The sequence below is a fragment of the Dermacentor andersoni genome, chromosome 1, assembly GCF_023375885.2.
Source record: "Dermacentor andersoni chromosome 1, qqDerAnde1_hic_scaffold, whole genome shotgun sequence".
In the NCBI taxonomy this organism is placed as follows: Eukaryota; Metazoa; Arthropoda; class Arachnida; order Ixodida; family Ixodidae; genus Dermacentor; species Dermacentor andersoni.
Genome location: NC_092814.1, coordinates 413,437,836 through 413,726,193, shown reverse-complemented (window position 1 = coordinate 413,726,193; position 288,358 = coordinate 413,437,836). Strand labels below are relative to the sequence as shown.

General features: G+C 48.1%; 1 protein-coding gene, 1 long non-coding RNA gene, 1 other non-coding gene and 1 pseudogene across 11 annotated transcripts; 2 read left to right on the top strand and 2 right to left on the bottom strand.

Annotated features, from left to right (window-relative positions):
• Positions 1 to 48,173: 48,173 nt before the first annotated feature.
• LOC129381829 (uncharacterized) lies at positions 48,174 to 49,754 on the bottom strand. Its single transcript, XR_008609963.2, has 3 exons — positions 49,535 to 49,754; positions 48,578 to 48,689; positions 48,174 to 48,395 (listed from the first exon to the last, which is right to left on the bottom strand). It is a non-coding gene; the product is annotated as an uncharacterized lncRNA (long non-coding RNA).
• Positions 49,755 to 124,861: 75,107 nt separating this feature from the next.
• On the top strand, positions 124,862 to 287,119 carry Vhl (von Hippel-Lindau protein). Of its 9 annotated transcripts, XR_011892124.1 has the most exons (7): positions 125,049 to 125,139; positions 126,970 to 127,128; positions 131,821 to 131,874; positions 204,998 to 205,169; positions 255,943 to 256,137; positions 256,458 to 256,592; positions 284,244 to 284,331. XR_011892124.1 is itself a non-coding variant. In XM_055064904.1 (5 exons), the coding sequence occupies exons 2-5, from the start codon at positions 126,970 to 126,972 to the stop codon at positions 284,369 to 284,371; spliced, it is 513 nt and encodes a 170-aa protein (XP_054920879.1). In that variant the 5' UTR covers positions 124,862 to 125,057; the 3' UTR covers positions 284,372 to 287,119. The 9 variants fall into 9 exon arrangements, 7 of the variants coding, with proteins under 7 accessions (XP_054920879.1, XP_054920878.1, XP_054920883.1 ...); XR_008609902.1 differs by lacking the exon at positions 256,458 to 256,592 and having other exon boundaries at positions 284,244 to 284,332; XM_055064904.1 differs by lacking the exons at positions 255,943 to 256,137; positions 256,458 to 256,592 and having other exon boundaries at positions 124,862 to 125,057; positions 284,244 to 287,119.
• On the top strand, positions 195,677 to 195,749 carry TRNAK-CUU (transfer RNA lysine (anticodon CUU)). Its single transcript has one exon. It is a non-coding gene; the product is annotated as a tRNA-Lys (tRNA).
• LOC140215525 (uncharacterized) lies at positions 234,586 to 240,223 on the bottom strand (annotated as a pseudogene).
• Positions 287,120 to 288,358: the final 1,239 nt, after the last annotated feature.

Sequence of the window (288,358 nt, the reverse complement as noted above, 5' to 3'; positions counted from 1 at the left end):
AATCAGCTTCCACCAAAGCGACGGATTATGCATTACTTATTTGTACGCGTAAAGAGAGAAGGCCAAGCTTACCCTCGAGGAATCTTAGAATGGCGGCAACCAGGCTGGAGCCAGGGATGGGGATGATCGTATCGAAAGAATTCTGCCCGATGGCCACTCTAGCGGAGTCAAACTTCTTTGTCGTCTTGTTGCCCGCGAATACTGTGACAGCACGTACGCACGTGACAGTTTGACTGCAGCAATGGTAACTTATCAACGTTTGATTTCCTGAAGGAGGAGGAAGAAGAAAACATTTATTGAAGAAAAAAGAAACAACAGACAAGCAGCTATCTCTGCTTGTGCTGGAGGCGCCCTCAGAACACGGCTCCTGCGGCTCTTGCTGTCTCCCGGCCCCGCCGCACCAGTCAAGAGGGTCCACGCTAATCAGCACGGCTTTCCAATACTTCGGTGTGGGGGCGGGTATTTGTGAGACTGCCTTTATGTCGGGGTACGCCCGTGTGGTGTCATATAGGGAGGCGTAGACGTTACAAAGGGGAGATTTGTAGGAGTATAGTGCAGGGTGTAGTGGGTGTAGTCTGCTTAGATGGTGTTATGTGTGCGCTTGTAATTGTCCCCATGCTACGGCGTCTTCGCGTGAGAGAGTCTTACGTGGAAGTGGGTATTGTCGTCTGTTCAATCCTTAGCGTTGTAGTATGGCGTTGTATTTTATATGTATAGGCGCCATAAATGCGGCCTTATCCCTCTCTTGTGGCGCCTGGGAGGCATGAGCTGGGGCTACAGCGTGCGCACGCTCATTTCCATGGAGGGACTCATGTCCTGGAGTCCATACTATTTCAACGTGCGGGAATTAGGAGGCTTGTTTGATGAGTCGATGTGCGATAGAAGATATTCTGCCTCTCGCGTAGCTGCGGCAAGCTGCCTTGGAGTCAGTAATTATTGTGACGTGCTCTTTCGCTAGACTAGAGGTGATGGCCAAGGCGATGGCTGTCTCCTCCACTTCGAGGGCGTTGGCAGTCCGGATCGTCATCGAGACCACCTCTTGAATAATATGGTCGACAACGCTTGCAGTAATGGCTGCGTTTTGGTGGTCACCATCATCATCAGCCTGGTTACGCCCACTGCAGGGCAAAGGCCTCTTCCATACTTCTCCAACAACCCCGGTCATGTACTAATTGTGGCCATGTCGTCCCTGCAAACTTCTTAATCTCATCCGCCCACCTAACTTTCTGCGACCCCCTGCTACGCTTCCCTTCCCGTGGAATCCAGTCCGTAACCCTTAATGACCATCGGTTATCTTCCCTCCTCATTACATGTCCTGCCCATGCCCACTTATTTTTCTTGATTTCAAGTAAGATGTTATTAACTCGCGTTTGTTCCCTCACCCAATCTGCTCTTTTCTTATCCCTTAGCGTTACGCCCATCATTCTTCTTTTCATAGCTCGTTGCGTCGTCCTCAATTTGAGTAGAACCCTTTTCGTAAGCCTCCAGGCTTCTGCCCCGTAGGTGAGTACTGGCAAGACACAGCTATTATACACTTTCCTCTTGAGGGATGATGGCCACCTACTGTTCATGATCTGAGAATGCCTGCCAAACGCTCCCCAGCCCATTCTTATTCTTCTGATTATTTCCGTCTCATGATCCGGATCCGCCATCACTACCTGCCCTAAGTACCTGCCCTTACCGCTTCCAGTGCCTCGCTACCTATTGTAAATTCCTTTTCTCTTCCGAGACTATTAAACATTACGTTAATTTTCTGCAGATTAATTTTCAGAGCCACTCTTCTGCTTTACCTCTCCAGGTCAGTGAGCATGCATTGAAATTGATCCCCTGAGTTACTAAGCAAGGCAATATCATAAGCGAATCGCAAGTTACTAAGGTATTCTCCATTAACTTTTATCCCTAATTCTTCCCAATCCAGGTCTCTGAATACCTCCTGTAAACACGCTGTGAATAGAATTGGAGAGATCTTATCTCCCTGCCTGATGCCTTTCTTTATTGAGATTTTGTTGCTTTCTTTATGGACAACTACGGTGGCTGTGGAGCCGCTATAGATATCTTTCAGTATTTTTACACACGGCTCGTCTACACACTGATTCCGTAATGCCTCCATGCCTGCTGAGGTTTCGACAGAATCAAACGCTTTCTCGCAATCTATGCAAGCTATATATAGGGGTTGGTTATATTCCGCACATTTCTCTATCACCTGATTGATAGTGTGAATATGGTCTATTGTTGAGTAGCCTTTACGGAATCCTGCCTGGTCCTTTGCTTGACAGAATTCTGAGGTGTTCCTGATTCTATTTGCGATTACCTTAGTAAATAGTTTGTAGGCAACTGACAGTAGGCTGATCGGTCTATAATTTTTCAAGTCTTTGGCGTCCCCTTTCTTATGGATTAGGATTATGTTAGCGTTCTTCGAAGATTCCGGTACGCTTGAGGTCATGAGGCATTGCGTATACAGGGTGGCCAGTTTCTCTAGAACAATCTGCACACCATCCTTCAACAAATGTGCTGTTACCTGATTCTCCTCAGCGGCCTTCCCCCTTTGCATAGCTCCAAAGGCATTCTTCACTTCTTCCGGCGTTACTTGTGGGATTTCAAATTCATCTAGGCTATTCTGTCTCACATCATCTTCGTGGGGGTACTGCGTGGCGTCTGCTTATAGTGTGGCCGGGAGGCTACCATAGTTTGTCTGCAGGGTCCTAGCGCGAGCATGGCGATGACTGGCATGATGTTCCAGGTTCATGCTCCTGGGGATGGAGGCCACCTTGATGTGCTCCCGGATATTGGTGGCCGGGTAGATTGCTTGTTCATGGCCTTTGCCCCTGTGTGGAGTAGCCTAGGCGCGCTTGGACCGTTCTTCCTGTTGGTGTCAGGGCTAGGCGTTCTCGTTGGCTTGTGAGGTGGGCGTCTGTCATTTATCTTATTGTGTTACGGGCTCCTAGGGCTTCGGGCTTGATTGTGGCTATTCCGGCTGGCAGGACAAGCACTTGCTTGTATGCTTTCCGCACAAGTATGTCTATTTGATGTTTCTCTCTGGGAGTAAGGGGTAGGTACGGGGCAGCGTTGTCTATGCGGCTGATTATCAGGGCTTGGACGAGCTATGTTATGCCGTCTTCTTTCAGTCCGTATCGTTTGCTGGTGACGCGGCTGGCCATTTACATGATTTGGAAAGTGGTCTGCTTGAGACGCTGGACTGTGTATTCGCCTCCGCCGTCCTGCTGTATGTGGATGCTGAGGATGCAGACGTGGTTTACTGTAGGTATTTCTTAGCCGTCGAGGGTGAGTGTGATGTGGGGTATTTTGTTGTGTTTTCTTCATGATTTCTGTCGAACGACTAACATTTTAGACTTCTTGGGGGAGCATCAGAGACCACTTGTTTTTGCATGTTGCATGCCGAAGTCGGTCGCCTGTTGGAGGGCGTCTTATTCCTCTGCTTCAGGACCAGTGGTGATCCAGACAGTGATATCATTGGCGTATATGGTTTTGTATATGCTGCGGTCTAGTGAAAGTGGGGAGACAAAGTTCCCCGTGACTGCGCGTGGTCGGCGATCGGGCAGCGCGTGCTCTTCTTCTTCTTGAGATTGAACACGTCTGAGAGACCATTAAACGTATGCGTATATGACGCCTCGTCTGGCCGTCTCGCTCATCCTTCCTGACTACAACATGGTGTCAGAAGAGGTTCTACCAGCGGACATCAGCTCCTAGCCCTCCTTCGTGTGAAGGAAGACGCCAGCAACGAAACGCCGGTGAGCTGCTCCCTATACGCACATCTCGGTTCTGAAGCAACGCGACCCCTTAACGTTCGAGGCCATGATGTCATTCGTAATTCAACCACAGGACACCTTCAACTTTTCGTCGCCGAACGAGTGGTTGAAGTGGAAACAAAGATTTGAACGTTTCCGAACCTCTTGAGGGTTGTGCGTTGAGCCCGAGAAGCATCAAATAGACGCGCTACTCTGCGTCATCGGCGAGCGAGCCGAGGGAATCTACGCCATGTTTGCTCTCTCTGAAGAGAACTCCGAGAAATTCGACACAGTCGTGGAGCAGTTCGACAAATACTTTACCCCGCGAAGCAACGTAATTATCGAACGAGCTTGATTCAACACCAGAGTGCAAGAAGACGGTGAGTCGGCCAAACATTTCGTTACTGCGCTTCACACACTTTCGAAAGACTGAGAGTTCAGCGCTCTTCGAGAAGGGTTCGTGCGCGACCGCCTCGTAATTGGGATAAAAGATAAGCAGCTATCCGCCAGGCTCGACGCAGACCACACTCTTCAGAAGGCTCTTGAGTCCGTCCGCCAGATCGAGATCGTGCGTCAGCAACAAGTCAAACTCCGCCAGGAAGTGCCAAGTGTGAACAAAGTTGCGTCCGCTCTCCAATCCACTTGGCGTACTTCGAAACAGGACAAAAACGGCAGCTATTCACGTGGAGCAAACAACCCATCTTCATCCTCCAGTAAAAACAGCATGCAGAAACCATGCCGTTTGTGCGGTCAAGATTGTCACCCTCGTACTCTGTGCCTAGCACGCTGGGAAGTATGCAGGAGTTGCCGGAAACAGGGTCATTACGCCTCCGTATGCATGTCGCGGCGCCTCAATTGTGTCGAAACGCAACAAGTAAATTTAGAAGCAGGATTTCTCGGAGTAATCAAGACGTCGGATGCTGGAACGTGAGAGGCAACAGTCTTGGTTCAAGGTCAGCCAGTAGATTTCAGAATTGACAGTGGCGCCGACGAAACAGCCCTCCGAAAGCAGGTATTCCAGACAATCAAGCAGACCTTTTTTTCTCAGCTCGTCGTCACCAGCTACATGGTCCAGACGGAAAGCTTATTCCAGCCGTAGGAGTTGCACAACTCGAGCACATCTACCGCGACTGTGCTACTAATGATGCCTACGTCTTAGGTGATGTCCGCACTCCGTTGCTAGGCAAGCCAACGATCAAAGAACTCCGGTTGTTGACATGTGTAAACACCGTTGCTGAGAAAGTGAATCCGAAAGAAGAATTTCCAGCATTGTTCCAGGGAATCGGCAAGCTGCACAAGGAGCACGGAATTCAGCTGCAAGTAGGAGCGACACCTTTCGCGCTCAGCTCTCCGAGGCGCATCCCAATTCGTTGATACGAAAGTACAAAGTTGGAACTGCAAAGAATGCAGAAAGTCGGAGTCATATAAGCTGTTGACGAGCCGACTGAGTGGTGTGCACTAATGGTAGTTGTCCCAAAGGCCTCCGGAGACGTGAGAATATGCGTGGACTTCACAGAGAATGGCATCCAACCCCTTCCGTGGAGCACACTCTCGGACTTCTTCTTGGAGCTAAAGTGTTCTCCAAACTTTACGCTTACTCTGGATTTTGGCAAATTCCACTTTGTGAAGGTTCTAAAAAGCTCACCATGTTCATCTCATTTTTTGGACGCTTCTATTTCAACCGGTTACCATTTGGAATTGCGTCTGCTCCTAGACACTTCCAGAAAAAGATGTCATGCATTTTACAAGGCGTCAGCAGGGTAGTTTGTCACATGGACGACATCCTTATCTGGGGTTCGAATGAGCATGAGGACAATGAGACACTCAGAAATGTGCTGCAGCTACTCGTCAACGCTGGTGTGACATTGAATGAAACCAAATGCTTGTGTAATGTCCAGCCCCTCACGTTCTTTGGACACTGGCTAGACCAAGACGGAGTACGAACCGACGAAAATAAAGTTGAAGCCATTACGAAAATGGAGAGCCCAAGAAACAGGACCGAGCTGCAGAGAATTCTCGGAATGGCAACATATCTCGCCAGATTCGTTCCCAATCTCTCTGAAGTCCTGCAACCATTTACTCTTTTGCTGTCAAAGAAGCAAGAGTTTGCCAGGGATGTTCCACAACAGCAGGCGTTCAACAGGTGGCAGTCGGTGCTCTTGTCTCGCGCTGTCCTTTGAGTATATGATACATCGAGGGAAATGATCGTCACTGCAGATGCGTCTTCCTTCGGACTTGGTGCATTAATCCGGCAGAAGCAAACGAATGGCAAGTTTTCTGTCATCGCTTATGCTACACGATTACTCTCAGAGACCGAGAAACGCTGCGCTCAAATCGAGAAAGAGGCTCTTGATTTAGTCTGGGCATGTGACAAGTTCGGCGATTATCTTGTCGGCAAGCTGTTCAAGCTGGAGACGAACCATGAGCCGTTGGTCCCCATCTTCGCTTTAAAGAGCCTTGATGACCTGCCACCCAGATTTCAGAGGCTAAAAATCAGAATAATGCGGTACCAGTACGAGATTGCATACGTTCCAGGCAAAGGCCTTCTAGCCGCAGACACTCTTTCCAGAGCGCTTCTGCAAAATAAAGAAGACACAGAGCTCGAAGAAAACGTGGAAGCATTTGTATGGCCTTTGAAAACCTCTTTTCCCATAAAGGAGCAATGCCTTCAATGGTTAAACGCATCCCAATAAACCGACCCCTTTTGTGCACAACTTCGCCGGCGGAGCGAGAAAAAGAGTTACCCTCCAGGCGAGATTTACCAGTGAACCTAAAACCCTTCTACGAGCATCGATACCAGATCACTCTGGAGAACGATTTACTCCTCTACGCTGCTCAAGTTGTCACCCATCGCACTTGCCAAAACAAAGTCCTACGACTCTTACATGAAGGACACTTCCGCATAACAAAGACACTTGCTCGAGCCAGAGATTGCGCCAGGTGGCCCGCTATAGGAGCTGATGTCACGTTCCTGGTGAAACAATATGTCAGCAATGCCTCGAAACAAGTAACAGAAACATGTCACTAAAAGTTCCGAATTTCCAGAAAGACCCAGGCAACGCATTGCAATAGACTTGTATCAATATAAGAGCCAGTGGTGGTTGATAGCAACAGATTAGTATTGAAGATACCCTAAACTGGCTCGGCTCGAGAAGCTTACGCCCGCATCTGTAGTCAACCACTGGAAGTCGTTTTTTGCACGCCACGGGATTGCAGAGAAAGTGGTTTCCGACAACGGCCCGCAGTTTTCGTCCACTGAGTTTTCACTTTTCGCTAAGGACTGCGCATTCAGGCACACTACTTGCATTGGACTTGCTGAGGCTGCGGTAAAAATAATCAAGACTTCCATCACAAAGACGAAAGACACTTACTTGACACTTCTAGCTTACAGGTTGACTCATTTCGAGAATGGGCGTAGCCCTGCGGAACTACTGATGGGTCGTCGGCTAAGAACCAAGCCTGCTTTTAGTTCCACCATGCTCACACCCCAACTGTCAGACCAAGAGAGCCTTCGGAGGTTCGAGGAACAGTACCGGAAACGTCAAACAAAAGGCTTCGACAGACGTCACGGAGTTCGCGACCTGGCGGAGCTATTCTACGGAGTCGATGCCTGGTTGGCAGATCTCAAGTGCGAAGCGACAGTACAAGCTCCAGCTGGTGAGCCTCGGTGCTACTGGGTTAACACCGACACTGGTGCTGTACGCAGGAACAGGATCCAGCTAGTTCGATATTTCCCTGCTAAAACCAACCCAGAAAATGTTTGTGTCAGTGACGGTGCAGCGAACGCCCGTTCCAGTTGTCAAGACACTCCCCACATGCATGCTAGAAGTGGGAGGTGCATGAAGCCGCCTGCTGCAGTGAACATCGCTTGCTCTGTTGGGGAGATGTATATGCTGTCCTCTAGTGAAAGCGGGGACACATAGTTCTCCGTGACTGCGCGTGGTCGGCGATCTGGCAGCACGTGCTCTTCTTCTTCTTGAGATAGGACACTTCTGAGAGACCATAAACGTGTGCGTATGTGACTCCTCGTCTGGCCGTCTCGCTCTTCCTTGCTGGCTACAACATAATACATGCCTTATTCCTGGTATTGCATTTAGTTTGTCAGGGAACTTCATCATAGCATTGTTGAAAAGGGCGGGTGAACAACAGCACCTTCTGGGGTTCCTTTGTGTCAGGTAGGTAACGTCGGGGTTGCCATTGAGACAATGCCTATTGTGGCCGTGTGGTTGCTTAGAAAGGCGCGTATGTCATTGTAAGTATTACGACCATAGTTGGTGAGACATATATTCTTAAGGATGTAATGGTGAGCCATATGGTCGAAAACGCCATTGAGGCCGAGTGCTAGGATCGCTCCAGTGTTGCGCAGTGGGATGTGTTCAAAGATTTGTTCCTCCAGCTGAAGGAGGATGTCGTGGTACAAATGTGGGGCGGGAATTCAAACATTGTTTTGGGGAAGAAGTCGCTGAATTCTAGGTAAGGCTGAAGTCTATTCATACTAACATGCTCCAGGAGCGTCCCTAGCCATGAAGTCTATGATATTGTCTCACATTTTCTAAGCTGAAGGGTTCGCCAGACTTAGGAATGAGCATGATGTCCACGTACTTCCAATCCGCTGGTACGGTACCTGCTTCCCAATAATGATTAAAGAAGCCAATAAGAGATTGAATGGTGCCGTCATCCAGATTGCGCAGGAGTTTGTTCTTTATTCCGCACGGGTGCGATGGCAGTAGGGCCAGCAGCGTTTCGTCGAGGATCCATTCTTTCACTGGCGGCGTCGCCAAAAAGGTTGAATCCCTGTTTGTTCAGATATCCCATGTTATCACTTCATCGAAGCACGGGTAAGATCGTCCCAAACTAATGATCGTTATTTCGCAAGAAGAGGCAGCAGCATTCGCATGATACCTGACGTCAAAATCTGCATGAAATACAGCGGCGGGTTAACGGACCGCACCATGGCAATGCCACCGAGCCCACAGTGGGGCAGGGGTAGTCGCACCTCTTTTATAGGCAGCTGACGATGGCAGCAGGGCCAGCGGCGTTTCGTCGAGGGTACAATCTTTCACTGTCCGCGTCGCCAGACCGGTTGAATCCCTGTTGGTTCTGGTATCGCATGTGATCACGTCATCGAAGCACGGGTGAGATCATCCTAAATTGACGCTCGTTGATTTCGCAAGAAGAAGCAGCACCATTCATCCCAAACTAATGCTCGTTGATTTCGAAGAAGTGGCAGCAGCATTCGTACGATACCTGACATCAAAACCTGCATGAAATACAGCAGCGGGTTAGTGGAACGCATTATGGGAATGCCACCGAGCCCACAGTGCGGCAGGAGTAGTCGCTCCTCTTTTATAAGCAGCTTGATGGTTGTTGACGATGGCAGTAGGACCAGCGATGTTCAGTGGAGGATCCGATCTTTCACTGGCGGCGTTGCCAGACAGAATGAAACCCTGTTGATTCAGGGATCCTTTGTTATCACGTCATCGAAGCACGGGTGAGATCATCCCAAATTGACGCTCGCTGATTTCGCAAGAAGTGGCAGCAGCATTCGTACGATGCCTGACATCAAAACCTCCATGAAATACAGCAGGGGGTTAGTGGACCGCATCGTGGATATGCCACCGAGCCCACATGCGCGACGGGTAGTTGCTCCTTTTTTATAGGCAGCTAAATGGTGGCTGACGATGGCAGTAGGGATGGCAGCGTTTCCTCGAGGATCCATTCTTTCACTGGTGGCGTCGCCAGACAGGTTGAATCCCTGTTGTTTCTGGTATCCCATGTGATCACGTCATCGAAGCACGGGTGTGATCATCCCGAACTGATGCTCGTTGAATTCGCAAGAAGAGGCAGCAGCATTCGCATGATAAATGACGTCAAAACCTGCATGAAAAATAGCAGTGGTTTAGTGGACCACATCGTGGCAACGCCACCGAACCCACACTCCGGCAGGGTTAGTCGCTCTGCTTTCATAGGCAGCTAGATGGTTCTTGACGATGGCAGTAGGGCCAGCGGCGTTTCGTCGACGATCCATTCTGTCAGTGGCGGCATCGCCAGAAAGGGAGAATTCCTGTTGGTTCTGGTACCCCATGTTATCACGTCATCGAAGCATTGGTGGGATCGTTCCAAACTGACGATCGTTGCTTTCGCAAGAAGAGGCAGCAGCATTCGCATGTTAACTGACGTAAAATCCTGCATGAAAAGCAGCAGTGGGTTAGTGTACCCCATCGTGGCAATCCCACCGAGGCCACAGTGTGGCAGGGGTAGTCGCTTCTCTTTTATAGGCAGCTAGATGGTTGTTGACGATAGCAGTAGGAGCAGCGGCGTTTCATCGAGGATCCTTTCTTTCACTGGCGGCGTCGCCAGACAGGTTGAATCGCTGTTGGTTCTGGTATCTTATGTTATCACGTCATCGCAGCGCGGGTGTGATCGTCCCAAACTGATGCTCGTTGATTTCACTAGAAGAGGCAGCTGCATACGCATGATAATTGACGTCAAAATCTGCATGAAAAAGATCAGTGATTTAGTGGACCGCATCCTGGCAACGCCACCAAGCCCACATTGTGGCAGTGGTAGTCGCTCATCTTTTATAGGCAGCTAGATGGGTCTTGACGATGGCGGTAGGGCCAGCGGCGCTTCGTCGAGGATCCATTCTGTCACTGGTGGCATCGCCAGACAGGTTGAATTCCTGTTTGTTCTGGTATCCCATGTTATCACGTCATTGAAGCATTGGTAGGATCGTTCCAACCTGACGATCGTTGATTTCGCAAGAAGAGGCTGCAGCATTCGCATGATAAGTGACGTCAAATCCTGCATGAAAAACAGCAGTGGTTTATTGGACCGCATCGTGAATATGCCACCGAGCCCACCGTGCGGGAGGGGTAGTCGCTCCAATTTTATAGGCCGCTAGATGGTTCTTGACGGTGGCAGTACTGCCAGCGGCGTTTCGTCGAGGATCCAATCTTTCAATGGCGGCGTCGCCAGACAGATTGAATCCCTGTTGGTTCTGGGATCCTAGGTTATCACGTCATCGAAGCACGGGTGCGATCATCCCAAACTGACGCTGGTTGATTTCTCAATAAGAAGCAGCAGCATCCGCATGATAACTGACGTCAAAACCTGCATAATAAACAGCAGTGGGTTAGTAGACCGCATCATGACAACGATACCGAGCCCGCACTACGACAGGGGAAGTCACTCTTCTTTTATAGGCAGCTAGATGGTTCTTGACGATGGCAGTAGGGCCAGCGGCGCTTCCTCGAGGATCCGTTCTGTCACTGGCGGCGTCACCAGGCAGGTTAAATTCCTGTTGTTTCTGGTATCCCATGTGATCACGTCATCGGAGCACGGGTGCGATCATGCGAAATTGACGCTCGTTGATTTCGCAAGAAGTGGCAGCAGCATTCGCATGATAACATACGTTAAAACGTGCATGAACAACAGCAGCGGGTTAGTGGAGCCCATCGGGGCAATCCCAACGAGCGCACACTGCGGCAGGGGTAGTCGTCCCTCTTTTATAGGCAGCTAGATGGTTGTTGACGATGGCAGCAAGGCCAGCAGCGTTTCCTCGGGGATCTTTTCTTTTACTGGCGGCGTCGCCAGACAGGTTGAATTCCTGCTGATTCTCGTATCCCATGTTATCACGTCATCGAAGCATGGATGCGATCGTTCCAAGATGACGCTCGTTGATTTCGCAAGAATAGGCAGCAGCATTCGCATGATAACTAACGTTAAAACCTGTATGAACAACACCAGCGGGTTAGTGGACCTCATCGAGGCAAGCCCAACGAGCACACAGCGCGGCAGGGGTAGCCGCTATTATAGGAATCTGGATGGTTGTATACGGTGGCAGTAGGGCCAGTGGCGTTTCGTCGAGGATGCATTCTGTAATTGGTAGCGTCGCCAGACAGGTTGAATCTATTCGTTCTGGTATCGATGTTATCACGTCATCGAAGCACGGTTGCGATCGTCCCGAGCTAGTGCTCGTTGATTTCGCAATAAGAGGCAGCAGCATTCGCATGATACCTGACGTCAAAACCTGCATGAACTACAGCAGCGGGTTAGTGGACCGCATCATGGCGATGCCACCTTGCCCACAGTGCGGCAGGGGTAGTCGCTCCTCTTTTAAAGGCCGCTCGATGGTTGTTGACGATGGCAGTAGGACTAGCAGCGCTTCGTCGGTGATTCGTTCTTTAACAGGTGGTGTCTCCAGACAGGTTGGATCCCTATTGGTTCTGGTATCCGATGTTATCACGTCATCGAAGCACGGGTGCGACCGTCCCAAATTGACGCTTGTTGATTTCGCAAGAAGAGGCAGCAGCATTCGTATGATAACTCACGCAAAAACCTGCATGAAAAACAGCAGCGGTTTAGTGGGCCGCATCATGGCAATGCCACCGAGCCTACAGACCGGCAGGGGAAGGCGCTCCTCATTTATAGGCAGCTAGATGGTTGTTGAAGATGGCAGTAGGGGCAGCTTCGTTTCGTCGAGGATCCATATTTTCATTGGTGGCGTCGGCACAAAGTTTGAATCCCTGTTTGTTCGGATATCCCATGTTATCACGTCATCAAAGCACGGGTGCGATCGTCCCAAACTAATGCTCGTTGATTTCGCAAAAAGAGGTAGCAGCATTCGTATGATACCTGACGTCAAAACCTGCATGAAATACAGCAGCGGGTAAGTGGACCGCATCATAGCAAAGCCACCGAGCCCACATCGAGGCAGGGGTAGTCGCTCTTCTTTTAAAGGCAGCTCGATGGTTGTTGACGATGGCAGTGGGGCGAGCGGCGTTTCGTCGAAGATCCATTCTTTCTCTGGTGGCGTCGCCAGAATGGTTGAATCCCTGTTGGTCCTGGTATCCCATGTGATCACGTGATCGAAGCACGGGTGCGATCTTCCCAAACTAGTGCTCGTTGACTTCGCAATAAGAGGCAGCAGCATTCGCATGATACCTGACGTCAAAATCTGCATGAAATACAGCAGCGGTTTAGTGGACCGCATCATGGCAATGCCACCTTGCCCTCAGTGCAGCAGGGGTAGTCGCTCCTCTTTTAAAGGGAGGTAGATCGTTGTTGACGATGGCAGTAGGGCCAGCGGCGTTTCCACTAGGATCCTTTCTTTCACTGGCGGCGTCGCCAGAAAGGTTGAATCCCTGTTGGTTCTGGTATCCCATGTGATCACGTCATCGAAGCACGGGTGAGATCATCCCAAATTAACGCTCGTTCATTTCACAAGAAGAGGCAGAAGCATTCGCATGATAAATGACGTTAAAACCTGCATGAAACACAGCAGCGAGTTAGTGGATCCCTTCGTGGCAATCCCACCTTGCCCAGAGTGCGGCAGGGGTTGTCGCTCCTCTATTATAGGCAGCTAAGTGGTTGTTGACGGTGGCAGTAGGGCCAGCGGCGTTTCGTCGAGGATCTTTTCTTTCACTGGCGGCGTCGCCAGACAGGTTGAATCCCTGTTGGTCCTGGTATCCCATGTTGTCACGTTATCGAAGCACGGGTGAGATCATCCCAAATTAACGCTCGTTGATTTAGCAAGAAGAGGCAGCAGCATTCGCATGATACCTTACGTAAAAACCTGCATGAAATACAGCAGCGGGTTTGTGGACCGCATCGTGGAAATCCCACGGAGCCCAGAGTGCGGCAGGGGAAGTAGCTCTTCTTTTATAGGCAGCTAGATGGTTGTTGACGGTCGCAGTAGGGCCAGCGGCATTTCGTCGAGGATCTTTTCTTTCACTGATAGCGTCGCCAGACAGGTTGAATCCCTGTTGGTTCTGGTATCCCATGTTATCACGTCATCGAAGGACGGGTGAGATCATCACAAATTAACGCTCGCTTGTTGATTTCGCAAGAAGAGGCAGCAGCATTCGTGTGATACCTGACGTCAAAACCTTCATGAAATTCAGCAGCGGGTTTGTGGACCACATCATGGCCATGCCGCCGAGCCAGCAGTGCGGCAGGGGTAGTCGCTCCTCTTTTAAAGGCAGCTAGATGGTTGTTGACGATGGCAGAAGGGCCAGCGGCGTTTCGTCGAGGATCTTTTCTTTCACTGGTGGTGTCGCCAGACAGGTTGAATCCCTGTTGGTTCTGGTATCCCACGCGATCACGTCATCTTAGCACGGGTGCGATCATCCGAAATTGACGCTCGTTGATTTCGCAAGAAGAGGTAGCAGCATTCGCGTGATAACAGACGTCAAAACCAGCATGAAATACAGCAGCGGGTTAGTGGACCGCATCATGGCAATACCACCGAGCCCGCTGTGCGGCAGGGGTAGCCGCTCCTCTTTTATAGGCAGCTAGATGGTTGTTGACGCTGGCAGTAGGGTTAGCGCGTTTCGTCGAGGGTCCATTCTTTCACTGACGCCATCACCAGACAGGTAGAATCCCTGTTGGTTCTAGTATGCCATGTGTCACGTCATCAAAGCACAGGTGCGATCATCCGAAACTGACGCTACCGGCGTATGCAGACAGTTTGAATCCCTGTTGGTTCTGCTATCCCATGTTATCACGTCGTCGTAGCACGGGTGCCATCATCCAAAACTGATGCTCGTTGATTTCGCAAGAAGATGCAACAGCATTCGCATGATAACTGACATCAAAACCTGCACGAAAAACAGCAGCGGGTTAGTGGATCTCGTCGTGACCACGCCACCGAGCCCACAGTGCGGAAGGGGTTGACGCTCCTCTTTTATAAGCAGCTAGATGGTTGTTCACGATGGCAGTAGGGCCAGCGGCGTTTCGTCGAGGATCCATTCTGTCACTGCCGGCGTCGCCAGACAGGTTGAATTCCTGTTGGTTTTGGTATCCTATGTTATCACGTCGTCGAAGCACGGCTGCGATCATCCGAAACTGACGCTCGTTGATTTCTCAATAACAGGCAGCAGCATTAGCATGATAACTGACGTCGAAACCTGCAGGAAAAACAGCAGTGGTTTAGTGGACCGCATGCTGGCAACGCCACCGAACCCACACTGCGGCAGGGGAGGTCACTCTTCTCTTATAGGCAGCTAGATTGTTCTTGAAGATGGCAGTAGGGCCAGTGGCGTTTCGTCGAGGATCCATTCTTTCACTAGCGTCGTCGCCAGAAGTGTTGAATCCCTGTTTGTTCTGATAACCTATGTTTTCACGTCATCGGAGCACGGGTGTGATCATCCCAAACTGACGCTCGTTGATTTCGCAAGAAGAGGCAGCAGCATTAGCATGATAACTGACATCAAGATCTGCATGAAAAACAGCAGTGGTTTAGTGGACCGCATCCTGGCAACGCCACCGAGCCCACATTGCGTCAGTGGTAGTCGCTCTTCTTTTATAGGCAGCTAGATGGGTCTTGACGATGGCAGTAGAGCAAGAAGCGTTTCGTAGAGGTTCCATTCTGTCACTGGAGGCGAAGCCAGACAGGTTGAATTCCTGTTTCTTTTGACATCCCATGTTATCACATCATTGAAGTATTGGTGGGATTGTTCCAAACTGACGATCGTTGATTTCGCAAGAAGAGGCACCAGCATTCGCATGATAACTGACGTCAAATCCTGCATGAAAATCAGCAGTGTGTTAGTGGACCCCATCGTGGCAATCCCACCGAGCCCACACTGCGCGAGGGGTATTTCGCTCAGATTTTATAGGCCGGTAGACGGTTGTTGACAATGGCAGTAGAGCCAGCGGCATTTCGTCGAGGATCCATTCTGTCACTGGCGGCGTCGCCAGGCAGGTTGAATTCCTGTTAGTTCTGGTATCCCATGTTATCACATCATCGAATCACGGGTGCGATCGTCCCAAACTGGCGCTCGTGGACTTCGCATCAAGAGGCAGCAGCATTCGCATGATAACTGGCGATAAAACCTGCATGAAAAACAGCAGCGGGTTATTGGACCGCATCATGGCAAAGCCACCGAGCCCGCATCGCGGCAGGTGTAGTCGCTCCTCTTTTAAAGGCAGCTAGATGGTTGTTGACGATGGCAGTAGGGCCAGCGGCGTTTCGTCGAAGATCCATTCTTTCACTGGTGGCGTCACAGTATGGTTGAATCCCTGTTGGTCCTGGTATCCCATGTGATCATGTCATCAAAGCACGGGTGCGATCATCCCAAATTGACGCTAGTTGATTTGGCAAGAAGAGGCAGCAGCATTCGCATGGCAAATGACGTCAAAACCTGCATGAAAAACAGCAGCGGGTTAGTGGACGCCATCGTGGCAATCGCACCGAGCCCGCAGTGCGGAAGGGGTAGTCGCTCCTCTTTTATATGCAGCTAGATGGTTGTTGACGTTGGCAGTAGGGCCAGCTGCGTTTTGTCGAGGGTCCATTCATTCACTGGCGCCGTCACCAGACAGGTTGAATCCCTGTTGGTTCTGGTATGCCATGTGATCACGTCATCGAAGCACGCGTGCGATCATCCCAAACTGACGCTCGTTGATTTCGCAAGAGGCAGCAGCATTCGCATGATAACAGACGTCAAAACCTGCATGAACAAGAGCAGCGGGTTAGTGGAGCCCATCGGGGCAATCCCAACGAGCCCACAGTGCGGCAGGGGTAGTCGTCCCTATTTTATAGGAAGCTACATGGTTGTTGACGATGGCAGTAAGGCAAGCCGCCTTTCGTCGAGGATCCATTCTTTAACTGGTGGCGTCGCCAGACAGGTTGAATTCCTGTTGGTTCTTGTATCCCGCGTTATCACCTCATCAAAGTACGGATGCGATCGATCCAAACTGACGCTCGTTGATTTCGCAACAATCGGCAGCAGCATTCGCGTGATAACTGACGTCAAAACCAGCATGAAAAAGAGCAGCGGGTTGGTGGACCGCATCGTGGCAATGCCACCGAGCCCACAGTGTGGGAGGTGTAGTAGCTCTTGTTTTATTGGCAGCTAGATGGTGGTTGACGATGGAAGTAGGGCCAGCAGTGTTTCCTCGAGGATCTTTTCTTTCACTGGCGGCGTCGCCAGACAGGTTGAATCCCTGCTGGTTCTGGTATCCCATGTGATCACGTCATACAAACGCAGGTTCGATCATTCCAAATTGACGATTGTTGATTTCGCAAGAAGAGGCAGCAGCATTCGCATAATAAATGACGTCAAATCCTGCATCAAAAACAGCAGCGGGTTAGTGGATCCCATCGTGGCAATCCCACCGAGCCCAGAGAGCCGCAGGGGTAGTCGCTCCTCTTTTATAGGCAGCTAGATGGTTTTTGACGCTGGCAGTAGGGCCAGCGGCGTTTTGTTGAGGGTCCATTCTCTCACTGGCGCCGTCACCAGACAGGTTGAATCCCTGTTGGTACTGGTATGCCATGTGATCACTTCATCGAAGCACGGGTGCGATCATCGCAACTTGACGATCGTTGATTTTACAAGAGGCAGCAGCATTCGTCCCAAACTAATGCTCGTTGATTTCGCAAGAAGAGGCAGCAGCATTCGTATGATACCTGACGTCAAAACCTGCATGAAATACAGCAGCGGGTTGTGGACCGCATCATGGCAATGCCGCCGAGCCAACAGTGCGGCAGGGGTAGTCGCTCCTCTTTTAAAGGCAGCTAGATGGTTGTTGACGATGGCAGTAGGGTCAGCGGCGTTTCGTCGAGGATACATTCTTTCACTGGTGGCGTCGCCAGACAGGTTGAATCCCTGTTGATTCTGGTATCCCATGTGATCATGTCATCTAAGCGCGGGTGCGATCATCCGAAATTGACACTCGTTGATTTCGCAAGAGGCAGCAGCATTCGCATGATAACAGACGTCAAAACCTGCATGAAATACAGCATCGGGTTAGTAGACCGCATCATGGCAATGCCACCGAGCCCGCAGTCCGGCAGGCGTAATCGCTCCTTTTCTATAGGCAGCTAGATGGTTGTTGACGCTCCAAGTAGAGTCAGCGGCGTTTTTCACTGGCACCGTCACCAGACAGGTTGAATCCCTGTTGGTTCTGGTATGCCATCTGATCACGTCATCGAAGCACAGGTGCGATCATCCCAAACTGACGCTCGTTGATTTCGCAAGAAGAGGCAGCAGCATTCGTCCCAAACTAGGTGCTCGTTGATTTCGCAAGAAGAGGCAGCAGCATTCGTATGATACCTGACGTCAAAACCTGCATGAAATATAGCAGCGGGTTAGTGGACCGCATCATGGCAATGCCTCCGAGCCCACAGACCGGCAGGGGAAGTCGCTCCTCATTTATAGGCAGCTAGATGGTTGTTGACGATGGCAGTAGGGTCAGCGGCGTTTCGTCGAGGATACATTCTTTCACTGGTGGCGTCGCCAGACAGGTTGAATCCCTGTTGGTTCTGGTATGCCATGTGATCACGTCATCGAAGCACGGGTGCGATCGTCCCAAACTAATGCTCGCTGATTTCACAAGAAGAGGCAGCAGCATTCGCGTGATAACTGACATGGTGAATCCCTGTTGGTTATGGTATCCCATGTGATCACGTCATCGAAGCACTGGTGCGATCATACGAAATTGACGCTCGTTGATTTCGCAAGAAGTGGCAGCAGCATTCGCATGATAACTGACGTCAAATCCTGCATGACCAGCAGCGGGTTAGTGGAGCCCATCGTGGCAATCCCGACGAGCCCACAGTGCCGCAGGGGTAGTCGCTCCTCTTTTATAGGCAGCTAGATGGTTGTTGACGATGGTAGTAGGGCCAGCGGCGTTTCTTCGAGGTTCCATTCTATCACTGGTGGCGTCGCTAGACAGATTGGATCCCTCTTGGTTCTCGTATACCATTTTATCACGTCATCGAACAACGGGTGCGATCATCACAAATTGACGCTCGTTGATTTCGCAAGAAGAGGCAGCAGCATTTGTCCCAAACTAATGCTCGTTGATTTCGCAAGAAGAGGCCGCAGCATTCGTATGATACCTGACGTGAAAACCTACATGAAATACAGCAGCGGGTTAGTGGACCGCATCATGGCAATACCACCCAGCCAATAGTGTGGCAGGGGTAGTCGCTCTTCTTTTCATCATCAGCATCAGCCTGGTTATGCCGACTGCAGGTCAAAGGCCTCTCCCATACTTCTCCAACTACCCCGGTCATGTACTAATTGTGGCCATGTTGTCCCTGCAAACTTCTTAATCTCGTCCGCCCACCTAACTTTCTGCCGCCCTCTGCTACGCTTCCTTTCCCTTGGAATCCCCTCCGTAACTCTTAATGACCATCGGTTATCTGCCCCTGCACATTTCATTTCTTGATTTCAACTAAGGTATCATTAGCTCGTGTTTGTTCACTCAACCAATCTGTTCTTCTCTTATCCCTTGAAGTTACACCTATCATTCTTATTTCCATAGCTCGTTGCGTCGTCCTCAATTTAAGTAGAACCCTTTTCGTAAGCCTCCAGGTTTCTACCCCGTACGTGAGTACTGGTAAGACACAGCTGTTATAAACTTTTCTCTTGAGGGATAGTGGCAACCTGCTGTTCATGATCTGAGAATGCCTGCCAAACGCACCCAAGCCCATTCTTATTCTTCTGATTATTTCAGTCTCATGATCCGGATCCGCAGTCACTACCTGTCCTAAGTAGATGTATTCCCTTGCCACTTCCAGTGCCTCACTACCTACTGTAAACTGCTGTTCTCTTCCGAGACTGTTAAACATTACTTTAATTTTCTGCAGATTAATTTTTAGACCCACCCTTCGCCTTTCCCTCTCCAGGTCAGTGAGCATGCATTACAGTTGTTCCCCTGCGTTACTAAGCAAGGCAATATTATCAGCGAATCGCAAGTTACTAAGGTATTCTCCATGAACTCTTATCCCCAATTCTTCCCAATCCTGGTCTCTGAATACCTCCTGTAAACACGCTGTGAATAGCATTGGAGTGATCGTATCTCCCTGCCTGACGCCTTTCTTTATTGGGATTTTGTTGCTTTCTTTATGGAGGACTGCAGTGGCTGTGGAGCCGCTATAGATATCTTTCAGTATTTTTACATACGACTCGTCTACACCATGATTCCGCAATGCCTCCATGACTGCTGAGGTTTCGACTGAATCGAACGCTTTCTCGTAATCAATGAAAGCTATATATAAAGGTTGGTTATATTCCGCACGTTTTTCTATCACCTGATTGAGTGTGATTAAGGTCTATTCTTGAGTAGCCTTTACGGAATCCTGCCTGGTCGTTTGGTTGACGGAAGTCTAAGGTGTTCCTGATTCTATTTGCAATTACCTTAGTAACTGCTTTGTGGGCAACGGACAGTAAACTGATCGGGCTATAATTTTTAGAGTCTTTGGCGTTCCCTTTCTTGTGGATTAGGATTATGTTAGCGTTTTTCCAAGATTCGGGTACGCTCGAAATCATGAGGCATTGCGTATACAGGGTGGCCAGTTTCTCTAGAACAATCTGCCCACCATCCTTCCGCGAATCTGCTGTTACCTGATCCTCCCCAGCTGCCTTCCCCCTTTGCATAGCTCCCAAGGCTTTCTTTACTTCTTCCGGCGTTACCTGTGGGATTTCGAATTCCTCTACACTATTCTCTCTTCCGTTATCATCGTGGGTGCCACTGGTACTGTATAAATCTCTATATAACTCCTCAGCCACTTGAACTATCTCATCCATATTAGTAACGATATTGCCGGCTTTGTCTCTTAACGCATAGATCTGATTCTTGCCAACTCCTAGTTTCTTCTTCACTGCTTTTAGGCTTCCTCTGTTCCTGAGAGCATGTTCAATTCTATCCATATCATACTTCCTTATGTCAGCTGTCTTACGCTTGTTGATTAACTTCGAAAGTTGTGCCAATTATATTCTAGCTGTAGGGGTAGAGGCTTTCATACATTGGCGTGTTTTGATCAGATCTTTCGTCTCCTGCAATAGCTTACTGGTATCCTGTCTAACGGAGTTACCACCGACTTCTATTGCACACTCCTTAATGATGCCCACAACATTGTCGTTCATTGCTTCAACACAAAGGTGCTCTTCCTGAGTTAAAGCCGAATACCTGTTCTGTACCTTGATCTCGAATTCCTCTATTTTCCCTCTTACCGCTAACTCATTGATCGACTTCTTATGTACTAGGTGCTTCCATTTCCTCCTCAGGTCTAGGCTAATTCGAGTTCTTACCATCCTATGGTCACTGTAGCGCACCTTGCTGAGCACGTCCACATCTTGGATGATGCCAGGGTTAGCGCAGAGTATGAAGTCTATGTCATTTCTAGTCTCGCCGTTCGGGCTCCTCCACGTCCATTTTCCGCTATCTCGAGTGCAGAAGAAGGTATTCATTATCCGCATATTATTCTGTTCCGCAAACTCTACTAATAACTCTCCCCTGCTATTCCTAGTGCCTATGCCATATTCCCCCATTGCCTTGTCTCCAGCCTGCTTCTTGACTACCTTGGCATTGAAATCGCCCATCAGTATAGTGTATTTTGTTTTCACTTTACCCATCGCCGATTCCACGTCTTCATAGAAGCTTTCGACTTCCTTGTCATCGTGACTGGATGTAGGGGCGTAAACATGTATAACCTTCATTTTGTACCTCTTATTAAGTTTCAAAACAAGACCGGCCACCTTCTCGTTAATGCAATAGAATTCCTGTATGTTACCAGCTATGTTCTTATTAATCAGGAATCCGACTCCTAGTTCTCGTCTCTCCGCTACGCCCCGGTAGCAAAGGACGTGCCCGCTTTTTAGCACTGTATATGCTTCTTTTGGCCTTCTAACTTTACTGAGCCCTATTATATCCCATTTACTGCCCTCTGATTCCTCCAATAGCACTGCTAGACTCGCCTCACTAGATAGCGTTCTAGGGTTAAACGTTGCCAGGTTCATATTCCAATGGCGGCCTGTCCGGCAGCTAGATGGTTGTTGACGATGGCAGTAGGGGCAGCTTCGTTTCGTCGAGGATCCATTTTTTCACTGGCCGCGTCGCCACAAAGGTTGAATCCCTGTTTGTTCTGATATCCCATGTTATCACGTTATCGAAGCACGGGTTCCATCATCCCAAACTGATGCTCGGTGATTTCGCAAGAAGAGGCAGCATCATTCGCACGATAGCTGACGTAAAAACCTGCATGAAAAAGAGCAGCGGGTTAGTGGACCGCATCGTGGCAACGCCACCAAACCCACAGTGCGGAAGGGGTAGTTGCTCCTCTTTTCTAGGCAGCTACTTGGCTGTTGAGGGTGGCAGTAGCGCCAGCGGTGTTTCGTCGAAGATCCATTCTCTCACTGGTGGCGTCGCCACAATGGTTGAATCCCTGTTGGTTCTGGTATCCCATGTGATCACGTCGTCGAAACACAGGTTCGATCATCCCAAATCGACGTTTGTTGATTTTGCAAGAAGAGGCAGCAGCATTCGCATCACAAATGACGTCACAACCTACAAGAACAACAGCAGTGGGTTAGTGGACCCCATCCTTGGTAATCTCAGCGAGCCAACAGTGCGGGAGGGGGAGTCGCTACTCTGTTATAAGCAGCTACATGGCTGTTGAGGGTGGCAGTAGGGCCAGCGGCGTTTCGTCGAGGATCCATTCTGTCACTGGTGGCGTCACCAGGCAGGTTGAATTCGTGTTGTTTCTGGTATCCGATGTTATCACGTCATCGAAGCACGGGTGCGATCGTCCCAAATTGACGCTTGTTGATTTCGCAAGACGATGCAGCAGCATTCGCATGATAACTCACGCAAAAACCTGCATGGAAAACTGCAGCGGGTTAGTGGACCGCATCATGGCAATGCCTCCGAGCCCACAGACCGGCAGGGGAAGTCGCTCCTCATTTATAGGCAGCTAGATGGTTGTTGACGATGGCAGTAGGGTCAGCGGCGTTTCGTCGAGGATACATTCTTTCACTGGTGGCGTCGCCAGACAGGTTGAATCCCTGTTGGTTCTGGTATGCCATGTGATCACGTCATCGAAGCACGGGTGCGATCGTCCCAAACTAATGCTCGCTGATTTCACAAGAAGAGGCAGCAGCATTCGCGTGATAACTGACATGGTGAATCCCTGTTGGTTATGGTATCCCATGTGATCACGTCATCGAAGCACTGGTGCGATCATACGAAATTGACGCTCGTTGATTTCGCAAGAAGTGGCAGCAGCATTCGCATGATAACTGACGTCAAATCCTGCATGACCAGCAGCGGGTTAGTGGAGCCCATCGTGGCAATCCCGACGAGCCCACAGTGCCGCAGGGGTAGTCGCTCCTCTTTTATAGGCAGCTAGATGGTTGTTGACGATGGTAGTAGCGCCAGCGGCGTTTCTTCGAGGTTCCATTCTATCACTGGTGGCGTCGCTAGACAGATTGAATCCCTCTTGGTTCCCGTATACCATTTTATCACGTCATCGAACAACGGGTGCGATCATCACAAATTGACGCTCGTTGATTTCGCAAGAAGAGGCAGCAGCATTTGTCCCAAACTAATGCTCGTTGATTTCGCAAGAAGAGGCCGCAGCATTCGTATGATACCTGACGTGAAAACCTACATGAAATACAGCAGCGCGTTAGTGGACCGCATCATGGCAATACCACCGAGCCAATAGTGTGGCAGGGGTAGTCGCTCCTCTTTTCATCATCAGCATCAGCCTGGTTATGCCGACTGCAGGTCAAAGGCCTCTCCCATACTTCTCCAACTACCCCGGTCATGTACTAATTGTGGCCATGTTGTCCCTGCAAACTTCTTAATCTCGTCCGCCCACCTAACTTTCTGCCGCCCTCTGCTACGCTTCCTTTCCCTTGGAATCCCCTCCGTAACTCTTAATGACCATCGGTTATCTGCCCATGCACATTTCATTTCTTGATTTCAACTAAGATATCATTAGCTCGTGTTTGTTCACTCAACCAATCTGTTCTTCTCTTATCCCTTGAAGTTACACCTATCATTCTTATTTCCATAGCTCGTTGCGTCGTCCTCAATTTAAGTAGAACCCTTTTCGTAAGCCTCCAGGTTTCTACCCCGTACGTGAGTACTGGTAAGACACAGCTGTTATAAACTTTTCTCTTGAGGGATAATGGCAACCTGCTGTTCATGATCTGAGAATGCCTGCCAAACGCACCCAAGCCCATTCTTATTCTTCTGATTATTTCAGTCTCATGATCCAGATCCGCAGTCACTACCTGTCCTAAGTAGATGAATTCCCTTGCCACTTCCAGTGCCTCACTACCTACTGTAAACTGCTGTTCTCTTCCGAGACTGTTAAACATTACTTTAATTTTCTGCAGATTAATTTTTAGACCCACCCTTCGCCTTTGCCTCTCCAGGTCAGTGAGCATGCATTACAGTTGTTCCCCTGCGTTACTAAGCAAGGCAATATTATCAGCGAATCGCAAGTTACTAAGGTATTCTCCATGAACTCTTATCCCCAATTCTTCCCAATCCTGGTCTCTGAATACCTCCTGTAAACACGCTGTGAATAGCATTGGAGTGATCGTATCTCCCTGCCTGACGCCTTTCTTTATTGGGATTTTGTTGCTTTCTTTATGGAGGACTGCAGTGGCTGTGGAGCCGCTATAGATATCTTTCAGTATTTTTACATACGACTCGTCTACACCATGATTCCGCAATGCCTCCATGACTGCTGAGGTTTCGACTGAATCGAACGCTTTCTCGTAATCAATGAAAGCTAGATATAAAGGTTGGTTATATTCCGCACGTTTTTCTATCACCTGATTGAGTGTGATTAAGGTCTATTCTTGAGTAGCCTTTACGGAATCCTGCCTGGTCGTTTGGTTGACGGAAGTCTAAGGTGTTCCTGATTCTATTTGCAATTACCTTAGTAACTACTTTGTGGGCAACGGACAGTAAACTGATCGGGCTATAATTTTTAGAGTCTTTGGCGTTCCCTTTCTTGTGGATTAGGATTATGTTAGCGTTTTTCCAAGATTCGGGTACGCTCGAAATCATGAGGCATTGCGTATACAGGGTGGCCAGTTTCTCTAGAACAATCTGCCCACCATCCTTCCGCGAATCTGCTGTTACCTGATCCTCCCCAGCTGCCTTCCCCCTTTGCATAGCTCCCAAGGCTTTCTTTACTTCTTTCGGCGTTACCTGTGGGATTTCGAATTCCTCTACACTATTCTCTCTTCCGTTATCATCGTGGGTGCCACTGGTACTGTATAAATCTCTATATAACTCCTCAGCCACTTGAACTATCTCATCCATATTAGTAACGATATTGCCGGCTTTGTCTCCTAACGCATAGATCTGATTCTTGCCAACTCCTAGTTTCTTCTTCACTGCTTTTAGGCTTCCTCCGTTCCTGAGAGCATGTTCAATTCTATCCATATCATACTTCCTTATGTCAGCTGTCTTACGCTTGTTGATTAACTTCGAAAGTTGTGCCAATTATATTCTAGCTGTAGGGGTAGAGGCTTTCATACATTGGCGTGTTTTGATCAGATCTTTCGTCTCCTGCAATAGCTTACTGGTATCCTGTCTAACGGAGTTACCACCGACTTCTATTGCACACTCCTTAATGATGCCCACAACATTGTCGTTCATTGCTTCAACACAAAGGTGCTCTTCCTGAGTTAAAGCCGAATACCTGTTCTGTACCTTGATCTCGAATTCCTCTATTTTCCCTCTTACCGCTAACTCATTGATCGACTTCTTATGTACCAGGTGCTTCCATTTCCTCCTCAGGTCTAGGCTAATTCGAGTTCTTACCATCCTATGGTCACTGCAGCGCACCTTGCTGAGCACGTCCACATCTTGGATGATGCCAGGGTTAGCGCAGAGTATGAAGTCTATGTCATTTCTAGTCTCGCCGTTCGGGCTCCTCCACGTCCATTTTCCGCTATCTCGAGTGCAGAAGAAGGTATTCATTATCCGCATATTATTCTGTTCCGCAAACTCTACTAATAACTCTCCCCTGCTATTCCTAGTGCCTATGCCATATTCCCCCATTGCCTTGTCTCCAGCCTGCTTCTTGACTACCTTGGCATTGAAGTCGCCCATCAGTATAGTGTATTTTGTTTTCACTTTACCCATCGCCGATTCCACGTCTTCATAGAAGCTTTCGACTTCCTTGTCATTGTGACTGGATGTAGGGGCGTAAACATGTATAACCTTCATTTTGTACCTCTTATTAAGTTTCAAAACAAGACCGGCCACCTTCTCGTTAATGCAATAGAATACCTGTATGTTACCAGCTATGTTCTTATTAATCAGGAATCCGACTCCTAGTTCTCGTCTCTCCGCTACGCCCCGGTAGCAAAGGACGTGCCCGCTTTTTAGCACTGTATATGCTTCTTTTGGCCTTCTAACTTTACTGAGCCCTATTATATCCCATTTACTGCCCTTTGATTCCTCCAATAGCACTGCTAGACTCGCCTCACTAGATAGCGTTCTAGGGTTAAACGTTGCCAGGTTCATATTCCAATGGCGGCCTGTCCGGCAGCTAGATGGTTGTTGACGATGGCAGTAGGGGCAGCTTCGTTTCGTCGAGGATCCATTTTTTCACTGGCCGCGTCGCCACAAAGGTTGAATCCCTGTTTGTTCTGATATCCCATGTTATCACGTTATCGAAGCACGGGTTCCATCATCCCAAACTGATGCTCGGTGATTTCGCAAGAAGAGGCAGCATCATTCGCACGATAGCTGACGTAAAAACCTGCATGAAAAAGAGCAGCGGGTTAGTGGACCGCATCGTGGCAACGCCACCAAACCCATAGTGCGGAAGGGGTAGTTGCTCCTCTTTTCTAGGCAGCTACTTGGCTGTTGAGGATGGCAGTAGCGCCAGCGGTGTTTCGTCGAAGATCCATTCTCTCACTGGTGGCGTCGCCACAATGGTTGAATCCCTGTTGGTTCTGGTATCCCATGTGATCACGTCGTCGAAACACAGGTTCGATCATCCCAAATCGACGTTTGTTGATTTTGCAAGAAGAGGCAGCAGCATTCGCATCACAAATGACGTCACAACCTACATGAACAACAGCAGTGGGTTAGTGGACCCCATCCTTGGTAATCTCAGCGAGCCAACAGTGCGGGAGAGGGAGTCGCTACTCTGTTATAAGCAGCTACATGGCTGTTGAGGGTGGCAGTAGGGCCAGCGGCGTTTCGTCGAAGATCCATCCTTTCACTGGTGGCGTCGCCAGAATGGTTAAATCCCTGTTGGTTCTGGTATCCAATGTAATCACGTCATCGAAACACGGGTTCGATCATCCCAAATTGACGCTTGTTGATTTTGCAAGAAGAGGCAGCAGCATTCGCGTGATAACTGACGTCAAAACCTGCATGAAAAACAGCAGTGGTTTAGTGGACCGCATTGTGGCAATCCCACTGAGCCAACAGTGCGGGAGGGGGAGTCGCTACTCTGTTATAAGCAGCTACATGGCTGTTGAGGGTGGCAGTAGGGCCAGCGGCGTTTCGTCGAGGATCCATTCTGTCACTGGTGGCGTCACCAGGCAGGTTGAATTCGTGTTGTTTCTGGTATCCGATGTTATCACGTCATCGAAGCACGGGTGCGATCGTCCCAAATTGACGCTTGTTGATTTCGCAAGACGATGCAGCAGCATTCGCATGATAACTCACGCAAAAACCTGCATGGAAAACTGCAGCGGGTTAGTGGACCGCATCATGGCAATGCCTCCGAGCCCACAGACCGGCAGGGGAAGTCGCTCCTCATTTATAGGCAGCTAGATGGTTCTTGACGATGGCAGTAGGGTCAGCGGCGTTTCGTCGAGGATACATTCTTTCACTGGTGGCGTCGCCAGACAGGTTGAATCCCTGTTGATTCTGGTATCCCATGTGGTCATGTCATCTAAGCGCGGGTGCGATCATCCGAAATTGACACTCGTTGATTTCGCAAGAGGCAGCAGCATTCGCATGATAACAGACGTCAAAATCTGCATGAGATACAGCTGCGGGTAAGTGGACTGCATCATGGCAATGCTCCCGAGCCCGCAGTGCGGCAGGGGTAGTCGCTCCTCTTTTATATGCAGCTACGTGGTTGTTGACGATGGCAGTAAGGCAAGCCGCCTTTCGTCGAGGATCCATTCTTTAACTGGTGGCGTCGCCAGACAGGTTGAATTCCTGTTGGTTCTTGTATCCCGTGTTATCACGCCATCGAAGTACGGATGCGATCGATCCAAACTGACGCTCGTTGATTTCGCAACAATCGGCAGCAGCATTCGCGTGATAACTGACGTCAAAACCTGCATGAAATAAAGCAGCCGATTGGTGGACCGCATCGCGGCAATGCCACCGAGCCCACAGTGTTGGAGGTGTAGTTGCTGTTCTTTTATAGGCAGCTAGATGGTGGTTGACGATGGCAGTAGGGCCAGTAGCGTTTCCTCGAGGATCTTTTCTTTCACTGGCGGCGTCGCCAGACAGGTTGAGTCCCTGATGTTTCCGGTATCCCATGTGATCACGTCATAGAAACGCAGGTTCGATCATCCGAAATTGACGATTGTTGATTTCGAAAGAAGAGGCAGAAGCATTCGCATGATAAATGACTTCAAAACCTCCATGAAAAACAGCAGCGAGTTAGTAGATCCCATCGTGGCAATCCCACCTTGCCCAGAGTACGGCAGGGGTAGTTTCTCCTCTATTATAGGCAGCTAGATGGTTGTTCACGGTGGCAGTAGGGCCAGCGGCGTTTCGTCGAGGATCTTTTCTTTCACTCGCGGCGACGCCACACAGATTGAATCCCTGTTGGTTCTGGTATTCGATGTTATCACGTCATCGAAGCACGGGTGAGATCATCCCAAATTAACGCTCGTTGATTTGGCAAGAAGAGGCAGCAGCATTCGCATGATACCTGACGTCAAAACCTGCATGAAATACAGCAGCGGGTTAGTGGACCGCATCATGGCAATGCCACCGAGCCCGCAGTGCGGCAGGGGTAGTCGCTCCTCTTTTATAGGCAGCTAGATGGTTGTTGACGCTGGCAGTAGGGCCAGCGGCGCTCTCTCGAGGGTCCATTCTTTCACTGGCGCCGTCACCAGACAGGTTGAATCCCTGTTGGTTCTGGTATGCCATGTGATCACATCATCGAAGCACGGGCGCGATCGTCCCAATTTCACGCTTGTTGATTTCGCAAGAAGAGGCAGCAGCATTCGCATGATACCTGACGTCAAAACCTGCATGAAATACAGCAGCGGGTTAGTGGACCGCATCATGGCAATGCCACCGAGCCCGCAGTCGGGCAGGGGTAGTCGCTCCTTTTTTATCGGCAGCTAGATGGTTGTTGACGCTCGAAGTAGGGCCAGCGGCGTTTTGTCAAGGGTCCATTCTTTCACTGGCGCCGTCACCAGACAGGTTGAATTCCTGTTGGTTCTGGTATGCCATGTGATCACGTCATCGAAGCACAGGTGCGATCATCCCAAACTGACGCTCGTTGATTTCGCAAGAAGAGGCAGCAGCATTCGTCCCAAACTAGGTGCTCGTTGATTTCGCAAGAAGAGGCAGCAGCATTCGTATGATACCTGACGTCAAAACCTGCATGAAATATAGCAGCGGGTTAGCGGACCGCATCATGACAATGCCACCTTACCCACAGTGCCGCAGGGGTAGCCGCTCCTCTTTTAAAGGCAGGTAGATGGTATTTGACGACGGCAGTAGGGCCAGTGGCGTTTCGTCGAGAATCCATTCTTTCACTGGCGGCGTCGCGAGAAATGTTGAATCCCTGTTGGTTCTGGTATGCCATGTGATCACGTCATCGAAGCACGGGTGCGATCATCCCAAATTGACGCTCGTTGATTTCACAAGAAGTGGCAGAAGCATTCCTCCCAAACTAATGCTCGTTGAATTCGCAAGAAGAGGCAGCAGCATTCGTATGATACCTGAAGTCAAAACCTGCATGAAACACAGCAGCGGGTTTGTGGACGCATCAAGGCAATGCCACCGAGCCCGCAGTGCGGCAGGGTTAGTCGCTCCTCTTTTATAGACAGCTAGATGTTTGTTGACGCTGGCAATAGGGCCAGCGGCGCCAGACAGGTTGAATGCCTGTTGATTCTGGTATACCATGTGATAACGTCGTCTAAGCACGGGGGCGATCATCCGCAATTGACACTCGTTGATTTCGCAAGAGGAGGCAGCAGCCTTCGCATTATTACTGACGTCAAAACCTGCATGAACAACAGCAGCGGGTAAGTGGAGCCCATCTTGGGAATCTCACCGAGCGGACAGTATAGCAGGGGTAGTCGCTTCTCTTTTTTTAGGCAGCTAGATTATTGTTGACGATGGTAGTAGGGCCAGCGGCTTTTTGTCGAGAATCCATTCTTTCACTGGCGGCGGCGCCAGAAAGGCTGAATTCCTGTTCGTTCGGGCATACCATGTTATCACGTCATCGAAGCACGGGTGCGATCGTCCCAAACTAATGCTTGTTGATTTCGCAAGAGGCAGCAGCATTCCAGTGATACCTGACGTCAAACTTGCATCAAATACAGCAGCGGGTTAGTGGACCGCAACATGGATTGCCACCGCGCCCACCGTGGGGCAGGGGTAGTCGCTCCTCTTTTATAGGCAGCTAAATGGTTGTTGACGAAGGCAGTAGGGCCAGCGGGGTTCCGTCGAGGATCCATTCTTTAACTGGTGGCATCGCCAGAGAGGTTGAATTCCTAGTGGTTCTGGTATCCCATGTTATGACGTCATCGAAGCACGGATGCGATCATTCCAAATTGACCCTCATTGATTTCGCAAGAAGAGGCAGCAGAATTCGCATGATAACTGACGTCAAAACCTGCATGAACAACAGCAGCGGGTTAGTGGACCCCGTCGTGGCAATCCCACCGAGCCCACAGTGGGACAGGGGTAGTCGCTCCTCTTTTATAGGCAGCTAAATGGTTCTTGACGAAGGCAGTAGGGCCAGCGGCGTTCCGTCGTGGATCCATTCTTTCACTAGCGGCGTCGCCAGAAATGTTGAATCCCTGTTTGTTCTCATATCCTTTGTTATAACATTATCGAATCACGGGTGCGATCGTCCCAAACTAATGCTCGTTGATTTCGCCAGAGGCAGCAGCATTCGAATGCTACCTGACGTCAAAACCTGCATAAAATACAGCAGCGGGTTATTGGACCGCATCATGGATTGTCACCGCGCCCACAGTGGGACATGCGTAGTCGCATCTCTTTTATGGGCAGCTAGATGGTTGTTGACGATGGCACTAGGGCGTGCGGCGTTTCGTCGAGGGTCCATTCTTTCACTGGCGGCGTCGCCAGAGAGGTTGAATCCCTGTTGGTTCTGGTATCCCATGAGATCACGCCATCGAAGTACGGGTGCGATCATTCCAAATTGACCCTCATTGATTTCGCAAGAAGAGGCAGCAGCATTCGCATGATAACTGACGTCAAAACCTGCATGAACAACAGCAGCGGGTTAGTGGACCCCGTCGTGGCAATCACACCGAGCCCACAGTGGGACAGGGGTAGTCGCTCCTCTTTTATAGGCAGCTAAATGATTGTTGACGAAGGCAGTAGGGCCAGCGGCGTTCCGTCGAGGATCCATTCTTTCACTAGCGGCGTCGCCAGAACTCTTGAATCCCTGTTTGTTCTCATATCCTATGTTATCACATCATCGAATCGCGGGTGCGATCGTCCCAAACTAATGCTCGTTGAATGTGCAAGAAGAGGCAGCAGCATTCGCATGATACCTGACGTCCAAACCTGCATCAACTACAGCAGCAGGTTAGTGGACCACATCATGGCAATGCCACCAAGCCCACAGTGGGGCAGGGGTCGTCGCTCCTCTTTCATAGGCAGCTAGATGGTTTTTGACGATGGCAGTAGGGCCAGCGGCGTTTCGTCGAGGGTCCATTCTTTCACTGGCGGCGTCGCCAGACAGGTTGAATCCCTGTTGGTTCTGGTATAGTATGTGATTACGTCATCGAAGCACGGGTGCGATCATCCGAAACTTACGCTCGTTGACTCCTCAAGAAGAGGCAGCAGCATTCGCGTGATAAGTGACGTCAAAACCTGCATGAAAAACAGCAGTGGTTTAGTGGACCGCAATGTGTCAATGCCACCGAGCCCACAGAGCGGCAGGGTAGTCGCACCTCTTTTATAAGCAGCTAGATGGTTGTTGACGATGGCAGTAGGGCCAGCGGCGTATCGTCGAGGATCCATTCTGTGACTGGCCGCATCGCCATGTAGGTTGAATTTCTGCTAGTTCTGGTATCCCATGTTATCACGTCATCGAAGCACGGGTGTGATCATCAGAAACTGACGCTCGTTGGCTTCTCAAGAAGAGGCAGCAGCATTCGCGTGATAAATGATGTCAAAACCTTCATGAAATACAGCAGCGGGTTAGTGGTCCACATCATGGAAATGCCACCTAGCCCACAGTGGGGCAGGGGTCGTCGCTCCTCTTTCATAGGCAGCTAGATGGTTGTTGACGATTGCAGTAGGGCCAGCGGCGTTTCGTCGAGGGTCCATTCTTTCACTGGCGGCGTCGCCACACAGGTTGAATCCCTGTTGGTTCTCGTATCCCATGAGATCACGTCATCGAAGCGCGGCTGCGATCATCCCAACTTGATCCTCGTTGATTTCGCAAGAAGAGGCAGCAGCCTTCGCATGATAACTGACGTCAAAACCTGCATGAACAACAGCAGCGGGTAAGTGGAGCCCATCTTGGGAATCTCACCGAGCCTACAGTATGGCAGGGGTAGTCGCTTCTCTTTTTTAGGCAGCTAGATGATTGTTGACGATGGTAGTAGGGCCAGCGGCTTTTCGTCGAAATTCGCCAGAAAGGCTGAATCCCTGTTCGTTCGGGCATCCCATGTTATCACGTCATCGAAGCACGGGTGCGATCGTCCCAAACTAATGCTCGTTGATTTCGCCAGAGGCAGCAGCATTCGAATGCTACCTGACGTCAAAACCTGCATAAAATACAGCAGCGGGTTATTGGACCGCATCATGGATTGTCACCGCGCCCACAGTGGGACATGCGTAGTCGCATCTCTTTTATGGGCAGCTAGATGGTTGTTGACGATGGCACTAGGGCGTGCGGCGTTTCGTCGAGGGTCCATTCTTTCACTGGCGGCGTCGCCAGAGAGGTTGAATCCCTGTTGGTTCTGGTATCCCATGAGATCACGCCATCGAAGTACGGGTGCGATCATTCCAAATTGACCCTCATTGATTTCGCAAGAAGAGGCAGCAGCATTCGCATGATAACTGACGTCAAAACCTGCATGAACAACAGCAGCGGGTTAGTGGACCCCGTCGTGGCAATCACACCGAGCCCACAGTGGGACAGGGGTAGTCGCTCCTCTTTTATAGGCAGCTAAATGATTGTTGACGAAGGCAGTAGGGCCAGCGGCGTTCCGTCGAGGATCCATTCTTTCACTAGCGGCGTCGCCAGAACTCTTGAATCCCTGTTTGTTCTCATATCCTATGTTATCACATCATCGAATCGCGGGTGCGATCGTCCCAAACTAATGCTCGTTGAATGTGCAAGAAGAGGCAGCAGCATTCGCATGATACCTGACGTCCAAACCTGCATCAACTACAGCAGCAGGTTAGTGGACCACATCATGGCAATGCCACCAAGCCCACAGTGGGGCAGGGGTCGTCGCTCCTCTTTCATAGGCAGCTAGATGGTTTTTGACGATGGCAGTAGGGCCAGCGGCGTTTCGTCGAGGGTCCATTCTTTCACTGGCGGCGTCGCCAGACAGGTTGAATCCCTGTTGGTTCTGGTATAGTATGTGATTACGTCATCGAAGCACGGGTGCGATCATCCGAAACTTACGCTCGTTGACTCCTCAAGAAGAGGCAGCAGCATTCGCGTGATAAGTGACGTCAAAACCTGCATGAAAAACAGCAGTGGTTTAGTGGACCGCAATGTGTCAATGCCACCGAGCCCACAGAGCGGCAGGGTAGTCGCTCCTCTTTTATAAGCAGCTAGATGGTTGTTGACGATGGCAGTAGGGCCAGCGGCGTATCGTCGAGGATCCATTCTGTGACTGGCCGCATCGCCATGTAGGTTGAATTTCTGCTAGTTCTGGTATCCCATGTTATCACGTCATGGAAGCACGGGTGTGATCATCAGAAACTGACGCTCGTTGGCTTCTCAAGAAGAGGCAGCAGCATTCGCGTGATAAATGATGTCAAAACCTTCATGAAATACAGCAGCGGGTTAGTGGTCCACATCATGGAAATGCCACCTAGCCCACAGTGGGGCAGGGGTCGTCGCTCCTCTTTCATAGGCAGCTAGATGGTTGTTGACGATTGCAGTAGGGCCAGCGGCGTTTCGTCGAGGGTCCATTCTTTCACTGGCGGCGTCGCCACACAGGTTGAATCCCTGTTGGTTCTCGTATCCCATGAGATCACGTCATCGAAGCGCGGCTGCGATCATCCCAACTTGATCCTCGTTGATTTCGCAAGAAGAGGCAGCAGCCTTCGCATGATAACTGACGTCAAAACCTGCATGAACAACAGCAGCGGGTAAGTGGAGCCCATCTTGGGAATCTCACCGAGCCTACAGTATGGCAGGGGTAGTCGCTTCTCTTTTTTAGGCAGCTAGATGATTGTTGACGATGGTAGTAGGGCCAGCGGCTTTTCGTCGAGAATCCATTCTTTCACTGGCGGCGTCGCCAGAAAGGCTGAATCCCTGTTCGTTCGGGCATCCCATGTTATCACGTCATCGAAGCACGGGTGCGATCGTCCCAAACTAATGCTCGTTGATTTCGCCAGAGGCAGCAGCATTCGAATGCTACCTGACGTCAAAACCTGCATAAAATACAGCAGCGGGTTATTGGACCGCATCATGGATTGTCACCGCGCCCACAGTGGGACATGCGTAGTCGCATCTCTTTTATGGGCAGCTAGATGGTTGTTGACGATGGCACTAGGGCGTGCGGCGTTTCGTCGAGGGTCCATTCTTTCACTGGCGGCGTCGCTAGAGAGGTTGAATCCCTGTTGGTTCTGGTATCCCATGAGATCACGCCATCGAAGTACGGGTGCGATCATTCCAAATTGACCCTCATTGATTTCGCAAGAAGAGGCAGCAGCATTCGCATGATAACTGACGTCAAAACCTGCATGAACAACAGCAGCGGGTTAGTGGACCCCGTCGTGGCAATCACACCGAGCCCACAGTGGGACAGGGGTAGTCGCTCCTCTTTTATAGGCAGCTAAATGATTGTTGACGAAGGCAGTAGGGCCAGCGGCGTTCCGTCGAGGATCCATTCTTTCACTAGCGGCGTCGCCAGAACTCTTGAATCCCTGTTTGTTCTCATATCCTATGTTATCACATCATCGAATCGCGGGTGCGATCGTCCCAAACTAATGCTCGTTGAATGTGCAAGAAGAGGCAGCAGCATTCGCATGATACCTGACGTCAAAACCTGCATGAACTACAGCAGCAGGTTAGTGGACCGCATCATGGCAATGCCACCAAGCCCACAGTGGGGCAGGGGGTAGTCGCTCCGCTCTTCTAGGCAGCTAGATGGTTGTTGACGATGGCAGTAGGGCCAGCGGCGTTTCGTCGAGGGTCCATTCTTTCACTGGCGGCGTCGCCAGACAGGTTGAATCCCTGTTGCTTCTGGTATAGTATGTGATTACGTCATCGAAGCACGGGTGCGATCATCCGAAACTGACGCTCGTTGACTTCTCAAGAAGAGGCAGCAGCATTCGCGTGATAAGTGACGTCAAAACCTGCATGAAAAACAGCAGTGGTTTAGTGGACCGCATTGTGGCAATGCCACCAAGCCCACAGAGCGGCAGGGGTAGTCGCTCCTCTTTTATAAGCAGCTAGATGGTTGTTGACGATGGCAGTTGGGCCAGCGGCGTATCGTCGAGGATCCATTCTGTGACTGGCCGCGTCGCCATGTAGGTTGAATTTCTGCTGGTTCTGGTATCCCATGTTACACGTCATCGAAGCCCGGGTGTGATCATCAGAAACTGACGTTCGTTGACTTCTCAAGAAGAGGCAGCAGCATTCGCGTGATAAGTGACGTCAAAACTTGCATGAAAAACAGCCGTGGTTTAGTATACCGCATCTTGGCAATGCCACCGAGCACACAGAGCGGTAGGGGTAGTCGCTCCTCTTTTATAAGCAGCTAGACGGTTGTTGACGATGGCAGTAGGGCCAGCGGCGTTTCGTCGAGGGTCCATTCTTTCACTGGCGGCGTCGCCAGACAGGTTGAATCCCTGTTGGTTCTGGTATCTTATGTGATCAGGTCATCGAAGCGCGTCTGCGATCATCCCAAATTTACGCTCGTTTATTTCGCAAGAAGAGGCAGCAGCCTTCGCATGATAACTGACGTGAAAACCTGCATGAACAACAGCAGCGGGTTAGTGGACCCAATCGTGGCAATCCCACCGAGCTCACAGTGGGGCGGGGGTAGTCGCTCCTCTTTTATAAGCAGATAAATGGATGTTGACGATGGCAGTAGGGCGAGTGGCGTTTCGTCGAGATCCATTCTTCAACTGGTGGCATCGCCAGACAGGTTGAATCCTTGTTGGTTCTTGTATCCCGTGTTATCACGTCATCGAAGCACGGGTGCGATCGTCCCAAACTAATGCTCGTTGCTTTCGCAAGAGGCAGCAGCATTCCTATGATACCTGACGTCAAAACCTGCATCAAATACAGCAGGGGGTTAGTGGACCGCATCATGGATTACCACCGCGCCCACAGTGGGCCATGGGTTGTCGCTCCTCTTTTGTGGGCAGCTAGATGGTTGTTGACGATGGCAATAAGGCCTGCGGCGTTTTGTCGAGGGTCCATTCTTTCACTGGCGGCGTCGCCAGACAGGTTGAATCCCTGTTGGTTCTGGTATCCCATGAGATGACGCCATCGAAGTACGGGTGCGATCATTCCAAATTGACCCTAATTGATTTCGCAAGAAGAGGCAGCAGAATTCCCATGATAACTGACGTCAAAACCTGCATGAACAACAGCAGCGGGTTAGTGGACCCCGTCGTGGCAATCCCACCGAGCCCACAGTGGGGCTGGGGTAGTCGCTCCTCTTTTATAGGCAGCTAAATGGTTGTTGACGAAGGCAGTAGGGCCAGCGGCGTTCCGTCGTGGATCCATTCTTTCACTAGCGGCGTCGCCAGAAATGTTGAATCCCTGTTTGTTCTCATATCCTATGTTATCACATCATCGAATCACGGGTGCGATCGTCCCAAATTAATGCTTGTTGAGTGTGCAAGAAGAGGCAGCAGCATTCGCATGATACCTGACGTCAAAACCTGCATGAACTACAGCAGCAGGTTAGTGGACCGCATCATGGCAATGCCACCAAGCCCACAGTGGGGCAGGGGGTAGTCGCTCCTCTCTTATTGGCAGCTAGATGGTTGTTGACGATGGCAGTAGGGCCAGCGGCGTTTCGTCGAGGGTCCATTCTTTCACTGGCGGCGTCGCCAGACAGGTTGAATCCCTGTTGGTTCTGGTATCCCATGTGATTACGTCATCGAAGCACGGGTGCGATCATCCGAAACTGACGCTCGTTGACTTCTCAAGAAGAGGCAGCAGCATTCGCGTGATAACTGACGTCAAAACCTGCATGAAAAACAGCAGCGGGTTAGTGGTCCGCATCATGGCAATGCCACCGAGCCCACAGTGGGGCAGGGGTCGTCGCTCCTCTTTCATAGGCAGCTAGATGGTTGTTGACGATGTCAGTAGTGCCAGCGGCGTTTCGTCGAGGGTCCATTCTTTCACCGGCGGCGTCGCCAGACAGGTTGAATCCCTGTTGGTTCTGGTATCCTATGTGATCACGTCATCGAAGCGCGGCTGCGATCATCCCAAATTTATGCTCGTTGATTTCGCAAGAAGAGGCAGCAGGCTTCGCATGATAAATGACGTGAAAACCTGCACGAACAACAGCAGCGGGTTAGTGGACCCAATCGTGGCAATCCCACCGAGCCCACAGTGGGGTGGGGGTAGTCGCTCCTCTTTTATAGTGACGCAAGATCATTTCGAATTACACGCGCCAGCCGCTTCCTGCGTCCGTCCAGCTGTTTACTGCTACCTGCGAAAGATACCGGCAGTGAAGCGGGCAACACGGGCTCGCAAGGCACGCGCAATCGGAGCAGCGTGCTATGAGCGCGGGACACGAGGGAAGAAGAAGAAGTGCGGGACTGCGGCGAAAGAGACTGTTGACGTTTTAGCGAGGCTCTCGCTTAGCTGTTTGTGGGGCACAAGTTCGCCCAACCTAAAGGTATTAAAGTAGCGTCACTCAACTGTGCGTTACATTTCTGGTGGAGGTGCGGGGTAATGATTTCAAGTCCTCCTCAAGTTAGAAAAAGGAGCCCGGACTCACGGCGACTTGGACCCATCGAATTGACTCTTGTTCACCAACGCAGCAGCCGTCGGCTACGTGGTGAGCCCCCCGAGTTTTCACATTTGCCGGATTCTATCGGAGCATCAGCAGCTGCTAACGGAAGCGCTACCGAGATGGCAACCCAAATCACGCCAACTCACATCGTGCTGAACTCGCCAATGACGCCAGAGCCTTTCCATGGCGACACATTTGAATACGCAGAGGACTGGCTGGAACGCTTTCAGTGCGTCGCTGAGTTCAATGGATGGAACGGAGAGCGCAAGCTACGAAACGCTTACTTCGCGTTAGAGGACAGCGCTCGAATGTGGTTTGAAAACCACGAAGCGACGTTTGTGTCGTGGGATGCTTTCCGACGGGAGTTGGTGGCAACTTACCCGAGTACCGACCGCAGGGAGAGGGCCGAAGCTACCCTGCAAGCAAGAAACCAGCCTAATAACGAAAGCGTGGCTAGGTATGTAGAAGACATGTCCCGCCTATTCCGCCGAGCTGATCCGAACATGAGCGAGGACAAGAAACTACGTCATCTAATGCGGGGCGTAAAACAGGAACTGTTTGCAGGGTTGGTTCAGAGCCCGCCGCGCACCGTCGCTGAGTTTCGTTCAGAGGCGACAACAATGGAAAACACGTTGCAACAGCGATCAAGGATGTACAACCGGGAGATGAACATTGCCTCTGTAGACGCAGTTCCAGCCGTCATTGGAAATAGCGTGGAGATCACACGAGAGCTCGTGCGATCTGTAGTGCGAGAAGAGCTCCAGCGGCTACGGCTTGACCAGAACACTCCAACGCCCTCTTCGCTGGCAGACCTGGTTCGGGAAATGTCAGACAGGTCGTCCGGGAACCACAGCTCAGTGCGCAGCCCCAAGCGCCACGATTGCGCCAACCGAGCGTCTCATATGCCGATGTGCTGCGGCAAACTCCCGCACGTGCTGACGTCGCCGCCACTTCCTCTATGAATAGCTCGATGCCTCGAACTACGCTGCCGCCACCCGAGAGAAGATTCAGGAAGGCTGATGTATGGCGCACTCCTGACCGAATACCCCTCTGCTACCACTGTGGGGAGGCTGGCCACTTGTACAGAATGTGCCACTATCGCCAGGCAGGGCTTCGTGGCTTTCCAGTGAACGCACCTTGCCCCCGAAATGGCGAGCGTCCATCGGAAATCGAAGAGTACCTGTCCACTCGTCAGAGCTCCCCATACACCTACCAGCAACACCAACCTCGATCAGCAGCGCCGTTTAGGCATCGGTCACCGAGCCCCCGCCCGTCTTCAAGCTCCCCAAGACGCCATTCACAGAGCCCGAGTCGGGAAAACTAGAGTCAGCGACCTCAGGAGGTAAGGTCGCTGCCGACGCGAAAAGACAAGAACCTCCATCGATGACTCCGAGCGACTACGAGGGACTCAGAAACCACTGCCGTAAGAGCGACGTTGCCTCCGATTTACGTGTGTTTGTCGACGGTTACGAAGTGAACGCGTTAGTGGATACAGGTGCGGATTACTCGGTAATAAGTAGTGAGCTTGCCAGGAAACTGAAGAAAGTGCTGACTCCTTGGAAAGGGCCACAAGTTCGCACCGCGGGAGGACACCTCATCGACCCCACTGGCAAGTGCATGGCTAGAATAGGAATACGAGGCTTCACGTGCGTCGCTAGCTTTATTGTCCTTCCCGAATGCTCAAGAGACTTGATTATTGGCATTGACTTCTTGCAGGATAATGGCGCTGTAATCAACTTGCGGGAATCATGTGTTTCCTTTTCAACAAAGCACGCTGTCGCAGCATTCAACACTGAAAAAAATTTGACTCCCTTTACATTGCCGATGACGACGTGGTGCTTCCTCCTAGATCCAGCGTAGCCATCGCAGTAAGAATCGACGCGTTCAGTGACTACGAAGGAATTGCCGACAGCAACACCAGTCTCCTACTCGAAAAGGGGATCTGCATGGCAAGAGGGCTTGTTCAGCTGCGTGGTGGATGTGCCAACGTTTTCCTCACTAATTTTGGAACCGTTATTTCCAGCCTTAATAACTTCGTCCAAGTTACAGACCTGAACATTCCAGAGATTTCAACATCGAAATTCCAAGATGTGGATTCTGTCCTTGCAGCCATCGACATCGAACCAGGTCTATCGCCCAGACAGAAGGAGCAAATAGAGGCCCTCGTAAGAGAGTTTGCCGAATGTTTTTCAATGTCATCCAAAGTCCGGCGGACATCTATTGCCAAACATCGGATAATTGTCGATGAATCAGTGAGGCCTATTTGCCAGCATCCCTACCGAGTGTCACCAAGAGAGAGAGAAGCTATAGGAAGTCAAGTTAAGGAAATGCTGGAAGATGATGTAACTCAGCCGTTGGCAAGTCCGTGGGCGTCGCCTGTGGTACTTGTAAAGAAAAAGGACCAGACCTTGCGCTTCTTCATTGATTATCGAAAGCTGAACGCCGTCACAAGGCGGGATGTGTACCCACTTCCAAGAATCGATGACACTCTAGATAGACTACGAGATGTCAAATTCTTTTCCTCCCTGGACCTCAAAAGTGGCTACTGGCAGATAGAAGTGGACGAACGAGATCGTGAAAAGACGGCGTTTGTGACGCCAGACGAACTATATGAGTTCAAAGTGCTTCCATTCGGCCTTTGTTCCGCACCTGCCACATTTCAGCGGATGATGGACACTGTGCTCACCGGTCTGAAATGGCAAACCTGTCTCGTTTATCTTGACGATGTCGTGGTTTTTTCTACCACCTTCGAGCAGCATGTAGAACGACTGCGGGCTGTGATGGAAGTATTAGATCAGCAGGTCTGACGATAAAACCGCTGAAATGTCATTTCGGCTTTCGCGAGCTTCTTTTCCTCGGTCATGTCGTCAGTTCAGAAGGCATTCGCCCGGACCCTGAGAAGACTGCGGCAGTGGAGAAATTTCCAAAACCAACCGACAAAAAGGCTGTTAGGCGATTCTTAAGACATTGCGCCTACTACAGACGCTTCGTCAAAAATTTTTCAAGGGTCGCCGAACCACTAACGCGGCTAACAAAGGAAGACACGCCTTTCGTCTGGTTGAATGAGCAGGAGAATGCTTTCAATGAGCTCAGAAAGCGTCTTCAGAACCACCCAGTTCTTGCTCATTTCGACGAGGAAGCCGAAACTGATATTCATACAGACGCAATCAATTTAGGCCTCGGTGCCGTCCTCATTCAGTGGCAAAACGGAGAGGAACGAGTCATTGCGTAAGCTAGTCGAACATTTTCGAAGGCTGAGGTGAACTACTCAGCGACAGAAAAAGAATGCCTCGCGGTGATATGGGCCATCAGCAAGTTTAGACCATACTTATATATGGCCGACCCTTCCGAGCTATCAGCGACCATCATTCGTTGTGCTGGCTGGCGAATCTCAAAGATCCATCTGGACGGCTGGCAAGATGGAGTCTACGGCTGCAGAAATACGATATAACGGTCGTATACAAGTCCGGTCACAAGCACAGTGATGCAGATTGCTTGTCACGTGCACCGATTGAATACACGGAATCTACGCTTAGGGAAAATGAACAGGATGGCCCGTTCCTAGGAGCTGTAACAACATCACAAATGGCTCAGCATCAGCGATCCGACGCGGAGTTACGCCTGCTCATTGATTACCTAGGAGGACATCCTGTCGACATTCCACGAGCTTTTGTCCACAGCTTCCCGTCGTTCGTCCTGAGAAATAATGTCCTGTACAAACGAAATTTTGAACATAGTGCAGAGACATTTCTGCTCGTCATACCTTCAAAGTTACGACTCGAGATATTGGAAGCATGCCACGACGACTCATCAGCAGGACATTTAGGAGTGAGCAGAACATTCGCTCGCATCCGCATGAAGTATTACTGGCCAAAGTTATTGAATTCTGTGCAACACTACGTAAGAACCTGCCGCGACTGCCAAAGACGTAAAATACCACCACTCAAGCCAGCAGGTCTCCTACAACCGATACAGCCACCGGAAACTCCATTTGCACAAGTGGGAATGGACTTACTTGGCCCCTTTCCCACATCGTCATCAGAAAGTGTTGGATCGTAGTAGCAACTGACTACCTAACTCGATATGCCGAGACAGGGTGTCTTGCCAAGGGAACGGCCAGTGAAGTAGCTGATTTTTTCATCACTAACATAGTACTACGGCATGGTGCTCCTAAAGTTCTCATCACGGACCGAGGAACCATATTTACTGCCCATTTGACACAGGCCATCATGAAATTGACGCACACCAGTCACCGAAAAACCACCCCATATCATCCGCAGACAAATGGACTGACTGAACGACTGAACAGAACGCTGACTGATATGTTGTCAATATACGTGGACGTGGAGCACCGAACATGGGACAGGATACTACCGTACGCAACATTCGCGTACAATAGCGCTGTGCAAGAGACGACTCAAATGACACCTTTCCAACTCGTTTTTGGCCGGACCGTCACCACAACCTTAGATGCAATGCTACCAGTAGATGAGACCTTCGAAAACAACAATGACGTCAGCGACTTCACACAAAAGGCAGAAGAAGCACGGCAGCTGGCGCGACACCGCATTCAGCAGCAGCAGCAAACCGACGCGGACCGATACAACTTACGACGAAGAGACGTCCAGTATGTACCTGGAGACAAAGTGTGGGTGTGGACTCCCGTACGGATGCGCGGCCTATCCGAGAAGCTTCTTCGTCGTTATTTTGGCCCGTATAGGATAATTCGCCGAATTAGTCCATTGAACTACGAAGTTGCTCCAGAAGGTCAAGTAACCTCATCACGACGGCGGCATCGAACAGAAATCGTCCATGTCGTCCGAATGAAACCGTACTACGACAGGCAATAACTGCTTCCGCCTACAAACATTGCGAGTTCATGACAGTCTAGAAACCACCGCCTTCTGTATGAGCATCGGGACGATGCACTCTTGGAAGGGGGCAATGACGCAAGATGATTTCAAATTACGCGCGCCAGCCGCTTCCTGCGTCCGTCCAGCTGTTTGCTGCTACCTGCGAAAGATAGCGGCAGTGAAGCGGGCAACACGGGCTCGCAAGGCACGCGCAATCGGAGCAACGTGCCATTAGCGTGGGACACGAGGAAAGAAGAAGAGGTGCGGGTCTCTTGTGAAAAGACTGGGGACGTTCTAGCGAAACTCTCGTTTAGCTGTTTGTCGGGCACAAGTTCGCCCAAGGTAAATTGATTAAAGCACCGTCACTCAACTGTGCGTTACAATATTTACCACACAGCGGGACAGGCCAAACAGCCCGGGGCCAAACAGCGGGACATTTTCCTGGCCAGCTGCGGGACCCGCGTCTTCAGCCTCCTGCTCGACCTTCTCAAGCCAGCCACGCCGCACGTTAAGACGCTGGGTGAGCTGCTTGCCATACGGCGCTTGCATTTTAATCCAGCACCGTCCACACTAATGGAGCGTTTCCGCTTCAGCAACCGGAGCCGCCGGGAAGGAGAGACCCTCGGGCAATTCGTTGCTGTGCTACGAGGGTTAGCGAGTGCCTGCGCCTTCGGGGACCAACTGGACTCGCTGCTCCGGGACCGTTTCGTCTGCGGAATCAACAACCCCGTCATGCAGACGCGACTCCTGGAGCTTCCCGACCCATCGCTGGACGACGCCGTGAAGGCAGCGCTGGCAATGGAAGCTGCCGCCAAGGACGCCGGCGAGATTTCCCGTGCGACTGGCTCACCGTCGGCGGAAGCGGCGGTCAAGAAGTTCGCGACAAAGGGCAGTACCTGCGGTCGCTGTGGTGGTGCCCACTCCCCTTCACAGTGCCAGTTCTCTTAAGCACAATGCTTTACGTGCGGGAAAACTGGGCACCTGGCACGTGCATGCCGAAGGGGGAGGACGAACAGCAAGCTGCAGCCTGATTAAAACCTAGGTACAACACAAGCCCGCGGCCAGGGTAGTCGTCACAAGGGTACGCGGCGGAGGCATGCGGCAGCAAGCTCAAGTTCTTCCTCGGCCAGGCTTCACGTCGTGGCCGAGGACCCACCGATTTTCGACATGTGACACACAGGCTTTGTACCGTCGTCTGTGCCGCCATACATGATGACCGTCGAAATCTGCGGGCACCCCATTTTCATGGAGCTGGACACAGGGGCCAACGTGTCTGTAATGGCCGGGAAGCTCTTCAAGCGTACCTTCCCCGGCGTGTCCGTCGAGGCTTCGGGCGTGATGCTGCGCAGCTCCTCCGGGCAACTCTCCCAGGTCCAGGGTCAGGCACAGGTCAGCGTTTGTTTGGGCGACAGGGAGGCAACCCTGCCCCTTTACTTAACGAAGGGGTCGTCGCCGACTCTGCTCGGCCGAAACTGGATTCATGTACTGGGCATTCGTCTGCCAGAGTACCCGGAAGCCAGCCTGCATGTGGTGCAGAGCTGCCAAATCTGCCAGGGGCATCAGCGAGCCTCGCGTAATGTGGAAAGCCCCCCCTGGCCGTTCCCACAGAGACCCTGGTCCCGCCTACATGTGGATTTTGGGGGCTCTGGTGGTGGTGGCGGAGCAGCCTCTCTGCGCTTGGAGGACCTGCAGAGCCAGTTCTCCGTGCTGTGCAACGAGAGCATGCAACTCAAGACTCAGCTGGACGAGTGTCGCTCCTTGCTGTCGACAGCCAAAAACTCACATCTTTGCCGCATTGAGCAGATGGAAAGCGAGGAGCTGGTTGTCCAGAAGAAGCTTCGCTCGGAGGTCATCCGCCTCGAGGACAACATCGCGCAGATTCGTCGAGAGTACGAGAATCTACGCATTGAGTGTGAGGCGTCGTCGGTGTCCAGCGAGCAGGCTCAGCCAATCAACCGGGAGATGCGGCACATTATAACGAGCCTGCAGAGCCATAACAGGCAGCTCGAGAGCGACGTCTCCAGCAGCAAGCGCAAGCTGCGCGAGGCTCAATCAGACGCAGAAGGGGGATAAGGGGGTGTAGCAAGTATGTGACGCCCCCTCGGGTGTGTCGTTTGCCCAGAAGAACACGTGGACTTGCTCCTCGTAAATTTGCCAGGCGGACCCATCTCCCTCGAACGGCTCGAGCATTCCGTACAGCGGCATGGCGACAGCAACGGGGGGGGGGGGGGGGGGAGGGGGGGCGGTGTTTCGCCGCTCGCGGCGGCGTGGGACGCTCCGTAGGTACTCGTCGCCAGTGTCACGATCCACCCGGGCACGTGAACAAGGGAGGGCTCGAGGCACCCTGCGATAGACGGACGCTCCGCAGCGTGGTGGTGCTGAACGATGACTGACCGGCGAGCCATAGAATAATGAACAAACTTAGAGAGGGGAAACTGTACCTTCCACCGTGGTTCGAAAATAAGCAGCGGCAGCGCATGGAACTTACTTTGGCGGACGCCAGATGACGTTGCTAAATCCGGAACCGGAAGTGCAAATTTTTTTTTTAGAGCAAAATTTAATATGGCCGTTTTTTGCCGGTCGCGTACGCTGGTACGCGCCGTGCTTGCCCTGCAGGCTATGCGGCATGCCTCAATGCCTTCACTGCCGCGTAGCTAGTGCGTTCTAATTGCCAAGAGCCTCTACTGACGCCCATACAAACAAGCCACATGTGAGTGAACAGAACGCGCGACTTTATTGGCAGAAGACAAGCAGTGTACATTCTCGTGCAATAGCAGAAATAAAATTTGCATGTCTAGATACGCTGGAATCATTGACGCGAGCTCGTAAACGGCTCACCGTCGTCGTCGCACGTGGTGGTCAGGTTAACGAGCAACAACCAGCAGCGCAAACATATTGGACAGAATGTGCCACTTGTTTGCAGCGACAGTCGCCGTTAAAAATGCCCAAATTGCATTGCGAAGCAATCGGGAGACGCAGGCATCTGCTGCCGCAGCCTACACAGCGACATGGGCTACCCCAGATTTTAGCCGTTCACTCCTTTCCAACCTGCACGTTTCTTTTCTTTCGGGGGCCGCTAATGTGTGGCTCACACTTGGTGTCTCACATTGTCTCACTATGGACAAGTCGCTTTCGTGGGCATCGCCTACATCAGCTACTTTTGCGGGCCTTTCCAACCATCTGGCTATCAACTTCATACGCATCGGACTATGTAAGCACGTATGCTGGTCTCCGCTCATGCCTAATCGCGGCCGAGAAAGGCCAGAGGCACAATATGCCCATAGCTGCAGCAGGAAAGCGCGAACGGGGAGCACGAATCACGGTGCATGAAAATTGGGAGTCTATGCCGCTGTGCAGGCTGCAGGAGCGAATGCTTACTTCGAGAGACTGCTTCCCAGTGCAACCGACCAGGCCGCAATATTCTAAAAACATAACACTGCGACCATAACCAAGTGACATAACAGCAAAATTAAACAGCAATCAGTCACCGCATGAGGTTCAGACAATACATTATACATTGGCGACGAACCATATGGCAACAGTGAGCCTTCACATACACGGGTCTCTTAGGGTACATTGAGCTGTCTACCTACAGTAGTGCCTGCCTTCGTCGCACGTGGTGGTCTACTAACGAGCAACAACCAGCAGCAGAAACAGATTGGACAGAGTGTCCCACCTGTTTGCGGCGACAGTCGCTGTTAAAGATGAGCAACTTGCAGTGCAAAGCAATCGGGTGACGCAGGCATCTGCTGCCGCAGCCTACACAGCAACATGGACTACCCTTCATTTTACCATTGACTCCTTTCCAGCCTGCATGTTTCCTTTCTTTTGGAGGCCGCTAATGTGTGGCTCACACTTAGTGAGCCACACTTCATCAGCCACTTTTGCGGGCCTTTCCACCCAACTTCATACACGTCCGACCGTGTAAGCACTTATGCTGGTTCATGCCTAATCGCGGCCGAGAAAGGCCAGAGGCACAATTTGCCCATGGCTGCAGCAGGAAAGGGTGAACGGGGAGCACGAATCACGGTGTGCGTAAATTGGGAGTCTATGTCGCTGTGCAGACTGCAGGATCAAATGCTTACTACGAGAGGCTGCTGCCCAGTGCAACCGACCAGGCCGCAATATTAGAAAAACATAAAACTGCGACCGTAACCAAGTGACATAACAGCAAAATTAAACAGCAATCAGTCACCGCATGAGGTTCAGACAATACATTATACATTGGCTACGAACTATCTTACAGGCATAATGCTTGCCTTTGTCGCGTGTGGTGGTCTGGTAACGAGCCACAACCTGCGATACAAACAGATTGGACAGAGCCTCGCACCTGTTTGAACCAATAGTTGCCGTTGAAGATGAGCAACTTCCAGTGCGAAGCAATCAGGTGACGCAGGCATCTGCTGCCGCAACCAACACAGCGACATGGACTACCCGGCATTTTAGCGTTAACTCCTTTCCAACCTGCACATTTATTTTCTTTCGGGGGCCGCTATGTTTGGCTCACACTTTGTGTCCCACTTTGTCGCAATGTGGACAAGTCGCTTTTGTGGGCATCACCTTCGGCAGCCATTCTTGCGGGCCTTTCCACCCATACGGCTATCAACTTCATACACTTCGAACCATGTAAGCACATATGCTGGTCTCCGTTTTGAGCAAATCATGGCCGAGGTAGGCCACAAGCACAATTTGCCCATGGCTGCAGCAGGCCAGAACGAACGGGGCGCACCAGTTACGGTGTGTGTATACTGGGAGTCTATGTCGCTTTGCGGACTGCAGGAGCAAATGCTTACCTCGAGGGACTGCTTACCAATGCAACTGACCAGGCCCCCACATCTGAGAAACGTCACACAGTTACCACAACCAAGTGTGGCAGCAAAACCAGATTCTGCAATCAATCACTTCACTGTACCTTGCACAAAGACCCAGCTATCAAGGAAGAGGAGCAATCATCAACGAGACTACGAATATGGAAAATGAGAAAGCTTGCATTCAAGAGAGAAGCCACTCTGCTCTGCAAGCATTGAAGGCTAAAAACATCAAGAAAAGTAAAATGGTGCATAGCACATGTGCATAGGTTAATGCAAGACGCATGCTGATGCTGCATCAGCTATTTCAGGAGAGGAATTGCGCATGACAACATACACTAGAAGATACTGCTACAGATATGTTAGGCTGCTAGACAGTGACTGGTATTAAGTATCAGCGAAGAATCGGTTGACCTTTATATTTGGATGAGGATGAATGACCTATAACAAAAATGGGCAATGAGAAAGCTTGCACTTATAGAAGAAAAATTACACTTGGCACAAACGGAATTAAAATGGCTAGGAAGCTGATTAAGGGCAAACTGATGGAACTCAATCTTTTGGCCAGCGTCGTCCGTGCTTGGTCAGATGTTGCAGGTGCACCTGAAGACAAAGAATTTCTAGAAAATCCTTTTTGAGTTACCTGGATGACTCAGCCAAATGTCCGTGCTGGTGGAATGGTGGCTGAAGCTCTTTTCAGTCTTGACACAGTCCTCTGCAGACTTGATATCTCATTCATATTCTTCTGCATGTGCTTCTTTGTTCTTGGTGTAAAAGCCTTGCAAATTCGGCTCCAGCCCCTTCCTGTTGGCGCAGATAGGAGCTCCTGTGATGACCAAGATGTGCTTGGCATAGACTCTGTTAGGGCAAAACGGTGACACATGAGATACAGCACAGATTAGCCAAATTTATGTGTGTTTTATATGTTCGAACCAATTATACTGAACCATAAATATGAACAAACATTCATATCCGCTGCAAACAGCAAGCCAATACAGCATATATCAAACATATTTATTTCTGAACCATGTGTTGTTTACCTTGTAGTAGTAGCCAATGTCCACACAATGACCTTGTTGTAGCAGGCAGCAGCTTCTGTTTAGTGCGTGGAGTGTGTTGCTTTATACTGGTGCCGTCCTCATTACTGCATGTCTGGAACAGAAATTTTGACTGAATCAGAAATCGAAAAAGCAAAGTTTTGCAATATGAAATGCAAAAAGGTGTGACATATATGTTGTAATGATTTGCGACTACAGAACACATGCAAATGTACGCTGTCTGTTCTAGGGTGCTTAAGCAGCATGTTAAATAAATATGGCTATTGTCCATAAAATTGATGCCTGCCTAACTACAATGCATGTCAACAGCGCAAGTACTATTAAGATCACAAATGAGAACATTTGTGGGTTCATTTATACACTAGAAGTGATCACACTGCTAGTTCCACAAGCAAATGCATGAAAGTCATGAAGCTATTAGAACTGATGCATTATTTTTCTGCACGAACGTGATGCACCGCTTCACTACTGCAAAAATAAATGCCCTACGGTAAACCAGTCTGAACAGCAAGAACATTTGGAACCAACAAGTACGAAATATGGGTGAATTATCATGCTTGCAACTGTTTAATACATTAAATTCTGTACTTTCACTTCATTTTACCAAAGGATTATTCGGTTTTGTGGACGAAAGACGTTGCCGGCCGACTCGAAAAAGAAGTTTAATATGTATATTGATAAGGCTACTCAGTCACCTACAACCACAGCTACAATAACATGAAAAATGAGACGCGCGTTCCGATATCGCTCTTTCTTTCCTGGTTGTGTGTGTGTAAACCAAACGACAGCCTCGCAAGTAAAGGTTTATTTAGGAAACAGCAACTGAGATCCTCACTGCCCATATGTAATGCAGGATCTAGTTCGTTAACTTGTGCCCGCCTGGAAGGTAATGAGACGGATATTATATAATGATTCAAGCAGCGGTGTTAAACGACTCACCGTTATTGCCGTTGTCAGCCGCAGCAAAATCCAGCTCCCGTTTCGATGCAGACCTGTTCCGAATGGCTCACGACCGAAACCCAACTGCCGGGCTTACATGTCCGCTTGCAAACACGTAACTTCGCCCCAAGTTAAATAACGCGAGACATCGAAGCGCAAGAAACTAGTTTTAGAAACAAAGAAGCAACCAGTCTTGAGTGTACGAACGAATGAATCCGTGCCGCCGTGCACCCGGAAATACCGGTAAAAATTTTAAATCCAGGCCTGAGGTCACGTGAAGGATCGATGATGCTGAACGCTATTTGCGTTTATAATGGCGAAGAAACAATAAACTTACTAACAAAAAGTACAATATCTAATTAGTAATGTTAATTCTGCCCTGTTTTTATGTAAAAGAACATGCTTCGGTAATTGTAAGAGAAAGTTTGTAAGATAAAATTGCGCTTATTACGACGCCTCAACCGGGAAATGTTGGAACTAACGAACGCATCCCGAAGTGATGCTACTACGTCGGCTTTGTTAGCAGCGGCGCGCGGTCGATTTTTTCGCCCTCTGTGGCCATTTGTTGAACTTGAGAGTGTGCTACCCCTGGGCGAGCAGCCGTGCTCGTCGGTGTTTATTGTGGTGCGGTGACCAATGTTGCCTGCCGAGCTTTAGCAGGCCACCGAGCTTGGCGGGCGAACCAAGATTATGCCCAAGGGGGCCCAGGCAGCACCCGGCGTTGCCACACCCAACCCGTCGACAACGGTGCCCAGGCGGAGTACTCGACGGCGGAGGCCACCAGACCGTTACTCGCCTGGATAGCAGGCAGCGTCGACCCAGCTAGGATGGAGGTAGAGCCTCATATTGTGAACATGGTCGTTTGTTTTTCATTTAACAAACAAACTGGGGGTAAGGGGGTGTAGCGAGTATGTGACGCCCCCTCAGGCATAATCTTGGTTCGCCCGCCAAGCTCGGTGGCCTGCTAAAGCTCGGCAGGCAACATTGGTCACCGCACCACAACGCACACTATAGTGTACTAGAATAATGTCCAAGTGACACGACCGGAAAGAAGCGCGCGTGCCTCTTTCCGTTGACGCCACCAGGTGTCGCCACTGCGACCTTTTCTAACAGACCGGCTGCTCTCATATTCGCTGCTTTTGAGGCGGTCCGTGTCATTAAGCGTTTTTTACGGACATGGTTCTTTCATTATAACAAAAAAGGATTGTATTTAACAAAGTATTGTGTAAAGGAAGATTCTGAAGGCCACATCGAGACTAGTAACGAAAATGGCGTCTGCTAACGTATTCTCGCACAGTCCGGCGCTTTCATTGCGCTCGTCCTATCGCCTGTGCCAGCTGGCAATTCACCGAGCTTCTTGTTGATCATATACTGCTCGAAAGCCAATATATCTGGGCCTGCCTTGCTTCTATGGAGCTATATTTACCACTCCATTTAAAACGCGTGCTTATCGCGAATGACAGGAAAGTGCGTAGCGACTTCGGTGTTGCGCTGCTAACCCCGAGGGCGTAGGATAAAAATAATGGTCTCGTTGGCTGCACTTTCATGGTGGCAAAATGCAAACATGTCCGTGTTGCCGGTTATAAAACCCCAGTTGGTCGAAATGATTCATGTGTCCCTCCCCCCCCTTTACTGCGTGCCTAATAATTAGATCTTAGTGCGTTTTACACATTAAACCCCGGAATGAATTCATTTTTGACTATGCAATTGCGCACATACAAACTCACAATTTTTCCCGAAATTTTAGCTCCTAAGAAATCCGCCGCATCTTCAGCACATACTGTCAGAGTGACGCTCGAAAAAAAAAAACCCAGGTTAGTGTTTCTTTTTATTTATTCACAATGAAAATAGCACAGCTATAAAGGAACCCTAAAGTGTACCTTCCCTAGACACCGAGCATCTAATCCCATTATAAGAAACTATTACTGTTAAAACACATAACCAAAAACACCTTGTAGCATGGAGTCATGGGAACATCAACTGAGCTTAATATATTTTGATGCCTGGCGCCTTCTTTCATTACACTTATTCACGCTTTTTGTGGAGAAATGTAGCCTGGTTGTGATGTAGACAGCAGTGAGTTCTGCTGTGGTGGATTCGAAGTGATCAGGGCAGCTAAGTTGATGCTGCAGCCTGGCTTTAACAGCATCTAAAACATCTTAAACACTGTCTGCGTGCAACTCAAGAAGACTAAAACAAACTATGAAGCCTTTGTCCAAGTTGATCATAAGCTTGTACAGAGGGGAGGCAGGATATGACAAACCACCGTTGTCTTTCATATGGTAAACTCTGCAAGCCTCAAATTTCCTGCTGCCCATTTTGTGATCAGCAGTAATATAGTAAGTTCAGGCAGGCGTCACAGCCTGTCTTTAAAATGCACTTTCTCGCCACAACCAGCGATATAGAAAATTGGGCGGCTGTCACGGATGCTGGAGTCTCAAATACCACAGCAGCAGGTTGCAACCTCGAGTTAAAACATGTGAAAGGTCACGAAAGTCACTTTCAGGCATTATTCCTTGGCAGAGTCTTGTAGCAAATGGTTCGCAGCGGCAAGGGAGCGTACAACTATGTCTTGGCACAGCGCACCTCTAAAGTACAGTTGAGCAGACACCTCGTCTTCATGCCCACTGAAATGCAAAACTTTTTCATGCAATATCTCGAGCCTTTCTTGCTTTTGTACCTACGTTGTCGCGAAAACTACGGTTGAGTCACTGCCGCAGTTAAAGTGGCACCAGAGCTTGAGGGAACATTCACTACTTGGGGCGAGCTAATGGAAGTCTCATTTCGGTGCTATTGATGATGTGGACATAATCCCTCCAAATGTATCGAGGTTCAAAGTGGCGCTCACATACCGCTGAACATAAAACATTGTAACAGCGCAAACACATGCAACCACAAAGTAACAAGCACGAGACACAAGCACGCAATTTTTATGTCAAGTATGCACCAACTCGCCCAGAAAGAAGTTTTAATGAAATACCGCTGAAGATTCAGTGAGATGCTTGTCTGCTGCTAGCCGATTGCGCTCTCCCATTTCTTCCGAAGTTCATTTTCCGTTGGTGCGGCGAACAATGACGCTTTCGGAGCGCCCTGATAATCGCTGTGGCAGCCCGGAGCGTAACAATGGGTGTCCGTCTTTCTTTTTGGCGTCGCACCTCCTGTGCTGCAGTAGATGCAGGGATACGCCTTCTTTTTTTCAAATCATCCACTGTTTTTCACAAGCATGGCCACGCTGAACGTAACACGGCTCGGAAAACACACGGAGCCACGGAGGAAGGAAACTAAGGAGAGGCCCTGACGTCACTCTTTGCGAAGCAAAAGTGAAGCCGGAATTTGGTGTTGCTCATGGCGATGCTCCGCCTTTTGGGCCACCCTCCTCTCTTGTTTACATCTTTCGCGAAACCACGCCGCGCTGCGCGTGGTGTCGCGCGCGGAGCGCGCGCGCTCGCGCAACATCTGGCAGAGCACGGTGCAGGTAACACAGCGCAACAAGACACGGTGACTAACGCAAACCCGCCCACTCAGCGCCTTTGCCACGGCCCGAAACCTACCAGAGCAACACGTGTGAGCGTTCAAAACCATAACAACGCCGCCATTGTGGCCTAAAAGGCGTGGCCATACAACAAAAAAAAATGAAAAAGTAGCAAAAAAATGAGAACCTACTACGTCATTTCCGCCACACTTTTCTCCTAGCGCGCGGAGGGGGTAGGGCCTCTCCCACGGAGGAAGGAAACTAAGGAGAGGCCCTGACGTCACTCTTTGTGAAGCAAAAGTGAAGCCGGAATTTGGCGTTGCTCATGGCGATGCTCCGTCTTTTGGGCCACCCTCCTCTCTTGTTTACATCTTTCGCGAAACCACGCTGCGCTGCGCGTGGTGTCGCGCGCGCTCGCGCAACATCTGGCAGAGCACGGTGCAGGTAACACAGCGCAACAAGACACGGTGACTAACGCAAACCCGCCCACTCAGCGCCTTTGCCACGGCCCGAAGCCTACCAGAGCAACACGTGTGAGCGCTCAAAACCATAACAACGCCGCCATTGTGGCCCAAAAGGCGTGGCCATACAAAAAAAAATAAAAAAGCAGCAAGAAAATGAGAACCTACTACGTCATTTCCGCCACACTTTTCTCCTAGCGCGCGGAGGGGGTAGGGCCTCTCCTTAGTTTCCTTCCTCCGTGGCCTCTCCTTAGTTTCCTTCCTCCGTGCAAGGAGCAAACAGCCGCAGAGCGTGTCTGAGCCGGCTCGACCGCGCGCCAGCAGCTAGAAAAAAGCACAGCAGCGCCACCGACGGCGGCTACTGGCATTTGCTTCAGCCGTGCATTGCATAGAGTTATTATACTGACTCTAGAGGACAAGCTACCCATAGGGCCCATGCATTGAAATCGGGAACCGCAAGAACGCCGCCATGTTGCTACGCGCCGAGGTTGCCAGCTCCTGAAACGCTTGCTAGACTTGGTGACAGTAGCAGGGTTGCCAGATTTGGCTACTTTGCGCCAAATTGGCTACTTTTCGAGGCTGTTGGCAGGGAAAAAAATGCCTTGGCTACTTGGCTACTTTTTTGGCTACTTTTGAAATAGCTTGACTATTGTAAAAATTGAGTAGAAACATGTGTGGCTCATAGTATGCAGCAACATTAGCAAATATTTAGGCCAATGCACGACGACGACACTTCAAATCTTTTCAAGCTGGTCCATCATCATCGTCAATCTGACTCGGGCGCTTTCATTGCATGCAAAGGATTTCGCACTGGTGACGTCACAGCGTGTTCCATCTTCGCATTGACGTTCCGCGTGAGGCCTTCCGCACATTGGGCTTCTTCGATTTTCGGAGTTCTGGCAGCCCGCTGGCAGCCAGACGGTAGCCATCTAGTGCCGGTCCTGATGGGAAGTCAACGTGAGGTGGGATCCTAAGAAAACCCGAAGCCGCCCGAAGTTTGCAAAATCGAACACTTGGACAGCTGACCGCGGGATAAACGTAAGCATGCTATAGCAGCATGTCAGCGGCCGGTCTGGCCGGCGCGCTCTCGGCGTAGTCGGTCAATTTATGCGTTCCCAGCTTGAAAATATACAGCTGTATTCAAGAATACGATCACTTTTGCGAGATTTCGCGCGACTGGGCATCTCACTCTGCAGAGCGTAACAAAAGGCCTGCGACGCGTCCGATGCCAAGACGCAAAATCGCACCTAAATTATCGCGAAAGCGATCGCTCGAGGATGCCTCGAGCGATCGCTTTCGTCCCTTTGTTCAAAATTTTTCTGACATTGCTAGGCGCACATTCTTCGAGAAATGTGTGCCAAGATTAACTGAGACATTTACCCCTGTACTGGAACTGTGATTCTGATTTGTGATAATATTGTAGTAATATTACATGCTGTTCAAAGCGCTCTTAGCTGTAGTCATTTATACACGTTTCATAATATTTTTTGTATGTTCCTACATTTACTAAAAGCAGCTTTAAGTGTTGGCTGTGATAATGTCTTCAGAGTTGCATAATAAATGAAAATGCAACGTTTTTCCATAACGTGGCTACTTTTTTGGCTACATTTCTGTATGTGGCCAAAGTTGGCTATTTTTCTGGCTACTTTCCCAGATTTTTCGGCTACTTTTCACATTTTGTACCTGGCAACCCTGGACAGTAGTCAGTTTTAATCCGGCAACCGTAGCAGCGTAGCAGCATGGCGTCTCGCTTGTAGTGTCGTGATGTGTGCGTGCAGCCGTGTGTTTGGGCTTTCTAAGTTGGTTCTTTATTCTATGTTGCGGGACGGTGTGGGTGTGGTCCATGTTGGCCGTACAGGTGGCAGTTATATGCAACCGAGGGATCATTCTGTTGAAGTTTCCGGCGGTATGCGGTTTTCAGCGGTCACGCCTGTTGCAGGAGAGCCACTCGACGAGGTTACGAGCTCGAAGCTGTGGTCAGATTCCTCGTTGGCGTTCCGTAATTCACTTCGCACGGGCGCGGTATGTTGCAAAAGCCGCTTTCGCGATCTATGGTCGCGACGGTAGATCGGGTTTTTTTATTATTATAAGTACTCATCCAGCTGTAGTGCACATGTAACCGACAAACGGAAGTCTCAGGAGAGCACCTGAGATTATAATAAAGCAGGCGGCGCAGGATCTCCAGGGCACCCAATGGACAGTGGGGGGGATCAAAGCTCGAAGCAGAACGGTACGTAGGTTGGGGCCGCCGAGGCAGGTGTGTGCCAGGGAGTGTTCGCACGGTCAGCTCCCCTGGCACGCGCAGCAGTGCCTCGCAAGGTCGAGATACTTTAAAGGCACCTGCGCCCATGATCTTTCTTTTGCCTCGGTGCAGTGAGCACGATTAACGAGAATAATATGGAGGGCATCCGGTGCAGTCGCGAATGCGTCATGGCAAATGTAGCTCGCGTCGCCTGGCGTATGTAGTATCAGAGTTGGTTGTATGAACTTTATGCACAATACGCTTTGTTACGGTACCTTAACGGAATGGGTCTAGAGGACGGTGTTGGTATATTTTTTCGTACCGCCCTAATCCTATACCCCCCACTACACGCACACACACATAACCCCCCTTTTTTTATGTATACATACAATTCCTTGCCATGACGGATCATAGCCTCCTTTATTTTTGAAAAATAGAGGAGGCTATGGACGGATTGACCAGTTCAAGTTGTCAACTTGTCAGTAACTGTCAGGAATCACTATAATAAACACAATTCCACGATCGGATTGTTTACTTTCATTTTTTGTTGTAACACTGAGGACTGCATAGAACTTTATTTTTTATATGTGAGAGAAGTATGCGGATATCACGAGCTTAAGCCAATGTGCGATACACAGACAAAGCAGCTGCTACAACATGTACTGCATTGAGGGACACACAACACATACGTAATTAAAGGTGCAAAATATAGGGGGTAGCTTCAAAATACGCTCTGTAGCACTGCAAAGTATAATATATATTGTATGTGTACAATAAATGTTCAAAAAAACAATGCATCAATGTCCCATTTGCCTTCAAGTTTATTATCAAGTTCAAGTTTACTGAAGTTTATTATGAGCATATGTACAACAGGAATCTACTGACACACCCGCAGTCAAGGTGGCTGTTCGAGGTGTGCTGGCTGCCTCAGTGTAAGAAAAAGAAAATGGGTGAATGTCGACATCAGTGCTACTGCTTCTTGCCTCTGACCTGTACGTGCCTCCGCGGCATCTTTGTGCACAAGTGTGCTGGCATGGCGAGGCGTAGGAGTCATCCGAGAGAAAGAGTATCGTTTACATGGAGAAGTGGCTGTTCACATTGCCTGTCGCTTTGCCTCAAATGTTTCCTTGGCGACTAGCGTGACACACCCGCAGTCAAGGCGGCTGTTCGAGGTGTGCTGGCTGCCTAAACGAAAGAAAAAGAAAGAAACATGAATGTCGATACCAGTGCTATTGCTTCTTGCCTCTTACCTGTATTTGCCTCCACGGCCTCTTGGCTTGCAGAGTCTGTATGAGGGAGCTGCTGTGGCTAGGCGCAGGCATTGTCTAGGCAAAAAGAAAAGGCCATTCAAATGGGGAATTATGGAAATAAATGCAGTTATGTCTGCTTCTTGCACTCTTCTTGCCTAAAAGTTTTCAAACATAGTGTCCAGTACACACCAGCACTTTGACTGCTTCTGCTTTTTACCTGCAGGTGTTGCTGTGAAATCCTTAGTATGGCTGCGTGCAGCATTGTAACACTTGGTAGAGGCATTTGAAATGGTAGCCAAAAATATAAAGAATAATCCTTGTCTGCATGAATGGTTTCAATTTCTAAATTCAGTGGTAACTATCACTATTAGTGCAAGGCCCCCCACATCTATGCGGCAAGTGCCATAGCTAGAAACTGAATTTTTCCTTTAGTGTTTCACAAGGCATCTGATATGTCTACATTAGATGTTATGTGTGTTTTTATTTATCCCAGTGTGGAGAGAGCATCATTAAATCGTTTTTTTATTTTTGCGTGTCTTGTCTTTTGCTTTATTCCTGAATTTATCAAGCAGCAGCCTCATGATGCTAAAGTGACTTATGCAATGGCAATCAACTTTTGTTTTGCAGAAAAACAATGCATTTCCTGACCCATTGTTTGACATCCCCTCACTCGCATAATTTTGCAGAGTATTCTACCTATATTGACTTGCTTGACCTCCACTAAAGAGTCTTGCATTTTCAAATACGACTCTTTCCTTAAAATCATTCGACACTTCTCATTATTTCTGTACCCTGGGCTTCTGATACTCTGCATTCACCATTTTTGCTTGTTTCTGACTAGAAATGTCTTCTTTAAGTTAGAGCTTAAATTTTACCTTTGGAACACACGGAAGGGCTTGCCATTGCATATCTGCATAAAAGGGAAACATGTTTCATTAAGCATTTACAAAATCCAATTGAAGATTGATGAATGCAGCTTGCAGTGTGATATGACTGAATGAGCCATAAAAGTAACTCATCTCACTTGGTAAATTAAAGCACATATTAGTGTGATGTACAAGATACGTTACACTAACGTGGTGGGTTCTCTTGCTTATACAGCAAAATAATCGGTGCGCGAGAAAAAAATTATTTTTGCACCCCTTGTACACACTGATTGAAGGAAAATGAGCTGGAGCTGTCCACTTGATCTACTTATTTTACCTGTGAGTATGGTCAACAAAAATGTGTCCCAGCTGCTTAGTGGTATTTGAGATTATGTCAGTATTGCATATGTGCCTGTTGTCTAAAATTATTGAATTTTGAAAATGCTCGCAGGGATCTGATGTGCATATCTGCAGTTTGTGGATACATGTAAAAGACTAAGCATCAAGTGCAAGTGAACGGTCCCACAGGCCCGGAGTCGATCATGCAAATAGATTCGCTGCACAAATTTGTGACGAGAAAAGATATGCCACATGAAATGGCATGCAAGGAAGTGTTGAAAATATTGCACAGTTAAGAAAACGCCTACGCTATTAATATGTGGGTTAATGCACTCGTTATGCAAAACGGAGGTGAGGCGTGCAGACAGGACACAAGAGTAGAGTATTTACAAGCAAACAACACGAGCGCCGCCCACTTCTCTACTCTTGTGTCCTGTCTGCACGCCTCATCTCTGTTTTGCATAATGAATCCTTACCAACTAGCTCAGCTTTCTGTCGTTCTAAGTCTCGATGCACTCGATTTCGTCCGTATTGGGCACTCGCCTCTTGTTACTTCGTGGCGCAGAAATACTCGGCATCAGGCTGTTTTTCTGCTGTGGCCTTTGTTGATTGTTTGTTTAAAGTGCAACAATTAAACAGATTCTTTGAGTTGCTTGTGGCTTCGCCAGTACAATTCCGGTGCGCTGGTCCGCCTGTCCAGCATTTTCCTACTGAAGGGAAACCTGCAAATAAAAACAGCGCTCCGCATGTAGAAAAATGCTCTACTAGCTGTGACGCTGCTCAAACGATTGTGATGCACCACAAGAGCTGCCTACTCGCGTGATATTCTCAACAAGGAGATACATTCGTTTACTTACATGTGAAGGTATATGCCAGAGCACTTCGGGGCTTCGGTGGCACATAAGGCACGAGTGTGCCATAGCGTCCAATGTCGACGCGCGATCGCATGTCAAACCTAAACTGTACGAAACTACTACGCATCCAAAAAACAGATTCGAAACCGAAATTCGCGTCTTCATCTATTCCATGAATGCGTACATCGTGATTTACATGAGTCACGGACTTAGCGATCGCTTTCTGTAAACTTAATATTAACGCACCACCTTCATAAAGCCATCAGGTATGCATTTTTAGATGACAAAGCATAAGGTGACCTGTACTTGTTTTCAGCTCTTTCAATAGTAAGGGCGCTGGCCACATTGGCCAGTAGCAACAGGGCGGTGCCCTAGAGGTTCCCACTTTTCCGGCCCAGCTTTTCCTCTAGAGTTGTTCTACTAACTCTATGGCGCATTGTCCCTCCCTCTTGCTCGCGCCACTAGGACATTATTCTAGTACACTATAGCCTGCGACGTCTGGAACACGGTGTAGTCTAGTCAGGTCTAGTCAGCAGGAGAGCACCGGGAACGAGAGTTATCGCTTGGCGCCGTTGCTAGGAGTGACATCACGGCGTCCCGCAGGCTCGTAAGCCAATAGCGTGGTGCTGCGGTTGCCATGCGTTGTACTTTCTAGATATTCCAAATACGCCGATGGCGGGGCCATAGAGTTTCCTACAAAATTACTAGAGGGAACTCTGGCACTCCAGTCGTTGTCCTACCATGGGAATGATGGGAAGTACATGGATTTGTCTGATTTTCGTGCTTGTGGATTCAGACGTTCTTGTGGCTTTGTATATTACGCTATATAAATATTATTGTCGTATATTTCGGCGCAATCTATATTCTTCGAAGTGCAGAAGACGCCGGGAACGCGTACAATTGCTATTAATTGCAACGATTGAGCTTGTCCAGGTGGCCAAATCGAAACGCGCCAAGCCTCTCAAGGCACTGGCATGCCCGTGATAAATTCATAAGGGCGTTTCATTCGCTTGTCGATACGTGCGTCCGTGGCTTGATGGTTTCAATATCAGGCTTCTGTGCTAGAGTCCCTGTGTTCGAATCCTGCCGTTGGGCAGTTTTAATGATGTTTATTTAATTATTTATTCCGCAATATACTGTTGAAAATGACGAGTTAACAAAGTCACAATGCCATTTGAAGCCAAAAGGACGAAGTTTAGGCAAATCCATGTGCTTTCCATAATTCCCATGCTGGGACAACCGCTCCCACGGAGGAAGGAAACTAAGGAGAGGCCCTACCCCCTCCGCGAGCTAGGAGAAAAGTGTGGCGGAAATGACGTAGTAGGTTCTCATTTTTTTGCTGCTTTTTTTTTTTTTTTTGGTTGTATGGCCACGCCTTTTGGGCCACAATGGCGGCGTTGTTTTGGTTTTGAGCGCTCACACGTGTTGCTCTGGTAGGTTTCGGGCCGTGGCAAAGGCGCTGAGTGGGCGGGTTTGCGTTAGTCACCGTGTCTTGTTGCGCTGTGTTACCTGCACCGTGCTCTGCCAGATGTTGCGCGAGCGCGCGCGCTCCGCGCGCGACACCACGCGCAGCCCGGCGTGGTTTCGCGAAAGACGTAAACAAGAGAGGAGGGTGGCCCAAAAGGCGGAGCATCGCCATGAGCAACGCCAAATTCCGGCTTCACATTTGCTTCACAAAGAGTGACGTCAGGGCCTCTCCTTAGTTTCCTTCCTCCGTGACCGCTCCCATTGCAGCTCCCGTAGACACTAGCGCCAGAGTTCCCTCAAGTAATTGTTGTAGGAAACTCTATGGGCGGGGCAGCCAGGGGTACCACACTCTCAAGTTCAACAAATGGCCACAGAGGGCGAAAAAATCGACCGCGCGCCGCTGCTAACAAAGCCGACGTAGTAGTATCACTTCGGGATGCGTTCGTTAGTTCCAACATTTCCCGGTAGAGGTGTCGTAATAAGCGCAATTTCATCTTACAAACTTTCGCTTACAATTACCGAAGCATTTTCTTTTACATAAAAACAGGGCAAAATTATCATTGCTAATTATATATTGTACTCTTTGTTAGTAAGTTTATTGTTTCTTCGCCATTATAAACGCCAATAGCGTTCAGCATCATCGATCTTTCACGTGACCTCTGGCCTGGATTTAAAATTTTTGCCGGTATTTCCGAGTGCACGGCGGCACGGATTCATTCGTTCGTACACTCAAGACTGGTTGCTTCTTTGTTTCTAAAACTAGTTTCTTGCGCTTCGATGTCTCGCGTTATTTAACTTGGGGTGAACTTACGTGTTTGCAAGCGGACATGTAAGCCCGGCAGTTGGGTTTCGGTCGTGAGCCATTCGGAACAGGCCTGCATCGAAACGGGAGCTGGATTTTGCTGCGGCTGACAACGGCAATAACGGTGAGTCGTTTAACACCGCTGCTTGAATCGTTATATAATATCCGTCTCATTACCTTCCAGGCGGGCACAAGTTAACGAACTAGATCCTGCATTACATATGGGCAGTGAGGATCTCAGTTGCTGTTTCCTAAATAAACCTTTACTTGCGAGGCTGTCGTTTGGTTTACACACACAACCAGGAAAGAAAGAGCGATATCGGAACGCGCGTCTCATTTTTCATGTTATTGTAGCCGTGGTTGTAGGTGACTGAATAGCCTTATCAATATACATATTAAACTTTTTTGTCGAGTCGGCCGGCAACGTCCACAAAACCGAATAATCCATTGGTAAAACGAAGTGAAAGTACAGAATTTAATGTATTAAACAGTTGCAAGCATGATAATTCACCCATATTTCGTACTTGTTGGTTCCAAATGTTCTTGCTGTTCATATTGGTTTACCGTAGGACATTTATTTTTGCAGTAGTGAAGCGGTGCATCACGTTCGTGCAGAAAAATAATGCATCAGTTCTAATAGCTTCATGACTTTCATGCATTTGCTTGTGGAACTAGCAGTGTGATCACTTCTAGTGCATAAATGAACCCACAAATGTTCTCATTTGTGATCTTAATAGTACTTGCGCTGTTGACATGCATTGTAGTTAGCCAGACATCAATTTTATGGACAATAGCAATATTTATTTAACATGCTGCTTAAGCACCCTAGAACAGACAGTGTACATTTGCATGTGTTCTGTAGTCGAAAATCATTACAACATATATGTCACACCTTCTTGCATTTCATATTGCAAAATTTTGTTTTTTCAATTTCTTATTCAGTCAAAATTTCTGTTCCAGACATGCAGTAATGAGGACGGCACCAGTATAAAGCAACACATTCCACGCACTAAACAGAAGCTGCTGCCTGCTACAACAAGGTCATTGTGTGGACATTGGCTACTACTACAAGGTAAACAACACATGGTTCAGAAATAAATATGTTTGATATATGCTGTATTGGCTTGCTGTTTGCAGCAGATATGAATGTTTGTTCATATTTATGGTTCAGTATAATTGGTTCGAACATATAAAACACACATAAATTTGGCTAATCTGTGCTGTATCTCATGTGTCACCGTTTTGCCCTAACAGAGTCTATGCCAAGCACATCTTGGTCATCACAGGAGCTCCTATCTGCGCCAACAGGAAGGGGCTGGAGCCGAATTTGCAAGGCTTTTACACCAAGAACAAAGAAGCACATGCAGAAGAATATGAATGAGATATCAAGTCTGCAGAGGACTGTGTCAAGACTGAAAAGAGCTTCAGCCACCATTCCACCAGCACGGACATTTGGCTGAGTCATCCAGGTAACTCAAAAAGGACTTTCTAGAAATTCTTCATCTTCAGCTGCACCTGCAACATCTGACCAAGCACGGACGACGCTGGCCAAAAGATTGAGTTCCATCAGTTTGCCCTTAATCAGCTTCCTAGCCATGTTAATTCTGTTTGTGCCAAGTGTAATTTTTCTTCTATAAATGCAAGCTTTCTCATTGCCCATTTTTGTTAGAGGTCATTCATCCTCATCCAAATATAAAGGTCAACCGATTCTTCGCTGATACTTAATACCAGTCACTGTCTAGCAGCCTAACATATCTGTAGCAGTATCTTCTAGTGTATGTTGTCATGCGCAATTCCTCTCCTGAAATAGCTGATGCAGCATCGGCATGCGTCTTGCATTAACCTATGCACATGTGCTATGCACCATTTTACTTTTCTTGATGTTTTTAGCCTTCAATGCTTGCAGAGTAGAGTGGCTTCTCTCTTGAATGCAAGCTTTCTCATTTTCCATATTCCTAGTCTCGTTGATGATTGCTCCTCTTCCTTGATAGCCTGGGTCTTTGTGCAAGCTAAAGTGAAGTGATTGATTGCAGAATCTGGTTTTGCTGCCACACTTGGTTGTGGTAACTCTGTTACGTTTCTCAGATGTGGGGGCCTGGTCAGTTGCATTGGTAAGCAGTCCCTCGAGGTAAGCATTTGCTCCTGCAGTCCGCAAAGCGACATCGACTCCCAGTATACACACACCGTAACTGGTGCGCCCCGTTCGTTCTGGCCTGCTGCAGCCATGGGCAAATTGTGCTTGTGGCCTACCTCGGCCATGATTTGCTCAAAACGGAGACCAGCATATGTGCTTACATGGTTCGAAGTGTATGAAGTTGATAGCCGTATGGGTGGAAAGGCCCGCAAGAATGGCTGCCGAAGGTGATGCCCACAAAAGCGACTTGTCCACATTGCGACAAAGTGGGACACAAAGTGTGAGCCACACATAGCGGCCCCCGAAAGAAAATAAATGTGCAGGTTGAAAAGGAGTTAACGCTAAAATGCCGGGTAGTCCATGTCGCTGTGTTGGTTGCGGCAGCAGATGCCTGCGTCACCTGATTGCTTCGCAATGGAAGTTGCTCAACTTCAACGGCAAGTGTTGGTTCAAACAGGTGCGAGGCTCTGTCCAATCTGTTTGTACCGCAGGTTGTCGCTCGTTACCAGACCACCACATGTGACAAAGGCAAGCATTATGCCTGTAAGATGGTTCGTAGCCAATGTATAATGTATTGTCTGAACCTCATGCGGTGACTGATTGCTGTTTAATTTTGCTGTTATGTCACTTGGTTACGGTCGCAGTTTTATGTTTTTCGAATATTGCGGCCTGGTCGGTTGCACTGGGAAGCAGCCTCTCGTAGTAAGCATTTGATGCTGCAGTCTGCACAGCGACATAGACTCCCAATTTACGCACACCGTGATTCGTGCTCCCCGTTCACCCTTTCCTGCTGCAGCCATGGGCAAATTGTGCCTGTGGCCTTTCTCGGCCGGGATTAGGCATGAACGGAGACCAGCATAACTGCTTACATGGTCGGACGTGTATGAAGTTGGGTGGAAAGGCCCGCAAAAGTGGCTGATCAAGGTGATGCCCACGAAAGCGATTTGTCCATATTGAGACAATGTGGGACACCAAGTGTGAGCCACACATTAGCGGCCTCCAAAAGAAAAGAAACATGCAGGCTGGAAAGGAGTCAATGCTAAAATAATGGGTAGTCCATGTCGCTGTGTAGGCTGCGGTAGCAGATGCCTGCGTCACCCGATTGCTTTGCACTGCAAGTTGCTCATCTTTAACAGCGACTGTCGCCGCAAACAGGTGGGACACTCTGTCCAATCTGTTTCTGCTGCTGGTTGTTGCTCGTTAGTAGACCACCACGTGCGACGAAGGCAGGCACTACGCCTGTAGGTAGGCAGCTCAATGTACCCTAAGAGACCCGTGTATGTGAATGCTCACTGTTGCGATATGGTTCGCCGCCAATGTATAATGTATTGTCTGAACCTCATGCGGTGACTGATTGCTGTTTAATTTTGCTGTTATGTCACTTGGTTATGGTCGCAGTGTTATGTATTTAGAATATTGCGGCCTGGTCGGTTGCACTGGGAAGCAGTCTCTCGAAGTAAGTATTCGCTCCTGCAGCCTGCACAGCGACATAGACTCCCAATTTTCATGCACCGTGATTCGTGCTCCCCGTTCGCGCTTTCCTGCTGCAGCAATGGGCATATTGTGCCTCTGGCCTTTCTCGGCCGCGATTAGGCATGAACGGAGACCAGCATACGTGCTTACATAGTCCGATGCGTATGAAGTTGATAGCCAGATGGTTGGAAAGGCCCGCAAAAGTAGCTGATGGAGGCGATGCCCACGAAAGCGACTTGTCCATAGTGAGACAATGTGAGACACCAAGTGTGAGCCACACATTAGCGGCCCCCGAAAGAAAAGAAACGTGCAGGTTGGAAAGGAGTGAACGGCTAAAATCTGGGGTAGCCCATGTCGCTGTGTAGGCTGCGGCAGCAGATGCCTGCGTCTCCCGATTGCTTCGCAATGCAATTTGGGCATTTTTAACGGCGACTGTCGCTGCAAACAAGTGGCACACTCTGTCCAGTATGTTTCCGCTGCTGGTTGTTGCTCGTTAACCTGACCACCACGTGCGACGACGACGGTGAGCCGTTTACGAGCTCACGTCAATGATTCCAGCGTATCTCGACATGCAAATTTTATTTCTGCTATTGTACGAGAATGTACACTGCTTGTCTTCTGCCAATAAAGTCGCGCGTTCTGTTCACTCACTTGTGGCTTGTTTGTATGGGCGTCAGTAGAGGCTCTTGGCAATTAGAACGCACTAGCTACGCGGCAGTGAAGGCATTGAGGCATGCCGCATAGCCTGCAGGGCAAGCACGGCGCGTACCAGCGTACGCGGCCGGCAAAAAACGGCCATATTAAACTTTGCTCTAAAAAAAAAAATTTGCACTTCCGCTTCCGGATTGAGCAACGTCATCTGGCATCCGCCAAAGTAAGTTCCATGCGCTGCCGCTGCTTATTTTCGAACCACGGTGGAAGGTACAGTTTCCCTTCTCTAAGTTTGTTCTTTATTCTATGGGGCAGCGCCGTACCTACCGAGGAGGGGGTCTTTGTGTTTGCCCCAAGATGGCTCTGTGTGTGCGCAGAGCGCAGAATAAATGTAGCGGAAACGTACTTCGCTACTCGTGAAACTGCGACTTCTGTAATTTACGTGGTCATAATTACCGATATACACCGCAGTACAATGTTCTACGGCACGTTTCTAAGGCAACACCGCATTCACTAGAGGCGATTTGGTCCAGTTTTGAACGATCGAACTCGTTCAAATGTGATATTGATGATGTATAGGGTTTCATGGCGCAAAGGCCAGGAATGGCCAAAGAGCGCCATGCCTGTGGTAGTAGGTGCGCAGCGTAACTATGGTTACTATGAAATTGGTGTGTCGTGGCTGTAAAGGGGCCTTAAAATATACGCTCTAAAGCGCGTAAAGTCTGTGTAATAAAATTATGGCGATGACGTATGACTTGTACTATGAACATTTAGATGCATATAAAAAGAATGATACGATAGGTAAAATATATCAGATTATGAGAAATGCCAGAGCACTACTGCCTCCTTAGAGCCCTTGAAACACAAGGGCCTGGAGGCATGTGCTATTGAAAACAATTATCGCAGTGGCATCCTCTCGAGAGAGGAGGCGCTACGAATTCATGGGACTAATAACATGTAAGACCACATCTCTAAGATAACGTAGCACTGTGTCTGTATTAAAAAGCGGTTCTGGACCAAGGAGCATTGCAGGATGAAGAGGAATGTGCTGTCGGTATGCTAATGAAAAGTGTCTCTTTCTCTCAGATTCGGCTTCCCGACACTCCAGGAGGACGTGGAGTACGGTCAGCCTCTCCCCGCATCTACCACAGGTTGGAGGCTCACTTCCGGTGAGTAGAAAATTATGCGTGCCAAACGTGTGTCCTATTTTGAGACGACAGAATATGACATCTGTTCGGCGTGATTTTGCAGTAGAGGGCCAGAATCCTAACTGTGGTTTTATAAGGTGGAGCTTATTATCCGTTTTCGCGTCCCACATGCGTTGCCAGTGGTCTCGCAGTCTCCTTCGCAAGAAAGGTCTCAGATCTGTGACAGGCACCGCAGCGGTAGGGTTAACAGCTTGCGATGCGATTGACGTGGCCATCTCGTCCGCCAGAGCGTTACCCTCGATGCTCCTATGGCCAGGCACCCAGCATATAATGATATGCTGGTTAGATCTGTACGCTTTACACAAGACGGAATATAGTTCATTAAGTACTGGATTTTTGTGTGTATAAAGTGGCATCAGGCCCTTCACGACACTTAGGGAGTCTGTGTATATCGCTGACTTTTGGAGTTTTGATTTTCTTATATGCTTCACGGCAGACAGTAATGCGTAGGCCTCGGCCGTAAATATACTTGTTTCCGGGTGTAGTACATCGGATTCTGAGAAGGATGGGCCGACGGCAGCATACGACACCCCGGCATTAGACTTCGAAGCGTCTGTGTAGAACTCTGCGCAGGAGTGCTTGTGCTGGAGTTCTAGGAAATGAGTTCGTATTTCGATCTCTGGTGCGTGTTTTGTTATTTCTAAAAAGGATATGTCGCATTCTATGACCTGCCACTCCCAAGGTGGTAACAACTTGGTTGGATGCATTAGGCGAAGCTCGAGGAGTGGGACATGTATGGAATACGATTATGGACGATTATGACGATTATGGAATAGTGTAGTGCAGGTCATATCGTTAACAGTGTTAAAACATGGATGTTGATGATTGGAGTGTATTTTTAGGAAATATGTAAGGCTGATGTAAGTTCTCTGTAGATGGAGCGACCATTCATTTGATTCCGCGTATAAGCTTTCAATCGGGCTTGTTCTGAAAGCACCAGTGGCTAAGCGGATACCTAGATGGTGGATAGGATCTAGAATCTTTAGTGCGCTCGGAGCGGCAGAGTTATATACGACGGCACCATAGTCCAATCGTGATCGAATTAGGCTCTTATAAACATTCATCAGACACTTCCTGTCGCTACCCCATGTTGAGTGGGATAGAATTTTAAGTAAGTTCATTGTCCTTAGACATTTTTCTTTAAGATATTTAATGTGCTGTATAAAAGTAAGCTTGGAGTCTAGTATAATACCTAAAAATTTGTGTTCTTTGTTTATGGGTATTTGGTGTCCACACAGTTGAACACAAGGATCTGGAACCAGGCCTCTCTTTCTAGTAAAAAGAACACAAGAGCTCTTGTGGGGGTTGATCTTAAATCCGTTTTCGTCAGCCCACTTGGAAACCTTGTTCAGGCCCTGCTGTACCTGTCTCTCGCATACTGCGAGGTTGCAGGATTTAAAGCCTATTTGTATATCGTCGACGTATACGGAATAAAAAATGGCCGGTGGCAGTGAAGCACGTAGTGTGTTCATCTTAACAATAAAAAGAGTGCAGCTGAGCACACCTCCCTGGGGTACACCAGTTTCCTGCGTAAAAGGACGTGACAGTGCATTACCGCCTTTTACTCGGAAGGTACGGTTGGACAAATAACTTTCTATTAGGGCGAGCATATTGCCACGGATGCCCATTCCCGACAAGTCTCTCAAGATTCCGTAGCGCCACGTTGTGTCGTACGCCTTCTCCATATCGAGGAACACGGATAGGAAATATTGCTTATGTAGAAAGGCGTCGCGAATGTTTCCCTCAATGCGCACAAGGTGATCAATTGTGGACCGCCCTTCCCCGAAGCCACACTGAAAGGGATCAAGCATTTGGTTTAATTCCAGGAAATGTATGAGTCGCCGATTAATCATTTTCTCAAACAGCTTACAAATGCAACTTGTGAGGGCTATCGGGCGGTAACTTGACGCCAACGAAGGATCTTTACCGTGCTTCATAATGGGAATCACAATCGCTTCTCTCCATGCAAGTGGAAGATATCCAGCAGCCCAAATAGTGTTAAAAAGTGCAAGTAAAGTCAGTTGTGTATCAGTGTGTACGTTCTTAATTATGTCGTACATAATTCTGTCAGGTCCTGGTGCAGAGCTCTTGCATGTGATCAAGGCAGCTCTTAGCTCGGCAATGCTAAAGGGACGGTTGTAAGGCTCATTCTCTCGACCTTTTCTTGTTAATGGCTTACGTTCTTCTGTTTCTTTGTATTTGAGAAAGGATTGTGTATAATTTGTTGGACTTGACACGCTCTCAAAATATTCCCCAAGTGAGTCTGCCTGGTCTTGCAGTGTATCTCCCTGTGTGTTTACCAGGGGGAGTGAATGTGTTTGCCGCCCTCTAATCCTATTTACTCTGTTCCAGGCTTTGGCCTCATCCCTAAACGAGTTAATACTTGATAAAAACTTGTGCCAGCTTTCTCTTCTGGCCTGTCGGCGGGTTCTCCTACCTTGGGATTTTATTTTTTTAAAGTTGACAAGATTCTCAGCGGTGGGAGAAGCTCGCAGCAACCCCCACGCCTTGTTCTGATTCTTACGGGCAGTCCGACATTCGCTGTTCCACCATGGTACGCGTGGTTTGCATGCCAGACCACTCACTTCGGATATGCATTTTGATGCGGCATCTATTATGAATGATGTAAGATATTCCACAGCAGCATCAATTTCTAAAGAAGACATGTCGGCCCATGAGATGTTAGTGAGAGTTCGAAATTTCTCCCAGTCGGCTGTGTCTATCTTCCACCGAGGAGCTTGCGGAGGATATTCGTTTTCTTTAGATGTTCCTATCAGTATGGGGAAGTGGTCGCTCCCGTAAGGATTGTTCATAACTTCCCATTCGAGTTCAGGCAGTATACACGGGGAAACTAGGCTGAGGTCAATTGATGAAAATGTTCTGTTGGCGAGAGAATAATATGTGGGTGCCTTCTTATTCAGCAGGCATGTACCAGAAGAGAAGAGGAACTGTTCAACAAGACGACCTCGCGCGTCTGTACGAGAGTCGCCCCACAGTGCGCATTGAAATCGCCAAGAACAACATAAGGTTCTGGCAATTCGTCTATAAATGACTGAAATTCATGTTTGCTTAGTTTGTAGTGTGGGGGTATATAAATCGAACAAATAGTGATAAGTTTGTTTAGCAAAACAATTCGAACCGCCACTGCTTCAAGGGCCGTTCGTAGCTGTAAATGTTGACATGCTATGCTCTTTTGGATTACAATTGCAACACCTCCCGATGATGCGATTGCATCATCGCGATCTTTGCGAAAAGTAACATGCTGTCGGAGAAAGTTTGTGTGTTGTGATTTTAGGTGTGTTTCCTGTAGACGCAGCACTTTTGGATTGTGTTTGTGTATAATCTCTTGCACATCATCGAGGTTCCTAAGAAGACCTCTGACATTCCATTGAATGATTTGTGTATCCATATTTAATGTAAATAAGTGCTGTGTGTACGGAAAGGGAGGTGATGCCTTAGGTTACAGAGCTCTTTCGAGGCCCTGTAATCGGGATTTTGCCCTTTCTGGAGCGTTCGAGGGAGCCTCGCCGCTCCTTAGGCGCTTGGCGCGCCGTGGGGATAGGTGTGGTCTCCATTGCCTCTTGTGAGGCGCCGGACACGTGCTCTTCCGAGCGAGAAGTTACCAGGGGGAGTCCCGCCTTGGAAGGCAAGACCCCTGCGCCCACCAGCCCGGAGGTTGATGGGGCTCCCTGGGGGATTTGCCTGCGCCGGCTGTTGCCAGCGCTGGAAGGGGCCGGGGAGGTTGGGGCAGTCTCGGCTGCGCCCACCTTCGGGGTCGATGGCCCCGTCTGCTGTGTTGACGGAGCAGCGCTAGCTGCAACCGCCGCGGGGGCAGATGGCGTAACCGCCGACTCACCGTCTGTGGGTCGGACAGCCGCCGGAGGCCGTTGTGGCGCTGCCCCCCTACGCGCCACATCGGCAAAGCTGCTCTTAGACAGGTATGACACCCGCCTCCGTGCCTCTTTGAAAGTGATATTTTCTTTTACTTTTATGGTCACAATTTCTTTTTCTTTTTTCCAGGACGGGCAGGACCGCGAGTATGCGGCATGCTCGCCATCACAGTTGACACAATGTGGAGTGTTCTGGCATGTTTCGGAGGAATGTTCTTTGTCACTGCACTTGGCACAAGTCAGCCGGCCTCGGCAGTTCTGTGAACTGTGACCGAACCTTTGGCACTTAAAGCATCTAAGGGGATTGGGCACGTATGGCCTAACACGAAGTTTGATATAACCGGCCTCGATGGACTCGGGAAGGACACTTGAGCCGAAGGTGAGTATCAGGTGTTTTGTTTTGATCTCTTTTCCATCTCGCCTCATCTTAATTCGCTTAACATTGATAACATTCTGGTCACTGAAGCCCTCCAAGAGTTCAGCCTCAGTGAGCTCCATCAAGTCATCGTCAGAGACAACACCACGGGTGGTGTTCATCGTGCGGTGCGGGGTTATAATTATTTGGGTTTCTCCAAATGAAACTAGTGTTGACAATTTTTCATATTGTTTTTGATCGCGGAGCTCCAAGAGGAGATCACCGCTTGCCATCCTCGACGCCTTATATCCAGGACCAAAGACTTCAGTCAATGACTTCGAAACAAGGAAGGGTGAGATAGTTCTTACTGGTTTATCTGGTTTTTCAGAGTGGATCACGTGAAAACGAGGGAAAGATTCTTTTTGCCGTCCAAAAAACTGGAATACTTCATCGGTGCGCCCTCTTTTCTGAGGGCGATCAGAAAGTGGAGGGAAGGAACTAGCCATAGAATAATGTAATTTTCGGCAATAACGCCAACCACCCACCGTGGAGCCCTACAAGGGGACGCTACAGGGACTGTAAAAAACAGGTCCTGTAAGCGCCAGCTGTACGTTATCACTATAACCAAATATGAGATAACCTAGGTTGGCTATCCACACAAGGTTAACCCTTGCCGCCGTGGAGAAAGGAAGTAAATGGAAGAGAGAAGAAGACGGGAAAGGCAAGAAAGTGAGAGATAAAGACGAAGACTTGAGGAGAGAGAGATAGGAAAGGACGACTGCCGATTTCCTCCGGGTGGGTCAGTCCGGGGGTGCCGTCTACGTGAAGCAGAGGCCAAAGAGGTGTGTTGCCTCCGCCGGGGGGCCTTAAAGGTCCAGACACCCGGCATCGGCTCAACCCCCAGGATCCCCCTTTCCCCGGACACGGCTAAGCCGCGCACGGCTACGCGCGGGAGGGTCCAACCCTCGTGTGCTCGGGTACGTGGTGTCGCAACGCACCAAACGCCTGCTGACGCAGACGCCCCTGCGGGGCAAATGTGATATTAAAATAGCCGCTATTGATAGATCATGTGCGCTTCGGCGAAAAGAAAAACAACGAGTTAAAGAGCTGCAGAGTGCCCTAGATTTTATGCTAAGTACGGAGTGCTACGAGCCGGGATTGTTCACAAAAGAAATTAAAGAGACTAAAACTAAGCTCGAGGAAATAGACGAAAAAATGTACCGTGGCGCAGTGATAAGGGCGCGTAACGAGAAACTGTGGTTTCACAGTTTCTCGTTACGCTCTGTCGAAAGAGATAACGGAAATATGCTATCAAAACGAAATCACAAATCGAAGAGAAATAATCAAGCAGGCATCCGTCGAACATTACACAGATATATTCAGCCTTAATATTCCGAACACTGACTACTTCAGAACAGAATTCCTATCGCTGATGCCGAGATTAGAGGATGACCTTGTGCTCGCTCTAGAAGCCAGTATTACGGCTGAGGAAATTGAATCAGCGATTCTGGAGCTTAGTTCAAACAAGTCGCCTGGGCCAGACGGTCTCGGTGCATCTCTATATAAAGCCTTTAGAACAGAAATGGCAGTCGCACTTGAAAGGCTGATTAGCGAATTCTATGAAATGAAAGCAAGTCCTCCATCCTTCCGAGCGTCCCACGTAGTACTAATTCCTAAAACGAATGATCCGATTAAGTTACAGTCTGTTGAATCATACCGTCCCATCAGTCTAACAAAAGTGGACTATAAAATATTCATGAAGATTTTAGCTCGACGCCTTCAACGTGTTATTAAGTCACTTGTAGGGCCACATCAGACATGCGGCATAAAAGGCAGGTCAATCTTTACCAATGTTCACACAGCTAGAACTCTCCTTGAATGCTGTGACGGAACGTATGGGCGCGTGGCCATGTTGCAATTAGATTTGCACAAGGCGTTTGATAAAGTCGTACACGAAGTTCTTCTTGATCCTAGACCATATCGATGTTGGAAGTGTTATTACAGAAGGTGTTAAAATGATGACAATGGTTGTATAGCGAAGCTGATAATTAATAGGCAGTTAAGTGATGGTATTCCTGTGCAGTCGTCTGTGAGACAAGGCTGCCCTTTATCCCCCCTGCTTTTCGCTCTCTACCTCGAGCCCTTTTGTTTGCGGCTGCTGAAGAGCCCAAACATCCGGGGTTACACTTCTCATAAAACTGAAGTTCGAGTTTTAGCATATGCTGATGATGTAGCAGTGTTTTGTACGGACCATGACAGTGTTAAAGCAGTTGTACAAGAGGCTGTAAATTTTTGTACTGCAAGTGGAAGGGCTATTAACTGGAACAAGTGTCTTGGTTTTTGGCATGGGAATTGGCAATACAAGCCTGAGACTTTTTGTAACATGCAATAGGCGGTAACTCCAGGCGCCTACCTAGGTGTCCCCCTCGAACATTATCGAGATAGCAAAGAATATTGGGACAATGAAGTAGTGCGAATGAAAACCCTGACCGGCAAATGGGGATGGCATAAATTTTCAATGTTTGCAAGAGCCACCGTGTGTAATTTGTTTTTAGTCGCTAAAATCTTTTATGTGATGCAAGCGTTATGTCTGACGAGGATGTCTGTGTAAAAGCTGCATAGAGTATTTGCGATGTTTATTTGGGCCTCAACATGGGAACGTACAAGTCGTAGTAATCTGTTCCATAGAGTGTTGAATGGGGGGCTGTGGTTGTCACATTTGTTCCTCAAACAGATTGTAAGCAGGTTTCTTTTTTTGCGTGATCAAAAGGATGCTTTTCTGAGAACAATGATTCGAGCTAGACTGCGCGATTCATTGCCTGATGATGTAGTGTCGTCCATGTATATGGGGCCAATGCCTTTAAGTGCTTTTTTGCGCGAAGTGGTCGCGTCTTTCCGAATACTAAAAGCAAGATTTTCTAGTGAATATCTGGCCGCTGTTACTAGTAAGAAGTTGTACAAAGATCTTGTTGATGTATTCTTGCCTGTACCGTTGTATCGTACAGTATTTGTTTTAGGTTCAGAACGAGATGTTCTCAAGAGAGTTAAACGAATGCCGGTAAGAGCTTCTGTTAAATCTTTCTTTTTTCAACTACATACAGGCACTCTCCCAGTGAAACCGTGGCTGCAAAGCAAAGGCATTTTGTACCTTGGTCTGTAAATTGCTTTATATGCAAAAAACCGGAGACGATTGAGCATATCTTTTTGGACTGTCATGACGCAGTGTTTTTGTGGGATATTCTAAAACGTAGCCTTAAAAAGGAATTGCCGTTAAGTGCTTTCGGGATACGCTTCCTGCCATGCGCGGAACCAGAGGGAGTGCCTGTCGACCTGTTAATGCTTCTGTGCATGCACAGTGTGTGGCGAACGCGTATGGATATTAGACATGAGCGCATTGTTCAGGCCCCAGCACATGAATACTTCATTGAAAGTGTGTTATATGTACGCGAATTTTTCTGTGCACAGAGTGATCCTCCTGATTGGCTAAGTGCTTTGGATAAAGTGACTAGCCTACATCATTCTTATCACACCACACTGGTCCGGCATTGACTAGTTGTTTTTATGGCCATGTAATACTCACATTGTATTTTCTTTTGCCAAGCCGGTGATAAAAAAAAAAAACTCGTGGCGGAGTGGTAGCGTCTCCGTCTCACACTCTGGAGATCCTGGTTCGATTCCCACCAACCGATCTTGCAAGATGTTTTTTATTTATGAAGTGCCTTCTGAGATTTATCGCTCACGGCCAACGCCGCCGACGCCAACGTCTGGTCCCAGCAATTGGTTTCCACCCTTCGCTCCACGCAAACCGAAATCAAACTCTCAGAGGCGACCCCGGAGGTGGACAACCACCTCCTTCACCTCTGGGAGACCCGGCACAGCCTTGTCCACCGATGGCGCTGGCAAAAAGCACAATCGGAAACTCAAAATTCGCATCGCTGAGCTCACCTAATGAGCGGCAGAGTACGCGGCCCAACTCGCTGACTCTGAAGCAACACGGCAGCGCGACAAATGTCTAGCCGGAGTACATGGCGCCTCTTCCGCGCCCTAATCGACCCCACCCAAACTCGAGCGGAAACACAAAAACATCTCCAACGTGCCATTCATTGCTTCGATGGAGACACCTCAAAATTGGCGTGCGAACTCCTAGATCAATACCGCTGTACTCAGCAGGACCCCCGAGGGCCTGCGTACTCGTATACAGGCTCCGAGAACGCGGAGATGGACCAACCGTTCCAGCTACACGACCTGAGTGCGGGCCTAGCAAAAATGAAGCGAGGAACGGCATCGGGACGGGACAAAATCACAGTCAAATTACTTGTCAACCTTCCCGACTCTGGCTACTCCACACTCCTCGCTTACATTAACTCCATTTGGATAGGGGAAACACCCCTCCCAATTGATTGGAAGACCGCTGTGGTCACCTTCATTCCCAAAGCTGGTAAAGCCATCAATACAGACAACCTCCGCCCCATCTCCCTTACTTCTTGTGTGGGAAAATTAATGAAGAAGATGGTGCGAGACAGGCTGTCTGAGTTTCTGGAGAACAATAATGTTTTCACAGACATCATGTTCGGGTTCCGCCCACACTGGTCTGCACAAGATGTCGTGCTTCAACTTGACCGAGAAATTCTCTACCCGATCGAATATCCCCTCAGTAACAAAGTAGTACTCGCTTTGGATTTGAAGGGGACCTTCGACAATGTGACCCACGAAATTATTCTAACACATCTTTCCCAAACGGATTGCGGCCGAAACACCTTTAACCACATTAGGCAATTTCTCACTGACTGAGAATTATACATTCGGATTCCGGACAGCGAACACGGCCCATACCAATTAGGCACGTGAGGGGCCCCGCAGGGAGCGGTACTCTCGCCCCTCCTATTCAATTTGGCAATGATGAGACTTCCCGGTCAGCTGGCGAGGGTCGACGGCGTCCAGCATCCGCTGTATGCCGATAACATCACCATCTGGGCTAAATACGGCTCGGTAGGAGAAATGGAGGCCAACCTGCAGCAAGCGGCGGACATCGTAGACAACTATGCCCGTCGATGCGGCCTCCAGTGCTCTCCGTGCAAATCTGAATTTGTGCACCAAAGTGCACCATCAAAATTGACCTCTCCCTTAATAGCGCATCCATACCCGAACAAGACGCGATCCGAGTACTGGGACTCTATTAAAGAAATCGAAAAGCTGACACAACATTGGCCAAATTGCGTAAGGTGGGGGACCAAGTCGGCCGGATGGTCCGCCGGGTTTCGAACAAGCGCGGGGGGTTACGATGGCAAGAAGCCTTGCGGCTGGCGCATGCATTTGTAACCAGTCCAGTACTATACTCGGCTCCATACCTCCACCTATGCGAATTTGATGAGAATGCACTCGAAGTCATTCTCCGTAAGATCTACAGGCGTGGCCTCGACCTCCCGGTCAGTACCTCCAACCAGCGCCTCGTGGGCCTGGGGATGGTGAACACCTTTAAGGAGCTGCGAGAGGCACACTTGATGAACCAATACACGAGACTCTCTAAAACGCCGTCGGGTCGCCGCCTCCTTGCCCGACTACACATCCATCATTCAATACATACGGAAGAGCACGTACATATCGCATCACAGTGGAGGATGGATGGATGGATGTTGGATGGATGTTATAAACGTCCCCTTTGGAACGGGGTGGTGGGTTGCGCCACCAAGCTCTTGCTACTACACAGCTTAATCTCCTACCTAGGTTAAACAATGAAAAAAGAAAAAAAAACACTATGAACTACCACGCCCTAATTTTCTGATCCCCTATTGCGAACTGTGCTTTTGTACTTCTCCATCTTTTGTCGTTTCCCTACTTTTCTTCCACCAATCCTCCAATCGCCTCTTACTAATGTCTATTGCGAACATGTTTGCTTTACCACTGCTCGCGCTGAACCCAAGGGCTTCAAGGAGGCCGGTGGTACCTAAATCGAGCGCTGGGTAGACGTCTTCACATTCTAATAAAACATGCTCCATAGTTTCCATAGCTTTACCGCAGCAAGCACATGCTTCTTCTTCCTTCTTATATCTCGTTTTATAGGTGCGTGTTCTAAGGCATCCCAATCTCGCTTCGAAAAGTAATGAGCTTCCCTTTGAGTTCGCATAAATGGTTTCTTTCCTGATTTCGTTTTTTCCTCTTAGGTAGTAACTCATGGCAGGTATCTTTTCCATTGCCGCCACCCGTGAGATTATTTCGTCCTCTCTGACTTTCTGCTGGACCTTCTTTGTTGAGGTGTTGCCCACCCTACAGGCCGCATACTTGCTGGTAAGATTCCTAATTCTTTTCCTCCACTGTAAATCAATGTTTTGCCTGTACAGATGCCTGAACACTCTCCCGGCCCATTTACTTTCTTCCATATTCCTCAGCCGTTCTTCATACTCAATTATACTGCGAGCTTCCCTCACTGCAAAACTAGTCCAGCCCATATCACCCTGCAAAGCTTCATTGTAGTCTTCCCGTGAGCGCCCAATGCGAGGCGACCCACTGACCTTTTGTTCCCATCGAGTCCTGATTGTACCCCTGATTTAAAGCAAACAACAGCATTTCCAAAACTAAGTCCTGGAGCCATTACACCTTTCCACATACCTCGGAAGATCTCGTACCTATTGTATCCCCATAGAGCTCTGTGCTTCATTATGGCTGCATTTCTCTTCCCCTTTACTGTTATGGTTTTTTCCTGTGTTTCCATATATCCATTGCCTTCGTTTATCCATATACCAAGGTATTTATATTCTGTTACCCGAGGTATTTCTTGGCCCTGTATCTCCACTGTCTGTCCACTGTTTTCACTGAATACCATAACACCTGATTTTCTAACACTAAATTTCAAACCTAAATTGTTGCCTTCCTATCCACAGATATTAGCTAGACGTCGCAAATCACTTTGCTTGTTAGCTAGCAACACAATGTCGTCCGCATAAAATAAACCTGGGAGTTGCTGCTCTGTTGCTGTACCCGCCTGTTTGTATGAGAGATTAAAAGCGATATTACTTCCTTCTAGCGCCCTCTCCATCTTCACCATGTACATCATAAACAGCAGTGGGGATAAAGGGCACCCCTGCCTCAGTTTCTTGTTCATATGAACTTTCTCCTATTTCTCATCCCTTCCCATTCAACGCAAACGCTATTTTCTAGGTAAATCTCTCTCAAAAGCTGTAGACATTCATGGCCTAAGCCTTCCCTTCCATAATATCCCACAAAATGTTGCGGTCTACGTTGTCGTAGGCTCCTCTAATGTCTAAAAAGGCCACATACAACGGTCTGCTTTCTGCTTTTGGTATTTGAATACACTGAGTAAGAACAAAAAAGTTATCATTCAAACGCCTACCTATTCTGAAGCCATTCTGAAGCTCTCACAAAATGCCATTATTCTCTGCCCATGCTTGAAGCTTTAATTTGATTGCCTGCATTGCTAGCCTGTATATTACCGATGTAATTGTCAACGGACTATACGAGTGAATTCTGTCTTTCTCCCCCTTACCTTTATAAATTAAATTCATTCTACTTTGTCGCCAATTGTCTGGTATTCGTCTATCTTTTAAAGTTTTTTCCACTGCTTTCACCAGAGCTTCCTTACTTTTTGGTCTTAGTTCATTTATCAGCCTAACGGGAACCTCGTCTAGCCCTGTGGCTGTGCGCTTAGGAATTTTCTCTTCCGCTTTCTTCCAGTTTAAATTTCTCAGCACCAACTCCTTTTCCACTTGAGTCTCTTTCATGCTCTTTTTTTCTTCAAATACAACCTCGTCATTGTCTTGGAAAGATTCGGCTGTTACTTTTCGGATGTAATTTATTGCCGCTTCTCCTTCTAGTCTGTTTTCATTTTCGTCTAGGATATGTTGTTGTATTGTTGTTGACTTCCTGCCTAATAATTTTATGTGATTCCAAAATATTCTAGGTGCGGCCTTCGTTTTCTCACGTATTTCTGACAACCTTTTAATTTTGCTTGCACTAGTATTTGAACCATAGACGTTTTCTCCCGGTATATTTCCCATTTACTGGTTACTTCATCCTAAGACAACTGTGCCTTCTTTGTCTGCCTGTGCTCTCGAGATGCTTTCTGTCGTTCGGCGATCGCTTCTCGTATCTCCTTGTTCCACCATCTTTTCGGTTTCTTTTTTGCCTGTGCAACGAACATGTTGTTTCTCTTTCCGTATTTCTGTCGTTATTACACTTAGAAGCTCACGATATTCCCACTCTTTACTTGGCCATTTGCCAAGTTCTTTCACAACTCTAGTGACTATATTTGTTCAGCTTTCAAATTTGGACTGGCCATTCTGCTCTCCTTGCTCTCTTTCCCAATTACATATCCCATTTTCAAAATGATGCGTTTATGGTCACTCCCTATGCTGCTATACCCTTCCTCATCAATGACCATTTCTCTCAACTTATGAATTCCTTCTGTCATAAGACAGTAATCAATGGTCGATTGCCGGTTTCCCACTTCCCACGTGATCTGTCCATCACACTTAGGCCCTGTATTCACGATCACGAGGTTATGTTGCTCACAAAGGCCTAGCATTGACTTCCCGTTATTGTCGGTTTAGCCATCTAAATCCTGTATGTGGGCATTCATGTCACCTAATAGGACAATTTCAGCACCATTCCCGAAACCCTTAATATCAGCGCTCATGCATTCCACTAACTCTTTATTTTTCTCTGTGCAATTTATTCCAGTCCACGAATACGTAACGCAAGACCAAGTTTCTTTCCCACTCATTGTACCTGATAACCAAAGATGCTCTTGACATTGTGAATTTACTCTTTTCCATTTGGCGCCGTGATGGATGAGCCTTCCCACTCCCCCTCCCTTTCTTTCCGACTTAGTTCTGTTGCACCCTTCCCAAACATAATTCTCAATAACTGACGGCTCTTCTGAGTCTCTAAGGTACGTTACCGCATACACCCCTATTTGTTCTCTGTGTAACTGCTCCCCTCTCTGCCCACTTTTCCTTTCTTCTGCCGCCCTGCATGTTTATGTAGCCTATTGCATGGCGAGCTCTTTTTCTTGCTTTCCTCCTTTTTCTGTTATCGACGGCGATGCTCTTCTGATGTTCCCCTAGGGGACCTTCTTCACTACTATCTACTCTGACGTCCTAAGCGCGCGCGGGCCCCCTAAAAAAGCAACAGCGCGACCACCAAGGCGCCAGCCCACTTCTCGTACCAGCCTGTAATTGAAGTGGATCCCGTCTCGTTTAAAACCACCACAACTTCTCACTTCCCATTTTACTTCGAGAACCTCGAAGCCTTTCTCTCAGCTCATTTTTCATATTGCCTTATTAGCAGCCACAACGGCTTTTTGTACGTGACTGTCATGTACAGGCACCTCCGGCACCGTGCACACCACGATCTGCACCTGAGGGGACAGCTCACGCAAGTCGTCCACCCCCTTCGCCAAGCACTGGGCTAGTCTTGGCCCTTTCCGGTTTAGGACGTCATTTAGCCCACCTGCTACTGTGACAAGGTTGCGCACGTGGGCATTTTCCATTAGCTTTTCTTCTGCTCGCTCCATGACAGAACCCAGTGTCTGCGCTGGAAATGTCCCTACCACCACTCTTTTGTAGCCTTTCACCCTCTCCAGAATTGCTTTTGAGCACCCAGCCAGGTTCGAGTCGCCAGAGACAATGACCTTTTCACTAACCTACCTCGCCCTGCTTCCCTGTGTCCTTTTCCGCGTGATTCGGACTCGACAAGGGGCATTGTCCCCTGGACTCCTGCTTTTTCCGCGTGGCGGCCTCAAGATAGGTGCCGCTTTTTCCAGCTAACCCTTCATCACCCTGCGTGCGTTCCACGTATTTCGCTGACCCTCCCTCGCCTGTCGCGTCGGGGGGTGTGCGTTCCATTGTCACGCACATTCTCGTTCACAATGGCGGCCCTGTTCAGCTTTTCCTCGGCTGCTTCAAGTCTCTTTTCTACCTTCCATGCATCACGCTCCCTGTTTAGCTCATTAATGAGCTCTTGCACCTGTTTGAGAAGCTATTCCTGGAAAGCCTCCATTTGCTGCAGCCTAGTATCGATATCACATTGTGTGCCGGTTGATTCGATGCCCTCTCCATTCTCATCCGTCTCCTCATCTGCCTTGAGGGACCCCCCGCGCACTGCTTGCTTTCCCGTCTTTCTCGCCATGTATTGCACGGCTTTTTGCAAATACTACAATACTATAATAATGCTACTACTGGTGCAAATGCTATAATAGTATGTGATTGCAGAGCGCGTGCCCTTTAGCAAAGACCGATACGCACAGGATCCAAATCCTCAAGATGTCGCAAAGCAACTCTCACCACTGTTTCAAAAACAATCAATGCCGCGGAGACCGAAGGTATGACACGCTCTCGCACGCCCTCAACCAGCGGCCACGCTCTCACTTTCCTACCAAAACACGCACAGTAAAACCACTAATAGCTATTTGTCTTGCCACTTCCAAGCTACCATTTAAAGTCTACAAACACTCAACGTCCCACCCGGCTGCACGTATTGGAGCACGTGGCACGAAAGGATGCTCTAACCTTCCTGCAAAACAAATGTACACGAAGCACACCCGCTCACCCGGAATACGAGAGACCAAAAAATTAAAGAAAAAGAAAACCACCCAATTACTATTTAAAGGCAAAAAATCTGCAAATAAAAAACAGAAGCAAGCTCAAAGCATGCACAAATACTTATCTCGTCGCCACCACGGAGCCCCGAAAAGCACGTCCATTCGCAACAAACTCCAAACAAGAACCTGTAGCTGTAGAGGTAAGCCCTGCACGTGCGCCCTCTTCCGGCCAACATGACACGAGAGGACCATAGTGGCAGACGCCTCTCGCAGGCGGAAGCCTTGGCTCGCCACCGCGGACACAAACACGGAGTCTTCTACGTGGACGCTTCCGGCCCGTACCATGGGGGTTGGTAGACGGCCGCAGTCGTCCACCAAAACACGGCAGTAAACGGACTCACTTCCCGTGCACACACCATTACACACGCGGAGGTGGCTGCCATTGCGCTAGCCGCCGCTGATCAACAGTCGCAGGTCATCATCACCGACTCGAGGGGTGCTTGCCGCAATATTGAGTTGGGGCACATACCGTACCTTGCCTACAAAATTTTGCAAAACAGCGATTATCTCGGTGCCCCCTCGCACCGTACGTACCCGCCGTTGTTGCTCAATGGCTATGGTGTTGGGCTGCTGAGCACGAGGTCGCGGGATCGAATCCCGCCCACGGCAGCCGCATTTCAATGGGGGCGAAATGCGAAAACACCCGTGTACTTAGATTTAGGTGCACGTCAAAATTTCCGGAGTCCTCCATTACAGCGTGCCTCATAATGAGAAAGTGGTTCTGGCGCCTAAAATGCCATAATTTACAACTGTTGTGGTGCTGGCAACCATAGGCTAGCTGGGCCTATTTGCTGGTTGAGTGGAATAGGCTCAACTACTTCCGCCCCGGGGGCAGGAGCCACACGCGACAGCTCGCTGCGCGTGGGCACTTGGCGGTGGCCGCTGCCCCTCGGCCTGCCGCATAAGGTGTGCTGTGGAAAGGTAAGCGCCTCTTGCAGGCTTCATCAAAAGATTTTCCTTGACTTTTGGGGTGATTATGTCTTTTTTATTTTTCAAGCCAAGCTTGTGTTGCCTCCCTCGTGTCGGCGTCGGTGTTGCCTTACGAAAAATCTCAAGCCACACGAAAATAAAAATAGCTTGTCTGGCTGCTAACCACGCTAACCGACTCAGCCACTGTCGGTTGAGCATACGCGGTCTTTGAAGCGGGGCTTTATATGCATGAAGAAGTGGACGCAGCGCAAGGCGCACGCCCATCACGGGCATCCCCGGGAGCAGGAGGGTGTGATCGCGTGTGCGCTCGACTCGCGCCACTTCAGACCCGGCAGTCAGATTGGGAGGCTGCGTGTGGTTAGCTGTGCCGAAGAGCAGGCTGCGTGAAAGGAACGGCAGCGGGCGTCGTGCGTTCAGTCGAAAAACACACGGCGATTGATGAACGCCGCTGGGAACTCGCTCGAGAAAGGGCTCGTCGTCGACGTGCCGACCTCGCCGGGAGGAAGCGCGAAGACAAGGAGTTACGACAATGAAGAGCCGCGGAGCCCGAACTTCGCTTTCACTTCGCAGTAGTGGAAGGGCGGTTCATCTCCAGTTTGCACAGAAGCGTGAGTAGCCTGCGTGGTCACCACTGCAGTTCACACAGTGAGGTGTGCCACCACAGCTGTCGGATGGGTGGCCCTGGACTCCATACTTTGCACAGGTTATTTGACCACGACAGCTCTGTGAGCCGTGGCCGAACATCTAGCATTAGAAGCATCGTCTAGGGTTTGGGATATATGGTCGGACAGTTACCTTAAAGGATGTAGTTTTAACGGTTTCAGGCATAATACTCGATGCAAATGTTAAGAAAAGAAGTTTGGTTGCGATTTTTTTGTTGTCCCATCTACTGATGATATGTTTTACATTAGTGACATTTTTTTCTTTCCACCCTTCCAAAGTTCAGCTTCCGACCAATTCTTGATTCATATACCCTAAAGGTCCATTCGGGCATTACATAGGGAAAGGGAGCCAGTTGCAATTACAAATGTGTAAAAAAGGACATTGGTAAGATACAGTGACATAATTGTATACAGAAAGAATAACATACGCAAGTAAGCACTCAACACAGAAATGATCACACATTTAGGAAAACTTTTAACTTGTTAAGAAAACATCATGGTTAATGGCACATACAATGTCCCCCGGTAGTTTATTACAATGATATATTGCCAAAAGTAATGGTAAATGACGATACAGATTAGCGCGAGCAAAAAAGGGTTGCACTTTAAATGAGTGATCAAAACGCTGAAAAATACTATGAGCTGCATTGATGTAAGATTCGCGGAACAGGGATTTACTATGATAAAGCGCGTGAAAATGTGATAACAATGTTGTTAGTCGGTGGTTTTGAAGAGAGGGAAATGAAAGTGATTCCTTGATATACGTAACACTGTAGTTTCGCGAGTGTTTTTTTTTTTATATATCTTGCTGCTTTATTTTGTATTGCTTCAAGTGGATCGATCAGATAGGTTTGATGCCGATTATAAATAATGGATGCGTACTCTAGCATTGAACGAACAAGCGTAGTGTATACTAATAACTTAGTAGCAGAGTTCGCCAAGTATAAGTTACATTTAATGAAGTCGAGTGTCCGAGAAGCAGATCTCCGAGCCAGTAGGTCTGCTTCTGATGCGACTCCGCATGAGCTATTCATTGATCGGTGTGGCGATACATAAATTGGTAGGTTGCCAAACATCACAAGACTACCGGGCTTCTCGTACTGGTGTTTCTGAGGGATCTCACAAGGAAGGTCTCCGCTAGCCATATTAATTACTTTATTACCTGACCCTAAGGCTTAGGTCAAATATTTAGCAACTATGAATGCGGGAATGAATCTGGCCGGTTTTTCTGAGTTATCACTGCATGTGTACGACATGGAATTTCGGATAGGTCTCTTTTGGTCTGTTGAAACATGCATTCAGTTCATTGGCGCGTCCCTTCTTTTGAGGGTGACGATCAAGCACGTGGGAAAATGCTCTTGTTCCCATAGTAGTTCAGTTTATTCTGGGCAGCAATGACGGTCACTACCACAAGGCCCAACTAGAGGACGCTGCAGCGCTTAATGCATAAGGCTGCAGGCGCCAACCGTATATTGCCACTTTAACCTAATATATTAGACCCAAGGGAGGGCACACCAGGTTAACCGAAGCCGCCTATGAAAATTAGGAAGTGACGGAAAAGAGACGATAGGAAAGTAAAAGAAAGAAAATAGGAAAGAAAAAGATTGCAGAGGGGGACAGGAAAAGGCGACTGCTGATTTCCTCCAGGTAGGTCAGTCTGGAGGTGCCATCTACGTGAAACGGAGGCAAAACAGGTGTGTTGCATCCGCCAGTGGGCCTTAAATGTCCAAACACCCTGCATCGGTTCAACCACAGGATCCCCCTTTTCCCAGGCACGGCTAAGCCGCGCACGGCTACACGCGGGTGGGTCAAACCCTCTTGTTGTTGGATGCGTGGTGTGGCAACACACCGGACGCGTGCTGTCGCTGACGCCCCTGCGGGGGATGATTGAATACGTAAGCGCGACTGAAACAGGACGTAGAAAAAAAAACACACACACAGAGACAGAGTTGCCTCTGTGTCTCTGTTTCTTTCTACATCCTCGTTCACTCGCGCTGCTACGTCTCAACACGACCAAGGACTTTAATAAGACAGTTACTACAAAGCAACCACTCCCATTTATCAGCGCTTATTCCGAAGTCAACGCAGCGTTGACACCGACGGTTGACGGGTCCACAAAAGAACCCTCTACCTGTACCTGACAGCCTGAAGTAATTATGAAAAGGTCAACAACGAATGCTACCATGGGAAAGGCTTTGAGCTCCAATTCCCAGATTGCTACGCGCTTGCTGAATATGCAGGGGCATATTTAGCACTATCGGAGGCCGAGTTCGGTGCGATATCATGAGCGGGAAATTGTGAACGATTGTGATCGGCCGCGATATATTAATCAGATTCACTAGCCTAGTCGCGTAGGGAAGACGACGCCATTAAAAGGGGAGACATTTCATGCAGTGTGGGCTGACGTGTCCTGATGTGAACGTGTAATATGCTGCTACGTGCAGTGGGATTCCGCATCTGAAGCTAGTGTAACTAATGTAAAATAAACCCTTTTTCCTGAATCCCTACTACCGGACGTATTCGTCGATGAACTTGGTCGATTGCTGGCCCTATGCCACCCCGAGCAGCCAACAACGCATACACATGTCAATGTTAATTTAGCTAGTAAGCGAATGTTTACAAATTTATACAGCCAATAAAAGTAATATCCTTACTTCCTATAGTATCTACTAAATTGCTATCGCTATTGTAGCTTCGCCTTTGGGGTGACACTGCGACGTTGTTTTATTACATGACTTTATCAGCGAATTTTAGTATGGACGAAGCCGTAGCTTAATTTTACCGCTTTTATCATTGACGCAGCATACAAATGCATTCCACAAACAAATGGTAGCGCATGCAAAAGGCGAATACCCTGGTTGAATGACGACTGGAAGCTGGCGCAAAAGAAATAAAACAAATCATGGGGTATATTCCATCCATCGCCAACTGCTGAAAATTTGATCGAATTCAAACAAATTAAATCACAGGAAAGGCGGACGCTACCACACGCTACGAGGGGAAGCTGGGGGAGGTTCTTCTCAGGCATGAATTCGTATACCCCATCATCATCATCATTCCATTTTTATGTTCACTGCAGGACTAAGGTTTCTCCTAGCAATCTACATTTACCTGTCTTGTTTTAACTGTTTCAAACATGCGCCTGCAAGTTTCCTAATTTCATCACCCCACCTAATTTTCTACAGTCCTCGACTGCGCTCCATTCCTTGACACCCACTCTGCAACTCTAATGGTCCACCGCTTATCTACCCTACGCACTACATGGCCTGCCCCTAGAATGATGTGCCCCAAGAAAAACTAGCGTTCTGTGTGTCTTTTTTCATGTTCCTGCCCGTCATTTTTTATGCTCTAGTGCAATGTCCCCTCATACGAATAACCACCAACTAGCCCAGCTTTCTGCCTTAAATGTTTTATTACTATTCCCTCGTGCCATTTTCACAAGTTTTTCAGGGTTTTAATAGTTATCTTCGCCTTGACTTTGGTTTACTGTTAATTTTCATTCTGACATCTTCATTGACTTTCGTCCCCCCTTTTTTTACGTCACTCATGTTGACCCTCTTTTAACCACGTTTTATAGGCACCATAGCGCTTTTTCATTGCCTTACGTACGCCTACCCTTCGGTTACTGTTAAGACATGTACGGTTTTCGTTTCTTTTGTATGCTCATTTTTTGGGGCGTTGCATAGATTGTTTCCCGTTTTGCCCCTCATGTTTATTTGATGCAAACAGTGTTACACAGTTAGTCCGTAGAATTATCTCTTATGTTATCTGCACGAGTGCGAGTGACGATGTAGTCACATGCCTGGGATATTGTTTGAAATAGCCTATGCTTTGATTATCAAGAATAAACAGTTTGCAGTATGCGCTCGTGTTGTGTGTTCCTTCCACTTGTCCTCGTTTTTCCCGCATAGTTGTAACCTTCCTTCGTGGAAATAGGATGAGCAATACAGCAAGCTGCCTGCCGAACCACACTTACCGAGTCAGAATTGGCAATGTGTTCTCACGCTGGTGCATACCTCAAGGAGGCACGATCAGCTGCTCGCTACTCATTGTTAATATGACCTCTCTCCGTACATAGCTCCCTGGAGCAATGCTCTATTCTGTCTAGGTAGACGATGTGCAATATTAGCTCTTAAATCTTGTAACCTCGCAGTGTGCGAGCGATAAGTACAGCATGGTCTGGACAAAGTGTCCAAATGGCCAGAAGAAAACGGATTCAAGTTTAACCCCCAGAAAAGTTCCTGTGTTTTCTCAAGAAACAGGCTGCTAGTTCCAGATCCCAGTATCGAACTCCATGGGCAACGAATACCTCTGAACAAGGAGCACAAGTTTGTAGGCATCGTGCTTTACGGAAAACTGACCTTCATTTCAGACATCAAATATCTCAAGTTACACTTCCTAAAAACGATAAACTTACTGAAATTATATCGTACAAAATAGGGCAGTGACAGAAATTGCTTACTGAACTTGTACAAGCGCATTGTTCGATCACATTTGGATAATAGAGCCGTGGTATATCACACTGCCGCACCGAGTGCCATAAGGATGCTTGATCCCGTCCATCACCTAGGTATCCGCCTGGCCACAAGCGCCTTCAGAACAAGCCCTATTCAAAGTTTGTACGTGTAATCGAATGATTGGTCTCTTCACCTGCAAAGAACGTACGCCAGTTTGGTATACTTCGTCAAAGTACATTCTAACCCTCGACATCCTTGCTACACATCCGTTAACGATATGACATGTGCTACACTATTTCGTCCTCGACACTCCATAAGAAAGACTTTTTTAGTGCGGGTCAGTAAACTTAGTGAAGAAGAGCGTTTCGCAATATTCAAATGGCTCACTAGTGGCGTGCCTAAAGCGTAATGGCTCCATTGAGGCTTCTACCGCCATGGCAACTTGCGAATGCGACGCATCCTTTGTAGAAGCTGCGAATTCTGAGTGACATTTTTGCATGCATTTCCGGGAACTTCAGGCGAAGTACACGTGCCCTGAGTTACAAACCAATGCATCAAAGTCGCACGTTGGCGTTCTTTTTTTTTTTCGGCAGTCGGTTCATTCTTCTCAGATTTCAATGTTTTGAGTGAGGAAACAAGTATGTTCATGGCTGAGGCCTACGCTGTGTTGACGGCTGCAAAACGCAGCAAGCAATCATAACTACAACAGGCAATTATATTCAACATTTAATTTAGCGTCGTTAAAACTTTAATGTCTGTTCAAAAAAGGCTGTATTTACTGATCTCTATTGAATTTTGTGCATCTTGTATGCGTCTCATCAAGGCATCATAATATGCTGGGTTCCTGGCCCTGGAGGCGTCGGGAATATTATGCTTGCTGACCAAATCGCCACATTAATAACACCAAAACCAAGCAAGTTTTCAAAGCTGTTCCTGCCATATATCTGAAACCTTTTAAATGCAAGAAAATGACGGGATATTGGCAACGTGTGTGGGACAATGAAATTCATAATAAATTCCGCGTTGTCAAGCCAAAGTTAGCATTTTGGCCCTCCACAACAAAATTGGATAAACCGATGTCCTATTTCGCCGACTCCGGATAGGGCATAACATAAGGCACTCTATTTTTTCGTCACTGGTGGTAATCATCCAACCTGTTGTAGTTGTGGTGAGAGTTTCATGGTCCTCCATGCTTTGATAGAATCTCAGGAATGTCAACGTATCTTCTTGTAGCGTATAGACATCGCATTCATCTTCACCCAGCGATGCTCCTGAGAACTGGCACATTTTCTGACGTTAAACCAATGTTAAGCGTTTTACATAACTTTAGCGCATTGCCCACGAGATCGCAACACGATTGCTTACTAGACCACTTGGTATACACATCACATGCATCGTTTAAGGGCGACAGTTAGGCAATAGCATATCACTCTTCATAGCTTACCTTTAATGCTCATAGCAAACGTCACATGTGATAGTCATAGTTTTAATACTAATGTAGAATACCTTACGCTATGTACAGCGAATATTTTAGGCCACTTTACAGCCATGTCACAAATACTCTTTGTTATTGACCGCACTATCGATTACATCATGCCATTTTTTTACCTTATTTGACCATCACGGGCCCTTTCGCCTGAAAGCCTCCTACATCATCACATCAGTAACGTATTTGCTTGCATTATAGCTTTGTTAACCCGCCGTGGTTGCTCAGTGGCTATGGTGTTAGGCTGCTGAGTACGAGGTCGCCGGATCGAATCCCGGCCACGGCGGCCGCATTTCGATGGGGGCGAAATGCGAAAACACCCGTGTACTTAGATTTAGGTGCACGTTAAAGAATCCCAGGTGGTCGAAATTTCCGGAGTCCTCCACTACGACGTGCCTCATGATCAGAAAGTGGTTTGGGCACGTAAAACCCCATAATTTTTTTATAGCTTTGTTATTAGACCAATTCGTTTTTAATATGATTTATTTGCGAGCTCGGCGATTGTCCGTCTAAAGTGGTATCCGAATTCCAACTGGATGTTTTAATACAATTTGTTGGCTTTAAGCATTTTTTATTTAGTTGGATTTGTTCTGTCGCCGCTACTGAACAAGTAGAGGCAGCACAGACGATTGTAGCACACACTGCTGTCCTATGACATGACATGATAATTCTCGTCATTATTAACTACAAGCGCATGGTGGAACCATGAGCAGCTGAGAGACGAATATGAAACGCAGCGAAACAGGTATAAACAGATGTATCGATGGTTCTTACATCAGCAAATGTCGCCAGGTTGACGTCGAAGAAGCCACAGCCAGTGAATCTGAGGTCATCGGGCTTAATGGTGGCGAGCATCATTCGGAGCTGCAAACGACATGGAGAAGCATAATCAGCATATGACTTGCTCGAGTTCATTTGTTTCATTCGTCTGTATGAAGCTGAGTTGCACGCAAAAATTACAAATCATTGAAGTAAAAGTGCTCAGGGTGCCGAAATCTTGGTGACAACCTTTGACGTACGACTAGAGCATGGCTTTGTGGCCGGGGAACAAGCACCAGTGTAGCATTTCCCCGTTCCCGAAGTCAACCTCAAATTCAACGTATTGCTGAAAGAAATAAACATGCTTCGTTAATTCTCGTGGGTGTGAAATAGCGCAGCCTTTTTCATCGCCAACCTATTATGGCCTAGGATTCTTCAATCTATAATTAAGAGGGAAAAAAATAAAACTATGCGGATGACATGCGCTGTAGGAATGGGTCTACGGGAAGAATTCGTTAGACAGCAAATGGCGCATTGCGAAGGGACGCGCTGCAAATTTCAGCGACTAACACGTTCCTGAGCCACCATGGTGGGCATTGCAGACAGTATGGAGCTTTTGTTACAGCGAAGCTGTTTACCTGACGGAGCTGTATGAATCAGCCGTATGCGTGGTCTCGTAGGGGGGTGTACCTGGGCTGGCTAACGTCCGAAAGTGAACAAAAAAGATGGCCATGTGATACATGATGCATAAAAGTGTTTATTAGAGCGTGAAAAAAGCCGGCATGCAAAGTGCCTCGAGCGGCCAGCCGCGCGGTAATGTTGCGTGTATTTGCGGGCTTCTTTCGCACTCGGGAAAGCATAACAGTGCTTGGTGCCTTCGCTGATTTCAGCAAGGCTTTCGATGGTCTCAATAGAAATCTACTTTTTCAAAAGCTAGATCTATACGGTGTTACGGTGTACGCGGTATCACCTTTTATCTGTTTAGCTCATATCTAAGCGAAAGGAAACTATGCCTGTATAGATAATCTTGCTTCGATGATTAAATCAAACTCTCTCGGTGTTGCTCAGGGAAGGATATTAGGCCCTTTTTTTCCAATTTATACATACATGATATTGTAAACATAGATTGTTAAGCAAAATTTATCATTTATGCTGATGATACGAGTGTATTTTTTGCACGTGAAATCATTGCAACAGTCAATTCAAAGAGGAAATCATATATTATAGAAGTTTTATGACTGGCTTTGCTCCAGTGGGCTAGTAAGTAATGCAGAAAAAAAAACAAGGCGGTTATTTTTTGAGCAAAAGGCCAACAGGTGCAAGTAACCTCTTCTCGATATTTCTATAATAAGATCCAAATTGTTGATCACGTTAAAATTTTAGGTGTAAGATTTTCAAATAACCTGCTGTGGGACACAGAAGTAGAGCAGATGGCAACTGAAACGGCACGTATACCTAGTATACTTTATCGTGGCCATTATCTACTTACGTTGAATACAATATTTATGACCTACCATTCATAGTTTCTATCCTATGCTCACTACTGTTTTCTAGTATGGGGTGACACAACGCCAACAAACATTGATAAGCCTACACGACTTCAAGATAGATTTCTTCAAATTGTTGTGAAAAAAGAGTAATCATTCTGGTATATACAAGAAAAAAATAAATTAATAGGTACGCAGAATCTTTCGCCTCCATCGAAATGCGACCCCCGTAGCCGCGATTCGATCCCGCGACCTCGTGCTCAGCAGCCCAACACCACAGCCACTGAACCCGCCGAGGTTGCTCAGTGGCTATGGTGTTGGGCAGCTGAGCACGAGGTCGCGGGATCGAATCCCGGCCACGGCGGCCGCATTTCGATGCGGGCGAAATGCGAAAACACCCGTGTACTTAGATTTAGGTGCACGTTAAAGAACCCCAGGTGGTCGAAATTTCCGGAGTCCTCCACTACGGCGTGCCTCATAATCAGAAAGTGGTTTTGGCACGTAAAACCCCATAATTTAATTTTTTAACCACAGTCACTGAGCAACCACGGCGGGTAATCGCTGGTTAGTGCCTCGATCACGCACTAAGTATGGCGACGAGATGCTATGCAATGTTATTCGAAAGATGTTAAATTATCTTATTGGCATTGATGTGAACATAGAAAATGTGATTTGAACAGATTTTATAGCATTGTTTGTATAGTCTTGATGATAATTTATAGCAGCCATTCATTATAAGTGTGATTTATCCAATTGTATACAGTAATCCAATCCGATGTATTTTCAACACGCGTGTATATTTTACCTGCTATTTTTTAATGCTTGAACAATTACTACTGCATCCTGTCAAACTTTTTTTGCAATAATTCCGAATTATTGTAATAATTATCCTATCTCATGATTTTACTATTAGATGTCACTGCTTTTAGGCCCTTTTGTAGGTAGTGGAAACTAGTCAAACTGCTTTTGTACACCTTTTACTCCCGCCATCCTTCATGTGCAACATATGATAATAAAGATTAAATTCAATGTAGCACGTATCGAGCAACAGAAAGCTGTACCAAGAGTCTTTAATTTTCCTTGACAATTTTCTCATTGACTCTTTTCATCTAATTATAATAATTGAGAAGTTGAATAACTAATTAAGACTCATTATCTGTTAGGCATAATGAAAAAAAATTGAAGTAGCTCCAAGTGACGGCAAAGATTACCTTGGTTCTGTCCAGCTACGTTGTATTTGCATATTTATAATGTTTGACTCAAGTTACGTGGAAGACCCCCGTATATATTGTCACGTGGTGGTGACGTTCAATAACACAGCAGCAATACTGTGAACGACAAAACTAAATTTTATTGGGCGAACCTGTGCCCACAAAACAGGCTACACTTATAGCACAACGATAGTGGCGAACACGCTCGGCGATCGTCGAAAATCTGATCAGCGGGTCAAGCGCGTCGGCTTTTATACAACAGTCGTCGAATGTTCCAGACTAATCGTTGGGACATGCATGCCTTCCACAAAGTTCTACAACATTCGAGTCACGCGATGAAATCAGATAATACAAGGTTCGGCGACAACAGACAGCGGATAGAAGCATCGATAACTTTCCAGAAACTTCGGATACATGCAGACGCGTCCCGCAATGTGCGATAACATTTGTTAGGCGGCGAAACGTGGTTGCCCGTTAAATATAAATACACGTGTCAATACCCCCCTCTTAAAGAAAGCATCGACCCGATGCTGCATACAAATGAAAGCAATAAAGAAAAACACCCGTAGCAAAGAAAACAAAAATAAGGAAGTTCGTCAGCGTCCGTAAAAGGGTTTCAGACGCACCACGTGGACCACTTCAGATCGTGTGCCGCGCAGCTGTGAATGCGAAATTCCGTCTGGCACGACCTCATAGTCCAGTGCGCCAATACGTCGGATGATCTTGTACGGTCCGAAATAGCGACGCAAAAGCTTCTCGCTCAGTCCTCGTCGGCGTATAGGGGTCCAAACCCAAACACGGTCACCGGGCTGGTACTTGACGAAGCGTCGTCGGAGGTTGTAGTGTCGGCTGTCGGTCCTCTGCTGGCTCTTGATTCGCAGGCGGGCGAGCTGTCGGGCTTCTTCGGCGTGCTGGAGGTAGCTAGCGACGTCAACATTCTCTTCGTCAGTTACGTGCGGCAGCATGGCGTCAAGCGTCGTCGTCGGTTTCCTGCCGTAGACCAGCTTAAATGGCGTGATCTGTGTTGTTTCTTGCACCGCCGTGTTGTACGCAAAGGTTACATACGGCAGGACCGCGTCCCACGTCTTGTGTTCGACGTCGACGTACATTGCTAGCATGTCGGCGAGGGTCTTGTTCAGGCACTCCGTGAGACCATTCGTCTGCGGATGGTAGGCAGTTGTCCTCCTGTGGCTTGTCTGGCTGTACTGCAGAATGGCTTGGGTGAGCTCTGCTGTAAAAGCCGTTCCTCTGTCGGTGATGAGGACTTCTGGGGCACCATATCGCAGCAGGATGTTCTCGAAGAAAAATTTCGCCACTTCGGCTGCACTGCCTTTTGGTAGAGCTTTAGTTTCAGCAAAGCGGGTGAGATAGTCCGTCGCCACGACGATCCACTTATTCCCGGATGTTGATATCGGAAACGGCCCCAACAAATCCATCCCAATCTGCTGGAATGGTCGGCGAGGAGGTTCGATCGGCTGTAGTAATCCTGCTGGCCTAGTCGGTGGTGTCTTGCGTCGTTGACAGTCTCGGCATGTCTTGACGTAACGGGCGACGTCGGCGGTCAGACGCGGCCAGTATTACCTTTCCTGTATTCTCGACAGCGTCCGGGAGGATCCGAGGTGCCCAGCGGTTGGATCGTCGTGTAGGGCGTGCAGTATTTCTGGACGCAGCGCTGACGGTACAACAAGAAGGTAGCTGGCGCGGACTGGTGAGAAGTTCTTCTTCACGAGCAGGTTGTTTTGTAGCGTGAACGACGACAACCCACGCTTAAATGCCCTAGGGACAACGTCGGTGTTCCCTTCCAAATACTCGACGAGGCGTTTTAGCTCCGGGTCTGCTCGTTGCTGTTTAGTGAAGTCTTCCGCGCTTATTATCCCAAGGAAGGCGTCGTCGTCCTCGTCGTCTTGCGGCGGGGGATCGATGGGGGCGCGCGATAAGCAGTCGGCGTCGGAGTGTTTTCTTCCGGACTTGTATATTACCGTGACGTCATATTCTTGTAGTCTGAGGCTCCATCGCGCCAGCCGTCCTGAAGGGTCCTTTAAGTTAGCTAGCCAACACAATGCGTGATGGTCGCTGACGACCTTGAATGGCCTGCCATAGAGGTAAGGGCGGAATTTAGCTATAGCCCAAATGATGGCGAGGCATTCCTTTTCAGTCGTAGAATAGTTGCTTTCCGCTTTTGACAGCGACCGGCTAGCATACGATATCACCCTTTCAAGTCCTTCGTTCCTCTGGACTAGGACGGCACCGAGGCCTAGGCTACTGGCGTCAGTGTGGATTTCGGTATCGGCGTCCTCGTCGACGTGTGCAAGTACCGGCGGCGACTGCATGCGTCGTTTGAGTTCTTGAGTTCCGGCAAAAAGGTCTTGCTTGACGCCGCGCATCAGGAAGCGAACTTTTTTCTCCTCCGTCTTTTCCGGCACGCCGACCCGGAAATGTCGGAGGAGAAAAAAGTTCGCTTCCTGATGCGCGGCGTCAAGCAAGACCTTTTTGCCGGACTTATTCGTAACCCACCGAAGACTGTGGCTGAGTTTTCTGCAGAGGCATCGATGATCGAGAAAACTCTGGAGATGCGCACCCGGCAATATAACCGCCAGGGGCACACGCCGCAGTATGCCATCCAACGACTGGGTTCGGACGACCTTCAAGAGACCATCAGGGCCATTGTGCGCGAAGAACTGCGCAAGGTCCTGCCTTCGTCGCAGCCTCAAGTAGCTTCGATCGCTGAGATCGTGAAAGATGAGGTTCAGCGATCGCTTGGGGTTCCTGAGGTGCAACCTCAATTACCGCAGCCCCTACCAGAAGCGATGACCTACGCCGCCGTCGCACGCCGTCAAGGTCCCCCTCCGCGACCACGCCAGAGCCCTGCAACGACGCAATTCCGTCGTCCGCCGCCGCCGCCGCCAGCACGCCCACCCATCGCCCAGCGCACCTACGTGAGGAAGACGTACATTTGGCGAGCCCCCGACCACCGTCCGCTCTGCTATCACTGCGGAGAAGCCGGCCATGTGTATCGCCGATGCCCATACCGGGAGATGGGACTGCGAGGTTTCGCCGTCAATGCTCCGCGCCCGCAGCGAGGTGAACGCCCTCGCGATATCGCCGACTACCTCGCCGCTACTCAGTGGAGCTCTCGACGACCGCCGCGTTCGCCATCACCAGGCCGCTACCTGTCGCCGCAGCGCCGACCATACACTGGCCCAGCCCGGGGCCGGTCAGCGAGACCGTATCCGGAAAACTAAAAGCAGCAACCGATGGAGGTGCGGTTGCTGTTCGTCGAACAGACGAAGATCCTCCGCCGCCGACGAAGACGACGAAGAAACCATCTCGACGACCTAATGACGACACGCCGCCGTCCCGACGAAGTCAGGAAGCCAAGACTACACCGACAAAAGACGACTTGACGACGCGACGTTCCAGCTTTAGTTCAACACGACGCAGCCGTGATCCGACGCCGAGACCTAACTGCAACGCAAGACAAAGAACCACCGACCTCGACGTTCTTCTCGACGGCCACGCAGTCACCGCCTTAGTAGACACAGGAGCCGATTACTCCGTCATGAGTGGACCCATCGCCGCCCAGTTGAGGAAAGTTAAGACTGCATGGGAAGGCCCTCAAATTCGGACCGCTGGAGGACACCTGATTACGCCGACTGGGATCTGCACGGCAAGAATTACCGTTCATGACCGGACTTACCCAGCACCTCCACCAGATGTCACGTGGTGGTGACGTTCGATAACACAGTAGCAATACTGTGAACGACAAAACTAACTTTTATTGGTCGAACCTGTGCCCACAAAACAGGCTACACTTATAGCACAACGATAGTGGCGAACACGCTCGGCGATCGTCGAAAATCTGATCAGCGGGTCAAGTGCGTCGGCTTTTATACAACAGTCGTCGAATGTTCCAGACTAATCGTTGGGACCCGCATGCCTTCCACAAAGTTCTACAACATTCGAGTCACGCGATGAAATCAGATAATACAAGGTTCGGCGACAACAGACAGCGGATAGAAGCATCGATAACTTTCCAGAAACTTCGGATACATGCAGACGCGTCCCGCGATGTGCGATAACATTTGTTAGGCGGCGAAACGTGGTTGCCCGTTAAATATAAGTACACGTGTCAATATATATATATATATATATATATATATATATATATATATATATATATATATATATATATATATATATATATATGTGTGTGTGTGTGTGTGTGTGTGTGTGTGTGTGTGTGTGTGTGTGTGTACTGCGGACTCATGGTCCAAGCAGGGTGGTCGATACAAATACAAGAAATACAAAAAAGACAGCAACGAAAATAGCAAGCGAATAGCAAAATGTATTGTGACGGGCGCTTTCGTCTCGGCAACGTGGGCACGGCGTCTGGAAAAGGGCCACTACAACCAGGCAGCCTGAAAAGCCGACAGGCGCGCGCGAACGCCAACTGGCGCCGCCCCTGAACAACACTCGCCGGGTGGAAAGAAGCCAACCTGGTGATCTACGCAGAAGACAGCGATGACCGGCTCGATGAAACAGTGCACGGACGGCGTTTGCTCTAGGACTCTCTAAGCACCGTGGTATTTGGACAAGAGCTTGGTCGAGAGTGTTGAGAGTGGTTGATCGCCAAGAGTGGTGGATGGAACCCATAGCCAAACAAACGTTCCGGGGGAATATGGGCAGTAGATGCAGAGGCGGCATGGCGAGATTTTTGATGACTCTGGTCTTGCCTGGTAAACGAACGCGCCAGTTGACGGAATTCTCCATAAACAGCCGCTTCAGAAAAAGGTTTCTATTCAGAAATGTAAGGTCGGTATGGCAGAATTGTGACTATGCAGTGTGATGGTTCACGTCCATAGAGAAGAAATAAAGGTGAGAAACCAGTGGTAGCTTGGGTGGCAGAGTTATAAGCGTAGGTCATGAATGAAAGTACCCGGTCCCAATTCGTGTGATCGTCGGACGCGTACACCGCCAGCATGTCGGAAAGGGTAAGATTGAAACGTTCCGTCATGCTGTTAGTTCAGGATGGCAGGCTGAGGCGGCACGATGTACAATCTAACATTCCTTTAGGAGGGCTTCGATGACATTTGTGACAAACACGCGGCTACGCTCGCTTAGCAATTCACGTGGTGGACCATGTCGCAGAATGACGTGATGAAGAAAGAAGTAAGCAACGTCTTTCGCGATGGCGGTGGCAGCGCCGATGTTTCAGCATACCGTGTGAGGTGGTCAACGGCGACAGTGACCCACCGGTTGCCGTGAGGAGTGTTCGGAAGGGGACCGAAAAGATCGACTCCAACGCGGTCGATCGGTCGGGCAGGGCAAGGCAATGGCTGTAGAGGACCGGCGGTGCTGTGAGGAGGTGTCTTGCGGCGCTGACACGTAGGGCATCACCGAACACACTGGCGAATGTAGCTCTACATGCAGCGCCAGTCGTACCGTCGGTGAAGTACGTCCTGAATGTACCAGCGTGGTCACATTGGGGGTGGAAAACGCTGCAAATGTCCGAGCGCAGATGACGAGGAATAAGAAGCCTGCGGCCGTCGGTTAAGTAATGGCGACGGTACAACAAGCCTTCGCGAACGGCAAAGTGTGGCGCTTGACGATGAAGGACCAGTGAGGGCGAGCGAAGATCGAGATATATGCAGCGAAGCGATCCAAGGCTCTTTGCACTGTTCCACCGGCATGTCGGTGATGGTAAGGGATGACGAATTGCAGGTGGAAGTAGTTCAGCATCAGAAGGTAGGGAGGAACGGGCGTCAACGTCCGAATGTTTTCTTCCCGAGCTATAGATGACACCAATATCATATCCTTGAAGGCTTAAAGCGCAGCGAGTGAGGCGTCCAGTGGGATCTTTCAACGACGATAACCAACAGAGGGCATGGTGGTCGGTGTCAATGTCAAACTGGCGACTTTAAAGGTAAGTACGAAATTTACCGATTGCCCAAACAATGGACAATCATTCCTTTTCCGTTACGGAGTAATTTGACTCTGCCTATGTTAGTGTACGGCTGGCATATGCCTCAACATACTCGTTAAAGCCACGCTTGCGTTGGGCGAGTACGGCACCAAGTCCGATGCCACTAGCGTCCGTGTGGATTTCAGTAGGTGCGGTAGGACCAAGGTGACGCAGTATTGGAGGGGACGTGAGGAGTCGGCGAAGCGCTGTAAATGACTATTCACACTCGGGATTCAAAGTCGAGAGGTCAGTGCTGACGGCAACAAGCTGCGTCAAGGGGGCGTTAATGCAGGCCAAATTGCGGATGAAACGCTGGAAATACGAGCACAAGCCGATGAAGCTACGGAGCTCCTTTAGAGTGCAGGGCGTGGGGTAATCGGCAACCGCACAAAGCTTCGCAGGATACGGTAAGGCGCCTTCTTTCGAGACTACGTGGCCTAAGCTGGTATGTTTACGGGTGCCAAAATGACATTTTTGGCTGTAATCCTGCGGCAGTGACGCACTCAAGAACGTGTTCGAGGCGAGTGATCTGAGAGGAAAAATCTGAAGAAAATACTACCATATCGTTTAAGTAGCAGAGACAGGTCTGCCATTTGAATCCTCTGAGAATAGAGTCCCCCATCCTTTCGAAAGTTGCAGGCGCGTTGCAAAGGCCGAAATGCATTACATTAAATTCATATGAACCGTCAGGGGTGACAAAAGCCGTTTTTGGGCGGTCGGATTCAGCCATGGGCACCCCCGAGTATTCTAGAACTGCTACAGCGCAACATACAAAGGAAGAAACAAGCCGAGCCGGCCAGATAAAAGAACACAGCGCTCTGTTCCTTTATCTCGGCGGCTCGGCTTGTTTCTTCCTTTGTATGTTGCGCTGTACCCGTTCAAGGATGCAATACCAACTCGCCCATTCCTCAACCCTAGTGCATTGGCCAGTAGCCGGAGCGCAGATCCAGCGACGTGAAATATTCGGCTCCTTGAAGGCAATCCAGGGCGTCGTCCATACGCGTTAGCCGATAGACATCCTTGCGTGTAATCTTGTTTAGTCGGCAGTAATCGACGCAAAACCTGATCGAACCATCCTTTTTACGCACCAGCAAGCCTAAACGGAGAAGCACCAACTGGAGAAGCCCAGGGACTGTGGGATTCTTGAATCACGCCACGTTTCAGCATGTCGTCGACGTGGTCGCTGATAATGGGGCATTCGGTCGGTAATACCCGCTAGGGACGCTGGCGCAGTGGAGCATGGTCACCAGTGTCAATGCGGTGAACAACCACAGACGTGCGCCCCAAGGAAGGTTCATCATCATCATCATCATCAGCCTGGTTACGCCCACTGCAGGGCAAAGGCCTCTCCCATACTTCTCCAACTACCCCGCTCATGTACTAATTGTGGCCCTGTTGTCCATGCAAATGTCTTAATCTGATCCGCCACCTAACTTTCTGCCGCACCCTGCTATATAAGCTTCCCTTCCCTTAGAATCCAGTTCGTAACCCTTAATGACCATCGGTTATCTTCCCTCCTCATTACATGTACTTCCCATGCCCATTTCTTTTTCTTGATTTCAACTAAGATGTCATTAACTCGCGTTTGTTCCCTCGCCAAATCTGCTCTTTTCCTATACCTTAACGTTACACCCATCATTCTTCTTTCCATAGCTCGTTGCGTCGTCCTCAATTTAAGCAAAACCCTTTTCGTAGGCCTCCAGGTTTCTGCCCCGTAAGTGAGTACTGACAAGACACAGCTGTTATGCACTTTTCTCTTGAGGGATAATGGCAACCTGCTGTTCATGATCTGAGAATGCCTGCCAAACGCGCCCCAGCCCATTCTTATTCTTCTGCTCATTGCAGTCTCATGATCCGGATCAGCGCTCACTACCTGCCCTAAGTAGATGTATTCCATTACCACTTGTAATGCCTCACTACCTATCGTAAACTGCTGTTCTCTTCCGAGACTGTTAAACATTACTTTAGTTTTCTGCAGATTAATTTTTAGACCCACCCTCCTGCTTTGCCTCTCCAGGTCAGTGAGCATGCATCGCAATTGGTCCCCTGAGTTACTAAGCAAGGCAATATCATCAGCGAATCGCAAGTTACTAAAGTATTCTATTTATAGATCTTTTTCTTGTCAGCAATAGCATCCTTAATCGCAGCCCGAAAACGTATGTTCTTGACGGTATATCCGATCATAAGATGGTAAGCTTATATGTAGATTCGAATTGTATAAAGAAAATCAAGAAACAGGCATCTATGGTACCGATTTTTGCGCGTTTTTATGATGTGAGTATATTGGACCAGCTTGATATCTCGTTCTCGCAATTTGTTGTCCTCTCTGAGTCAGGGGAAATTTCCGTTGATGATTCGTGGCTTTTCTTCAAAAACCTTGTTCTAAGGTGCATACAAGATTTCGTACCATTCCGAGTGAAGTGTGTGCAACGCTCAAACCCATGGATGACTAAAGACATTGTACGCTTGGGACGAAAGACGAAAAAAGATCCGAAAGAAACTTCGTCGTAGTCCCTCCGAAGATACCGCGCAAAAACTTTCCGACATGCGCAGACAGTTAAAACACGCTATCAAAAATGCTAAGTTACATTATCACAGTGTAACTATGAAAAACTTTCTTCTCTCGTCCCCGGCAAAACTTTGGCGTCATTTCAAACAAAAAAAGAGTACAATATCGAATCTATGTATTGATGGTAGAACTGTCACGGATCCATTTGCCATTGCGAGTTCATTCAATGATTACTTCTGTTCAGTGTTCACAAAAGATCACGACAATCAGCCACACTTTACACTACCTCACGAATGCCCTGCTATAGGTGACGTATCAATAACTGAGGAAGGCGTTTTTTCGCTTCTTTTGAAAGTGGGAAGCAAAAAATCCCCTGGAATAGACGGCATACCGAATGCCTTCCTCATTAGGTATGCCGAATGGTGCTCGAAATATTTAACCATAATATTTAAAGAATCCTTACGGCGAGCGGAACTTCCACATGATTGGAAGTATGGAATAATCGTCCCCGTTCCTAAATCACAAAATCCATCACATATTGCGATATACCGGCCGATCTCCATTTTATGCACATGTGTGAAGACAGTTGAACATGTCATTTTGAAACATATATCAGAGTTTCTTGAAAATAACAACCTGATCGATTCCAGACAGCATGGTTTTCGCAAGAACCTGTCAACGGTAACACAACTGCTCGAAACCGTTCATGATTTTGCCGCATCATTAGATAAGCAAAGCCAGGTAGACATTATATTCTTAGATTTCGAGAAAGTCTTTGATCGCGTGTCCCATCCTAAACTGCTTATCAAAATGAAATCAATATTCAAGAACACTACATTAATATCCTGGATAGAAGCATATCTTTCATTGCGACTGCAGAGTGTTTCCATCGACAGCATTAGTTCCAGTCCGGCCCCAGCTTTGTCAGGCATACCGCAGGGATCCATCCTGGGACCACTGTTCTTTTCAATTTTTATTAATGACATTATTCAAGACATACCAGTGAAAACTAAGTTGTTTGCTGACGATTGTATATTGTATAATGTAATTCAGTGTCCGAATGACCGGGGTCTTCTAAATTCATCTCTACCTAAAATAGACCGTCGGTGTTCTGAGTGGCAAATGAAGGTAAATGAGGAGAAAACCGTCTCAATGACAATTTCAAGAAAACGGATTCCCCTACACTTCCAATATTCAATAAATGGCCACAGTCTTTCTTCAGTAGAGAGTTATAAATACTTGGGTGTCATGATCACGCCTGATCTCAGGTGGAACATACATATTAACTACATACAAAAAAAAGGCCATGAAGAAGCTTGGGTATCTGAAACGTTCCCTACGTCAGTCAACAGAAGAAATAAAGTTACTGGCATATAAAACATTTATTAGGCCGATTCTTGAATATGCTTCCGTCTTATGGGACCCATTTACTGAATTAAATATAAGAAAACTCGAAAGTGTCCAAAGAAAATCAATAAGATTCGTCTGTAATTCATATAGCTGGCACACATCTCCGACTCGGCAGCTAGAAAAAGCTAATTTAGAAACACTTCAACTAAGACGTCATCGTGATAGGTTGAAATATATGTATTAATATATCATGATAATTTGCGTATCAATAAGGAATTGTACATTCCATAGGTGACTCGTCATTCCACACAAGGAAATCACTCGAAAAAAGTTGAAGAATTCGCCTGCAGAACCGATTGCTTCAGTAATTCATTTTTTCCTCGAACTATTCGAGAATGGAACCGGCTCAGTGCACACATTGTCGAGAAACCCACCATACAGTCATTCCTAAGTGCTTTACAATTCCATCAGCCTTCGATTTTCCGCAACACTTATCATCTCGCGACATATGCTATGGTTCTCCCGCAAAATGCTTCGATAAGTGATGAATTACAGCAGTTTGTCATATCGAGCGACGCGCATGCGCAGCTTGAATGGTCCGTATTCTGATTTAATTTTGCCTTGTCGAGCACTCTGTCAATATATCATTGTACAATTTTATATCTGTAGCACGGGTTTGTATGCAAGCGACGTGCAAACTACCCGTATTTCGCTGCTTTTCAGTGCATAGTGCGAGCCTTGTGTAATGTGTTCTTGTCTTCTTATTTTTGATCATTTTTTCATATGTACTGTCCACTCCTGCCTACGGCCTTCTCTGAAGGCTGGCAGTATTTATCAAATAAATAAATAAATATATAAATAAATAAATAAGTATTCTCCATTAACTTTTATCCCCAATTCTTCCCAATCCAGGTCTCCGAATACCTCCTGTAAACACGCTGTGAATAGCATTGGAGAGATCGTATCTCCCTGCCTGACGCCTTTCTTTATTGGGATTTTGTTGCTTTCTTTATGGAGGACTACAGTGGCCTTGGAGCCGCTATAGATATCTTTCAGTATTTTTACATACGATTCGTCTACACCCTGATTCCTCAATGCCTCCATGACTGCTGAGGTTTCGACTGAATCAAACGCTTTCTAGTAATAAATGAAAGCTATATATAAGGGTTGGTTATATTCCGCACATTTCTCTATCACCTGATTGATAGTGTGAATATGGTCTATTGTTTAGTAGCCTTTACGGAATCCTGCCTGGTCCTTTGCTTGACAGAAGTCTAAGGTTTTCCTGATTCTATTTGTGATTACCTTAGTAAATAGTTTGTAGGCAACTGACAGTAAGCTGATCGGTCTATAATTTTTCAAGTCTTTGGTGTCCCCTTTCTTATGGATTAGGATTATGTTAGCGTTCTTCCAAGATTCCGGCACGCTCGAGGTCCTGAGGCATTGCGTATACAGGGTGGCCAGTTTCTCTAGAACAATTTGCCCACCATCCTTCACCAAATCTGCTGTTACCTGATCCTCCCCAGCTGCCTTCCCCCTTTGCATAGCTCCCAAGGCTTTCCTTACTTCTTCCGGGGTTACTTGTGGGATTTCAAATTCCTCTAGACTATTCCCTCTTCCGTTATCGTCGTGGGTGCCACTGGCACTGTATAAATCTCTATAGAACTCCTCAGCAACTTGAGCTATCTCATCGATATTAGTAATGATATTGCCGGCTTTGTGTCTTAACGCATACATCTGATTCTTGCCTCTTCCTAGTTTCTTCTTCACTGCTTTTAGGGTTCCTCCTTTCCTGAGAGCATGTTCAATTCTATCTATATTATACTTCCTTATGTCAGCTGTCTTACGCTTGTTGATTAACTTGGAAAGTTCTGCCACTTCTATTCTAGCTGTAGGGTTAGAGGCTTTAATACATTGGCGTTTCTTGATCAGATCTTTCTTCTCCTGCGATAGCTTCCTGGTATCCTGTCTAACGGAGTTACCACCGATTTCTATTGCACACTCCTTAATAATGCCCATAAGATTGTCGTTCATTGCTTCAACACTAAGGTCCTCTTCCTGAGTTAAAGCCGAATACCTGTTCCAAGCATAGTTGGTCGAGGTCAAAAGACGCACGAAAACGTTCCAGTAGTTGAATGACTTGGCTTGTTACGATCGAACTGCAGGGGTACTGCTCTGCAAAGCAATCTCAGCCCGCTGCAGGTGCTTCGATCGACCCTTGGTGAAGCCCTTCAGAGAAGTGGCGAAGACAACAGCGCTAACCGACCATGAACTTCCTTCGGAGAATTGGAGACCACGGCAGCGTTAATCCACCATGCGCCTTCTGCGCAGAGTCGGCGACGGCAGCAGGGCTGGCCAGGTTTGGCGGACCATGTATTGTTGGTTGATTTGCCGTGGCCTTCATGGTCTCTTTATAGCAAGAAGAGCTTCTCTAACAAAAGGGTGCTTTGCGGTACGTTTTTCCTCGGGCCCCAGGATTCGTCACAGTCTGCTGACCCTCGTGGTGGCTACCGGAGAAAGTCAGCTCTGTAATTAAGAGGCGCCGGCTGGGGTCAGGCGTGACCACCTCTCTACGAGGACCCGCTCAACTCGGGTTCTGGGAATCCAAAGTGCGTACGTGTGTGTAGTTCGGCCGTAGTCGACCCACCTCCCCCTCAAAGGCGTGTCGACTACGCCCCAACGACTGTGGACTTGTCCGATTGGACGAAGGTTGGACAGCAGTTTTCCCTCCCCAAGGGATCTATGGAGGTCAGAGGCTTTTTAAGCAGCAGTTTGTCGGCTGCTAGTGTGTGCTCGTGCTCGTGCTCGTGCTCGACAAGCAGTGTGCTTGGAGCTTTGTGTTCGTGTGCTGTATGCTTCGTCTTGCGTGCTCCACTTGGGAGTCACGCTAGACTGTCGAAATGTGTCTGTTGTTTTAATTTAAATATGTAAATAAATCCTGTACGCCTAGTTCCTCCCAAGTTCATGCCTACGACCTCCAACTCTTACAACTGGATGCCAGCGGTGAGATCAGCCTACGACTCATAGACTGCAATGAGAGCTCACGCACTTTGGGACATGGTGACCGGCCGGTATCCCGATCAAGTTGGAGGCCACTTGGGATTGATCACCTCTTGCAACTGACTGGATACAGCGGAGAAGGACTGGTGATATGGTGCTGCTTGAGTGGGTAAGCGTTTGGTTTCGGCTGTAAGATTTAATGGGCTTCAATTTCTCTGTATTTGTAGATTTGAATCACTGGAGATCTCTTACTTGTATACTGATTTGCGTGGGTATCGCAGCAAGTATTATGTGACAGCAAAGCCAAAGCTTAAAGTAGAGACCATGGTCCTATAGTGTTTGACGAGCGCTGACCCGCTGTGGTTGTGTGAAGAGGTCGAGGTAGACGTAGAGGAGGACTTTACGGAAGCAGAAATTCGTAAAACCATTCTCCAAAGTGATAATGACTTGAAGCTCATCGAACAACTAGGTAAACGAGTTCTAGAAAAAGAACGGGAACAGAAAGCAATTAGGCGAGAACAGGAATAAATGAGGCGAAAACAGGAAGAAGCTAGGCAGAAACTGAAAAGAATCTCGCAGGAAGAAGGCCTAACAGAAGTAACGAGGCAGTACGTTGCTGCATTCAACAAAGAGATTCAAGGTTTGGAGCAGTCAATCGAAGGAAGTCAACAGCTTCTTGAGAAATCTGTAGGCTGCATGCAGCGAATGTGGGAGGAAGTGATGGCAGATTTTGGTCGAAAGACGAGAAGTAGTAGTACCTGTGAGATATGCAGCACGTTCATAGGTGAACTCAAAGTGCTAGCAGCTAACGATGCCTTAGTGGCAACAGGGGCCGTTAAAGGCCGTTGTGAGAGCGACGAGGTGATGTGCCAACAGAGCCCTGTAGAGACAGCTAGGCCAGCTGTGAATGAATTGGTACAGTCACCGCGCGTGTGCGTCGCATCTAATGTTAACGAGGTCGTTAGCGAGCTACAGAGTACTGCTGAACCAGCAGACACAAGCACCCATGTCGAGATAACTGTCGAGTTAGATCTGCGTGCCAAAGCGCAGTGCCAGCTGGACGATGCAGTTGAGGGCAGTTTGCAGGATTGCGAGCTGCGTAGCTCAAGGGACGACAACTGCGTTGTTCATAGATCTGTGCAGCTGTCCGCCAGTCTAGGTAGCGGAGAGAGGGACGATTTAGTCAGGAATCATTCGGACTGTGCGGGTGAAACAGCGATCGACACTGACGAGCTGTGTGCCGATGCACAGCGTGAGCTGGGCAATGCAGTAGAGGGCAGTTCGCAAGAAAGCGAGTTGCATATCTCGAGTAAAGACTGCTTCATTGTTCAAAATTTTTGTTGCTTAAACACGAATTCAGCTACCTTTATTCAGGGCCTTTCTAAATCAGCATTGGATCTTACATTTGCCAGTTCAGGAATTGCCGTAACTTCCTAGGCTACGGTCGACTCAGCCTCAACTAGTGACCATCTTCCTATTAGGTTTGATATTATCTGTCCTGTTATTCCCCTGGAGTCTCCGACGCGGACTTTTGTCAACTACCAGAAATTTCAGAGTGTCTTGAAAACGGTCCTCAACTCCCAGAAAACGATACCCAATGACATCAAAGCCATGCGGCTTTGCGCTGTATTAAAATGTTCCTTTAAAAAGTCCCAATTTAATGTTAACATAAGCAAAGGTAATACCTCTCCTTTGTGGAATTCGGATTGCACGCGGGATTATAGAAGACGAAAGCCGCATGGAAGAAATTACTTCACAATCAGTGTCCGAGTAACTGGAGTGATTATAAATTCGCAGCTGCTCCGTTCAAGAGAACAGTAACGAATGCCAAATGCGAATATGACGAAAAACATCATGACTTCCTCTCTAAGCCCAGCAACAAAAAAACTCTGTTCAGATTCCTGCGATACAGAAAATTCAAACCGACACGACCGAATACTGAATCGATAATTCTTTCACCACGCGAGATATCTGCTTCATTAGAATTCATAGGAAAGGGCTTAGCTCAACTCTTAACATCACGTTTGCCGAATGGGCCACTAAGGCCCCCCACCGCCGATGACTTTGTGGAAGTCACAATGTCAGAACTGTCTAATGTCCTTGGGTCTCTGCCTGCCTCAGCTCCAGGTCCTGACGGCATTTCCAATGCCATGCTAAAATTATTGTTTGAAATGTCTCCTGACGACATTCTGAATACGGTAAATTATTCTCTACAAAATTCATGGATTCCACAAGAATAGAGAACAGCCAAAATTATTCCGTTGCTTAAAAAACAAGGAGCCGGCTACAATCTTGACAACATTAGGCCTATCTCTCTTACGTCAAATATGGTAAAACTAATTGAAAGAGTTTTATATGATCGTATGATGGATCATATATACCAAAATTCGTTACTGAGCACATGCCAAATAGGTTTCCGGCCCGGTCTGTCCATTTGGTGTGCGCATGTAGATTTAGAAAGCCGCATCCAACTTGCTCAACATAGAAAAGAAGTGAGTGCTTTAGTGACTCTTGAAATCGCAAAAGCTTATGACAGCGTTGAGTACTCTCTCCTGCTAGACAGATTACAGTCCTACAATTTTCCTAGATATATAACGGCATGGATTTTTGAATTTCTAAGAAACAGAAAATTTCATTGTTTTCAAAACGGTTTTTCTTCAAGGCAGTTCGATCAGACAAGAGGGGTGCCCCAGGGGGCTGTTCTGTCTCCTGTGCTATTTAACCTATTGATGAGTTCAGTTCCGCTGCACCACGATGTAAGTCTGTATATCTATGCCGATGACATTGCATTTTTCGCGGCTGCTAGAGACATCAATTCTCTTCACCTGTCTTTGCAAACGTACCTCTGTACTCTACAGACGTGGCTTCACGATCTGCATCTATCACTTAACGTAAACAAAAGTGCAGTCCTTGTTTTTCCGTTATCCGGGCCGTTACAGTTATCATTAGTATATGAACAAAGAACCATTCCTCAGGTAGAGTCAATTAAATACTTGGGTATCATATATGACGGAAAACTTAACTGGCGTTCTCACATAGAGAATATTGGAACGAAGGGGACACGAGCCGTAGGTCTACTACGTAGAATTAGTAACCGACGTTCTGGTATGCGAAGTGACACACTAATTATGATTTATCGTATGTATATACGACCGATTCTAGAATTTGGCTGTGTTTTATTCTCTAGAAGTGCAAAATATAAATTAAAGCCCCTTACTCTGTTAGAAAGAGAAGCTCTTCGACTATGTTTAGGTCTCCCTAAATTCGTTGCTAATAATGCATTATACCAGGAAGCGCGCCTACCTACTCTTCACACGCGATTCCGCATGCTTACGGTTCAAACCTACTTAAGAGCTTATGAATCTTCGCTACGACGGGGACAATATGCATTTATTAGTGAACCACGTCCATTTTTTGAGAACACGTGGTCACGGTTGCATACCCCACAAGTTGTATTTGTGCAAGCACAATTAACACCTTTAAATGTTAGCCTTAGAGAAATAATTCCGCTTCATAGCTCTACAGGATCGCTCAAAATTGAATTTGCAGACATTTTCCCTAACAATGCAAAATTTCTGCCCACAACATATTTGAATGACCGTTTACAAGAATATTTGGCCCGTTTAAAAATAAATGTAATAGCGACTGATGCTTCTTCGTGTGAAGAGAAGGCAGGCGTGGGTATCTACTCACCATCCCTTGATTGGTCTTTTTCACTTCGCCTACCAGATTACACATCAATTTTTCATGCCGAACTTCTGGCAATAGTTCTTGCCTTGAGGAAATTACCCGTTGATACTACAAGAGTTATTATTGTTACAGATTCTCTATCTGTATGCAGCGCACTTACTGCGTCTACAAAATCGACAGCATTGAACACGTTTTATTCATTAGCTCCGCCTCATTTAAGCTTAGTTCATATGGTATGGGTCCCTGGCCACCGAGATATTCATATTAATAAAATAGCCGATTCCTTGGCCCGAGCTTCCTTAACAGGCCCTGTGCTATCTCTGCTGCCGGCAACGGCGCACGTCACTGCAGCCAGATATAGGCAATTTTCTTTGAGCGAAGACAAAAAAGCCCTGTCATTAGCAAAATGCACAGATTTTTCCCACCTAAATTATTCTTGGAACCGAAAATGGTGTCCTAACCGGAAATTCGAAGTTTCATTTACTAGGCTGCGTTGCCGTATTCCAACACCTAATTTTTACTTGCACAGGTGTAGTCTGGCGGTATCCCCTCTATGCTACCTCTGCAATGAACCCGAATGTATAGAGCATTTTTTATTATCTTGTCGGCGATTTTCTGTTCACCGAAAACTATGTCTAGAAATCCCACTTCAAAATTTAGGATTACCTTTAAACAGCAGTACTATTCTCTCCCTTGGAGCAACAGTATTGGGATACAGCCACAGGAACATATGCCTAGCCATTTATAATTTTCTATGTGGCACAAAAAGAATGCCTTGTTAATAGTTCTTAGTTTCCACAATTGATTTACTTCTACTTCAGTCTACGAAATTCAAAATATATAAAAGCACAAATACACAGTTTAAATCCTTCTAGTATTATTGTTCAAAAATTTAGCTTACCCAAGTTTAAGTATATGTTCCTTTTAATAATTTAGTATTCCTATCAACGCAAGGTTTACTATAGTATTTTTACTCAGGTATTCACAGTTTATTTTTCATCTTGGATTACATATTTATTTTACTTTTTGTGTTAGTTATTTATTAACCAAATTCTTTTATTCATTCAATCATATTACCACCCGATTCGTGGCCTATCCCCCATAGTGGGTTTGTGCCATTTGTTGAGGATTCATCATCATCATCATTGTTCTAGAATCGGCTGAGCTGTCCGCCAGTCAAGGCAAGGAGAGCGTTCATTTAAATGAAAATCACTCAGACTGTGCGGGTAGGAGAGCGACCCGGGCCGACGAGCTGTGTACCGGCCAGCCTGAGGCGCGAGAAGGCGGCATGAAATGGAGTTCAAAGAGAAAGCGCCGTAGAAAGAAGCCCCATAAAGATCAGAATGCGGTGAGTAAGCTAGCGCAGCCAAAGACCCAAAGACGGCGACAGACGCAAAAAGCCAGAGCGCGAGGAAAAGAAAGCTGCGGTCGTCGTTGACGACGTGTGCGCATCAAGCACGTTCGAGCCACCGGCCAAAAAGAGACCGAGAAGCATGCTCTGCGCGGACGCGCACAAAGGGCACGGGGCAGTTGCTGGTCGTTCCGTCGTTCTTTTCGAGGTGCAGCATGTAGTGCGAAGGAGCGCAAGGTGGCAAGGTAGGGAGTCGTGACGCGGTCAGTCGAGTTCGTGATGAAAGCCTGGCGCCAGGACGCAAATCGGCAGGAGACTGTAATGTCTTAAAGGAGCTGATAGTGTGTCAGCCGTTTTGTTGTTCCTGGATAGCCAGAATGGCTTTCGAACCACGACCACCTCGAGTACGGCTCAAAAGTATGAGTCAGTCGCAAACATTTGAAACGAGAGGCTAAGAGAGCTTCCGCAGAAAGGAAACGTGTTCTTTTGTTTTATTTTTGAACACTTGAAAATTTTCATGGTTTGAGACTAGAATTTCTTTCAATATGTAAGGTATGAGCTTTGTGTTTTCGTTCGATGAGCTCCCAGATTTGAAAGATGCGTTTTAAGTAAACCTGTCGTTTCGCGAGGTGTTCATTAATGAGTAGATAGGCGTTCTTTTTTTTTTTTTTGAGTAACCTGAAGTGTCAAGGTTATCGGTGAGAGGCCTATGGTGACGCGCATGTGTACTAGTTAACCTTCTTTTTTTTATAATTTTCTAAGGTTGGGCGCGTAGGTTTTCAGTTAGTGCACAATTTGCATGAGAAGCGTTCGTAGTTCAATTAGCGGGTGACCTGTGCGAATGGAAGGAAGCAGAAGGTTTATGACTGGGTTGTTCGTGTGTTGAAGGCGGCCGCGTTCTGACTTCTCTAGTACGCGGGCGTAGAACTAGTAATTAGAAGACGCAATTTTTAGTTATGTTCGGGTATTGGTGGTTGAGAGCCTTCGGTTTAGTTCTGCGTAAACCTTTACTCTTGTTTGCCGCGGCTGTCAGGATTGGTCGAACTCAGGGGGAACGTGAACGCTCGCTTTGGGGGCACAAACTTTTGGGGCCAAATTTGGGGTTCCCAGGTGAGCGGCTTGCATTGAAATTATGGTAGGAAGCCTGGTGGGTTAACAGCTGATTCCGGGTGTTTGCACGCTGAGTGGTACTGTGTTGCCGGGATCGACTGTTTTGCACCGGTTGTTGTGAGATGGTTGAAGGCATTTCAAGTGCGCAGGGGTTGCAGAGAACAAAGCCATATTCTTGCTCGCCAGCCATTCTCTTCCTGCCCAGCAGTAGTCAGCCCTGGCCAGTCGAGATTTTCCGGGCCATTCCTGCAGGGGTACTGCTCTGCAAAGCTATCTCAGTCTGCTGCATGTGCTTCGATCGACCCGCGGTGGTGGCGCCCTTCAGAGAACCGGCGAAGACGACAGCGCTAACCGACCATGAACTTCCTTCGGAGAATTGGAGACCACGGCGGCGTTAATCCACCATGCGCCTTCTTCGCAGAGTCGGCGACGGCAGCAGGGCTGGCCAGGTTTGGCGGACCATGTATTGTTGGTTGATTTGCCGTGGCCTTCATGGTCTCTTTATAGCAAGAAGAGCTTCTCTAACAAAAGGGTGCTTTGCGGTACGTTTTTCCTCGGGCCCCAGGATTCGTCACAGTCTGCTGACCCTCGTGGTGGCTACCGGAGAAAGTCAGCTCTGTAATTAAGAGGCGCCGGCTGGGGTCAGGCGTGACCACCTCTATACGAGGACCCGCTCAACTCGGGTTCTGGGAATCCAAAGTGCGTACGTGGTGTAGTCGGGGCGTAGTCGACCCGCGTTTGAGGGGAAGGCGGGTCGACTACGCGCCAACTACTGTGGACTTGTCCGATTGGACGAAGGTTGGACAGCAGTTTTCCCTCCCCTAGGGATTTAGGGAGGACAGACGCTTTTTAAGCAGCAGTTAGTCGGCTGCTAGTGTGTGCTCGTGCTCGTGCTCGACAAGCAGTGTGCTTGGAGCTTTGTGCTCGTGTGCTGTATGCTTCGTCTTGCGTGCTCCACTTGGGAGTCACGCTAGACTGTCGAAATGTATCTCTTGTTTTAATTAAATATGTAAATAAGTCCTGTACGCTTAGTTCCTCTCATGTTCCTCCCTACGACCTCCAACTCTTACAGGCTGCGCTGGGTTTGAGTGAGAGCAATATCTATGCTGCCCGACAAGATGTCTTGGTCACGTTCCGCGGGTGCGGTGGCAGAAGTGACTGCATCTAGCGGCAGTAGTGCCACATCAGAAGATGCCAGGGATGGGAAAATGGCATGAAAAGTGTCCAGATGGCCGAGGCATTCTCCGTGTAATAAAGTTGAATGGCCGGGAAAGCGATTGCACGCGTAGACGGTGCTGCAACCATCAGCAAATGCGACAACGGCAAATGGAACTACGAGGTTCCGGCGACGGGTCCAATCTTCCCACGGCGTAAAAAAGCACTTGAATCAGCGATAGAACCACAGCGGATGGACACTATGGCGGCCGAGAACGGAAAAATGACGAAGTCGGTAGCGACAACCACCTTAGGAGGCGGGCACGCAGGGTCTGCGATTATCGTACACAAGGGATACAGGGACAGTTGTGCACAAGGGCAGTCGACTACAGCGTGATTTCAAAAAGGAAGTCAGTCTAGGATAACATCATGGGACGCACGCGAGAGGACAACAAATTCGACGACATACAACAATCAAAACACGATCGGTGCACGCGGCCAAAGGATTAACGTGCTGCGAGTTCTCCGTCCGTAATGACAGGTCAGGAGCCAGTATCATCACTTTTTTTCACTTTGCGGTACAGTAGTTCACATCATATCATGTTGACCGCAAATAAAGACGGCGACAGCGGAAGAGAACACATATACAACACGGGCGGTAATTTTCAACTGGTTTATTCACGGCAGCGCGTGAGCATATGTAGACAAATAGAACATGCGCAGAACGCAGCAAACAAGAACACTAATCAGCCTAGCGGGGCAACGAATTAATGAAAAAGAAATCTATTTCGGATTGAAACAACCTAATGGAAGTGTCATTACATAATCTTGGCCTTTCTTTTTTACGTGATAACATAAAACATGATAACATAATACAGGACGGTGCCTGAAAGATCGAGCCAGGGAACACGAACGAAAGTTAACGAAATACGAATTGGCGCACTTGCCTGTGCACTGCAATGCCTGTCACTGCGCACCTCTTTTTAAGGATATAAAGATTCCGGGTAGAAGCCAGGACCAGACTGCACGCGAACCGATGGAGGCTTATCACATAAAAAGGAAAGGCCAAGACTGTGGTAGTGATGTGGTGAAAATACATTTTTTCGATAATTGGTTGCCCCGCTAGGCTGATGAGTGTTCTTGTTTGCTGCGTTCTGCGCATGTTCTATTTGTCTATGTATGCCCACGGGCTGCCGTGAATAAACCAGTTGAAAGTTACCGCCCGTGTTGTTTATGTGTTCTCTTCCGCTGTCCCCGTCTTTATTTGCGGTCAATATGGTATGCAGTAAACACCAACTAGGCCAAACTATAGTTCTTCTAAAGTAGTTCACTTATCACAGAAACGGCAACTCCAGTGTCGACAAGAGCTTTGGTCGCGACACCATCTATAATGACTGCGATTTCATGAGGGGGCAAAGTATGAGGCCTTGAAAATTTCGACGACAGCGCAGTTCTTGCCTCAGGAACTGCGGCTGTTAGTTTTCCCTCGGCGGAGAATTGGACCGCCGAAGTATGGGGGAAATGAAGCGGCGACGAGGTGAAAGCGACCGACGTGAGTTGAAGGTGGCACGACGTGAATAAAAGTCCGAAGCGTCAACATGGCGTTCTGATCGTTGAGGTGTGTATTCAAAACGGGGCGCGACGAACATAACCTACACGGCGGCGTCAGTGGCGCGCAACATGCCCAGCGATGTCGCAGGCGTAGCAGAGGTTATCCGGAGTACGCTGTGAGAGGGAGGTGGGTACGCTGGTACGTGAACCGGGCGTTCGGGACGTGGTGACTGAGCTGCTTAGCGCTGGCGCACATGAGCGAGTCACGGCTTCAGCGTAAGGCGCTGTAACGTACGTTCGTGCCACAGGGCCTCAGCGACTTGCGTATGAATGACACGACGGAGCGGGTTGTCCAATGTGGTAGGGGTCTCGGGAACAGATGCCACAAAGCTGGCGGACCACTTCCTCGCGGGTGTACTGCTGAATTTGCGGCAGCAGGGCGGAATATTCAGCTCCAGTACGTGTGGTTTCCTAGGCTGAAATTTCCGCAGATCGCATAGTGGTACGGCGTGTGCAAAGGGGCTTCCTGCGCAGCTCATCAAAACTTTGGCACAGTTCGACTGCTTGAGTGATTGTCCGAAGGTACTTGGCTACCAGCGTATTGAAGGCACCGTCGTCTATGCCTTTCAGGATGTGCCTTATTTTCTCGGTTTCCGCCATTGAAGCATTCACCCACCTACAGAGATTTATAACGTCTTTAATATAGCTCGTGGAGGTCTCACCATTTTTTTTTCAGCTCGACCACGCACGCGGTGTTCAGCGCGAAGCTTGTGCACGGCTGGCCGACCGAAAAACGAAGTGACGGTTTCCTTGAAAACTGAGCAGGCCGGGAAATCGGCTTCACGATTGTTAAACCACAAGCTGGCCACATCAGTCAAGTAAAGCATGACGTGCGTCAGCTTGGCAGCGTCATCCCACTTATTATGAGCGCTACAGCGTTCATAATCGGACAGCCAGTCTTCCACATCGCGATCGTCAGTACCGCTGAACGTCGGAGGGTCACGCTGACGAACCACACCAACACACATGGCAGGCGCGGTGGTGGGTAGAGGTAGTGGCGTCTTCAGTCATTGCAGTGGGAAATGGTAAAGTACGGCTGCGGAGCTCCAGGACGAGGACTACCCAGCACGTCCACCCAACGTAACAGGCGTGTACGTCTCAGCAACGTGGGCACGGCGTCTGGAAAAGGGCCATTAACAGAAGGCAGCCACAACCCAAAAAACCGGCAGAGCGAGACACGCACGAACGTCATTTTCTTTCTCTGTGCTGGCACAGAACTGGCGCCGAAGTGCTCCATTACAATATATATATATATATATATATATATATATATATATATATATATATATATATATATATATATATATATATATATATATATATATATATATATATATACACAGGAAGGAGGCGACGAACTTGGGAGACTTAATTACTAAACGTTTTGGCTGGTGTACCAGCCTTCGTCAGAGTAGACTGTACTCTGACGAAGGCTGGTCCAGCAGCCGAAAACGTTTAGTAAGTCTTCCAAAAAGTTCGTGGTCTCTTTCCTGCGTATGTTACGTCGGGTCCTGGGTGCTGAACTTTAACGAAACCCCCTATATATATATATATATATATATATATATATATATTAGTTTGTCTGTGCTGACTGGCTAACCCAGATGCAGTCGCTTTCGTCACGCTTATTGAATTGGCGCACACGACCCGTAGAGAATGTAAAATTTGAGAGGGATTAGGTGGGACTGAGCTAGTGCATCTAAAAGCACATAACCGGATGAGAAGAGCAGTGCCGGTGTCCGATTGTTCCAGTTCCACGTGCTTAGCTTGCGGTGGCTTGTCGAAAATTGCTAGTTAAAAATGCCACGGTTTAGTGGAATTTTAGTGGCAGCAGGGTCCTCATTGAAGAAGTGTTCGCAGAGCGATGTGGTATACGCGCCTAAAGGCTTTGCAAGCTTCGAAGTTTGTCAACATTTGTATTATACACAAAAGAAATCCATTCTCGCCAGCACCTCCGACTTGATAATTTGAAAGACGCTCTCCTCCCCACGGCGCTCTCGATTCTCCTGCACGCGCTGCGCACGGTGCGCTTTTTCTCCTTGGCTCCCGCGGATGGGCCGATGGAGGCGCATCAGTTTGGGCTAGTTGCGCGCCCCAGGGGTGCCTTCAGAAATGGTGATAACAGCAGTGAGATTGCTGAAGAAAATGTTTATGAGCAGGTTGGTTTCTTCTTAAAGACGTATGGACGGGCCACACTGATGCAAAAGGAGCTTTGAGGCGAATTCTATGCACCATACGTTTTTTTTCTGCCGCATGATATGATGTTTGACTGTGCATCGGATCAAGTATTGCTTGTGTCGCATCCCTTTGCCTGGCTTCTGTCTGGCTTTTTTTTTCTTGCCTATGCGCGCATTTTCACCGCTGGTATTATATTCAGCGTGCCTTCTTATAATGAATTAGTCGGGAGTGCATCGTCCATGTGTTTGTTTTCGAAATACAAAGGTAGCTTTTGCGTTGTGATGTCTAAACTAAACGGGATGGTTGCGCAATTTCAGTGCGACCCGCCATGGTTGCTTAGTGGCTATGGTGTTGACCTGATAAACACGAGGTCGCGGGATTGAATCTCCGGCCACGGCGGCCGTATTTCGATGGGTGCGAAACGCTAAAACACTAGTGTATATAGATTTAGGAGCAAGCTAAAGAGCCCGTGGTGGTACATATTATTCTGGGGAGTCATCCACTACGGCGTGCCTCGTAATCAAATCGTGGTTTGCGCACGTAACACCCCATTTTTGAAGCGTTTCTAGTGCTCACACGTCACTTTGACGGGGCGAGTGTTCGCTGTCTTGTGACGTCGTGTTCATGTTGCACAATCATTTAAATAGGTCCTGCACATTGCCTGCAAGCTTGAGAAAACCAAATAAGAATCGTCAGCTACTCATGCGCCCGTGGCAGCCCAATTCAGAGAAAATTCAAGAACTGAAAAGCGCAATGTGGACTAGCTAGCTCTCATCACCCGGAATAACACGGGTATACTTGCAATTAATTTTTGAGGGCCTACAATCATAGTATACAAGCGACTGACGTACACATCGATGTAAGCTTGAAAGGAAGCTCCTCTAAAAGCCGCTATTTCGATTTTTAGCAAAACATACAACAGATCCTAACAATCAGAAAAGTGAAATCTAGAGGCTGTATTTTCGCACATAATTGTTCACAGTGGAAAGCAGAGCTTATAGTTCTGCTTGTCTGACTGAATAACAGTTGAGAACGTGTGAGGTGATGCGATCCTAGCAGAATATTCAGCATATTGGGGACCACCCCATTTTTATGCAACGTGAAAATTGCCGCTGTAAAAACGCTGATGGGAAGGCTGAAATAATGAAAACAATGCAGCATTAGGGGAGGCTTTGATATGAGCAATAAAAAAAGGAGCCTTACCTCGCAAACAACAGTGTTTTTTGTAGGAACAATGTTTTTTGTGTTACGTTGAGCAGCCACTGCTTCTTGCGCAAGACATAACGCTTTCCTCGTGGTATCATAAAATCTGCATAAAAATTTTCAGGCTTCTTGCTGCAGTTATATGCGCTACAGAACGGCATAACGCTAGCACAACAGCGCCGGAAACACTGCGTGCAACGTTAGCTGCGCCGAACCAGCCGAGGAGAAAAATGGTGGCAACGAGAAAGAAAAACGCTAGCCAAAAGCAACACCCGAGGGCAACTGAAGGGAGACCAATCGTCGTCTCGAAAAACGGCAGCAAAGGCGGTTCACGCGGGCGGACGCACAAGGGGCGGGAAGGAAGCTCTGCGCGGTGGCGGCGCAGTTGAAGGTGCTTGCAAATTATCGAGGGCGACCGGCGGGCTTCTTATCCAAATATTAATAAATAAATGTTTTGTACCGCATATCCATGTACATGAAGTGTGTGCACGTCATTTGGACGTGTCAGTTTTCGCGATTTTGTGACATCGCGTGGCAGAGAAACGAAGTGGGCGTAGCTCCAAAAACTTTGGCCAATAGTGGATGTTTATTAGCAAAAAATTGACAGCATTGACATAATATTGCATATATGCCTAATCATGCATAATAAGTGTGTGCGGGGCATATGTGAGATGACGATTCTTCGCAGGTTTTGCGGCAGGCCTGGCTCGTCCCGAAAGTAAGCGTCGCTTGTAATTTTTAGACCAATTGTAGAGGGCTAGTGGCAGAAATAGAATACAAAGAAATCGAAATAACTTATAGCGCCCCTGCTGCCGCTCCTGCTGTTCATTGAAATAGTGGCCCACTATGAGAGATTGGCTGTTGCTTCTTTTATAGGGTGACTCGATGTCTTCCTCACTTGCCGCTCGGGGGATATTGAGCCACCCTATTTTGTTCAAATGCGAAGGGACCTTCGCCGCTCTCATCTTCTGCATCTCCTCTGCTAGCGCGTATCTAAAGCTTTCGAAATAGCGATCACAATGCGGCTTCCACGACTGCATGAATCCTTGCATCAGTTATACCACGTCGCAGCCCCACTATCCAGTCTTCGTGATGTACACAGAAGACTTATAAAACTCTGAGCCAAGAAATGTAGCACGCTTTTTGAATTCGTCACATTAAAATGCGGTCTAATTCACCATTCGTTGCACGTTTAAGTAAATGATTCGCCATACCGTGATTACGCATTCGGCGGTTATCTGTAGCAAAGTAAGCCGGACGGGAAATTTGTGTCAGTCCTCCTTCTTGAAGGACTGTGTGCCTTACATAAACTATTCGGCGGTTCAAGCTGTAAACTATACTACAAAATGAATTTCCAAAAAGTTGGTGCGGAGAGTTAGTGGCGCAAGCTTTCTTCAGGTGCAGTGAGAAGCCAGCAAGAACATGTCACGACAGTGACAGCGACACAGTCGCAACCGTGAACGCACCTGAACCAAGAGGTCTTCCGAATAGTCCCTCATTGACATTGCCTGCACAGTTGTCCGCAGTTCAATGACCTGCAAAAAAAAAATAATGAGGCAAGCCTTGACGGGCTTGTACGAGAAATTTTTTAAAAATAATACAATCAAAACACACATGCTCTTGCGGAGCAAGTATGCCGCTTCAAGCTGCATATATCATCTTCAAGCAGCATATAGCATATATGCTATGTTTAGACCATGTTTCATTTTTAATTAAGTGAGGTTACAGTACTTATAACAGTAAGACATAAAGTTGCATATCTATCTCTCACTCTTTATTTCGCCATTCGCATTTCAACAGTGAAAGAATGATTGTTCGTCTTGTTGCATGAGCACCAGTGGCAAGTATCCAGTTGGTGTGCTTCATTGTTTGACCTCTCAATAACGTTGAATGCAGTAACTAGCATTTATTAGGCGCATTTTATCGCTGTTGTGTCGTTGACGAAGAGTTATCTGAATGATTCTATTGATATCCCGATAACGTACGTTCTACGTACTTCAGTTATCTGCGTGAATACCACAGTATCAAGTAAAGATAACAAACGGAAATACTTGCAGATTTCACAGCGGATCTATATATGGCTAGGTTAGCATAGAATTTTCGTGTCGGTACACAAAAACTATCATTATCAATGGCTCATATCCCCGCAAGCACTCAGACCTTCGTAAGCGCGCAAAAAAATGCAATGGCTCATAGCCCCGTAAGGCAGAGGCTACAAGCACTCAGAAAAGTGAAGCGAACAGTGCTTACATTCTTTCTAGTCACGCATACAACATACAGAACAGCATGTGGAAAAATCATCATCAATGGCTGACAAGTCCGTAAGCACGCAAAAAATGCAACGGCTCAAAGCCCGTAAGGTACACGGGCTACTCAATTTGCGCGGGTTAGTCGTGACGACGCTGTCATCCTTGTCGGCGATTTCAATGTGGATGTGTCGGTATAGACAAGGGACCTGTATCGTATTGCAGACATATCGCTTGAGATGTGACACCAAGGCGGCCTAACCGACCACCCAGCGGCGTACGCACATCAGTTTGACGTGAATGTGTCTGCAGTTGCGAGTATGCTGATCAGTGTATATCATAGTGACCAAAAGCCATTGTGACCGTCGTTACTAAGTGACAATGAGTGATGCAATAAAGTATTTACCAAAAGTTTTCTCATCACGACGTTTACAGCTCTGCTAGTCATCCACCTTCGCAGGGCGGAATGGCCCTGGTTTTTTAAAGCTTAGCTCGCAGCTGACACTGCTCTTGAGGTGCACCCACTTAGCGTTCACATAGATCAGTTAGCTTTCCTTTTGCTTCTTGCCGGACAATGCATTCCCTGCATATATTGTATTGATGTAACCCTCCTGAACAACGACATTAGTCAGCTAATAAACGACTTGTCCAGTTTCCCACTATGGTAGTTTTTCGCAGTCAAGATGCTATACCTTAAAAATAGTTGGCTGTTATTATGCATGTTTAAAGAGTATAAAGACCAAAAAACCTGGTCGATATTTCAGCAATCATTGGAAAACGGTGAACTACCGGCCGATTGTAAGATAGGTAAGGTGGTTCCTGTGCATAAATATGGTAATAAACACTCGCCTTTTGTCTACCGGCCCATGTCTATTACCAGCATCCCATGCAAAATCTTATGCAAGATCAATATGCAAAAGAGCACATACTCTTTTCACATATTGTCACTTTCCTTGAATCGAACTCGTTTTTTCATCCTTCTCAGCACGATTTTAGGAAGTCCTATTCATGCGAAACACACCTACTCTTATTCACGCACAAACTTCACGCAATTTTAGACTGCCGCTCAATCGCCGACTGCATCTTTCTATATTTCGCGAAGGCATTTGATAAGGTCTCCCATCATCTTATGTTACTAAAGCAGCACATGGTGACACTAACATTCTAAAATGGCTTGAAGTGTTCCTTGCCCATCGTCAGCAATTTGTTGCCGTCAACAATGGTAATTCTACCGTTCACCCTGTTCTCTCCGGTGTGCCCTAAGGCACCGTCTTGGGGCCCCTGCTTTTCTTATATTTATCAACGACTTACCCAGTAACCTTTCTTCTTCTGTACATCTTTTTGCCGATGACTGCGTCCTTTTTCGGGAAATACCAAATGATAGTGACAAACACATGATTCAGTTTGACCTTAACGCGATCTCAACATGGTGCAAAACTTGGAATATGACCTTAAATGCTGAAAAGTGCAAACTTATGCGCATCTCTCGTGTTAATAGTGAATTGCCAGTATATAGCCTTAATGGTGTGTTACTTGAGTTTGAGTTTGAATCCTGTTACAAGATATAAGTACCTCGGAATTTATATTACGTCTAACCTTAGCTGGCATGCGCACATTTAGCACATCACTAACAAAGCTAATTGCATGCTCGGATATCTGAGACGTAACTTTCACACAGTCCCAACTAGCATCAAACTTCTACTCTATACCACACTCGTACGTTCACAACTAGAATATGCTTCATCAATCTGGGACCTACTGGAGATGGTACAACAAAAATCAGCGTGGTTTATTCTCTCTGACTTTCGGCGTACATCAAGCGTAACCACTATGAAGACTACCATGGGCCTAACTTCACTTGCATCACGACGCAAAATTGCACGCCTGTGCCTTTTTCACAAAATATTTCATCATGAGTCTATTTGTTACGAGTTACTTCTTCCCCCTTCATATATTTCACGCCGCACAGATCACATACATAAGGTAGGCATTTCTACATGCAAAACTAAAACATTCTCGGATTCTTTTATTCCTCGCACGTCATATGACTTGAACCACCTTCCTTCCTCAATAGCCACAATTCCTGACCCTGTATTGTTTTGGACTGCTGTTACCGCTTCTATTGAATGATATATTGTGTTGGTCAGGGTTCATTTTGACTCAGTAATAGCCTGGCGAGTCAGGGGTGAAGAGCCTGCGCTTACACGTGGTGCAGCGCTGTGTTATTTTGTTTGTTTGACGTACGTTCTCCAGGGCCCAGGATCCCGAAGTTCGTCAAACGAGGCTCGACACCGGTACCCTGCAGGTCCTTTCAGCGTTCCTCATGGCCAGCGAATTGAGTTCACCGGCCATTCCGAACTTCCGGGGCGAGGACGAGCTGTTAGATACGGGGCCGTTTCCTGAGCCTACTTCGAATTCCCCAGACCATATCGAATCGCACCACAGCTAATTAAGGAGAGCAGAAGCACGGATGCCACATTCCTGAGGCACGACACGTGCAAACAAGTTGGCGGACCCCACTTCGTGTGCAGCCCGTGGAGCTATTCACTGCTTGGCTCTTCCCGAAAGGGAAGGGACTCTTCCGTCCTGGCACTGTTGCGGGTAAAGTGGGTCCCGAAGAAAGACGGCTGTAATGTGCCGTGACAACCTGGCGGCGTCGCCCCCTTCCCTCTATGGTGATGGCGCATTGCAAGTCAGCAAGGCAAGACCGCAGGGAGAAGAAAGCCCTCGGACGAACACCAAGCAGTGACTCTCTTCGCCGGGTGTGACTCCATCGCACGGGCGCCTATCATTGGCCGAAAAAGGCGTCACCTGAGCGGGCTTTCCCATTGGCCGAACGTGACGTGTTTTCGAGACACAGAAGGGCTTAAAAGACGCAGACCGGGAGCATTCCCAGAGCATCCCTTGATTCATCTCTCTCGAACTTCTTGCGACGGGCCGCAGCGTCCGAGTTGCTGCCGGCCCGTAATGACTTTACGACTGTTAATTGACTCTCATTGTAATTAATGTAAATAAACCTAAGTTTTTCATCTCGAAGTCCTCCCCGACTCCTACAATACACAACACAGTTTTATACAAAGTAAGAAACCGAACAAGGTACAAGCTTTTACAATCTTAACGGAACATTCGTAGAAATAAGGAACCCGAGGATCATAAAAAAATTCTGTATGCACAACCTATTGATTGTTAGGACAGGAAAGGAGGCAAGCTTTAACATTCTTTTTGAAAGAGTTCAGGGACACGCATTTCTGAACAATTTCTGTGGCCTGTGTGTCTGTTGAGAAGACTCGTACTGCCAACTTGTCCTGGATTGAATTTTTTCTCACAAACCGCTCACAACACACTGCCATCGATAACCTCAAGTCGTCAAGCAGTCCAGTCTTGTGAGGTGTACCACAGGGCTCTGTGCTTTTGTTTCTCAAATTTATAAATGACCTCCCTAACAGCTAGCATTGTTTCATCAATCCGGTTATTCGCTAATGACTGCGTCCTGTATCGGCGCATATCCTCCCATAATGACCAGCTAATACTCCAGGAAGACCTAAGCAAAATAGCAAATTGGTGCTCTCTTTGCCTCATGTCCCTCAACGTTTCCAAGTGCAAGTACATGTGTGTAACTCGCAAGCGGGAAATCATTAACCACCAGTACTCTCTTGATTCCACAGCCCTCACTCAAGTTGACTCTTACCGTTATCTAGGTGTTACTATCACTAATCAGCTTACGTGGTCTGCCCACATAATTCAACTTATAAACGACTGTTCTAAATCACTTGGCTTACTCAAAAGATCGATCGCTTTTTCTGTCTCCTGTTCCCGTACGGAAGCTCGCCTATGAAACGCTCGCTTCATGGCTCACTCGGTCTAAACTTGAGTATGCCTCAGCAATTTGGAACCCTCACCAGACTTATCTTATTAACTCACTCGAAGCAGTGTAGAATCGTGCAGCACGTTTTATCGCTTCAAACTATGACTGGCATGCAAGTATACGCGGCATTAAATCATCGCTCAGCATCCCTAGTCGAACATATCGTAGGAAGATTTCACAACTTTCCTTTTCCACAAGCTCTATTATAATTTCCCACATCTCGGAAACACTGTTCTACTTTCCGCCAGCCGCTCTTCTAAGCGTCTCTTTAACAATCTGTCTACAACGTCTTCATGGTTCTAATGCCTTCAACAAGTCTTTCTTACCTAGTGCTATTGTATTGTGGAACGCGCTACCCAACAGTATAGTAAATGAAAGTGATCCAGATATATTTAGGCACCTGTTGTCACGTTTTCAAAACCCTTAACCTACCACTACTACGCTGTTACTGTAACGTCTAAGTTTTTTACTGCTCTGTTATACTGCCAGTTGTGTTGCCATTTCCACTGCCGGTTCGTACCTTTGTTTTGTTTTTGATTTTTCTTGCCCGTCGTATACTAGCATGTATACCAAGTTTTGCTTACCGTTTAACATAAGTTAACCATTGTTTAATAATGACCATAGTGTTTATTGATGCTTTTGCCCCCCCCCCCCTTATGTAATGCCCCAAAAGGGGTCTTTAAGGGACAATAAATGATGATGATAATAAATGAACTATGAGCAAAGCTACAAGCGGCATTTGCTCACTTCGTTTGGATCCAAGTAGTTCAGTGCAAGTCCTTCCGCATAATTTGAATTTAGCGCCTAGATGCTAAGATTTTTTGATTGGCCATATTTACGGGGAATACATCCATCTGCACACGAGTGTATGATTTCATGAGTGGATTTCAGCGTAGTATTCAGGATCTACAAAATTGGAATCCCTGGGGAAATTAGTTCCGAAAAAGAAAACCATCGCACGCGACATTGTTAGCGCCGCCAGAGGTGCTGCACTCGGTATTGCGTTCAACTTGTGCCACGGTAGGGTGTTTTAATCATAGTTTTAATCTCGGTTTTGATATTTCTGCTGTATGCGCAGGGCACATTGTTATGGTCACTTCAAACTGACAAGTGCAACTGGGGATTTCACGATGGGGCTGAAATAGCCCGGGTGCCTATGTAGTCTAGGTGCGCTGTCGTCGCGTGCGGCGAGTGTTACAAGAGTCGATTATCTTTGGGTGCCGTGAGTATCGTAAACCGATTGCTAACGCAGACAATTTGGTTCTTTATTCTATGACGCAGATCTGTGCAGCGACTTCATGGCGGTAAGGGTAACTTATTCCTCGTTGCCACTTTTGACCCTTTGACTAGGCTCGAAGAGCGTAGCCTGTGCGCTGTCAAAGAGGTCGAAACTTGGTGACGGCCGCATTGCATGGAATCAAACAGGCCCGCATGCAGCAGCGTTTATTGTTTTTGTTATGCCTCATGCGTCAAGGTGCGTTGCGGGGAGAAATGCGCTCAGCACGAGCGCATTCCTCATCGAACGTCCTTCGTTTCGCTTCATTTGGCGGTGACGATTGGTTTGATGTATCAGGAAACCCTGATGAAGAGGCTGCCCCACTGTGTGCGGAATAGTACGTGTAGCTTTCTTGAATAACTTTTCTTGCAAGAAACACTTCTAACTTAAGACTTTTTATATTGGAATAGCTGCGATTGCAAGTTCGTTGCATTTTCTAGAACATGGGGTTAAGTACTGCGTAACAGTTGCAGTGCTCATTCAGGAGTCGTGCTGTTCCAGTTGGTCATTGTATACCAATGTTGGTGTCAGTTTTTAGTTACGTTAACGGCAAAATTGCCTTTTTGCATTCCAGGAATTGCCATCATGTGAAATGAGAAAAAAAGACTGCTTTGAGCTGCAATGAGCTAACAAATTTTCTCCATTTTGTGAGAACATGTGTTAGTGCCTTAGTTGTACAGAGAAGTGACAAGTACACAAAAACGTGTGTAATTCTTGATCTTTTACTGGAAATGCTAACCCAGCACTTCCAGTATTAGTACTGCCACACACCTGATGCTTTCAAAGATGTCTGCTGGTAGATCACCACGAGCACTGACAGTAAGATAGCCGAAGGTTATGAACTGGAATAAGAGTTTAGAAATTTTTTGTGTCTGAAACAGGCAGTCTCAGTGCAGCAGTTCTATTTCAGTGGTGCTTTGGTGCCGAGCACTAGGTTGTGAGTTTGATTCCTTGTTGCAACATTCAGCTGTCTCGCTGTGATGTGTACGGTAAAGCTGAACAAATATTAACCCCTCAGGCGGTAACTGCGGGAAGGAAAGGCAGACTTCAATCTGTTTTGCAAGCTGTTGTGCCAGGAAAGGTGATGCACAAGACCCGGAAATATGCAGTTAATTTGCGACAAACATTTTGATGAAAGCACATATTGAGAACAAGATAAGCGTCTTTTGTTCTTTACGTGGCCGTGTAGGCCATGATATGTCCCTGAATTCGTAATGAAGTAGTCGGTAACTATTTCAGGTTTCATTTGAATATGCTGCACATGCTGCACTTTAATAAAAGGCGGTAATTATGCAAGTTTCAGATAACAAACTTTATTTTTTGGCTCTGGTTAAGGTCTAAAGGGAAAAGTAAAAGGTGATCTGAGGGGTTAAACTTTTTTGTTGGTTACAACCATATGATGCAAACCGACAATGAAGCCAGAAAAAGCATGGGGAAATTTAATGTTTAATTCAAATGCAAAAATAATAACGAAAAGAGAAATGAAGTGGAGAAAAAAAAACTTGGCTCAAGTGGGAGCTTAGCGAACATCTTTCACACTATGCTTGTTGTGCTTTGAATAATGTGAAGTTTTAGTGTAGCTGTAGATAGGGTGCCCTTGTTCACTGTGGGTTCCCTCATAGCTTGTACTTTCGGTAGTTCTGTGCAGCACTGTGGAATCTACCGGCACATTAACCAATTGTGAGGGAAAGTGCATTTAAAGCTATCCATCTACACCTTGATGCCCGCACAAGCATCTGCATTTGCAGATCTCGCAGTGTGGGCCCTGTTGCACGGAACTACTGAGAAAGAGTTTGGGAAGGTTATAAAAACACTGGCCGTGCCTAATGGTCATGACTGGTGCCTCCCGACTCTACAGATGGGTGACGATCAAGGTCAGGTGCGCTGCCTGGTCTCGGGCCCGTCGCTGTGTCCATCGTACGTGCGTTTTGTGAACAAGACAAACCGCCACGTGGATGTCATCTGGCTCAACTATGAAGGCCTGCGCATCAAGTACAAGAGCCTTGGGCCAAATCAGGTATATGGGAAAAACTGAAAATGTGCTCTGCTCCTAGTGCTGTTAATATCTGATGTTGGTTATCATTTGGAGCAACTGTGTAGTTTATAGGACCAATGATAGCACCAATGTGGTGGGACCAGCACCTGACCTCTTCTAGGTGCCAGATAGGTGCTTTCCGATGTTGCCCAGTCATTTAGTTCCTATTCATGTTTCCTTGTTGGCACTGAATCTGGGGCTTTTGCAATCCTTATAGATTATTTGGGAAAACTAAACTGTTGGCTGATATTTAACTTTTACAACACACAAGGACTCGTCTATTGTTGTAGCATGAAGCAGCTTTTAAACTGCTTCATGCTACAAGTGCTTGACATTATCTTTTGTGAATTCCTGTGCTTCCCTGATTTTTATGTTGTGTATCAAAATGTTCTGTTTCCTGCAAAAACTGCTTCCACAGTAACCTAGCTAAAATAAAGTGCCTTGGGTAGGTTTAGTATTTGCATGGCAGCTCGCTTAAAGAAAAAGGGTACTGCTTGCCAAGTCGCATTATGCTATGGTTACATGTGTGTGTGTGTGTGTGTGTGTGTGTGCATCTCACAGCAGGATCAGCTAGGGTAGGCAACACTGAAACTGCTATCTGCACTGCTTTAGGTTTACCTGAGTGGGGCTTTCGATGTATATTTTGTCTGCGGTTTTCAATAAGTGCAGTGTTTATTGTGTTGTGTGCATGAAATTTGTAGCTACCCAAAATACTGTTTCATCTGCAGCATTGCTGTTGTCCCTGTTATTCCTGGCAAACTGTGTTCATGTGATGTGCCATGATAAAAGCCGGGTCACTGTGCAGGATCATATAGATGTCTGTATGCTGGTAAATGCTACACTGCAGACACATCATATGAATGTTCCTTGCGGTTCCTGCTTTAAGGGATACTAAATAGAATCACTAAATCAGTGAAGACTGATAAAGTATTCCTTGAAAAATCTATTTTATTTCATTTGACTGTAAGAGGCTCATTACTAGAAGAAAATAAAGTGTAAACTTCAATTCTTTAAATGTTGCACTGAAACCCCAGTGCTGGTATGCCAGTGTGATGTCGTGGATGTCACCATATTTTCAAACATTTTGGGCTATTTCATTATAATCATCATCACCATTATCATCAGCCTGGTTACGCCCACTGTAGGGCAAAGGCCTCTCCCATACTTCTCCAGCTACCTCGGTCATGTGCTAATTGTGGCCATGTTGTCCCTGCAAACTTCTTAATCTCATCCGCCCACCTAACTTTCTGCCGTCCCCTGGTACGCTTACCTTCCCTTGGAATCCAGTCCGTTACCCCTAATGACCATCGGTTATCTTCCCTCCTCATTACATGTCCTGCCCATGCCCTTTTCTTTTTCTTGATTTCAACTAAGATGTCATTAACTCGCGTTTGTTCCCTCACCCAATCCGCTCTTTTCTTATCCCTCAACGTTGCACCTATCATTCTTCTTTCCATAGCTCGTTGCGTCGTCCTCAATTTAAGTAGAACCCTTTTCGTAAGCCTCCAGGTTTCTGCCCCGTACGTGAGTACTGGTAAGACACAGCTGTTATAAACTTTTCTCTTGAGGGATAATGGCTACCTGCTGTTCATGATCTGAGAATTCCTGCCAAACGCAGCCCAGCCCATTCTTATTCTTCTGATTATTTCAGTCTCATGATCCAGATCCGCAGTCACTACCTGCCCTAGGTAGATGTATTCCCTTACCACTTCCAGTGCCTTGCTACCTATCGTAAACTGCTGTTCTCTTCTGAGACTGTTAAACATTACTTTAGTTTTCTGCAGATTACTTTTTAGACCCACCCTCTGGCTTTGCCTCTCTAGGTCAGTGAGCATGCATTGCAGTTGGTCCCCTGAGTTACTAAGCAAGGCAATATCATCAGTGAATCGCAAGTTACTGAGGTATTCTCCATTAACTCTTATCCCCAATTCTTCCCAATCCAGGTCTCTGAATACCTCCTGTAAACACGCTGTGAATAGCATTGGAGAGATCGTATCTCCCTGTCTGACGCCTTTCTTTATTGGGATTGTGTTGCTTTCTTTATGGAGGACTACGGTGGCTGTGGAGCCGCTATATATATCTTTCAGTATTTTTACATACGGCTCATCTACACCCTGATTCCGCAATGCCTCCATGACTGCTGAGGTTTCGACTGAATCAAACGCTTTCTCGTAATCAATGAAAGCTGTACGTAAAGGTTGGTTATATTCCACACATTTTTCTATCACCTGATTGATAGTGTGAATGTGGTCTCATGTTGAGTAGCCTTTACGGAATCCTGCCTGGTCCTTTGGTTGACAGAAGTCTAAGGTGTTCCTGATTCTGTTTGTGATTACCTTAGTAAATAGTTTGTAGGCAACTGACAGTAAGCTGATCGGTCTATAATTTTTCAAGTCTTTGGCGTCCCCTTTCTTATGGATTAGGATTATGTTGGCGTTCTTGCAAGATTCCGGTACGCTCGAGGTCAGGAGGCATTGCGTATACAGAGTGGCCAGTTTTTCTAGAACAATCTGCTACCATCCTTCAACAAATCTGCAGTTACCTGATCCTCCCCAGCTGCCTTCCCCCTTTGCATAGCTCCCAAGGCTTTCTTTACTTCTTCCGGTGTTACTTCCGGTGTTACATAATCTGGCCTATAGAAAAGTACAAGAATGAGGCCTCTAAACAACTGAGCAACCACACCCATTACAGAAAACTTGACTCTAACCCAACTTCAGATTACAGCAATATTGTGATAAGCACAATAGCGGAGCTCCGGTCCAGGGAACTAATCACGGAATCTGAATATCGCTTCATGATGCCCAAGAACAAAACAGCAGGCCGCTTTTATCTTCTTCCTAAAATATATAAAGTTCCGGTCAAAGAAATATTTACAGCAGAAATCCCGCATCGGCCTATTGTGTCTAATAACAACACACCTACTGAGTCACTATCTAAATTTTTAAATCACCACTTGTCAAACATACCCACCACCCTCCCATCTTTCGTTCAAGACACGCCGCACTTCCTTCGAATTATCGACGGCATCAACGCCAACCAAATCCTTTCCGACTGCGCTATTCTAGTAACTTTAGATGTTTCTGCCCTTTACACCAACATTCCCATGAGTGAAGGAATTGAAGCCGTTTCTAGAACCCTCGCAATCAATCCCCAAGCGCACGCTCCTGAAGTTTACTTATCGCTCCTTAGGTTAGTTCTCACGCTCAACTATTTCGAATTCGATTCTATACACTAGCTGCAAATTTTCGGCACTAGCATGGGTACGCCATTCGCTCCCACGTATGCGAACATTTTCATGGGACAGCTTGAAGCAGACCTGCTGAAATTCTACCCTTTAAAACCCCACACCTATCTTCGTTACATTGACGACATATTTGTAATATGGGAACACGGCACAAGCGTTTTAACCGACTTAATTAGCCATTTCAATCGCTTTCACCCAAGTATTAAATTTACTGCTCACCACTCTCCTAGTCAGATCAACTTCCTGGACACGACAGTCTACATAGAAAACGGAAAACTGAGAACGACACTTTACCGGAAGCCTACAGATAGCCAGCAATATTTAGACTACAACAGTCATCACCCGCGACATTGCAAGCAAGGAATTTTTGTCGGACAAGCGAAACGTATAAGAAGAACGGCGTTACCACTGACTTATATTGCACAGAAAAGTTAACTGTTGGGCTAGTTGGTCGTCCATATTTCAAGTAATAGCTTAGCGCAAAAAAACCACGGACACAAGGAAGACAGACAAGGACAAGCGCTTGTCTGTCTTCCTTGTGTCCGTGGTTTTTTTGTGCTAAGCTATTACTTCAAATATTGCACACTCCTTAATGATGCCCATAAGATTGTCGTTCATCGCTTCAACACTAAGGTCCTCTTCCTGAGTTAAAGCCGAATACCTGTTCTGTAGCTTGATCCGGAATTCCTCTATTTTCCCTCTTACTGCTAACTCATTGATCGGCTTCTTATGTACCAGTGTCTTCCATTCCCCCTTCAAGTCTAGGCTAATTCGAGTTTTTACCATCCTATGGTCACTGCAGCGCACCTTGCTGAGCACGTCCACATCTTGTATGATGCCAGGGTTAGCGCAGAGCATAAAGTCTATTTTATTTCTAGTCTCGCCATCTGGGCTCCTCCACGTCTACTTTCGGCTATCCCGCTTGCGGAAGAAGGTATTCATTATCCACATATTCTGTTCTGCAAACTATACTAATAACTCTCCCCTGCTATTCCTAGTGCCTATGCCATATTCCCCCACTGCCTTATCTCCAGCCTGCTTCTTGCCTACCCTGGCATTGAAGTCGCCCATCAGTACAGTGTGTTTTGTTTTGACTTTACCCATCGCTGATTCCATGTCTTCATAGACACTTTCGACTTCCTGGTCATCATGACTGGATGTAGGGGCGCAGACCTGTACGACCTTCAATTTGTACCTCTTATTAAGTTTCACAACAAGACTTGCCACCCTCTCGTTAATGCTATCAGCAGCATAAGGGTTCTCAAAACTTGCCAAGTTTAGTGTTTTGCTGCTTTACAGTAAAATGTAGCCCATCTGTACTGATCAGATATTAACTGGGCTCGAGCGGACACCTTAAAAATCTCTGATGTCAGAGGAAGCTGTGTGAGACAGTATCGCCACCATATTTTTTTGTTGTAATGTCTTTCCAGGCATACGAAGTGTCACCCCTTGGTAACAGCGGCCTTTTTTGGCATTGCAAAAAGGTAATTTACCGTATTTACTTGCGTAATGGCCGCAGCCCTGAATTTTGTCATCGAAATTCCATTTTTTTTTCTTTCCCGTGTACTGAATGCACCCCAAACTTGCCATAGCGATATGGCATGTGCAAAGTCTAGCTAATGATGATTGCACTCTCGAATGCTACACGAATGACTCTTCAAGGCATACCAAGCGGTCTGCACGCACCGAACATTCTTAAGCAGATGCTCCATTTCATTCCCTCCGTGAAGCTACAACCAAACTTGCCTTGGCTTTATTATTTGTAGGCTTTATAACGGTTGTGGTCAACAACAAAAAAGGCACTCTTCGATTCTTCTCGTCTGCATGCAACAGATCACGAGTGGCAACAATAGCAGGCACGTTTACACATATACGTTAGAAGTGTACCCTATTCATACACCGACGCTTGTAGCACAGCTAAGGTATAAGGTATTCTCCCACCCATAGCGGAAGCGTGCCCTATTAAGATAGTAGTGAAGATAAATGCTGCAGTTTCCGCAGCGTGCCCGCCATGTGTTTCTATGTCACTGGGAGCTAAGCGCGCCCATCTCTGTTTCTGTCCCCTCAAAGGGGCCATGGCTAGGTTATTGCCGCAAACTTGCCGATAGTAATGATATTATTCATTACTGATACGGAAGAAACTGTTTCAATGCACGTAATGTACTCACGAGAAGCAAAACAAATCGCGTTCGGCTTGCTCCGCTGGCCGCCATTTTTGTTTTGGTGTCCCGCACTGTTACAGCGGCAGCCGCCTATTTGTTGATCTGTTGTCATCCCGCAGCAAACGCGGGATGAAAAAAATAATTTTCTTTTCGCAGGAAATTTAACCCGCGTAATTCTCGCACCGCAGAATTTTCGTCAATTTTTATGACAAAAAAAGTGCTATCATTATGCGAGTAAATATGGTACTCTTAGCTAAGCTTATTATTTTTACTAGTGTATCTTTTCATAACTGTTGCTGGCCTGCAAGCAGACACACTAGTATTAGCTGTGTTCAGAATGTGTGGCCACGAGGGGCTTCCCGCACTGAATGCCTGCACGGTTCGCTCTGCGGGACTGGACAGCTCATTTGGCCAAAATTTTCCTGGAGTTCTGGCTTCACTAACTACTTCAATGTCAAATCTGACCCCTGCTAGTGTAACTGCGTCCTTCACGCTGTGTTCAACACGTACAGCACGTCGTACCACATTGCCTTCTATCCGTTTACCTTGGTATTTGCATGAATAAATAAGAATGTACAACGGTAAGGATATCTGTCTAAATATGTATCGCTATTTGCGGTGTACCAGAGGTACATATGTGTGAGGAGCAGTACTGCTGGCACCATCAAGTGGCAGCAACTTTCAACGTTCTACTTGACTACTGCCATAAAGACGTGGGCAGCAACATCAAGACTGTGGCACTTTTCTTTCACGTGAAACAAAAATGTTTATAATATGTTAGAACAAAGAATCGCAAGATGCTACTACCTGCCCCCACTGTTCCAGTATTGCATAGACAGTAATAGTACATATGAAAGATTGAGAAGGACATCTAGGGTGTGAGTATCACTATATGTTAAACCACTGTTACAATTAAATGACTTATTGTGCAACGAGTTGAAAGAGTACAGTATGGTTAACGATGATTGCGAATCACTTGTGGTTCAGTGTGACGGCCTGCTTCTTGCTGTCCTGTACCGTCCACCTGCAGGTAGTGTGAATATTTTTGTGCAAATTGTTGAAAAGATCCTGGAGCACAGCTTGTTGTTGAAAGTGCCAGTGTTACTCAATGGTGACTTTAATACTGACCTCCTTCTTGAAAACTCTCATAAATATGATCGACTAGATGTTATTCACTCTTATGGCTGTCGGAGTTTAATCGAGGCGCCAACAAGAATTAATGTCGAAAGAAGTACACTGTTAGACTCGTGTATAACGAACCATTTAAGTGATGAAATGGTCTCAGGCATATCGTCTAGCGACATCAGTGACTACTTACCAATCTTTTGCATCATACCGCGCTCTAACCATCGTAGTGTTTCGCAGAATGGGAAAGAAGCTAGAGCAAGTATAAAAATAAGTGACAATAACTTCACGAAGTTCCCGGAGCTTGTAACTAACACCGATTGGAGTGTAATAGAGAGAGAAAAAGATGTTGACCAGGCTTACAGCAAGTTTTTACCACTCTTTAAAGAAATTTACGATGCTTGTTTCCCACTAGAAACGCGCAAAACGCACTGAAAAATGAGAAAGCCTTAGGTCTCCTACGAACTACTATATAAATAAATTGAACGCGGTAAAAAGTTATTTGAAACATCAGTTAAATCGAAAGATCCACACGTCCTGCAAGCCTTCAAGCAGCTTCGGAATAAAACGAACTCTAAAACGAAGAAGGCTAAACGCGAGTACTATCAGAATAAGTTTACTGCGGCTGCAAACAATCCTTCACTGCTTTGGAAAACTTTTCGAGAATTAATGACGGGCAACAAAGCGAACTGTCCTCAGTCAATAGTTATCGATGGGATAACATTATCAGGGGAATGCCTAGCCAACAAATTTAACTCGCATTTCCAGGTTTCTGCTGCGCAGTGTAGCGATACTCCTGTAGGCCGATGTGAAGCGTACAATAGATGTTCTGATATGCCCACTATATTCCTGTATCGAACAAGCCCAGTCGAGATAACAGACGTCATATCTACGCTAAAGAAAACTGTGCATGCGGAGCGGACGAAATAAGTACAAAGCCTATAAGGAGTGTAGCGCAAGTAATATGTCGCCCGCTTTCGCATATCTGCAACCTCATCTTATCGACTGGTGAATTTCCCGTGCTCATGAACATTGCGAGAGTAGTGGCACTGCATAAGGAGGCTGCGTTAGATAACCTTAATAATTTCAGACCCATCTCAGTTCTTCCTATCTTTTCTAAAACCCCCGACCGAACCTTAAATAAAAGAATAGTTGGGCACTTGACAAAAAAACAAAGCAATAGTACCAGCACAATTCGGGTTTCAGAAACAAAAGTCTACTGAGCAAGCACTTTTGCATGCGAAAGACCACTTAATTAAGAACTTTGAAAAGCAGACTTACACTGTTGGAGTGTTTTTGATTTCCGGAAGGCTTTTGACTCTATTAATCAAGATATTTTTCTCTGAAAGTTACCCTGGTATGGTATAGAGGTGTAGCATATGCTTTAAGAACTATCTCAGCTCCCGTAAGCAGTTTGTTTGCCTAAAAGATTCTAAGTCCCAACTTCTTTATTTAAACTGCGGTGTTCCTCAGGGCTCAATCCTAGGCCCAACTTTGTTTCTTCTCTATATTAATGATATTGTTAACATCCCAGACACACTGTGGATAACTTTGTATGTAGATGACACCAGCGTTTTCTTCTCTGATCATAACATTCAGGAAGCATTTAACGCTGCCAATAGATGGTTGGGGGACCTCAACTGTTGGCTAAATAGAATACAACTGAACTGCGAAAAAACAAAGTATGTCGTATTTAGACCTAAAGGAAAGCAGCTGATGGGCCACTACAAGTTAAAGTTTAGGGGGCGCATTACAGAAAATATGAAGTGCGTAAAATTTTTAGGCGTATGGTTTAATGAAAACCTGTATTGGTCCTGATGTAGAGACCATCAGAGCCGACATTCGTAGAGCGACGGGAATGATTAACATGTTAAAGCTTCTTATTCCAATGAATTTAAAGAAACAGCTATATTACACACTAATACACTCTCGTCTACACTATTCCCTTCTGGTGTGGGGAACCACTACCAAAACTAACCTTATGTCACTATATTGGCTGCAGAAAAGAGCCGTAAGGGCAGTTTGTAACCTACCTGTTCTTGCAAATACTAAACCGTTTTTTTGATGAGCTTCGCATACTCTATATAGACCACCTGTTTTTGCATAAACCATTGCTCGGGGCGTTCTGTCTCCGTCCAGCTGATCACGTACAGTTCAATCAGACCACCAAAGAAACTCCGTATAATTTCAGACGTGACCCAATCTCTATACCGCTTACTCGCACGAACTATGGGAAACCGGCATTCAAGTATTGACGTTACTAAACAATAATCCCACAATCCTGGAACAATTGCAAACCTTCAAGTCAAGCTTGAGGCTCAAAAAATCTGTTAGAACATATTTTATTCGCTGCTTTATTGTATAACTTCCTTATGTGCCTCTATGTTATTTTGTTTTCCTTTTTTTTTAACATGTTCTGATTAAGATTCGAATTCTTTATTGTTTTGATATGTTATCATATTTTGAAAATTGTAATACTTGTTGTGCTGTTGTTTGTTGCAGAGTGTCAACATGCCTTGGGTGCTGCAGCCTTTGTCAGGCAAGAATGCTGCCTTTTGCTGCAGCACCTGAGACAGCTGTATGTCTCAAACAACAAATAAATGAAATGAAAATAACTTCATAATTTCTTTAATCGAAGGGGTCCCGGCCAAAATACATGCATTTTAGAGTGGAACACTGAAAACCTACGGCCACACAGCACACGATGCTGCCACCAGAATTGCAGTGTGCACCCAAAAAGGGAAAGAAAAAAATGGGTTTGTGATGTAAATGTCGCCTTGATTTCAGTGGGAGAGGGTCTCTTTTGTGAAAGGATGGCTCAACTCCTCGGTCTTACAGCATTTCATTTGCTTCTATCTCTGCTGTTACTAAGCCCTTTTTAAAGACGTTTGTTGTAGAGCTCTTTCTCTGGACGCTACTTTATAGCTTGTAATATGTAACCGAAATTTCTCCTGGGATCCTGGTGACAGTCACGGATGAATAGCTGTCAACCCTGTAATTGTGACATAGAGCCTCAATTTCTCCAGAGTGCAACAAATAATTACATTGCCGTTAAATGTGTCTGATTGAAAACATAGAAAGTGCAGTGTGCCTTTGGTTTCGCAGCAGGTTTCCTGGTTACACCGTGGAAATCAGAGGAGGTTGGCCATGTGGTTTCAGAAACTGCTGACATGTGGCTCAGTCAGCTAGGAGCAGTGGTTGCAGGTCACACAATGACTGTCACCAAAACCTGCGGGTATTAAATGTCATGGGATACTAAGGCAGAGAATGTGAGAAAAGCACTGTATTGTGAGCAGGGCTAGACAAAGATACCTTGCAATTGTATCATGATATGATACAAGATACTCTGGCAACAAGTATTTGAGATAGAGATAAAAGATACTACCGCAATAATTGTATCCAGTACGATACCTTCCACATGTATCTTAAGATCGATACATTTGCACATTTCTTGTTATAGATGTATATAATGTAGCAGGAAATGCGTGTCCACAAAAATGTTTGCTTGGAAATTTCTTAACTTTGACACAGCTTGTTTCATTTGAATGAAATGTCTGTTAATAGCTCAAAATGTTTTGTCTTTCTTGTTCAGAGTATAACATTTTCATTCTGGAACAATTTATTGGGGTTGCTGCAGCTGCTTAACACGAAAGCTCTTTATACGCTGCGTTGTCAGCAGTTTTTGCTTGTCGGTTTTGTAATTGATGGGAGTCGCTTGCTCTGCTTGCCGGCCAGCTAGCGTCTCGCAATGTTATTACAAGAAGGTCAACAAGAAACCTCTGCACGATGGCACAAATACTGCTGTGAAGTTTTAGCTTGCATGTAAAAACAAAATCAAGAAAACAAAAGGTTCGCTGTGCGCAGACGTTCGCATGCTTGTTTTTGTCGAGACAGCGCGAGGCCCACCACGTGACTCGGCTCCACCAATAGCCCAGACCTCATTGCCTGCCCTCGCTGGAGGCCTCTGGTGCAAAGGCAAATGACTGTTGCTGCCTTTAGTTTTATTGAGGTGGCTTAGTGGCAGCAGTATCAGCTTGAGAAGCGGAGTTCAGCCAACGTTTATAGTTTTGCACGGTGATGTTGCGATGATGTTGTGATGTTGCGCACGGTGATGTTGCCGTATCTTGTATCTGAAGGTACACGATACATTCTTCCATCTATTAGAAATACAGGTACTGATACACGTCTTGCCAAACGTATCGTGATACACATACGAGATACCGAAAGAGTATCCGAAATACTCTATTAAGGTACATGTGTCTTATACCCCTGTCACACTGGGTGTTTTAATGTCATTCGAACCGAATGGCATTAGCATCGAATGACATTATTCGGTTGCTACACAGCGATATTTAATGTCATTAGCACCGAATGACTTCCGCAATCGAATGAGTTCGAGAAACTCATTCGGCTTCGCACTCGGAGCGAATGTGTACTCTCAACCCCAGAAACTAAGCAAAACAGGACACAGTATTTGCAAATTGAAAACCGTACTCGTATAGAAATAATAACGTTTGCGTGTTTTAGTGGTTTTGTTACTTTAAAGACACAAAATATGTGAGGCAGGCTGTCGCAAAATGTTGTTACTCTCCAGCTCAGCAGCGTCTGGCCGCCGCCCATGCCACCGCCACTCTGCTCGTCGGCCATAGAACGTCTAATCGCTTCCTCCGATTATTACGCCTTCTCGTAATGCAAAGTACGCAGCAACTAATCGCTTCACCTGCTGCAACTTAGCGTCGTCGTCCAGCAACGCCATGTCAGCCATTTTGTTTGTTTTCAATTTATCGGCTACTCAGGTGGCTAAGCCTTGTTTTGGCTTATAGTGGCCACATAGTCTGAATTAGAACAACTTTTTTTTATAGGCATTACTAAAATATTTTTTTTTCAGTGAAGTGACGTCCCAAAAATATATTTAAATATATGGATTGCTTATGCAAGCACTTTGTACCTACCTTGTTCTACTTTAGTTGCCACATATTTTTCGGAATGATCGCCATTGATATCGCCACCGAATGACATTAATTTTTCGAGTGTAGCACCTCCGCGGGCAAATGACATTCGTTGCACCGAATGCCATTCGATTCGAATGACATTAAAACTCCCAGTGTGACAGGGGTATTAGATACTGCCTAGCACTGATTCTGAGGTTTTGGAGGTAAGGGCAGGCCTGGTTTGTGTTATATGGAGAAACACAGAGTAAATGAGAAGAATGGCCGATGTGGTAGTGCATATCCATCTTTTGGTAGCATTGTCATGATGTGGCTTGCAACCATTGCAGTACAAGCCGACTTATGCATGCGCCAGTGGTTTGTGGTGCCATGTGCACAAATTTCCACGATGTAATGAAGGCCTGCTTCAATGCTGTGCTGAGTTTTGTGCGTTTTTAACTTGTTGCAATAAATATGGTTAATGATTTGCTGTGCACTTTGTGGATTCAGGCGGCATACCATTATTGCAGAGTCTGCAGATAACTAATGCGGTAGCCACTTGATAATTTGGATTCGACGAGGATCACTAGAAAATCGGGATTGTCGGGAGCATGGGCACCGACTGCGGGGGCTCCGGCGCCCGAACCCCCTCCGGAAAAGTCCGGAGGGGCCTCGAAGAAAGCCTACTGCATATTGTTTCCAGTACAGTGGAGTAGCTGCCAGTAATTTTTTCATTACTGAGATATATTAGGTAATTGTAATTAATTATCTAACTCGAGACATACTATCATAATTATCAAAGTGTCAATGAGACATTTGTAGGCGCAGCCAAGGGACATCTAACTGCGGTATTTTCAGTGACGTACTGATTGCATACTATTTTTTTTCCGACTGATAAATAAACCCTGTGAAATATGGCGATACCACGTGACTGCGCTCCCACCCACATCATAAAGCAGTGCCCTCGAACAGGCTTCTTCTGAGTTAGGCAGAATGAAATGAAGGAACTAAAGAAAAAAATCACTGCCCAAGCACTCCGTACAGCTGGTTAACCAGCGAAGCTAAAACATGCGGCCCCGATGTTTATCACTGGGTTAATCCCAACAGTTCATTAAACAACGGCTTCGTAGGCAGCCGGATCCTTGGTACTGTTGCGACTTGGGGTTCGAAGACGTGGAATCCTTTTTCCTCAAGGAGCAGTGAGTGAACGTGAGGCTGGGTCTGATATTCAGGACGTTAGACAAACACGTATATATTTACATATGTATAAGAAAATGCAAAGAAATACAGAAAAGTTGATGATGAAGTTGTAGACGCCGGTCACTCCCGCCGTCTGTAGCTCCTTTTATGCCTTGCGTGATCATTGTTTAGTCGCTTCCCCCAATCCAGTGCCAGGGAGCCAATGACATCAGGTCCCACAAATTTGGTGTCAGGAGGCCACTGACATCAGGTCCCACCAATCTGGAGGTAGGTTGCCCTTTTCGGCGATGCCGATCGTACTCTGAGAGGTGATGGCCGGATCATCGCACTGAGCGCGTCTCTGGCTTGGAGACGCCAGTTTGTGCTGCTGACAGATGACAGCTGTATCATTGCTAATTGATGAAACCTCTCATGAACGAGGTATTCCCGCGCTGGTTATAATTCATCTGTGTCGAGTACCATTTTGACGAGGCCATCGGCCCAGTCCCCATAATCGTGCGAGCCGTGACCGAGGGGTGTCACAGGGTGAATGGCCGATCATAACAGCCCGTCCACTGCCAGGAGTAAGAGGACTCGAAAGGGGCAGCTCATCAGTACCCCTTGAAGAAGCCTTGGCCACTCAGCAGGCTCAGCTCTGGCTCGAAGTCCCGGGCTCACCGGGAGGATCACGTCCAATGGCCATCTTGGAGGGAGGGTTGGCTGCAGGTCGTAGGCTTGGAACTGGCATTTTAGTGAACAAGTCCGTACAGCTCCCGAGCAGCGACAAGGAAAGTGCCCAAACCCCCTCCGAGATATGCCAGGTAATCCTCTCTCTCCCTTAATTAATCCCAAGGTCAGAACCAGCGAGTGCCAGAAAGGCAGCCATAGAGAGCACTGCTCAAACGAAACTAAACAAATTAATTAGTAATTTAAATTTCAGAGCCTGAACAAAGTTTAAGAGGGTTGTGTGCCTAACATTTTCGTCAATTTCGTTTTTATCATGGCTCAAAAGAGGCGCAACTCACGCAGCTCCGAGGCAACGATAAACAAATGGAGATCGTTTAAAGGGACACTAAAGGTTACCAGAAACTCAAGTTAAAGTGGTAGAGCAATGTTCTAGAACGTCTAAGGCGTCAATTTAATCGCGAACAGAGCTTTAGTAACCGAGAAATTGAGGTAAATGCATGACACGATTTGAGACCCCCCAGCGACATTCCGGTACTAGCCCGGTGACGAAAGGACTCCTCATAATTTGTGTTACTAATACTCAACTACTCGTATTAAAAATATCATTTCATTCGATTATAAGACGGAAAAAAATGCTACTTGTCTACGTCTATTCGACTCTAAGAAAAAATAACATTTTGACGTTACCCTTCAGTATATATGGGTGTTCGAAAGGTTTCGTTTTCGCTCGACTCCGCGCCGCGCACGCTTTGGAGTTTCAGTACTTTCGTTATCGCGTCGTGCTGTGAGGGTTCTGCTGGCTCGCGACACTTTCATTTGGAACAAGCAGCGAGAATGCCACGTCCATGTGATGTCGTGGGAAGCCCTCGTTGCTTTCCCGCTCCGGAGAGCCGGTGTCGAGGCCGCCGTCGTAGTACGCAACGACGCCGGCAGTGCGAGCCCTCAGCAGCAGGTCGCGCTCGTCGGTGCTCAAATCGCTGAAGTTGAGCCCACCATCGCGAGCCAATCTGTCGGTGTCAGGGTCCATTGCGACGAGCGTCGAAGTTTGCGCCATAGGATGAAGTACCAGCTTATGGGCGTCTTGCGCTGGAGTTTGAGGTATAGTAGCGGCGCCTGGTGGCGGTGCGGGAAACGACATCTGGGTCGCGCCAGCTTGGGTCGTATTGAGCCCTGGCTGTGGCGAAGCACGTTTCTAGGCAGAGTTTTGCGTCGATTCGCACTTTTTTATGCCCTGTTGCGAGTGCGAAAAGGCTCGTCACTTCTCACAGATCACGCCGACCACGCTGCGAGCTCGCCGCAGCCTATAGTTTAACGAAAACGGACTCTCCGTGTGCCGTGGGACGTAATGTGGGACGTAATTCGTTCCTCCTTCCGCTAGCCACCATACTCCCGCTTTCGCTCTGCTGTCGGCTCTGTCTTGGCTCTGTTTCTGGCCGCGCGTTTGCGTTTTGCGCAGAAAAGCCGTAGCGCCGTCTGCGGACGCCGTTCTACTCACCGTTGGTGCAACGTCACTATGAGACCATGATGTCAGTACTCCTTGATCGGAGAGCGGGCGATTTGAACTGCGCTAGCGGTACGCGGACGCTTCAAAACGCATTTTCTCTTAAAATAAGTCTCTCCTTGGCACGAAACAAGCGTTTCGAGGTTTCTGTGACTGTATTTCAACAGTCCACGTTGACTTAATAGTAACCTTTAGTGTCCCTTTAAAACCTACATGAACAAAAAATAATTAAAACCCACACACAAAAAAAAAAAACTATGTTCCCTATCGAGGCATAAAGACTTATCAAAAGTCTAACTCATGAGCCGGCTACTTTCAGCCGCCTTTGTCCCTCCCTTTCAAAATGGCCCCAAGACCGCTGTCAATTTGGTCACGGTAAGGCGAGGTCAAAATTCGAAGAACTAGGATCCTCCCCCGGCAACAGGTCCCACGTCTCCAACTTCACCCTTCCAAACTAAACCTTCCACGTAGCGCGTGATTCACAAGCCGCCGAAGCGAAAGAAAAACGGTGACCCTTTGAATCACGGGATTCGTCACGGCGATTGAAATGGTCAAAGGGATCAGTGCTGCGTGCCGAATTGCTTGTTCGGTCAGTGCCGCGTGCCAGTACCAGCGCCTCCACAGCGAAACGTACTGGGCTCTGCTGACCGCGTTACTTTTAACTAAATTAATTCATGGAGTGGTAGTTAAAAAACATAAAAGACAACAAAAGCCACATTTTAACTGCGCGCAAAAATCTTTGAAGAAAATTGCTTTTCTGACGCGAACTATTAAAATGAAAACTAATACTTTCCTAATAACTAACAAAAAATGCCTCGCCTACTAATTACAAAAAGAAAGAACAATAACAAAAAAAAAAACTTATACAAGCGCTCAAATCTACTATTACTCTCTCTTCATGCGCGCACGATTGGGTCGCCGACTGACAGCCTTTGGGCCACGCTGAGCACATGAGGTGTGAGACCTACATTTCTCTCAGCCGTCAGCCGTCACTCTATGTGCTCGTGGCTTGCTGTCTCGTCCCTGAGAGGGAGGCCGTAAACGTGGGAATAGCCATTTTCCCTTTGTTCTCGTTCTCGTGGCGCACTCCCGCTCAGTGACTATTTTAACGGCCTGGTTTCGACGTGCATGTCTCAGCCCAGTTGAACTTTTCTGCCGCACCCCTACTCGCAGAGACGCGCTCTCTCCTATTGTTATCAACCTTTCGCGAGGGGTGTCTGTGTCAGCAGGCGCTTGGTGTGTTGCAACACCACGTACCCGAGCACATGGGGTTTGGACCCTCCCGCGTCTAACTGTGCTGCGCGGCTTTGCCATGATCGGGGAAAAGGGGATCCTGGGGGTTGAGCCGATGCCGGGTGTTTAGACCTTTATGGCCCCTCGGCGGAGGCAACACACCTCTTTGGCCTCGGCTTCACGTGGACGGCACCCCCAGACTGACCCACCCAGGGGAAATCGGTAGTTGCCTTTTCCTGTCTCTCTCTCTCTCTCCTTCTAGCCTTCGTCTTTCTCTCACTTTCCACCTTTCCTGTCTTCTCCTGGCTTCCCTTTACTTCAATTTTTCCAGGCAGCAAGGGTTAACCTTGTGTGAATAGCCAACCTAGGTTATTTCATATTTAGTTATAGTGATGACATACAGCTGGCGTTTACAGGACCTGTTCTTACAGTCTCTGTAGCGTCCCTTTGTAGGACTCCATGGCGGGTGGCTGGCGTTATTGCCGAAATTCCAATTCCTTTATGGCAACCTCCTTCCCTCCGCTTCTTGATCGCCCTCAGAAAAGAGGGCGCACCAATGAAGTATTCCAGTTTTTTTGGTCGGCAAAAAGAATCCTTCCCTCATTTTCACGTGATCCACTCTGAAAAAGCAGCTAAACCAGTGCGAACAATCTCACCATTCCTTGTTTCTAAGACATCGACTGAAGTCTTTGGTCCAGGTTATAAGGTGTCGAGGATTGCAAGCGGTGATCTCCTCTTGGAGCTCCGCGATCAGAAACATTATGAGAAATTGACAAAACTAGTGTCATTTGGGGAAACCCAAGTAATTGTAACCCCTCACCGTGTGATAAACACAAGCCGCGGTGTTGCCTCGGACGATGACTTGCTGGAGCTCACTGAGGATGAACTCTTGGAGGGCTTCAGTGACCAGAATGTTACCAATGTTATAATTAAGATCAGGCGTGACAGCAAAGAAATCAAGACCAAACATTTTATACTCACATTCGGCTCAAGTATTCTGCCCGAGTCTGTAGAGGCCAGGTACATCAAGCTCCGTGTTAGGCCATATGTGCCAAATCCCCTCAGATGTTTCAAACGCCAACGTTTCGGCCACAGTTTGCAGAGCTGCCGAGGCCGTCAAACCTGTGCGAAGTGCAGTGCCCACAAACACTTCTGAAGCTTGCGAGAACACTCTCCATTGTGTAAACTGTGAAGGGGAGCACGCCGCATACTCATGGTCGTGCCTATCCTGGAAAAAGGAGAAAGAAATTGTCACGATCAAAGTAAAGGGAAACATAACTTTCAAGGAGGCACGCAGCTGGGTGTCCTACCTGCCCAAAAACACATTTGCCCAAGTGGCGCGTCAGGGGGCAGCGCCACAACGGTCTCCGGTGGCTGTCCGACCCACACCCAGTGAGGCGGCAGTGACGCCATCTGCCCCCCTGGCGGCTGCAGCTTGCGCTGCTATGCCAACCCAGCAGAACCTCCGGGCAGATGGCCTCAAATGCCTCGTCCAATGTGCCGAGGCCTTCACGCCAAACAAAGCGCTCGGAAGAGCGCGTGTCCAGTGCTCTGCAAGAGGCGATGGACACAACGACCAGCCAGACGGCGCCACCAGCGCCTAAGGAGTGGCGAGGCACTCTCGATCGCTCCAAAAGAGATAAAACTCCCGTCACGGCGCCTTCAAAGTGCCCGTGAACTAATCTGTTTCTTAAATACACAGCACCAAACACATTTATCAAAATGGAAACAAAAATACTACAGTGGAATGTACGAGGAGTTCTACATAACCTCAACAACATTAGAGAAATAATACACAAACATAATCCGAAGCTGCTGTGTGTTCAAGAGACACATCTCAAACCTACCAATACAAATTTTCTTCGAAACTACACCATCTTCCGCAAGGACCGTGAGGAGGCTAATGCCTCTGGCAGTGTAGCAATAATAGCCGACAAGGTGGTAGCTTGCCGACCCATCGCCCTTAACACGCGCTTTGAGGCAGTGTCAGTTCAGGCCATTCTTTTTAATAAAATAGTAACTGTGTGTTCCATTTATATACCGCCGAACGTGCGTCTCGAAAAAACACTTTTATAACCTCATTGACCAGTTTCCCGATCCTTATATACTCGTGGGAGATATTAATGCTCATAACACAATGTGGGGAGACTCGCGATGCGACGCGAGAGGTCAACTCATTGAAAGTTTTCTTTTAACCACCGGTGCATGTCTCTTTAATAAGAAAGAATCAACATATTATAATCCACATCATAACTCATACTCATCAGTAGACCTGGCAATCAGATGCGCTTCCATCTTTCCTGTTTTAGAATGGCATGTAATTAAAAACTAATTCGGCAGGGATCACTTCTCAGTAACGCTGAACTTCGTAAACAAACATGACTTGCATCCCCACTTCCGTCGCTGGAAACTGGCCTCAGCTGACTGGGAACATTTTAGGGAATCCACCCACATATCACAGGATTTTATAGATAATTTTACTATAGATCATGCTGTTTCATACTTCACCGCTTTTATCATTGACGCCGCTGAAAAGTTCATTCCTCAAACAAGAGGCACTTCATCCAAAAGACGGGTGCCTGGTGGAATGACGATTGTAGAGAGGCGCGGAAGAGGCTAAAGCTTGGAGCAAACTACGTGAAAGTCCTACAGCGGAAAATCTTATAGAATTTAAACAGGTTAAATCACAGGGAAGAAGGATGCGACGACTGGCAAAGAGGGCAAGCTGGCAAAGGTTTCCCTCTGGTATAAATTCGTATACTCAAGAAGCTAAAGTATGCGATGGGCTGAAAAGGCTTAAGGGGCAAGAAATTCATCCATTGCCCCTAGTAAACGGTGAAGCAAACTGCTTGGAAGACCAAGCTGACGCCCTTGGCGAACACTTCCAATATGTTTCCAGTTCTAACCGTTACTCCAAGGCGTTTCTAAAATACAAACAAGTAGCAGAACGCAAGGCTATCAACCGCAAATGCAGACAGAACGAACCCTTCAACGCGCCTTTTAACATCGCCGAGTTGGGAGCCTCCCTGACTGCATGTCAGAGCTCCGCCCCTGGACCGGACAGGATCATTAAACACCTCCTCAGTGATACTCAAATTACTCTGCTAGCACTTTTTAACGCAATATAAGCTGCGGGATACCTCCCTACCGCATGGAAAGAAGCCCTGGTTGTTCCGATTCTTAAACAGGGCAAAGACCCCACATTAGTAACAAGTTACTGCCTAATTTCCCTCACAAGTTGTATATGCAAACTTTTTGAAAAAATGATAAACCGTCGACATTTACACTTCCTTGAATTAAATAAATTTCTTGATCCCTATCAGTGTGGTTTTAGAGTAAGACGATCTACAACCGACCATCTAGTGTGCATGGAAGCAAACATTCGCGACGCCTTCGTGCATAAACAGTCCTTCTTATCTATGTTTCTCGACATGGAAAAGGCGTACGATACAACTTGGCGCTACAGTATCCTGTGTGACCTATCGACGCTGGGCATCTGCGGCGCTATGTTAAACATTATAGAAAGCTACCTGCACAACCGTACGTTCCGGGTGAAAATAGGTAATGCGCTGTCGCGTGCATTCCTACAGGAAACTGGGGTACCCAGGGAGGCGTACTGAGCTGCACGCTCTTTGTAGTAAAAATGAACACGCTTCATAGAACCTTACCCCCATCTATCTTTCATTCCGTCTACGTAGATGACATACAAGTAGGTTTCAAATCCTGCAACCAAACAGTCTGTGAGAGGCAGGTACAACAGTGCTTGAACAAAGTCTCCAAGTGGGCAGACGAAAACGGGTTCAAAGTGAACCCCAACAAAAGTTCTTGCGTTCTTTTCACCAGAAAAAAAGGGCTTGCTGCAGATCCCACTGTTGAAATATATGGGCAACGAATACCCGTAAACAAGGAACACAAATTCCTAGGGGTTACACTTGACTCCAGGCTCACGTTCATCCCACACATAAAATATCTTAAAGCAAAATGTCTTAAAACAATGAACTTACTTAAAATCCTATCCCACACAACATGGGGTAGCGACAGAAAGTGTTTATTGAATCTTTACAGGAGCCTAGTTCGATCACGACTGGACTATGGTGCCGTGGTTTATCACTCTGCCGCCCAGAGCGCACTAAAAATCTTAGACCCCGTCCACCACCTGGGTATCCGCCTGGCCACTGGCGCCTTTAGAACAAGCCCTGTCGAAAGCCTATACGTAGAGTCAAATGAGTGGTCACTCCATTTTCAGAGAACATACATCAGCTTCACCTACTTTCTTAAAGTGTGCTCTAATAAGGAACATCCGTGTTTCATGACAGTAAACGACTTGACGTGTGAAACACTTTTCCGTAACAGACCCTCTATGAGACTTCCTTTGTCACTGTGTGTAAGAGAACTTAGGAAGAAATGGATGTCCTGATACTCGAACATCGCTTAATGGCTCCAGCTAATCTATTACCGCCGTGGGAGTGGCAGGTGATAGATTGTGCCATATCCTTTGTATAGGTCTCGAAGCATGCTTTTGAGCTTGAAATTGCTATGCATTTCCGTGAGCTTCAATCGAAGTACTCCTGCTACAAGTTTTACACAGACGCGTCCGAATCCCATGCTGGCGTATCCTACGCTGCTGTTGGTCCCTCTCTTTCTGAATCTGACGTGTTGAACCCCCTAACAAGTATCTTCACTGCAGAAGCCTATGCAGTACTGTCTGCAGTAAAACATATAAAGACACTGAAACTTGACAGAGCAATCATATTTACACACTCGTTAGGTCTTGTAAAAGCACTCATTTCTTTACAAAAGCATACAAATCCTGTGTTCAATGAACTCTACACATACTTATGTAACATCTACTTATCTAGTAATAGACATCTAGTAATATGCTGGGTTCCTGGCCATAGAGGAATCGAAGGAAATGTGCTTGCTGACGAGATGGCCAAATCAATGGCATTGCAGGGTATTCCTTCTGCTGCAGTCCCTGCCACAGATATGAAGCCTTTCCTCAGAAACAAACTGCAAAGCCACTGGCAACGCTTGTGGGACGCAGACACGAGTAATAAGCTTCACGTAATTAAGCCTAAGTTAGGTTTCTGGCACCCAAAAACGAAAACACAAAGAGCAGATGTACTGTTCACTAGGCTAAGAATAGGACACACATTCGGCACTCATAACTTTCTCCTGATCGGTAACGAGCCTCCAACCTGTGGTAGATGCGGCGACAGGCTTTCCATCCTCCACGTCTTCCTGGAGTGCCGGGAAGCCAATAGAGACAGGAGGAAACATTTTCCTTTTGCATACAGCTGTCACGTCCCTCTGCATCCGGCCATGTTTCTTGGTGTAGAACCGCTTTTTGAGACCAAAGCAGTCCTCGCTTACTTGAAAGATGTTGTGCTACTCATGACAAGCCCATTAATTCCGTAGTGCATCCTCTTTCCAGAGGATACCTCTACAATAGTTTTCTTTGTATAGCACATGCCTCTAGGTCCTTGGCTTTCAAGGGCTCTAGTGAGGCAGTAGTGCTCTAGACAATTTCAACATCTCACGTATTTTATATATTGCATCATTTCTCAATGCATTCTAATGTTCATAGTACACGTCAATAGTCATTCCCATAATTTTATTGCTCGTACATTTTATGGAATTTGCATAAACTCTTTTAAGCCCTTTACAGCCACGGCACATTAAGATCGCAGAACCCATCAGTCCACTGCGAACTCATTAACATTAGCATGGTGCTCTTTGGCCACACCTGGCCCTTGCGCCATTAAACATCAAACATCAATCATCTTTCGCGATGCCTCCATTTCCTGAATCGTCGCAATGAACACTTTTCGGCTCTACGCGATGGCCTGTTCTTCTGTCTCACGCGCTGCCATGTGTCGACTTTCGCGAGTTTTCTCTGCAGCGAACACTTAGCTGAACCAATTTTTTGCTGCCAGGCGGTCACCGAATGTGCCGCTAGAACCCTTGAGCGTTGGGTTTCTTCCCTGCCCAACCATCATGGCATTCCCTCCATTTGGCGATTCCGGAACGTCGATCAAGTGCGATGGTACGAGGAAGGTTTTCAGCGCCTTCTTTACTCTGTTAGGGCTACTGAAACAAGCCTCGTCCTTGCAAGGAACGCCTTGTGGAATCGCCACTGTCTGTTCTTTGTTCTCTATTCTCGGCAATGCCAGAGAATTACTCAAGTGCTGAGGCATGAGGAAGGTATCCAGTCCTACACTGACCCTCATAGGGTTGCTGGAACATGCCTCGTCCCCGTAAGGAGGACTCTCCGGGATGGCTGCTGGCTCGGTCCCTGCGTACGACTGCACTGCGTAGTCACCGATGCTGCAGCCCTGAGCGATCTCCGCTCCGTTCTGCAGCGTCGGGTCTTGTCTCAGCTCTGCCACCACCATATCTGGGTCTATTCTACACGATTCCGGAAAGTCACCCAAGTGCTCGGATATGAGGAAGGTCTCAAGCGCCTCCTTAATGTTATCATGTCTACTCGAACAAGCCTCGTCCTCGCAAGGGACGCCGTCCGGAACGGCCTGTCTTTTTAGACCAGCGACGCCCTCGCTTTGTTCACGCTCTATCTCTGAGGGTTTCGCCACCCCGCACTTTTCGTGCTGTTCATTTATTGGCGCAGCCTCAGTCTCTTCCAAAGTACAAATTTTGCACTGGTCACTTTGATCCTTTCTCTCACGCTCAACAGGAATACCAAAATGCGTTGGCTTTATCGTAATTCCGGAAGTTTTTGTTGCAAAGGCGAGCCAAATAAAGGGACACATTACAGGGAAGTACCCCCAACAACCCTACCGACCAATGGTCATGGTCCAGCTGCACCTCTGTGCAAATGTTCTTGAAAAATTCAAGAAAACTTTCTAAGTTTTCGCCGTCCTTGAATACGTGCAGCCTAGACCACGCCTGCAGTGCCCTTAAATACTGAAGTTCCCTGTCCGTTTCTTTCATATGTATTCTGTGCTGTCGCTTTCGCTCATGCACTTCCCTGTCAATTTCCTCCATCTGTATTCTGTGCTGCCGCTTTTGCTCATCCCTTTCACGTTCTTTCTGCTCTCGCTTTCTCTGGTACTCTTCCCTTTCGCGTTCATCCTGCTCTTGTTTTCTCTGGTCCTCTTCCTTTTTGCATTCGCGTTTCCTGTGTCCCTGAATATCCTCCCAAGCCTCCATGATCTCCTCTTCATCTCTACCTCTTGCCTCTATCGCATCGATGGCTTCCGCCTTCTTTAGCATTTCCCCACAATCAATCGCGAATTCCCGGCATATCGCGTTTAGGTCCGTTCTGCACAACTTCCTCCAATCCATGGCTACCTCTCTTTTGCAGACAAGTTTCTCAAGGAAATAAGTGTTAAAGCAAGGTATCTTTCAACAAGGCTTCTAACACCCTTGCTACGAGGAAGAACCACGTTAAGCCTGGCAACTCCCAAGGAGAAAAGGTTGTGCACTCACCATGCTGAAGTCGAAGCACTGCGAAGACTATCTCACCGCTGCCTTCCAATGTTGCGACTCGGGGTTCGAAGACGTGGGATCCGCTTTCCTTGTGAAGGGGTGAGTGAACGTGAGGCTGGGTCCAATATTCAGGACGTTAGACAAATGTATATACTTACATATGTATAAGAAAATGCAAAGAAAAACAGAAAAGTTGAGGATGAAGTTGTAGTTGCCGATCACTCCCGCCGTCCGTAGCTCCTTTTATGCCTTGCGTGATCATTGTTTAGTCCCTTCCCCCAATCCGGTGGCAGGGAGCTGATGACATCAGGTCCCACCAATCCGGTGTCAGGAGGCCGCTGACCTCAGGTGCCACCAATCCGAAGGTAGGTTGCCCTTTTTGCCGATGCCGATTGTACCCTGAGAGGTGATGGCCGGATCATCGCACTGAGCGCGTCTCTGGCTTGGACACGCCAGTTTGTGCTGCTGACAGGTGACAACCGTATCATTGCTAATTGATGAAACCTCTCATGAACGAGGTATTCCCGCACTGGTCATAATTCATCCGTGTCGAGAACCATTTTCACGAGGCCATCGGCCCAGTCCCCATAATTGTGCGAGCCGTGACCGCGGGGTGAACGGCCAATCACAAAAGTACGCAGTTGCCGCTTGCGCTCGCCTGCACGAGCCTGTTCTTGAGCCTGGGCTACAGCATTGGGATGGCATAGACGAGCTCGTTCCCGGTTCTACTCGTGGCATTGCTGATCGAAAGCTGCCTGCTCCTCAGGAATCCATATGACATGTGGCCAGCCCATTTATGTAGCCGGAGAGACACTGCTGCGTGCCTGCTCGGCTGCGACAGAGCAACAACGTCGCTACATGCGCAGCCAATTGGGTGCCTCTTTGTCGCTTTTTTTTTTCGTGCATTCGCATGGAGTTGTGCCGGAGGTGTTTTCGGTGTACAGGCGACAGACGGATGGAGGGACGAATTGGCTAGCCATATACAGCTTCGCTGTAAAACATAGTGATCGAGCTAGTGCCTTATCCATACCTGCCAACCCTCCCGATTCGCCCGGGAGACTCCCGATTTTTGACTGAACTTACCAATTGTATGATCACTGTCTTATATCTCCCGAAAAGTGGTCTCCGTTCGTGCAATAATGGTTTTTGCGAAACCGGCACCACGGAATATACAGCCACATCATCAGCATCACCAAACACGGCTGCACTAGCACCATCGGTATCATCGACTAAGCAGCTGACTACGGTGCCTACTAAGTCGACCAAAGCCAGAACCAATGTAGCTCTTGCATTTCATGCATGCCTTCCTCCATGGTGCATCTTGATGCTGCTGCTTGTGTGTGATTAGTGTTGGCTAGGCTGTCTATGTGCGGTGCACTGTGTAAAGTTAGAATGCTTGTGTGCTTGATGCCATGGCGCTATCAAAGCCCAAGAAAAGGTATTTGCAGAAGTTCTTGCGATCTTATACTTCCGAATTTCCATGCTTTTTGACATCAAGAAAGGGAAAACATTTTGCATATTGTACAACGTGTGGATGCGGCGTCAGTGTGTCTCGCGGTGTCAAAGACGACTTGAAACTGCGTGTTTGCACGGCGAAGCATCAAAGCTATGTTCACACTGCTGAGCAGCAAGGCAACATTGTGAACTTTCTCCGGAACAAGTGTGACGACTGTGTTATACGTGTGGAGTGCCTGTTTACGGGATTCCTCGTCGGAACACAACCTACCCCTTAGTGTCAGCGACTACGTTGGGCCTCTTCTACGGAAAATACTCCTGAAATGCGATGAAACAAAGCGCTATGGATGTGGACGCAATTCTGAAACGCAACTCTGAAGAATGCGGAGGTGGCCATCCTAAAATTTATTTCGCAGGCATCGCTCTCGAGTCTTCCGTTATTCAGAGTTTTCCTCAGCTGCTGCCTCGAGATTCCACTGAATCTGCTGAAGACGCTTTAGATGCTCTCAAAGCTGAGTTTGCCACACTACAGGCGCACAGTCTTCCAGAGGACATTCTGAATGAAGAAAGGTGGGACGTGCAGTGGTCTATGGTTGGAAAAATGAAAAACACTGATGGAAAACGTGTTTCACCGAGTTGCTAAGGTGATGCTGGATTTACTCGTGATACCACATAGCAACAGAGAGTCTGAGAGGATTTTAAGCACAGCGCGAAAAACTAAGACTGAGTTCCCCTCCAACACCCGCTGCTAGTGAAGGGCCGTCAGTCTGGACCATGTTTTGAGCAAAGCTACCCTGACGAATTTTTGAAGTGAGCGAAGTCTGCTGCTGCAAGGTCCTGCAAAAGTACTCATCTAACAGTGCCTGAAGGTTTGAACGAAACCCCCCCCCCCTCGTTGGCGCGAATAAAAGGTCTCCCGATTTTTGATCTCGCCAGGTTGGCAGGTATGCTTATCTGCCGCGTCTCGGCTGAAGTAACACGTCGTGTTTGGTGTTAGTTGGAAAGACGCTGCGATAGTTGTTGTCTTAGTTTAGATAAAGTGCACGGATAGGTTTTTTTTTTTTTTTTTTTTTTTGCCACAAGACCTATCACCCCAAAAGCGAATTGACAACGTCAGTGCAAATGTTTAAAGGTGTGTTTTGTTTCGTCCCAGTCACCATGTCTTTCTCTAACTTTATTTGGGGGCTATGATCGATCCCATCTTCTTCGATCACACACTGACTTGACAGCATTAGGTCAACGAAATCCTTGAAGGAATGGTAGTTCTCAGCGAAGTCCCACTGTCATGTCTTCCGCTTCTGTGGCATCAGCAAAATGGGGCACCAGCACACAGCAGCAGCTAAGCATGAAACTGGCTAGATGCGGCCCTTCGTGCGCAACATATTGGAAGGCACGGGCCTGTAAATTGGCCGGCCAGGTCACCTGACCTCTCTCCACTCAATTTCTTTGAGGTTATGTGAAAGAATGTGCTTACATGATCGGGACGGACGTCAGATTAGTTCAAGGCATGGATAATGGATATCTGCCGTCAAATTCCAGCGTTGGTCATCAAGAAAGGCACTGTAAATGGGACAAAGCGGATTCAGTGCTATGTAGCTGTAGAAGGAGACCTATTCGAAAATGTCCTCTAGGCAGCAGCAGGTGTTCAGAGGTGCTTATGAATTCATAGATAAAAAGGGCACACTGTTATCTGATGTATTTTTGTTTGTTTTTGTGCAGACGTCCCTATTGCCAGTTCGGCTCATTTAGAAGTGCTATATTTACTTCCTTAAATGCATCGATATTGCCTTTTCTCTACACATAGGTTGTGTCCCAGTCTGTTTATGTCGCTTCTATTTTTTCCTATGACCCTGTTTTTGCAGCAAGTATACGCTCTCTACAAGCGTAAGACAGTTGACATAAGAAAGTATATTATGGATAGAATCGAACATGCTCTCATGAACAGAGGAAGCCTAAAAGCAGTGAAGAAGAAACTAGGAATAGGCAAGAATCAGATGTATGCGTTAAGAGACAAAGCAGGCAATATCATTACTAATATAGATGAGATAGTTCAACAGGCTGAGGGGTTCTATAGAGATTTATACTGTACCAATGGCACCCACGACGATAATGGAAGAGGGAATAGTCTAGAGGAATTTGACATCCCACAAGTAACGCCGGAAGAAGTAAAGAAAGCTTTGAGAGCTATGCAAAAGGGGAAGGCAGCTGGGGAGGATCAGGTAACAGCACATTTGTTGAAGGATGGTGGGCCAATTGTTCTAGAAGAACTGGCCACCCTGTATATGCAATGCCTCATGACCTCGAGTGTACCGCAATCTTGGAAGAACGCCAGCATCGATAAGCTTAATTGAGGGCGCTGCTTTATGATGCGGGTGGGAACGCAGTCACATTGTATTTTTCATATTTCGTGAGGTTTGTTTGCCAGTCGGAAAAAATTACACGCAATTAGTACATTGCTGAAAACACAGCAGTTAGATGTCACTTGGGGGTGCCTTGGGGTGCCTACAAATATCTGATTGGCACTTTGATTATTAGGACAGTACTTCCCAAATTAAATAATTAATTTCAATTGCCCAAATAAATTTCAGGAACAAAAGAATTAATGGCGGCTACTCCACTGTACTGGAAACAACACGCACTAGGTTTTCTACGAATAACTCAACTGCTCTTAATTTAAGTCTTGGTGCATGATAGTTGGGGCACGCTGTATAAGTAAATCAGTAACTGAAATGAGGCCAAGCCAGAATCACTCTAAATCAAAATCAACAGCAGTCATGCGCAGGAGCGCTTATGCTCGAACTCGCAGAAAAAGGAAACAAGACAGAGAGAGGCTGCAGTGTCGCCAGAAAGGCGGAGCAGTATTAGTGATAGCCAAGTATGGGACAATTACACGATGGAAGATTACACCACTGAGAGATGCCAGATTCTTGGTGGTGGGCGAGGACCCGGGCTGCTAAATTGAACTGTCTCCTACTTTGAGGTCTTGTTAATTCTCATATAAGGCAGGCACTTCAGTGAACAGGGCTTTGAGGTCACACGAAGTTTCTCAAAGTGCAAGAAATATATATATATATATATTGTCAGGTGGAGTGACGTATGAAGAACACAGTAGCAATACTGTGAAAGAGGAAACTAACTTTTATTGGGCGAACCTGTGCCCACAAGAACAGGCTACACTTATAGAAAGTACAGACGAACGGAAAGCCTGGAATAGGGTCAACAAAATAAAAGGCCGTGAAACTCACCCTCTACCTTTAGTAAACACACAAGGAGACACTATTGAGGACCAAGCTGATACGCTAGGGGCACATTTCCAGTACATCTCGAGTTCATCCCATTACTCAGATACATTTTTAAGATATCGGCGACAAGCGGAACGACAGCCTCTGAACCGGGAAGGAAATAAAAATGAACCTTGCAACCGGCCATATAACATGGTGGAATTTCAGGCTGCACTGAACTGTTGCAATAAATCAGCTCCTGGAGGCGATCGAGTAGGTTATGAGATGATTGAACACCTACACACCGAAACGCACAAAACACTACTATCACTCTTTAATTCCATATTCTCTGCCAGTTACATTCCATCTGCCTGGAAGCAAGCAGTCGTAATTCCTGTTCTCAAAGAGGGCAAGGATCCAACTTCGGTCTGCAGCTACAGGCCTATAGCCCTGACAAGCTGCCTATGCAAACTCTTTGAGAAAATGGTAAACAGACGCCTAATGCATTATCTTGAAAGCAACAAAATACTAGACCCCTTGCAGTGTGGTTTTAGGGAGGGTAGATGTACGACAGACCACCTTGTTCGCATGGAGGCGAATATCCGAGATGCCTTCGTGCACAAGCAGTTTTTATTAGCCGTATTTTTTTATATGGAAAAAGCATACGACACAACCTGACGTTTTGGAATTCTTCGTGATCTGGCTTGTATGGGTGTCAGAGGCAATCTCTTGAACCTGATTCAAAGCTACCTCTCTAATCATACATTCCATGTGAGGGTTGGTAAAGTGCTATCTCGTCAATTTACGCAGGAAACAGGTGTGCCACAAGGTGGTGTACTGAGCTGCACGCTCGTCATCGTAGAAATGAATTCCCTCTATAGCGTCATACCACGAACAATGTTTTATTCGTTGTATGTGGATGACGTACAGATAAGATTTAAATCATGCAATATTTCTATCTGTGAGCGACATATACAGCTTGGCCTAAACAAAATATCCAAGTGGGCTGACGAGAATGGATTCAAGTTAAACCCCCAAAAAAGCACATACGTTCTATTCTCTAAAAAGAGGTATATTACCTGACCCTGTTGTCCATCTTAATGGACAGCCGCTATCTGTCAGCCGCGAACGTAAATTTTTAGGAATCATCTTAGACTCTAAACTAACATTTGTCCCTCACCTTTTAAGTATCTGAGAGCGAGATGTCTGAAGACAATAAATTTACTAAAGCTCTTGTCCCGTACATCTTGGGGAAGTGACAGGAGATGCCTTTTGAACCTCTACAAAAGCCTTATACGGTCCCGCCTTGACTATGGAGCAACAGTATATAGCTCTGCTGCGCCTTGTGAAAGATGCTAGATCCCATTCACCACTTGGGTATACGCCTGGCTACAGGCACTTTTAGGACAAGTCCCGTAGAAAGCCTGTATGTGGAGTGTAATGAATGGTCATTGCATCTCCAAAGGACATATTTAACTTTTTTCTATGCTCTCAAGGTTAAATCAGACATGCAGCATCCATGTCGCTCTTCTATTCATGAAGTATCTACAGCCAGATTATTTCGTAACCGCCCAGCTATTAGAGCTCCGTTGGGCCTTCGTTTGTCAGCACTGGCATAAGAAACAGGTGTCTTAGTCCCAGAGAATGTCCTAATGGCACCCACTCGCCTGCTCCTACCATGGGAATGGCAGACCATTGAATGCGACGTCTCTTTCATAGAAACATCTAAGAGGGCGCCAGAAGCACATATACAATTCCATTTTCGTGAACTTCAGGAGAAGTACTCCTGTACAGAATACTATACAGACGCTTCCAAGTCCTCTAAAGGAGTTTCCTACGTAGCTCTGGGACCTTAATTTTCAGTATCCGGAGCACTAAATCCACACACAAGTATATTTACAGCTGAAGCCTACGCTATACTATCGGCTGTTCAAAACATAAGGCTCACAAAACTTGCTAGGGCTATTGTGTTTACAGATTCATTAAAGGGACCCTGAAACGCTTTTGACGATTTTCTACAAACATACTGAGTCGTTAGAGTAGGTCCTTCTGATCATTAATTGACACATCTAAGTGCCCCACGTAAAGCGTGTAATTTATCATAAGGTTTTAAAAATGCACATCGCTGCCGATCACAGCGCACTGCTCGGCAGAATTTTAAGCCGCCCCTACCCATATGACTGAAATCACCCATACGACGTCATTGGGGTGAGCTATCCGATTGGCTGACCAGGGCGTGTGATCGATAATTTTTCCAACTTTATGGTAAACAAATGATCTTTGTAATAGTTGGAATGTTAGTTAATTTGTTTTTATGAAAAGAAAGTAACATAAAGTGAATGCACAAGAACAATATTTCAGTACACTTAATTAAGCACTTCCGGCACACAGCAAGTGGCGTCTGCTTGTGTTACAACATACTCCATTTTGACGAGAGCTCCGCGGTCAGAGTCGGTCTTAGTCTTTTCGCGAGCACTATGATTCGACTTTGTTGCTTTGTGGACTGCAAACGTAGCGACTGGCAATATGTCAAGCTGCGACATCGTGTCCCTCTGCAAGGCAGCGTACGAGCGAACTGGCTGCTGCGTATCGGACTGCCGCTATCCGATCGGCGCCAGGATTTGCGCGTTTGTGGCCGTCACTTTACACCGGAAGATTACTAACGCAAAATTAGGGCAAACGCAAGTGCAAGGGGACAGAGTCTGGCCGCTTGACTGTGCCGTAACAGGATGAGCCATGAGATGAGAAGGGCAAATGTGAATGGTCTGCACGGTGCAGCCACCTGGTGGCACAGAGCTCAACCATACACAGTAGCAGCAACGAAATGTATTTTTCTTTGCTGCTGGTGTGTATTTTTCGCAGGAGTGTAATCATCAACACGTTGTTTTTTATAAATGTTTAAAATGTTTTACACTTGGTTAGAGCAACATTAGCGCTTTGTTTGGCTGGTTAAGCGCCGCGCCAACAAGTGTATGGACCGTGCAGACCGATCAGGCCGCTCACGTACGTCTACGCTAAAGTTCCTTCATCAGCTTGAGTTTATGCCTCCAGTCATTTGCCGTAATGACCAGCTTGCCTGTGGTTACCGGATTACAAGACACGTTCGGCGCTACGACAGAATGCTCGCAACGCACGCTGCTTCGATAGCTCTCGCTTGGGGTCGACGGCCAAGCGGCTAGCGGCGAGGTCTCGCGCGGGCGGGGGCGAGCTCCAAAACAACCGGAAGTGGACGATGTGACGTCGCATCATGACTCAAGCCAGTGAAGGCGGAGCTTAGCACCGCTCGCTCGGCGAACGAGTTGAGGAGGAAAAGCATGGCTAGGGAGGAGGGTAACTTCTAATCGCTTGTAGCTCCATTTATACGTAACGCTTCACTTTAATTGTGGTGCGAATGTTCTACTTAAGCTGTACCCTACGCGTCTACAAAATTTGTCCGAACCGTTTCAGGGGCCCTTTAAGTGTAGTCAGAGCCCTACTTAGCCCAAGAAAATATAAAAACTCAGTTTTTAGTGAGCTGTACAGTCTGTTGTGCTCCCTATATATGTGCAACCAAGTGATTTTCATATGCGGGGTACCTGGTCACAAAGGTATAAAAGGCAATGAAGGTGCTGACTAAAGCGTAACTTCAGTAACTTCAGCGTCAGTAACTTTTAGCGATGCAGATTCAAATATCCCCATCTCTGCCACAGACCTAAAGCCTTTTCTACGCAGTAAATTGAGGAATAATTGGCAAGGCGAGTGGGATACACAAGCAATGAATAAGCTTCACATAATAAAACCAATACTGGGGAACTGGATAAATGGGAAAATAGCAAGGTACAAGGAAGTAGTTCTTTGCTGATTAAGGATAGGCCACACATACGGTACCCACTCTCATCTCTTGACTGGGAGCGATCCTCCAACTTGTGTTAAGTGCGGAAATAGTCTCACAGTCCTCCATGTACTTATTCAGTGCCCTGCAATAGAAACAGAGAGGAAAAGTATTTCCCTGCTGCATATCGCGAGAATTTACCCCTTCACCCTGCATTTTTTCTTAGCGATGAACCGCTTTTTAATCTGCAAACAGTCTGAGTTTTTAGCCGAAACGGACACCCTGAAAATCATCTGGCCAGGCAACTTTTAGCACACGACTAACAGCTCTGCATTCAAGGGCTCTCTTGAAACTCTGGTGTCAGTGTTAAGTTTTATTGCATCATGTTTTAACGAAAGCCCATTGCCATAGCCCACATCACATCCTAGTCACTGTCATTATTTTAGCACCTATATATTCTACTCCACTTACAGCAGAAGTTTTTAGGCCCTTTTATAGCCATATCACATCTACCATGATGAGTTCATTGTGCACGTCATCCACAATACATCGTCAACATTACCACCTGTCATGGCGCTTTTTGGCCAAACTTGGCCCTTGCGCCATAGAACACCAACATCATCAACACTTAAAGAATGGCGACAACGGCGAACACAGTCGGCGATCGGCGAAATCTGATCAGCGGGTCAAGCGCATCGACTTTTATACATCAGTCATCGAATGTTCCAGACTAATCGCTGGGACCCGCGTGTCTTCCACGAAGTTCTACACTATTCGCGTCACGCATACATGCAATCATATTACACAAGGTTCGGTGACAGACAGCGGATGGAACCATCGATAACATTCCAGAAACTTCCTATACATGCAGGCGCGTCCTGCGCTGTGCGATAACATTCGTTAAGCGGTCAAACGTGGTCACCCAAGAAAGGCAAACATGTACACGTGTCAATACCCCCCTCCTAAAAAGCATCGACCCGATGCTGCAAACAAACGAAAGTAATTACCAAAAACACCCGTAGCAAAGAAACAACAAACGAAGGACGTTCGTCAGCATGCGTAAAAGGGCTTAAGACGCACCACATGGACCACTTCAAATCGTGTGCGGCGCCGCTGTGAATGCGGAATGCCGTCTGGCACGACCTCCTAGTCTAGTGCGCCAATACGTCGGATGACCTTGTAGGGTCCGAAATAGCGTCGCAATAGTTTCTCACTCAGTCCTCGTCGGCATATCGGGGTTCACACCCAAACAGGGTCACCGGGCTGGTACTCGACGATGCGTCGTCGGAGGTTGTAGTGTCGGCTGTCGGTACACTGCTGGTTCTTGCTCCGTAGGCGGGCGAGCTGTCGAACTTCTTTGGCGCGCTGGAGATAGGTAGCTACGTCAACATTCTCTTCGTCAGTGACATGCGGCAGCATGGCTTCGAGCATCGTCGTCGGGTTCCGACCGTAAACCAACTTGAACGGCATGATCTGTGTTGTTTCTTGCACCGCCGTGTTGTAAGCAAAGGTTACATACTGCAGGACCACGTCCCACGTCTTGTGCTTGACGTCGACGTACATTGATAGCATGTCGGCGAGGGTCTTGTTCACGCACTCCATGAGACCATTCGTCTGCGGGTGGTAGGCAGTTGTCCTCCTGTGGCTTGTCTGGCTGTACTGCAGAATGGCTTGGGTGAGCTCTGCTGTAAAAGCCGTTCCTCTGTCGGTGATGAGGACTTCTGGGGCACCGTGTTTCAGGAGGATGTTCTCGACGAAAAATTTCGCCACTTCGGCTGTGCTTCCTTTCTGTAGAGCTTTAATTTCAGCGAAGCGGGTGAGATAGTCCGTCGATACGACGATCCACTTATTCCCGGATGTTGACGTCGGAAACGGCCCCAACAAATCCATCCCGATCTGCTGGAATGGTCAGAGAGGAGGTTCGATCGGCTGTAGTAATACTGCTGGCCTTGTCGGTGGTGTCTTGCGTCGCTGACAGTCTCGGCATGTCTTGACGTAACGGGCGACTTTGACGGTCAGACGCGGCCAGTAATACCTCTCCTGTATCCTCGACAGCGTCCGGGAGAATCTGAAGTGCCCAGTGGTTGGATCGTCGTGTAGGGCGTGCAGTACTTATGGACGCAGCGCTGACGGTACAAGAAGGTAGCTGGCGTGGACTGGTGAGTAGTTCTTCTTCACGAGCAGGTTATTTTGTAGCATGAACGAAGACAACCCGTGCCCTAATGCCCTAGGGATAACGTCTGTGTTCCCTTCCAAATACTCAATGAGGCCTTTTAGTTCCGGGTCAGCTCGTTGCTGTTTACTGAAGTCTTCTGCGCTTATTATTCCAAGGAAGGCGGTGTCGTCCTCGTCGTCTTGCGGCGGGCCATCGATGGGGGCGTGTGATAAGCAGTCGGCGTCAGAGTGTTTTTTTCCAGACTTGTATATTATGGCGACGTCATATTCTTGCAGTCTGAGGCTCCACTGGGCCAGCCGTCCTGAAGGGTCCTTTAAGTTAGCTAGCCAACACGTCTGATGGTCGCTGACGATATTAAATGGCCTGCCATAGAGGTAAGGGCGGAATTTTGCTGTAGCCCAAATGATGCCGAGGCATTCCTTTTCAGTCGTGGAATAATTGCCTTCCGCTTTTGACAGTGACCAGCTAGCATAAGATATCACCCGTTCAAGTCCGTCTTTCCTCTGGATTGGGATGGCACCGAGGCCTAGGCTACTGGTGTCAGTGTGGATTTCGGTATCGGCGTCCTCTTCGAAGTGTGCAAGTACAGGCGGCGACTGCATGCGTCGTTTCAGTTTTTGAAATGCGTCAGCCTGCGGCGTTTCCCACTTGAACTCGACATCACATTTGGTTAGATGTGTTAGCGGCTCTGCGATGTGTGAAAAGTCCTTGGCAAATCGCCTGTAGTAGGCACACATGCCAAGGAATCTGCGCGCAGCCTTCTTGTCGATGGGCTGCGGGAACTTTGTGATGGCAGCTGTCTTCTCCTGGTCAGGGCATACTCCAGATTTGCTGATGACGTGACCTAGGAAGAGAAGCTTATCGTAAGCGAAGCGGCACTTTTCCGGCTTCGGAGTGAGCCCTGATGACATGATGGCCTCTAATACTGTCGCAAGCCGCCTAAGGTGATCGTCGAAATTTCCAGTGAAGACAACGACGTCATCCAAATAAACAAGGCACGTCTGTCACTTCAATCCTGCTAACACAATCCTGCTAACACATGATAGGTGTAACGTTAAGGGATAAGAAAAGAGCAGATTGGGTGAGGGAACGAACGCGAGTTAATGATATCTTAGTGGAAATCAAGAAAAAGAAATGGGCATGGGCAGGACACGTAATGAGGAGGGAAGATAACCGCTGGTCATTAAGAGTTATGGAATGGATTCCAAGGGAAGGAAAGCGTAGCAGAGGGCGGCAGAAAGTTAGGTGGGCGGATGAGATCAAGAAGTTTGCAGGGACAACATGGCCACAATTAGTACATGACCGGGGTAGTTGGAGAAGTATGGGAGAGGCCTTTGCCCTGCAGTGGGCGTAACCAGGCTGATGATGATGAGACTTGAGGTCCATCGACGAGAAGTATTTAGCGTTGCAGAGCCGATCCAATGCGTCGTCTATTGTGGAAGGGGGTACATGTCCTTCTTCGTGATCTTGTTCAGTCGAGGATAATCGACGCAGAAGCCTAGTGTTCCGTCCTTTTTCTTCATCAGGACTACAGGAGATGCTCACGGGCTTTTCGACGGCTGGATGATGTCGTCACGCAGCATTTCATCGACTTGTTGCCCAATAGCTTCACGTTCTCGCGTCGAAACTCGGTAAGGGCTCTGGCGGAGTGGTCGAGTGCACTCTTCGGTTATTATGCGATGCTTTGCAACTGGTGTTTGTCGAATCCTTGATGACGTCGAAAAGCAGTCTTTGTATCGTCGGAGAAGACTTCTGATCTGTTGCTGCTTACTTATAGGAAGACTTGGATTTATGTCGAAGTATGGGTAGGTGCGGCAGAATCCGAGAGGACGAAGGCATTGCTGATTTCCACAGTTTCCTCGATGTACGCGATTGTCGTGCCCTTGTTGATGTGCTTGAACTCTTGGCTGAAGTTGGTTAGCATAACTTCCGCTTTCCCTCCGTGGAGTCGAGCGATCCCTCTTGCTACGCAAATTTCACGGTCGAGCAGTAGATGTTGGTCGCCCTCGATGATGCCTTCTACATCAGCGGGTGTTTCGGTGCCGACGGAAATAATAATGCTGGAGCGCGGCGGGATGCTCACTTGATCTTCGAGCACACTCAAGGCGTGGTGACTACGAGAGCTCTCTGGTGGTATCGCTTGATCTTCCGACAGCGTTATCGATTTTGATGCTATCTATGATTGCGCCATGTTGGTTCAGGAAGTCCATGCCGAGAATGACGTCTCGTGGACACTGTTGGAGGATAACGAAGGTGGCAGGGTAAGTCCGGTCATGAACGGTAATTTTCGCCGTGGAGATTCCAGTCGACGTAATGAGGTGTCTTTCAGCAGTTCGAATTTGAGGGTCTTCCCATGCAGTTCTAACTTTCTTCAACTGGGCGGTGATGTGTCCACTCATTACGGAGTAATCGGCCCTTGTATCCACTAAGGCGGTGACTGCGTGGCCGTCGAGAAGCACGTCAAGGTTTGTGGCTCTTTGTCTTGCATTACAGTTCGGTCTTTACATTGGATCGCGGCTGTGTCGTGTTGAACTGAAGCTGGAACGTCGCGTCATCAAGTCGTCTTTTGTCGGTGTAGTCTTGGCTTCCGGACTTCGTCGGGATGGCAGCGTGGCGTTATGTCGTCGAGATGGTCTCTTCGTCGTCTTCGTCGGTGGCAGAGGATCTTCGTCAGTTCAATGAACAGCTATTAGTTTTCCGGATATGGGCTCGCAGAGCGGCCCTGGGCTGGGCCGGTGTATGGTCGGCGCTGCGGCGACAGGTAGTGGCCTGGTGACGGCGAACGGGACGATCGTCGAGGGCTCCACTGATCGGCGACGAGGTAGCCGGCGATATCGCAAGGTCGTTCGCCAATCTGTGGTCACGGCGCTGTGGTGCTGACCGAAGGTGAAAGTCAGTCTCCCGCCGTCCCAAAGTAAAAAGCCGTTTATTTAACATATACAACCAATATATATAATGAAGAACAGAAGCGCCCCCTGGGGAATAAAGAACTGAAATGAATAACGAAACTGAATATAACATACTCCCTCCCTTATTTTTAGTGATTAGTTGTAAGTATTAGTAAGAAAAACATCAAGGCATGCACACTGTACTTATTTACACATATTTACAAACTATGTATACAACGTCAGACCGCCAACTAATTGGTCTGATAGTCTTGGAGCCAGGCCGGTGGCCGGCGCTCTCGGGTCGGCCGCGTTGGATGTCGCACTGGTGACGGGCTCGTTGACTGCTGCTGCGGTATGCCAGGAGACAGTGCCTGCGTCCTGGGAGAAGGAGGCTGTAGCCCGGCAGGCTGCAGCACATTGGGAGACAGCGGCTGCGGCGTGGCAGGCTGCAGCACATCAGGAGACCGCGGCTGCGGCGTGGCAGGTTGGCCTGGTTCCCAGATGCCTGTTGTAGCTTCGACGGGGCGGCCGGACGAAAGGTTTATGGCATGAGGCCTAAACGGCCGGAGCACGCAGCGCCGCAAGAAAGAGCCAGACTGCTGCAGTCGGGGACCAGACAAAGAATCAATGTTTATTTCTGCGGAGGCAACTTACAGCGTTTGGCGCTGAGTGGCGCCCTGACGTAAAGACCCAAAACCGAAACCAGAAGTTAACACAGGATACCACATCACCTCTCCCTTGAAAGGAAAAATGCTCTCCTCGCAACAAAGTAAGTCACGAGTCAAAGAACACATGTTAGCATTGTAACACACATGTTTAGTGATGACTTATTTACACAATAGAAAATGACATCGTTGGCTTCCCCATTTAAGAAAAACACATATGAAAACTGAATATAAACTATTGCACTCCAGTTCTGCGGTGTTTCAATACCCGTCCTGGGAAGACGATGAGATGCAGCCTTGCACACACAGATCACACATGAAAAAAAAATTCACAAAGTACAAAAGTAGACAGTAAAAACATCTGTGTGCCCCCGGGGACAGCACTGATGGGTGGCTCATTCGCCCTGAGCCTGACTCGAGACAGTCTCTGTGGCTGTCGGGGATTGGGCAGTGTGCGTAAAAGCACTTTACACTCCATAGTCCCTCCGTAAGAATGCTAAGGACCTTTAATGTTAAAAAAAACTTTTTTGGCATGAAAGACAAATTACTATGGCAGCTACTACCGTAGTGAAAATGTGCGTACTACATGTTTATGCTGCAAGAAAGGTAATATACAAGAAATGTATGGTATCCCTTCTGCGGGGATGCTAAGAAATGAAGAAAAGTGTTCCTACCACTAGGATCCACTGATAAATCTGCAGTATATTAGTAAGTATAGCAGGAAGGTTGTCCATCCATGCCCAAAGAAATCGATAAATATACTTGACCAAAATGGCGTCCCTATCCCTGATACTGAACTTGCAACAACACTTAACATTCTGTTCAGTTTTTACAAAAGAATCTGAAAGCAATCTTCCTTATTTCCCTAACCCTCAATATCCTCTCATGCCAGCCATCACGTTTGAACCTCATGGCATTTGCAGACTAATAGAATCTTTGAAGCTAACTTCATCGGCTGGCATTGACGAAATTAATGCGAAAGTGTTTAAGAATACAAAAGATGTCACTAGTGTCATCTTATCACACATTTTTCAACAGTCACTCTCGTCTGGAGTGGTGCCGCTGGACTGGAAGATGGGTAAGATCATCCAGTCCCCAAAAAAGCTTCTTCAACGTCATGTCTTGACTACCGGCCAATTTCCATTACCAGCGTTTGTTCCAAACTGATGGAGCATGTAATCTTTTCCCACATCATGAGATTTCTAATTTCCAATAACTTTTTTCATCATAGTCAGCACGGATTTCTTAAGAATCTATCTTGCGATACTCAACTTGCACTCTTTCTAAATGACATCAGTTCCCAATTAGACCTTAATGTACCCGTAGACTTATTGTTTTTGGACTTCGAGAAAGCTTTTGATAAGGTACCCCACAACCGTCTTTTCTTGAAACTTTCAGTCCTGAATCTCAATCCCCTAATTTATAATTGGTTGCGCAGCTTTCTGACTGGCTGGCAACAGTTCGTTTTTGCAAATAACTTTTCATCCCCTCTGTCTCCTGTACTTTCTGGGGTTCCTCAAGGTTCTGTTCTTCGCCCCCTCCTCTTTTTAATCTACATTAATGACCTTCCTAATGACATATCTTCTAACATACGCCTATTTGCGGATGACTGTGTTATTTACCGACCCATTAACAATAGCTCAGATATCCCTGTCCTGCAGTGTGACTTACAAACAGTCGAAAAATGGTGTAAGACATGGTTAATGTCGTTAAATGTAAATAAAACCACATTAATCTCTTTCAATCGTCGGCATTCTTATGTAGCACCCTCATATCTCTTTGGTAATTCAATAATATCATCTGTGACCTGTTATAAATACTTGGGGCTTATCTTAACTCAAGATCTTTCATGGTCCTCTCACATCGCTAAAATAACTAACGAGGCTAACCGCACCTTAGGCTTTCTTTGGCGACATGTGAAATTTGCTCCTCCTTCGGTAAAAACCCTTGCCTACAAATCTGTAGTAAGGCCCAAACTTGAATACGCATGCTCAATTTGGGACCCTCATCATACTAATCTTTCTAACATGCTTGAATCTGTCCAAAACCGCGCAGCCCGATTTATCTTCCATGACTATTCTTCATATACAAGTGTCACAGCACTAAAATCTAATGCGAATCTTCCTAGACTAGAAGCGAGACGTCAAGTGTCCAGGCTCATTCTATATCACAAGTTTTATCATGCCCCGATTGGTAACAGCGTCATATCGCCAGCTCACCGCCATTCATCCCGGACCAATCATTCAAAGTCAGTGTACCCCCCATGCGTGCACATCATCCCATCTTCATTCGTTTTTTCCACGTACAGCGAGAGACTGGAATGATCTGTCTGAAGAAGCAGCGGACCACTCCAGTGCGACTGCGTTCAGGGCTGCCATCGAACGCATTTTCCTTTGAAGCAGCCCACCCCTCATGTAAAACCCCTCTCCAGGGGCATTTGAGGAATAAATAAATAAATAATTAAATAAATAAGTACAGCGTGCGCACAGCACCGTTTATGCTGCCAGAAATCCCCCCATTTGAAGGATACTACTTATGTCCTATTCACCTAACAAACATGAAAGGAAGTATTTTTGGCGTTAAGAGCCGAATTCGCATGGGAGGGTTGAAACCTCTGTAGACAGTAACCCAAGGCAACAAGCTACTTGGAAACATAATCCTTAAGCCGTTCCGGAGGTTGTCTATGGCGTGTAGACCTACGGAGGACTAGTTCAGGTTGTAGAGGAGGAACAGCAGAAGTGTTACTCGTACCGGGACTGGAAGGTGTGTCAGAGACCTGAGTGCCTTCAGGGCCAGTGTCTTGGGGAGGAGTGTCGCACGGACGTTCAGGAGACTTTTCTGCACGGGGTGAACCCGGTGGTGGTGGTGAGACAGGTGGTTGCAAAGAAGGTGTTGCAGCAGGAAAATGAGTACCAGTAGGAACTAGAAAAAAAGGTGGAAAACTATCGTCAAGGGAAGGGTAATCACTGGAGTGACTCTTTTCGGTGAATTTTCCAAGAAAATCCTGTAGTGCAGGGCATTTCACAAGTTTGAATGCATTCCATCGTTTGCCATTTTCAAGCGTGAAAGTATTGCGACCTACCCTACGGTAAATCTTAAATGGTCCCGAGTATTTAGGATCGGACTTTCTCGAGTTACGTGCTCGGACAAGATCTCCTGGATGAAATTGAGGGCATTTTGTTGCACGACGACGGTCCACACACGTTTTAACACTTTTGGCGTAAGAGTCAAATTTGCATGCAATCACTTCCTTAATAGTCTGGAAGCTATATTCAGTATCCTGATCCCAGAAGAACGATTGTCCTTGCTTTAGCAGTTTCCTAAGCGGCTCTACCAATTAAGCGTACTGTGGGATCAGTTTAGCATAGTATCGCGTGACACCAAGAAATGAATGCAGCAACTTCTTGTCAGTTGGCTGTGGTGCCTCAACAATTGACTGAACTTTGTTTTCCAGCGGCGAAATACCGTTTGCAGCGCAGACTTGCTCACGGAGAACCCGAGGTTGAGGATGCAGTTTCGCCGAGACTGGTTGCACCGACGCTCGAAGATGAACGTCGTGGATGAAGTCCTTTGCAAGTCCCAATTGTCCTGAGTACGGCTGGGCGAACTCCAAGGGAGCGTTATGCGGAAGAGACGGAAACTGAACACTTGGGTCAGCAGGAACTCCTGACACTTGTTGGCATGCAGCGAAAACAAGCTGCGTACGAGCAGGGGACTGTCGACGCTTTCGGTTCCTCGAACGGCAAACTGAAGCGAAATGTCCTACTTTTCCGCATGCACGGCAGGAAACGTGCTTAGCTGGACAGCCTGGATCAGATGCGATGTGGTGAGGTGAACCACATTGGTAGCAATGGCCCGCAATGTCTCAACTGGCTTCGCGGAGTTCGGGCCGCGCGCCATGTTGGCCGGCCTCCCCAGGTCGCGACTTTCCGCCATGCCGCCGAGTGCCATCTTTAAGCCAACGGGTCGAGGGAGAAGGGTGGCGGGTACCGCCATCTTTCGCGCCCGGGCGAGGAAGGCGATGGCTGTCGACGCCATCTTGGCATTGCGTCAAGACGCGCTGAACAGACGAGCTGTTGAAGACTTCAAGTTCTTTGTGAACTTGTTGTACAGTTCGTCTGATTTCCTGGGCCTTCTTGAGCGTGAGGGACGCTCCTTCGTAGAGTACCCTTTCTCTAATTGTTGATGCGACGCCTTGGAGGATTTGGTCGCGAAGGGACTCGTCGTGCCAAGCGCCGAACACACAAGCAGGCGCTAGCCTTTGTAGCGCGGTGACGAAGTCCTGAAAGGTTTCTCCAGGTAGTTGCTTCCTGTCCCGGAAGATAATGCGGTGCACCAGGGGATTGGTGCATTCTTCGTAGTGCTGGTCGAAGATGCGGAGAATGTCTTCGAACGCAGTACGCGTCTGGTCCGTTTGCGACGCGAGGTCGTAGTAGAGACGCTGCCCCTTGAAGCTTAAGTTACTCAGTAAAATGGCTTTCTTCCTCTCGTCTTGTAATGCCTCGCCTCCGGTTGCCTCGAGAAACGTGCAAAAGTACCGTTTCCACGTGAGCCACGGTACCGCAGGAGTACCGGGTAGCGCCAGGAAAGGCGGCATGGGGGGTACGAACGCTATGCTGGGCACCGAAAACAAAGGCGGAGGAGTTGTGGTTGACGGAGGAGACGTAGTTGTGGCGTCTTGAGTGCCGGTAGCAGGAGGAGGAGCAGAAGTAGTACGGCAAGGGCACGTAGGAAGCAGAGTAATGGTTTACCTCGTTGCCAGTTTGTTGTAGCTTCGACGGGGCGGTCGGACGAAAGGTTTACGGCATGAGGCCTAAATAGCTGGGGCGCGCAGCGCCGTAAGAAAGAGCTGGACTGCTTCAGTTGGGGACCAGACAAAAAATCAATGTTTATTTCTGCGGAGGCAACTTACAGCTTTTGGCGCTGAGTGGCGCCCTGACGTAAAGACCCAAAACCGAAACCAGAAGTTAACACAGGATACCACAGTGCCCCTCTCTGGAACCCTGGAAAGCTTGGAAGCATTCCACGTACGACCGTCTCCAAGTCAGAAAGAGGCTGGTCCTCTCCTCTTGATCACCTCAGTTGGTGAAGAAAAGGCGCAGTCTCCCTTGAAACGAATGGATGGTTTTTTGATGCGGACAAAATCGCCTACGGCTATCCTCGTCTTCCTGGCGGCTCTCCTTTTGTCCGTGTAGAGCTTGCTGCTCTGCTGTTGACACCGAACCCTTTGACGAAGTCGCGCCAACACCTTGGCTGGGTCTTCCGCAAATGCTGGTGCTGAAAAACCCACGACATCCAGCCTGGTTTGGGGCATTCTACCATGCAGCAGGACTGCTGGGGCGACACTCGTGGTGCGTGCAGAGTACAGCGGTAAATGGCAAGGTATTCTGTGACAGCTTGCCGGAGTGGTCGTCTTTCAAGGAGTGATACTTGAATGAAGTTTTTCAATGTGCGATTGAAACATTCTATTTGCCCATTGGCGTGGGGGTGGTATACCGAAGAATGTGAAAGACTGATGCCTCTGTTTTGCAGGAAAGTGATGAATTCATGCGAAGTGAACTGAGGTCCATTGTCACAAACTATCTCTTCTGGGTAGCCTTCACGGGCAAAAACACTTGTTAAAATGTCTTTCAGGGTGCTCGTGGACACTTCGCTGCAAAAATATACCTGTGGCCATTTAGAATGGTAGTCAACAAGCGTTACAGCAAATCTGCTGTTGTGTGCTGCATGCTCCAAAGGACCAACAATGTCTAGGCCATGCTTTTGCCACGGTCGCTCAGGCCATTCAACAGGTTGCAATGGTGCTGGTGATGTTTTGGCAGACTTATCTGCTTCCAGGCAGATATGGCAGTTTTTTACTGCCGTTTCCACTTGCTTATCTATTCGTGGCCACCAGAACCGCTCACGCAGTCGCGCCTTCGTGCGCGTGATACCCGGATGTGTCTCGTGCGCGGTGCCGATGATCTGAGCCGTGAGAGAGGACGGAACAACGAGGCGCTTTCACGCAGAAGCAGGTTGTCGACAACAGAAAGTTTTTCCTGAATGGCGTAGAATGGTTTCGCCTCTTCTGGTATGGACTTCGTTGGCGGCCAGGAACTCGGCACGAATGACTTGACAGTTTCCAGGCAACTGTCGTCGAGGGCGGCCATCCTGAACTTCTCCTTAGTCACGCAGGCTCGCTCAATGCACGAGACAATTTCTTCCTCCTTAGCAATCTCTGCCTCCGAGGTAGGTGCTGGTAGCCGAAAAAGTGCATCTGCTACAGTGTTTGTGGACCCCTTGTGGTATTCAACAGTGAAATTGTAGCAAAACAGTCGTGCACTCCAGCGTGCGATTCGGAGTGGGCGTCTTGCATGTCCTTGTGACGACAGCAAGGACACCAGTGCCTGGTGGTCTGTTCGAATTGTGAAATGGCGACCCCACAGGTACGTGTGCCATCGCTCACACGCCCAAATGCACGCAAGAGCTTCTCATTCACCGACTGAATATTTTCTCTCCGCAGGTGACAGTGTACGAGATGCGAAAGCGACTGTGCGGAGCTCATGGCCACTTTCTTGCTGCAGGACTGCTCTCAGCCCACAGTCGGACGCGTCGGTCGACACAATAACTGGAAGTGATGGATCGAACATCTGGAGGACTGTACTCGACGAAAGCATTTCTTTGACCCTCCTGAAACTGCTGTCTGCTTTGGCAGACCAGATGAATGGCTCATTTTTGCGAAGTAGGACTCTCTTAGGCTCAACCACTTGTGCCAAGTGTGGAACAAACTCTGAGTAGTATTCTACGAGACCCAGGAACGAACGAAGGGTGGCAACATCAGTTGGCACTGGTGTGTTAACTATGGAGTCTACCTTCTCTGAAAGTGGCGAGATACCACGTGCGGTGACCTTGTGTCCTAGAAACGCAAGTTCTGGAACTTCGAAGAGGCACTTGTTCAGTTTCAGACCTGCGTTCTTGATCTTTTGCAGTACGGTCTTCAAGTTTGAAAGGTGTTCTTCTGCGATCTTGCCAAAAATGATGACATCATCAATGTGGAACAACACGCCAGGGCAGCGGTCAAGGATTGTCGCCATCATCTTCTGAAGTGCCGCTGGGGCAGAAACCAACCCAAAGCAAACTCTTTTAAAACGGAAAATTCCGTCATGAGTGATGAAAGCTGTCAGATCTCTGCTGTCAGGGTGCAAGAGAATCTGATGGTAAGCGGAAGCGAAGTCAAGTTTTGAGAAGTGTGTCGCGCCTACCAAAGCGTGAAGCAGCTCCTCTGTGTGGGGCAACGGGAAACTGTCCGGAACAATAGCTTTGTTCGGCTCTCGAAGTTCTACACATATCCTGATGCTATCATCTTTCTTGTTAACAGCAACAATGGGGGACACCCATTCAGAAGCATCGACGTGCTCGATGATGTCAAGGCTCAGCAACCTCTGAAGCTCATTTGATACTGGTGACCGGAGAGAATATGGCAGACGGCGAAGCTTCGAAGTTACAGGCGGCACGCCTTGCCGTGTCTTGATGCGATGCGTGAACCCCTTAGCAAGACCCAACTCGGGACTGAAAAGTGAACTGAACTCATGTGCTAAGGCTGGCGGAAGAGCTATGTTACGGGGCTGCGTGCTTGATGGTGTGGAAATGGAACAGGATAGTGGGTCAACGACAGTCGGCAGTGGAGCAACGGACATGTATAAGCACTTGAGACCAGAACCCTCAATGCGAAGATCCAAGGCTTTAATGCCGTCAAGACCGATCAGACAAGTTCCTCGGTGAATAACATAAAAACGTAGCTACGCTGTGCAGCCTTTAAAGCGAATCTCTGTCTGGAAACAACATAGTACGGGAATGGGCCGTTGAGAGTAGTCAAACAGAGTAACATGCGGAGCAGGCAGGAGCGGAACGCTCTGAAAATATCGACTGAATTCTTGCTCCGACAGGATTGAAACATACGACCCTGAATCAGCAAGGAATGTCAAAGTGACATTCGCGACTTGCACTTGAATATGAATTCCGCTACGCGCGGAACATTGCACAGTCAAAACTTCCTCAGCACTGCTGGAAAACAAAACATCTTCATGAAATTCAACTTCACGGACTCGGCCTTGCATTTGGGTTAGCTTGCGGTTGCATACCCTTTGAAAGTGGCCCTTGCGACCGCAAAACGAACAAGTCTTGCCATGCGCTGGGCACTGCGGCGCTGATGCGATGTGGTTCCGCGAGCCGCATCGGAAACAATGTGGCGAACCGGAGCGACTACTCTGTTCTCGGTTCCGCTCAGAGGGGCGGTTCCGCTGCGGCGCACGTGAGCTGCCCGCGCTCCTCGTTAAATTCTGCTGTAAGGTGGCTGCCGGTTGTGAATTCCTTTTTTTTTTTGAAGAATGCGACGATGGTTTTCGACGCTGCCTAAATGAAATTGCTTCGACCGAAGCAGAAAGCTCCTTTAGCTCTTCAGCCGCCTGCTCAAACTGAAGTGCAATTCGAACAGAATTCTCAAATGAAACTGTTGAACCCTCGAGCAGTAACCGCACACGTACGCGATTGGAAGCTACACCGGCAACGAATTGATCCTGCAGAGCATCATCTTGCGAGGCAAACGAACAGTGTGACGCTAGCTCCCGTAGAGCGGCAACAAAGTCATGAACGGACTCGCCTGTGTGTTGGCTGCCGCGGTGAAAGCGATGACAATCGATAACGTTGCGCGACGTCAAAAACTGGTGCCGTAATGCGGTGAGTGCAGAGTTGTATTCATCAGGAGGGGCCACGACAGACTTGTCATCGGCTTGGCTGCGGCACTTGGCGCGGCCGGTGCTGCGGGGCTGGTCCCTGCATGTAGCGTCTGATAAATACGCTGGCCCTCCGCCCCCAAACAATGCAAAAGAATAGCCTTGCGTTGCTCCGGCTTGAATGCGGCAGCTCCGGATGCCTGCAAGTACACGTTGAACATCTGCTCCCACTGCTCCCGGGGCAATGACGGACGGCCGGGCGTCGAATGGAAAAACGGTGGCGGAGCAAGGCCGGTGAAGCTCATGGTGGGCGGATCAGGATGGTGCAGCGGGGCTGGGGTACGTTTACGACATCCTCGTCGCCAATGTGGTGTTGACCGGTGTGGAAGTCAGACTCCAGCCGACCCGAAGTAAAAAGCTGTTTATTTAACATATACAACCAATATATATAATGAAGAACAGAAGCGCCCCCTGGGGAATAAAGAACTGAAATTAATAATGAAACTGAATATAACAGGCACGTTAACGGTGAGCCCTCGGAGTCCCATCTCTCGGTATTGTCATTGGCGGTAGATGTGCCCGGCTTCTCCGCAGTGATAGCAATGCGGATGGTGGTCGGGGGCGCGCCAAACGTCAGTGTTTCTTGGAATGCCGCATGGGGTTACGGGTTGGTGTGCTGGCGGCGGGGGTGGTGATGGACGACGGAACTATGTCGTCACAGGGCCCTGCCGTGGGCGCAGAGGGGGAACGTGACGGCTGGCTACAGCGGCGTATGTCATCGCTTGCGGCTGAGGCTGCGGTGATTCAGGGGCTACTCCGAGTTGTTGTTGGAGCTCCTCACGTACGGAGTCGGCAATCGTAGCCACTTGAGGCTGTGATGACAGGAACAGCTTCTGTAGCTGCTCCCGCACGACCGCTCGGATAGTCTCGCGCAGGTCGTCGGTGGCCAGTGATTGAACTCCGGCATAGCTTGTTGAGTTCGTGCGGCGGTTGAGTTGTCGGTTCTGCATTTCAGGTGTCTTCTCGTTGCTAGTGGCCTCGCGAAGAAACTCGTCGACAGTCATCGGTGGGCTTCGTACCATTCCGGCGAAAAGTTCGTCCTTTACACCATGCATCAGTAGGTGGACTCTCTTTTCCTCGGACAGTTCCGGGTCGGCGTGGCAAAATAGGCGGCTCATTTCTTCTGTAAAGATTGCAGTGGTCTCATTAGGCAGCTGCACTCGGGTTTCTAGTAGTGCTTGGGCTCATTCTCGGCTTATGCCACTTGTGAATGTCTGCATGACGCCGCTTCGGAAAAGGTCCCAGGTCGTTAAGGTGGCGTCTCGGTTCTCAAACCACGTCCTGGCAGCGTCTTCCAATGCGAAGAACACATGTCACAGTTTGTCGTCGCTGTTCCAGCTGTTAAATGCAGCGACCCTCTCATACGTCTCAAGCCAGGTTTCCAGGTCCTCGAATATTGAACCGCGGAACGTCGGAGGCTCCCTGGGCTGCTACAGCACGATGGTCACGATGCTGGGGCTGCCATTGGCGTTGCCTTGGCCACAATCTTGGTCTTCTCAGGTAGAAGTCCGTGCTCCGGGGGCAGCTGTTGAAGACGGGGGCTTGATCGATTGTCCGGGACTATGTTGGTGTTCTCTTTGCGGTCCGGGCTTGGATCACGGCTTGTCGGGGGCGTCCGGTACATGAACGAAAAGCACCTCCACCAGGTGTCACGTGGAGTGACGTATGAAGAACACAGTAGCAATACTGTGAAAGACGAAACTAACTTTTATTGGGCGAATCTGTGCGCACAAAAACAGGCTACACTTAAGGGAGGACGTGGGGATCAGATCGCGAAAATCGCAAAAAAGATCGATTTTTGGCAACGACTCGTTTTGGTATCTGCAATGCCTAATCTATATTGTTATCAAAATGGTTTGACTGAAAACGCACTAAAAGTGGCCCAAAAAAATTAATTTATCAGTGCGTAGGGCGAGAAAACAGCTTTAAATCGCGTAAAATAACCGCAGTTCATGGAGCCCTAACTCGTCTTTCCCGCCACCGAACGCCGCCATCTTGGTATCGTTTGAAAGCTCAAAGTTTCGCCATTCCGTTTCTGAATTCTTCGGTCGTCGCCATCTTGTAACAAACACACAAACACAAAAGCAGCGCGGGTCGGCTAGAGGCGGTCACACGGGCCCTGCGATGAAAGCGGGCCTCCGATTGGTTGCCGTACTGAAAGGCGTCTCGCCATTTGTTGCTGCTCCAGCAGCGGGCAAGCTGGCAACCACAGCGAACCGCAGTTGTCTGCTTTAAAAACCACGCCGGCGTCTTTCTTTGTTTGACACTCGCAGAATTCAGATTTATGAAAGCTCCCAGGTCAGTGAATGATCGTCGCTCATTCGAAAAGAACTTTTAAATTAAGCATGCCTTCGGAAAACGGAAGCGCAAGCCTCCTACGGTGAGAAAAAGACGGCGGCCAGCGGGAGAAGCGGAGAACCCGACTGAACACGCGGATAACGTGCCGCGTTATCTTTCACCGTGTGATTCCAGCAGCGAAGCCGACAATCGCCCTGTGACATCGACACTGATAACCAAGCCACCGGAAGACGTGCCAACGGAGGCTCTCGCACCTGTGCGTACGGCCGTGCGAGTCGGCAACCGAGATCGCGTTGTTGGAGGCGACGCGGGTCGAAGGTCACCATCGCCGGCAGAGACGGTGTACGTTTCCGATGCATCGTGCGACAGGGACACACAGCCTGTGAGTGAGCGCTGACTGTTGACGAGCTACATACTGTATGGTGACTCAAGGCTCACCAGACGAATCGTCGCACGATTCAGACATGCCTTGAGCCGCATTTTGTGTCAGCGGGGACTGCAGAAGCGCAGGCACGCAGCGTTCGCGACTCTTTTCGCGCAGTGTCCGCAGCTGAGCGGAAGTTCAGTTTGGTGGACCAGCAAGGCCAAGAACAAATTTCGGTCCATTGTAACTGAGTTCATTATTGTGCCTGTTTCCGCGATGAACTCTTTGATCGCTAAAATTCTGTGCCCAAGATGCCAACAGCGTTCTGTGGGTGTACACTGCAATACCAGGTTCGGTCTGGCAGTGAAAATGGTGGTCATGCACTACTCCAGACGGCTCAAGAAAAGGATAAAGAACGCCTGAAGAAGGCATCCAAAGCCCACCAAACAGAGGTAAAGGTGTAAGAAGATGCCTGACAGCAATGATTCAAAATATTACAGCCCTGGTGCTTTTTAATAAATTTGCAGTGGTTTTAAAACTTTGCAGCCAGTTTTCTCAATTGCATTTTTTTTGTCGATCACCTCGCTCGTGGAAAGCGTAGCACAACAATGGCTGGACTGATTTTGGTCCAGTTTGTTTTGCTGTGATCCACAAGCTGTGCTGTACTTAAAGACAGTCTTGAAATGTTTCTTTATCTTTCTGATTGTGACGAAGAAGATCGGCAGGCTAAAAAGACCCGTTGCCATCGCGTGGCTCATACCCAGTTCGTTCACTGGCTGCGCCCTAGCTGCTGCCGCTGCGTTGGTCGCTGCTTCTCTAGGACTCGAATAAACCCCCTTTACAATTGGTGGAGGTGCAGGGTACAACAGGAATTCTGGAACTTCGCAATTAGACACTGCAGCCTGTCTTCATTATGCCGGAAGAAGGACCACCGCAACCACAACCCGCTGCCCCGGTGACTACCGTAGTCTGCCCCGACCCGTTGCGTCAACGCGACCCACCCATCTTCAGCGGTACCGAAGACCATGACGTAGAAGACTGGCTCGCTGACTACGACCGGGTGAGCATCCACAACCACTGGGACGACACCAAAAAACTGAATTACATATCGTTTTATTTGAGCAGTGTCGCCAGCGTGTGGCACCGCAACCATGAACGTGATCTCACGACGTGGACAGCCTTCAAAACTAACGTGACGGAGGTATTTGGGCGCCCCGCCGTTCGCAAGCTGCGCGCCGAGCAACATTTGCGCAGTCGTGCGCAACAGTGCGGGGAGACATTTACTAGTTATATAGAAGAATTTGTCGACCTCTGCAACCGCGTCGACGTCACAATGGCTGATGCCGAGAAGATCCGCCATATCTTAAAAGGCATTCAAGACGACGCCTTCCAGGTGCTGTTGGCGAAAAATCCGGCTACAGTCTCTGAACTTGTCAATCTCTGCCAAAGCTTCGACGAACTCCTCAAACAACGCATAGCCACCCACCAATCTCCTCCTCAGGCGACTTCAATGTCGAGCTTGGCTGTTTATGCGACGTGCTATCCGGATAACACGTCGCTGCTGCTGCAGATCAAGGAGTTCGTCTGTGAAGAGGTGGCTCGTCAGCTTTCTCTGATTCCCCTTACACACGGCCAGTCGAATTCTCCGTTGGCGCCCGCTCTCCAATCTGTCATCAAGGAGCAGGTAGCCGACCACATTCCACCTTCTCTCCAGCAGGCTCCGGTTGCCGCTCCCCTGACGTACGCCGAAGTCGCTTCGAGGCCTGCACCACAGACCTACGGTACCCTTCGCCCGCCCGTATCCGCTCCAGTCCGGCCACTGGTGCAGTATGCACGACCACAAGATCATTGCCTACGCTATTATTGGCGAGAGATGTACAACTTCGTCCACAAATACGTACGCTCCTGCATTGCCTGCCAACGCCGCAAATGTGTCCCGCATTTCTCCACCGCACCTCTCCAGCCGCTTCCCTGCCCAGCTCAGCCATTCGACCGTGTCGGCATTGATTTATACGGGCCTCTTCCATCTACTGGCTCCGGCAACCGATGGATTGTTGTCGCCGTAGATCATTTGACACGATATGCCGAAACCGCCGCCTTGCCTGCCGCATCAGCAAAAGACATTGCCTCATTCATTCTGAACAACTTTGTTCTCCGCCATGGCACACCCCGTGCACTGCTGAGCGATCGGGGTCGCGTATTCCTCTCGGACGTCCTGCAGTCCCTCCTATCTGAATGCCAAATTATTCACCGCACTACTACTGCTTATCATCCACAAACCAATGGCTTAACAGAACGATTCAACAGAACTCTTGGTGACATGCTATCAATGTATGTTGTGTCTGGCCACTCCAACTGGGATCTTGTACTTCCATTCGTCACATACGCCTATAACACTGCCTCTCAAGCCACTACCGGATTCTCACCATTCTTTCTGCTTTACGGCCGCCATCCCTCCAGCACCATTGATACGGTTCTCCCGTACTGGCCGGACCCTGCTGAGTGCTCACCTGTTTCTACGGTCGCTCAGTACACCGAGAAATGCCGACAACTGGCCCGTTCTTTGACGTCTGCTCAGCAGTGCCGCCGAAAAGAGCGCCATGACCTCCGCCCACCCCCTCACCCCTTCCCTATAGACTCACTCGTGTGGCTTTGGGTACCGCCTGTTGCTGCACCTGGCCTTTCGTCCAAGCTCCTCCTGAAGTACCACGGGCCCTACCGCGGGGTTGCGCAACCATCACCTGTTAATTACGTGGTCGAGCCCGTGTCACCATCTCCCGATCTGCGTCGTCGGGGATGAGAGACTGTGCACATTGACCTGCTGAAGCCATATTAGGATCCTCTCACCTCTTCCTAGATCGCCAGGATGGCTACTCTTCAATTCTGGGGGTGATTGTGACGAAGAATATCGGCAGGCTAAAAAGCCCCGTTGCCATCGCGTGGCTCATACCCAGTTCGTTCACTGGCTGCGCCCTAGCTGCTGCTGCCACGTTGGTCGCTGCTTCTCTAGGACCCGAATAAACCCCCTTTACACATTATTTAGTTATTTCACAATTACTACATGGCCCCATGCAATGAAGCACAGTCATGTGCATGTTATGTTAAGCAAAAAATTATTAGCGCACTAAAAAAAAAATTGAACACTGTCTTGATGTAGATTAGACATTTGGGCAAACATGCAAAGTATTCCCAGCTCCCTATCGTGGTTTGTTACTGTGCCAGGCTTTCCACAAGCAAGGAATTTATAAATTCTTATAGAACAAAAAATAATGAAGATATCCTAATGAAGTTTAAGATTTGTCTCTTTATTGCAATGTCCAGTGTGTGTGCCAAATTTAAGCACTTTCTGTCAAGAAACAAAAAAGTTAATTCCGATCCTCTCCTCCTCCCTTAAAGAACGGCAACAACGGCGAACACAGTCGGCGATCGTCAAAATCTGATCAGCTGGTCAAGGGCGTCGGCTTTTATACATCAGTCCTCGAATGTTCCAGACTAATCGCTGGGATCCGCGTGTGTTCCACAAAGTTCTACACTATTCGTGTCGCGCATACATGCAATCAGATTATACAAGGTTCGGTGACAGACAGCGGATGGAACCGTCGATAATGTTCCAGAAACTTCCTATACATGCAGGCGCGTCCTGCACTTTCATCTGGTTGGGAAAGCTGGTTGAGCCCCCCTGAAAAAAAGAAAACGTTCCGCCTATGTTTGGGAGCCTGCAATAACAAATTCAACGAAAAATAAATGTCCATTCCACAAGTGGCCAGAAAAGCTTCACACACATACCCTTGCATGAGACCTGGTAAGTTTGTATATCAAACACTGTCATGCTGTCACTACAGACACAGGACAGTGCGGTCAATGCATGCATCTATTCTCCAGCCCATGGTAAATCGTACAGACGTTGACCACACTTCAGCAGCTGAATGACGCCAAGTTTTAGTGTTAATGCATTAGCATTAGGAGGTACACCTAACAAACAAACAAATGAAGCCTTGAAAACTTAGCTGATTGGCTTGTCATGGTTTGAGCATAATTGACAACTGTTAGATTTACTAGGCTTTGCTACTTTTGGTTTAGAGGAGGCACTGGTAACGTATCAAAACAAAGACATTGTTCTTTCATATTCATGCTTTTTCTCATGCACATTCGGCTTGTCTCAGTTGCTGAATAGGTGGTGTCTAAAAAATGGCCTGAACATATTGTTTTTGGCAATTTCTTAAGTCAGCGAGATCATAGCCTTCAAAATTAGTTTCTTTTACTCATTTTCTCCTGTTCAGCAACAATGGGGATAAACTGCAACAAATGATTGAGGACCTTAACCAAGAAAATGTAAGACTAGGAGTGAAAATTAATATGCAGAAGACAAGTGTAATGTTGAATAGCCTGGCAATAAACCAAGAATTCATAATCGGCAGTCAGCCTCTAAAATAGATGCAGAAATATGTTTATCTATACTCTGTCTCACAAGTAACTTGCAGCACTACCGTAGGTACGAGGTGTACAAAGGCAATATCATTGCGTAGCATAATAGTTCCAGGCATAACTGTCTGACTATTCACGGGATCAGAGAGCTTTATTTTTGCTTGGTGCATGATACATTCCAGTGATACGTAACATGTTCAGCCCTTTGTGCGTGCACATTGAATACGGTGAAGGAACTATGTCGTTTACTTCCAGTAATCGTAATAGCCACCCTAACCACAATTACGTAGCAACATGGCAACGCCTATGCAGCCCAGACCATCCAGTGCTATCGAAATTTATGCTTGTTATTGCCTATTTGCCGTGAAAGCAAGAAGTATGTAAATGGTGAAATCGGTCATCTGTTTGTGCAGTCGCATGCTGAGGGCAATGCATCAGGTATGTTTTGTCATTATTATTGAGATCAGATGTTTGTGTTGGCACTGCTAGGGCTAGAGAGATGGTGCCTAGCAGTAAAAGTGATTTCATTCCCATTTAACAGATAGTGCCACAGCATTAGCACTGGTGATGCGTTGATGTTGCGGTACTCCATTAAGGCCTATTTGTTCACTGCATCGTTAAATTACTACTCCGCTCTATTATAAGAAGCCAACAAACACTCACACCAAGGACAACATAGGGGAAGTTAGTTGTGTTTAATAAATGAAATAAAGAAACAATAACATAATGGAAATGAAAGTGGATGAAAGAACAACTTGCCGCAGGTGGGGAATGATCCCACAACCTTCGCATTACGAGAAGGTTGTGGGATGTGGTTGCCTTCACCCAAAAAGATCGCATTCTCGTGATGCCTGTGGCAGAAAGGATGTTCCACATCGACCGCCAAGGTTTGTGAGTGGTGGCACTGGCTAACACTACCAGGGTTATACTAGGAAACATAAATACCCAAGAAATTGGATGGGGAAACGGCGCCGCGGTAGCTCAATCGTTAGAGCATCACATGCGTAATGCGAAGGTTGTGGGATCATTCCCCACCTGCGGCAAGTTGTTTTTTCATCCACTTTCATTTCCAATAATTTATCGTTTCTTTATTTCATTTATTAAACACAACTAACTTCCTCTATGTTGTCCTTGGTGTCAGTGTTTGTTGGCTTCTTATAAAAACCGGGCCCCTCGGTTAACCCCCTTTCTTCTTGTCTATTACTCCGCTCTAGTATGGTACGTGATGATGGTGGCGAGCAAATGCCAAATAGATGCCAATCATACGATGTGGCATTTATATTGCCGTTTGCCATTACTACTGGCTAAGGAGACTGCAAGGAACTGCAGAGAAAGCGTATAGATAAAGCAGGGCACTGCTGTCGTTTTCAAGAAAACACAGCTTACATTTACAGCGCCAAAATATGTGTTGTGTCAATCCATAAACCGTGCAGAATGGCAGAGTAGACTGAGCAGATGCGGTGCAGGTGGACACGTTTGGAGGGCTGTTCGGCCTTCCTGTAGCTTCCACTGTCGCAGGGAACTGCTGAGAGAGAGTATAGGTCAAAACAGTAAAAGCTTGTTAATTCGACACCCGTTCATTCGGAAATTCGGATAATTTGGACGGCTCTATTGGTCCCGGCCAAAGTGCATGTTAGTCTATGGGACCAAACCTTCGTTAATTAGTCAGAATTTGGCCCCGTACCGCTTAATTTGGACAAATGCTCATGGCTGCCGCTACACGAAAGTGTGGTAAAGCAGTGCTGGCGCCACTGGAGTGAAACCGAAACCTGAGAGGCATCGCCATCATCATCAATTAGTGGGGGCGATCGCAGCGTCACCAAATGTCGGTGTCTTGGAAGCTTATGGAAGCTTATGGAAGCCATGGAAGCTTATGTATGCTTTAGAACGTGACGCAAGCAGCGAGTGAATGACGGGGGGAGGGTTCCCTCTTCGCTATACTGCGCCTTCGACGCCATTTCCCTTGTGTTGTCAGTTTTCTTTTTTTTTGTTGTGACCATGTTTTGCATGCCACCACCATCGAGCGCTACAGTGATGGCAGCGCCGGCAAAGCGGCAGAAGTACGAAGCCAAGAACTTGGCAACTAAGGTGGAGATTTTGCAGGCTTTGAAGAACGGCGAATCGCGACAGCACATTACGACCAAGTACAATGTGAAGCGGAGCACATTGGGAACGTGAAAAGAAATGAAATCGAGTATTCGACGGAAGCCCGTCTGGTCGGGATGAAGCATTGAAGAAATAAAATGAAGGACACCGACCAACATAGAAGTGCTAAAAAATGAAAAAAATCTAAAAGACGTTTCGGCTTCGCTACGGAAGCCTTGTTCACAATGGGATGACGGAAGGTCCATGGAAGCTTATGTATGCTTTAGAACGTGACGCAAGCAGCGAGTGAATGACGGGGGGAGGGTTCCCTCATTTAGATTAAGCGTGCGACGTGTTTTTTTACGTGAAAAATGGACAACAGATTCTTCAAGCCTTGGAAAGCAAGAAGTTTCATGCATCAAGAAAGCGGTTGTGAACCACAGCTCATCCCCAGCTTGAAGAAGCTTTGCTCCAGTGGGTTACTGACTGTCGCAACACGCATCTGCCTTTGAGCGGACCTCTCATCATGGCACAAGGTGAGAAGTATGCTGCAATCATGAACATTGAATCGTTCAGAGCTTCAGAAGGGTGGTTTGCGAGGTTTCTGGAGCAACACGAACTCATCTTCAGAAGTGTGTGCGGCGAAAAGGCCAATGTTGATGAAAGCGTGACCACCCAGTGGAAAAATGTGAAGCTGCTTGAGCACATTGCCGCATATGAACCAAGTGGCGTGTTCAATGCAGATGAAACTGCTCTATTTTTCAGAGCTCTGCCCGACAAGACAGTGATTTTCAAAGGCAACCAGTGCATTGGTGGCAAGAAGTTCAAGCAGAGGATAACTGTGCTGCTTGCGACTTGTTGTCATCGGGAAGGCGCAGAAGCCAAATTGTTTTAAAAACATCAAAAGCCTTCCTCTCGAGTACAGAGCGAACAGGAAGGCTTGGATGACGTCAGACATTTTTTGAGGCTGGCTGCAGCAGTTAGATCGGCACTTCACGTCTAAGGACCGCAAAATAATTATGGTTGTTGACAACTGCAGTGCACATAACTGTACAGTCGAACTGAAGAGCGTCAGGGTAGTTCTCTTGCCGCCCAACACTAATGTGCCCTTCAGCCAATGGACCAGGGTATGATCTCAAATGAAGACGCTAAAAACGACGGTGGACGAAGAAAGAACACACACACAGGGTGCCACTTCCAACAATGTTTAATAAGGAAAAAACGCCACTGATTTATACTAGGAGCGCAATCAGTTTCTCAGTGCGCATTCGCGTTCAGGTAAAGCAGTTCTTTGCGTGATAGGGATATCGATGCAACGCTTACGCACTTATCACCTGCTTCAATGATCCTTTTGGCCTCAATTATTAATCGAACCCATTTGTCATGGCTTCTGGCAACCACAGTGCAGGCGTGCAAGTCTGGCTTACATTTGCAATTTCTGCAATGAATTGCCAGGTGGCCCTCCTTCCCATTGTTAACTTTGGTATTGTGTTGCCTCAGCCTGTCATTCAGGCACTGCTCTGTTTGGCCCACGTACTTTCTACCACAATCTAAAGGAATCTCATAAACAACTCCTGCCTGACATTCTACATATTTGTTATTGTGTTTTGTGACACAGGCCGGTGCCTTGCGGGAAAAAGGTTTATTAGTCATTCTGTATAGCTTAGAGAGCTTGCACGTGGCAGAAAACTCGACATTTACGTTGGCTCGCGTTGCAATCTTTTTCAAATTTTGCGACATGCGGTGTATGTAGGGTATGACAGCTACCTTTTCTTTTTCGCGGGGTGGCTCCTGGTCTGGTTGGCGAGTTCGTGCCTTCTTGATGATTGTTTCCGCTACGGAAACTAAAACAGGTTGCGGGTAGCCTGCCTCTTCCTGTCGGTCAATCTGCTTAAGAAAACTTGCCACTGCTCGATGTGGACAGGACTTCTAAAGAACATTCAGCAGGCATATGTTAGCATTGCTGCGTTTAACTAGCTTAGAGTGAGAGGAACTAAAAGGTAGCAGAGGTTTTTACTAGCCCGAGGTTCATACTGCCAACAGACGTGGTTGCTTGCTAAAAACAATGTAAGATCTAAAAACCTGATGGAGGAATCTACCGAAAGTTTGTGGGTGACTTCAATGGGAGATAAAATCTGCCTGAAGGTTGTTAATGTTTGACTGACGACCAAGTCTACGGGATCAGTGTGACCCCGGTCGCCCCGCAATTAATCGTCTGGCGTCTTATTTGAAGACGAACGCCTACTGCATACTCCCATCGGACAAAGAAGGCGGCTTTGCCATCTTTCCACGAGAGACATACAAGGTGAAGGCGTTGGAAGTCTTGAATTCTCTTTTTCATTGTCGCCAAATTGTGGAAACTAGCAATGCCTTTGTCCTCTCGGATTCTGCCGCAGCTCCCCCGGTGAGCATAGTCCCCGAACCAAACTTCGACGTGAATCCAAGTCTTCCTATGAGTAAGCAGCAACAGATCAGAAGTCTTCTCCGATGATACAGACTGCTTTTCGACGTCATCAAGGATTCGACAAACACCAGTTGCAAAGCATCGCATAATAACCGAAGAGTGCACTCGACCACTCCGCCAGAGCCCTTACCGAGTTTCGACGCGAGAACGTGAAGCTATTGGGCAACAAGTCGATGAAATGCTGCGCGACGACATCATCCAGCCGTCGAAAAGCCCATGGGCATCTCCTGTTTTCTTAGCGAAGAAAAAGGACGGAATCCTACGTTTCTGCGTCGATTATCGTCGACTGAACAAGATAAAGAAGAAGGACGTATACCACCCCTCCCACGGATAGACGACGCATTGGATCGGCTCTGCAACGCTAAATACTTCTCACGCCGTTCAAGATCACGCCGTTCAAGTTGGTTTACGGCAGGAACCTGATGACGACGCTCGACGCCATGCTGCGGCACGTCACTGACGAAGAGAATGTTGACGTCGCTACCTATCTCCAGCGCGCCAAAGAAGCCAGACAGCTCGCCCGCCTACAGATCAAGAACCAAGAGAGGACCGACAGCCGACACTACAACCTCCGACGACGCTTCATCGAGTACCAGCCTGGCGACCGTGTTTGGATTTGGACCCCGAGACGCTGACGAGGACTCAGTGAGAAACTACTGCGACGCTATTTCGGACCCTACAAGGTCATCCGACGTATTGGTGCACTGGACTATGAGATCGTGCCAGACGGAATTTCGCATTCACAGCGGCGCCGCGCACGATCTGAAGTGGTCCACGCGGTGCGTCTGAAGCCCTTTTGCAGACGCTGACGAACTTTCCTTATTTTGTTGTTTTCTTTGCTACGAGTGCTTTTCTTTGTTACTTTCGTTTGTTTGCAGCATCAGGTCAATGCTTTTTAAGAGGGGGGTATTGACACGTGTACTTGTCTTTATCGGGCGACCACGTTTCGCCGTCTAACAAATGTAATCGCACAGCGCGGGACGCGTCTGCATGTATCCGAAGTTTCTGGAAAGTTATCGATGCTTCTACCCGGCTGTCTGTTGTCGCCGAACGTTGTGTTATCTGATTTCATCGCCTGCCGCGAATGGTGTAGAACTTTGTGGAAGGCACGCGGGTCCCAACGATTAGTCTGGAACATTCGACGACTGCTGTATAAAAGCCGACTCGCTTGACCCGCTGATCAGATTTTTCGCCGATCGCCGACTGTGTTCGCCGCTTTCGTTGTGCTATAAGTGTAGCCTGTTTTGTGGGCACAGGTTCGCCCAATAAAATCTAGTTTTGCCTTTCACAGTATTGCTACTGTGTTCTTAACGTCACCACCACGTGACAATATCACATTTTTTGGAGCATCCTTGCCAGACAAAGCTGCCCATGCCATGCACACATGAAACAATACGGATATGGCACATTGCACAAACCGTTTAGGTGAGCTTTGGTATCAGTATGGCCCGCGGTGTAAAAATAGTTTAGGTGACAGAACGCCGCCGCTCTCACTTTCGCGGCAAAGCTCTGCTTCTCATATGCCCCAACAGATGGTGCCACCAACGTAGGCCCAATAAGTTTTATTCAGGGGGCTTAAGGCCTGGAAAGGCCCCGTCACGGTGTGGGCCAGAAAAACAAGAAGCTTGGTTGGCCTCGCAACGGCATCGAATGTGGCGGTCACAAAGCAAATTCAGTAAAATACGTGCCTTACCACCTTCATGTGGTAAATACATTATAAAAGAGCATAATTTATCAAGCACCTAGCATTCGGTTTTATGTGCAGCAAAGGCGAAACAGTGCATTTGGGGGTGATGTCTCGTGTGTTTGGCTGATGTCCGCACATGTGTCGGGTAGTTTCTCTGATACTGGCTATCGCATGAATTAACATCTGCAATGTTTTCGCTTGCCCCGGTTGGCCATTGTAAGCGGTCAAGCGTAGATACTGTTATAACCCCAAATTTATTTTCCACCACTCACGAGTGGCCCATCATGGCAATAAAGTCATGTGTTGACGATAAGCGCAAAAGAAAATTAAAGAATTAAAAGAATTCACATGAAGCAGTTGCAACATCTTGGCCCAGAAAATGATTAATGAACTGCAACCTTATTCTGCTATGTCTAACATGCGTGTCTTTGACAAATGCAATGCTGTATGTCACATATACTTTTGTATTCTAACTTTAAGCTACATACAGTTTATAGTCTTGATCATGAGAAAAATGCATACATTTTTGTGGATGACAATTAGGCACTGACCTCCTAAATGTCATTTATTTGCAATACAGAAAAATTACATTGATAAGAGTAACAGTGTACACCACACCACACGCATACAAAATAAAGGTTAGTCGCATACTATACATGAGCACTGTCCCGGATAATGGAAATCGTACAAGTTTCGACAATTTACGTGTCTTGGTATTTTTTCTACGTGCTTATTCTTTAATTGTTGGCAGTACTGACGCAAGTGCAGGCACACATAATGGTGTAAAAGCTTAGCAAGCATGTCTTCTTTATGAGCAGCACATGGAAATGTGAGGTTGAAATTTCCTAACACAGTGTAATTGGGCAAACATATACATCCCTTTCACCAGCATGTTTTGTGAAGTTCTCCTCAGCCTTTTTAAATAGAAGAAACAGGTGCACATTTGGATGCGTGATCCTTCCTCTTGTTTTGCACTTTACCAAGGCAGGCTTCAGATAGCTTTGAAATGCCCTTCTGCCCAACCAGAGCCTCCTTACGAACTGTACAGGATGTTTGAGTGCCAAGCTTTCGTGACACAAATCCAGTGACATAATACACAATGCAATCAAAAACTGCAGCATTTGCATATTTATGCTTAAACACGTCATCGCACTCCCAGGTGTTTCCTCATTGATAAGGCCATCCAGCTTCTGCTTGAGGTCATGCATTTTATCGGTGTGCTGAGTAGCTGCAGATTTAAACACCTCTCTAAAGTCATTGAGGGTGAGAAAAGCAGATTGCTCTTTCTCCGAAGCTACACATTTGCCAAACTGTGGTGGCCTCAACAGAGAATACAGAGAAAGCATGCGGTAAAGCTGCAGGAATGTTGGAAATGTGGGATGCTCATTTTGGTCACGTACTTGTCTTATATTACAAAAGAAAACACTCCAAGGGGTTCCGATTTATTTTGGCTGACTGGGTGTGCTTGAAGTCACACTCCTTCAGATGGAACACTGACAGCTCCTGAACAGACTTAAGGGTAACACAGTCTACAGCCTTCAGCTGTAGTCTGTGTTAAAAAAAATAATCTTTGTGAGTTTGGCCCCTCGGAACTTCCTGCTCCGAGCTATCTAGCCACTTAGATGCAGACTCGAGAACATGGAAATCTTTGCTTCTAAGTATGGAGGCCTTCTGTGGCAAAGCAACAATTGAGAGCGTCTAAAAAGTTATTCATGAAGAGGGTAAACTCCACAGTTGGCTGGACATTGTCGAGCCGAGGTGCACCTCTCCGTGCGTATAAAGATATTCCCTTAGCAACTGTGTTGCTGAAAGCTTGTGTGGCCAGCTTCACTCGCATTTGAGCATATCTGAAGGACTCGCATGACAGTACGTCAGCTTTGGGCACACCCTAAGTACAGCTGCATTTTTGGTGTCTGCCACAAAAAAAGTACATCATAGCACAACTGTTTCACCAGCCGCCCATTTACTTTCAAACTGCTGACCATGTTTTTAGTTTAAAGTGAGGAGCGAAATGTTTTTCACAGACAGGGTCTCTGCATTGCAGTACCCAGTCTTGTTGTTTTATGCCAGTTATCCCTAATACGCGAAACTTCAGAAGGAGGGGAGCAGGCGGGCACGTTCCTGGTGTGCCCCCCTGTGGCTACACCCCTGGTCAAATGCATATACAGGAATAAGATTCGGTCCGTGTGTTCGTGAGAATATTGTCAAGTGAGTAATGAGGTTTATTTCTCATGTTATAAAGTGTTTCTGTGGCCCTTTAATGGTATGGCGAAGAGGAATACACTAGGTTAACCTGCATTAGTAAATTGCTCTTTTGCCACATAGCAGAATGGCCACCTGACCAAGAGAAGGCCTGACAATAGAGAAAAGACAAAGTGAACAACAGGTGATGACACCACCTTGAAGTTTCCCGTACCCGCTTGCTGGGACATGATGGGTTTTGGTATATCTGTTCATGTCTAGTTAATTGCTTATCGGTAATGAATACATGGTGTTTTAAAGGAACCAAACTCGACTTGCAAGTTTGACCAACTTTTTCTCTGGCAAGACAGCCCAAAATACCAAAGTAGCTTTGGCATCAGCGACGTTACACTGACAATTTGGCACTGAGGTTCTGTTGTGAAAGGCCGAAGTGGCAAGTTTACCTTCCATTTTCTCCAGTAATATAATAAAAAATTTCTTACCAAATGAATGTAGATGGATGTATTTAAAAATGGTTTACCATTCCAGACTTGTTTTGGTGCAGTTAGTGTCCCTTTAAAGGGGTGACCCTCGAACCACCCCTCAGGCTTGGTGAAAAAACACATTTAGCTTATGCTGCTGTCAATATCTCGGCCAGATTTTGCAGTTGTGCGCAATGCGTGGAGCTCGCAAGTGGAGCGTCACCTTTTGTTCAAGTTCTCTTTTCAACAGAAGCTTGCTCCTCACTCTTTTCTGGACGTGTTATTTTGTAATATGCAGTAGACTCCCATTAAGACGAACTCGCTTAAGATGAACCCTCGGTTAAGATGAACAGTGGAAGTCGTTTGTTTGGTATCCCATAGAGTCAATGCAAAAAAAAAATCCGCTTAATATGAACACTGCACACGCGCTAATCGGTTAAGATGAACTTTCACGGCCGGCCGCGCCTTATCCGCGCAGCTTTACACGACCATCCGAGCAGCACTTTAGGGGAAAGGAAGAAAAAAAAAAGAAAAAAAATGAAAGCTTTTCTGCGCCGTTAATCATCTGTGTGACGCGGGGAGACGAGGAGACCTAACCACCTCGGTGTTTCTGCGAAGGTTCCGCTGCTTCTCCGCTCCTCCTCTCCCACCCTTCCTCACTCACTCCTCCGTCTCCTCCCGGCCCGGCTACAAGAATTAGCCGCGCCCTCAAGTTCATTCTCTCCTTTGCCTCCCCATCGCCGGACCCTCCCCCTCTGCCCTGCACAGCGCCGATGCGATGAGCCCTTCATACGAGGCATTTTCAGCGCTGTGCTACTCCCCTTCCCCTACACCACAGCACCTCCCACAATGATCTCTCCTCTTTGTCGCCGCAGCAGGTTCACGTCGCGCTGGCTTTGTCCGAACTTGCAGACTGCAGGGAGGAAACAGGAGGGAGAGAAAGACCAAGTGTGGCCTGGCCAGTAAAGCCAGCAAAACTCGAAAAAGAAAAAATTCGAAAAGAAAAAGTGAGAAGAAAAAGCTGCGAATGCTGTTTCCCAATGGTGATCACAGGATAATGCTGTCATGCCAATGCTACCAACCTCCGCGCGTTTTCTGACCTCCAACTATGCAGTAGCCACAGGGGTAGCACACTCTGAAGTTCAACAAATGGCCACAGAGGGCTAAAAAATCGACCGCGCGGTGCTGCTAATAAAATCAGCATGCTAGAATCACTTCGGGATGCTTACGTTAGTTCCAATATTTCCCGCTAGAGGCGCCGTAATAAGCGAAATTTTATTTTACAATCTTTCTCTTACAATTACCGAAGCGTTTTTATTACATAGAAAAGAGGGCAAAATTATCATTGCTAATTAGATATTGCACTATTTATTAGTAAGTTTATTGTTTCTTTGTCACTATAAACGCAAATAACGTTCAGCATCATCGATATTTTACGTGACCTCTGGCCTGGATTTAAAATTTTTACCAGTCTTTTTGAGTGCACGGATTCATTCGTTCGTACACTTAGACTGGTTGCTTCTTTGTTGCTAAAGCTAGTTCATTGCGCTTCGATGTCTCGCATTATTTAACTTGCGGTGAAGTGACGTGTTTGCAAGCAGACATGTAAGCCCTAAAGCTAGGTTTCGGTTGTGAGCCATTCGGAACACGGCTGCATCGAAACGGGAGCTGGATTCTGCTGCGGCTGACAACGGCAATAACGGTGAGTCGTTTAGCACCGCTGCTTGAATCGTTATATAATATTCGTCTCATTAACTTGCAGGCGGTGACACGTTAACGAACTAGATCCTGCATTACATATGGGCAGTCAGCATCCTCCATTGCTGTTTCCTAAATAAACCTTTACTTGCGAGGCTGTCGTTATACACACACAATCAGGAAAGAAAGAGAGAGTGCTATCGGAACGCACATCTCATTGTAGCCGTGGCCATAGATGACTGAGTAGCCTTATCAATATACATTTAAAACTGTTTTTTGAGTCCACCGGAAACTTCTTTCGTCCACAAAACCGAGTAATCCTTTGGTAAAATGAAGTGAAAATACAGAATTTAATGTATTAAACAGTTGGCAAGCATGATAATTCACCCATATTTCGTACTTGTTGGTTCCAAATGTTCTTGCTGTTCAGTTTGGTTTACCGCAGGGCATTTATTTTTGCAGTAGTGAAGTGGTGCATCAGGTTCGTGTAGAAAAATAATTCATCAGTTCCAATAGCTTCATGACTTTCATGCATTTGCTTGTGGAACCAGCAGTGTGATCGCTTCTAGTGTATAAGTGAGTGCACAAATGTTCTCATTTGTGATTTTAATAATACTTCAGCTGTTGACATGCATGTTGACATAGTTAGGCAGACATCAATTTTATGGACAATAGCAATATTTATTTAACATGCTAGAACCCTAGAACAGACAGTGTACATTTGCATGTGTTCTGTAGTCGCAAACCATTACAATATATATGTCACACCTTATTGCATTTCATATTCCAGAATTGTGCTTCAACTTCTGATACAGTCAAAATTTCTGTTCCAGACATGCAGTAATGAGGACAGCACCAGTATAAAGCAACACACTCCACGCACTAAACAGAAGCTGCTGCCTGCTACAAGGCCATTGTGTGGACTTTGGCTGCTACTGCAAGGTAAACACCTGGTTCAGAAATAAATAATGCTTGACATATGCTATATTGGCTTGCTAGTCTTGAGATACATGTCAATTGTTTGCAGCAGATATGAATGTCTTTTTCAAATTTATGGTTGAGTATAATTGGTTCGAACGTAAAAGAAAACACTGCATGAGTTTGGCTAATCTGTGCTGTATCTTATGTGTCACCGTTCTGCCGCAACAGAGTCTATGCCAAGCACAGGAGCTCCCATGTACACTAACAGGAAGAGGCTGGAACCGAATTTGCAAGGCTTTTACACAATGAACAAAAAAGCGCAAGCAGAAGAATTCGGATATCAAGTCTGCAGAGGACTGTGTCAAGACTGAAAAGAGCTTCAGCCACCATTCCACAAGCACAGACATTTGGCCGAGTCACCCAGGTAACTCAGAAAGGACTTTCTAGAAATTCTTCGTGTTCAGATGCACCTGCAACTTCTGACCAAGCAACGACGACGCTGGCCAAAAGAGTTCCGTCAGTTTGCCCTTACTCAGCTTCCTGGCCATGTTAATTCCATTTGTGCCAAGTGTAATTTTTTTTCTATAAATGTAAGATTTTTCATTGCCCATTCTCATTAGAGATCATTCATCCTCATCCAAACATAAAGGTCAACCGATTCTTCGCTGGTACTTAATACCAGTCACTGTCTGGTAGCGTACCATATCTGTAGCAGTATCTTCTAGTGGATGTTGTCATGCACAATTCCTCTCCTGAAATAGCTGATGCAGCATCGGCATGTGTCTTGCATTAACCTACGCACCGTGTGCTATGCACCATTTTACTTTTCTTTATTTTTTTAGCCTTCAATGCTTGCAGAGCAGAGTGGCTTCTCTCTTGAATGCAAGCTTTCTCATTTTTCATATTCCTAGTCTCGTTGATGATTGCTCTTCTTCCTCGATAGCCTGGGTCTTTGCGCAACCTACACTGAAGTGATTGATTGCAGAATCTGGTTTTGCTGTCCCACTTGGTTGTGGTCGCTGTGTTACGTTTCTCGGATCTGGGGGCCTGGTCAGTTGCGTTGGTAAGCATCTGCTCCTGCAGTCCGCACAGCAACATAGACTCCCAGTATACACGCACTGTAACTGGTGCTCTTCGTTCATTCTTTCCTGCTGCAGCCATTGGAAAATTGTGCTTGTGGCCTACCTCGGCCATGGTTTGCTCAGAACGGAGACTAGCATATGTGCTTACATGGTTCGATGTATATGAAGTTGATAGCCACATGGGTGGAGAGGCCCACAAAAGTGGCTGTCAAAGGTGATGCCCACGGAACCGATTTGTCCGTATTGAGACAAAGTGGGGCACCAAGTGCGAGCCATACGTTAGTGGCCCCCGAAAGAAAAGAAATGTGCAGGTTGGAAAGGAGTTAATGCTAAAATACCGGGTGTCTATGCTACAGTGTTGGTTGCGGCAGCAGATGCCTGCATCACCTGATTGCTTCGCAATGCAAGTTGCTCATCTTCAACGGCAACTGTCGGTTCAAACAGGTGTGACGCTCTGTCCAATCTCTTTGTACTGCTGGTTGTAGCTTGTTACCAGACCACCACGTGCGACGAAGGCAAGCATTATGCCTGTAGCTAGGCGGTTGAATGTACCGTAAGAGACCCGTGTATGTGAATGCTCACTGTTGCCATATGGTTCGTAGCCAATGTATAATGTAGTGTCTGAACCCTATGCAGTGATTGATTGCTGTTTAATTTCGCTTTTATCTCACTTGGTTATGGTTGCCGTGTTATGCTTCTCGAATGTGGCGGCCTGGTCAGTTGCATTGGGAAGCAGTCTCTCAAAGTAAGCATTCGCTCCTGCAGCCTGCACAGCGACATACTCCCAATTTTCATGCACTGTGATTCGTGTTCCCCGTTCGCCCTTTCCTGCTGCAGCCATGGGCAAATCGTGCCTCTGGCCTTTCTCGGCCGCGATTAGGCATGAACGGAGACCAGCATACATTCTTACATAGTCCGATGCGTATGAAGTTGATAGCCTCATGGTTGGAAAGGCCCGCAACAGTAGCCGATGAAGGCGATGCCCGCGAAAGCGACTTGTCCATATTGAGACAATGTGAGACACCAAGTGTGAGCCACATATTAGCGGCTCCCGAAAGAAAAGAAACGTGCAGGTTGGAAAGGAGTGAATGGCTAAAGTGCGGGGTAGTCCATGTCGCCGTGTAGGCTGCAGCAGCAGATGCCTGCGTCACCCGATTGCTTCGCAATGCAAGTTGCGCCTTTTTAACGGCGACTGTCACTGCGAACAGGTGGCATACTCTGTCCAATCTGTTTCCGTTGCTGGTTGTCGCTCGCTAACCTGACCACCATGTGCGATGAAGGCAAGCACTATGCCTGTAGGTAGGCCGCTGAATGTTCCCTAAGAGACCCGTGTATGTGAATGCTCACTGTTGCCATATGGTTCGTAGCCAATGTACAGTAGAACCTCATTAATTCGAAGTCCGTCAGACCGCGAAAAATCATCGAATTAACCGGGTTTTCGAATTATCAAAAATGGACGAAAAACGAGAAGTAAACGTACGAAATGTGGCTGTATCAACACTGCACCTTTATTTCGCCTGAAAAACGGTCACTTGATGTACCGTATTTACACTATTGTAAGGCATCTCGAATGTAAGTCGACCCCCCCCCATATCGCATGACAGGAAAAAAAAAAAAGGAGAGCCTACTTGAGGGCGCATTCAACAACGAAAATTTATTAGTAGCTGACATGGTCACTGGACTACTCATCTTCACTAGTGCTGCCATCGTCATCGTTGCTACGGTCCCACAGCGCGTCGTCGTCCCGCGAAATTTCACATTTCGCAAACGACTGCACCACGGCATCTTGTGGAACAGCAGCCCACGCCGAATACACCCAACCACACGCAGCCGTCAGGGAGGCTCTTTTGACAGGTCCGGTTGGCGTAATTTCGCGGTCTTCTGCCACCAGCCACTCGTACTCACAGCGGAGCAGGTCCTTAAAAGGCGAAGACCTGGGCTTGTTTCCCTACCATGTCGCACTTCACTGGCAGGGACCGATTGCACATTTCAGCGATGTACGCCGCAAGCTTAGCCTACTGCTCCGTAAAGCGTCCAGGCTTCGGCACATGGGAAATTCCTCACTTGCCGTCACATGTGAAAATTTCGCTTCGCTGCAGTCGCCACTCTCGCACCACCCGTTCAGGAACATCGAACTTGTGGTCCGCTGCGCAGTGATTTGTTTCTTCGGCGTAAAGGATGGCAGCCCTCTTGAACGCTGCTGTGAACGAGTGTGGAATGATTAGTGGGCCTGGAGCACTCATGATGACTGAGGAAGCATAGAAGTAGCACGTAGCCGGCAGTCAAGTGGAACGCTTCGAACCAATGCCTTTCGTCAAACTTGTGGGGCTTCGGGCTAACGTGCCCGGGCCCGGCTAGCTCAGTCGGTAGAGCATGAGACTCTTAATCTCAGGGTCGTGGGTTCGGGCCCCACGTTGGGCGCCAGATATGTGGGGCTTCGGGCTAACGTGCCCGGACCCGGCTAGCTAAGGTCTAAGGAGACACGTAGCTCGTCCCCACTCCGCAGCGCACGCAAAGGGGCGCCGCGGCGGGTTCGCTGACTCACTGGCAAGGCGTAGAGACGACTCCAGCCGTGGCACCAACGAATGGGGGTTTATTTCCTGCTATGTACAAAATGCGAGTACAATACAGGAATACGGCACTGGGGTGGCAGTCGCAGACTACGGGTGAAAGCTCCCGGGAAGTCTGCTCCGCCACGCTGGCTCTTCCGAGCAGGTTCGCCACACAAAAGGGGGCCGCCTTGCTCAGAGGGGCGCGGGACCAAAGGGGTCCGCACGTCCGACAGCCATGAGCACCGAAAGTCAATCTGTCAGGGCGAAAGCGCCCGCGCACCTCCGATGCTGAAGGAGAGAGAAACCGAAGAGAGGGCGAGAGGGGCCCGCTCCTCAGGCACTGTTCTTACGCGCGGCGCACGGCGTAACGTGAGCCGCGCGCGCAAGCAGCAGGCTCCGCGTCGCGCCCGCGGCCGCGGGGAATGTACGCTATCCAAAATGAGGCTTGGAACTGCGTGTCCCCAGCGATAGCGTGGCCGAATGGCCCAAGTCGCGCGTGCACAGGAGACAGGGGTCCCAAAAGGGGTCCCCACATCCCCCCCCTCCTGAAGACTCGGGCTGGCCCATGAGTGAGCCGACCGGAATCAAAGGCAAAGCTGACGTCTGACCTGCTTTATTTTCTCAAGCGAAAATGTCGAAGTCGAGACTCTCGCTCGCGGGGTCGGTGCCTCCAGCTTCCGGAGAAAGGACGGAGTTGTGGAGGGGCGCCAGCGCCGTCGCCTGCTGCACAGCTGCCGCGATGGTCGCCGCAAACACAGGGTCCGAAGCGAGAGCGCCGACAACGGAACGCAGCAGGGCCGGGTTGACGTCCGGGTCCGTGTTCTGCAGCACCTGTGGGGCTGGATCCGTCCCGGGCTCCTCGGCAGCTGGCTCCGTCCCCTTCACGTGAAGCTTGTGCACCGCGCTGGAGTCATGGGCAGCACACAGCCGCAGCACACCGCACACGCCGCAGTACACTGCCGAAGGGTCCGAGGCCATGACGGCTCCACCCGAGGCCTCGACCATGGCTGATAGCGTGCGGCCGCGGAAAATGCGCGGTATCTCTCGCCTGCTCATGTGGTTCTCCACCTTTCTTTGCTCCTTCCACCGTTTCGTCGACACAAAGCAAAGTGGTGCTTCGGAACCGGATTGGAAGGCCCAGGTAGCGACTTGGCGGCGTGGAGGCAAACGGGCAGCTGGCTGTGGAGACGCCGGCAACGACCGCACCTGGGAGGATGCGGAGGTGGTAACAGCGCCAGCTTGCACCACGGGTCGTGCTGTGGTCTCGGGAGCGAGTGCGACCGCAGTGGCCTCTCGAACGGCTTGCGACTGGAGGCGCCCGCGGCAGCGGCGACGGCTCCCGCGAGACCTGGGCGAGTCGGTCGTCGTCCTCGAGGCGTGTTGCGACGGCTTCATTCTCCCGAGCCGAGCGCAGCGCTAGCGGATCGGATTTCATGTAATCCTACGATCGCAAGCGCGCGCGGCGAAACGAACCGCTCGCTGCCGCCTTTGCCTGGCAGTTTGTCGGAACGTGAGAAGGCGCGCCTGTCATCGCTGCTGAACCAATTTCACGCGATGTTTACAGATCGGCCGGGACACACCACTCTTGTGCGACACCGGATCGACACAGGCGATGCGCTACCGTGGAAATGCAATCCCAGGCCCGTGAGTGTGGCCAAAAGGAAAGCTATCGACCTCGCAATGGACGAAATGATCGAGACTGGCGTAATCCGCCGATCTAATAGTCCGTGGGGTTCTCCGGTAGTGCTGGTCCCGAAAAAAGACGGCTCCTCTCGTCTTTGCGTGGACTACCGCCGACTCAATGAAGTCACTCGGAAGGATGCTTACCCTATGCCGAGCATTGACTCAATCGTGGCGAGCCTAGGTGGTGCACATTATTTTACCACTCTAGATGCTAGCCGCGGTTACCTGCAAGTGCAGATGGAGCCAAGGGACGCGGAGAAAACCGCTTTCACCTCACATAGAAGCTTGTACGAGTTCACTCGCATGCCCTTTGGCTGCTCGGGCGCTGCAGCGACTTTCCAGAGATTGATGGACAGAGTTCTCGGAAGGGCAAAATGGCAATACGCCCTAGCCTACCTAGACGATATTGTCCTCTTCTCTCGCACCTTTGAGGAACACCTCCGCCACTTGGAGGACATCCTCGGAAGGCTGCACGCTGCCGGGATCACTCTGAACCCGAAGAAAGCTCAGATCGCAGAGACCAGTGTCTCACTGCTGGGCTTTACAATAGAGCGAGGCCGTGTTTTGCCGAGCGAGGACAAGGTCCGAGCTATCCTCGAATACCCAACACCGGCTAACATACAGGCCCTCAGACGCTTTTTGGGCATGGTGAATTACTACCGCCAATTTGTGCCCAACTGGCCGCTCTACAGGCTCCCTTGACCTCGTTGTTGAGGAAGTCTACAAGCTGGAGCTGGGGTCCGGAGCAAGATGATGCCTTCAGGGCTCTCTAAAGCTCTTGTGGGCACAGCCGAGCTGAAGCTGCCCGACCTGAACGGGGAGTTCGTAGTCCAAGCTGACGCGAGCGACCTGGGTATAGGTGCGGTGCTGCTCCAAGAACATGAGGACGTTCTTCGGCCAGTGGCCTTTGCCAGCCGGTCGTTGACGCCCACAGAGTGTAACTATTCCGTGACCGAACGTGAGTGTCTAGCGATAGTGTTCGCTCTGCGTAAGTTCGATCACTACGTCAACGGAGTGCCTTTTGTTGTTGAAACGGATCACATGGCGCTCACCTGGCTGAAGCGCTTGCGCGAGCCCTTAGGCCGCCTCGCGCGCTGGGCATTGACGTTACAGCGCTACAACTTTGTTGTTCGCTATCGGAAGGGGAGCACAAACGTGGTGGCCGACGCCTTGTCGCGCGCCCCCGTTTCAGACCCGGACACCTTTGACCGGCACCCCTCCGCGACAACGCTTCTGAACGAAGCCGGAGCCCTTGTCTCCAATGGCACGGAAGGAGCGAGTTCAGGCGGCTGTGCGGCCTATAAGCCGCCGTCGCCGGGCGAAAGGGCGTACCTGCTGGACCCTGTAACGTCCATGGGTATCACATTCAGCAGACGGGAGCTGCTGGAAGCTCAGCGGAAAGACCCATTTTGTCAGCAAATCACTGACGAGCTCGAAAAAGAGCACAGCTCCGAAAGGGAGCGAGGCGGCAACGCCGATGGGCGCAAATTGACAGCTGGTATTGCTGTTGGTGCCGGGTGCGACGCAGCTGGTATTGCTGCAGGCACGTTGGATTCGTATCTGCTGGATGCTGATGGAGTGCTCCTGCGCTATATCCCATCTGAAGAGGCTCCTAATGAGTCCTTTAAGGTGGTGATCCCCCGCAGTCTACGGAGGGCCACGTTGAGCTATTTCCATGACTCGCGGTTGGCCGGACACGCGAGTGGCCGTAAGACTTATCTTAAGTTGAGCCGCTCCGCAACCTGGCCAGGCATGAAGCGTGATGTACTTCATTATTCTCGCTCGTGCCGCGTGTCTCAGACTGTGAAGCCCCGTGGTGGCAAACCCCCTGGCCTCATGCAGCCGATCGACAGCCAGCTACCCTGGCAAATCGCGGCCTGTGACGTTATGGGACCTTTCCCAAGAAGCCGGCAAGGTCACATTCCTGCTGGCCGTCACAGATCATTTCACGAAGTGGGTGGAACTATTTTCCCTTCGGAAGCTAACGGCACGCGTCATATGGGACAAGTTGCTCGAGGTATTCACCCGCTTTGGCTTTCCGGCGGAGTTGATCACTGACAACGCGTCCTATTTCACGGCCAAGGTGTTTGTCGATGTCTGTGCAGCCTTTGGCATAAAGCACCGCAAAACAACGACTTATCACCCTCAGGCCAATCCCACCGGGCGGATGAACCGAAATGTGAAGCCCTTGCTCGCGGCCTTTGCCCGGCAACCCAGGGACTGGGACGCCTGTCTCCGCGAGATAGGTTTCTCTTTGCGCACATCGGTGAACCGTTCGACTGGGTACACGCCCGCTTTCCTCAATTTCGGGAGAGAGCTGCCAAACCCTATGGATCGCGTTCTGCGAACCGGCAGCGGGGCGAGCGCCGTTGCGTCGGGTCTCTCCGACTACGCGGTGCAAGTGCGCGCTAGGATGAGCGAGGCCCTTTCTCATGCCCGCACCAACCTGGCGAAAGCACGCGCTGGACAAAAAGCACAATACGACCGGTCGCATAGAGAGGTACATTATCAAGTAGGTGACCTTGTCCTCAGGCGCAATCATGTGCTGAGTGACGCAACAAAGGGCATCTCAGCCTCTCTGTCAGCCAAGTGGTCGGGCCCATACCGAGTGGAGACCAAAATGTCGCCTCTTGTGTATAAGCTGGTGGACTCAAACGGTAGACCATCCGGCGGTCCAGTGAACGTTTCTGACCTCAAACCTTTCGTTGCCAGAAGCAGCAACTGGGAAGAGGAAGAGAGACAGCAAGCGCAACCGAGCAAGACGGCGGATCTCAATCCGCGCACTCGCCGGTATAACTTGCGAAGACGCTCTTAGTCGCCGCTTCTCGCTGGTAGGCAGAGGGACCTTATTCCCCGCCGAGCTGGCAAGCGGAGAGGTGTGACTATAGCGTGAATGCACGCGTTAAAGCGGAAAAAAGGCACTCATTAGCCGAATAAGACGCTTTTTCGTAGTGCGCAGCTTCTGCTGAGGGCCGGGGTGAACCAAAGTGATCCGTGAGCCCGCCGGCGTGAGCTGTGAAAGCCGACCTAGCCGTTGCCTTACTGCTCGCGCCCGGTGAACTTTATCCTCCAGTAGCGCTCGAGTGCCATGAAAGGCACGGTTAGCGTTTCAGCGCTGGCCGGAGGGATGCATGAGGCTACCATAAGCCCAATATGCCCCTTTCCGTGAGCCTCCTCCTTCCCTCTGGCAGCCGCCTGCAAAGGTGAATGCGCCAGAATGATGCGTGATTGGCAAGCTGACGGATGCAGTGTGAGCTTCGTGTTCTGCGTGTTCTGTGTGTGAACATTGTCAGCGGAAGACGGACGCCAACAATGAAGCCGTCGCAACACGCCTCGAGGACAACGACCGACTCGCCCAGGTCTCGCGGGAGCCGCCGCCGCCGCCGCGGGCGCCTCCAGTCGCAAGCCGTTCGAGAGGCCACTGCGGTCGCACTCGCTCCCGAGACCACAGCACGACCCGTGGTGCAAGCTGGCGCTGTTACCACCTCCGCATCCTCCGAGGTGCGGTCGTTGCCGGTGTCTCCACAGCCAGCTGCCCGTTTGCCTCCACGCCGCCAAGTCGCTACCTGGGCCTTCCAATCCGGTTCCGAAGCACCACTTTGCTTCGTGTCGACGAAACGGTGGAAGGAGCAAAGAAAGGTGGAGAACCACATGAGCGGGCGAGAGATACCGCGCATTTTCCGCGGCCGCACGCTATCAGCCATGGTCGAGGCCTCGGGTGGAGCCGTCATGGCCTCGGACCCTTCGGCAGTGTACTGCGGCGTGTGCGGTGTGCTGCGGCTGTGTGCTGCCCATGACTCCAGCGCGGTGCACAAGCTTCACGTGAAGGGGACGGAGCCAGCTGCCGAGGAGCCCGGGACGGATCCAGCCCCACAGGTGCTGCAGAACACGGACCCGGACGTCAACCCGGCCCTGCTGCGTTCCGTTGTCGGCGCTCTCGCTTCGGACCCTGTGTTCGCGGCGACCATCGCGGCAGCTGTGCAGCAGGCGACGGCGCTGGCGCCCCTCCACAACTCCGTCCTTTCTCCGGAAGCTGGAGGCCCCGACCCCGCGAGCGAGAGTCTCGACTTCGACATTTTCGCTTGAGAAAATAAAGCAGGTCAGATGTCGGCTTTGCCTTTGATTCCGGTCAGCTCACTCATGGGCCGGCCCGAGTCTTCAGGAGGGGGGGGACCCACGCCCTCTTACGAGGACCCACACAGGGGTCCCCACAACTATAGAGATAGCTAAGTGCAACAGGCAAAGAGAAACCCGCAAGTGGTGTCTGCTCTTCCATGAACTACCGATGCTCCCCACAAGCACCGCTGTACTGCGGGTGCCGCCACGAATAGAACAGCAGCGCTTCCATCAACTATCGACACCCCCTCACGAGTGTTTGTTTGCACTGTAAAACTCTCAAAAATGTTGAAAAACCCTTCCGAAAAGCGAACAAACATGCAGGATAGTGAAAAGCTATGGATAGGGCCATAGAGCAAACATAAAATTCTAACTACGTTGTAGCTCCCGTTGGTCTCCCTTTTTTGGTGGTGCCATGTTTTGGTTTCGATTGTAAGTCGACCCCCTACTTCAGATTTTCAAAGTTTAAAAAAGTGGTCGACTTACAATCGTGTAAATACGGTAGTCATCGATGCGTGACTGCTTGGCGCGGTAGTTAGCCGCACTGTAGGCTGCGTCCTCCAGTCTGCTTACAGTGCGCCGCAATTCACTGTTACTGCCGCTACACTCCACAAAACTGCGCACAACGTTCACCGGAAACAGAAAGTTGATTTAAAGTGCCGCCTGGCTGCCACTCTGGCAACTATACTAGCCTCAGAGACTGGCACACAATTTTTTTTTTTGCGTATCACGGAGGCCATGGTTTAAACTGACGTATTATCCGGATATGGGCACGCTGGCTGTTCAAATTATCCGGCGAAATTTGCATGCAAACTGTTGAGACCGCCGAAAACCTTCTAATTATGCGGGATTTCAAATAAACCGAGTTCGAATTAATGAGGTTTTACTGTATAATACATTGTCTGAACCTTATGTGGTGATTGATTGCTGTTTAATTTCACTGTTATCTCACTTGGTTATGGTCACCGTGTTATGCTTCTCGGATGTGGCGGCCTGGTCAGTTGCATTGGGACACAGTCTCTCGATTTAAGCATTTGCTCCTGCAGTCTGCACAGCGACGTAGACTCCCAATTTACACGCACCGTGATTCATGCTCCCCGTTCGCCCTTTCCTGCTGCAGCCATGGGCAAATTGTGCCTCTGGCCTTTCTCGGCCTCGATTAGGCATTAACGGAGACCAGCATACATGCTTGCATAGTCCGATGCGTATAAAGTTGATTGCCACATGGTTGGAAAGCTGACGAAGACGAAGTAGCTGACGAAGACGATGCCCACGAAAGCGACTTGTCCATATTGAGACAAAGTGAGACACCAAGTGTGAGCCACGCATTAGCGGCCACCGAAAGAAAAGAAACGTGCAGGTTGGACTGAACGGCTAAGATGTGGGGTAGTCCATGTCACTGTGTAGGCTGCGGCAGCAGATGCCTGCCGATTGCTTCGCAATGGAAGTTGCTCATCTTTAACGGTGACTGCCGCTGCTAACAGGTGGGACACTCTGTCCAATCTGCTTGCGCCACTGGTTGTCGCTCGTTACCAGACTGCCATGTGCGACGACGACGGTGAGCCGTTTACGAGCTTGCGTCAATGATTCCAGCGTATCTCGGCATGCAAATTTTATTTCTACTATTGCACGAGAATGTACACTGCTTGTCTTCTGCCAATAAAGTCGCACATTCTGTTCACTCACTTGTGGCTTGTTTGTATGGCTGTCAGTAGGGGCTCTTTGGTCTCCTGGCAATTAGAACGCACCAGCTACGTGGCAGCCAAGGCATTGAGGCATGCCGCATAGCCGGCAGGGCAAGCATGGTGCGTACCAGCGTACACGACCGGCGAAAAGCGGCCATATTAAATTTTGCTCTCAAAAAAAAAAAAAAAGTGCACTTCCTCTTCCGGATTGAGCAGCGTCATCTGGCGTCCACCTAAGTAAGTTCCATGCACTGCCGCTGCTTATTTTCGAACCACTGCGGAAGGTACTGTTTCCCTTCTCTAAAGTTGGTTCTTTATTCTATGGTAGACATATCTCTTCTTAGGCATGCGTACGTGACGTGTCCCACTGTCTCCTGCCAGTCCGTATGTCGTCGCATCGTCACATCACATCACATACCAGAAAACCATTCGCACTTGTCGAACCTCTGTAATATATGTCATTGTGATCCGGTATTTTTTAACACTGACATTTTGTTTTCAGATAAAAACAAACTAACACGGGAAATCACAGAAGCATTCCATATCAAAAAGTGCGCTGAAAAATGCATAAGCCAACTAGCGGTTGCAATCACTGAAAATGAATTTGCTTTTTTAAATACTGGACGAACCTTCTTAATCTGTTTTTAATCTGTTTCTGTTTTACTGACCACTCTTGTTGCGCATGCTCAGCGCTGATAGCTGGGGTATATGCATGTTCTGTATCTTTCCGAAAATAAAATAGTTGTGAGTAAGCGCTCGTGTGTCTCCCTTCACTGTGTCCTTGTCAATTCTGCTCCGCTAAATATTTTACTATGAATTCTTACCAACTCGCCCAACTATCAGTTCTGCTGCTGTTTATTGGTGTCGTAGTCATCAGGTCTCGCCAATTTCGACTAGCTTTGAACACAACTATCTTCGAACCGTGCGAAACTTAAGGTTGGGCCACACATGCGCTTGCCAGCATGTGCTCACTCCTGGCTAGATGCAATGGCAAACTTCGCTTCGTATTGAGTTATTGATAGCGCTTCAAAATGTGCAAGTTGGATGTAGCTACTTCGTGGTCAAGCTGGTGCAGGACAAAGCCAGTCTGCACCACATAGCTCGGCCAGACTGAAGCATATAAGCACAAGTGCACTTAAATCTCTTTGTGGACAAAGCAAACACTGCGCGTATGCACTACGGTTGCATCTAGCTGCAACCTCCTACGTAATGTGGATGCCGCGATGAGTCCACTGGCTGACTGCACTGCGGCTTGCCGAGGACAACCGCGTTTGGCATGTCGTAAGCACCGACATCGGAAGTAGTGAACATCCAAAATAAAATTTTAACTGTGCGCTATGGGGATGGTCAGTAGGCAGAGCATTGTGGGCACAGCCCATTCTGCCGTGGCTTTCGCAGTGCAAGGCATTGAAGAAGGAGTGGAAACTCCAGTACTGCTGAATGCATTGAAATACTCTTTTGCGGCAAATTATTTCTGAAATAGTATATTTTAACTTCAAGTGCATTTCTCGACTTCGATAAAAAGTGGTTCAGGGCCCCTTTGAACTGCGTCACAGCCATGGGTGGGGGTGGTGCTCTTAACAATGAATGTCGGTGATTTTTGTCATTCATGGAATCTTGTGTGCCATTGCAGATGCTCGATGTGGACACCTTTGTGAACCATCCATGGATCTTCCGGGACACGGTGACACGTGATCGTATGGTTGTTCATCAAAAGGAGGTGTTCCACCCTCCCGAGCCGTCACGCCTGGGCCCTGATGGGCAACCCCAGTACACCCGCAAGGTGGTGCTCATCACCCTGCCTGGTTAGTGATAGGCCAGGCTCCTTAGTATTTTTCACTGGTTCACTTTTTATATTCTTCACTATATTGGTGGTTCCTGACGTGCCGGATAACATGGGTGTGTGCACAGTGATGTGGGACGGAGCCTGCAGAAGGGAGCGCTCCTTGTAAGGCTTTCTGCAGTACTCAAGCATGTCCATAAAGTACAGACGAGACGACGAAGGAGACGAAAGAGGAATCGAGGTGCTTGATATTTTGTTGATCACAACTATATGAAGCGAACAACTAATAAAGACAAGGAAAGCACAGGGAAAATTATTTGTTGTTTTAATTGAAGTGTCGAAATGATAAGGGAAATGAAAGTGGACGCAAAAACAAGTCGCTGCCGGTGGGAGCCGAACCCACAATCTCTGCATTATGCCTGCGTTGCACTGCCAGTTGTGGTCCTTTTGAACATCTTTTTGACCGATGGCATCGGTCAGTTGTAATCAACAAATTATCGAGCACCTCCATTTCTCTTTCGTCTCCTTCTTCGGTCAAAAGGATGTTCCGCTGCTGTGGCCTCGAGTGGCGCTAGCAAACACTCCCAAAGTGGGACATACATAAATGCTAAAATAATGTGGACGGAAAACAGCAGCTGCCTCCGTATCACATTTGGTAGAGCAATGCACACATTCTAATGGGAAGGTTGTGGCTTTGGTTCCCACCGGCAGCAAGCTCTTTTTCGTCCACTTCCATTTCCCTTGAGCTTATCATTTCTGTTCTTCAATTAAAGCTACAAATAATTTCCCCTATACTAGACAAGGTTTTCACAGGAAGATGGCAGTTTGAAGTCCTCGGTAGGCGAAAGCTAGAGTCAGCATTTCAACAAGGTGACCTGCCTTTATCAGGGCAACAGCTTTTTTTTCCTTGGCATCATTTGTATGTGTGTAACTCATTCTCCCCCCCAAAGAGGTGAGGAGGATGAGTGGGCACAAGAAAGAGACCATAGTGTGTGTTAGGGAAGTAAAAGTGTTCAAAAGTATGGAGTATGGGTAATAGCTAGGGGTTGTGATGCAGGTGCTTCCGAGAAGTAGGGGTGACGCACACATACATAAAAAAGTTGAGAGCTGACATGTAAGCAGCTGGCGTCCATTCAGTGGGATTAGTTTTACTTGGAAAGCAATAAGTTTGCAGAGGTGGCCCTTGGACTGTACATATACAGGACACACGCACAAGAAGAGTTGTACCAGAAGTGAAACACAGTGTGCAAATAGGAAAAGAAATCGACGAGTACAAATACGGGTCTGGTCGGTAGTTGAAGAAAGGAAATAAAATTAGGTTAATTATATGTAAGGTTCATCTTAAATGTAGATAAGGAGACTGGAATTCAATGAAAGGTGGATGATAAATTGAACAGGAGAAATTAGTAGAACTACATGGCTTGTAAAAAAAAGAAATGTTTTTTTTTACTGAAGCACAGGTTCAGGTGTTTTTAGAACGACAGAAAGCTGAGCTAGTTGCTGAAGATTCATTATGCAAAAACGAGGTGAGGCGTGCAGACAGGACACGAGTAGAGAAGTGGACAACACGAACGCCGACTATCAACTGAAGGGAGCACTGAGGCGAAAAAAAGAAAGAAGACACAAAACTCATCTGCACAAGCTCTGGAATGGTATCACCACGTGTCAGTCGGGTACATGTGCCAGTCTATGTGAGGGATAGCTGTTAAGGCACTTAATCTCTTCCTTATCTAAAGTAATCGAAGGCTGACTCACGCACGCACTTCCACCATTATAGATATGCCATGCCTCTACCATAAGACGCGTATCTTTATTCTTATGCCTGTACAATATCGCGCGTTCATCTAACTCTAGCGTGCAGTTACAATCTTGGCAGTGTAGGGCAAGATTAGAAGGCGATCCACCGGTTAACGACCTTTTATGTTCCATTAGCCTCTGATCAATACACCGCCTGTTGGAATCTCAGCGCTGACGCCCGTTGTTGCAATCGGACCGCTGGCACGAGTTGTTGCAACTGGGTCGCAAGCCCCGAGGGTAGCGTTGGCCTGGCGGCCTGGGGCACAACTGGAAGCATCCGAAGGTCCCGGCAAAGCATGAGTCGACTGGTAACAGAACAACTTGTTTATTCTAGCATCGCAAAAGAGCGGGCGGTCAGGTCAACCGAAGTGGAGAGACGGGAGAGCACGTTACTCGACAGAAGAAATCGGAGCCTCTCTCTTGGCGTCCGGGGGCAGCTGCTCTTATACTCTCGGAGTTGAGGGCAAGAGGAAGGCCTCATGACGAGACCACGTGACGGCGGGGCACGGACAGGCTGAGAGACACGTTGAGACGAGTGTAGTGACGCATCCGCCAAACCGGCGCCGGTCAGACCTCCTCGCTTCACACTTGGGGAGCTCCTCTCCCCGGCTGCCGCGCTTTGACAAGCGTGGGCACACACACACACACGCACACACGAAGACACGTGGCACTGAAACACGCCTGGACGCGCTTGGCGGGGAGGCTTTGCGGCAGCTCCGAACGGGCCAAAATGTCCGCCGCTTTGAACGAAGCCCCGGCGTCCGTTGCATCCGCGCCGGCTATACCGCGCGTCGTAGGCGAAACGTAACAGACCGCCCCGCCGGGGGAAGGAGATCCCGATGGTCAGGGGACTGCATCCGCTGTCCGGAGGGATGTCGCTTGATGATGCTCATAACCGAAGTCGGTCGTCCTTCGGTGTTTCTTGAGCGCAGCGCACAGAGAAGGCCTCGTTCTCTCGTTCAGGTTCACACAGGACACTGCAAAGTGACTTCGGGAGAGTTGACATTTTTGTTCTCGTTCCCGGCAAGCGTTAGAACTACGCCGAAACTCAACCGCTCAGTCAGCAAGCACGGCACAACCCTCACTAAGCCCTGCCAGGCTCTTTCCCCTTTTATACTACTGCCTAGTTCCTTACAGTAGTTTAGCAGCACTCAGAACGCGTCCACAAATCGGAAAATTGCACTAGAAAGCACATCATCACTTTGAAACACTACACAAAAGCAATATGTTAAAAATCCTGCCTCAGGAAGAAAAACATCAGTAACAAACAATTTTGAGGCTGATTCCCACGTTAGGGGCTTCGACTTAAGCCATCGGCGTTACCGTTGAGACTCCCCTTTTTGTAACGCACCTCAAAGGAATATTGTTGCAAAGCGAGGCTCCAGCGCAGGAGGCGGCCATTTGTGGAAGAGATGGTCTGCAGCCATTGGAGAGGGCAGTGATCCGTCTCGAAGCATGCGAAGCGAAGATCACAGCGAGCGACCGTACACTAGCTCAGCTGGCGAAAACCCCGTAGCCGCATGCGGGGCGGTCTTTAATGCCAACGTCACCCCAGGCAGACACAGCTCCCAGTCAGTTTGTTCAAAACACAATGCTCTCAACACGCGCTTCATGACGGAGTGGAGCTTCTCAACGGAATTCGACTGTGGGTGGTACACTGAGCTGTGTAACAGCTTTACCCCGCACCTTTCGAGAAAGGCTGTCGTCAAAGCGCTCGTAAACACCGTGCCCTGATCTGACTGGATTTCCGCAGGAAAACCAACTCGCGCAAATATGGACAGTAGTGCATTGACTGTCTCAACTGAGCTGAGTTCTTTAAGCGGCACTGCTTCAGGGAACTTTGTCCCTGGGCAGATCACAGTCAAAATGTGTCTGTACCCCGTGGTTGTTACCGGCAGAGGTCCCACTGTATCAATAACGAGCTGTCTGAAAGGCTCCGTAATGATAGGTACCAACTTCAACGGCGCCCTCGATTTGTCCCCTGGTTTGCCCACCCGCTCACAGGTGTCGCATGTCTTCACAAAGTGGTCTGCGTCCCGAAAACACCCTGGCCAATAGTACTCTTGCAAGAGACGGTCCTTAGTTTTCTTAACTCCTAGGTGTCCGGACCACGAACCCCCATGCGACAAGCGCAACAGATCTTGACGGTAGCACTGAGGCACGATCAGCTGATCGAACTCCACTCCCCTGCGGCCTAGATACTTCCGGTACAGGACCCCACCTCTTTCCACAAAGCGAGCATTTTTCTTGGCGATACCTTCCTTGACAATGCAGCGTATGTTTTCTAGGCTGCCATCCTTCTTTTGCTCGGTTATCAAAGCCGCCCGGCTGACTTTTAGCGACCTATTAAGTCCGTCTGACGTAGGCGCGATGAGCAAATCTGCAGATAGCTCTTCTAACTTTCCCGTGTCGGGCATTTCCTCTCCAGTATCTGGTGCCTTTAACGCTACAGGCTCAATTTTATTCAGTTCGGGCGTGCTCTGAATATCAGCTTGCTGCAGCTCTGACCCTTTCTCATTGTTCGACAACGTCGGCCCACAACTACCGCCTTTGCAGCGAGCTCCCGAACCTTCGATCTGGTTAAGGCCTGAACGCTAGCCTCACCAAACAAAAGCCCCTTCTCGCGCAGGAGGTGATCGGACCTGTTCGAAAATAGGTACGGGTACTGGGGGGGCAGCATAGATGACACTGCCGCCTCCGTCTCAAGTGCTCCGAAAGGTCCTTCAATAAGCACTTTTGCTACGGGCAGACACACGCTATGAGCTTCCACGGCTTGCTTGATCCATGCGCACTCGCCCGTGAACATATTGGGTTCTACGTAAGAAGGGTGAACTACATCCATTGTAGCTGCGGAATCTCGAAGCACTCGGCACTCTTTCCCGTTCACGAGGAGGTCTCGCATGTAAGGCTCGAGAAGCTTCATGTTCTCGTCAGTGCTGCATAATGACAAAAACACGACGTTTGTTTTTGTTTCCGGACACTGCGCCGAAAAGTGACCCGGCTTCTGGCACGTATAACACACGCGCGCTTGCCTCGTCTCGAACCGCTTTCTGCGTTCGGCTTCGGCTGCCGCCGTCTCCTTAGGTTCGGTCGGACTGCTTTCACTCGCATCCGCACTACGTGTGTTCCCCCTTGCTCTCATGGGTGTGAACTTCGGCCTCTCAAACTTGGAGCCAAATTCACCCTTTTGACCGTCCTTAGCTCCGCGAGCCCGACGCGTCACAAACTCCTCGGCTAGCTCAGCGGCTCTAGCCACCGTACTAACGTCTGGCCTATCCAAGACCCAGTACCGCACGTTCTCAGGTAACCGGCTATAAAACTGTTCCAGCCCGAAACACTGCAGAACTTTCTCGTGGTCACCAAACGCTTTCTCTTCTTTGAGCCACTCCTGCATGTTTGACATAAGCCTGTAGGCAAACTCTGTATATGACTCACTTTTGCCTTTCTCATTTTCCCGAAACTTCCGACGGAACGCCTCCGCTGACAGCCTGTACTTCTTTAGCAGACTCGATTTCACTTTGTCGAAATCCTCTGCCTCCTCTCTCTTCAAGCGAGCGACTACGTCGGCCGCCTCGCCGGGTAACAAAGTGAGCAAACGCTGTGGCCACGTTTCCCGAGAGAACCCCTGCTTCTCGCACGTTCGCTCAAAGTTAACCAGGAACAAACCAATGTCCTCTCCAAGCTTAAACGGCCGCATCAGGTCAGTCATTTTGAACGATACTCGTTCTCCTGCACCGTGTGCCTGACTTCCATTACGAGCGCGTTCCATCTCTACCTCGAGACGCTTCATTTCCAAAACGTGTTGACGGTCGCGCTCTTTTTCTTGTTGCTCTCGCTCTTTCTGTTCTTTAAGTTCCTGTCTTTTTGCCGTCTCCCTCTCCTCAATGGTCTCAAGGCATTCCGACAGCTCGTCATCCTCAGCTTCTAACTCAAGAATAGCCCTTAGCAGTTCTGGTTTTCTGAGTTTGTCTGAGACATCCAGACCCAACTCTCTTGCAAGCTCCAGCAATTTCGGTTTGCGCAACGACTTCCAATCCATGGCTACTCTGAATGCTGCTTTCTCTACTGCCTACTATTGTCTTGCCGCAAACTAACCCAGCAGCAACGACAACCACAATTACCAGCTCTGTTTCTGACACTAACAAAAGCCTGGCAAAACTCAGAAGAAGAAAGTCCCGCACTCACCAAACCTCGCAGCCAAGAATTCAGCGCAGTCGTTCCGCTGCAGGCAACCAGTCATCACACAGGGCTCGTTGCACTGCTCCCGGATGGTCGTTGTGCTGCTCAGCATACAGTCAACCGCATATCTTCGCTGCTGGCCTCCGTTGTCGCGATCCCACCGCTGCCACCAGCTGTTGCAATCGCACCGCTGGCACGAGTTGTTGCAGATGGGTCGCAAGCCCCAAGGGTAGCGTTGGCCTGGCGGCCTGGGGCACAACTGGAAGCATCCGAAGGTCCCGGCAAAGCATGAGTCGACTGGTAACAGAACAACTTGTTTATTCTAGCATCGCAAAAGAGCGGGCGGTCAGGTCGACCGAAGTGGAGAGACGGGAGAGCACGTTACTCGACAGAAGAAATCGGAGCCTCTCTCTTGGCGTCCGGGGGCAGCTGCTCTTATACTCTCGGAGTTGAGGGCAAGAGGAAGGCCTCGTGACGAGACCCCGTGACGGCGGGGCACGGACAGGCTGAGAGACACGTTGAGACGAGTGTAGTGACGCATCCGCCAAACCGGCGCCGGTCAGACCTCCTCGCTTCACACTTGGGGAGCTCCTCTCCCCGGCTGCCACGCTTTGACAAGTGTGGGCACACACACACACACGCACACACACGAAGACACGTGGCACTGAAACATGCCTGGACGCGCTTGGTGGGGAGGCTTTGCGGCAGCTCCGAACGGGCCAAAATGTCCGCCGCTTTGAACGAAGCCCCGGCGTCCGTTGCATCCGCGCCGGCTATACCGTGCGTCGTAGGCGAAACGTAACACGCCCCATTTGCCCTACGTAGAACTGGCCACAGCTAAAGGGAATTTTATAAACCATACCCATACGACAGTCAGTAAAACTGTTGTAGTCGAAGTAAAACTGTTGAAGAAAATGGAAGTTGAAGCTCCGGAATTGCGATATGTATCTTCCGCGCTCGAACAATGTCGTGGTTTACTTGTAATCGCATTGTCCCATTGGAAGTTCAGATGATGTGCGGCTTCCTTCAACCATCAACTGGGCATGCCAGGAGGATTGGAGCTATTCTTTCCGCTGAATCATGGCGCCAAGTTAGGTTCTACCAGGAGTGTCTAAAGGTCCATTGCGCGGCCCTAGGAGACGGTCGCCATTGGAACTGCCCCTATGTCTATTGGAACAGGTTATCCGTGCAACACGCGGACTTCCTATGGAGGATGAAATTTCCGGAGCTTCAAAAAAGTAAGAGGAAACACCTTTCTAATAATCACCGTCAAATAACGTAGTGGTTCTTGGAGACGCCATCGTAAGTGATACCCATAGAAAAACCCTTGCTTTAGGTCCTGAGCACTGTTTCAAGCCTAGCATAAAACCAGTTGACGTTTTGAGCATACCGCGCTGCATAGCCAGGTTCGTCCCGGAAGAAGAACGCTCGCGCTGTGTTTCAGATTGCATTGCTAGCATTAAACAATCAAATTCTTCTTTTAAGACGTCTGACCCTGTCCAACCAACCGTTAGTTAATTACCTTGTGGAGCATAAACTTAGACCAGTAATATCTGACAAGGAAAGTTATTTCGTAATTATGCCAGATGACATGTTTTCAGAAGAAGTGATTTCAGCTGTAGAAAATAATTTACAGCCAGTAAAACTCAAGCCCTCGGCAGTTAAGCAACGTGAGGTTGACCTCCTGTCAAGACATAATCTTGATAGGGTTGTCCCTAATGTCAAGAAAGCAAAATTCCTCACCTTAGAACTGTTTTTGTAGGCGAAGACCCATAAGCAAGAAATTCCTTTTTGTGCTATACGAGGTGTAACACAAGAAAAACGAGACTCGTCCAATAAATTATTTTACTTATAGAATCAGTTCTCTGTGACATTATCATCTTCATAGTAGTCCCCTTCAGCATTCACACACTTCTGCATTCGGTGCTGCCATTGCTGGTAACAGTTCTGCAATGAGGTTTTTGGAAGGCTCTTTAGGAGATTCTCTGTTTTTGCCTGAACCTCTTCAACTGAGGTAAAATGGTTTCCCTTTAAGCAAGGTTTAACTTTAGGAAATAAAAAAAAAAGCCGCATGGATCCAAATCAGGTGAATAAGGAGGATGCCCCATCACAGTAATATTTTTGCTGGTCAGAAACTGCTTGACAGATAGGGCCATGTGAGCGGGTGCATTGTCCTGGTGCAACAGCCATCCATCACTCCACAACTGTGACCTTTTTTTTCCAAATTTTTTTGACGAAGTCTTTTTAGTACTTCAATGTAGTAGTGTTGATTAACAGTCTGACCGCTGAGAATCCACTCAATCATTACTATTCTATTAATGTCGAAGAAGACAATTAACATTGCCTTGAATTTTGATTTTGACATGCGTGCTTTTTTGGGTCTTGGGGATCCTGGAGACTTCCGCTGCATTGACTGGCACTTACTTTCTGGGTCATAGGTAAAAATCCATGTCTCATCACATGTTACAACAGATTCCAACAAATTTGGCTCATTTGCAATGCGTTCTAACATGTCCATGCACACGTCTTTACTGCACTGTTCTTGGTCATTGGACAGAACTTTTGGAACAACCTTCGCACAAATCTTCCTCATGTGTAATTCGTCCGTTAAAATGCCTCAAACAGCTTCCCTATCCAAGTTAACCAACTCCGCCACTGCACGAACACTTAATCTTAGGTCACCACGGATCACATCACGAACTTTGGCAATGTTTTGATCTGTAATCGCTGACCTTGGGCGCCCAGCACGTTCATCATCTTCCACACTGTCCCTTCCCCCTAAAAACCGCTTCTGCCATTCAAACACACGTGCACGAGACAGTTTTATCTCCATAAGCCTCGGTTAACATTTGAAATGTTTTCGCAGCTGATTTTTTGAGTTTCACAACAAACTTGATGTTGATTCGCTGTTCGGTTTTTACATCAGACATTTTTCCGGCAGAATGCAGTTGCACGTGTTCACTCAATGACGCAGCACTCCCAAATGGCGGGATTGGTCCTGTCGAAACTGGCCGCATGAATAGAGGAGCTGTGTGGGATGACGTTAGCAAAACAGTTGTTGTCAACCCCACTCTTTTTTCAAGCTACAGACTTAGTCTCGTTTCTTTTGTGTCACACCTCGCAGTGTCAGAGAAAGGGACGTGGCAGGTCTGTGTTGCTAGTTACCTACAGAACTGCTTAGCTTCATTAGTTTTTTCAAACCCCTTTTGCTTGCATAATTCTCGGGCACTAGTTCAGTATTTGAGAGAGGAAAATCCTGGTGATTGTACAGCTTTTCGTATGTATATCGAAGACCTGTATTACTCCTTGCCGCATGACAAGTTGCTAAATTCCGTAAATGAGTGCATTAAATAACAAGTGCAAGAGTTTGCTTTGCTTGACAGATGCGGTGTTTCCATGGGAGCTTTTCTAGAAATTCTTTCAATGTACTTAAAGTCGACGCTGATTGGGTGGAGAGATGGTGTGTTTCTGCAGAAATCAGGTATTTGTATTGGCTCAAAGGTTGCCCCTATTCTTAGCGATATTTACCCGAGTAAGGTTGACAGCTGCTTAGAGAAAGCCTTAGGTGATTGCGTTATCAAGATATTTTGTTACGTTGATGATTACCTCATTTTCTGCAATAGGGAAGAGTTCGATTCCGCTGCTACCTTAGTAAGTGAGCAATTTAAACTTTATGGAGGAGGATTCAAGTTTACCAAGAAATTTCCTTAGCGACGCGTAATTCAGTTTCTAGACATTTCCTTGATCTTTGAACAAAATCACGTTTGTTGGCAGTACTCCCCAAGATTTTTGAAACCGTTGTTAAACTTTCAATCCAAGCATTCCAAAGCAATAAAAAACGAAATTGCCATGTCTTGCCTTAAGTCTTCTCTCACCAGATACTGCACGCACAAAATGAGCGCCACTTTTAATGCGCAGGTCCGGCGCCCATAAGAAGCGGGTTATCCTAGCGTAGCAGTGGCCACTGTGGCTGAACGCCTAAAGAAGTCAGTTTCGAGGGGGATGGACGTGATTACAGAAAGCAGTAATAGCAAAAAAAGAGTAGTGGCTATTTCGTACATTCATTCAGTATTGCACAGGCTTAAAAAGTTGCAAGTAGACATGATGTTAATGTTGCTTTCACTGCTCCCAATAAGCTAGGTAAGAAATGCGCTGCCGTGCAGAGGAAAAAGGAGCTGGTAAAAGGCAAAAAAGGAACAGATATTTGTCCAGTGAAGCACAATAAGAACAACAGTTTTACTGACTGTCGTATGGGTGTGGTTTATAATATTCTCTTTAGTTGTGGCCAGTTCTTCGTAGGGCAAACGGGGTGGTCTCTCAATCAGAGGCTAATGGAACATAAAAGGTCGTTAACCGGTGGATCGCCTTCTAATCTTTCCCTACATTGCCAAGATTGTAACTACACACCAGAGTTAGATGAATGCGCGATATTGTAGAGGCATGGCATATCTATAATGGTGGAAGTGCGTGCGTGAGTCAGCCTTCGATTACTTTACATAAGGAAGAGAATAAGTGCCTTAACAGTTTATCTCTCGCATAGACCGGCACGTGTACCCGACTGACACGTGGTGTTACCATTCCTGAGCTTGCGCAGATGAATTTTGTGTCTTGTTTCTTTTTTTTGCCTCAGTGCTCCCTTCAGTTGATAGTCGGCGTTCGTGTTGTCCACTTCTCTACTCTTGTGTCCTGTCTGCACGCCTCGCCTCATTTTTGCATAATGAGGTGCAGGTGTACTTGCAAAATTAGCAAAGCCAAATAATGTGTGCAAGTTTCACTAGTTATTGAGGTTTATCCACTCATGTGCTTGCAGTGCTGGAAATCTCTTCTACAGAAGTGAAAGAGCGATAGCAGATCTGAAACTGCAAGAATTTTGACAATGAAATTATTAGTACTGCTCAAAATGATTACAATAAATTAGGCCTGTTAGGTATATGTACTCTTCAGAGATGCTGTCATTGCTCTATTCATCCAGTTATTTCTAGCTGTGGTGTCTATAAACTTTCAGGCTTTTTCGAGCTCTAGGTAGTCTTTGGGGACTGCTTCAGAGACTCGTGATTGACGAACATCAACAAGTGACCGAAACATTTTGCATAGCATGTTGAATGAACTGTTTTTTGTGAAAGTGTTTTCGGGCCATATGCTGAGTTGATAACTTTTGGAGCACTTTTTTTCATGGCATTCATTGGATAAGTCAACAAACGAGATGCCTATTGTTCCAGTGAGATGCTGTGGTGCTAGACGTTAGGTTATACAAAGCAGCAAGTGTCCCGTAAAATGATTGACCAAGGATACACTCCATGCATATTGATCCTAATGCAAGATAAGAGGTGGCGATTAACCATGCTTGCAACTTTGAGCGTAGCGAATCGAGCTTATTTGCCAGTACCCCTTATTTCTGGCATGCATCATCATGCTGTTTCGTTATCCCTAGATGGTGGGAGACATACATGCATTTATGGCCCAATTACAGTAAAATCTCGATGATACGACCACGGCTAATACGAATTTCCGGATACGAATTTTTTAGTGGTCCCGGCCGAGCCCCATTACTTTGCAACGTACTAGAGAATGGTTGTTACAAATTTATTTTGGACCCGCGTCGGTTGATATGAAAATTACCGAAGATACTTTGGAAATTCTAAAGTGTGCTTGGCGAAAGCCAGACGCTGCTGCTGTCTGCACTCTACTTCCCTGGCTTTGCTGTACAGTGACATAGCCAGTCGCTGCTGCCGTCTGCGCTCCAATTCATTCGCTTTGGTGTTCGGTGATATTGCCTATCGCTGCTGCCGCTTTCATTCTGCTTCCCTGCCTTTGGTACCCGGTGATCTAATCAGTCGCTGTTGGCGTTTCCGTTCTGCCTCCCTTGCTTTCGCATCTGGTGACATGTTCAGTCGTCGCATGCGCATTCACTCCTTGTTCTTCTGCCGTTTGGTGTTGGGGGAATCCGGCGTCCGCAGCCGCTTCCCCGACCGCATGGCGTGGAATCACTGGGCTGCTTCGGAGCCATGCGCCTCACTCACTCGACTGCAACGAGATGTCTGGCGAAGGAGCGGCGGTGCAGCTGCCTCCGCCGATGCGCATACGCTCGTTCTACAGCTACTGTGTGACGTCATGGTTGCTAAGGGGGGGAGGCCACAGTTGGCACGATTCCAGCGCACGGAGCACGGACAGACACGACCGCAAGAATCAGCCATTAAAGGCTTTCGCCTTAATAAACGCCATGCCACTGAAGGCCGCGAAAGAAAACAGCGCGCAGTCACGCAATTTCTCCCTTTTTTCTCTTTTGGTGCGGAGGTGCGGACGCGGTGCCGGCCAGCGCGGAGGCCGCGACTGGGCGCGAAGAGTGTGAAGTTTAGTTTGAAGCGGTGGTGCTTTTGTTGCTTTTGTGCTTTTCCTCCTTTTCCGCGTGCCATTGGACGGAGTGGCTGCTGTGCTTCAGGACACGTTCTGTGTGTTAGACGTGGGCGATGGCGAAGGACTACCACTGGCGGCTGAAACGCTGCACGCGCTTGAAGTTCTGAGGCGTGCTATGGCCGCAGATGAAATCAGCAACGACACGTTGTGGAATCGCACGCGCATCCCGATATCTCCGGAGTGGCCATGCGGTTGTCACACGATAATCACGTGCTCGCTCGCAGAGGGTAGCGGGGAGAGGACACCTTCGCCGTTCCCGCTGCTCTTCGTGCCTGGCCGCGACGCCTGGGCCCAAGGCACCCCGTTCCCTCCTTTCCCTTTCTTGGAACCGGGGAGACTCCCTCTCCCCCGCTCGGGGATAAGCGCTATTCTCCCGATGGATCTTTGTCTTTCGGCTGAGGAGCTTGTGACTGGCCGCATCTCAATTCAGCTGCTGAGACCGCCGCACTCCGTCCCCCTGCTGCGCTAGGCCTTTGTGAGCGACTGACCGTCCCATGGCCCGAGCGCGGATCCACTCTGGGTTCAACCTCTTTTGTGGTTCCAACATCGTGCAGTTTCTTTCGCCTCAGACGTGCGGAACGCTCCGCCGCTGTGGTTTTGTTTTGTATGTGTGGTTGCTGTTGGTGCTAGTTGGTACTTGTACTCTAAGGTGAATAAACACCTTAGGTCGCGACTGACCCGTGGCCTGAACCTGCCGTGGTCGCAACTCACTGCGAACCGCGGGTTAGGGTTCACAGCTCTGACTGTTAGGGCTGCTGCAAAAGTGCGAGCGAGCGACTGCCGCTCCGCCGGCGCTGTGCGATCCAGAGAAGGGTCAAGTGCGTATGCGCGAACTTGAGTAATACCCCTATAACGTGCACGCGTTTTCATGGATATGAAGAAAGTCTGCTAAGTGACCTGACAAAGAAAAAGAAGCAGAAGGACATTAGCGACTTTTTCTTAAAGAAATACTAAATGCTTTTTACGTGCGTGTGCCTGAGTGAGTTCACCTCTGACTCTTTAGCTAGTTTTAATTGTTTCGATGATACGAATTTTGGCTAATACGAATATTTTTTGTGACCCCTTCAGATTCGTATCATCGAGACACCACTGCACAGTAAAACCTCATTAATTTGGATTTCATGGGACCGAAAAAAAGAATGTCCGCATTAATCAAATGTTGAATTATCGAGGGCACCAAGAGAACAACAATAAAGTGCTTAAGACATCAACACGATTTTATTTACCAAATGAATTGGCAAATCCTGCATCTGCTTTGCACAAAAGCAGTTCCGAAGCTGCACTTCTTGTCATCTGGTGACGGTTAGGGGGCACAGCGGCAAAGGCCTCACGGCTTCTTTCGCGTTGCGGCCATGACGCAAAACTTGCATCTTCGTCCGAGACATGCATTTTGCTACAGTGCACACAATTCCGATTATTTTTTTTTTGCCAGTGAACTGGTTGGCAACAGATTGTACATCTCTTGGGATGTAGCCGGTGGGTTTGATGCCAGTGAGTGGGCTGCAGTATTGCTGATGTGTTGCACTGAGTCCAAATGAAACTATTTCTCACTGCAACCACTGTGACTGAAACCGTAGTTGCCATCAATGCAATCATGGATGGATGGCAACCAAGCAATTCTGAAGGCACACAGCCAATGTGCACCGAGTCACCACTTTTTGCCGCATCCCCTGCGGATCATGACGGCGCAATCTCGAATGCTGGCTATGCAGTTGAAGGTGCACAGCCAACGTAGTGTCAGAGAGAAACTGCTTGCCCCAACCGCTGCAGATGAAACCACGATCACAACTGATGACTATGCAGTTCTGAAAGGCACACAGCCAACTTGCGAAATGAGTCAATACGAAACTACTGTTAGGTGGAACCGCTGCAGTCGAAACTGTGGTCGCTATCGACATGATCATGAATGGCCATTGCACAGTTCTGAAGGCATGCACCCCACACGATATCATGCGCAGCAGCCAACACAAGAATAAGGGCTATAAAGACAAATAAACATGATGTGTTCTGGCATTCCTGTCGTTTCTCGCTGATGAATGGGGATGCGGACTCTGCCGCTTCACTTTAGTTGGATGCTTGAAACACCCGGTGCTCATCACGTTTCGAGGTCTGTCTAAATTAACCAGTGTGCATCCAAATACGTCCGAATTAATGAGAGTTTCATGCCATTCCATACGCCTTTTGGAACTATAAGATACAAGTCAAATTATTCGATCTTTCGAATGAATGGGGGTCAATGTTAGAAAAAAGTTAAGCATGCAGACACAGGTACAAGAATAGGGAAACGGACATCATAAGCATGAACTGCAGTCGAAACCCACAATAACGAAATCACCAGGAAATGTGAAAAATTTCATTTTCATGGAAATTTTGTTGGCGCGAGATTGAGAAAGGAAGACAGGGAAATGGCTTGAAAAACGAGAATTTATTGCCAAGAACTGGTAAGTTTACTGAGCCTTGCCTTGCAGCAACTTCACAGCTCTGCCTTCACACTGCAAGGTGTGGTCCATTGCCACGTCATTGTTGAAAAACAAACGAATTGTGTCAAAGGTGTCTAACACATCCCACGGGTTTGCCTTCTTTTCAATGTTTTGGTCCTTGGTGGTTGTCGGCATTGTCAGCTTCGCATGCGTTACTTATGATGGTCTTGTCGGTGATCTCCTTGTGCACAACAATCATCCGCGCAAACGAACTCGTCAATGCTGAGGCCATCTGGCACTTCGTTTTCCATGGCACAAAGTTCACCCCATGCATTGGTCAGCGATGGTGGCACTGTGCCATCAGCACTGTTATCGAGTGCGCCTTCAGGCAAATCTTCCTCCAGTGCCGCTGGATCAGCGCATGATGCCTGCTGAGTGGCAATGAAGCTGGCATGGTTAAAACAATTTGCAATGGTTTTGAAATGGCTCAACCAGCTAGGCCTTGGCTTAAAATTATCGTGCCCAAGCATGCACGCAAAGTCCAGCGCTTTCTGTTGGATTATTCTGCCGAACAGTGGTACTTTGTTGGCACGCTGTTCACAAAACCAAGAAAACACTTCCTTGGAGACGTCTGGGAATGCTGCAGCCATCACCGTTTTGTTCCTTGCACCATTTCCGAGCGTGCCGAGAATGGAGGCAGGCCTTGTTTTTCAAAATTGTAGACAGCGAGCTCCACGCAATTCCAAATTCGTCGGTGATCTCCATCTTCTTTCTGCCTTATTCAACCTTGGCAGTAATTGCAGGCTTATCTTGTAGCGTCAAAAATTTGTGCTTTTTTGCTAGAGGCGGCATCTTGGCAACCTACCACAGCAGACGGTCCGATCGCCACACACGGCTGACATACCATAGCACTAACTTCACATTCCGACCACACTGCGCACATGCGATCATGTGCGTGATACACAGAGCACAAAGCCCAACAAAGCATTATTGGTGTCTTCACGTATGGATTTGGCTATTCAGTGATTATGGATCAGCAAGCCATGCAGGCGGTTCCGCTTTGCCTTAGGCCATGCCGTGATGGCACAGGATATAAATGTGCCCGCTGTGAGGTCATCTCCACTTTATTTTGTCTTCGTTTTCTTTTTTTAAATTTATGTGAGCTTTCCAGTCATGACACTACACAGTACTCATCCATTGAAAAGTATAAACCACCATCATCATCATCGTTGTTGCCTGTTGCTACTGCTCCACTGCTGTTTTTTTTTTCTAACAAGAACAGCAGTGGCCCCGCAAGCGTACTGTCGCAGTAGTTTACGCAATTTAAGGACACAACCAATGCATTTGAGTAGTTTTTGGCGTTGCCGTTAAAGGGGGACGGATCTTAGAAAACAAAATTGCAAAAATATCGGTTTTTCGAAAGTGGTATTTTTATAATACAATCAAACCCGACTATATAGAACCCATGTACATTGAATTATCCTGTATATCAAACAATTTCCGAACATGGTATAGTTACTGTAGAGGTCGCCACAGATCAGCCCCATTTGTTAGGCTGCCACCAGAGTGTGGCGCCCCCGTGACCGGTGTGTGTCTGTCTCTATATATGTTCGGGCCCAATAAAGAAGGGGCATTCCCTTTTCGTCCAAGCAAGAGGCGCTACGTTTTAGTCCGTCCCTGCGTGCTCGTGCCCCGCGCGGCACTAACCACGCGACAGTTACTATGAGTATATATAGCCAAAGTTGCGCTTACATTGAACAAAAAATAGCAGCGTCTCCCGATATATTGAACGTCAATCGGTGAAAAAGTGCCCCCCGAAGTTGGCTTTCCTATGCGGCGGTGATGAAACCTGCCGATGCATCCCAAAAATGGTTTAGCCTTGCGGCGCAGCTCCATCCACCCGCTCTCCCTACCATAACTGCGCCATGTCAGGCGAGTCCGCGACAACCTGCCTGCAAAAAGTGATCCTGGCCCACCTGCAGCACTTGCTCAGCTGACAATCAGAGGCTCTTGTGCCCTCATTGTGCAGGATGGTGCAAGTCCTAGTTGGCTCACTGCTTTTCTCGTTCATTGTGGGCCTTCTCCTGCAGTGTTGCCATGATAGATAGCGCGAAGCGCACTGAATTTGCGTTTTGTTGTGACGCTTGAAATCGTAAATCAAGTCAAACGCAGTAACAATTTGGATAAATTGAAGTCATAGCACTGGATCTTAGCGCACGTCATAGCGCACGTCCTGTCGTCTTTCATGTCCATGTCAAGATCCAGCGCTATGACTTCATTTGATGCAACGAACCAACTAGCCCAAAAATCTGCACTCGTGGAACAATTTGGATGTTGCTACAGTGTACAAGATTCCGAGGTGCACTGTCAGCATGACCTTGAAGAATAGAGGGCAATTAGGGCTAAAGCGGGCAAACGACCCGGTGCCCGTGGCACCCGATGCCTACGCATGGCCGTGACATTGGGGTGGCCATGTACAAGTGGTTCATCCCAAACTGCTTCAGATGCACCTGCTTCTGCGTGGCCAGTGATGACTCTGAAAATGTTTATGAGTGCAACGAAGTCATTGTCAGTGTTACCGAAGTTTGGAGTGAGCTGTCGCCATTTCCAGAAGCCGTTGACGGATCATCCAATGGTCTCCAAGTTTGTGAGTGCGGATGGTGGTGTCGTGACCACGAGAGAGCCCGAAAATGAAGACTGCATTGCTGTCATTGTACCGAGCACAAGTGAAAGTGGGCACAATGAGGAAAGCAACGACGATCCTTTGCCACATCCTCTGAGGTGATTGGTGCACATCCTCTGAGGTGATTAGTCAGGCGCTTCTGCGCGAATGTGGAAGGCTGCAGCTTCAGCTGCTCTGACTCTTTAGACAATGGGGAGAAGTCCTGTATCTTCTTCCCAATGGGAAGAAGATACAGGACTCTTTCATGCGAAACTAAGCTAGTTTCATCAATAAAGTGCTTTTATAAATGGCATGTGCTTTTATGACATCCAATTCTTTAGCAGGCTTATATCAAATTATGCCCTATATCGAACTGATAGTAATTTTTCTGCGAGTTCGATATAACCGGATTCGACTGTATACAAATGCAGCTGTATGTTCTGAACAAGTTTCCCGCATCTTGGATCAATATTTTAGCTGCAATATGAATTTGTCACCACGAGAGGGGGGACGCTGGCGTCGGCGTCGAAAGCAGTCGCACCTCGCGTCGGATCCGCCAATTTTCGGCCCTCGTGCCAGTTCTTTTATCCCTATCCAGACAGTTTCTTCATGAGTGGGTGAAGCAAGTCGTCGGGACCATTTCGATACCAATCCTATACCAATACTCGCCCGGGGTGGCCCAGGAGAGTTTTGGGAAGCCCTTGACCACGCCGTGCGCCGACCTAGGCCTATCTGGCCTAGCTCGAGTGCGGCCGCCCGCACGCCAGCGCGCAGGCGACCCCCCGGCCGCCCGCCGCCGCCTCGTCGCCCATCTCCCGGCTGCCCACCGCCATGGAGAACACTGTCCAAGGACAAGAGGTGACCCCCGAAGAACTTTCGGATGCTTCCTGGCAGACGCCAGGCCTCCGCGCCCAAGAGCAACGCCACGCAGCGTTGCGCCTCGCCACCGCCAACGCAGCTAAATCGCCGTGATCGAAGCAGGCAAGTGCTTCGCCTCCTCAGCCCCGCCATCACGCTCCACTCCCTCGCCTCCCGGCCGACACGATTCACGTCGTCGGCCGCCCCAAAACCCCCGTCAACCTCACCAAACTCCAGCCTTGGCATTTATACACCGCCTTGCTGCAAGCAGCGAGCCTGCAAGACCTCCCGCCCGCATCTCGCGACACGGTGCGGATCCACAACACCTAGAGGTCAACAACACCTCTACGCTCAGCGTCGCGGAATCGGCTCGCGCTCAAGCCTACCTCCGCATCACCTCCCTCATGGTGTCCGGCACCACTTTCACCATCCACCTCTACGCCCCACCACCGGACGACACCATACGGGGCATACTCTACCACGCCTTCGACGATTTCACGGATGAAGCCATCCTCGACAATCTGCAGGCAAGCAATCCTGCACTTTCTATTGTGGGTGCCCGCCGTATGGGCAAGACTCCCCACACTCCCCACATCTTGGTCACCCTCACGGACTCCAAACTACCCCGGTGGATCTTCTACCATGGAGTCCACCTTCGCCTCCTCCCTTTCCACAACAAGGTGGAGGCCTGTTTCAACTGCCGCTCGACTGGCCACCGGACCGACGTGTGCCCCAACCCACAGCAGGACAGGTGCCGTCGTTGCGGCGTCACTCACCCCCCGCTGCATCGTTTGCAACGGGAATCACTCCACGCATAGCTCCAACTGTAAGCACCGCTACGTGCAGCGCCCTCAACCCTTGAAGCAAGCGGCACGCGGTCCTCCGCCGCCTCCACCCTCCAAGTCGACCACTGACTTCCCACCCCTCGCCCCGGCGGCGCCCAAACCAGCCTCTAAGCCCACCCAGCTGAAGTGGTCCCGTGGCCCCCCCCGGCGCTCCCTCGGCGTCCTCCTCGCCGCAGGTCGTCGCAGTGCAGCAAGAACCGACGACAGCAGCTCACTGCACAAACCGCTCAACTTGCGGCACAGAAGAGCCAAATTGACTCCTTCCAAGCCCAACTGCGAGCTCTTGAGGAGAAGCTTGAGGCAGCCATCATGCTCCCATCCTGTCTGCCCTCCTCAATCACCTCCTCCTCTGACATGGATGTTCAGACTTCTGAAGGAGGCACTACCAAACGCCGCAGACCCAACACCCCCCTTGCATCTCTCCACTTTTCCGAGGAGGTCCAGGCAGCCATCAAGACGGCCCTGGTGGACCTCGAAAAATGGCTGGATAGCCGTTTCAACTCAATCTACCAACTCCTCGCGGCGCAACAAGAAGCCCTCAATGCCATGTGCACGGACCTCACTGCCTATCCCCCCGCCACGTCGTTCCAATCTCTCCAAGAGACGGTCGATAGCCTTCAAACTTCCATGCTCACAACCATCCGAGCCAAGCCACCCCTCCACGTCCGCATCACCTCATCCTCTGCCGCCCGACCCTCGCAAGCACCAGCCAAGGCAACACCTTTTTCTTCCGCTACTAATGGCTGACCGCTCTGTTGTCACCGTTTGGCAGTGGAACTGCCGTGGTTTTCGCCCCAAGTGTAACGACCTCCTTCTACACCTTCAACAACTGGACCCCTCGGTCTCTCCTGACGTCATCGTACTACAGGAGACTCGCGCCACAATTTCCCTCTCGGGTTACATCGCCCATGACCAAGTGGCTCATCACCCTCTGCCCCATCCCGTCACGGCCATCCTCACTCGGCAGATGCTCACGGTCAATCGAGCCGATGTGCCCTTCCCCACGGTCCACCATGTCTTTATCGAAGTCCTACCTCAGCGACGTGAAGACCCCTCTCTTTTTAATCTCAATGTTTACACCCCCCCCACGCGTCACGAAAGACTTGTCGTTCGTTGCTCTGCTCCGTGCCGCTGCAGCGAGAGCAGCCAAATCCCTCCTCCAACTCTAAAACCTTACATAAACATAGCAGCATCGTTACAGCGGAAGCGTATGGTATCCTGATCACTATTTAGTATATAGTTCAGCACAAGATAGAAAAGTCTATAATATGCACAGATTCCTTAAGCGCTGTCACAGCCCTGTCCTGTGGCAAAGTAAGCCGAAACCCTGTAATTAACCAGCTCCTTAAACAAATTCATGTAGCGCATAAACAAAACCTTGCACTTGTATGCTGGGTGCCAGGCCACTCTGGGATCGCAGGCAATGAAATGGAGGACGAAAATGCTGGAGAAGCGGCTCATCGGGGTACAATTGATGTAAGCTGGGTACCTGGTGTGGATATCAAACCTGTGGTACAAAAGGCGCTCCGTAATCATTGGCAAACTGAATGGGACAAGGAAGTTGAAAATAAGCTGCACCTGCTTAAACCACAGTTAACCAAATCCTTTCTACTGAAGCTTAATAGACACACCGAAGTCACCCTGGCACGACTCGGAATAGGACACACTTATAGCACACACAAATACCTCTTGACAGCAACTGACCCACCGACGTGCACACGCTGCGGTGAGAACCTAACCATCCTACATGTCCTCATTCAATGTCCTGAACTTCACCGACACCGATTTACTCATTTTAGAGAACTCTACTCGCACCATATACCACCCCATCCCTCGATGTTCTTATCAGAGGATGCACTTTTTAACTATAAAAGAGTGCTTAATTATCTTGCGCAAGTTAACTTTCTCGACATCATCTCATACCATCCTAACCTTCAGATTGCGCCTCACAGGTGAGGCATAGTCTGATGCAAAAAAAGTATGTCTGAGCTCTTGCACTTCTTGCTTAAGCAAGAATTGTACACCAAGGGACTTGGACAATCCAGAATAATTTAACATGTGTGCCTGGAGCAAATGCATTTAAAGCCCTATATTTATTTTAGTAATTATTTTAGAATTCATCCACTAGTATTTAAAAATATCTCACGTGTAGGCCTCTATACAGCCTTTATTTTAAATCATAGTCCTAATCTCACAATTTTACTAAACCATAACACATGTCCTGGCGCTCTTTGGCCTTAGATGCTCTTGCGCCATTAAACATCAATCATCAATTAATCAAATCCCCCCTCCTTGTTCTCGGCGACTTCAACGTCAGGCATCCAGACTGGGGTTACTCCAAGGCCGATGGCCCCGGCACGAGGCTGTGGCAGCTCGCACTCAACCTCCACCTCTTCCTGCTCACCGACCCCACGCAACCCACGCGCATCGGCAACAGTGTGTGCCGCGATACCACTCTGGACCTCAGCTTTTGCTGTTACGTGCAAGACGCGCGCTGGTCCAATATGAATCAGTCCCTGGGCAGCGACCACTACGTCCTCACCATTCAAGCCCGTACCCCCCCCCCCCCCCCCCCCGTGCAAGCCACGCCCACACACGACCCGCTATATGGATTGGGATGCGTTCCGAGCTCACTGGCTGCACTCTGCCACCCCCAACATCGAGGACCTTTCGATGTGGACCAACCAGCTACTGGCGGACCTCGACGGGGTCACTGCCTCGATCCCCACCATGGAGGACCATCCGGCAATTGACTCCCGCCTCGCCCACCTGTTAGCCGCTCGCACGGGCCTCACCAACCGTTGGCAAAAGCAACGTCACAACCGTTGCCTGCACCGCCACATCGTATACCTCCATCGCGAGATCGAGCATCACACCACTGTACTCGCCCACCAACAGTGGGAGCAGCTTTGCTTAGGGATCTCCGGTCAGTTGGGCTGCAAGCAATCCTGGCATCTTCTCCACCACTTCCTAGACCCTGCTTCCGCCAAGTCAGTTGCTCGGCAACAATTACAACGCGTTGTCCGGGCCTACCCCGGCGACACACCGTCGCTGATAGCAGACCTGGCCGCCAAATACCTCCAGCTGCCACCCCCTGACACCTCCTCTCCCCCTCTCGCGTCCTACTCCGGGCCCCCAAACCCGAACTAGACGCCGATATCACGGAAGCTGAAGTCTACGCGGCGCTACACAAGCTCCGCACCACTTCCACCCCCGGTCCAGATCGCATTCCCAACAAACTTCTCCGAAATCTTGACGCCCCTTCGGTCGTTGCCCTCACTTCGTTCCTGAATGAGTGCTGGGGCTCCAGCAACCTCCCCCAGTCGTGGAAACACGCTCGCATGGCTTTCATCCCGAAGCCGGGCAAGAAACTCACAGTCGAGAACCTCCGGCCCATCTCACTCACTTCGTGCGTCGGCAAGCTCATGGAGCACATCGTCCTAGCTCGCTTGCAAACGTACACAGATGCTCACTACCTCCTTACCCACACCATGATTGGTTTCCGCCCCACCTCTCCACACAAGACGTCCTCTTGCAACTCCACCACGACCTTCTCGATCCGCCCACCTTCTCGGACACTAAGGCTCTCCTTAGCCTCCACCTTCACAAGGCGTTCGACAACGTCTCCCATTTGGCTTTTCTTACCGAACTCGCCACCATCAACCCCGGCTCTCGCACCTGCCACTTCATTCGCTCCTTCCTCACAGCCCGCACGGCCGAAATCATTGTGGGAGATCTCTCGTCTCCCACGTATGCGCTTGGATCTCGTGGTACCCCTCAGGGCGCCGTCTTGTCGCCTTTCCTTTTCAATCTCGCTCTTCGCTCACTTCCCGACAAGCTCGACCGTATCCCTGACCTCAAACACACCCTGTACGCGGACGACGTAACTCTTTGGGTCACGTCTGGCTCCGACGGGCACATTGAGCAGACGTTGCAACGCACAACTGACGTCGTCACAAGTCACGTGCACGCGGCCGGTCTCGCTTGCTCGGCGGCCAAATCGGCCGTCCTCCTCATGCGGCTCCCCGACCAGCGTCGCCACAAGATGCCTCCCCCACCATCACGATTCACGCCAATTCCACTCCCGTTCCCGTCGTCTCGCATCTCCGGGTACTCGTGCTGATAGTACAGTCAAACCGCCATAATGCTCACACCATCGACCAGCTCTCGCTTTCTGTTCAGCAAACCGTGCGCATGCTCGCTCGTGTCCGAGCGCGGTGCATGGGCATACGCGAACGCGATCTCCTCCACCTAGTCGATGCTTTCATCGTTTCCCGTCTCACGTACGGCCTTCCTTATACTCGTCTTCTCAAATCAAAACGCGAAAATGTCGATGTTCTCATCCGCCGGACATACAAGACTGCTCTCAGCCTTCCCCACAACGCGTCCACGGCGCGTCTCCTCCGCTTGGGAGTCCACAATACGCTCGATGAACTGATCGAAGCTCACCACACCGCTCAGGTGCAACGCCTTCATCGTTCGCCGACCGGTCGCTACATCCTCTCTTCCATCGGTCATGACACCTCTACTCACCTGCCAGACCTGGTCTCACTACCGCATGCTCTTCGGGCAGCCTTTTCCATCAAGCCTGCTCAAGTCACGTGCACGCGGCCGGTCTCGCTTGCTCGGCGGCCAAATCGGCCGTCCTTCTCATGCGGCTCCCTGACCAGCGTCGCCACAAGACGCCTCCCCCACCATCACGATTCACGCCAATTCTACTCCCGTTCCCGTCGTCTTGCATCTCTGGGTGCTCGTGCTGATAGTACAGTCAAACCGCCATAATGCTCACACCATCGACCAGCTCTCGCTTTCCGTTCAGCAAACCGCACGCATGCTCGCTCGGACACGAGCGAGCATGCGGGTAGCGACCCAAGAATATGCTTGCGGGACACCACGACGCCCGTAGCCAAGCCCGTGTGGCCATGCTTCACGCCAAGTACGCCGACCACCCGGCCATCACCTACGTGGATACGGCCCGATATGCCTCGCCTGGGGACGCCTTCGCAGTCGTCTCCGTCTCGCCCTCCTCGGCATCCTCGGGGCCGACAATCACGGCCGCTACCGTTCGAACGCCCTACGTCGTCGAGGCTGAGAAGGCGGCCATCGATTTAGCCGCCACCTCGACCAACGCCAGCGTCATACTCTCCGACTCCAAGCACGCCATCTCCAATTTCGCCCGAGGTCTCGTCTCACCTACCACCTTACGGCTCCTTCGCCCGCTCCTACTGGAGGACGAACCGTGTCACATTGAACTGGTCTGGGTCCCCGCCCACTCGGGTCACCCCAGCAACGAGTTGGCTCACCAACACGCTCGAGGATTCATCGACCGAGCGGTGGGCCCCTCCGCGTCGCACGCCCCGGTGCCGGAGCCCCTGGTCACCTACCACGACATTACCCAGCACTATCGCCTCCAGACCCACACCTTTCCGTGCCCCCTAGTGTATTTGCACATACACCCTGGTGTTATTGATCCACGCTGCTGCCTGTGCGGCGACGTTGCCTCCTTGAACCACATCCTCTGGGGCTGCCCGGAAGACCCCCCCGCCCACTGACCTCGTCTCGCCACCCTCCACCGACGAACAATGGGAGGCCCTTCTCTCCACCCCCGACCAAGACATCCAAACACGGGTCCTGGCACGAGCTGAAGACGCCATCGTGAAGCACAACCTGGAAGCCTACGTGGCTTAGCCTCCCTTATCTCTTACCCCTTCTAATAATAAAGTTGACACTCACTCACTCACCACGAGAGCTATATTTTGACAGAAAGAACCATAAGAAAAGGGCATTTTTATGCTGAATGATGTAGGCTGTCGCGGCCATCTTGGTCATGTTGGAAAGAACTATTTTTCTTTTTCGATTTCCTGTCACATTTTTCTTCGTCCACCTATTCGCCATGTAGAAATGCCATCCCGAAAAGAAGTCCCAGCGTGCAACCCCATTTGCCCATTCAGTGCACGTGACTAAATAGAGTCCTGCGATTGGCTCAGGTGGCTGGCGTTTCCTGCTGCGGTGTGCGGGCGCACTGGAAAAGTGAAGCGCGACACCATTTTACAAGGCACTAGAGTGTAGCAATGTCGGATTATCGGAAGTTCGCCACTTAAACAAGTTTGGCAAGAAAAGAAAGCGAGTGCACTACAACTTCGAAAAGTGCTCTTACTGGCTGAGAAACACAGCGACGACCAACAGCGGTTTCAAGCGACGGCTGTGACGCAGAATGTGACAGACCTGCCGAGAGCGACCAAAGTTCAACGACATACCAGCGGCGGTTTCAAGCAACGGCTGCGATGCAGGATGCGACAGACCTGGCGAGAGCGACCAAAGACATACCGATGGTGGTATGTTGTTAAATTGGGCATTGGCACCAAAGCAACAGCATGCCTTGCTTTTTGCTGTTGAAGCTGCTGTAGCTGAGGCAGTGATGAAATTTAATTCAGGCAATGAGAAAGCTTCATCTGCCATACTCCAGAAGCTTCATTTGAACCCGGGGCTACCAAATGGCTAGAGAATGGCCGAGAAAGACAACCGGCGAGCAGCAGCATCATCCCACAAGCGTGCATCTGCAGAAAATCTGAAACAAGCCTTCAAAATTCAAAAAGTGCCATTCGGGTAGCTGTAGGCAGACAGCCTACATTCCTGGTGACTGCTGACCATTTATCTAGGTGAATATCTCCATACTTTTTGTTATATTTGAATAAAAATGAGCCTTGTTTTTATGCATTTTCTTAAAAACCTGAATTTTTGAATCTTTGCAATCTTCTGGGAGTGATTTCTCAGTAATTGGGTCACCTATTATTGTAATTCTTGTTGCAATACTGAGCTACATGAATAATGCACACAGTAGTAGGAGCAGAGTTTTCTTACAGTTTTGATATTTTTTTATTGTCCATACATCAAACAACCACATCGAACCCATTTTGAGCAGAAAGCTCTGATGTGCTGTGTAATTGTTAATAGTTGTCATACCAAAAAAGTATTGTTACCACAGTGAAGCTTATGTATCCTAGTATTTAGCTGTGCCTAAAGCAAGATTTTGATAAGTAGTTTCTGCTCCATAGTTCCCGGAAACAATCCTAATTTATTTTTAGTTAATTTTGGGACTAATTGGCATATTTTAACACTAACTGCATATTTGGAATCAGCATATAAAACTGAACAAGGCTGTGCAGTTTCATTAAATTTGGTAAAGGAGATCTTTACCATTTAAGGGCTGATTCTTTTTGCCATGTGTGACCGCCCAAGGTCGATTTTTATATTGCAGATTCCAATTCTTCTGAGGGACTTATTACGAAAAAAAAAAAAAATTACCGCAATTTTTCTAGGGTGACCATAAAGTGAGAAGAAAAATATTTTGTGTTGGTATATATGTACTGTTTATTCATAAATACCAACAATAAAAAAAGGAAATAAACTTGCAAGAATAAAAAATTTGATGGATTGTTATACACATATTCAAGGCTTAGAAAATGCGCACACGAGAATATTTCGCAACTCTCAAATGTTTCTGCTCTTACACTAATAATTTACATACGCAGTGTGATCGAACGGCCTAGGTGGGCGCATAACTGTGTGGTTGTGTGCCTATCAAAAAAGCGAAACGTGTGACAAACTTCTGCTAAACTTCATCTTATCACCAACCAGAGGCGATTAGTTTTCGCGCGTCTCCAAAAAAAAAGAACACGCAACGGAAACGCATCCTATGCGCACACTTGTGAGCACTAAACGAGCGAGAAACAGGCGGTAGCCCTTTGAGTGATTAGTAACGAGATAGCCATCAGTTTTGCAAGTGAAAGAAGCCGAAACCGCCCGCATAACAAAACGCAAACTGCCGCCCGCCCGCGTGCTGCGCGCCAATGTGCGAGCGGTAGTATATAGACGCGCCGGAACAAACTAGCTCTAAAACAAAGCATGCAACGAAAACCGAGAGAGAGAGAGAGGTGTGAGAAAGAAATTCCCTGCATTCCCACATAGTGGCAGCACATGCCAGAAAAGAAAAAGTTAGCAAATAAGCGCGCTTTTTAAATATACAGACGGCGCCGTAATATACAGCATTGACCCTTAAAGGGTTAATCAGTCAGAATACCCACTCCACCCCTTAAGAGGAAGCTTTAGCTCGAGTGCTCCTATCTAAATACATGTAAAAGGAGAATTCGTTTTTCTCGGCAACCACTGCACCAAATTTGATGAGGTTTGTTGCATTTAAAAGAAAAGCTTAAAATCTAGTGACTGTTGGTTTCGAATTTTTTAGTTAGGTCATCAATCTTTTATTGAAAATCGGCAAAAATAGAAAATTTTCAAAAAACGAAATTATCAAGTTTACAACTCTGTAACTCAACAACGAAAAAAGATAATACAATTCTTTGAATTGCATCTAATAGTACGTCTAAAGCGGACAAAATTGATATGTTACACATGAATTTAAAAAAAATTTAGTATTATAGAAATACAGCTTTTGCAGAACCCTTGTAACCAACGTAACAAATTCACGTAAGATGTAAAATGACATATCGAATTTGTCCGCTTTGAATGATCTAATGGATGCCGTTTTCAGAACCGTGATATCTGTCTTTGATGCAGAGCCATGAATTTGTAAACTTCGTGCTTCTATTTTTTTCAAACTGTCGAATATTGGGAAATCTTTTTAACAAAATTCAGGCCCTAAATCGAAACTCCGCATCCAGCAGTCACTAGAATTTAGCGTTCTCTCTCAAATGCAACAAACTTCATTAAAATTGGTCCAGGGGTTATCTCAGAAAAATGTTTTTGCATTTTACATGTATTTGAATTGGCCGCGTCAGAGTTGGGCCCGAGCTAAAGCTTCCTCTTAAGTGAGTACATTATATGCGGACTGCTGTTTCAGAAAATTTCATTAATGCAGGAATGCTATCTAAAATGTTTCGTTGTTGTGACAAATTAAATGCCGAGTGGTTGTTGGGGATTCAAAAATATTTCGTTGCCTCGGGATTTCTTTATTGTGGGTTTAGACTGTGTCAACTGAAAGGTCGCACAGTGGCAGTAAAGAAGGATGACACGTAACTTATCTGCACATCCTCAGGAATGGCTGCGCCAACCAACAATCAGGGACACGTGTGGGTCTACACGTTTAGGCATGTTATTTCATCTTTATGCAAGATAATCGAGGGCTGGCTAACCCACACACTTCCGCTATTATATTGATATGCCAAGCCTCGATGTCGACTTGTGTCACCGCCTGAAGGCAGCTGCAGAAAGTAGCCGTTCCAGGAGGGTTGCCGCATGTTTCAGAGGAGTGGGCAACATGTGTCAACCATTACTGAACGGCTAGTTACTGCAGCTGCTGGCAGGCGGTGACAAGCTTATGCTAGCGCTATCTTGGCAACAATTTGCATCCCCATAAACGAAGGTAACTTCACATGTTTTTTTCTTAACAAGCCAGGCAATTAACTGTGCCAAGTGTTACATTGAACGACGTAGTCTCCAAAATGCAGGGTGTCTACCAACCGGGAATTCTCAGGGAATTTGAATATTCTGGAAATAACTCAGGGAAAACTCAAGGAATTTGTGCTTCTTCTAGGGAAAATTAGCTGTAATTTTGTTTTAAAGGGAACGAAAGTCGTGTTAATGCTGGCCCCAGTAACAGAGGAATTGCAACGAATCGTCATTGACGTCGTGTCATCGGCACAAGGTATTGCTAAAGTATTTAACGCCCGATTTTTCGAACATGCCCAATAATTCGCATGGCTTTGCAGCACCACCACGTACTCCATAGAGTCAATGTATGTTGCCCTGACTGCAGTTCTGAAATGGCATTAATAAGCCACCGCCCCCGCCATTTTAATTATTTCGCCGCCTCGAACCGGTGCTCTCGCACGCAGATCCACTGGCAGCCGTAGCCACCACCGTGCAACCTTAATCCTAGCTGCTTCTATGTTCGCTAGCTTCTTGCCGTGCGGTGCCGTGTTTTTCATTGAAAGAATTCGCCGCTGTCAGCACTGGCACTGACTCTGCCTTTGTAATTGTGGTATAGACTGAAGGTGGAAGTCAGACTCCAGCAGTCCCAATGTAAAAAAGCTGTTTATTCAACGTATGCAACCATATATATAATGAAGAACAGAAACGCCCCCTGGGGAATAAAGAACTGAAATAATTAACGAAACTGAATATAACATACTCCCTCCCTTATTTTTAGTGATTAGTTGTAAGTATTAGTAAGAAAAACATCAAGGCATGCACACTGTACTTATTTACACATATTTACAAACTGTGTACACAATGTCAGACCGCCAACTAGTTGGTCTGATAGTCTTGGAACCAGGCCGGTGGCCGGCGCTCTCGGGTCGGCCGCTTTGGACGTCCCACTGGTGACGGGCTCGTAGACTGCTGCTGCGGTATGCCAGGAGACCGCGCCTGCGTCCTGGGAGGAGGCGGCTGTAGCACGGTAGGCTGCTGCACATCAGGAGACCTCGGCTGCGGCGTGGCAGGTTGGCCTGGTTCCCAGGTGCCCCTCTCCGGAACCCTGGAAAGCGTGGAGGCATTCCACGTACGGCCGTCTCCAAGTCAGAAAGAGGCTGGTCCCCTCCTCTTGATCACCTCAGTTGGTGAAGAAAAGGCGCAGTCTCCCTTGAAATGAACGGACAGTTTTTTTGATGCAGACAAAAACGCCTACGGCTATCTTCGTCTTCTTGGCGGCTCTCCTTTTGTCCGTGTAGTGCTTGCTGCTCTGCTGTTGACATTGAACCCTTTGGCGAAGTCGGGCCAACTCCTTGGCTGGGTCTTCCGCAAATGCTGGTGTTGAAAAACCCACGACATCCAGCCTGGTTTGGGGCATTCTACTATGCAGCAGGACTGCTGGGACGACACTGGTGGTGCCGTGCAGAGTACAGCGGTAAATGGCAAGGTATTCTGTGACAGCTTGCCGGAGTGGTAGTCTTTCGAGGAGTGATACTTGAATGAAGTTTTTCAATGTGCGATTGAAACGTTCTATTTGCCCATTGGTGTGGGGGTAATATACCGAGGAATGTGAAAGACTGATGCCTCTGTTTTGCAGGAAAGTGATGAATTCATGCGAAGTGAACTGAGGTCCATTGTCACAAACTATCTCTTCTGGGTAGCCTTCACGGGCAAAAACACTTGTTAAAAAGTCTTTCAGGGTGCTCGTGGACACTTCGCTGCAAAAATATACCTCTGGCCATTTAGAATGGTAGTCAACAAGCGTTACAGCAAATCTGCTGTTGTGTGCTGCATGCTTCAAAGGACCAACAATGTCTAGGCCAAGCTTTTGCCACGGTTGCTCAGGCCATTCAACAGGTTGCAATGGTGCTGGTGATGTTTTGGCAGACTTATCTGCTTCCAGGCAGATATGGCAGTTTTTTACTGCCGTTTCCACTTGCTTATCCATTCTTGGCCACCAGAACCGCTCACGCAGGCGCGCCTTCGTGCGCGTGATACCCGGATGTGTCTTGTATGCGATGCCGATGATCTGAGCCGTGAGGGAGGATGGAACAACGAGGCGTTCTCCACGCAGTAGCAGGTTATCGACAACAGAAAGTTGTTCCCGCATGGGGTAGAATGGTTTCGCCTCTTCTGGTATGGACTTCTTAGGTGGCCAGGAATTCAGGACGAATGACTTGACGGTTTCCAGGCAACTGTTGTCGAGGGCGGCCTGCCTGAACTTCTTTGTCACGCAGGCTGGTTCACTGAACGAAACAATTTCTTCCTCCTTAGCAATCTCTGCCTCCGAGGTAGGTGCTGGTAGCCGAGAAAGTGCATCTGCTACAAGGTTTGTGGACCCCTTGTGGTATTCAACAGTGAAATTGTAGCAAAACAGTCGTGCACTCCAGCATGCGATTCGGAGTGGGCGTCTTCCATGTCCTTGTGACGACAGCAAGGATACCAGTGCCTGGTGGTCTGTTCAAATTGTGAAATGGTGACCCCACAGGTACGTGCGCCATCGCTCACACGCCCAAATGCACACAAGAGCTTCTCATTCACCGACTGAATATTTTCTCTCTACAGGCGACAGTGTACGAGATGCGAAAGCGACTGTGGGGAGCTCGTGGCCACTTTGTTGCTGCAGGACTGCTCCCAACCTACAGTCAGACGCGTCGGTCGACACAATAACTGGAACTGATGGATCGAACATCTGGAGGACTGTACTCGACGAAAGCATTTCTTTGACCCTCCTGAAACTGCTGTCTGCTTTGGCAGACCAGATGAATGGCTCATTTTTGCGAAGTAGGACTCTCTTAGGCTCAACCACTTGTGCCAAGTGTGGAACAAACTCTGAGTAGTATTCTACGAGACCCAGGAACGAACGAAGGGTGGCAACATCAGTTGGCACTGGTGTGTTAACTATGGAGTCTACCTTCTCTGAAAGTGGCGAGATACCATGTGCGGTGACCTTGTGCCCTAAAAACGCAAGTTCTGGAACATCGAAGAGGCATTTGTTGTTCAGTTTCAGACCTGCGTTCTTGATCTTTTGCAGTACGGTCTTCAAGTTTGAAAGGTGTTCTTCTGTGGTCTTGCCAAAAATGATGACATCACCAATGTGGAACAACACGCCAGGGCAGCTGTCAAGGATTGTCGCCATCATCTTCTGAAGTGCCGCTGGGGCAGAAACCAACCCAAAGCAAACTCTTTTAAAACGGAAAATTCCGTCATGAGTGATGAAAGCTGTCAGATCTCTGCTGTCAGGGTGCAAGAGAATCTGATGGTAAGCGGAAGCGAAGTCAAGTTTTGAGAAGTGTGTCGCGCCTACCAAAGCGTGAAGCAGCTCCTCTGTGTGGGGCAACGGGAAACTGTCCGGAACAATAGCTTTGTTCGGCTCTCGAAGGTCTACACATATCCTGATGCTACCATCTTTCTTGTTAACAGCAACAATGGGGGACACCCATTCAGAAGCATCGACGCGCTCGATGATGTCAAGGCTCAGCAACCTCTGAAGCTCATTTGATACTGGTAACCGGAGAGAATATGGCAGAAGGCGAAGCTTCGAAGTTGCAGGCTGCACGCCTTGCCGTGTCTTGATGCGATGCGTGAACCCCTTAGCAAGACCCAACTCGTGACTGAAAAGTGAACTGAACTCATGTGCTAAGGCTGGCGGAAGAGCTATGTTACGGGGCTGCGTGCTTGATGGTGTGGAAATGGAACAGGATAGTGGGTCAACGACAGTCGGCAGTGGAGCAACGGACATGTATAAGCACTTGAGACCAGAACCCTCAATGCGAAGATCCAAGGCTTTAATGCCGTCAAGACCGATCAGACAAGTTCCTCGGTGAACAACATAAAAACGTAGCGACGCTGTGCGGCCTTTAAAGCCAACGTCTACCTGGAAACAACCTAGTACGGGAATCGGCCATTGCGAGTAGTCAAACAGAGTAACATGCGGAGCAGGCAGGAGCGGAACGCTCTCAAAATATCGACTGAATTCTTGCTCCGACAAGATTTAAACAGACGACCCTGAATCAGCAAGGAATTTCAAATTGACATTCGCGACTTGCACTTGAATATGAATTCCGCTACGCGCGGAACGTTGCACAGCCAAAACTTCCTCAGCACTGCTAGATGACGAAACATCTTCATGAAATTCAACTTCTCGGCCTTGCATTTGGGTTAGCTTGCGGTTGCATACCCTTTGAAAGTGGCCCTTGCGACCGCAAAACGAACAAGTCTTGCCATGCGCTGGGCACTGCGGCGCTGACGCGATGTGGTCCCGCGAGCCGCATCGGAAACAATGTGGCGAACCGGAGCGGCTACTCTGTTGTCGGTTCCGCTGCGGCGCACGTGAGCCGCCCGCGCTCCTCGTTAAGTTCTGCTCAAAGGTGGCTGCCGGTTGTGAATTCCTTTTTTTCGAAGAATGCGAGGATGGTTTACGACGCTGCCGCAATGAAATTGCTTCGACCGAAGCAGAAAGCTCCTTTAGCTCTTCAGCCGCCTGCTCAAACTGAAGTGCAATTCGAACTGAATTCTCGAATGAAAGTGTGGAACCCTCGAGCAGTAACCGCTCACGTACGCGAGTGGAAGCTACGCCGGCAACGAATTAATCCCGCAGAGCATCATCTTGCGAGGCAAACGAACAGTGTGACGCTAGCTCCCGTAGAGCGGCAACAAAGTCGTGAACGGACTCGCCTGTGTGTTGGCTGCGGCGGTGAAAGCAATGACGCTCGATGATAACGTTGCGCGACGTAGAAAACTGGTGCCGTAATGCGGCGAGTGCAGAGTCGTATTCGTCAGGAGGGGCCACGACAGACTTGTCATCGGCGAGTGCTGCGGCACTTGGCGCTGCCGGTTCTGCGGCGCTGGTCCCTGCATGTAGCGTCTGATAAATGCGCTGGCCCTTCGCCCCCAAACAGTGCAAAATAATAGCCCAATTGCGTTGTTCCGGCTTGAATGCGGTGGCTCCGGATGCCAGCAAGTACACGTTAAACATCTGCTCCCATGGCAATGACGGACGGCCGGGCGTCGGAAGGAAAAACGGTGGCGGAGCAAGCCCGGTAAAGCTCATGGTGGGCTGATACGGACGGCGCAGCAGGGCTGGGGGTACGTTCACGACATCCTCGTCGCCAATGTGGTATTGACCGAAGGTGGAAGTCAGACTCCAGCCGTCCTGATGTAAACAAGCCGTTTATTCAACGTATGCAACCATATATATAATGAAGAACAGAAGCGTCCCCTGGGGAATAAAGAACTGAAATGAATAACGAAACTGAATATAACAGTAATCCTCGCGATTGGCTTCGACGCTCGCAAAGCACAGCGCGCTGCGCAGTGCCAGTCTTCGAAAGTTAGCTTCGCCTCAGTACAGAAATGTTACGCGGTGAAGCATAACAAGTGTGGAAAGAGGAAATTGTCACGGGACACAGTATGTATTCCTTAATTATACAGGCATGCACCCCCGTATCCTGTCATAATACGAGCACCGATATGCCTAATAAGTGTACTGGCAGGCCTTGAGAGCTTTTTCGGATGTGCCTGTGGCAATCTTCAGAATCATAACTCGAGTCCTCATTACTAAATTGAAGTGCGGGTGCAGCATATAGTTTCGAGCACAACGCAGCCGCACGGGATGATGCCATGGGAGCCACTTTCAATAACTGCACAGCGACACCGGCAGCGCCCCTTGCCTGGATTTTACGAGAGAAGCGAGACCAATACTCTTGGAAACTGGTTGAAAATGCCAGGTCCACATGCTAGACATGCGGTAGACCTTCAGAAATACACTTTGGTGGAATAAAACGACTCGGACTCCAAACCAAAGCTCACTAGTAAACAGCTGGCATCATTTTTGGTTAATTTTCACCGCTCAGCGTTGTCGGACGGCAAAGCCGGCGATATAATTCAATTCTTGACTTACTGGGAGTCATTTGATTGCAAAATTTTGATGCTAGTGTAGTGTATTCATGAGTGACATCATTTTTTCTCAAGTGCGGCAGAAGGTGACGGCCACGCCTCTTTTCACTACAACATACGCGCATTCTTTCTCAAAAAGGTCCATCAACAATTACATCACTGTAGAGCGAAAATTTTAACTGGTTCGGAAATTTCAGTGCCTTTCTGGATGACATTAAGAGGGGACGTGGCTTTGAAAATCTACTTCCTTATTTCTTTATGGATTTTGATGAAAATCGGCACAGATGTTTACAATGTCTCCCCGATGCTTCCATAAAAGTTTCAGAGCGATATCTTGAGAACATTTTATTCAATTTTATTCAGCAGAATTTTTCTCCCTCTTACTTTCTGGAGAGCCTGGGGAACTTAAAAAAACGTGATAGAAGGCTTGTTAAGTATTCACTGCATAGCTAAATGCGTGCTGAAGGTCGTGACATTCTTGCATTATTTTTTTCGCAACACAAATTTTTTGGAGTGCTATATTTTATGTTACCTTCACATCAAGCACACTTTCAGGGTACAGTAGACGAATAGCCATATCGTAAACTTACAAAGGGTCAACATAAGAAAGCGAGAATGTCACGACCTGCACTGTAGCCCAAGGAACGTGAAAAAAAAATAAAAAACACGGAGTCAAAATATGTTAAACGGTAAAAAAGAAATCAGCTCCAGAAACTGAGCAGAAAGGCAGAAACACAGTTTTGAGAAAACGGCTCTCAAAGTTTCACCTTCTCTTCAGTTCTCTAAAAGACACCAAATTTGTAGTCTTTGGGTTTTGTTAAAAAAATTATGGGGTTTTACGTGCCAAAACCACTTTCTGATTAGGAGGCACGCCGTAGTGGAGGACTCCGGAGATTTCGACCACCTGGGGTTCTTTAACGTCCACTTAAATCTAAGTATACGGGTGTTTTCGCATTTTGCCCCCATCGAAATGCGGCCGCCGTGGCCGGGATTCGTTCCCGCGACCTCGTGCTCAGCAGCCCAGCAACCACGGCGGGTGCGGAACATTGTGGAAGACACGCCATATGGACACGCAGGCATCAGCGATTATTCTGGAACCTTCGATGACTGATGTATAAAAGCCGACGCGCTTGACCCGCTGATCAGATTTTCGACGATATTGCGGACTATGTTCGCCACTGTTCTTGTGCTTTGAGTGTAACTTGCTTTTGAGGGCACAGGTTCGCCCAATAAAACATTAGTTCCACCAGTCAGTTTTTCTTTCTTCACCGTCACTACCACGTGACATCTGGTTGAGGTGCTTCTTCGTTCATGTACACGACGCCCCCGACAAGCCGTGATCCAAGCCCAGACCACAAAGACAAAACCAACGTACATGCTTCTTGTACATGTGGTCTCTGGTCTGGTGTGCTCCCCCCCCCCTTTTTTTATAGGGCATTCTTTGCTGCTGTTGCTCTACAAAGAGCATGGTGCCTAAGTTTCAAACCAAGTGACGTGCAGAACTCTGTGTGGGCATGAATATAGTTTCAGTGTACATTCAGGCAGCCTGTACCCGCAGGCTGCCCGATTGATAGCAATCTCCAGTACAATCAGTGAGGCTTTTTTTTTTTGGTAGAATTGACTATGTTACTGAATGAAGGCTCTTAGTGTCAGCAGCCTCCCAAGTCATCCTTACTTGACAATGGCTGTAGAACTTAAGATCAGAGAGCTAGTGATAGATATGCAGCTGCTAGGTGCTTTCCAGAATTTTGCTTTTGTATGATGCCTCGATCACTTCCGCTGCCAGGTGTGTGTGCCAGCCCAAGGGGCCTAGTGAACAGAGCTCATGATGAGGTTCTCCTTGTGAAGGGGTGGTATGATAGATATCGTCACAGACAAAGCCACAAGAGACTTCGGTCGACGCTATATATCTCTTTATATATCGCTGTCCTGGCACCTTCGTCGTTCTCTTCTTCTGGAAGCCACCCAACATGCCTAGCATGTGGCACCGAATCGCACCGAGTGGCGGTCAGCTGTGTCGAGGTCGTGGCATTAACCCCCTCCCTAGAAGCATCGTCTCGATGCGGAACATTGATGCACTGGAGATTGCCACGGGGATACTGTTAAGAGAGACGTAGATGGTGAGAGAGGTGTGGAACTTTGTGTTCAGCGGGAGTGGTATAACTTCAATCTAGAGACGTGAACGACATCGTACAGGCGTGGGCGTCGGGGACAGCGAGTGGTGCCTTCTCCTTCAGGAATCACTTCGTATGTGACGTCGCCGAGTCGTTGAACGATCCTATAAGGTCCAAAGTAGCGGCGCAAAAGTTTCTCCGACCGACCACGCTGGCGGATCGGTGTCGACACCCATACTTTGTCACCGGGTTGATAAGTGACGTCACGGTGACGAAGATTGTATCGGTCGGCGTTGTTGTGTTGTTGGTGAGCTGTATGATATCGTCTGTAAGCATTTGTTGGACTTGATTTCGGATGGCGTCTTGCTCTTTACGAGAAACACGGTAGGCACGTTGGCGCACGGGTCTTTCATTGGGATTTGTAATAAAAATTCTGTGTTTCGCAATAGGCGTTTGGTTGACCTTCGATGTTGAAGTGAAACAGTCCGCCAAAGACTGTAAAAGGCTTCGAATACTAGCCTGTTGTTCACCTGATAATCTAGAATTCACATCAATATTGCTGTTGGCTGGTACCTCACAGTTAGAATCTCCATCATTGTGTCCTACAGTTAAACAAGCGGGAAAGTCACTGACTGGCTCCAAATAGGCGATGGCAGTTCGTGGGGTATTGTGCTGGTATTCACGACTGAAATTGGTCACTAAAATCTGAGCAGTCCGCGACGACAGCTGCAAGATGTTGCGGGCTACGCAAACCTGTCGAGACAACAAGACTGACAGATTGCCTTCAGCGATTCCGAGATGGGGAGGATCATCGTCTGTTTCTACGGTGATCAACGCAGTACTCCGGGGTGGTAAAGTAGCACAGTCACCCGAAACGCGTAACACCATGGACTGTGGGTGGTAGTCGTTTGAATGAGTTGCGTGTTCGCTGGAAAAAGTAACAAGCAACTCGCGAAGGTTTATGATTGCGCCGTACTCCCGAAGAAAGTCCATGCCGAGTATGAGCTGCCTAGAGCACTCTGCCAGTATAATAAATGAACCGACAAATGTGACCTCACAAATTTGTACCCTCGCAGTGCATTTGCCGATCGGCGTGAGAACATGACCGCCGGCTGTACGGAGCTTAGGTCCTGGCCACGGTGTCGTCACCTTGCGAAGTGCAGTAACCAGTTGTCCGCTCATGACAGAATAATCTGCACCAGTATCGACAAGAGCGGTTACCGGGTGGTTATCTACAGAAACGAGTATGTCGGCTGAAACAGGTTCACGGTTTTCGAAGGAAGGTGTCGAAGGTACGCAGTCATCGTTGTCGTCGTCGTCGGGGTGTCGCAGCAGAGGATCTTTCGAAGTGCGTTGGACAGCGGCCCCACCCCCGGAGGTCGCTGTTCTTAGTTTCCCCGATTTGGGCTCGTGGGTCGGTTGCCCACGGAAGCGGAGAACGTAGTGTAGCGGCTAGGTGACACCGATCGTCGAGGAGGTGGTAATCGTGATTGGCGCCTCTGGGGAGACGGAGATCGGGTCGTTGGCAGGGACTGTTCAACCGGTGGGAACTGCGCGTACGGGGACGAAGGTTGACTGGCCAGATATTGCTGGATTTCTCTCGGGCGCTCTCCCTCACGTGGTCGACGAGCGCCAGGGTGATAGCCCTGGAGTCCTATTCTTTGGTAGTAGCAGGCACGGTACAAGTGGCCCGCTTCGCCTCGGTGGAAGCAGAGTGGCTGATAGTCAGGTGTGCGCCACACGTCTGACTTTCGCGTATTGATTCGGGGGCTCGTGGACCCGTACATATTTGTACGTGAAGCTTGGCCCTGGAGGTGGCACAGCGGTTCTTCAGAAAAAGGCGGGTTACGATGGTTCCCGGGTTGCGCAGGTAGCCTCACTGCTTGCGCATAAGTCAGGACGGGGGTGGCTTCAGGTCTGGTTTGCACGAATGGCTGTGGCGCCTGGCGGACATCTTCGCGGACGATATCTGTGAGGGATGTTACGGTCGGTTGAAATCGCACTCCCTGTAGTCGATCGAGCTCCTCACGCACGACACGTACAAGCTCTCGAAGCGCATCGGTGTCATAGGACAATGAGAGAGAAGATGCTGATCCCAGGCTGACTTGGCGATCGTAGACCGAGGAGCGTTGCTGAAGGGCTCTCTCCATTGTTGTCGCCTCACTGACGAACTCAGCTACTGTAGCTGGAGGCCTTCGCATCAGTTCAGCAAACAGCTGTTCTTTCACTGCACGCATCAGCAGGCGTACTTTCTTCGCTTCTGTCATGCCAGGGTAAGCACGCTTGAAAAGCCGCGACATGTCGTCTACGAACATGGCTACGCTTTCGTTTGGCCTTTGAACCCTATTCTGAAGGGCTTGCTCTGTTCGCTCTTTTCTTGCGGAGCTGCTGTACATATCGCGTATCTGCCGTTGAAATTCTTACCAGGTGGTGATGGATGGCTCGTGGTTAGCGAACCATGTTCGGGCAGAGTCCTCTAGGGCGAAGAACACGTTCCTTAACTTTTTTTCCTCGTCCCAATAATTGACGTCAGCCACATGATCGAAGTTGTCGAGCCAGTCTTCCACGTCCTCAAAAGGCTCACCATGGAACGGCCGCTGCCAGCGTGGGGTGTGGAGAACCAGCGACGCAGGAGGCTGTCCCGTACCGTATGTCTCCTGTGTCTGGCTTGCGGTTGTGGTGGACATCCTTGGCAGATCTTGCGGGCCGTATTCCGGAGGCAGTCTTTGAAGCCGTCGGCTTTTGCGTAGGTTGTCCGCTTCCAATTCCTGGGGGTCAGATTACATAGACACGTACCCAGCACCTCCACCAGTTTGTCACAGACAAAGCCACAAGAGACTTCGGTCGACGCTATAGATCTCTTTATATATCGCTGTCCTGGCACCTTCGTCGTTCTCTTCTTCTGGGAGCCACCCAACATGCCTAGCATGTGGCACCGAATCGCACCGAGTGGCTGTCAGCTGTGTCGAGGTCGTGGCAATATTGTTACGAGCTATCGTGACAATATGATAATAGAGTGAACGCGCAATATGCTTGGTTGCGGGTCCGAAGTGCCGATGTGCGAACTGCCTAGCCGCAGATACAAGGAGCCGACGCGCGATGTTAGTCGCGCAGTTCGAGGCGCCGACGCGCGAAATGCCTAGTCGCGGGCTCGTGGAGTCGACACTCGATACGCTCATTTGCGCAGTCTGAGGCGCCTATGCTCAAAATGCGTAGGTGAGGGTCCGATAAGTCGGCGCGCGATGGGCATGATCGCCGAGTCGGAGACTCCCTATGCGCGAAATGTTTAGCCGCGTGTCCGAGGATTGCGTGCGCGATGTGCTTCGTCACGAATTCTGAAACACCGAGTGCTGAAAGGCTTAGCCGCATGTCCGAGGATTCCGCGCGTGAATCTTGGTCACGAAGTCCGCGTTGCCGATGCTCGGAATGCTTAGCCGCGAGTCTGAAACGTCCACAAGCCTAGGGATCGGCCACGCTACTTCGGTGTCCGCGTAGCGCCCGTTTTGACGCGTCGAGATTACGGCGAGCGGAGACGTCCAGACTCGCGAGGTGCAAAGAGCCGAGCAGACGACGCGAGCGCCGGACCAATGGCGAACCGCGCTGGAGTCACGTGGCGGGTGCGGCTAATCGCAGACTCCGGCACGACCTTCAATCATTTGCTTTTTGTGCGCGTGTTTCTGTATGGAGGAGATCGCTGAAGCGGCAAATTTAAAGACGAAGAAATGCGCTTTCCAACGAGACCAAGATGGCGACGCTCGGTCGCGCCGTTCCGAAGATATTGTGGCTTGAAAAACGCTGTTCTTGATTTCAGCGAGATTTTTCGCCAGCTGGGCTGATAAAACGAATTTTTTAGAGCACTTCTAAGCGGTTTACAGCGATAATATTTGGGTATCAGGTAGAAAAAGGGTTATAGAAACTGAAAATGTGATTTTCAAAAAATCGATGTTTTGGCAATTTTTCGCGATGCGAAAGCCGCGTCGCCCCTTAAGTGGATATGAAACGGCTCCAACATGTCGAAATCGGCAATCTAAAGTATCAGTCCCCTGTGATCAATTTTAATATGCGTGATAACAAAAGAGTGAAGGGCAGTTAAAGACATGCATTCATTTTTTTCGGACTGCCCGATTTTTCGGATGTTTTCGCAGCCGATAGGGAGTAAAAAAAATCAGACGTTGACTGTACAATTGACCAAGAAGATGCTTCAAATGATACATGGGGCGCAAGCATGGCGGAAGGAGGATGAGAACTGAAAGGACCAACGCACTGAGGAATGAGCAAGAAAGGAAGCGTGCCGCCGCCTCTTTGAAGGAGCTTGAGCTCAAAAAAGCAAAGTGTTGGCTGACGCCGAGATGCAGGTGTCCCTCAACCAAACAAAATAAACTCTTTAAAGCAGTGAAACCCAACACTGAGATATTAGAGAGTTTTAGAATAGGGGCCCCAAACGTTTTGGGGCCCCAAAGAAATAGCGTCGAAGCCACTGCGCATGCGCGAGACGCAAAAAGCTTTGCGTCAACAAACATGGCGGCACCCATCGAAGCGACGGCTCTAACCTAGCACCAAACTGGGTTCGATTCGCGGTAATGCGTGAAGTTCGCAAGCTAGGAGAAGTGACTGCAGTTATCGCTTTCTCTCAACTAGTGTGTGTTATGAAGATTGATTCATTAGACACCGCTGATTCCGAATTCGAGTGTGGATTTTATGGCTCGTAGGCCTAACATGGCTAAGCTTGGCTGGTGAAGGCACGTAAAGTTGGTTTTGTTGCTCCAAACTAAGCACAACTAATTGTTTGCTGCTTGAAGAATAACCTCTAAATTGTAATTAAACGCGAATACACGCAAGTCAAAATTACTGTTCATATCATAAGATGGTATATTTTATTTAATTATTTTTAATCGTTTTTCTTAGACGCCGTAGTGGCGCTGTCAGCGCAAGACGCTATCTGCAAACGCAAAGCCATAATCTAAAACTCTTCACTCCTGCGTGCCCCAACGCTAAGACCCGCAAAGCTCTTTGGGGCCCCAAAATATTGGGGCCCCTATTCTAAAACTCGCTATTAGAGAGTTTTAGAATAGGGGCCCCAATAGTTTGGGGCCCCAAAGAGCTTTGTGGGTGTTATCGTTGGGGCATGCAGGAGTGAAGCGTTTTAGAGTAGGGTCCTACGTTTGCGGATAGCGTCTTGCGCTGACAGCGCCGCTACGGCGTCAAAGAAAAGCCATTAGAAATAATGAAATAAAATATACCATTTTATGATAGGAATAGTAATTTTGACTTGATTGTATTCGCGTTTGGTTACAATTTAGAGGTTATTCGGTAAGCAGCAAACAATTAGTTGCGCTTAGTTTTGAGCAAACCATCTTTACGTGCCTTCACCAGCCAAGCTTAGCCGTGTTAGGCCTATGAGCCATAAAATCCACAATCGAATTCGGAATCAGCGGCATCTAAAGAATCAATCTTCATAACACACGCTAGTGTAGAGAAAGCGATAACCGCAGTCACTTCTCCTAGCTTGCGAACTTCCCGCGTTACCACGAATCGAACCCAGTTTAGTGCAAGGTTAGAGCCGTCGATTCGATGGGTGCCGCCATGTTTGCTGACGCAAAGCTTTTAGGGGCGCTATTTCGGCTCCCGCTAAATCGGTGAAATAGCGTTCCCAACGCAAAACCCAAACGCAGTTTGCGTCTCGCGCATGCGCAGTGGCTTCGACGCTATCACTTTGGGGCCCCAAAACGTTTGGGGCCCCTATTCTAAAACTCTCTATTGTGTACAGGCTGAGAGTATGTCAGGACAGTTGAGGTTGACTTCCCAGCTGCTGAGAGAGAATCTTAGTTGTGACAAAGTTCAGGCCTCATACCGATGATGTTGCTATCAGTTGATAGAAATAGCTCATTTTAGAAAAAATTTACTTCTGTATGCATCTCCTTTTCATTCGTATTTGAAAATGTTCGACTCGATTCGGGATGGGTTTTACCATTTCTTTCTGCTGTGCATTTTACTATCAGCTTCTTTCTGTTTTCTTTCTGGATAAAATAGGTATTACTCCTTACTATTCAAACTGGATTAAATCATTTTTTTGTTTCAATATGCTTACTAGAGAGTGACAGCATCGGGCAACATTGTGTCAGCCCGTCTTGATGTAAAACAAAGTTATAGCTTATTCAGGGAATTTTGCAAAGGTGCTCAGGGAAAACCTGGAAAACTTGGGGGGGGGGATTTGGAAATGTCAACTTGGTAGACACCCTGAAAATGCTATCTTTATGTGAAATTTGAGCAAGAAAAGTTCAGTGGCGAGTTCAAAATAATTTTTCAAGATTTGAAGCGAATGATGCACATCCCTATATGTGCACGCAAACTGGTAGGAACGGCGAAGGCTCGCTTGGAAGCTTAAAACCTAAAAGCTCTGAACTGAATTTGCAGAACACAGTGCAAACTGACAGGGTCGCGGAGTCAAAGTCGCACGCGTGATATCTGCGTAGCGATGGGTGAGGTGAGAGCCTTGGACCATTGCAAAACTTCACACAGGTATTATTTTCAATAAAGCATAGCTTACAGCGAAATTCTGGAAACGATTTTCCTGTGATGTATGGAGTCATAAAAAACCATTTACTCTCTGCACACAAACTAAAGAGGGACAGTGCTCGTGCGTCCTATGTGAAGCTTGCGCCGCTGACAAGCAGCCAGAGCAAAGGCTTCTCCTTCCTAGGCAGTGCGCTGCCACCACACCTTTCTTTTGTTATTTACATTCCTTGTTTGTGCACTGCACATCTCCTGCTCCTTTTTCCCATCGCCCCTGTCGCTCTCCCCTCGATCGGCACACCTCGTTGCCTGTTCACTGCTTCGCTCGACTGCACGATTTTTCAGCAGCTGCATTATAATCGGTATTTGGTCTTGCGCAGCTGTACCATAAGCGGCGTGTGTATACACGGGAGTTCTTTGGGAGGGTAAATGGGAGTCAGAAAAGACTGCATGATAGCCAGTTCTGCACTATAAGTGGTCCTAACAGTAGTTTAGTTTTTTTTTTAAAAAGCGGTTAAAGTCACTGAACTAATGCAATAAGTAACTAAAGCGTGCCACAGTTTTTTACTGTTACGTTGTGGCCACTAGTGGTATGGTATGATGGTATGAATAACCTTATTGGGTCCTGAAAGTCAACCCTAGGTTGACGCGGGCCGCTCCCACGTTGGGACTGTCAGGCCGAGCCCTTCAGCCACATCGCGGGCCTTCTGGACTGCCCGTAATTGGTCAGAGAGTGATTCACTGTGTAGCATTTGCCGCCACCATTCTTGTTCCTTGTCACAGTCTGTGAAGACCGCGGGGCACTGCCAAAGCATGTAATGATGCCATAAGAGTAATGACGCCATTGCACTAATTACAATTGGTTTGAGTTTCCCTCTCCGGATAGATCCTGTTAATAAAATCTGGACTTGTGTATGTTCTTGTCTGTAACAAACGTAATGTGACCGCTTGGGCTCTGCAAAGCTTACCGTGTGGCAGTGGGTATTCCCTTCTGCTTAAATAATAGTGCTTCGTGATTTCTTTATATGTTAATAATCAATCCCTGTGTTCCCCGGGTGAAGTGTAAGTTGCTCGGTCTTGAAGAGCACGGCTAGAAAGTCCTCGTGCTGCTTCATTTGCCACCTCATCGAGGTTTCTCCGAGCTCTGTCCACCACCCCGAGATGTGCAGGAAACCAGTGGATTTCAATCCTCTCATTGTTGGCCTTCTCTAGTAATCTTGTTGCTATCCGTGTCACATATCAGTTAGTAAAGTTGCGTATGGCTGTTCTAGAGTCGCTGTAAATATGTGTCCACTGATTAGCCCGGATGGCTAAGGCGATTGCTACTTGTTCTGCTAGTGTTGGGTCCTTGGTATAGACGGTGATGGCATCCCGTATGTTACCTTGGGTGTCTACAACAACGGAGGTATGCGCATCCTTATTTTTAACCCAGGCAGCGTCAACAAACACTGTCTGCTGCTTATGTTGATCTATGTCTTGAAGGAGTGCCTTCGTCCTTGCCTTCCATCTCTCGAGGTTATGTGTTGGGTGCATGTTCCTAGGGAACGGGGTCGTCTTTATTGTTTCTCGTAGTTCCACTTGCAATTCTGTTAATAATTCTTCTTCGTTGGTGTGGTTGTTAATATCTACACCAATTTCTTCAAGTAGTGCCCTCCCAGGTCGTGCCCCCATTAGTCTCTCCTGGTGGGCCACCTGTTGAGCCTCAGCTATCTCTTCTAGTGTGTTATGCAGCCCTAGGCGCAATAAGCTATCATTGGCCGTGCTGATGGGAAGTCCTAGTGCAGTCTTTATAAGTCGTCTGATTAAAGCGTTTAGCTTGTTCTTATCAGCCTGTGTCCATTGTAGCATGCCTGCCACGTACGAGAAGTGGCAAAAGGCGAATGCATGTACCAATCTTATGGCACTGTCTTCTCCTAGCCCCTTATGCTTGTTGGCAATTCTACGCAGAAGCCTAATGACTTCTTCTGACTTGTTAGAAATATGTTGTATCATCCTGCAATTAGATCCATTCGCTTGCAGGAGAAGTCCTAGCACTCTAATAGTCTCCACCTGCCTGATTGGTTCTCCATTCTTGGCGGATATGTCAATGCGGGGTTCTTCCTCTGGGATATATCCGTTCAGCTTGCGCCCACGCTTACTGCTCCATAGTACCAATAGTTCCGATTTTTCAGCAGAGCACTTCAGTCCCATACCCTCAAGTATTGTTTCCACCACATAAATGCTTTCCTGTAGTTTGGTCTCTGTTTGTCCCATATTACCTTCGGCACTCCAGATTGTTACATCATCTGCATATGTTGCAAAGTGGATACACTCAATCTGCACGTGACCTCGAGCCACTTTTGACATTGCCAAATTAAATAACATAGGAGATAGGACAGACCCTTGTGGTGTCCCACGATTCCCAAGTTCCAGGGTTGTCGATTGGAGTTCGCCTAACCTGAGGTAAGCAGAACGGCCACCGAGAAAGGCTTTGACTATATTGTGCGATCGCTTACCCAATCCCATCTCCGAGAGGATATCCAATATGGCCCTGTGCTTGATGCGATCAAAGGCCTTTTCTACATCTAGGCCTAGGAGAGCTCTCGTATGTAGCGGGCTAGCAAGAATAAGGTGATGTTTGATTAAAAGCATTGCATCTTGAGTCTAAAGTCCAGGACGGAAACCGATCAGGTTATGTGGAAGAACATTTCTGTTTTCTACATACTTAGTCAGTCTATTGAGTATGACATGCTCCATGGTTTTGCCCAGACATGATGTTAACGATATGGGTCTTAGGTTATCTAGATTGAGTTGCTTGCCTGGTTCGGGAATAAGAATTGTGTTAGCAATTCTCCATTCCTTCGGATAATCACCGTTTTTCCAGAGTTCGTTGAAATACTCTGTTAAATATTTTATAGAATCATCGTCCAGATTTTTCAACAGCCTATTGGAAATGCCATCTGGACCGGCAGCGGATCTACTGTTGAGGTCGTACAGGGCTGCACGAACTTCGCTTTCTGTGAAGTCTTGATCCATAGGCTCATAGTCTTCCCCTGTATATTCAGGCTGGTCTGTACTCTCATTGCTATCCTTAAGTGGTAAATACTTAGCTGCGAGCCGATCCAGAATGTCCTCCTCCGTTGTCCTGATTCTCACAATGGACGAGTCGTGCTACTGCTGTTCTCCTACGAGAGTTCATGTCGTTCTCATGAAGCAAATGTCTAAGTAAGTTCCAATTTCCACCACGTTTGATTTGACCATCTATGGAATTACAAAGCTCATCCCATTGTTGTTTCTGAAAATTTCTGGAGTGTTCTTCAATGTCCCTATTCAACATTGCTATGCGCTTCCTGAGTCTCCTGTTTAGCCGTTGCGTTTTCCATCTTTTTAACATAGATTGTTTGGCTTCAATGAAGTGGGCCAGCCTACTGTCCATGATGTGGTGGTGGTGTCCATGAGTGGTGCAGGTAGAAACAATCCTACATCAAAGCCTCACCCCTTATATTTCATGTGCCACAACATAACATGATAAACGAGAAGAAAGGGGGTGAACCGAGGGGCCCGATTTTTAATAGTCATATCATAAGAAGCCAACAAACACTGACACCAAGGACAACATAGGGGAAATTACTTGTGCTTAATGTATTCATTAAACACAAGTAATTTCCCCTATGTTGTCCTTGGTGTCAGTGTTTGTTGGCTTCTTATAACGTAACATGATGTATTACGAAGCATCACTTGGTTATCATCATCATCAGTTGCCTGCCTGAGAAGTCTCGGTGCTTCCGCTTTCCGGTTGCCATTTTGCTTTTTCGTATGCAGGTGTTCAGGCTGCTTCTAGCATGTTGTAATCGTTCACGTGTTCATCCTGAGCATGCCACTCCGCAGAGGCAATGCCAGCAATGTGCTTACAATGTTGCGTAAAAGTTATTCAGAGGTCGACGACGTTTGCCCAGCTATGCTGTCGGCTGAAGTGGCATCTGAAGGAAAACTTCCAACTCGAAAGCGTGCTGCTTCGTGTAATTTGATTCTCACCTACCTGCACTGTCATCCCCTCAGGTGTGCAGCGGCTACTGTAAGCTTAAAAACACAAGAAATTTAGCAGACGATGCTACTGCTTCCCTAAGTGTGAAGCCGTGTTATGGAAATTTATTTTTATCTTTTAGTGGCCGTCCATTGTCGCTTATTTCGTGCCATGTCATGCTGAATCAGTGTTTAAACATCTCTGTATTCCTTGCCGCATGCTGATTGAGTTGCGCCTCAAGAGAAAGAAACAAAAATACATCACAGACTACTTCAAGCAATAAAAAAAAATGTATTCGTTCATTATGCTGCCATTTGTTAATTAGACTTTTTGAATAATGCAACCAAATGTTGTGGTCCCACGAGAGTCGAATTAACGTGAGTCGACCAGATAATGTTACACATTATCTAGTCACTGGAGTCACTGTGTTTGCATTAGCTCACTAAAGGAATGAACAGAATCTGAATGACCGAAACTGGAACCGAGACAACTCCTGATCCATATTGGGAAGCAGTTTTTTCTTCCGGTGCCTCATCAAATGGAAAGTGCCAGTGACCTTTGCAAACGTAGTGTGTACTCACAGGAATGACAAAAAATAAATTGCGGGATTAACCACCCAAAAACTACACATTTGCTTATGAAGGACGCTGTAGTGGAGGATTATATTAATTTTGACCACCTTTGTTCTACTACAGTAGACTTCCGTTAATTTGACTCTGGTTAATTCAATCCCAGCCGGCGCCCATGCATTTCTATGGGCCTGACTTTCATTATTTTGATTCTAAAATTAGACCCCGCTGGATAATTAAAAAAACTTGACCAGTTAGTATGCATGTGCCTGGCCCCTCTGGGGAGGGACACCCCATTAGCAAGCCCTCTAGTGGTAGCATCTGTCTCTGCTGAGTTTAAGGTACAGTGTATGCATTGAACATACATCATCTTCCTTTGCTAACACCGGTTTTCAGCCTGACCTAGGAAGATTTTCGAACAATAACCATAGCTCATAATGTCTAATTACCGTATTTACCAGATTCTGACGTGTGCCTTTTGTTTTTGTTTTTCACGAAAATTAGGCCAAAAATCGGCTGCGTAATCCAATGAGATACGAAACCAAGCCTGCTTTCGCACTGCATGAAGGCCAAGCTCCACGAAGTGAAAAAGCAATGAACTTTCGGTGGCCACCGCTCAGCGACAGCTGCCCACTGCCTGACGTTCAAAAACTGCCTGCTTGCCACTGATCCATTCTTTTTAGATATTCGCCACCCAGTAAACCGCCGCCACCGGTTTTGCAGTGCCACTTCTCCTCCTTGTTGGCTGTTCTGCCTCACTGTTCTGGTGAATAATATGTGTGGCCACTGCTTGTTTTGTTTACACTATGTATAGAGGCTTTGCTTCCCAATGATTGTCTGCCCATGAAGACCTGCAACATGATACTGTGCATACTGCCATATTTTGGAGAGACGTTTGATTGCCATTTACAGGGTGTAGATCACTGGCACATACAAGAAAAAGAAAAGAGCTGAAACATCGTGTAAGTGCGGAGGAAAACTTGCATTCTGAGCTCCCTTTGTGGTATTTTCACTTTTATGAATGTGCACTATACAGTTATCCTATATGTCTTGTCAATTAAACAGTCGATTCTTTTTGTTCTGAAACGAAAGGACATCTCCTGTCATCGTGTCGTCCTTGAAAGTGTCTACAAAGAGAAAATAAGTACCCGCAAAGTGGCTCATATGCTTACCCTTGTCTGCTGACCAAGTATACACACCTGTGTTCTGCTTAACAAAGAAGCAATTACCATCATAAAACCTGAACATGTAATGTCGGCTCAGAGAAATATCTCTAATACCCCTGTCAAGCGGGCAAGTTAAGTGCACTTAGAGGGAGTGCACTTCAGGACCTTGAGTCACACTTTAGGCTGCGCTGAGCTAAACGGGAAAATAATGCACTCGCAATAAAAACAAAAAAAGGCAACAGGCGAAGAGCGCATTTTTTGAAGATGGTAGACTAAAAAGAAAAAAAAAACTTATAAAAAAGTTATTGTTTTATGCTGTATTATAGATAAAGCAACTGTAATGCATATTTTCTCAACAAAAAACTAAAAGATTTTTATTATAACAGTGTTGCAAGTTAATGCCGGCCAAGGTGAACCCAGTCCAGAACAACATGGTGGCATATGACGAGAATTGCACTTGATCCTGCTAAAACAGAATATGAACGAGTTCTGTTCTGATTATTTTATTAAAAGTTGTTCAAGAACTAAAATTAACTTATGTGTCCTGTTTGTGTGTGTTACATTTTGTACCATTCAAACCGCTGGTGGCGTGGCTACACACTTGGCCAGTAAATTGCGTTCTGTGAATGCACTCTGACCGGAGTGCACTCTTCTGCAAGTGGCACTCCACTTGCGACATTTAGATTTAGACTCCACTTACGGCATTTAGCCAGTAGACCATATTCACACTATCAATCAGGTGATAGAGAAATGTGCGGAACATAACCAACCCTTATATATAGCTTTCATTGATTACGAGAAAGCGTTTGATTCAGTTGAAACCTCAGCAGTCATGCAGGCATTATGGAATCAGGGTGTAGACGAGTCGTATGTAAAAATACTGAAAGATATCTATAGCGGCTCCACAACCACCGTAGTCCTCCATAAAGAAAGCAACAAAATTCCATTAAAGAAAGGCGTAAGGCAGGGAGATACGATCTCTCCAATGCTATTCACAGCGTGTTTACAGGAGGTACTCGGAGAACTGGCGTGGGAAGAATGGGGGATAAGAGTTAATGGAGAATACCTTAGTAACTTGCAATTCGCAGATGATATTGCCTTGCTTAGTAACTCAGGGGACCAATTGCAATGAATGCTCACTGATCTGGAGAGGCAGAGCAGAAGGGTGGGTCTAAAAACTAATCTGCAGAAAGCTAAAGTAATGTTTAACAGTCTCGGGAAGAGAACAGCAGTTTATGATAGATAGCGAGGCACTGGAAGTGGTAGGGGAATACATCTACTTAGGACAGGTAGTGACCGCGGATGCGGAACATGAGACTGAAATAATCAGAAGAATAAGAATGGGCTGGGGTGCTCTTGGCAGGCATTCTCAGATCGTGAACAGCAGGTTGCCATTAGCCCTCAAGAGAAAAGTGTACAATAGCTGTGTCTTACCAGTACTCACCCACGGGGCAGAAACCTGGAGACTTACGAAAAGGGTTCTACTCAAATTGAGGACGACGCAACGAGCTATGTGTTGTAGCAGCGGATGCCGCCCAAGTACACGAACTGCTAGCAACCAAACAATCTCCCGTTTATTGCCACATACAGTCATATATATACACAAAGCGACACTGGTGCCTCTGGCGGCAGGTGATCCCCGAACCGGAGCCGAAACCACATATACAACATATTCCCTTTCTTATAAAAAAAAGACAGCTACATGGGTTAGTGATTTAGTAGTGGTAGTACGTAGTGCTCTTTTACAGAATTATATTTACAGTAACAACAATGTGCTTGTCTTATGCACTTAATACAAAAATATAAAACAAAAAGAGGAAAACAAGATACAACTCCATTTATGTCCATATTTCACAACGTCAGCAAACTCAACACTCGTGCAGATTGTGACAGGTTCATGTTCACTGCAAAACGTGTCTTTCTGTACTTAGTGTCCATAGCAGTCAGGAGGTCGTCTATTCCTTGATGGCTGTACCCTACGCTGAGGTCCCGATGCTTCTGAGAAACCACTGGCGGCAGGCGAAGTCTCTTCCGGCTCACAGCCGGTCACTGGTGGCATAGGCGGCTGCTTCGCCGCAGCCACAGCTGAAGTTCCAGTTGGCGCTTCTGAAACGGGTCTCTCCAAGGTAGGCGGTGAGCTGCTTTCCCTAGCGGTGTCATTTGTATCGCTCCTTTCCCCCCACCCACAGATAAGTGCAGAAGCTTGTGGCATCCTTGACAACTTTGATGCGTTCCACGTTTTTCCATCATCAAGTTGGAAAGACGATTGCCCCTGCTTTCTTATCACTTTTCTTGGGCGGCTAAAAGCCAGGTCACCTTTAAAAGCAGTTGTTTGTCTGCGTACTCGTACAAGGTCACCAACATTCACTTTGTTTTCCCTTGCGGCCCTGCGAGCGTCTGTGTATAGTTTACTGGATTGCTGCTTTTGCTTCACCCGCTCGCGTAGGCGGTGGAGCTCTGAAGTAGGGTCGGTTGCAAATATTGCTGACGGATACCCAACGACATCGAGCCGAGTCCTTGGCAGACGTCCATGCAGGAGAAGTGCTGGAGCAACTGCAGTTGTGGCATGCGGCGTACAACGGTAAATGCCCAAGTATTCTGTTACCGTTTGGCGTAAGGGACGCTGCTCGAGTGTAGCCACTTGAACAAAGCTTTTAAAAACTCTGTTGAACCGTTCTACCTGTCCGTTTGCTTGCGGGTAGTATACGGACGAATGCCGCAAGCAGATGCCGCAATCCTGCAGAAAAGCTTGGAACTCTTGAGATGCAAACTGTGGCCCGTTATCGCAAACAATTTCCTCTGGGTAACCTTCACGTGCGAACACTGACACCAAGAAGCCTGTTACTGTGCGTGTTGTGGCTTGGTTGCAAAAGTATACTTGGGGCCACTTAGAAAAGTAGTCGGCCAGCGTGATCGCATATCGACAATCGTGTGGTGCTCTCTCAAATGGGCCAACAATGTCCATGCCAAGCTTTAGCCACGGTTTCTTTGGTAAGGGGACCGGGTTCAATGGTGCAGCCATAACCTTCGTGCTCTTGTCCGCTGCCTGGCATATACTACACGTTTGAATAGCTAGCTCGACTTGCCTGTCCATGGCTGGCCACCAAAATTTTTCTCGCAGACGTGCTTTCGTTTGTACCATTCCAGGGTGAGCCTCATGAGCAGCGGTAATTATCCGCGCTGTAAGTGATGCGGGAACCACAAGGCGTTCGCCACGCAAAATCAAATTGTCCACCACTGACAGTTCATCGCGAAGTTTGAGGAAAGGTTGAAGCTCACCCGGCAGAGATTTTTGCGCAGGCCAAGACGATTCAATGTAGGCCTTGGTTCGTTGCAGTGTGCTATCTTCCAACTGGGCCTGTTCAAACTCTTCCCTGGTAATGCAAGAAGATATAAGGGCAACTGATACAGTTTCATCTGGTAAAGTCTCTTCTTCCTGAGGAGGTGACGCAGGGAGACGAGAGAGAGCATCTGCTACTCGATTTTGCGAACCCTTCCGGTACTTTACTGTATAGTTGTACTGCAGTAGGCGCTCCGCCCACCGTGCTATCCGCAAAGGACGCCTTCCTGGCCCTTGAGTAAACAGCAATGCTACCAAGGCTTGATGGTCAGTAAGCAACGTGAAATGGCGTCCCCACAAGTAAACATGCCACTTCTCGCACGCCCAAACACACGCAAGCGCTTCGCGTTCTCCTACTGAATATCTCCTCTCTGCAGATGAAAGCGCTCGAGAAGCAAAGGCGACAGTGTGTAGTTTCTCTCCCTCCACCTGTTGGAGAACCGCTCCAAGCCCACAGTCTGAAGCGTCAGTGGAAACAACAACTGGAAGAGATGCATCGAACATCCGCAGAACTATGTTGGACGCAAGTGCCTCTTTGATCTTTTGAAACAAATGGTTGCCCTTTTCGAAGCAGAACGCGCATCGGTTCAACCATATCGGCAAAGTTGGGAACGAACCTAGAGTAGTATTCGACCAGTCCCAGGAACGATCGAAGGCTGGCTGTATTGGTGGGTGCCGGTGTATCCTTGATGGAAGCAACCTTTTCCTCCAGCGGAACAATACCACTTGCTGTGATCCTGTGACCCAAAAATGAAAGTTCCTGCGTATCGAAGATACATTTGCTGTTCAGTTTGAGTCCTGCCTCTTTAATGCGTTGAAGTACTGCTGCAAGGTTATCTACGTGCTCCTGCCGGCCCCGCCCGAAGACTATAATGTCATCTATATAGAAGAGCACGCCCTTACATCCTTGCAGGACTTTGGACATCATACTCTGAAATGCAGAAGGCGCGGAAGCCAGTCCGAAGCACACTCGTTTAAAACGAAAGAGGCCTTCGCGAGTTATAAATGCGGTCAAATCGCGACTCGCAGGGTGAAGCATGACCTGGTGGTAAGCTGATGCGAGGTCTAGCTTAGAAAAATTTGTAGCCCCCACTAAACTATGCAATAGCTCTTCTGTATGAGGAAGGGGAAAGCTGTCTATTACGACAGCTTTGTTTGCTTGTCGAAGGTCTACACAGAGGCGAATACCTCCCTCTTTCTTCTTAACGACCACAATGGGTGACACCCATTCAGATGCCTCCACCCTCTCTATCACGTCCAGATTTTCCAACCGATGGAGCTCTTCCGAGACCAATGGTCGTAGCGAGAGCGGAAGGCGCCGAAGTTTGGATTGCACTGGCTGCACCGTGGATCGCGTTTTGACGTGATGCACAAAACCTTTCGCGAGGCCAAGGCCTGGATCGAAAAGAGATCCAAACTCGCCAACTAATTCCTTTGGGAGCTTAATATCCTGCACGGCTTTCGTCGGGTCAGGGCGCTGTTCCCTTCGAGAATTACAAGTTAGCGTCGTTTCAAGGCATTGCAGAGATGACCCATCAATCTGTAGACCGAGGGCCTTGATGGCATCGATACCCAAAAGTGAGGTGCCTTGTTCTACGACGTAGAAAAGAAGGCTTGTTGTGCTAGCTTTGTACGTAACGTCAGCGAAGAAACAGCCACGTACCGGAATTGGCTGTTTTGAATAGTCCAGTAACCGAACAGTCGGGGCCAAAAGTACTTGGCCTTCCCAATACTGCTTAAAAAGATCGTGTGCAACAATGGAAACGTACGACCCAGAATCTACAAGGAAAGTTATGTCCGCACGGCCAATCGAAACTGTGACGTGAACAGCGGAGCGAGCGGCCGTCGTCACAGCCAGAATGCTCAAAACTTCCTCGCTCGGAGAGTCTTGGCTGTCTACCTCGCGCACCGGAGCGGAGCCTCGTTTCTGGCAAACAGAGCGGAAGTGACCCATGACACCGCAATGGTGACAACGCTTGCTTATGGCTGGACAGTGAACTGATGCTGCATTGTGCTGGGATGAACCGCAGCGGTAACAATGAGACTGGCGGTTGTGCGACCTCTTCGAGCTCTCGTCGGATTCTGATGTACGCGTAGGCGTATTTCCACGAGTATTTATGCGTTCAACATCTACAGAAGGAAATTCTTGCAGATCATTGTACACCTGCTCAGACTGCCTTGCCAGTAGTACTGCTCTAGCGAACGAGAGAGACGATCCTTCAAGCAGAAGACGCTCGCGCAAGCTCCGAGACGAAATACCAACAACGAACTGGTCACGCAGCGAATCTTCTTCGACAGGAAAAGAGCATGTAGCAGAAAGCTCCCGCAATGCAGTGATGTACTCATTCACTGATTCACCAGCTTGCTGAACTCGCCTACTGAAACGATGCCGTTCGGCAACAACATTGCTTGTTGGCGAAAAATGAGCGTGCAGAGCGGCGACTGCGATATCGTACGACGATACTTCAGGCCTTGTGTCGCCTGTGCCCTTGCTATCTTCCGACGTTTTCTCAGTAGCAGTTTGCTCACCGAGCTTGACGTTGCCCAACGATGGAAGTGGTAGTGTATAAAATATGCACTGACCTTCTATGCCGAGGCTGTGAAGAAGTAGTGCTTTGCGACGATCCGGCGTGCAGTCAGAGGCCCCCGAAGCAAGCAAGTAGTTCTCGAAGATGCGGAACCATTGCGGCCACGCAACAGCAGGCCGACCAGGCACAGGCAGGAACGGGGGCGGCGGCGCGAGTCCAGAAATGCTCATGGCGCCGGAAAGCAAGTGGCAAAAGTCACGCCCCCCGAAATGGTCCCACCCTCGTCGCCAATGTTGTAGCGGCAGATGCCGCCCAAGTACACGAACTGCTAGCAACCAAACAATCTCCCGTTTATTGCCACATACAGTCATATATATACACATAGCGACACTGGTGCCTCTGGCGGCAGGTGATCCCCAAACCGGAACCGAAACCACATATACAACACTATGGAAAGAAGAATGATGGGTGTAACGCTAAGGGATAAGAAAAGAGCAGATTGGGTGAGGGAACAAGCGCGAGTTAATGACATTTTAGTTGAAATCAAGAAAAAGAAATGGGCATGGGCAGGACATGTAATGAGGAGGGAAGATAACCGATGGTCATTAGGGGTAACAGACTGGATTCCAAGGGAAGGGAAGCGTAGCAGGGGGCGGCAGAAAGTTAGGTGGGCGGATGAGATTAAGAAGTCTGCAGGGACGACATGGCCACAATTAGTACATGACCGGGGTAGTTGGGAGAAGTATGGGAGAGGCCTTTGCCCTGCAGTGGGCGTAACCAGGTTGATGATGATGATCATGATGATGACTTAAACCGAGTGGCACTCTCCGTAAGTGCACTTAACTTGCCCGCTTGACAGCGGTGTTAAACACACTATGTTACTAAAATGGCGAATTAGACATCGCCTTTAATTGTAAAGCATTTAATTTACCTCTTTATTTAAGCTCTGATTCATATAGATTCCAACATGTGCGCTGGAGTTGCATGTTTTCTTTCATTTGCTCATTTAAATTTAATAAACAACCAATTACTACTACTGTTGTTCCCCTCTATTCGGTTCTTTCCTTAGGCTGCGATCCTTACATTGTGGCTTCACTTGAAAGAGATGAATCGGCAACAGAAAGATACAAATACAAGTGAGTAAGGAAGCGTTTCCGTTTCTGGCATCTGCACACTATGTGTGTTCATGCTCTCTCTAGCAAACAGCAGACTTGAAGACCTGCCATGTAATTGCAGCTCGCTACTTTAAGAGACAGACGAGAGCCTTCTCACAAACAAGGACCCCCCTCATTATGGCACATGCCTTTTGTATACCATTTGCCCAGCTCTTGCGAAGCAGGGAAACGATGACAATAGCCAAAATCAATGCCACCTGTGTGGCGCCTCGCGGGGGGCTAAACCTCTTCTTTTTCAGCAGGAGAAGACGGTTTCGATGGGCGATTGCCATGTTCGTCGCCACATAAATAGCTTTTCGTGTTTCCTTGATTGCAGGGCAGGCTCAAAGATGGAAGCAGACGGGAGAAAAACTCCGCTGCACGAGGACGAAGCAAGCTGTAAACAAACACAGGGTCACAGATGAGGGATTTTATCTGCTAAACGCCGATGTGTCGCGTATTTAAAAAAAATTGGCAACCTAAATTGGTTCTGTCTAACAGCGAACACTTACGTATGCACTTTTTCAGGTCAGTTGCTCTATTTTACATTTGTTTTGGCGAATTTTGCCTTCTACTTTCATTCGCCAACATCGCTTTCAAAATCTGGCTCGTCTGACCACAGCAACTCCTCGCAGGCTGTGTCGACTACACGGTCGGCAGCGTTCGCCCGCTCTTGGTTGCATGGAGTGTGGTGTGATGAATACACGGTGGCGTTTTGCGCTAGAGTTTTCATCACGCGAGATTCGTCTCGAAAGTCCATGGAGGTTGGCCTTAACACAAATGTACTGCAACAAAGCTGAAAACCATCTGCCATTGTGAAACATATTTTAGACCCTTGCCCATGTTCTTGCTAAAATATTGGGTGCGTGTAAGCTTTCTACTTTGTTTAAGAGCTTTCATGTCATTTCTACATTCGTTTTCTACTTTGGACAAAGGAAAGTGGGTGCTCTTTTGATTTGGAGGCGTGTTAGACTCAGGTAAATACTACTGCCAAATGTAAGGGGGTGTGCATTGGAGTTTTTTTCTGCTGCTTATGTAAATCAACCCGCCGTATAATTTTATCAGTTTGGTTAGTCCTGTCAAGGTCGAATTAATGGAAGTTGTCTAATGTGCACGCAAAGTACAGAACCTGAGTGCTTCTTTTCTTTGTCATTTCACCTCCTTTGGAGTGTTGCTGTCGTGACTGGGATTCAACACGTGACCACAGGCTCAGCAGCGCATCACTTTAGCCACTGTGCTCTGGCAGGATTGATTCCGAGTTGTCCACCAGCACTTTATTTAGGTATTTAAAATCAACACACACACACACCCATCGGACTTCCTACTGCCGCCAAGGATGAATCATAGGCTGAAGTTTATTGTTCAGTCACTCCAGCTTATTTCCTTACTGATGTCTTCTTAACCCTTCGAGGGTCAATTTTTTTCGCCATATGCGACCGCCCAGGGTCGTTTTTTTTTTTTTTTTTTTTTTTTTTGTAGATTCCAATTCTTCTTAGGGACTTATTTCAGAAAAAATTTACTGTAATTTTTCTAGGGTGACGGTAAAGTGAGAAAAATATATTTTGCGTTGGTATATATGTACTTTTCATTCATGAATAACAACAATAAAAAAGCAAATAACCTTATAAGAGTAACAAATTTGATGCATTGTTATACACATAGTTCAAGGCTTTGAAAATGCGCGCACGAAAATATTTCGCAACTCTCGCCTGTTCCTGCTCTTACACTAATATTTACGTCCATAGCGTAATCGAACTGCATAGGTGCGCGCACTCAAGAAAGCTGTGTGGTTGTGTGCCCGTCAAAAAGCAAATGGTGTGAAAAACTTTTGCTAATCCATCTTATCGCCAACCAGAGGCAATTAGTTTTTGCGAGTATCCAAAAAAGAAAACGAAACGGAAATGCATGCACGGCGGCATCCTTCCTATGCGCACTCTTGTAAGCACGGGCAAGAAACAAGCGGTAGCCCTTTGTACGATTAGTAATGAGATAGCAATCAGTTTTGCAAGCGAAAGAAGCCGAAACCGCTTGTGGAACAAAACACAAACCGCCGCCCGCTAGCGCGCGCTCCAATGTGCGAGCAGTAGTATATAGATGCGCAAGAGCAAACTAGCTCTAAAACAAACCATGCAATAGAAACCGAGAGATGGAGGTGCGCGAAAAAAATTCCCTGTATTCCCACATAGTGGCAGCACATGCCAGAAAAGGAAAAGATAGGAAATCGGTGCGCTTTTTAAACATACAGACGGCGCCGTATATTTACGTCATTGGCCCTCAAAGGGTTAAATTGCCATTGCTGAACGGAATACTAGCCCATATTGACTGGCTTGCAAGTTGTTAATTGAATGCTACACTTGAGCACTATTGTCTTGCCTGGGCGATCAGTGAATACAGTCAAACCCGTTTCTAATAAGATCGATAGTTCCGCAAAAAGTAGTCATTATATGTGACTAGTTTGTTACATATGAACTCGCCCTTAAAACGCTAAAGGAACCGTACTGGCGCTGGTGTCAGCAGTTGCAGTTCGGCAGCACTGTGCTCTGAAAACCAGATTTTCAGTGTCATTTTTGTTCCTGCACCTAGCTGCAAACTTCCGTTGGTAATGTCCATCTAAAGAAAGAAATGCATTGCCATGTACTTTTGTCAAAATGGCGCCCGTTTCCAATCACCTGTCATTCCGAAACTGCAAGCGCAGCCGCCATTTTTTTATTTAAGAGCTTGTGATGCATTTTACTACCAGCGGGACACAACTGTTCTGCACACAAGAGGAAGCTTTCTAGTGGGCCGGAAACAAACTTAAGAAACTACTGCAGCAGGCTGCCTTTCTGCAAAGGTCTTGGACATAATGGTCTCTGCATTACGACTGCATGTCTGCCACGCAAGAGCCCTAAAATTACGGTACCTATGTTGGTTCGGGCGAAAAAAATGACATGTTCAAAAGGCAAACCACCATGAACCGTTGTCAGCAATTGGCAATGCGTAAAAAAAGCACTATCGAACTGTGGTCTCCTGATAATGGCGTAGTAGCGGCCAATCCTTGACAACTTTGCATGGTGGCAAAGCATGGTGCAGCATTTTCGCTGACTGGAGTGGCCATTGTTTCCATGGTGGAAAGACAGGTGGTCATTCCAAATCATTGAAGCAATAATGCACATGGTCGGACAAATGCGCAAAAATGAAAATGATGCCATCGTGACATCTGATATCGCACCAGCACATGCCCTGCCATTTTGTTCATGCTCTGTGCGGCACACCCCTGCCCTGGAGGCGTGCCTGGAAAACACCTAACCACGCATGACCTCTTCCAAACTTCATGCAAGGCTGTCACTCGCTCATCTTGAAGGCCGTAACAAAGTCGCGGTTGGACTAGAGTGGGGCGCAGGGTGCCATGCATCCAGTTTGGTTCCGTGCTTTAACACTTTGCATGTGCACTCTTTTTACCATTACCGATTTTAAAGCATTCATTCTAGCACTACAGCGATCTAAAAATTATATCTGGAAGCTGTTTTCATAGGGAGGGTCATAAAATTGTAACTGCACGGAAATGTGGTCATTATAACTGGTAGATCATGTGGGAGATACGGGGTTCTCCTCCGTACTCTTGGGACAAAGGAACGACAACACAGTAGTGCAAACAGTCACAAGGGCATTTATTGCACCTTTCGTAGATCAATGCCAGCTAGCCGAGTTGCAATCCACAAAACATGCCGATGGGCGCATGACAAATCTAGAAGTCCGACTTACCGCGACCGCATTGCGAGCGAATATGTTCGCCCCATGCTGGATCCCAACGCCTGGTCGCTCGCGCGTACTGTCACGCGAACGGTGTCCAAGGCGGCCACGCGAGACGGTCTCGCAGAAGCATGGTCGGCGCACGCGCGGGCGGCACGTCCGTCCCGCTCGCTTCCCGAACCCAAAGAGGACGTGCCTTGTCTCTCGGCGCCCGAGTAACCCCGCCGCGGCGCGACAGTCGCGCCATCTCTCGCACCGCGCTTGTACCACTCCGACCGCCGCGGGCGCCAGGCCACGCGAGCCGTGCGGGAAAACAGCATATCAGGGGATGCGCTATGCGGGAAAAACATCAGGGGACGCGCGAGAGTCGCGCATCCCCACAATCATTATATCTGGGATCGTTATAAGTGGGTTTAACTGTATTTCACCGATTTCTTGCAGCATTGCTTTGGCCTCTCTTCTTTTTTTCACCTTACTCAGTTGAGTTTATGACCACACTCCTGTGGCCCATTCTTAGTACTGTTCTGTCAATATTGTCAATATTTTGACTTTGTGGAGACCATCTGATTCCAACTTGGTGATGACTCCCTGTGGGGTTCTCTCTTCATAGTTTAGCCTGTTGACATGAAATATATTCCTCCTCTCACACTTCAAATGCGTAGTCAACGGGACTCATACTCTTCTTCACATCAAATGGTCCTCTACAACTCATTCCCAGTTTGTTGGATTCAGCATGACCAAGGCTTTGCCCATTCTTAGTACTGTTCTGTCAATATTGTCAATATTTTGACTTTGTGGAGACCATCTGATTCCAACTTGGTGATGACTCCCTGTGGGGTTCTCTCTTCATAGTTTAGCCTGTTGACATGAAATATATTCCTCCTCTCACACTTCAAATGCGTAGTCAACGGGACTCATACTCTTCTTCACATCAAATGGTCCTCTACAACTCATTCCCAGTTTGTTGGATTCAGCATGACCAAGGCTTTGCCTTTGACCTAGAGAACTCTTTTTCGGACTTATCCTGTCATAATACTACTTGCACGATGGCTGAGTTTTGGTGAGGCTCTCACGGGTGATTCAGCACTACTCTTTCAGTTTGTGTCTAAATTCCTACAGATAGACATAGAAGGGCTTCTGCTTTCATTCCGATGGGGGTGGAATATAAAAACCCTTGTGTACCTTGAACCCAGCTGGTCAAAATTAGTACGAAGTCTACCACCATGATGCCTTGCAGGTGCATCTGCATCAGCAGGTGTTTGATGTGTTGTGACACTATGTACCCAAGCACATGGGGGTTGGTAGCAGGGCAAAAACCCCCCCTCAGTAACAAGTTACCACCCAATAGCACTGACAAGCTGCCTATGTAAACTGTTTAAAAAGATGATTAATCACCGTTTGTTGCACTTTCTCGAATCCAACAAGTTGCTTGACCCACATCAATGTGATTTCAGGTTAGGGCGGTCGACAACTGACCACCTTGTATATATCGAGGCTAACATTCGGGACCCATTTGCGCATAAACAGTACTTTTTGTCCGTTTTCCTTGACATTAAAAAAGTGTACGACACCATGTGGCACTACGGAATGTTGTGGGTTGTCAGGAATGGGTATGCGAGGGAACATGTTAAGCAATATTGAAAGCTACTTAACAAACTGGAGATTCCGTTTTCGAATTGGTAATGCTTTCTGCAGGTTCTTTATTCAGAAAACTGGGGTGCCGCAGGATGGTGTAATTAGATGTACCCTTTTTATTATAAAAATGAACTCCTTGCGTTCATTGATTCTGCAGGGTATATTTTATTTTGCATTTGTGAATGATGTGCAAATTGGATTTAAGTCATGTCACTTCTCAGTCTGCAAATGACACATTCAGCTTTGCCTGAACAAAGTGTCAAAACAGGCTAACGAAGATGGGTTTAAGTTAAATCCCAGGAAAGCTCGTGTGTCTTCATTACAATAAAGAAAGGCCTCGAGCCAGAGGCCACTATCAAATTCCATGTACAGCATCTACCTCTAAAAGTGGAGCAAAAGTTTTTAGGTGTGATACATGACACTAAACTATCTTTTATTCCCCACATTAAGTATCTCAACGTTAATGTCTAAAAACAATGAACACTCTCAAAATACTGTCACACACAACATGGGGCAGTGACAGGAAGTGTTTATTAAACCTATACAAGAGCCTGCCTCATTTGATCACATTTAGATAACAGTGCTCTGGTGTACCACTCTACCGCACCAGCCGTGTTAAAGATGGTGGATACGATTCTCCATTTAGGCATCTGAATGGCCACTGGTACCTTCAGCACAAGGCCTGTACAAAGTCTACGTGGAATTGAATTAATGGTCACTTAATTTGCGTGGGTCATACTCCAGTTTTACTTATTTTAGTGCATTTGAAGCCTGAACACCTCTGCAGGGTGCGCAAGGGTCCTTGAAACCCTTCAAAATTCTTGAAATTGAAAAGTATGTTTCAAGGTCCTTCAGAGTCCTACTTCCCCTTAAAACCCTTGAATTTCTGGAGTAATACAGCCGAAGGTCAATTTTGTGACCAGCTTTTTATGATGGCAGATCAGTGTGGACCCAGCAAACTCCTTATTTTAGAAACAGTGATATAGCAAAAAAAGAGAGAAAAATCCAGATGTTGCATGCCACACACCTTCACCACACTCGCTTTTGATCCATGTGCTGTTGATGTAAAGATATTGACACAGCATGGAAGCGGATCTTTGATTGGAAAAATTGGGAAAATGATTTTTTCCTCATGAAGTTTGTTTCTTTTTCTGGTTGCGTGATAATGTGAAAAAGCTTTTAAGGCCCTTTCTGTGCATGAAAAATATGTCAGCGACTGTACTTATTTGCATAAAAGGTCCAACTTGAATATGACCAAGTACTGAATTTACCAACTTCATTATGTCTACGTTTAGCTGTAGTGTTTTGGAAATGTTTAGTAAAAATTTGCTACATGGGATGCTGCTGTGCACCTTTGAAAAAGCTTTGACAGGGCCTTGAAAGTCCTTGAATATCCTTGAATTTCTTTCTCTGAGACCTGTACGAACCCTGCCTGTTATGCGACCATCCAAAAACAACGCCATATTTATTTTAACGCAAAGCTTTCTTTGCCTCTTCCTTCGACTTTCCCACTGCTGGTGCTACCGCTGTAGGCTGCTGCTGTCGCTCACACTGGTTCAGAGCATGTATATAGATAACAGGGGCGAGTCAGAGAGGAAAGGGGACAGGAGAAACTCGTTTTTACCCCACTGCGTCCAATGTGCACAATGCCCTCTGCAGCTCCCTGGCCGTCGCAACATTAGCCGCTTGACAGCTGTAATTATCCGTGACTCCCCTCAGAAGCATTGCAGAAACTGCAGCGCTTCCCTTTCTACTAACCAGCGAGGCCAGAAGGGACGCAGATAGAACTGCAGAGAGGGAGAAGAGGCAGTTCCCATACAAGAGAGGGGGGAGGTGACCTGAGAAGGTAAGGAAACCCCACTACTATACGAGAGCGATGCAGGGACTCAGGATAAGCTTAAGTTCAAGGTACAGTAGAGTATGTTGCTGCTATTTCTGAAAAATAAGCGCCATGCAAATATGTAAAGCGGGCAACTAACGCAGGGCGTGCAGAAGCAGAGCCGCATTAATTAAAGTGCACCGCAGGGTCCAGGAGACACTACGAAAGCGGTCGACCGTCAAATTAACAGTTCTGTGCCCGTCGCCTTAGCTCTGCGGCTGTGGCATTGCTAGACGTCGTGGATTTGATCACAATCGCTGCAACCGCATTTTGACAGTGGCGAAATAGAAAACGCACATGCACTTATACTTTGGGATATGTTAAAGAATGTAACGGCGTAAAAGTTAATCCGGAGTCCGCCACTACGGCTTGCCTCATAATCCGAGTGTGGTTTTGACACGTACAACCCCATAATCCAATTCAAGTTTTATACTTCTGCCACAATGCGATGTGCCATGTGAGGCAATGACTATGCTGAACCCTCTCAGAGGTTATGAAATATGGCGCACAGCAACTCATCAAGCAAACACCTCTCCCTGTGTGTTCTGTGTGCTACGCAGACAAACAGCAGTGGTGCATGCAAGGTAACATTTAACATCAACTCACCACTCTCGTGTTAGCCAAAATGTGAAAGAAATTAAGCTTTAGCCATCAACATCACTGCTAATTATCGTCAATCAAAGCATCCAGCACGGAAAGCTTCACTTACATCGGTTCCCACAGCACGTGGTGTCTGAATAATTTATTTATTTATTTATTTATTTATTTTACCCTAAGGGTACTTTACAGTACATTACAGAGGGGAGGGGCAATCGTACATGAATATACCAGTCTGATAATAGGCGAGGAATAATTGAGAAATAACATGGGTAAACAATATAGCAGAAATACATGAGCAAATAAGTGCAGAATTACAATAATAGATTCAATAAATATTGCTACGGAACAGCCGCCACAGTGTGGCTGCACTGAGGAGAAGGAAGACGACGTGGCCACCGCTTGATATAGCGTCGCCATCATTGCCACTGTTTGTCTACGTGTAAATATATTGTAAATAGACTCGTACGTCAGCTACACGTAACATTAATTTGGTGGAGGTGGACGTTCCCCGTACCCGTCACGGAGCTTCGCAGCGGTCGCAACGGCGACAGTGCAACTTCGGCTCCTGCTGGCGGCACTTCATCTACGCAACCGTCTCCGCCTGCAGCCCCGACCTACGTCGCCATTTCCCCACCTCGGGATCCTGGTGTTTTCAACGGAGTCGGCAGTCCTGATGTTGACGACTGGCTCCGCTTATACGAACGTGTCAGCACCAGTCACAGGTGGGATTCGACTATCATGTTCGCAAACGTTCTTTTCTACCTCGACGGAGCTCCACTTGCATGGTTCCAGACTCACGAAGAGGAGACCTCGAGCTGGGATCTCTTTAAAGAGAAGCTCCGCGCCCTTTTTGGCAATCCCTTTGGTCGTCAAGTCAATGCCAAGAAAGTCCTAGCGACACGTGTACAGACGTCGACCGAGTCCTACGTGTCCTACATTCTCGACGTCTTGGCCCTTTGTGCCAAGGCTGACCCGACCATGCCTGAGGACGATAAAGTAAATCACGTCCTCAAAGGGATTGCTGACGACGCCTTCAATTTACTGGTGTTTACCAACGTCACCAGCATCGATACGATCCTCAAGGAGTGCCGCCGTCTTGAGCATGCTAAAAGCCGCCGGTATCCCAGCACATCACGCGACTTCCCAACACAGCTGCTACGTCATCCTGTGACGACCTCTTTCACCAGCCGTCGCGATGTGACAACTTGACCCGCATCATTCGTCGTGAGGTCGAAGCGGCACAACCGGCGGCCCCTTCATTTCCGTCACCTGATCATTCTCCGGTGACAATCTCCTTGATCCAGGCCATCGTCCGTCAAGAGTTATCCAACGTCGGCCTGCACTCCATTCATTCCGCATGCTTGGAACCTCTCTCCACGCACGGCCCCACCGCGCCCTTCTTACTCTTATGGACAGCGCAACCCCTCCGAATGGCGAACCGTGGACGACAAGCCGATCTGTTTTAACTGCCGACGCATTGGACATGTCGCTCGCCACTGCCGCAGCCGCTGGACTTCCCCGACACGCTATTCTCCTAATTACCACCCTCGCCCCTCTAGTACGTCCTTTTCCTTCGCCCCTTCTATGCCCACCCCATCATCTGACCCTGCGACGCCTTTGACACGACCCCGCTACTCCCGCTCGCCTTCTCCCTCCCGTCGTCAATCTCGCTCGCCCCCGTCTCGCCGTGCTCCTTCTCCGACCTACTCGCCGCACCCCTGACCAGAAAACTAGACAGCGCAGCTTCTGGAGGTGAAGCTGCAAAGACGACATTGGCTCAAAATCCTCGCTTCACCTTACCGACGAACAAGAATCTTTTGGACGTTCTCGTCGAGAATGTTCCTGTGTGCGCGTTGATTGACACCAGGGCGCATGTGTCCATTATGAGTGCTGCTCTTCGCCGTCGGCTCAAGAAAGTTCTGACACCTGCCCCGAACCGATTTGTACAAGTCGCCGACGGAGGGACTGTCGCTATTGTTGGCATGTGCTCTGCCCGACACACCGTCATTCTCTTCACCGTCATCGAGCATTGCCCACACGAACTCATTCTCGGTCTGGATTTTCTTGCCCATCATTCTGCCCTCACTGACTGTTCGGCCGGCTCACTTCGCCTTGACTTGCCTCTTCTTGCCGACCCTGTGGACCCGCCTCCCGGCCATCTGAGCTGCATAGATTTTATTCGCCTACCACCTCACTCTATGACACACGTAGACTTGTTCTCCTCACCAGCTGTACCTGACGGCAATTACGTGGCCGCACCGATTCCGGCCGTTATGCTTACACATGGTGTTATCGTGCCGCACACTGTGCTGAAAATTACTGGCAACCGCACCTGCCTTCCACTCGTCAATTTCGCGCTAATCGCGCAAGTTCTGCCTCAGGGGATCTCCTTGGCTATAATTCGCGCTTTGCAGGATGATGAGGTCGAGCCATTCACAGTGAAAGATCGTTACAGCTCAGCCCATACCGTGACGTCATCGCACAGTCCTGACGTCTACATTAAGAAGATGGTCTCCTCTGACCTTACACCTGCTCAAGCTGCAGCCCTTTGCCGCGTTCTTGAAGGCTATCGCGACATTTTTTACTTTGACAATCGACCCTTAGGTCAAACGTCCGTCGTGACCCATCGCATAAACACTGGCGATGCGAACCCTATTCACAGACGTCCATATCGTGTTTCTGCGTCAGAACGAGCTGTTATCCAACAGGAAGTCAAAAAGATGCTTGCAAAGGACATTATCGAGCCTTCCTGTAGTCCCTGGGCTTCTCCCGTCGTACTTGTCAAAAAGAAGGATGGAACGTGGCGTTTTTGTGTAGATTATCGCCACCTGAACAAAATCACAAAAAAGGACGTGTACCCTTTGCCACGTATTGATGACGCTCTAGACTGCCTGTCCGGTGCCACTTATTTTTCTTCTATCGACTTACGGTCCGGATACTGGCAGATATCCGTCGACGACATGGACAGAGAGAAGACTGCATTTGTTACCCCTGACGGCCTTTATCAGTTCAAGGTGATGCCTTTCGGTCTCTGTAACGCGCCCGCCACCTTCGAACGAATGATGGACTCTTTGCTTCAGGGGTTCAAGTGGTCCGCCTGTTTGTGCTATCTGGACGACGTCATCGTTTATTCACCCACATTTGACACGCATCTAGACCGCCTTTCAGCGATTCTTGACGTGTTCCGCCGCGCCGGTCTCCTGTTGAACTCGTCAAAATGTCACTTCGCTCGCCGCCAAATCACCGTCCTTGGACACCTCGTGGACGCCAGAGGCGTGCAACCTGACCCGGACAAAATTTGCGCCGTTACGAACTTTCCTGTTCCGAAGTCTACCAAGGACGTTCGTAGTTTCGTAGGGCTGTGCTCATATTTCCGACGCTTTGTGAAGGATTTTGCGACCATCGCCCGTCCCCTTACCGACCTCTTGAAGAAAGACGCCCTATTTTCTTGGGGACCTGAACATGCCGCATCTTTTTCGCAGCTGACTACTCTCCTTACCACGCCTCCAATTCTGGCCCATTTTGACCCGTCTGCTTCAACGGAAGTTCGAACTGATGCCAGTGGTCACGGCATAGGAGCAGTATTAGCACAACACCAGCGTGGACATGATCGCGTTATAGCCTATGCCAGCCGACTTCTATCACCCCCCGAGCGCAATTATTCAATCACAGAGCGAGTGCCTTGCTCTTGTGTGGGCTGCTGCGAAGTTTCGTCCATACTTGTACAGACGCCCCTTCTGTGTCATCACTGATCACCACGCGCTCTGCTGGCTATCCTCGCTCAAGGACCCCACGGGACGACTCGCTCGCTGGGCGTTACGCCTGCAAGAATATACCTTCTCCGTGGTATACAAGACGGGACGCTTGCACCAGGATGCCGATTGTTTGTCCCGCTACCCCGTCGACGACCCGGCTGATGCGGACACCATCACTTGCGTTTTCTCTGTGTCCCAGTTGCTCGAAATCGGCAATGAGCAACGCCGCGATCCTTCATTACGAGCCCTCATCGATCATCTGGAGTCAACGCCTGGCGACGCCTCTCTCCGGATGTTTCTCCTTAAGGAAGGGACACTATACCGTCACAATCTCGATCCACATGGCCATGACCTTCTGCTCGTAGTTCCATCACACCTGCATTCGACTATCCTCCAACAACTTCACGACGCTCCCGTGGCTGGACACTTGGGCGTCTCGCGCACATACGACCGTGTACGCCGTCGATTCTTTTGGCCTGGTCTCGCCCGCTCCGTGCGGCGCTACGTTGCCGCTTGTGAGCCCTGTCAGCGCCAGAAGAAGCCCTCCACACTTCCAGCTGGATGTCTTCAGCCGATCGACATCCCACCGGAACCCTTTTTCCGTGTTGGTCTAGACCTTCTTGGACCGTTTCCTCTCTCGGGCTCCGGAAATAAATGGGTCGCCGTCGCTACTGATTATGCTACGCGGTACGCAATCACCAGAGCCCTCCCGACAAGTTGTGCTACTGACGTTGCTGACTTTCTGCTCTATGACATCATTTTAGTGCACGGTGCCCCGCGCCAATTACTCACTGACCGTGGCCGCAGCTTTCTGTCGGCAGTCGTCGAGGACATTCTCCGCTCCTGCTCGACTAAGCACAAGTTCAGCATGTCCTACCACCCACAGACCAACGGCCTCACGGAGCGCCTCAACCGGACCATCACCGACCACCACGACTGGGATCTTCACTTACCATATGTGACGTTCGCGTATAATTCATCGCGTCACGACACCGCCGGCTATTCACCATTCTATCTCCTATATGGCCGAGAACCCACGTTGCCCTCGGCCACACGTTCAACCACTGAATACGCCCGTGACGCGATCGCACACGCCGACCACGCGCGCCAGCTCGCCCGCACCCGTCTCGAGGCCTCGCAGGAGCATCAGAGACGCCTCTATGATTGCCACCATCGCGACGTACAATTTACTCCGGGGTCTCTGGTGCTTCTCTGGTCCCCCATTCGACGTGTGGGCCTTTCCGAAAAGCTGCTGTCGCGCTACACTGGCCCATACCGTGTGGTGCGACAAGTGACCGATGTCACGTATGAAGTCATCCCCGCCAGCCTCTCAGCGTCGTCGTCGGCTGCAAGTGACATCGTTCACGTGGCGAGACTAAAGCCATATCACACACCTTTCGTCGCGGATGTGTAGATTAAGCACCGGGACGGCGCTTCTACTGCCGGGGGTGATGCTACGGAACAGCCCACACAGTGTGGCTGCACTGAGGAGAAGGAAGACGACGTGGCCACCGCTTGATATAGCGTCGCCATCATTGCCACCGTTTGTCTACGTGTAAATATATTATAAATAGACTCGTACGTCAGCTACACGTAACAATATATAAGACAACACACAGAAATACAAAAAAGAGAATTGAGTTGCACAATAATTAAAGACCAGCTAATCAACTGCTAAGGTGTCTTTAAGACATATGGGGTTGCGGATGCCTGTCGTAGACCCAGGGAGCTGGTTCCAATCTCTTGCAGTCTTAGCCAAAAAGGACAGTGAATGGGTAATTGTGTTACTTTTAGGGATGTGAACCTTGTGACGGTGGTCGAGGCGCGCTGATATGAAAAGTGTGGCATGTATCAAAATGATAACAGATATGGATTGTGGTAGTAAATCTTATGGAAAAGACATAGGCGAGAATATTTCCTGCGAGCGGCTAGTGAAGGAAGTTGTAATGATGCTTTCATGCATGTTGTGCTGGATGTTCTTTGGTAATTAGATAAGATAAAACGGGTGGCGTGGTTTTGTATTGCCTCATTGTTTGGGTTAATGTAACATGGTGGGGCTCCCACAGCGCTGATGCATATTCAAGCTGTGGCCAAACGTATGTAGTGTATAAAAGTAGTTTAGCGGGAGATGGTAGTGTAGCAAAGTTTCTACAGAGGTAACCTAGAATGTGGTTGGCTTTAGGTTTTATATGTTCAGTGTGTTTATCCCAAGATAAGTTGCTGGCTATATGGACACCTAGGTACTTGTATGATGTTACTGATTCTGATGGTTGGTTATTTATGAGATAGGCAGGATGGGCCATGTTAGAGAAATTCGCTTGCTGATATTTAATTCCATCTACCACACTGTTTCATAATCGACCTACAGCAAGAGAGCCTTTCTCACTGTGGGTTGGGAAGCTACGTAATGAAATTGACGTCCCATTGCTTGAACATTGCAGCTAATGCCACCAGCAAAGCTGCTACCTCCATGGCAGCGGTGGGTGGTAGAATCTGACATCATTTATTGAGGTCACGAAACACATTCCACAGACACACATTCAAGTGCACTTTTTAGAACTTGAGTCAAATTATTATTGCCACGAATTTTACACGGATGTGTCAAAGTCGCATGCAGGCGTATCTAGTGGTCCTTCGGTCCTCTTGGTCCTTCTTTCTACGAGTCTGACGTTCTGCATCCTCGAACAACTATCATTACAGCAGATACCTATGCAGAATGGTCTGCAGTAAAACACATTAAGCAATTCAAACTACAAAAGGCAATAATATTTACTGACTCGTTAAGTGTTGTAAAAGCTTTACTGTCTTTGAAAGAGCACAAGAATACAACTTTTGTTAGGCTTTGTTCAATATTATGCACTATTTATTCACCTCAGCAACATGTGGTAGTATGCTGCATACCTGGGCATAGAGAGATAGAGGGTAATATGCTTGCCAACATATGCTACATCACTTGCATCGGAAGCTGCTAATGCTACCGCAGCTCTCCCTGCCGATGATCTTAAGCCTTATTCTTACCTAAGAAACTGAAAAACCATTGGCAACATCTGCGAGTAGCTGAAACAAATGATAAGCTCTTTGTAATAAAACCATAGTTAGGTGTTTGTACCACCACAACAAAAATGTGTCGCGTTTATTTCACATTCTGTTGACTCGGGATAAGGTACACATATGGCACCCATAATTTTCTGCTGACTGGTGGTGAACTTCCAACCTGTGGGAGATGTGGCGAGAGGCTCACAGTCTTTCATGTTTTGATAAAATGTGAGGAAGCAGAACCTCGCCATAAAAAGTACTTTGCTTTAGCCTGTAGACATCACATCCCTCTTCACTCACCAATGTTCCTTAGTACAGACCCAATTTTTACATTAAATCAGTTTTAAGCTTTTTACGTAATGTTAGCACATTGCAGGTCATTAGCCAGGAGATCACAGCACGACATCTCATTAGATGCCACTGCTGCAACAGTACTACTTCGTGTAACATGGGCTTCCATGCTCTTGCATTTAAGGGTGACGGTTGGGCAGCAGTGCTACTGGCATTCATCCTTTAGCTTATCACCCTTCATAGCTTGCCTTTTATGTCGTAGTGCACCTCATATGTCATCGTCATAGGTTTAATGCAGATATAGCATACTTTACATTATTTACAGCGAATATTTTTAGCTCACTGTACAGCTATGTCACAAATACCCTTTTTCGTTGACCGCACCATCGACTTCCTCACATGATTTCTTGCCATTCTTTGGCCATCGTTGGCCCGTGCACTACGAAAAACCATGTCGTCATCCCACCATCATGTGCCTCATTATCAGATTGTGGTTCTGGCATGTAAAACTCCAGAATTAAATCTTTTTCTTTGCTACAGCATCTGGATATTGAGTGGCAACATCTACCATCGTGAGGATCTACTTTTTTTTTTGTTGCTTAAAGCTCGTTTAATAAGACCTAAAATGTCAACCATGGCATGTGAAATGGTTGGTCAATAGTAAGCATGATCTCTGCAGGTGCTTTTGACAACAACCCTTTTGGCCTTTGAAACATCACAGGATTGCATAAGTCATCTCATGTCACTCTGCATCCCCGGCCAGAAAGACTTGTATGAAATACTGCTTGTAGTCTTCCTCACTACTTGGTGTTGGACGATAATGTTGTTGTGCACAAGGCCAAGGACTGAACTTTGCAAGCTTAGTGGCATGGGTAGTTAGTGCGTTTCATTCCATGGTTGGTGCTGACAACCTGATACAGTAATTTGCCAATTTTCATGCACGGATCTACGGTTCCTACTGTGAATCCATTCACCTTGCTAGCATTGCCACAAAGTGTTACCTGCTTGTTTCCTTTTACCCAGTTCAGTCGCTGTTACATTGTGGGCTGTGCCTGAGGCTGTTATTACTTCTTTCTTGGGCAGTGGGAAGTGCGTAACAAGGCCAAGGGAAGGCCCGCCACAGTGGCTATGGCATTGCACTGCCGAGGCCACAGGTTTGATCTCTGTCAGGGTGGCTACATTTCAATGATGGCCTAGTGCATAAATGCTCATGCACTTAGATTTAGGTGCACGTTAAAGAACCCCAGATATTCAAAATTAATCCAGAGTTCCCCACACAGCGTGCCTAATAATTATGTTGCAGTTTCACATGTAAAATCCCACAATTTAGTTTAAGGCCATGTGAAGCATTATTTCCACGACAAGAGTGTGTTGCCATTTTGCAGAAATTTCGTTAACTTTAAAAAAATGCAGTGGTACTTCCTCCTATGTTTCCTATGCGTTTAGCTGATTTTGAGTGGCAAGAATAGACACTTAGCTTAGAGAAGTTTTTGTGCAGGCATTCTGTGCACACTTTGCGTGGGCACTTTAACCACACCTTGTTGCACTAACAGCTTTGCCGTAAAATCTGAACAAAACCGAACATTGCCATGGTGTGCAATGTTTAGTGTTTTATGCTCCGAAAACGTTTGTGGTAGGAGAGCTTGCATGCCATGCGGACAAATCTCTCTCCTCTTTCCATTGTTAAAGAAATTGCCCAGAAAGCCTAAAGTTGAGCGTTGGGCTTCTAGTTAGTGCTGCATCATCATCACATTCCACATTACATCAAACACAATAGAAATGGACACTTGCAGTGATGAACTAACAGGAGTGAACACACACAGCGTTGAACAGCTGGAACATTATCTCAGTTCAATAAATGCTGCGAGTGTCCATACTTTCTGTCTTGTTAGAGACATTGCAAAACTTTGGTAATCCATGAAATTCTTATTTTGCAAAAGTTTTTGGAGAAACCAGGTTTCTTCCCATTACCAACCCAAGAGGTGCGCTACGCACTGGGTTATTTTTTTAAAGGGTCCTTTACCAGACCACATAGCGAATTTTGGTTATACACTGAAAATTGTTACATGCCCTGTGGGAGCATTCTACCGCAAGAATTTTTCAAATTAGTTCATTAATAGCCAACATAGAAATATTTCAAATGCTGCGAAGCCATGAGTTCAGGTGGCAAGCATCACCTCCAACACAGACACTCTCTCCACTTGCCACTGTCTAGCCTCCACCAGTGAAAATCCTTCCATGCGCTCTTCCAAACCAGCGCTGTAGGATCAAGTGCCACATACATCATGGGCCTCGGCTTTATTTTTTTCTCGTTTTTCTTGCTGCTCGGCGCACATCCGGTGATGATCTCACGCGTGAGCTGTTGCGTTTGTCTTGTTAGCACACGATTTTGCGCGCTGTGCATGAGAACACCTGACTAGCAGTATAAGTCAGTGCTACACTAACTCTGAACATGATCACAGAGCGTGATCACGTGCTGGAATACCGTAGAAAATGGCAGTTTCATTCTCTGCGCGCTTGACTGTACGTCATGCGAACAAGCAGATGAAACAGAAGTTCCGTATTTATTCGAATCTGGGCCAATAGTTTTTTTCAAATAATCATATTCCAAACTCTAGGGTCGGCTTAGATTCGAGGATTTTAAAAAAACGCTCCATTTTTTCATTGAAACTGCTAAATATGGTGCATAGCTAGCGCCATCTAGAAAAGTCAGTATCGCAGCCGCTACTAGCCGTTCCAGTAGCCAACCGTACACAAGTGAGGTGGCCATTTTGACCTCTGTCGTGTCAGCCGCATCGGTGTGCGGCGTGGTGTTATTGCGATGGCACCAAACAGGAGACGCCACTACAGTGCCGCTTTCAAGCGAAAAGTTGTGATAGCCGCAGAGGCATCGTCGAACCTTCAAGCCGGGCGGGACTTTGGCGTCGACGAGAAAAACGTCCATCGTTGGAGGGGACAACGACAGCAGCTTTTTGTGTGCAGCGCAACGAGGATGGCATTTAGCGGACTAAAGGAAGGCCGTCACCACGAAGTGGAGACAGTTTTGGCCGACTTTGTTCGGACGCAGAGAGCAGCCGCCCTTCCAGTGACAACAGAAGTGCTCCAAGCGAAAGCTAGGGAACTTTCGAGGGAGCGAGGCCTAATGCCAAAAGATTTCAAAGCCAGCCGGGGCTGGCTTCAGAAATTCATGAAGCGCTTTGGCTTCAGCCTCCGAAGTCGCACTTCAATCACCCAGAAGCTACCAAGCGATTGATTTCGAAGAAAAGCTGATAGCTTTTCAGCGCTACGTGCTGCGAAAGAGAGAAGCGGCAGGCTACAATCTTGGGCAAATCAGCAACGCCGACCAGGCGGCTGTGTATTTTGATATGCCAGTGGCGTACACCCTGAATGAAAAGGTTGCCAAGGAGGGGAAGGTGCGCTCTGCGGGCTACGAGAAGCAGCGTGCAACTGTGATGCTGTGCAGCACAGCTGATGGACATAAACTCCCTCCATATAGGATATTTAAAAGGAAGACACTGCCTGCCTGAGAAACTTCCCCAAGAAATGTCATATTGCGGGCAAATGAGAACGGGTGGATGACGGGTGTGATGGTGGAAGAGTGGGTTAAGATTGTGTGGCGACGGCGTCCAGGAGCCCTTTTGACAAAGAACTCACTCCTTGTCATTGACTCTTACTGTGGGCAATTGACCGACAACGTGAAGGCTGCGCTCGCCCAAGCGAACACGAACCTCGCTGTCATACCGGGCGGCATGACAGGCCAGTTGCAGTCACTTGATGTCTGCATCAACAAACCTTTCAAGGATCGTCTGCGGAATTACTACACAGACTAGTTAACTGACGAAGACCACATGCTAACAGCAACGGGCCGCATCAAACGTGCATCGCTATCGCAGCTGGCGGGCCGGGTAGCTGCAGCGTGGGACGACATCCCAGGTACTTTGATCGTGCACGCCTTTAAAAAGTGCAGCATATCTAATGCGCTTGACGTTACCGAAGATAGTGCACTGTTTGAAGGTGACAGTGACAAGGAACACAGCGACTCTAGCAGCGATGATGACGTTGAATGAGCTGTGTATGTTCAGATTCAATAAATGCTGTTTGCATTTTGTGAACGCTGTCTTCGCTTTTTTGTTCGGCCTTCATTCGAGGTAATATATATATTTTTTTTGTTGGCTTCGGACTTTAGGGAGTCGGCTTAGAATCGGGGTCGGCCTAGGTTTGAGTAAATACGATACATCTCTCTTGTTATGGTACGAAGTAAAACAAAGACACGTAGACATTCGGTTTGTAGGTTTTATTATTTCTCTAAGCTAATTTGTCTATTGAAGCAACAGATCAAAGAACTGCTTTTGCCTTGAATAATTCTCAGTCACGTGCCACTGTGAGTGACGTCACAGCACAGCGAGCGACGTAGGCACACTTGCGCGATTGATGCCGACGGCACCTGCGAGGAGAAGGATGCAGGGTGTGTGGTTTGAAATTTCAGCTCTTTTCGTGGCATGTAGCAGTGTAATACTTTGCAGGCATGATGATTAGCACGCATTGTATGCACTGTGCTTCTCAGTTCAAAATGGCAAGACTTGGTGAGGAGCCCTTTAAACGAAGCTTTCTTCGCTTCTTCCTTCGACTTTTGCACTGCTGCTGATGTCGCTGTCTTGCATGCCACGTTGCATGGTGGTCGAGAGCACACGGTAGGAGTGTGGGAGAAGAAATGGGCGATGTCAGAATGCATGCCTCGTTTGAGGGGAGCATGGCCACAGTGCCTTCTGCCTGCAAAAGCATTGCAGAAGCTGCAGTGCTTGACTTTGTGATCATGCGCAACATTCAGCAGAGGGAGTAGAGGTAAAAGGCAGGGAATGGATAGAACCGAATGCCCTACACATTCAGTCACCGATACCTACATCATGGCAGCTCACCTACACGGTGCAGGAGAGGGGCAATGTGACATCAGAAAGCATGTGTCATCTGGGGTCTCCTTAATAAAGGAAAGGTTACTACTACACACAGCAACAATTGAGGTCTAAGTTGATAACTTAATTCCAGGTCCGGCACTTTTCTGCTATTTCTTACAAAATAAACATTATGCCCATTTGTACTGCAGAGAAGAGACGCAGGGCATGCAGACGCAAAGCTGCATTAAGGCACTGTGGTGTCAAGACAGCACTACCCAAGTGGCCGCCCAGCTAATCAACACATCTGTACTCGCCATGGTAGCTGAGTTGCTCAAGGTCGCGGGTTGGTGGCCGCATTTCGACGAGGGCAATATGCAGTAATGCTCGTGTACTTGGATTTAAGTGTATAACAGCTGTGTCTTACCAGCACTCACGTACGGGGCAGAAACCTGGAGGCTTACGAAAAGGGTTCTACTTAAATTGAGGACGACGCAACGAGCTACGGAAAGAAGAATGATGGGTGTAACGTTAAGGGATAAGAAAAGAGCAGATTGGGTGAGGAAACAAATGCGAGTTAATGACATCTTAGTGGAAATCAAGAAAAAGAAATGGGCATGGGCAGGACATGTAATGAGGAGGGAAGATAACCGATGGTCATTAAGGGTTACGGACTGAATTCCAAGGGAAGGGAAGTGCAGCAGGGGGTGGCAGAAAGTTAGGTGGGCGGATGAGATTAAGAAGTTTGCAGGGACAACATGGCCACCATTAGTGCATGACCGGGGTAGTTTGGAGAAGTATGGGAGAGGCCTTTGCCCTGCAGTAGGATGATGATGATGCTGACTTGGATTTAGGTGCCTGTTGCAGGATCCCAGGTGGTCAAAATTAATCTGGAGTCTCCCACTACGGCGTGCCTGATAATCAGATTGTGGTTTTGGCATGTAATGCACCGTAATTTAATTAAATTGTAACGCTTCTGCCGTGATGTGATGCACCGTGTGGGATAATGACAGGCTATGAACAATGGCCCACAACAATGCCTCAATCAAAAACGTCTGTGTGTGTGTGTGTTCTGTGTACTACACGGACAAATACAAGGTGTGCACACAAGGGTAACATCACTTCACCACTTGCATTGAACCAAGCTCTCAATAGCTTCAAAGGTCGCCATCAACATCACTGTTAGCATCAATTAATGCAAAACGCTACAAAAAGCTTAGCTTACACCAATTTTTTTTCTTTTCAGACACTGTCATGCCATAGCTGAGGAAGTGTCCCCAGCAATGTTATCATATCTTTTGTTGAAAGGAGTCTGCTCAAACATTCAAAATCTCCTAGAATCCACTGAACATTTCTGTTAGTCGTCTACATGTCCCCTATAAATCATTCAAAATGAAAAAGAAGTTCGAAACTTGCAAGTATTAATGACAGCTAGTGCAACACCAAAGATGGGATCAAGTCAACAGGTCTATGACACTCGTTTGCATGAAGGCTTGTTGAATACTGTTTCAATAATGCTCCATGCCTTACAATCAGTTTTGCTGACTATAGGGCAAGTACCCTACGGCAGGTTATATTCAGCATTTGGCTGCCTGGTGGGACCTTAGGGCTATCTGGCAAATTTTCGACAAAATGTAAGGCAATTTCGTAAGCCTCGGCATTTTTTATTTTGACTGGAAGTAGGCGCTACAACCCTCTTCTGGAAACATGCACCAACTAGCCCCCCAACAAGTATTACTCAGGCTCTGGAACATAAGAAAAGCCGCAAAATCTAGCCAGCTGTACACAGTCCTTAACGTTACAGTGCAAACACTTAAGACGATCCACAAAAAGAAAGATACGACACACACAGTGCCAGTGTGTGTCGTGTCTTTCTTTTTGTGGATCGTCTTAGCTGTTTACGCTTTAACGTTAAGTTCAGAAATATGTACCAACTAGGCCCAAATGAAGTGTTACCGTACACAGTCAAATCATGGATGCGACGTACTTATCACAGTGTATGATTCTCGCTGATTGACTTGGGAATTCGTGTGATAATAGGAAAAGATACAAATGAGTGAGGATGAGAAATGGTGGATGGCACGCAAGAATTCAAGAATATTTCGAAATTGGCCCAGATTATGCCATCTTTATCACACCCTAACGCAGAGGATCTTCTCTAGTATGACTAATGTAAAAAAAGAAAAGTCGAATAGATGGGGAGCTGAAAGCTCGAGTGCCATCCTCATTGATCGGTAAGAACAGTGTAAATATGAGCATTGAAGAACGGCATAATGATCAAAAGGAAATGCACTAAAGAGACACTTGGTGGGTGTTTTAACAGAGCTTAAACAGATGTCTTCGCTTTTGTTGTTTGTTTGTGTTCGTAATAGCTGTGCAAGACAGCAGAATTTTAGGAATAAAGTGCAAATAAATCGCCTATTGAGCTTTGCCCTTTGCTACCATACAAATAAATTATGTTTTTATTTGTGTATTACAATCTTCAAAACATTATCTTAGGCGACATTGCAGCAATTTGTTGAAAAATTTAATTTGAGCTATCGAAGACTGCTTGGCAAACGTATGTGTGATGTAAGTTACATGAAACTCAATTAGAAAAATTGCTTGTTTTGGTTGAATATAATGGCGCTCCATTATTTATTATTAACATTCTTCTTGCCTAAATAATGTAACTATTTGCACATGAAATTAGTACATAGGGTAAAAGGTAGGGTCTTGGTGAAGTCTGCGCAGGGCAAAGTAGGCTATTTTTGGCTGCACATAGGGGCCATCTTGAAGATGGTTAAGAACACACTGCTTACAATGTACATACAAACAGTCATTTTATTGCAGTATCGACTAGAAGCCACAGTCAGTGCCATGCAACTGCTACTGCTACCTGCCACATGCTCATTTTTATTGCTACATGCGAGGAAAGATTTGCTATTGATTGATTTCACTAATAGTGTTCCTAAAAAAAGTATTCAGAGAATCTTTAATTCAGAATGTCATTGTGTTTTTGTTGTTAGATTTTTTTTCCCTTGCATAACTTGCGCACATTTTCACGACTTTGAACATGTGTCATGCGATTTACATGTTTCAAATTCGCTTATGCTCTTTCTGCCACGTCACTTTATGGTTTCCGTGTATAAAACTTGCCGATGCAGTGTTCTGTGGTGTTTGCTTTTTGTAACCTCGAGCTTCACACTGCCAAATTGTATTAGGAGCAATCAATTTATTCTAGCCACATATTCTGATCTCAGAAATAAACTCCCTTTCTCTGGACCTTGAGCCTTTGCACTGTCAGCCTGGCACCTTGCAAAGGCAGCCTTTACAGCAGGTGCACATTAAAGGTAACCGTGTGGCAGCGTTGTCTTTCTTTTCGTCCACATGGGACTCTCTTTTCTAATGCAGTGTGCTCGCTGAAGGAGAACTGCTTCCAAGAGATCCGGCGCTGCATCGTGTCACCCGAGGCCATCCGCCGAACAGGCATTCCACAGTCGCTGCAGATGGACTACCTCATCTTTCTACAGCAGCAATGAAGAGGAAGCGATGGCATGGGCGCCGTGTGCAGTGGTGGACGTATGCGTTCCCAACTTTGGACCTACACCGCTGATGTGCAGCCAGTGCGCATGTGACATTCAGTGGCAAATACAAGCAGGGGCTGAAAATACGCACACTTTAGCAGATATGAAGGCTTTTTGTTATCAGAAGAAAATTGGTCAACTTGCAGCAGGGGTAAGCTCGCTGCTTTCTTCGCCTCCCCTGAGCAGGCTTGTCTTCAAGTTGGCTTATCTGCATGCTGGGTTTTGAAGCGTTAGTCAATGAGTGTCACTTGTGTGAAAAGAAGTGTTTATTTTTGAAATTAGATTCTCTCAGGTTTTATGACTTCATTGTGAAAGTGCGTGTAAGTGGGTGTGTGAATGTGTTTGGTATGTATATGTTTGGTGTGAATGAAAGGCAGAGTGAGGGGTGTAAACCAGGAAATAGCAGCACTGTTTGGAAAAGGACAAGCTACTATCAAGTTGTTGGCCTGTTCTTTCCTGACAAAAAGAGGAGTTCTGGGTGTAAAACTACTGCCGGCAGTGTTGGAGTAATATAAGTGGCCATTGATCAAGTTGTTGTTTCCAGACTATATATAAAAAGAAAAGAACTTGTGGAGCACCGGTATCTTCTTTATGTAGGCCTTGTCTTGCAGTAAGCCAGCTATTTTTGCTCTAAGTCGTAGCATGTTATTGTGCAGAGCTGCAAAGGCACAAACATGGCAGGGCAAACACATCAAGTGCAATGTGCCGCCAAGGTGATTTAGTCTACTAATTATGAGTTGTATTTAAAAACTTGTTGATTGGTTGGCTGATGGAGTGATGCTTAATGTTTCTGAGCAACTCGTCAACTATGCAGGGAGTGCCTTAATGGGGGGGAAGCCCTTTATTAATTTTGGCCAACAAAAAGGTTGGTGCACAAGTGTTCTTGCATTTTTACCCCCACTCGAATGCAGCTGTGGTAGCCAGGAATTAAGAACCCTTGGCTTTGGAGCAGAATTCTACACCCACAGAGCCACCGTGATGTATAGAGAAGAGGAGCAAGGACATGCAAGCATGCTAGTCAGTATTCCGTGGCGTACACTGTAGCATAACTTGACAAACAAGTGACAAATACAAGGTCTAATTTCCAGTCTAACATTACTTAGTTTTCATCCCCATGCACATAATGGCACAGTTTCCCACAGTAAAGAATTGTTCGCATTTTTTCTAACCTACCTTTTGTTACTTGATTTTATCTTAAGGCATAATAATGACAGTGTCTTTCACAATAAAATTCACTTGGAAGAGAGCGCCATTGTTGAGTTTCTCGCCTTCTTGTCTAGAGTTCTGCTTTGCCACACACTAAGCAAGAAAACTAGGCTGATGAAATGCCAGGCATGAGTCAAAATGGATTCCTGTTGAGCCCACAGCTATACTCGTTGAGGTGTAGATTAAACAGTCAATCCCAGTTGGTTGATGATTTCTGGACCCATGCACTGGGCGGTCCATCACTATTGTGGGTGTGATTCCTGGCCACTGCAGCTGCATTCCAACCATGGCAGTGTGGCCAGATTTTTATGCTCATGAGAAAAGGACCCCAAGTAATCTGAATTAATCTTTAGTCTTTGGTGTGATGTCCCTGGTAGCCACTTTGGTGTAGCATGGGGATGCCAGATTCAATCACCAAATTAACACAAGTGCACTTGACTGAACAAGCCACCTAGCATGACTTCACTCCGCAGCACGCAGGAAGTTGCATGAAAACAAAATGTTCTAGCTTCCTATATCCTACAATAATGCATTGCATCATGCACATTTTCCTGCTGTTGTGAATGTGCGTATACGAGGGTGCACTGATTCATGCAATGGGATTAAAATATTCACTGAGGCAAGCTAGCCACAAGATACTGGTGCAAGCCGCTATATAAGTGGGGCACATGTGTAATAAGAGTGCTGTGGCAGTCGTACTAGTGCTAAACATTTCCTTATGAGGCAGTGTACATGTCCAAGCGCCACGATACACAGCTGCTGAACTTGGAAGTTCACTTATGTTTTACAAGGTACCACATATGTGCCCAGCGCTTTGGCAGAATTCAAGCTTCGCATGGACTTCCACAAAAGTAGTTGTAAACAACTTTGTGGAACTGTTCAACAAGCGGGGCACCCACATGCATCCAGTCAGCTGTCATAACTGGCATGAAAGCTTGCGCCTTGTTTCTCCTGCAGCATTTAACAGCAACACACTGCCCTATTTATTGTTTGTGCTTGCAGTATATTTATGAGGATGTGCAGGTTTCCTTTGTTTCATGGTCAGGCAATAAGTTTCTCAATATTCTTTGAAGCTTTAGTTTTCATGTGCTGAGGTTAGGTCACATGTGCAACGGTGAAAGCCTGCCTCATCTTGGCCATGAACTTTCAAGCCGCTAGGTGCATAGATATGTACACAGGTGTGGGGAGTAGGAATGTGGGATTTCTAGGCATGCTTCCACAATTTAACAAGTAGAGCATGCTGTGCCGAGGAAATTGGGTTTGAAATCAACCATTGGACATGGATTTTTGAGTCATGCGATAGCAGTTAGATAGCAACATGTCAAAGGAGCGTTAGTAGGCTAAGAATGTTAATTGCATTAAAATACATATGTCTTCATTGGTAGTGCAGCAACCGGTGCCACTGGCTCCTGCATTTATGTTTCCTTGTCATTTTTTTTAAAGAAAAGTGTGGTCAAGCTCAACTGTGATTTAACAATAAAAAAAAGGAAGACATGTTCCAAGTTTCGGTGTCATTTATTGGGCATTTGCAAATGAACGTTTAATGCAAAAGTGCCTGCACCAAGATTTCTGGTACATCTGTGTGCCGCTTGCCCTTGCAACCTTTAATTGTGAGAGTGCTGTGAGGGGGGAGGGGGGATCATGGGAGGTGGGGGTGGTCTCGTGACAAATGTGCTGTATGTATATCGCCTTCAGGTGCTGTGGGCACAATTGTGCATGCCAAGTTGCTGTATGAAAAGCAACATTATTGATGAAAACACTGATATTTAAAATGTCTTACAAACATCTTCAAATCCTTCCGATTTGACCTGCGATATAAGTTTGAATAATATGTGTAAGGTGTTTTAGTAAAATGAGTTGGAAGGTATAAGTCTTGGTGTTTGCTCTCGGTATCGGTACATGTCAACATGTAGCAATCTTTTTCGTTCTATTTCACAACGCTTTATATCCAACCTATATTACTTGTTACTGTTTCACTGGCTGTCCAAGTATGCTAGTGACATGTTGTAGTGACTGTCAAGGACTCTGTAGCAAAGCTGAATGACGAAACTAACTCATTATTGGGCGAACTTGTGCTCCTAAAAGCACAACGATACCGGGGAACACAGTCGGCGATTGGCGAAAATCTGATCTGCAGGTCAAGCGCGTCGGCTTTTATACACGACTCGACAAAGCTTCCAGCGCAATCACCGGTGCCCGCATGCCTTCCATAAACGACTACACAATTCACATCGCGCATACAATCAGATTTGGTGACAACAGACAACGGATAGAACCATCGATAACATTTGAAAACCTTGCAATACATGCAAGCACTTCCTGCGCCCAGCGATAATGTTTAACATTTGTTAGCCATTGAAAAGCATCGTCCCAATGCTGCAAACAAACACAAAAGCAAAAGCACCCTTTGTAAAAAAAGGAAACTACAAAGAAAGTAAAAAAGTCCGTCAGTGGGGGGAGCATAGAAAGGCTTCGGATGCACCATGTGGACACTTCAGGTCGTGCGCGGCACGACCTACTGGAACTCCGGGCCTGCATAGATAAGACTTCTATGGGAGTCACCTGCACCCACTTTTGTTCAACTGTTGGCCATTGGCGTCGCTTTTATGACCTGTTCGTGTTTACAGGCGAGTACAGTAGTAATAATGCAGCAGTTTCCAGGTTTGTTTTATGTGGGTGACATTGTGTTGCTAGCTAACAAGCAAAACGATATGCAACACTTGGCCAATATCTGGT

Bases quoted from the DNA above. Each gene is read 5' to 3' on its own strand.
- Vhl (XM_055064903.1), top strand. The intron at 127,129-131,820 runs GTATATGGGAAA...ATGTCTTTCCAG, and splicing joins AGAGCCTTGGGCCAAATCAG to GCATACGAAGTGTCACCCCT. The intron at 205,170-284,243 runs GTTAGTGATAGG...TTTCTAATGCAG, and splicing joins GGTGCTCATCACCCTGCCTG to TGTGCTCGCTGAAGGAGAAC.